Source organism: Camelus ferus, chromosome 17, assembly GCF_009834535.1.
Source record: "Camelus ferus isolate YT-003-E chromosome 17, BCGSAC_Cfer_1.0, whole genome shotgun sequence".
NCBI lineage: Eukaryota > Metazoa > Chordata > Mammalia > Artiodactyla > Camelidae > Camelus > Camelus ferus.
Window position 1 is genome coordinate 23060173 of NC_045712.1, and position 225785 is coordinate 23285957.

The 225785-nt window shown below is 43.2% G+C and overlaps 3 protein-coding genes, 1 non-coding gene and 1 pseudogene across 16 annotated transcripts; 3 read left to right on the forward strand and 2 right to left on the reverse strand.

The window, feature by feature from the left end:
• The first annotated feature begins 15100 nt into the window (after positions 1-15100).
• On the forward strand, positions 15101-49366 carry RFT1 (RFT1 homolog). 2 transcript variants are annotated; one of them, XM_006190395.3, is made up of 13 exons: positions 15101-15228; positions 18798-18883; positions 20587-20703; positions 21819-22008; positions 22583-22684; positions 26321-26458; positions 32747-32825; positions 36058-36108; positions 36806-36936; positions 38012-38156; positions 42784-42889; positions 47736-47985; positions 48319-49366. In XM_006190395.3, exons 1-13 carry the CDS (start codon positions 15166-15168, stop codon positions 48484-48486), a joined length of 1626 nt encoding a protein of 541 aa, XP_006190457.1. In that variant the 5' UTR covers positions 15101-15165; the 3' UTR covers positions 48487-49366. The 2 variants fall into 2 exon arrangements, with proteins under 2 accessions (XP_006190457.1, XP_032314166.1); XM_032458275.1 differs by lacking the exons at positions 32747-32825; positions 36058-36108; positions 36806-36936.
• A 19551-nt stretch (positions 49367-68917) lies between these two features.
• SFMBT1 (Scm like with four mbt domains 1) lies at positions 68918-172584 on the forward strand. Of its 11 annotated transcripts, XM_032458277.1 has the most exons (23): positions 105557-108788; positions 109516-109637; positions 112073-112225; positions 117967-118121; positions 124844-124938; positions 135504-135744; positions 142811-142899; positions 145717-145963; positions 146630-146724; positions 147229-147330; positions 148580-148730; positions 150658-150740; positions 153080-153206; positions 154255-154368; positions 156145-156187; positions 158262-158332; positions 160500-160639; positions 161359-161468; positions 162211-162386; positions 164560-164738; positions 164920-165165; positions 165999-166127; positions 166941-172584. In XM_032458277.1, the coding sequence occupies exons 4-23, from the start codon at positions 118094-118096 to the stop codon at positions 167079-167081; spliced, it is 2607 nt and encodes an 868-aa protein (XP_032314168.1). In that variant the 5' UTR covers positions 105557-108788; positions 109516-109637; positions 112073-112225; positions 117967-118093; the 3' UTR covers positions 167082-172584. The 11 variants fall into 11 exon arrangements, with proteins under 11 accessions (XP_032314176.1, XP_032314175.1, XP_032314170.1 ...); XM_032458279.1 differs by lacking the exons at positions 105557-108788; positions 109516-109637 and adding an exon at positions 69538-69789; XM_032458276.1 differs by lacking the exon at positions 109516-109637.
• Positions 120054-120157, reverse strand: LOC116657343. Its single transcript, XR_004312464.1, has one exon. It is a non-coding gene; the product is annotated as a U6 spliceosomal RNA (small nuclear RNA).
• Positions 172585-173995: 1411 nt separating the features above from the next.
• STIMATE (STIM activating enhancer) lies at positions 173996-225488 on the forward strand. Of its 2 annotated transcripts, XM_032458334.1 has the most exons (8): positions 174003-174296; positions 207768-207816; positions 209610-209705; positions 213077-213198; positions 217828-217940; positions 219029-219106; positions 219860-220009; positions 221809-225488. In XM_032458334.1, the coding sequence occupies exons 1-8, from the start codon at positions 174137-174139 to the stop codon at positions 221923-221925; spliced, it is 885 nt and encodes a 294-aa protein (XP_032314225.1). In that variant the 5' UTR covers positions 174003-174136; the 3' UTR covers positions 221926-225488. The 2 variants fall into 2 exon arrangements, with proteins under 2 accessions (XP_032314224.1, XP_032314225.1); XM_032458333.1 differs by lacking the exons at positions 219860-220009; positions 221809-225488 and having other exon boundaries at positions 173996-174296; positions 219029-219851.
• On the reverse strand, positions 182983-184440 carry LOC116657133 (annotated as a pseudogene).
• Positions 225489-225785: the final 297 nt, after the last annotated feature.

A 225785-nucleotide genomic window follows, 5' to 3' on the forward strand; every position in this document is an offset into this window, starting at 1 on the left:
ACGCCTGGCTCTGTGGGGCAGGTAGGGCGGAGACAGGAGTGCCCTGCCCGGGGCTGGTGATGCAGGTGCAGGGGTGGAGACACCGAGCTGAGGGAGACCTCCACCTGCCCGCATGCCCAGCTTCAGCTTCCCTCCCCCTTTTCAGTGCCCAAGGCTGATTACAGCCTGCTCCCTGAGCACAGGGTTTGTCCACATGGAAGGGCATACATGGGTGTGAATCTAGAGACATTTCTCCAATCTTTGCCCTTCTGACTTTTGCTCTGTGAGCTCAGCGGCACAGCACTGAAGGGTGAGCTGCTAGGACTCCAACCAGCAGACTCGGGGGGGAGGGTGTAGGTGTTAGTGTAGGGGGCTCCTAGGCCACCTGGAGCACCCTTCCTTTCCTTCAGCATCAGTTCTAGACCCTTTGCCTGTGGGTCTCTAGGCTCCGTGGTGCAATCATTCTGGCACGTGACCTTCTTGGGGCCGGTAGGGATGAGCTTTAGACGCTGTATGTCTTTGTTCCTTCCCTAGCTGCAGGGTCACACCTCCTTGAGGGCCATGTCCCCTCCTCCCAATACCCACCCCTGCCATGCCACCACACACATGGCCAGCACTTTGCGAGGGTCAGGTACACCGTAGGCACTTAGTGAAGATCAGCCTTCCCAGGGTGGCACCCCGTGCTCAATGGCAGTGCTCAGTGCCATCTGTTCATTGCATGTTTGTTGGTTTCCTCTGTGCCCTGAGCCTCTACGTAGCAAAGGGCCAGGGAGCGCCAGCACCCAGGAAGTCAGGCTGCAGGGTTGGCCTGAGTCTCTGGGGCCCCCTGGACCATATGGCACTGCACTGCTGGCAGGCCCTGCCCTGGAAGCCCCTAAGAGACACCTGAGCCCTGCCCTGGGGAGAAAGATGCAGTAGGCGGGGATGTACCTAGAAGAATCAAGAGCAGCAGTGCATAATAAAGCAGCTCCAGGCAGGCCTGCCTGTACTTGCACCCGAGTGCCAACAAGCGCTCAGACGCAGGATCCTTCCCCCACCTGAAGCGTGACTTGTGGAGTCCCCAACTCTTGCTGCTTCAAGATGGGGAAGTTTGGGTGAGAAGTCACCATTACTTCCTCCATCATCACCCTGGCAGTTGCTGACATGCTTGAGTGTACTGTGTATGTGCATAAATTCTTGTTTATGAGAGGCCTGGAGTGGCGGCAGCAGGGCGGGAGGACATGAGGGTACAGGTGCATGGGGGCAGTGAGAGGAAGACCTGGCTCCAGCCAGCAAGGGTGCGTGACCTCCAGAGATGGCTCCGGCTCAGGGTTTGCCCTTGTGGCACCCTCATTCCCAGCCACCCCCATGGCCGGCACCTTCCCTCAAAAGCCAAGGCCTGGGTGCCTGAGAGGAGGACTGAAGGGGGACAGTGGGGAGGAGGACAAGGATGGAGAGTCCACTGTGGGTCCTCTGGATCCTCCACACTCTGGCTTCACACTGTGTCCCAGAGGTCCTGGAGTGCCCGTCATCTACTCTCCTGGCAGCTCCAGGCTCCCCAGAGCAGCGTTTGCCCCCAGGGCCTAGGCAGAGGTGGGTCCGTGATGACTGTGGGATCCTGAACTCTTGTATACTGCACTCAGAGGTCAACTTCCTTGGATGGACTTCCTTCCCAAAAAGCTGTCTTTATCTGTGTCTGGCAATGGCCCCCCTGACATGGGGCTGCCCAAGGGGACTGACTGGGCATCAAAATAAAACTTGACAGTTGCTGCCTCCACCCAGTGCCACAGAGCTCTGCCAGAAGGTGGCCTGAGATGGCAGACTCTGCCCACAGCCCAGAGCTCTTCAGGCCCATGGGCAACAGGGCTGCAGGGAACCCCTGCCTGCCCCATCTTGCTTTGCCCCAGGCCCTCAGGTTCACAGCATCTCCAGTCCCCAGTTCCAGGGCCCTCCACCAACCTACTTGCCCACAATCTCAGAAGAAGTCCCCTGGGAGTACAGGTAGAACTAGGTCTCTGCAGAGGATGTGGTGAATGTGAACTTGGTCTCAGATTAGAATCATAATAAGAACCGCCCAAGGCCCAGTGAGAATGCCTGCATCTGCCAGGCATAGGAGCCTTGGGCTTGGCCTCCTCAGCACAAAGCCTCACTACCTGGGTCCTTGCCAAGATTTATCTCTGAAATTTGCCTTGGAAATCTCCTGGTTGCTGCTGACTGGTGAGGGCAGAGCTGTGCCTGGGTTCAGGGATCTCCGTCCACACTGCCAGGAAGTTCTCAAGGGCATCTGTCTTCTCCCTTACGGTCTGTCAGTCTGTCATTCTTTCCCACTACTGTCTCCCTGTTCCCTGTCTGGTTCTTGCAGACACGATAGTAAAAAGGCCCTGTGTTCTCATGTCCAGCTCCAAGAATGACTAACCCCAGATGACTTCTGCACTGACCTTGTCAATGATGAACCCTCGTCAGTGATGAATCAGTGATGAACCTGCAGACCTGTATTTGGTCCCTACTCTGTGCTGAGAGCTGAGGAGAGGTAAAAGGGGGGACTGACAAATTCTATGCCCCGCTTTGTGCCTGTAGCCAGTATTGCTAATTGATCACAGCGCTTCTAACAGAGCCCGGAGGGATACAGCTCAGTATCTTTCACACAGCTTCAGGGAGCCATTGCCACCAGCTGGAATTGACACATCAGTCCAAACCCATTTACCCTCCCTTCTGCAGCCCACCTCCTGCCGAGAATTGAGGCCGGGGTCAGGCCAGGGCTTCTTGTGCAATGCTGTCCTTGTCCTGTCCCACCTCACACTGCCTGTGTCCTGATTTCTTTGTCCTCATTCTCAGTGCCTGACACAGGATGGGGCGAGGGCAGACAGGATCATCTGTCTTTGCGTCTCAGGTTCCTCCAAGGCTGCAATGGCCTGGTTAGGGATTTGACCCCAAAGTGGTGTGGTGCCTTTGGATGGAAGACATCTATCTGGGTTGCTGCATCTAAGCACCTTCTAAAGCTGCCTCCACCTGGGACCTGAGACCCTCCCCAGACATGCATCTTCTTAGAGCTTCTCTGGGGCCCAAGGATCATAAGTCCCCTCGCCTGGCCTCCTGCTCCCGAGTTGCTCACTGTGCATTCCTTCCCAGGTCAAGGCGAGATCCTGGCTGCTGCTTTGCCTTTTGTAGCCACGCATTCATGTGGATTAGCATCCACCAGGTGCCAGAGCCTATGGCAGGGGTCAAGGGCCTCCCTGAGCAGAAACAGAGGGTCCCTGATTCAAGGAGCTTGAGGTCTGCAGGGGAGAGAGATATGCTCCCAGATGGGTTATTGAGAGAGCGTTAGACTCAGGATCAGACAGGCGGGAGGTCAATCCCAGTACTGCCACTGGGCCTCAGGTTTCCTGCCTATAAAATAAGGATAATAGTAATAAGAAACACAATAATGCCTGCTCCACAGACTTATTTAAAGATGAAACAAGACAATTTATTTTACCCTTCAACATTATTTTTTGAGCACCTACTATGTGCCAAGTTTTACTTTCAGCTCCAGGGATATGATTGTTCTTTCAGAGCTGACAGACGGATGGAGAGTAGACAAGTCACTAGGAAATAACCACACCAAGTGAGCACATGCAGGAAGCCTAGGCACTATGAGAGCCAGGACTCCTGACTCCACCCAGGAAATCAAAGAAGGCTTCCTAGAGGAGGTGACTCCTGAAGGAGGAGGATGAATTAGTCAGCCTTGTGGAGAAAGGTGTTGCAGGCAGAGGGAGCAGCCTGAGCAAGGACTAGGCAGTGAAGATGGTACATATAAAAGTGCCCAGCACTGGGCCTCAGCATTTGTTTAAAAAATACAAAGCAGGAGAGAGGCCCAGACAGACTTGCCTGGGTACTGGATGTGGGGCAGATGAACTGGATTGGGTGTATCTAGGGAGCTGCATTATTTACTGTCCCAGCTACAAAATATTTATGCGGTCTTCCTGATGATTTATGGTGTTGTTTTCCTACCTCGGGGCTCCTGGCAAGTAAACCATGCGCTCTGCAGCTCACCCTTGGGAGGAGATCCGTGGTGCCAGCGCCCAGCACCTAAGTGGTCCAGGAGGAGGGCTCAGGTCCAGCAGGCCAGGCCATTTAGCAGCTCTGAGCTCTTCTAATGAGGCATGAGCCCCACACGGCCTGAAGTTCCTGCCCCAGAGTCCCCAGGGCAGAGCTAGGAATCCAGGATGACAGAGGTCCAGGCTGTGGGGAGAGGATGGCACAGTGATCCCTGTCTGTGTGGTTTTTAGACAAGGTACTAGACCGCTCTCATCCTGTTTTCTCCCCTGTAAAATGAGGTTCACTGTAGTGCGGTGTTTTCAGGGACAGATTGAGATCACACAGCACAGGGTGTGAGCTCAGTGACAGGAAGCTTGAAATTCTTACATGTTTCACTAAACATCTGCAGAGGGTAATATTAGGACAACGTGTCAACTGCAGCACACCTCAGAGGTGAGCACAACTCATAAAGTGATTCAAAAGTGTTTTATGTGGGAAGTAGGTGTGTTTTAACTTACTCGGGTTGAGAGCCAACAGTCTGTGGAAACCTTAGAAGGGCCTGACCTCAGCCTCCAGCGGAGGGAGACCTGTCATCCCCTCTGCTCGGTGCCTTTCTTGGAGTGTTTCTAGAAATCTTTCTTACAATCTTTCTAGAAACTGCCCTGGTTTCCTGTTCATTTCTGGAATGGAACAAAGGAAAATCCCCGGATAGAGGGAAGGGTGGAGGGCTCAAGTGAACCTCTACCCAGTCCAGGTGGTGCCTCCTACTGCTCTGAGAGGGAGCAGCCCTCGGCCAGGCGAATGTGGAGCCCTGACAGCAGGAGTGGGAGGTCTGGCCCATGGCTGATGGACTGGCAGGCTCATAAAGACTGGACTACAGGGGAAAGTGAGCACAGGACTGGGGGCCTCCAGCATGGGATGGCAGGATGGACAGGACATCAGATGGGCAGGGAAGGTGATGCCAGCATATTCCTGAGAGGGGCTTCTGGAGACTTACAGCCTGGATTTGAATGAAAAATCAGCCCACACATCCAGGGTCTTCTTCCAGGGCCCTCCTGGACCAGCCTGACCCACCCCTCCATTGAGCAGGTGGCCACACTAAGGCCAGAGGGAGGAGGGATCAGAATATCACACAGGATCTGAACTGGGACCAGAACCCAGGGAAATCCATGCCCTTGTTCTGAGAGTCACAAATCCATGGAATTTCAGAGAGGAGGTATCCCCAGGAACCATTGGGTCTGACCCCTGCCACAGCAGACAGAGGGGGAACGTGCCCATCCTGGGCCTGTTTGCCTCAAATCATTCCTCACCCTTCCCCTGCTCTGATCTTTGTCTACAGCAGAGGGGTCATCCTCTTCAGGCTGCATTCCTCATACTTCTGGGGCTTGGTTTAGCCCTTGGGGGGCACAGGGGGAAAGGTGAAGAGAGATGGGAAGACAGATGCCCTAGGCAATGTTTCCAGGGTGACTGCCTCTCTTCTGTGGCCTCATATTCCCCTGGACAGGCCCAGTGAGGTTCTAGCTTCTTCTGGATGACCCAAGTATCAGTCAGTAATGCTTTAGTGAGAATCAACTGATGAGGTTCCTGAAGTTCACTGCAATCCCAGGCAGCCCTCCGCAAAGGAGAGGGAAGCTGACCCAGGCCTAGGGTGAGGAAGGCAGATCTCCAAAGGGAGAGGGGGCTGAGGAAGCAGAGGATGGGTGACGCAGGCAAGCCCTTTGATTCTGGACAAGTGGTTTTACCTCTCTGGACTTCAGGGTCCAACAGAAAAAGAGAAGCCCCTCTATATATGTCAAATAGAGGGAATTGATATAGGGAATCCATTACAGCTATCAGGGAAGGGAAAGGCAGCCTAGAGAGTTGCACCAGCAGGAAGCCACCACTGCCTCCAGACTAAAGGGACAAAGGAGGAGGGAGTGTGTCCCTCTGCCATCCCCGGAGGCCCTCCTCCCTGGGGCCCAGCAGCCTGTTGGATTTCCCCCACCATGTTACTCAACCGGGTGTTTGCAGCAACAACTTCCCCATTGAGCACACATTTACCTCCCTCAGCTGCAGCTCTGGGGCACAGCTCTCAGGAAAACCTGTGGCTTCTTCTGCCCAGCTTGTCTGAACTGGAGAGGCTGGGCCTGTATATCACCCCCACAGTGCCTGGTGGGAGAGCTTGGGAGCTGCTGGGCCCAAATCAGGGACTGAGGGAGAGAGCTCAGGACTGAGGCCCTCTGAGCAAGGCCCTGGAAACCCAGGAAGCTGAAATCTCGACCCCACCATCTAGACTCCAAACAGCACCCCCACTGCCCTCAGGATCTCAAGGCCAATGCCAACCAGTGGACCCACAAATCTTTACTGAACACCTACTGTTTGCCAGGCACTGTTATGTCACCTTGGTTTTATCTGAATCCAAACCTATGAGGTGGCTATTATGATATAACCCCATTTTACAGATGGGGAAATCAAGATTCTGAAGGGTTAAGTCATTTGCCCAAGGTCCCTCCACTAAGATGGGACTGTACTATTTCACACCTGTTCTTTCAGAGCCCTGAGTTATAGATATGGAGAACCCTTGGCATTCACCATTTCAGCATAGAGGTTTCAAGTGTTTGAGAGTGACCCCTAAAGTTGGGGATTTTCTATCATTTGTAGCATTCCTGAGGCATGAATTTGAACCCTGCATAGGTCAACACTGGTGGTGGGAAGAAGTCACTGATTTTGAGGCTTAAACAGAGTGAAGCAGGCTAAACATTCCACCAGTACCCTGGGTAAAGGCATGGGGCCATCAGGCTCTGGGATCAGGTTACCCACCCATCTCCATAGCTGCCTGATCTTCAGCCCCAGCTGGAAGATGAGATAGATAATCCTGACCCTGAAGAGTTCTGGTGAAGAATGCAATCATGTAAAGTTTCCAGGACTCCTGACACTTAGTAGGGGCTGTTAGGACAGTGATGTTGATTGTGGCCTTTGCAGATGGTGGCATAATTCAGGGCTGTGTGGTAGGTAGTGAGGCCTGAATTGGTAGGAGCTTCAGGAGCAGGCAGGGTAACCTCGGGGGGCAGGGTGGCCAGGAGGGTCCACATCAGTGTGATGTGGCAGGCGGGGTTGGAGTGTGTGCTCAGGGGCTCGGCCTTTGGGCAAGTGGCCAAAGGCCTGGGTGCAAGTGGCAGCTCTGCCCCTTGCTGGTGGTGTGGCCTTGTGCAAGTTACCTCACCAGGGACCCACTTTCTTCACCTGTAATCTGGGGGCAACATCAATGCCCACTTCTGAAGGTGTGTCGAGGAGGCTAAATGCAGCAATACACCTGAAGCACTTGGTATGTGCCTGGCTCATGCTAAGACCTTAACAAATGTCAGAAGTTACTGTTATTTAACATCAGCGGTGACTATTAGCTTCATGAGGGTTGGCCCAGCGCTTCAGGGTATAAATGGAGTTCATGGTTCCCCCATGGCCCTGACGGTGATTCCCAGGCCCCAGCAGCCTTGGGCCCCTTGCTTCCCAGCCCTGGCCTTCTCTGAGGGAGGATTTCTCTACTTCCCATGGAGAGGAGGTTTTTCTCCATCACTTACTGTCAGAGTTGGACTGGGGGAGTGGTCAAGGCCTCCCAGCCTGTGGCACTTCTGACAGCTCCACCTAAGGTCACTTAGAAAATAGGTCTGGAGCCCCAGCTGTGAGGAGCTGGCTCCCTGACCCTCACCTCAGCTCCAGTGTCGCTCCTCAGAGGCCCTCCCTGACCACCCTGCTGAAGTAGGCCTCGGGATCACATCACGCTGCCTGTTTGACTTCGAGGCGCTTATCGGGATCTGGAATTATCTTACCAGCTTGGTTATTGGTTTACAGTCTACCTTTCTACACTGAGAGGAAAGCTCCTTGAGGTAGGGTCCTGGGCTGTATTTTAGAGCTCAGTTTGGCACCTAGTTCTTAATAGGTACTCAGTAAACATTTGCTGGATGAATGAATGAATGGTGGTGACCAGGGAGGCAGAAGGGGTATTTTGGTGGGAGCCACAAGAAGAACTGGACAGAGAGGCAAAAGCCCAGTTCTGTCCCCCAGCAGCTGTGGGCCTCAGTCTCCTCACGGGTACCATGAAGTCTTCAGGGACAGGAGCTCCAAGTCCCTTCAGTTTCCAACCCTCTGTGCCTCCGAGAGGTCCCTGCCAAGCAGCAATTCTAAGAAGCCTTATTGCCCCTCCGGGTAGCAGGAAGTCTCCATGACAAATGCAGCTGGGTCTGTTTTGAAATTTGTGCTTGGATTGGCTGAGAGTGACTAAGCCCAGAGAATTATCCTTTCCCTCGGGATCACCTCCACTAGTCCGTGACTTGGGGCACCGCCCCCACAGGAGCATAGGCACACACACTCCCCCCCACACTTACACACTGTCACACCTCCTCATATACACTCAGGTACACTTGCTTACATGTGCACACCACACAACACAGGCAAACACACACACATGTACTCAGACACGCTCACATACACGTTCACACACACAGATGCTTACTCACACATTCACACATATGCACTGGCGTGAATACATGCACACAGTCACACACATTTGCACTCACAGAGGCTCAAGCTCATTTGCACACTGTCATGTGCACTCATTTGCACCCACTCATGCACACACGTGGACTCACACAGTGCTTACACACTCATACATGCACACTTGCAGGGGCTCACAGACTACACCTTACACACAAACGCATTCACACACTTAACCTGCATACACACACTTATACATACACTCACGCACATTCAAACATACCCACTCACACATACTCACATTTACTATCACACAGGCTCTGTTGTGCAGTCACTCTTAAATTCAGTCACACGCACGTGCACACACCCCTTCTGTTGCACAAGCCCAACCAAACCCATCTGCAGCTTGGCCTCCAATGATGGGTGCTCTCTATGCTCTTTTCCCTCATGGTTCTATTTATTTTTCGTGGCCACAATGAGCATATTTGGAGAAGGCTCTATTTTCACCCTATCTGGAAACATACTTCCCCTCAGCCCTGAGCTTGGCAGATCAGCGAGCAGGCGCCTGGCTGCCATGGGCTGGGACGGGTGGGGAGGGCTGAGGCAAAGCCACGATGGAGATCAAAGAGCCCCAGAGGCCAGAGGGCTTCCTAGGATGGTCTGGCTGCCCCAACCTGGGCCACTGCCTCTGAAATTCTTTTTGAGTAACCCTGAACTCAGGGCAACTGTTCCCCATAGAGGTAGCTGTGGCCCGGAGTGTCTGGACCCCCTCTTTGCTCCTTTTATCTGATGGTGTGCTCCTGACTCCTTGTCACTTCTCTTTTCTAGGAGAGAGTTGAGCCTTTAAAGATCATCTTGTCCCTCTCAGTTTTCAGATGACAGAAAAGTAACATGAATTATATTTAGTAAACATTTCCTCTGTTCCAACTTGTGTAAACCCCTTTGCATGCATCATTTCATTTCAGCTTCATAACCATCTCAAGAGATTGTGCTATAAGTCTCTCATTTCACCAATGAGAAAACTGAGGCTCAGAGAGGTCAAGGGATAAGCATAAGGCACACAGCAATGGGGAACCAAGCAAGGTCCATCTGTCTTCCTATTGTTTAGGCTCCAGCAGCCTTGCTGTCTCCAGCAGTCACCCTGCAGAGCTATTTGGAGATAGCTAGGGATTGTGTGGCTGGTCCCAGTTGGGTGGCTGTGGGTTTAAATTGGGACTCTCTGAGGGTGCTTACCCAGGGGTGCCTCCTCTGTTGGTGACCTGGGTGGCTGCCACGCCCAGTCACCTTCTGGCTGCCAGTTATGGTATCAGTCACACTGGTGTCAGGTGTGGCAGGGCAGCCAATGGGCAAGGCAGGCCCCTGGGAGGGTACATTGCACAGACAGAGCCTCTGAAACCCAAGGTCCTTGTCCAGTCTGTGCCTCCTCCCCTTTTGGACCAGTATCCCTTCTATCATACACATGCTCCAGTGTGACAGCCCTGGGAGGCAGAGCAGGGCCGCTTTCATACCCCAAGCAGAGTCCATGGCTCTGTGTATCCCTCCCAATTCCAGGACATCAGCACGCAGGAGGTGCCCAGTAAATGTTGGCTAAAATAAAAACAATTTTTAAATGAGCAAAAGATTTGAAGACACATGCCTCAAAAAAAGATACACAAATGCTAACAAGCACATGAAAAGATGCTCAACATCATCAGTCATTAGGGAAATGCAAATCAAAACCACAGTATCACTTCACACCATTAGGATGGCTGTGATCAAAAATATGGACAATAATACATCTTGCTGAGAATGTGGAGAAATTGGAATCCTCATACATTGCCGATGGGAATGTAAAATGTTACAGCCACCGTGGAGAACACTGTGGCAATTCCTCAAATGGCTTAACACAGAGTTACCACAAGACCCCAGCAATCCTGCTTCTGGGTACATACCCAGGAGAACTGAAAATGTATGTCTGCACACCTTTGAGTCCCCACACGTTCACATGCTTTGGGCACTGCACGTGACTTTACATTCATGCTTTCACATCCATACTCACATGTAAACTCACAAGCATGCATGTGTTCATGTACATGTGCACCTGCACCCACACCCAGACTTTATGTGTCTGAAGGCAGGCCCTGGCAGACAGGCCTGCCCACACATACAAATGCACACATGTCTCTCTCCATGCATATGAACACATGTTCCTGAATTTGTGTTCATTCACATATGCATGTCCGCACCCATGAATTTGCTGTTCTCAGGGCCATAAGTCTGGCACTGGCTACAGACCAGTGAGGAAAGAACTCCTGCACTCTTCAGCAGTCAGAGCCAATTCCTGGGTCTTCCAAAAGGCTCAGGCTAGGTAAGTTTCCTCCTCTGTGTTCTCTCTGCCTGCAAGTCCCTCTGTTTGACCACACCCTCTCGCCCTTCAAGGTGTAGCTCAAAAGCTTCCCTGATGCCCCAGCCAGAGAACTCCAACCCCCACCCTGAGCTTCCCTTGCCTTCCTGGGATCAATCTCATGTTGTCCAAGAGGGACCGTGAGCTCTGAGAGGGCAGTGATTGTGGCTTTTTCACCCTTGTGCTCCCTCCCGATGCTCAGCAAGGGTGGTGACTCTGGAATAGACATGGCGTTGAAAGGAACCAGGCTGATGAATGGGCATCGCAGGTTACTTTCTTATCTCTGCACTGACTGATTCCCTGAGGAGCCAGCTGAGGTCTAAAGTCCTGCTTACCATTGTTTCCACCCTGCCACCCCGCCCACCAGCAGACTCCCTCCCTCTCTTGATGCCCCAGGAGTCTAACTGGCTTGGCGTCAGCCCTGGCACTCCCTCCAGCTTTGTAATAAAATAGCCAGCTCAGGTCGGCTTTCCCTGGCAGGGAGGCTACCTGGCACAAAGAGCAGGAGGGAGAGGAGGAACGCCTGAGGAAATGGCTCTTTCACTGACCACCAGTCACAGTCCAGTGTTCTCCTAGGGGTCACATGCTCCCCAAACCAGTGACCCCCAGGAAAGAACTCTTCTCATCATCATTAATCATTTTGTTTCCTGCCATGGGCTAGTAAACCTCTTCAACTCTTAAAAAAAATTTTAACTGAATTTAAAATTAATTAAAAAATTCATTAATGCATGCATGCATTCATTCAATATAGAAATGTTTACTGCATCAGGCACTAGGGCTCAGTGGTGATCACCAGGATTGGCCAGCTTTTCTTTAAAAGGCCAGATAGTAAATAGTTTCAGTTTTTTAGGCCAAACTACTCCACTGTTGTAGCTGAGACTGAGCTGTAGACAATAAGTAAACAACTAGGTGGATGTGGCTGTGTTCTAATAAAACTTTATTTGTGGGGAGGAGCAAGATAGGGGTAGGACATTAAGAAGTACAAACTACTATGTATGAAATAAATAAGCTACCAGGATAGATAATACAACACAGGGGATAGAGCCAATATTTTAGAATTATTATAAGTGGAATATAACCTTTTAAAATTGTGAATCACTATGTTGTTCACCTGAAACATCTAATACTGTACATCAACTATACCTTAATTTAAAAAAACAATAATGTGAAAATACAGTAGAAAAAAACACATATGATCCCAATTTTCTAATTTAAAAGACCCTTTATTTGCAGACACAGAAATTTGAATTTCATGTAATTTTCATGTGTCATGAAATAGTCCTTTTGATTTTTTCCCAACCATTTAAAATTTTAAAAGTTATTCTTAGCTTACAGGTGGTATAAAACAGGCAACAGCCAGTGGGCCACAACTCACCAGCCCTCCACACCAAGACCACGAAGTGTGCCAGGCCCTGTTGGTGCCAATACCTCTAACAGAGACAAAGCCTTTGGAGAGGCTCAGTGCACAGGTGAGGGATGTCTCCACTGCAGCTCAATCACAGCAGCCCTCCCAGAGTCCACTCCCTCATAGGTCCTCTGGGGTCAGATATGGGAACTCTTAGGTCTCCATGGGGAACAGAAGCTCTTTGAGGGCAGGACATCGCTCTTCACCAATCTAGAGTCAGAAAGCACCTCGGTTTGAATTCCAGCTTGACCACTCCCTGCCGAATGGCTGTGGGTGAGTTACCTAACATCTCCTCGCTGTTCTCACCTGTAGTACCTACCTCATGGGTTTCTGAGAGGACAGAGGAGTTGGGACATGAATGTGCAGTGCTCACACAAATGCCTGATGTGGAGTCAGTGGTCACTGCTCTTTGACTTTCATCACAGTTCCTTCTCTTCCATCCACTCCTGCACCCAGCATGGCTCTGGGCACAAAGTGCTTGTCCTGTCTCTCCTTGCTAAATCCTCCCCTCCAGAATAAGAGGAAAAGATCCTTGACTCCCTGCCCAGGAGCCCCTTGGGGGTCTATACCCTGGACTCCTGGGAGGCTTTGCCTTTTGGACTTAGGTTGGAGCATTTCCCTTTTGGCTTCTTTGCCCCCAGTGAAATGATTCCCTTTTCCTTCCCAGGCCAACCCACCTAGATGCCTAGGGTTAGAGTGTGTTGATATGAAGATCTTTTGACTGGTTATGCTCCAAAGAGGAGCTGTGGAGGAGGCAGCTGCTTTGCCGGGGATAAAGTGGGCCAAAGCCTGCCTTGCCTGCCAGCCCAAGGTCCATGGGGGCAGGCAGGCAGCCTAGGTCACGGCCTTGGGCATCCCAGCCCATAGGCCAAATACCTGGACCCTCTAGCATTTTGCTCTTCTCTCTCAGGTGGATGCCTAGTTTGCTCTGCCTTCCAGAACAGCAATCCCTCTTCCCCTTCTAAGAGCCTCTATTATCTTATCTGGCTTAATTTTTGCATAGCACTTAACATTATGTGAGATTTTAATATTTGTTTACTAGGGTTCTTTTTTTTTTTTTCAGTCTCCCATTAGAGTTTAAGCTCCTGAAGAGCCAGACTTTTGCTTACCTTAATCCTTATGATTGCCATCACAGGACAGATAATATCCCCTATTTACTAGTTGAGCATATTGAGGCCACCTGGTTAGTAAGTAGCAGAATGAGGATTCAGGGCCAGGTCTGTCTGACAGTCAAAAGCTTACATTATGAACCTCTGCCATAAGACAGAGCTTGATTAAGCTGGCAAGTTGGGGCTGGGGTTAGTGCATAGGCCTTGAGCCCAAGTCTGTTTCCAGCAGCAGCAGCAGCAGCAGCAGAAGCAATATAACAGGTCAGGAAGCATTTATGGGGAGTCCTAGGATCTTCTCTGTCACTGCTGCAGGAGACAAAGCCAAGTGGGCTTCATTTCTGCCTTCTTGGAGTTCATGGGCTGCTTAGGCAGAGACATATTCTAATCTCTTCACTGTAAAGCAGACTGTGCTAAGAGATTTAAAGGGTTACAAAGTGCTTTACAGCTTCTGTCTTTGTCTACTTAAGCTGCTATAACAGAATACCATAGATGGGCAGCTTAAACAACAGGAATTTATTTCTTGCAATACTGAAGGCTGGGAAGTCCAAGATAAAGTGCTGGCCAATTTGGTTCCTAGTGAGAGCCCTCTTCCTTCTTGCCTTAGCCTCACATGTCCAGGAGAGAGTTCATTTCTCTCTCTTGTCTCTTCTTAGAAGGGCGTTAGCCCCATTCATGAGGGCTCCACTCTCATGACCTAATTACCTCCCAAAGGCCTCACTTCCAGTTACCATCTCATTGGAAACTAGGGCTTCAACACATGAATTCCGGGAGGACACAGATATTTAGTCCATAGCAGGTGCTTTTGTACTCACAAAAGTCAGGACACTAAGGTCTGGCAGGATAGGCAATGTTATCAGGGAAGGCACTTTGGGAAGAAATGGCAGCAGAGCAAAGGCCAATTAGGGGTTGTTTGAAGAACAGTAAGGGCTCCGAATGGCTAGAGCCTAAAATGTATTGGGAAAGGGCAGTGATAATGTGAAAGGTGGTTGAGAAGGTAGGTTGGGGGTCAAATCACTGAAGGCTTAAAAGAGATAGATGGGCTTCCTATGGCCTGTAGAGCAGATGCTAAGAACGTGGACAGAACAACTGCTGATTGTGCTGGGCGCTTTACATTTTATTAAGTGCTTCCCTACTATTTTTCTGCTCTGTCCTCACAATGGGTAGCATGAAGGCAAGAGAGGCAAGTTTAGGATCAGGAGCCTGGTGTCTGCTCCACCCAGGTACAAGTTGTGTAGGTACAAACAAGACACTTAACGTCTCCAAGTCTCACCTTACTTATCTCTGACAGCAGGGTCCAGTTTTCAGTACTTTAGAAAGGATTACACAAAACTACACATGTGAAAATGGTGTATTTAACTTCTGGTCCTGAATCCTTTCTTTATAAAATTGATACAATCCTTATTTAGGCGGCCGTGACTGCGATTTTGTAAGCGAAGACCGAATGGCAAGAATCGTATTACAGAGGCCAGTGAATAGTTTGTTCCCTTTGGCAGATGTGGCCAGGAAAGTTAGTGTTTCTTGGTTGGTAGACTGGGAGCCTCAGGGAAGGGGCTTTGGCTACTTTAACAGCGTCTTTTAGTGTGGTCACAGTATTTAGCTTACTTGGCATAGGAAGAGAGAACCACAAAGAGAGAACGAGACGCCGCGCAGTTACAATGACGTATCCGAACCCCGCCCGCTTTAAAGGCCAGAACGCCTCATGCCCCGCCTCCGCCGTACTAATATAGCCAGTCAGCGAACGAGTCGCTCTGTGACGATATCTTCTCGCGACCACGCCGGCTGGCGGCTGCATTTCTTGGGGACGGAGCCTGGGCGCCGAGGCTATGAGGAGTCAGGAGGTGCTGGGCCAAGCGGCCCGCTTGGCCTCCTCCGGTCTGCTCCTCCAGGTACTCTGCCCGGCCGATTCCAACCCGTCCCACAATCGGGTTTCACGGGGAGGCGGCCATGGGGCCTTTGAGAACCCACCTTGGGGCAGATCCAGTCACGGCGGGGACTCCGCAGATACGGAGGGTTTCGGCAGGAGGGGCTGGCGGCGGAGAGGGGACACCTGGGCCTAAAGTTGAGAGCCTACGTTCAGAGCCATGGCTGGGAGACTGCAAACAAGCCATTCTCCTTTTGAGCATTGTATTTCCCATATGGCAGTAGGAAGGGGTTAGGTCAGGTCGCAGGGGTGCCTCGCATTCTAGAATCTCATACCCTTTGAGTCAGAGGGTTTATTTTCTCTGTGTTCTACCCCTACCCTCAAACACTTAACTCAAATTCTGACTCCCACTGAGTTCAGAGACACAATATGGCATAGCTAACAACAGGGACCTGGGCTCAGGCTTGAATTGGAATCCTGGTTCTACCCCATGGTTGCTGAGTGACCCAAGACAAGCAACTTCACCTGCTAGGCCTCAGCTCCTCATCGGAAAATGGGGGTAATAATAGTACCTAGCTCATAGAAGTTGCTGTGAGGCCAAGTTAGGGTTGTTGGATAGTTGCATTTAACACGGTAGTATGCTCTGGCTCTTAGTGTACACTTAGTACACGTTGGCTGCATCTTCCTTCTGGCTATGTGACCTTAGACAAGTCACTTCCCCTTCTTGGCCCTAATTTTAATCATTTGTGAGATGTACATGCCACGTGGTCCAAAAGGTATCATAAAGATTCTTTTAATCCTAGGACCTCTCACTCTTGAGCTGTTCAGCCCTTCCTCACAAGTCCTGAATCCACCCCCACCCCTTATATTAGAGAGGCAGCATTTCACATGGGAGTTATGAGAAAGAATCAGGCTGACTAGGGCTCAAGTTTGGGCCTTGTCACTTGCTAGATGCCTGCCCTTGAGAAAATCTCTTAACTTCTCCAAGCATCAATTTTCTCATCTTAAATGGGAACAATAATGCAACCTCATAATGTCATTAGGGAGATTAGATGAAATGTCTGAGTGCCTGGCATAAAAATATGAATTTTTAAAGTGGTCATAGTAGGGATGAAATGAGGCAGTCTATATGAAGCTGTAGAAGAGTTCCTTGCACAAGATATGTACTTAATAAACATTAGCCATTCATCTAACCCTAAATTAGGTGAACCCCAAGTTACCTAGTTGTGTTGTTTTTCTATTTCACAACATAAATAACTGTTTGAATTCAGTGCTTTATCCACAATGTTGATTGTTCAACCTTTGACTACACCTTAGTACTGAGATTGGCTTCATGAAGAGAAAACAAGTCATAGCAGAAAACACACTATACTAGGAGGCAGGTGGCCTTACCTGTAAGGTCAAGCCGGGTCATTTGCTTGCTGTGGGGCAAATCATTTTTCTCTGAGTCTTACCTTGCTTCCCATGCATTTACCCAATTGTTTTTAGGGGTCAAATAATTAACAGATGTCAAAGAGCTTTTTTTTTTTTTAACTGTCAAGTCCTTTACAGAGTAAAATGAAGACTGTTAATTACCTTTTAAAAACAGTCAGTGGGATTGTTACTCGCCTCTTAAAAACAGTCAGTGGGCCTTTTGCACTGAGCCATCAAGAAACGGCAGAGTGAAGACACCGCTTTTGGCTGAAGTGGCAGCATGTTGTGTTGTTTCGCTTCATTTGGTGGTGTCTGATCTGGGGGAGGACTAACTGTTGGGGAGTGTGAGTGAAGGGGAAGGCTTTGGAAGTGTTGGGGAAATGCAGAACTGCCTCATAGGCCCTCAAAAAAATCCATTTTTGTTTACATCCTTTAAAAAAAGACTTACTAATAAGGGCCACTCTATGGAGGAAATACTGGGAGTGTGAGCAACCTCATAGCTTCATTAGTTCAAACCTTTATTCAAACCAATTAGCAGATAGGGTTATGGCCTGAGACATTAAGTCTCTTAGGCAATGATAACTTTGAAGTTAACATAAATATGTGTATGTGGGTTTTTAAAAATAGCCATAATCTTTAGATTTCTTGGAATGTTTTAATTCAGTCTTGTGTGTTTTCTTAGATTACAGTGCAGACATTTAAGGTTGCTTTGCAATTACATTGTGTCCTGCAAGGATTTGAGAGCTTATTCTCTAAACTCTGAGTCAGCCATAGTGAAAGCGTTAATGCCTTTCAAAACTGCTTTCACTTCTGTGATGTTTGACCTTGTTATCAACTCTGTTTGACCTTGTTATCAACTCTATGACGGTAGCCTCACTTGGCGGGGATGAAAATTGAGGCTTTTAAATATTAGAAGATGATGGGTTTAGATAAATGGTGAAATGAGACTCTCAGCTGAGTACTTTTTCCATTAAGAACTGTGCAAATAGTTTTCAGATCTCTAAAATTGAGTGCGTAATTTGGTGTGTATGTACATACCTGTGTGTTTCTAAGGAGAGGCTGCAGGACTTTGATCAGACTTATGGAAAGTCACCTTTGACTCCATAAAGGTTAGCGCTGTGATACGTTGGCTTTGGAGACCTTGCTGCTCTGTTATGCTTCTGGAGCAGTGTTAGACGGCAGTCTCCTTTTTGGTCATACCTTGCCCCAGAGATTTGCAGACTGCTGTGATCCGCTGATGTACCTAGATTGAGTCTTCCAGATTGCAACTGTTCACGTGTAACTCTGAGGGTGTTTGACAAAGAAGTGATCTGTCATTTGCTCTGGAGTGACCCTGAGTTACACCTGTGGTGCTTCTAGGATGCAAGGGGGAGTCACTTGGTGAGTGAAGCTTGCGCCCTAGCCAGTAGCCCCATTTGGCAACCTCACTTAATGGCAACCTGTTTTTCTCTGTCTAATGGGAAGAATTCTTTGCTCAGGTGGTGTTCTTGAATTGGCAGGCTTGAAAGTCTCAGGATATACCCTTTTCAAATGGCATTAGTTAGCTTCTGTCTTCCCTTCTCCCCTGTTTTATATTGTCTTATTATTACAGTTGTCATTTAAAAGGTATTTCAACTCTCTGGAAAGTGACAAATATTCGGCAAATAAATATAGCCTCTTCTTTTTTTTAATCGAGAAAACTGAAGTTCAAAGAGATGAAATGTCATTGTTGGATCCTTAGCTATTACTAGGAGAGAAGAAGGAGAAATTAGATTCCATGATTCCTAGTAAGTCTGCTCTGTCCTGCAGGCTCCCACTTGCTGAGTGTGTGCTATCTCTAAACAGGCTGGAGGGAGGGCCGACGTGAAGCACTCACCAGAGTTCCCTTTCTGTTTCCTGGAGTGCCTAACTTTTAACCTGAAAAAATTGGGTGAATCTCTCAAGGCCTTCCTCTTCTCATCAGTAAATTAGGGAGACTTCCAAGTGCCCTCCAGGGTTCCCTGACCATTGCACAAGGGTGCCGAGAGACCCCAAGAAATGAAATTTCAGAAACAGTGCAGACAGGTTAAGCATTTGAGAGAGAATCTCCCTGGCAAAGCTGCTGTATGTTGTTACATTAAAAACAGCAACCACCTTGTGTTCATTTCAACAAAGTAAACCCTCCCAACATAATTTATTCCTATGTATTTTCTGGTTCTGTAGGTGGTGTTTCGATTGATCACCTTTGTCTTGAATGCATTTATTCTTCGCATCCTGTCAAAGGAAATTGTTGGCATTGTGAATGTCCGGTAAGAAGCTACGTACCCTGGCATTGTCTACCACTCACTCCCCTAATCGGGTTTTCTTCAGACTCTGTACCTTTGTGTCACCCTTGGATTTTAGAAGCATGGACCTTTACCGGAAGCTGAGTGTTTTATCAGTGGGCTGAGGAGGAGCGGGCTGGGGATGGGGGATGAGCGGGCAATGGTGCTTTTAATGGACCCATGGAGTGTTTTCCATTAATAGCCTCCAAAGGCACATTTCTCTGCCGGCTGTTCCGGTGTGCCTGCTCTTAGCACCCAGGAGAGGAGTGGGAGTAATTCACTGCAAACTCCGTCTCAGGTATAATCGTGTGTTCTTGTCCTGCTGACAGCAAAGGAAGAAGGAATTCTGTGGTTCGTGAGGATGTGCTTCACAATTGCAGGGCTGGGCCAGCCACCTTCCTTCCCTCCTCAGTGAATTTTATAATTGCAAAGTGGTCGTGGGATGAGAGCTCGAGTCCTTGTCATTAGTTCCTTGGAGGCTCTTAGAAAGCCAACTTGCTTTGTCTTTTAGATTCAGTTTGTTTATTCGACTCTCCTCTCTGTTCAAGGACACCCACACATATTCTGTCTTCACAAATGACACAAAAATATACGAAGTGATGTGAGTCTTCAGTATAGCTCAGCTTCTCAAGTGTACCTTCATGTCCTGGTAAACAAGACAGTATGATCCAGATAGCATTTCACATCTAATGCTTACCAAACAGATGCTCTTGACTCTATTCTTGGAGCTTATTGAAGGCTCTCGAACTTTGGTGAACAAAGAAATCATCTGAGGAGGTTAGCACTAGGTTGGGCTGAGGAGGCGCCCAGGAATATGCATTTTGATAAGTTTTTCATGTGATTTTGAAGTAGGGACCATACTTTGAGAAATGCTGTTACAAAAGCAGGAAGGAAGAGGGCCAAGTCCCCTTAGGTACTTAGACTTGAAAGCAATTTGGGTCTCTCCAGCTGGCCTCCCCCAGATTGGCAGGTCCCTGCGCTGACAGCCCTTGTCTGGCCTGCCCACCTGCTTAAGGTACAGTTCAGTCTTCTCATTTGGACAGAGGCACTGGGTTGCAAGATGATTCTTGACAACCTCAGATACCTTAGCCCTGGACCATCCCCATTCTGGCTTCATCCATGCCACTGCCTGTTGAGGAGGGGGAACCTTAGCTACTCTTTGCTGAGGTGCAGGGGGGTCCACCTAGGAGGAACACAGGCAAGCCTTGCCCATCTGGGCTGCAGCAGCCTCTGAAGCGACTGCCAGCCTCATTGTCTGTGCCAAGATTCTCCACTCAGCAGAGTCTCAGCTTCTCTCAGAAGGGCCATTGGGATCACCAGTCTCAGGGTGACCAAGAGGCCCCCTTGCTGTGTAGAGTCATAGCTTGTCCTTTTTTCCTCTTTATACTCAGAGCCACACCTCTGCCTGTAGCCACAAAGGCTGCAGGCTTTGGGGGCAACTGTGACAGTTCTGTCCTGGACATAACACTGTAGGCACACACTTATATGTCTTTTGTTTGATTCCTAACTTTGTTGTTCACGTGGATTGGATTAGTGGCGGGGGGAGTCCTATAAGAAACCATTGCCTCCCACATCACCACAGTGCTTTATGACCAAGACTTTTTCTCTTCCTCATTGCTGGCAAAACCCCAGAAGTTCTCTCTGTGAAAAAACTAGACATCATATTGATTTCCGTTTTTCCCTTACAGGCTAACACTGCTTTACTCAACCACCATCTTCCTGGCCAGAGAGGCCTTCCGCAGAGCATGTCTGAGTAGGGGCGCCCAGCGGGACTGGAGCCAGACCCTCAACCTCCTGTGGCTAACGTGAGTTGTGCTTTGGCAGAGACAGTTTCACAGAGGCAAGTGTGATGAGTGTGACAAGCTAAACAGCAGCACTTACCTAAAGCTGAATAGTCTCTACACTTTGGTTATCGGTGGGTTTCTGGGCCCTTGGCGTGGGGCGGAAGGGGAGTGTCTGTGAAGGAGCTTCTCGGCCGTTTCCCTCTGGATGGCCAGGAGCCAGGAGGAGGTGCTGGGCAGCAGTTTCTGTGCCAGGTTTCTAGCCCCACTTCTACCCCCTCTGGAGGTTGTTCCTGCTGTTTTGATCCCCACTGGGTCTGAACCATCTTTTTTATTCCTAATCTTTTCCCTTGCAGTGTTTTCTGCACTTTTAACAGCCACTTACTATTTTTTGAAAGCTTTTCTTCACATCTTTCTTCCATTTTGTTATGCTGATTTCAGTTCTGAGCCTTTTAGAATTGTCTTGAAGACCAAGTATATCAGCTAAAAATTGTAATGGCTTTTCTGCAGTTAGATCCCCTCCTGGAGGGCTGGTGGTTGAGGTGATTCCTGGTCCTGCCCTTACATAACTCCTCATTACCTCACAGAAATGACTGTCATAAGGGCTGGTAGGTGTGCATTTTATTAGAGGAATGACTGTTAAGTACCCGGTCATATTTAAGTGCTCTCTGGTCACATGTGAAAGAATACTGTGTCCTGGACTCAGATATTTGAGGTACAAGAGCCAGCTGTATACTGTCCTTCAGTCATTCTAAGTGCAAACAACAGGTACCTTCTGGGAGTTTTACTTACAAGTCAGTGTAACACAGTAGTTGTGAGTGCAGACTTTGGAGTTAGATTAGGATTGGGTCCTGCCTCTCTCCTTGACTAGCTGTTCATGACCTTGGCCAGATTCCCCAGGGCCAATCAGCCTTAGTTTCCTCATCTTTTAAATGGGGGTAATGCCAGAGGATCACTGTGAGGAGTCAGTGAGATAAAGGAGGTGAATCATAGTGCCCGGCATGTAGCAAGTGCCTTAATAAGTGGTAGCTGTTTTTATTATGTCTGTATTTTCTGTTCTAATAGTGTTACTATTTTAATACATATTTATTTTTATTTTTATATTTAGCATATCAAGAAACATTTTTCCCCTCTTCTAGAGTCCCTTTGGGTGTGTTTTGGTCCTTGTTCCTGGGCTGGGTCTGGTTACAGTTGCTCGATGTGCCTGATCCTAATGTCATCCCCCACTATGGAACCGGAGTGCTGGTGTTTGGTCTCTCAGCAGTGGTGGAACTTCTGGGAGAGCCCTTCTGGGTGTTGGCACAAGCACATATGTTTGTCAAGCTCAAGGTCAGTGTGCCTTCTGCTGTGAACGAGAAATGTGAAGAGTAAGACAGAGTGGTTTTTTAAAAATGCTTTTATAGGAGGGAATGGTCTTTTCAGATTTGCATCTAAAAAGATACTTGGAAAAAGGTAGCATGATCAGTTCAGTTCATTCACTTGAAATTTGACAGATGAGCTTGGCTGAAGTTCACCTAATGCTATGCTATTAAGGAAGAACAGGTTTGCTAATAGGAAAATTATTAGATTAAATAAGAATTTAAGAGGACTATAAAGGTTTTTTTAGATTTTTATAGTGATTATTTAGTTGTATACTAATATTTTCATCTTTTAAGATATATTATCTGATATGTACAAAAGAATATATTATCTAACGTATATGTAAATCTTAAAGCATGATAATATGCTGAAGGTCCATGAACCTACCACCCCACCCAAGAAGCAGAACATTATTGATAGTATGTCTGAATGTATGCCCCCCTCCTCCACCAGGGTATCCACTATCCTAGGTTTTCTGGGATTCCTTTCCATCTTTAGTTTTTAATAATGTTTGTAAAATACACCCTTTACCGTGTGTTTGCAGGTGATTGCTGAGAGCCTGTCAGTTATACTCAAGAGCATCCTAACAGCTTTTCTTGTGCTGTGGTTGCCTTACTGGGGACTGTACATTTTCTCTCTGGCCCAGGTAAGAGTTACGGCTTTTAACTTTTGTATAATCTGTGTTCCTCCGTCTGTTTTTCACTTCTTGCTCCTATTACTTCACAGTTTACATATGCATGTGGAGAATCTGGAAGCTCTAGAGAGATGTTCTTGGCACTGCTTCTCCTCTGGCTGCCATGTCCATCCTGCTGCATGCACTGACACCACTGGTGTACCCTGGGGACCTTGTGAGGGTCACATCTTGGGCTCATTGTCAAACATAAAAGCTCCCTTAGACATTCAGTGGGAAAGCCTGCCTCAAACTGATCTTTGATTGTCTGACAACAATCTTGTGGACGACACAAAAAGCAGTAATAGGGTGGGGTGGGAATCAAATTGCATGTGTGTTATTTTCCCTGGATTTCAATCAGTTCTTTTCAGAATAGCAGGAAATTCTGCTAACCCTGTTTCAAACTGAGATTGAAATCTCTTGTAATTCAGAGGGCATGAATCATGTCATAGCAGATACATTTTCGGTTGTAGCAGTTTTGACTTCAATTTATCTTTTAATTTTCTACTTTTAGTTCATGTTTCTAGTTCTGTTAAAATATAACTAGAGTACAAGTGCTAATTTTAAAAACGAAACCTAAGATCAGATAGTTGTCAGACCATTTTATAGTAGAATATAATTTGTAATTTTTCTTAATGTATAGGAAGACAAGTTAAAACTCTTAGCAATGATTTATGTGAAAATATTTCCCATGTCCTAGGCAAAAACTACAGATATTTTTGTGAAACACAGAAGAGCTAAATTTAAAATTATAAAGAATGAGATTTGCTTCCTAAAAGCCATTTCCTACAATTGCATATTTTAGAGAAGTTACCTGTGACTATTTCTGCCATGTTTTATTAGATCTAGAACTACAGTTCTCAGCATTCATCATTGTTTTTGATCCTAATAAGATAGGAGGGCCATGAAGATGCCCAGTCATTGGTTGATTCTTATTGAGAAAGATACTTGCATTATGACTTTCTGTCATAGCTCCCACCCAGGATAAGTCATAGATCATAGGTCAGCTTGGCCAATTCTGAGTGTGTTTGCATCCTTATCATAAGACTTCTGGGAGCTCTTCTCTGGTACATTCTCTGTCTGTGTCTGTGGGAGAGGTCTAAGAGCCAACAGCACTCCATATCAGCAGGTGAGCCACACCTACAGCCCTGGGATTCCCCTTTGTCCAGCCTCCCTCCAGGTTCCTCCTTGAATTGGCCTCCTGCCCCATTGCATCATATCTCAAATAAAAGAGTCACTCTAGATATATAAAGAACTCTTCCATCTGAACAACAAAAGACAAACCACTTAAAAAGTGGGTAAAGGATTTGAATGGACATTTCTCCAAAGAAGGTATACAGATAAATGGCCAATAAGCACGTGAAAAGATGCTCAACATCATTAGTCATTAGACAAATGTGAATCAGAACCTTAGTGAGATATCACTTTACACCCATTAGGATGGCTGTTATCAAAAAGATAGAAAATAACAGGTGCTGGTGGAGACAGGGACTAATTGAAACATTCATACATTGCTGGTGGGAATATAATATGGTGCAGCTGCTGTGAAAAACAATGTGACAGTTCCTCAAAAAGTTAAATGTAGAACTGCCATATGATCCAGCAATTCCAGTCCAGAGTACGTACCCAAAAGAACTGAGGACAGGTGTTCAAACAAAAATTTGTACATGGATGTGCATAGTAGTACTATTCACAATGGCCAAAAAGTAGAAACAACTCAAGTGTTCATCAGTTGATGAGTGGATAAACAAAAATGTGGTATATCTATACAACAGAATATTATTGAGCCATAAAAATGAAATACTGATACATGCTACAACATGGATGAACCTTGAAAACATTCTGACTGAAAGAAGCCAGACACAGAAGGCCACCCATTATACAATTCCATCCATATGTAATGTCAAGAGTAGGCAAGTCCATAGAGGCTAAAAACAGGTTAGTGGTTGCCAGGGAATGAGGGAAGGGAGAATGAGGGCTTAATGGGTATGGAGTTTCCTTTTGGAGTGATAGAAAATGCTCTGGAATTAGATAGTGGTTGTACAATATTGTGACTGTTCTAAAAGCCACTGCATTATATGCTTCAAAATGCTTAAAATGGTCAATGTTATATTATGTAAGTTTTTCCTCAATTAAAAAAATCAAGAGGAATCATCTAGTTAGGAGACTCTGCATGAAGAGGTGGTTGTTATTCCCCAGGCTCTGGTCAGCGGGAAGGTGGAGAGAGGCAGAGAACGGAGCTAGAAAAGTGTACTTGTTACAGAGGACGTTGGCATCAGATGGTGTGGCTTGCTGCAGTGCTGCTGTGTCTTAAAGGCCTTGAGGAATGAAGGAGGAAAAAGTAGGGTGGATGGTGGGTGTGTCCTCAGGTGTGGCTGGGTGTGGAGAGCAGAGGAGCCTGCACCTGCCAACCTGAGACTCCTCTCTGTCCCTGCTCTGTGCCTTACTGCAGGGTAGCCTTGGTGTTTCCACACTGAAAGTGGGGCCTGGAGGTCCCACTCCTTCTTAAGCTAGTGTATACTGGTCTTATGGGAGAGGAGAGAAGGGAGCTCATGCAAAAGGGCTCTTTGGCTACTCCTCTTCAACCTGCAGACAAAATGCCACACTGCTTCTCCTGGCCAGAAGCCACCTTTGGTCCCACATGGGAGGAGAGAGGGGTAGGGCTTCTTATCTCTCCTTCCCTCCCCATCCTGTAGTAGCTCTCGTCCTGCCAGTGTACTGGGCAGAGGAGAGCCAGCAGCTCAGTTCTGCTTTTTAAATCATAATGTCACAGGTTTCCAGGGTTCATGGAAAATCTCTAGTTCCAGATGATGGCAAGTCCCTGCATACTAGCACAGCTGGACCCGTGGATCCTCACTGCATGCTGTCTAGGCGGGAGAGCCATTCCTTTAGCCAAATACAGATCTTTTGAGAACGTATCTGACATTGCTACGGTGGTTGCATGAGTGAATGTCTGTCATGGAAGTTATGTTCTGCCTGCCTGGAAGAATTTCTGTTCTCCCCGTGAGGTGAATTTGGAATACCTTCCCCAGAGATGCTGCAGTGGAGCTGGGTCTTAGTGAGTAGTGCTGTTTTCCAGAGGGTGAGGCATTGCTCGGTAGAAAGTACAGCTAATTAAGACAGTTATATTTCTTTATTTTTTATTGAAGTGTGGTTGATTTATAATGTTAGTTTCAGGTGTACAGCAAAGCAATTCAGTTATACATATACTTACAAATGTGTACACATATATTTTCAGATTCTTTTCCATTATAGATTATTACAAGAAATGGAATATGGTTCCCCATGCTATACAGTAGGTCCTTGTTGTTTAGCTATTTGATATATAGTAATGTGTGTCTGTTAATCCCAAAGTCCTAATTTATCTGTCCCTCCCTTTCCCCTTTGGTAACCATAGTTTGTTTTCAGTGTCCATGAGTGTATTTCTGGTTTGCAAATAAAATTTGTACCTGTTTTTAGATTCCACATATAAGTGATATCATATGATATTTGTCTTTCTCTGTCAAGACAGTTCTGTTTCTTGACTGGACTTTGAGGTCAAATTTATAGGCGTGTTTTAATTATGCCTCTGTTAAAACAGTGTAATTTAAACCCATTATTTTCTTTTTTCAGCTTTCCTATACCACAGTTCTGGTGCTCTGCTATGTTATTTATTTCACAAAGTTACTGGGCTCCCCAGAATCAACCAAGCAACAAGCTCTTCCTGTCTCCAGAATGACAGATATGTTACCCAGAATTACAAGAAGTAGAGTAAGTAATGCATTTTGTCTCTTTTCATTTTAATCACAGATGCTGGTTACCCCCAAAGGAAAGAAACGACAGCTTTACTGTTTATTGTTATAATACTAAAGATAATTTGATGGCTCATGTTTATTGAGTGCTTGCTGTGTGCTCAGCCAGGGTTTCTAAATCTTGGCACTATTGACAGTTTGGGCCAGATAGATTTTGTTACGGGGGCTGTCCTCTGCATCATAGAGTATTTAGCAACATTCTTGGTCTTGACCCACTAGATGCCAGTAGCTACCACCCCCCAGTTGTAACGACCAAAAATATCTCCAGACACTGTCAAGTGTCCCCTAGGGGACAAAATTGCCCCCAATTGAGAACCACTCTGCTAGGCCCTGTGCGGGATGATTTACATGCCTTATTTAACACTTATAACAACTCTTTGGGGCTGGCATTATTATTTCTATTTTAGGGTTGAGGAACTGAGCTTTAGAAACTAAATACCTGCCCAAGACGAGGGTCAGAGTGAGGACAGGAGCCTGGAGTGGTGTGAATCCCAGCAGAGCATAGGCTGTAACCACTGTGCTCACTCTCTCTGTTCTGCTGTGTCTCTTGGTTTTTCCCAGGACTGACCTTCAGCACAGACAGCCCAGAGGGCTGACAAAGCAGAGATGGCCCCTGTGTGGTTCCTTTCTATCAGGCCAGTCTCTCAGATGATCCCCTTCCCCACATAGACCAGTGAGGATTCCAGAGGCTGATGTGTAGGAGTGAGCCATGAGCTCTTTCTACTTAATCCTTCAACTCTCGGTACATTTGACTTTTATCTCCTGACTCTTGTGGGGTCAGGGCTGTTGCCTCCAGCCCAGGGCCTGCACACGTGATGTTTTACCACATCACCTCTGCACGGATGCTCTGTGCCCTGCTCCATCTGGGCTGACCCAGTTTCCCTTTCTTCTGTTCTCATTTGCTTGCTGGATGAGGTGCACTTAGTTGAGGTAAGGCTTTGACTGGACTTCTTACTACTTTTTTGTGATTACTGGAAAATGTAAGAGAATATTTGGGCCTTAATTCTCAGAACGTAAGGAATCCTGTTATACAACTTTTCACGAAAAACCAGACATTACATAACCAAGCCAGATATGTTCTCATTTGTTAGATGAGAGTTCTCCATTCTGATCAATTAGATCTTACTTTTAACCTAAATCAGCATGACAGTTTTTGGATACCCTGATGCCTTATCTGCAGGCTTAGATAGTTCAGAACTCCAGATCACTTCTCTTGCCTGGAGCTTCTGCCCCTGCCCACAGAGTGGGCCTGAAAATGCAGAAGAGTCCCCTTCCCTGAGTTCTCCGCAGAGCCCACCTGTGTCAGACCTGGCCACCTTTTCATACTGGGCCAGAATCTGCGCCCCAGCAGTGTTTTGGAAAGGAGCATTTGGATCATTAATTCAGTCAAAGAGGGAGGATAAGGAAGTCTGTCGAGAGTGTATTTAACCCTATGATGGGCTCAGAACTCTGACCTTCAGCTTCCTTATCTGTCAAATGGGCATAAGAGTACCTCCCTCCTAAGGTGGTGGTGAGAGTGAGATGAAATGGGGTATGTAAGGTGCTTAACAGTGTGGCCTGGCATAAGTGGGCATCCATAAGTGACAGCTCATACCATCACCACCACCTCACTGCTGCTCTGAGAGTAGGAGTAGCTCCACTGGAGCCTCCTAGCCAGGAGGACACTGATGCATTGGTAGGAGAGCTCAGTGGTTTAGTTTGGCAATCTGTCCCAAAAGTGCCTATGCGCATTCTGCTGGGACATAAGCCTTGACCATGAAAAGGCTGGGTATACCTGTCACATGCAGTGGCACCAGTCCTGCTGACAGAGCGCAGCCCCTCTGTCCCCTAGGTGCTTTGTGGGATACGGACACATAGGTGACTGCCAAGCCTCAGGGAGCTTCCTGTGCCTCTGGGAGGTGGTAGGGACTCTCTCCAGACCCCAGAGTCCTCATTTTTAAGGTGAGATTGTTAGTCCACATGACCCTTGAGGTCCCTCTGAAGACTTAGGGAATTCTGTGTAAGTATTTGAACTTTGACAAAGAACCGTTGATAATAACTGCCATTGACGGCCAGATGACTTGGTGCCTGGCACTAGGCTAAGCACTTTACTTGGACTTCTGTCCTTAATCCTCAGAATAATCCTGTGAGATAAATACTATTGTCTCCCATTTTACAGATGAGAAAACTGAGGTTCAGAGGAGTTAAGTGACTAACCCCAAATCATACAGCTGGCTTTGGACCCCCTTCCCTCTAACTTTTGTCTGTGAACTAACCTTAGTCTATGTGTCTAACTTCTATGCTGTGAAGTCTTCCAAAAGAAATGGGCTTATTGCCCAGAGTAATTCTTTATTTACTTGAAGATTGGGAGGTTGCAGGTAGAGCAGTTAATTATTCAAGTTTATTTTTTAAAAAATAAGAAAGAAATGAGATGACTCTGAATGCAGTGGATGACGACACCGCACATGCTTGACTTGAATCTCCGGGACAGCTTTCTGCCCTGGGGGCTTCTCCTATGAAACTGGTCAAACAATTACATTCAAAATTACCTTGACCAAATTGGGAGATTTCTTTCCTCCTCTTGTAGAATTCCATCTTCTTTAAAGATACTTATTTAGCCTTAAAATGATACCTGAAATATTGGTTTCCTTTTACATCTTTTCTACTCTTCAACACTTCTGAGTGATATAGTATGAGAGATCGGCTAGTATTCAAGTACAGCTGAGGAATTTAACACAGCAAACATGTATTAAGCAGTATCCTGTGTTAAGCACTGTACCAGGTGCCCTGGGTGGGATCCCTGCCCTTAGAACTTGGATTGTGATGGGGAGATAAGATGTGGACTCTGCTAACTACACTGGAGTGTATATGTCCAGTTAATATAATAGAGGCACAGAGAAAGAACTGATGAATTCCATCTGCAGGTGTCAAGGGAGGCTTCGTGGAGGAAACTGCTTGGGTGGGCAGAGGTGAATGTGCATGTGTGGTGGAAATGAGCATTCGTGGCTGTGGGGAGGAAGAACATTTGCTCGGGGCCTATTATATGCCCACCACTGTGTTGGAGTTGGGATTGCAGAAAGGACTGGGTTCTTAGGTTGGCTGGATAGTTGGGGAGGGGAGAGGAGAAGAAGCAAAAGGGGGAAGGAGGTTCTGGCCTGCTGGGTCAAGCCAGGGAATATGGCCTCAGTGCTGCAGGGCGTAATTCAAGGGCATTGGAGCCTTCTGAAGGTTTTTGACCAGTACCATGATCTAATTGCTTGTGTTGAGGAGCTTATCGTCTGTTAGAGATTTATTGTGTCTCGTTTTCTCTCATTCAGTCCTCATACCAGCTCCAGGAGATAGGACTTATGCCATTTTGCAGTTGAGAAAACTGAGGCCTAGCAAAGTTAAGTATCTTGCCCATGGCCTCCACACTCCATAAGTCAGAAGCTGCAGTTTGTGCCCTGGTCTCTGAGCTTAACTCTAAAGCCTGAACCCTACCAGGAGGAGGATGGGCTAGAGAAACGGTTGGAAGTGAAGGAGATTGAGAAGCGGTGGGGCAGTCATCCAGTTGAGAAGTGATGAGGAAAGTGGGAGGTGGGTGGAAACGGGAGCGTGGACAGAGCTGGGGCAGTCTATAGCCCTGAAACAAGAGGGAGAGGGAGGAGTGCTGTATGGGGTGTGGAGGTGATGGGAGGGCAGGCGACAGGACCGTGGCCCCTGTGACTCTTGATGTGGCAAAACAGCTGGTTGGACCATTCTGAGTCATAAGAGTTTGGGAAGTGGAAGAGTGACTCAGATTAAAGCATAGTGAGCCCCGAGTTCTGATTCCAGACCTTCTCCAGAGATACTGCCTGTCACCTTTCCCTATCCACGCCTCAGTTTCCCCATCACAGGAAGGCAGTGGAGTGAGTGGCTTGTTGGTCAGGGGATTCTGGAAAAATTCATAACCATGTAGACCAGCTCAGCAGTACCAGCCTAGCTCTTGTGAAGAGGCCTCTTTTGACCTTCCCAAGGGACAAGTCCTTTCAGAACAGAATGGTAAAAGCCCAGAGAATGTGCTGCTTTTTCCTCTCACTTAGCAGTCACCTCTGAGAAGAAGCTCAGTCTCTAATCAGACTTCCTGCCTCTGTGTCCTTAATGAGCATTTAGAGTTAGTAAGTGGTGTGGCCATTCCTTCCAAACCATGAATCCATTGAAATTGAAGCCATTAGGAGAAAGGAATGCTCAAGTATGAGCTTTCAGATCAGATACACTGTCATGATTTCACCCTCCTAAAGAACTTTTTTTTTTTTAAGAGCTCATCTTCCCAAACCCATTCACAACCTACTGGCAAGTAGACTTCACAGAAGCCTGTGGGCCAGCCATAACCGTTCATTTTCTTTGAAAAGAGCACAGTTACTGCTTTGCAGACCCCTTCCTCCTCCAGAGGACCACCTTGCACAGAGGAAAACAGTGAGAGAGAGAATGTGCTATGAGGTGGCTCCCTGAAGCTAACTATGGGTGGGCTCAGTGAACGAGGGCGACATGGTCTACAGTGCCCCCTAGTGGTGTGTGCTCCGGGAAAAGGAGATGCCCAATTTCCTTTCCCATTGGGGAAAATTTACTCCTGTACTAGAGCTACCCCTGGCATCTGCTCCAGGTCCAGTGATGACTGAAGGCAGCGTAGTTTGGGAGGATTCAGACCTGTCCTCCAAATCTGGAAGAAAGAGGTGAGGAGATTGAGGACCGGAAATTGACCTATGCTTTCAAGGAGTACTCTAGACTTGCCCTGTTCTAAGTGGTGAGCACCAGCCACATGTGTCTGTGGAGCATTTGGAATTGGGATGAGCTACAAGTACAAAATACACACTGGATTTCAAATATTTAGTATTAAAAAAATAATGTGAAATGCTTCTTTCTTTTCATGTTGAGGTGATATTTTAGATTAAATCAAAATTAATTAATTTTAAATCAAAATTAAAATATTAAAATTAATTTTAGGGCTTTTTTTGTGGGGGGGGATAGTCAGGTTTATTTATTTACTTACTTTTTTAAGAGGTGGTACTGGGGATTGAACCCAAGACCCTCTGCATGGTAAGCATGACACTCTACCACTTGAGCTATACCCTCTCCCTGTTAAAATTAATTTTACGTGTTTCTTTTTACTGTTCACTGTAGGCTGCTAGGAAGTTTAAAATTACGTATGTGGCCTGCATTATATTTCTACTGAATAGCATTGCTCTACACAGATAGGCTTTGAGCCAAGAGCTGGGGCCTATGTGCCTGGGACAGGTTTCAAGCCTGCCCTTGGGCCAGCTTTCATTCCTAAAGCTGACCTTTTGGAGAGGTGGGATGGGTTTGGCCTTGTGAGTCACCCCTTTCCTCCTAAAGAACCGCCTGCAATCCCACCTTTCAAAAGTCGTCACTTTGGTTAATAAGAACTTTTCAAAATGCAGGTACCCTGAGATTAAGAACCTAACACGTAAAGGGAATTTTCTGGAATCCAAGGATACCTTCATAAGAGAGGAAAGGCCCCTCGAGGAAACTAGGAGGAGGTAGAAAAAAAAGAAGGCACATGCAGCTAGCTGCCCTACTCCAGCATTTTGTGGTCAGCTCTCTTGCTTCGAGGCTGCCTGTGTCTTACAGGTTGACCTCTGTCCTTCCTAAGTGTTTAATTCCTTCTTACCCTCCTTGTCCTTAGGAAATGATCAATTTGGTGCTACCCCAAGAGTTCTGAAAAAGCTGTATCAGAAGTTTGGGGTTTGTTTTTTTCTTTCCTCTGCCTTACCAATTCTGAGTGGTTTAACTGACCTGGAAGGCCTAGCTTGCTTTTGAAATCTACAAGCAAAGCTCATATACTTTGTGTAAAGGGACCCTGGATAGCTAAATAGAGCGTTAAGATGTGGAGTACCTGGAGCAGAATTTGTCCTGTAAGCTTGGCATGCTTTAGACCTCTTTTAAGGAAAGAAGTGACTGTGAGCTGTGTGTGTTCGGTGTGGTCCACTTACTCTCTGCACAGCAGCAAGGAGACAGCACAGTTCTTTAGGGGTCTCAGTGAACGAATCTTGAGCAGACCCTTCCAGGGAGGCTCTTCTACCTAGAGACTTTGCCTTCATGTTTAGGAATGTAAATTCTTTGCCAGCATGTGTCGATGTCTTCTGCATGCTTAGCAGTAAATGAAAAATTAGTGGGAACTATCTAACTTGGGATTTGGAGACCAAACTGAGTTTGCCTCTCATGTAGTGTTATTGTATTCTGAGACTGGCACCACCTGGGAGGTTTTGTTTTGTTCTGTTTTTTCTTCTAGGCTTTTGTAAATTGGGAAGAGGCTAAACTGACTTGGAGTTTTTTCAAACAGTCTTTCTTGAAACAGATTCTGACAGAAGGTAAGTAAAAGGTTGCTCTGAGCAGTCAGGAAGTCATAGGATAAGTGAGGGGATTCCATCTAGGATGGAATGCCTCCATCTAGGCCACCTGGCTCTCTAGAGCCCCCGGCTCAGAGGACCCTCAGAAATGGGAGCTTCTTAAATAAGGGGAGGAAAAGTAACATTTATTTAGTTTGATACTTAAGTTGTCTAGTTTAAATTTCTCCACAGCCTTGTAAGAGAGATTTATTATGGATGAGGACACTGAAGGTCAGTGAGGTTACATAACTTCTGCAGGGTCCTATAGGGATGAGGCACAACTTAATCTGAATCCAAGTCTAACTCCAGAGTCCCATGTTATGTCATTTAAGTATTCTATCAATTACTGAAAGTTTGGAAAATACAGAAAACTATCTGTAACCTCATTATCCTAACTTTTATACACTTTCTTCCCTTTTTTGAACTTTTTAAAGAACCAGATTTTCATTTTATTTTCTTAAACAATAAGATTCACCTGTGGGACAGTTTGGTCGGCCTTCTGACTTCTCAAGGCTTTCCAGTTTCACTTTGACAGTGACAGCTCTCGATGCAGAGGAGCTGAAAGTATATCTAGTTTTTCTATACGTATATATTGGTTTATTTATACCCAGCACTGTTTCAAAAAATGAAATTGGATGCAACTATAAGCTGCTGAAGGTGGTAGTTTCTCTCTATATATAAATTTCACATGTCTATACATCTATATATATTACTGAACATATTTTAAAATATTAAAAAAATTCTTTTAATTATAAAAATAATACAATCCCATTACAAAAATTTTGGAAAATAGAAAAGTTTCCTGTGTTTCTAGCTTTCTAATACAACTGGCATTATTATCTTGTTATTTTTCTTTTTTCCATCTTCTTTATTTTTATTCATTGTACTTCCAAAGAGAAGTAACTCCCCCTAAGACTCACTTTCCTCATCTGTGAGTTAAAGGAAAGGACCAGGAGGCGTCTGAGGGCTCTCTGAGCTTTGAGAATGCATGTTTCTAGCCTGAGCCCTTATAAAAATGAAACTGTTCCCAGGACTTCTGGAGGAAGTAAGGGTCAGAAGCCTTCGGAGAGCTGAGTGAAGCTGCTTTAAGTTTCTTGAGAGCAGGGAAAATGTTCACCACTGTCTCCCCCAGCACCCTGCTGGGCCTGGCACGTGATAGATTTTCAGCAAGTATTTGTTGATAAAGAAAGGTAACTGTAATGAAACCGTATATCGTGATAGTTCATATTATTGTCAGGACAGACAAATCAGTGTAGGCAGTTTGTAGGGAGGGTAGTTGCTTAAATGCACTTTTTTCCCTCTCAGAGTTTAAAGGGCAGTTTGGATGAGTTGAGGAATGGATGCAGTCCAAGCAGTGGTCCTAAGTTAGTTGTCAGGATTGCAATGGCTCAATGTGTGTTTGCAGCAGCAGGTGTCAGCCACACCCAGCCACTCGAGCTCCCGAGCTGGGTCTGCTCCAGTGTTGGGCCATCCTAGCCTGGCCCTCACAAGGACCCTTAGGAACTTCCCAGGGCCTCCATCTCCATGGCTGTGAAATAAGGATGGGGCTTGACAGGGACCCCTAAATTCTTTTTATCTAAAAACTATAATTCTAAAAAAGTTGAAATCGGTCATTGTTATGGCAAAAATGTGTGTGTGTGTGTGTGTGTGTGTGTGTGTGTGTGTGTATACCGTTACCTTCTGCCCCCACATTTCCTGAACACTGTACCAGGTGCTGAGAATACACCGTTGAATGAGGAACAGGCTGCGGCGTCATTCTTTCCCCAGAGACGCAGGCATTTGTGTGGTTAACTCTGATACAGGGCAGTGAGACCTGTACTTGGAACATCAGCTGATTTGCCAGACATCTCTCTTTTTTAGGGGGGAGGGGGTAATTAGGTTTTTATTTATCTTTTGGTGGAGGTACCAGGGATTGAACCCAGGACCTTGTGCATACTAGGCATGTGCTCTATCACTGAGCTATACCCTCCCCCCATCGCTAGACATCTCTTGAGTGTATTCTCATTTCTCAGAGCTCTGCTGGGCAACCAAGGATAGAGAGATGACCGAGACATGGTTCCTGCCCTCAGGGAGCTCACAGAACTTGAGAGGGAGAGGCCTGGTGTGCCAGAACCTAGGGCAGCCCCTGTAGAAAAGCCTTTGTAAGTGGTGGGACTAAAAGGCTCCCTGTAGGGTGTAGCAGAGGATGATGATCGAAGGTGGGAGGTGAGGGTGAGTTTGGTGAAGGGACGCAAAAAGATAGCTTGGAATCAGTTTCTAAAAGGCCTCAAATGCAGAATCAAGGCACTTGAACTTTTTGCAAACACTGCAGAGCCATTTAAAGATATGAAAACATGTATTGACTTAAGATATATATTTGCAAAATCTAGAACTGTTATCAGTGAGGATGGAGCAGAGCAGAGACACAGATGGGAGCTAGTGAAGTCCTGTGGGTCCGTGCCTGGGACAAGCTGCAGAGGTCCCTGTCACAAATGCAGTGGCTGGGAGGTTGTAGGGAGGCAAGGATGGAAGAGAGACTTGAGAGAAGACCACCACTTGCTTCTCTTAATACTGCTTTCCTCTTTGAGCAAGGTGCTAGGAGGTGAGAGTGGCCCCTCAGGGCTGTGGGCACTCTTCAGTGCTTCACCTCCATAGTGGTCAGTGTTTTCCACTCACGGGTAAGTGCATTCATGGAAGCTAGGGGTGGACAGTAGGACTCTGGGCCAATGTCTTCACCTTGAAGACACTAGATTGTCTTAGACTTGAATCTTGAATTTGGGCTCCAGAGCCTTGCCAGGCTCCACAGACCTTTCTCCACCCGAGAGGAGAGTTTTGATGACTGTGCACTTAATCATGGACCTTTCATTTCGCAGAATTTACACTCAGATTATCTGACTTCCCTGAAAACTTAAGATAATCATTTTCATTATTAACATTTTAGAAACAATCCATACTTTTAAAAACACTTATTAGACTGGTTTTACTGATTTTTGTTTTGTTTTTAATTTAACTAGTTTGGAGATTTGCTGTCAATAAAGTCCCCAGCACTTTCCAAATTGGTATTTTGAGATTATTTGAAATCAATATTAGGACAAGAAACATGTCTTTAACTGATTATCTAATTTTTCTCCTTTAAGAGCATTTGCCAACTGGAAGTTGATAGACAATAAGAGAAAAGGAAATGAGAAAATAATGTGCATTTGAAGTGCTAATTATTTTGCTTTTCCATTCTTAGGCGAGCGATATGTGATGACATTTCTGAATGTGTTAAATTTTGGCGATCAGGGTAAGATGAAATTCTGTAGTGTTTTAATTAAAGAACTATTAGTAGACACTTTCTAATATTTTTCTCCATAGTTTGACAGATTCAATGAAAAAATGAACCTGAAGTTTGTAAGAAATGAATCCTGAAGATTGAAAATTATAGATCTTTGTAAATATATATCTGACTATCCCGCCTCATGTGTCTTGCGTGGCAGATTCTCTCTTGAGATCCCCTGCCCTTACCCTGCTTTCTCCAGAGCTCCAGTCATTTTGGGGCTCAAAGGTCGCTAAGAGGAAAGGGAGCTCATCCCAAGTCACAGAGATTTGCCCCATGTTTGTGTGGTTCAATAGGTCTTAATACTCTTTTCAGATTTTTTTTTAATATAATCCCAAAGTAGTGGAAATAAAAATAGAAAAAAATCAACTCGACATTAATGACTTTTATGAAGTGCTGGTGAAGGAAATGTTCTGTATTTGACTGTATCCAAATCAGTATCCTAGTTGTCATACTGTGCAATAGTTTTGCAAGAACTTTTTATTTGGGGAAACTGGGTAAAGTGTACATGGGTCTCTCTCTTATTTCTTACAACTACACCTGAATCTATAATTATCTCCAAAAGTTTAATTTAAAAATTAAATTAGAAAAAATTTTAATAGTGCTGTGAAAATTCAAGTTAAAAAACCATTGAAATTGTTATTTCTTCCTTTTTGTTTTGTAGGTGTATATGATATAGTGAATAATCTTGGCTCCCTTGTGGCCAGATTAATTTTCCAGCCAATAGAGGAGAGTTTTTATATATTCTTTGCTAAGGTGCTAGAGAGAGAAAAAGACGCCACACTTCAGAAGCAGGTAGTCCTGGTTCTCATCTCTCAAGTGAATTCTCTCTCTATGTGCAGGATAGACAGACAAAAATATGGAGATGTTTCCCTTCTGTTTGATCTGAAATTTTCTTCTGTTTTCATTCTTCTATCACATTCTGAATGATAGCAGGACCCTGAGTCACTTCTTCTTTAGCACCTTCTCCCTTTCCCCTGGACTGGCTCTTCCTTCTCACCCTTTGTCTTTCTATGTGACATTATTCTTGTCCCAGCCCTCTCTGAACTCTCTACGGCTGTCCCCAGTGCAGCGCAAACCCCCTCCCTTGGTCTAGTCTTAGGTATAAGAATGAGATTGCCTCTCCCATGCTTAGATTCTCAAGAACCAAAGGTGAGTCCAAGGATGCAGAGACTGGAGCAGAGCTCACCAAGGGCGTGGGAGGAAAGCTCTTATTTGGTCTCACTCTCCACACCAGTTGTGTACATCCTGACCATGAGAATCTACATACTCCAGCTGATAATACAGAAGAGATTTTAATCCAGGAGTATTTGGTTGTAGAAACTTCCTTTTTTCTAAAACCATTGAAAATGTCTGACTTATCTTAGAATTAAAAGCAAGCTGAGTCAGCCTCTTACATGTCTTAGAAAACATTTTAAATATAGTTTATGCACAGTATCTCAAATGAGCTAATCTGGTTTTCAGTCTGATTTCGGAATGTTTTCCTAAGTGTAGATTGACAGGAACATTGGCATTTGGCGTCATTTGTCAAGAAGAGCAGGCTGACAGAGCTGGCTAGCAATGTAAAAACTTGTCCACGTAAGAATAAATGTCAGAGGGGAGAGTGAGTGTTTCTTAGGCAACATTTGAAATAGTTTATCCTACACGACTTAAAAGCTAACCCTCCCCTGCACTGCCTGAGGAGGCACACATTGTCTTTTCTCCCCCATTTGCTAATTGACGTGGAAACAAATCCAGGCTACAGAAAAGCAGTGATGGCCCTCGTCAGTTGAAAGCATGACCAGTAAAACAGCAAAGGGAGAAGGCCTCATGTGAAGTTTTTCTTTAGCTCATGATTCATCCCACTTCCTTCCCTCTGCCCTGGCCCCAGGAGGATGTTGCTGTGGCCGCTGCGGTTTTGGAGTCCCTGCTGAAGTTGGCCCTGCTGGCTGGTCTGACCATCACTGTTTTCGGCTTTGCCTATTCTCAACTGGCTTTGGACATCTATGGAGGGGCCATGCTTAGCTCAGGATCAGGTATGCACAAGAGGTTTTTCCAGACTTGTTCTAAGTTCCAAACTGAAATAGAAGAGTCTTATGAAACTCAAACACATGGTTGACATCTGTGTCAGTGTAGGGAAAATTGCCAGTGGCTACGGCTGTGGGACAGTTCCCCTCACCTGAGGTCAAACCAGCTCAGGGCACAGTTGGGTCTTTGGCACCAGGTGGATCAATCCCCCAACCTCACTTGGAGAAGTTGTTGGGAACCTTTGGCTTTCCTCTCAGGCCTAAAATGTTTTGCCAAATGCTTCCCTGTGCTCCCTCTGGGGCAAGCGAGGAAGGCAGAGGGCAGGCTCTAATGAGTCTCTGCTTGGTACTAAACACATCCAAAGATAGTCAGTGCTACATAAATCTCACGGCCTGATGCATAAAAGCCTCTGAAGGGTAACCCAGAGCCATTTGCAGAGAATGAAATTGATCTCAGCAAATAAAATGGTATATTTAATCCAGTGACTCTTGGGTTTTGAAAGAGAAAAGTATTGAATGTGTCTAACTTTGAAACACCTGGTGCCCAGGACACTGAGCATCTTACGACATTACTGGGCCCTATGGACTTCACTAGTTTCAAAATGTGCTGGATTGTGGGCTGGCAGTCCATATGTAGTGTTTCATCTTGGGTAAAGCAAAGATGTTTTTAATTCGTCAGGTCACTAGACAAGAACCCTGAAGACTTTTTTCTGCTGCCCTATCTCAAATGTAAAGGGCCTTGTCAAATGCCATTTTACATGTTTTAATCTCAACTATAGTGGGCTCAAACTTTTGGTATTAGGAGAAGAAGGGCCAGGTTTCTACACTAGAGCAAACACTAGGTCATTAAGTTTGAAGAAACACCTACCATGAAACCAGTGGTGTGGTTTGTGGCTCCCTGGGGCTTGTGCCATGAGAAGTACATCTCCATCAGGCAACTGCAGGGAGACCTCATTAGAAGGCCATTACCAAGTTAGGGTGCAGAGATTGGTGGCAGTGGGGGACAGACTACTTCACAGCAGCTCTGCACCTTTGGAAAGGTAATCACCAAGGAACAGCCTTTGGAACGCAGTCACAGGACAATGCCATAGGCAGAGAGCTGTCCCATCGATAAAATGTTCATTTGCTGGAGTTATTAATCATAGAAGATATATAAGCAAACCACTGTCACCATGTGGTCTTCTTACTCAAGTGAGATGCTGGTGCCAATCTTGATAAGTTTGTTGCTTAAAAAGGTCAGTGTTAGTTGACTTCTAAGGTAATAAATTCTATCTCTAATGGTTTGTGTCCAGAATCATTAATAATTTTAGACTCAGAAAGATAGTCTCTTGGTATCATCTTCAGAGAGAGCGGAGTCTTGAGAATGATCTGGTTTCTCGGTCTCTGGAAAGGATGTGCGGTTGGTGTGCCGCTGAAGGATCTTTCGAACCGTTGTGGCCTCTCACCTGGCCGGGCCCCCTTTCACGTCTCCTGTCCCAGCAGGGTCTTCAGCATTTGTCTTCTCATTGCAGCTGCCTCTCATTTTGACCTAACTTCCAGCACTCTGGAAAGCTCGCAGTGGCTTCTGGGAGGGTCAGAGTGTCTCCCCAGGGTGCCCGCCAGCTCTCCTTCCCTCACCTCCACACCACCCCTGTTCTCCTTGCCCTGCTCCCGGCTCTTCAGACTAGTGCTATGTACTTGAAGCCTTTCCTGTACCAGAAAATATTAGCACTGCTGCTCTCCGCCCCCCACCCCCACCACAGTCTTTTTTGTTTGCTGAAATACCTCCCAAAACTTGACTTTCTCCAGAAAGTCTTACGAATCAGAAAAGAATGGGAACTTTCCATGGCTTAGCCCAACCACTTCATTTTGAAAGTGGAACTTGCAACACTGCTGTCCTCAGTTGCCCCCGTTGCATGTTGGTTTTTGTCCTCACCCGTGAAGGGGCTCACCTGTGCCCTGAAGTGGCCTCTTAGAGTCTCCACGCTCTGTGCTGCTGTCTCCAGACGTGGGACTTGGATGCAGCAGAGGCGGCCTTCTGTGGGGCACTGTGGTTTTGCTTGCATTACTTGGACTTAGCACTGTATGTAATTAGGGGCTTTGTGAGAGCTTAGACTTTTCTCAGAAGTCTTCCTCAAACCTCGCTTTTCCACGCTAAAGAGAAAGAGAAACATTGGATGAACTTCCCTGAGATTTGTTACACTTATCTCCTACATTCTTGTCTTTTGCTCTTTCTTTTGCTTTTTAAAATCTCTTTTTCTCCTCTGTCCCCTTACATTAGTTTCCTAGGGGTGCAGTAACAGTGTACCACAAGTTTGTCTCACAGTTCTAGAGGTCAAAAGTCCAGACTTCTGGTGCCCCAGGGCCGTGCTCCCTCTGAAGGCTCTAGAGGAGGAATCCTTTGCCTCTTCTAGCTTCTGGTGTTTGCCATCAACTCTTGACTTGTAGATGCGCTGCCCCAGTCACTTGGCTGTCTTCTCCCTGTGTGTCTCCACATCGTCTTCCCTCTGTGGGTGTCTGTGTCCAAATTTCCCCTTTTTATAAGGACACCAGTCATAATGGATAAGAGCCCACCCTAAGGGCCTCCTTTTACTTGATTACATCTGTAAAGAACCTGTTTCCAAATAGTTCATACTCTAAGTTATTAGGGGTTAGGACTTCAAATTACTTTTTAAAATTTATTTATTTATTTATTTGGGGGGGGGCAGGAGATAATTAGGTTTATTTATTTACTTATTTTCTTAATAGAGGTATTGGGGGTTGAACCCAGGACCTTGTTCATGCTAGGCATGCACTCTACCACGGAGTTATACCGTCTCCCTCAAATTACTTTTTGGGGGATATAATTCAACCCATACTGCCACTCAGTTCAATCCATAGTTGAAGGTTCTATCCACGAATTCCTCAGTTTCAACCTTTTTCCCCAAATTAACTCAAAGCCCTTATCCTTGAATCATTGTTTCCTGTGAGAATTTGTGTTTTCCATGTCGCAGAGCAGCTCACTATCAACCTTCAGGTAGACCCACACGTGCCATCAGCTTTCAGTTACCAGATGAGAGGTGCAGGTGATGAGGGGAGCATTCCTCCCTGCCGGGGAGAGGAGGATGGAGAGAGGCAGGAAGCACGCTGAGCCGAGCCTCCAGCCACCCCAAAGCAGAGCGTGTCCCTGCCTCCTCAGCTGCTGTCATCCCCCAGCTGCAGTGGGGGCCAGGCTACTTTCTGCAGCAGCTTGGGGAATGAGATGCACATGACATGATGGAATGTGGAACCCAGGAGAGGGTCATCTGTGGAAAATAGTTTTTTGTTGGGCATTAGGGCTGCCCTGTTAGTATTCCTTTTGGTAACTTTTGACTGCCGTAAAACTGTTCAAGGATCCCGTGGCATGGAGATATTTCAGAGGAAGCAGCTTTCATAAACCATGAATAAGTTTCACATTCTGAGACTCTGGAACTTCAGCCCTCCCCACCGTTCTCTTTTTGTGGTTTAGTTTTTTCTTTATTGAAATCTAGTTTACATAAAATGAAATGCTGTTCTCTGAAGAGTACAGTTTGATGAGTTTTGACAAGTACATATACACTCAGGTAACCAAAATCCAGATTAAGATACAGAACATTTCCATTACCCCAGAAAGTTTTCCTAGGACCCTTTCCAGTCAAGTGCCCCCCACCCTCACCTCAGAGGTAACCACTGCTCTCATTTCTTAGTATTGCTTTTAAAAAGGATTTCCTATAAATGAAATCATACAGCATGGGCACTTTCCTGTTTAGCTTCTTTCCCTCAATATAAAGTTTTTGAGATTCATCCATGTTTTTACATGGATTGGTACTTTTCTCTCTTTGATTGCTTCTCAGTATTTCTTTGTATGGTTGGCCCACAGTTGGTTTATCCTTTCCCCTGTCAGTGATCACTGTGGGCTATAATGAATAAAACTGCCGTGGGTGTTTTTGTGAAACATGTTTATTTCTCTTGGATAGATACCTCGGAGTGGAATTGCTGGATCATAGGTTGGGTATATGGTTATTTTATTAGCAACTGCTTGGCTGCCTCTTAGTAATGGTCCTTCTTAAAAGAGGATCAATTCCATTTTGAGGCTCCCGATCTTTTGTTAGCAGATCTTCCCGAAGCTTGTTAGTTAGTTGTGGAACCACATCACTTTGTTTTAGAAGAAAATAACCTTGTGGGCTCTGATCCTCCCTTCAGGGTTGTGGGTGTTCTGTCTCCGTAGTTTCCTGCTGCTCCTGAGCCCTGGGCTTCTCCCCAAGGTCTTTTCTTCAGGGCCTCTTCAGCTGAGTTTCTCTGAACATGCAGGGCCACCTGTGTCCCTAAGTGCTCAAACTAGCAGACTTCTTCAAGCTAATTTAAAAAGCAAGAAATTTCCTTTCTGGACAGATCAGCTTTTAGTTGTTAAGCCAGAGATCTGTACGTTTATTCGTAATTGTCCTTTTGTTTGTAGCTGGGTTTTTTTTCAGTCAGTGCCTGGCACATTGAGAGTCCTTCCAGATAGTTAAGACCATAGGCTCGAGCATGCATCTGCCCAGTGACAACACCAGCAGGGCTCATGACCCAGTCCCAGTGTTCTGTGACCACTCAGCCCAAGTCAGGGTGCATGGGGGCCTCCCGTTTGGGCTCTGGAGTCTCAGTGGTTGTTTCCTTGTAGGTCCCATTCTGCTGCGTGCCTATTGTCTCTACGTCCTCCTGCTTGCCATCAATGGAGTGACTGAGTGTTTCACATTTGCTGCCATGAGCAAAGAGGAGGTTGACAGGTGGGTAATCGTTAAGGCACACCTTTAATCATGGCCTTCAGTCAAAATGAAGTAACTTCTTTCTTTTCATCCTGAACATGCATTTTCAGAAGGCTCTTTTAGAGCTAGGAGTGTGGCTTTCCTCGGGCACCATTCAGTGAGTCCTCCTCACGGTAGGGCTGGGAGTTGGGGGCAGCAACTGCTCCTCACCTCCCCCTGTGAAAGACGAAATCTGGGCCCTGAAGGGTTGTGTCGGTCCGGGTGGCAGAGGCAGACACGAGGCAAACTCCACTCCTGCACTCCTTGCCCAGTGCCTCAGAGGGTTACCAGAAAGCTTCTCCAAGCTGCGCAGCTATAGACTCTGATGTGAAGGTGTTGGAGAATCTCAGGGATCTGTGACATCTCTCCTCAGAGAAAGGCCCAAGTGCACATACAAGTTTTGCCACATTTTTTTCCATCCATTGACCCAGATCAGGACCTCTGCCCTAGAACTTCAAGGAGTAGTTCTTAACACTGGTTATGAATCAAAATGCCCCATAGACTTTGTTAGAAATGCAGATTCCTGTCCACCCTGCTTCCCCCACTCTCTCTCCCGCTGCACCTGCAGAATCAGCAGGCCCCAAGCACTGAAATGTCTTCAAAGCTCCTCAATGACTCTGACGTGAACTTCTGATAAAAGCCTCTGACCCACACCCAGGATCACTCATTTCTCGTGTCTCAAATGCCAGAAGGTAGTAAGGCAGTAAGTGAAGGCATCACTGCAGTGAGCGTTTGAGGAGAAGAATTAAACTGATAGGGACAAAGAAGAGAGAGGAAGGAGGAGAGAGGAGGAGGAGTGGGTGTAGGTAATGAGGTGAGTGGCCCTCGTTTTCCCTTTGCTCCTGAGGCCTGGGCCCCCAGGGGGTTTCACGCTGCCTCGGCAGTTCTTCGAGTGCTGTTGAAACCACTCAGAGGCCTGGTGGTGGTGGATATGAAAAGGGGAGCTCAGAGAGCTGGGGACGCCTTCCTCTCATTCAGAACAGCCTCTGTCTGCTTCCTACCTGGGCTTGTCTCACGGGCTTGGTGACTCTTTGTGCGACACCACAGGTGAGACCTAGAGTCTAGAGCAGCAGTCCCAGCCCGGACTGATGAGACTCCCCGAGGGGGTCCTGGCCCCCTCCCACTCCAACTGAACTAGAATTTTAGGGGTGTGGGCCAAGGAATCTTTTATCACACAGTTCCAGGAGATTGCTGAGGATAGCTAGGGCCTCAGAAACCACTGGTCCAGACCAGTTTTCAGAGTAAAAACTACACTGAGCACTGTGACCCAGGGCATACTTAGCTGTGGCTGAAACAAAGCTTTCACAAAGCAACAATACCCCAGTTACATGCAGGACACACTGATGGTTTTTAATTCTGTTCTGTTTCATTTTTTAAACTGCCATGTCATGACCCACTAAATTGATTTCCCAGCCTACTTTCAGGTCACAACCCATAGTTTTCAAATAGTGGTCTAGACAATGGTTTTTGCTTCAGACAGTTAAATTTGTAGCTATAAACTGCTTTGAGTTCATCCTTTTTTTTTTTTTTTTAATGGATGAAAAGGTCTCTTTAAGTTTAATTTTGAAAACACTGTGTTTTTACTTGAAAGGTGCTTCTAACATGAAATAATTTAAAACTATAATTTGAAGCCTACTAAATGAGGTACTGAGGCCTAGTGGAAAGAGCTCTGGACTAGGAATCTTTCTCTTTGAAGGGAATTTTGTTATAATTTCAGCATTAGTGTTGAGGGGGAGAGTCAACACTAGGCCTGTTTAAAACATTAAAAACATGTCTTATAACCAACTCATGAGGGAAAACAGGCAGTGGCTGGTTGCTTTGGTTCCTCTTATTGCATTGAACCGAAGGAAACAACTTTCTCAGTTAGTTGTAATGGGATCTTGGCAGTATATTAAAATCTGGAAAATTATTTTCGTGGTATTAGTAGTTAACGCAGAGAAGAGACAGAGACACTTTCTCATCTGGAGTAACTCACTCCCCTTAAGAGTAAAATGTGACTTTAAGCATGGTCTTCAGATCTATATTAAACATATACCAGCCCCCTTTCTGTCTGGGCCCTTGGCCCCAACCCCTGGCCTCTCTGAGCCCGTGGGCTCATCATAGACCCCAGCGTTTTTTTCATCTTTATGAGTTTAGCCAGATAGAAACCTCTAGTAAGGCTTCTTATAGTAGATTTGAACAGTTTAGTGAAATGTTATGATTTATTTGCATTGGATGTTTTAGATTCTGAGTTGAAGAAAAAATATTTATAAACTCATGGGTTTTTCCTTAACCAATTTCAGGTTAATTGGTGCTTTTCTAAATAAAAATAGGGCATTTGGTTGGATGTGAAATATTAGAATGTCCTTTGAACTGCAAGTGGCCTTTTTGTTAATAACCTCATAATATATATAGGATAAGATTGATGGATTTTACATTATGTCCTATTGAAGAATTTTCGTACTGTTTTGTTAAGGGTATCTCATTTCTTTTGTTCATTTGACAGATACTTTTTGAGCATTTACTCTCTAATGGGCTTTGCTTTAAGCTCTAGGAAAACAGCAATGAACAAAAAAGATCTCTGCTCTTCCAGAGCTGACAGTGCAGGGAGCAGATAGCAAACAAGTAAATAAGAAAATATTACGCTTTGCAGAGAACTAAAATGGTTATGTCATGAGAGTCAGGGCCTTTTAAGTTCGGGGGGCCCCTCTGAGGAGGTGGCATTTAGGCTGAGGCCTGGATGACCAAGAAGAGTCTGCCTTGCAGAGATGCTACAGAGCCTTCCGAGCAGAGGGGACAGTGATGCTGAGGCCCACAACTTAAAGCTCCTTTGTCTGCTTTGTTGACCCTTAAGTTCCCAACATGGAGTCAGACTCTGTAACCGTTGAATGAAGGGTGAGCGTGATCTTCTCATGTTGGCAGATTAGAGACATGTGCCATCCTCTCCATGGCTGCAGAGGCTGCATGACATGGCTTTGTCTTGACATATTCAGCCAGCACTCTGGGGGACGCTTCAGTTGCTGCTGCAGTCAACATCCTTGACCGTCCATCTTTAGATAAGCCTGATCAAATGACTTACTGTTTATGTCAACCAAACCTTGGAGAATAGTCATTGTCACTGACTAATTTTACATTGATTTTAAAAAGTGGTATTTTAATTTTATCTTTAAAATTCTCATTTTTTCCTAAAGTAGATTATGCCTTTAAGGGTATAGATTTGTGAGTTCTGGGAAGTTCAACAGCTGCAGACCGCTCTTCAAGTGAAAAACAATGGACTTGGTCATCATCAGCTCCTCCCAAATGGCCACACCAAAGAAGCTACACTGTGGAACTTGTCCCTGCTTAAATGAGCATAAATTATCTGCTGGTTTCATTCATTGTTTCCATTCTACTTGGAGTTGGGAGAGGATGACTTTGAAAGTTTGTGAGCCTATGGCTCTAAACCATGGTCTTGGTAGACCTTTCTGAGATAGTTTCTGAAAAAAACACAAACAAACCAGATTACATATCTCTGCTTCTTTTTGGAAAAGAGGTCAGAGCACTGGCGTATAATGGGTCCCACCCTCAGTGATTTTTTTTTATGAAGTTGGACATTCTGATCATTGATAGTAGTTAGTGAGGAGACTTCCCCTGTGAAGATGTGGGCTCTTATATTTCCATTACTTATTAAAAGAAACAAATAAATTCTCTCTCTGGAATTCTGCATGAAAGCACACGTCCGTTGTTGGAGTACAGTTGTATGCGTGTGTTAGTCTTACCACCCACTCTGATGAATTGTATCTCTATTACACCTTGGCCTTGCTCAGCCCCAGGACCAGAACCTGGGCATTTGGGGACACAGGAGCTTTCTTACCACCTCTCCCTCATGCACAGAACCTTAGTGGTGGCCTCTGAGGTTTCCTAACCCAGCTGACACAGCTTGGGGACCTAAGGGGTTTGGTTCCCTCAACAACTATATACTTAGAATGCTTGCTGTGTGCTAGACAGATACTGAGGAATTTTGTTTGTGGCTGTACCACAAGCCTTTTGGAGGACTGTGGCAGCTATTTTATCTTTGCTGAGACTCAGTTTCCCTTGCTAAGAACTGAAGATAACTAAGAGGCATGCTGCTCTGAAAAAGGGAAATGAAGGGAGCAGAATAAGCCATCCAGTCATAGAATCCGGAGAGCTCTGGAGAGCAGAGAGCAGAAAAAGGGACATGTAAGAGTCTGGGAAGCACTGAAGTGGGGCCTGGCCTCTCTCCCAGTTTCCATTTCATCTTGGAAGCTGGCCACTTGCTTTGAGTGAAGTCCACTGGCCAGGGTTACAGGGCTTCTTCCTTTTCCAGGGGAAGCGATGTGAGGTGTTAAAGTTTAGGGGTCAGGGGTTAGGTTGGGGTGTCAGCTCACTCCTTAGGCAAATCACTCACCTCTCTGTCCTGGTCTCCTCATCCATAAAACAAATCCAAGCTCCACGGGGCAAGGGCCGCATGTGTTCATCCACCAGGGCATCCTCAGCACCCCTTACAGTGAGTGAGCGTTCACCTGTGATTGTTACCCGAGTCATATTCTTGTGCCTCACGTTGAAGTCTTGGGCTGAACGGGATTTTCATGTGTTCTGATCACAAAGCGTCACTTAAACTGGCCAGTTATTAGACTTACCTTAGACATGATAAATATCTTGAGTTGTTCATTTTCTTTCTCTTCTGTAGGGGTGAGGGAAACAGTGACATTTCCCTGTTATCCCTTTAGCATCCTTTTATTGTGAAAAATCAGCTAGGTCGTGGGAATGCAAAGGTGCTTTCTGTGAATTTGTGTTCATGGCCACTTTCTTGGCAACTGCCCTGTGTCGCTTGCCTCCCCCTCCCCAGGTACAATTTCATGATGCTGGCCCTGTCCTCTTCGTTCCTGGTGTTATCCTATCTCCTGACCCGGTGGTGTGGCAGCGTGGGCTTCATCTTGGCCAACTGCTTCAACATGGGCATTCGAATCACACAGAGCCTCTGCTTCATCCACCGCTACTACCAGAAGAGCCCCCACAGGCCCCTGGCTGGCCTGTGCCTGTCGCCAGTCCTCCTCGGGACATTTGCCCTTAGTGGTGGCGTTACCAGTCTTTCAGAGGTGAGACTCCCAGCTGTCACACCACGTGCTTTTGCAGCCTGCCCGCTGTCCCTCATTCTAGGCGTCCCCTTCCTGCTCTGCCTGAAGCAGCCAGACAAGTACTTGCTACCTCTTCCCCCTCCCATTAAGCTCTGGGACATCATCTTATGATAGACATGGCTGAGCAGTGTTACTCATGGGAGCAGAGTGAACCCTAGTACGTAGCAGCTGGCACGCCTTCGCTTTATCTGACTTGAAGCTGGGACAGTAGGCCCTCTGCTCTCCCTGGCTTGCCCCTGAGGAAGGAGGTACAGCTGGAGGGGCTGGGACAGTGATGGTGGTTTCTTTCTGCAGGTGTTCCTCTGCTGTGAGCAGGGCTGGCTGGCCAGGCTGGTGCACGTTGCTGTGGGGGCCCTCTGTTTGGGAGCCACTCTTGGGATGGCATTCCTCACAGAGACCAAGCTGATCCACTTTCTTAGGACTCAATTAGGTATGTCCAGACTCGCTGACAAAACGACGTGACCTCGGGGCAGCATTGGCACTTGGACCAGCTGTGGGGCGGTTTTGTGGGTGGAACACATTTTCTATGCAGAAGAGCCAAGCTGAGGGGTCTGCAGTGGAATGAGACCTGCCCAGGCAGGTGAGACGTCAGCAAACCACCGGACCAGACACTTACATCCATTTGAGGTTTTAGACAGAAGGAGGAGTTCCATTTTCAAGGGAAGACCAAAAAAGCTCTTTTAAAATAGATGTAATTATTTTTTTCACCATTTTGTTGTAATCAGCATTTTTCTTTTGAGTCATATGTTAAATCCTTTTGGATGTCATTGACCTTACGAGCTACGTCCTCCAACAAACTATATCTTGGATGTTCATAGTTAATAATCATCTGGACTAGAAGAAGAGATGTAGCCATTTTACCCTTCACAGGAATATTTCATGGATCCTGTGAAAGCCGGAAGGAGACTTGGTGTTACGTGATGTCATGCACCAAACAAGAACAAAGTTGGCCCTGGTTGTGTAACTTTCCCCACATCAGCACTGTGGCCTGGGTTTTTAGAGAAGGAGAAATGTTGCTCAGTGAGAAATCCAAGCAATGAAAGCATAAAGTCACATTTCCCACAGTTAGCCCGGAGGGCCACACCTCTCATCTCAGTGCTGTGACCCCCAGGCCAGCACGTGCCTTCCCAGAGCAGGTGTGAGCTGGCTCAAGACTTCTAGCCTGGCCACCTGAAAGGGGGGCTTTGAAGGACTCTGTGATCCAGTTTGAGCTGCCTTGTACCCTGAAGGGAACACTGCTTTGCAGCTGGCTGACAACTTCTCATGTGGAGATTGCACAGATGACAGCTGAAGTTGAAGAGAGATATCTTTTTTTCCTCAGAATAAAATAGAGTGAATTCTATCTGGCAAGTGTCACTCAGTCACATCCCTCCCACTGACCCATCACTTCTAGCACTGGTCAGTATACCTGAATTCCAGCCCCAGAACAAGAGTGACAGGCCTGTGGGTCTGGTCCTCTGGGCCATGATGTGAGCCCCGGCTAAGGTGTTTATGTCCCTGCCCTGCACCCAGCAGGTGAGATCACGAGGCATGGTTCTAAGGCAGCAAAGCATTTTTCTCCTCATTAATGTATTAATTAATTGGACGATTGACCTTTGGAGCTATGTGCACAAACTGTATCTTGGATGGTAATAGTAAAATCATCTGGCCCCAATGTCCCTGAACTTCCTATGTTTAAACCAGAGAGCAGAGCAACTTGTATCAGATGGTGGTTTGGCTAAAATGTATGTGTTTAAATCCACTGGCCCAGAGCCAGGAAGTCCAAAGGTAAAGACCCACCAGCAAACTGAGACTAGGACCCAGTCACCTTGACACCTTTTTTTGTTGTCAGAGAGAGAATGCTTTGTATTAACTGAGGGAAAAGTGGTTAAATACAAGATGTCACTGGGCCCTCAGAGGCCCTCCAGAAGCATGACCTTGATCATGTTTTGTAAGGCAGGGCCAGCCTAGCTCAGAAGAACTGATCTCCTTGTGGGGTAAGGTAGGTGGTACCCACAGGAGGCAGCGCTCCCTCCCATGTACTTTTTTTGTTTCTTGAATGCACAGAAATGGGCTTCCAGCCCTCACAAGTTCCCTCTCTACTGCCCTTGACCACTCCTCCCTCCCCTAGAACCTTGTCACCCACCCCCTGCCCACTTGACCCCAGACTTAAACTGTGGTCCTGGGACTACCTGTCTCAGCATCACCTGGATTGCAAGTTAGAAATGTGGGTTTCCAGGACCCACTCCTGACCTCAGGTGCCGGGCTCTGGGACAACTTTTTCAGCAAACCAAGATTGGTGCACCCCGTGGCCCTTAACCGGGTTTAGGGCCCAGGCCCTGTTGTGCTCACGTTCATGGTGTCTGTTGTGGCTCATGCTCTGCAGCCTGGAGAGGCTCTGTCTGACAGCGAGGGCTCAGGCTCATCTCAGGCGCTGCTGTGGGCACCAGGCTGCCGCAGTCAGGGCCAGCCTCTCGAGAGACAGCCAGCTGGGATGGCAGCCTGGGGCTCCCTCCTGTGGCCTGCTTCCCCATTTCTAGGAAGAAGAGTTCCCATGGCCCAGGGTTTGGGGAAGAAAAGAAGGTGTTTTCCCCTTACTAACACCTGCCTCCTGGACTCTAGCATGTGGGCAGGAAGCCCTTTGCTACCCACGGCCTCTGCCACTGCCCCTGGCTGCTCCCTGAGCCCAACCACTGCCTCTGGGGCTTTCCCCAAAGGCCCCCCAGAGCCACACCTGTGCCTCAGGGTGCTTCCATCCATGGGTGCTGAGCTGCCCTATGTTACCCATTTTAAGGGGGAATCACACTTTGAGCTTTCAGACCACTTAAAATATAGTGTGGCTACTTCATGGAAATGAGTCTCTAAAGCACATCCATTGATGATACAAAGACACTTCTGGTGCTGAGAATAACAGCATTTCTTCTTTCTGTGCTGCTCTGGCCACACGTGTGTTGGTGACTTTAGAGCTGGCCTGTCAGGGCCCCCCTTGAGGCTGCTGCGCTATCTAGTGCTTCCTCAGTGGTGCCTCCTGGCCTTGGAGGTGCTCCCTACTCTGCCCTGCTCCCTGCCGCTTACCAGCCTAATTCAGCAGGGAGCCTCCTTCCTCCTGTATTTAAAAAAAAATCATGTATTCATATTGCTAGTTTCATGTCAATTCCCTGGTTTTAAAATGAATAGATTATTTTCTTCACATCTTTGTAAAGTGCTTTCTTTCTTACCCCTTCTCCTTCCAAAAAAGAAAAATTCTTACATTTCAAAAGGAAGGTGGGCAGGTGCCTTGAGTTGTGTGACCCATTTTTGGTCCTCATCAGAATGTTTCTGCCCATGCTGACATAACTGGACCGTGATTCTGACTTTGAAAGGGGGCTGGCTTCCTAGCGCCTGTGATGGAGCCGTCTGTGTCCGGGCCTGACAGACCGGTGGGTCATCCACTGCTCTTCCTTCTGCCTGACGCAGCGTTTCCCATTGTCAATCGCACTGTTCTCTCTCCTGTCTTCTCCGCCCCACCTGGTCTTTGTCTTGGCCTGTTTATAAAATAAGCAGCCATTCTTTGGTGGGTCAGGACTAGTATCAGGGCAAGGAGAGCAGGTGTGTGACTTTAGGCATGTGGTTTTTAGGGAGTGCAGGGTGTCTTGCTTCACTTTCATATCTTCCTCAATCAGGTACTTATGTTCAATTTGGAAATGAGACTTCTGAACCAATCACAATGCAGGTGGAAAATTATTTGTTTTATTGTTATTTATTCCACCTAAGTGAATTAGCCCTTAATGTTGTAACTATTTCATTTGTTAAATAACTTTCAAGGGCAGCAAGGAAGATGTTTTATTTGAAGAGTTTGAGGGGTAGGTCACCTCATCAATCTGGCTCCAGTTACCTTGGCAGAATTCACCCTACAACTCAGTGTCTGTCAGTCTTAACCAGAACTGTCCGGTATATCAGAATGAAATTGGGAAAATGGGCTCCTAATGTAGTTCAGCCTCCTTTAAGGGCCTAATAAAGGAAGTCTTATAAATAATTCTTAATTATCCTCCAGGTTAATTAGCAGAAGTTGCTGGGTACCCCCATCCCAAAGTGCAGTCGCTCTTGGCTTGTCAGCTTCTCCATCCTTCTGGGGCAGTGTGGCTTAGAGGGAAAGTGTGCAAGGTGAGCAGTGGGGATTTGGGTCTTTCCCCTCATGAAATAGGTCCTCACGAGAGAAGGTGCACCCAGAACTCTGTCCCCCATGGAGACCCATCCCCAAGCCTTGTCAAACCTATCCCATGTCCCACACTGGACACAGCAAGTATGTGAGTATACCAGAGTCATGTTTGGCTAGTTGGTGTGGTGTTATGTTCTGTAGACATTTGGGCATCAATTTTGAAGCTTTGTGTTTTGGAGCCGGTAAATTTCATTTCCATTTCAGTCATTTCTGTAGGTTCTGGGAGAGCTGAAGGGTCCTGAATGCCGTGCCTGTGAGGCCGAATGAACAAGGGTCCCGGGGGCTTGGGAAGACAGTGGGCAGTCTGGCTGGTGGGCAGTGAGAGGAGTTCCCAGAGCCAGGTGCTGCTCTGGGGATAGAGGCCCAGGTTCTTCCACTGATGAGACAGCCTCTTTCACCACTTTTATCCCCTGCCCCAATCTCTCCTCTCAGCTTTAAGCTCCGTTCTGAATGCAAAGCCCCTGAGAGGAAATGGAACTGGCCCAGGTTACTGTCACAGGGCTGCTGCTGTGGATGGAGGGTCATACGTGAGCCAGTGGATGGGCCACCCTCTCGGGGCAGGTGAGCACCCCATTCAATCAGCTCTTGCTGGGCAGGAGCTGGGCAGGGTGGCATGGTTCATCCAGAGTTGCCCCTTCAGCCTTGGAAGAGCTGCATGAGGGCCTGTGACGTAACAGCTGACTTGTGAAGGAATCTTCTAGTCCACGATTTACTGGTCTCATTACCTCCCTCCCTCCAAAAAATATGTCCCAAATTTACAACCCTGTTGACTCTGCTGTCAAAATGTGGCCCTTACCTGACTGATGGCATTTGACAGAGGCCACCTGGGTTCAGAATGCTTAGTGGGAAAGGGACCTGAAAATCTGGCAACTCTCGGCCCTTTTATCTCACCTGCACCACAAACTGGGGCCTTGAAAGGGGGCTCTGATGCTGTCAGTGCAGTGAGCAGTGACTAATTAAGACACGACTGCATCAGTCATGTTGGAGGTGACAACTGAGCAGCATGTTTCTGGTTCGCATCTGGGAGATCCTGACACACTTTTCAATTATGTGGAACTAATAGTGTGTGGCTTCCATGCGGCCTCATCGGGCAGGAGAGAAAGGGGGAGTCTGAAATGAAAACATGACTCATGGTGGCTCCTTACTCAGTCTTTGGGGCTTCCTTTTGAAGATCATGAAAGGAGACCCCAGGGAGAATGGCATCAGGGGTACCAGAGGGCATCTTTCAGAAGACCTTATGGTTTCTGACTGTTCCTCGGAGAACAGGGGACACAAGAGCCTCAGTCGTTTTAATAGGTGCCTGTTGCAAACCCCGGCATGGACGAGCTCCAGCCTGCCCTGTCTTGGTTGTGTGGGCCAGGCAGGGAGGGCCATGAAGACCCAGGAGGACCAAAACACTGTAGCCATGAGAAAAACAGGAATGTTCTCCTCCACACAGAAGCCCAACCCAACTAGGGAACATTGCTAAAATAGCTTTTCTTTTTGTCTTCCCAGGGCATTAACACAACAATTTTATGAAAAGCCAGATTAGTGTAGTATGATTTTAATGTTCCCAGGCTAGAGCCAAAGATTCTTTTCTTCCTAACATGGCTTGTGAGACCCCCAAGTGGCATCTCTCCAATGGCAGGAGAACATTCTTGCAGGTGTGCAGATGTCAGGCTTGCAGGGCAAGAGAAGGGATGGAGCTACTTGCATTTTTTTCCCTTATATCTTTTGTAGCCATGAGTGACATCGTGCAGGGCTGATGGCATGATGCCCAAGCTTTGATGGGTACTTGTCCTTGCCTCCTCTCAGCCTTCCCTGTAGAAAACCTGCAAATGCAGGGCTGACAGCCAGGCTCTGGGTGGAAGGACCCCAGAGGAGTCCTGCCGGCCATGTTTCTTCCATCTGCACCACTGCTGCGGAAATCCGCTTGCGTCCATGTCTGCCTTCTGGAGTACACGAGCCAGGTTTTGCTTTCTAAGTGGCCCATGGTGTTGCATACGTGGTTATGCCCCAGCCTGCCTGCCCTTTTCTGACTCCTGGGTGACCTTAAACAAGTCTCCCTTGGTCTACCAATTATAGAGCACTGAGCATGTGCCAGGCACCATCTACCTCTGGGCTCCGTTCCTCCCTCATTAACAAGGAGCTGGATTTGATCTGTGGTATTAACATTGAGCCTGAGAGGATAGAGGGGCCATCCTGCTCCTACTCCAGCTGTTCTCAAAATTGGGGGTCAGTTTAAGAGTTTGCTTGAAAGAAGGGTTGTTTTTGTTAAAAACCACCAAATTTGAAATCCACAGGACTTGAATGTTTTAAACCTCCTTCCTGACCTTCCATGACTTTTTCTCCCACAGTCTCTCCCCTGCCTCAGTCTTCATCCCATCTTAAAGAATTTAAGGTAATCGTTTTGCACTGGTATTAGCACAAATAAATATTTGGGAGAAACAAATCCAGCCAAAAATTATGTTGCATTACAAAAAAAAATTATCTGTGCAGCTTGGCAGCCCAGTCTGTGGGTGGCCTTGACCCCAGGTGACCTCACCAAGGAGTGGGAAAGCAGCAGACTGGCTTCTCACACCACTCCATCGCTGTAACAAGAGGCAGGAGATCTTGCCTCCCTGTGCCTCAGTTTCCTCATCTGCTTCCAGCTCACCTCACATGGCCCAGGGAGGATGGAAGGAGAACAGAGGTAGGACAGGCAAACAGCTCAACACAACCCATAGCAAGGCTTCCTAAAGGTCCTGTGTACCCGCCTCCCTGCCAGCTTTCTCTCCTGCTTCTCCCCCTCAGCCAGTCCGCCTGACGCCGTCCACCCAGCCCTCCCTGGCCCAGGCTCTGCGCTCCCCACCCCCACCCCTACTGACCCAACTCTAGGCCTTTTTATGGCTGGACTGGGGAAGGAGAGAGAAGCGCAGACGTTAGAACTACTGGTGATTTAACCACTCTTCTTTAGCCCTGTCCCCCACAGAAGGCACTAACCCAGAACACATGGCCTTTGTAAACACAGGTCCTCATCCCTTTCCTTGGCTTCTGCCCAGTCTGGTTCTAAGGGTGCCATCAGGAGCCCGGCACCACCTGCTGTGGAGTCTCCAAACTCATCTCTCTCCTCACCACCTCTTCCCTGGGCCCTGGGCCCTGTCAGACTCAGGTGCCTAAGCTCTTGACCCCACCACATGTCCTTCCCTTTCTTCCAACAGCTCAATCTTCCTTCTCCCCTGAGAATTAGGAAGGCAGGTGGTGAGGAGGGTTCCAGAGAGGGTCTTGGAGCAGACACAGCACCACGTCAAATGGTGTGGCCTTGAACAAGGTGATTAATCCTTTTGAGGCTCAGTTTACTTGTCCAAAAATGGGCATAAGAGCACTTGCCTCATAGGGTGTGAAAGGAATATGTGAGAGGATGTAGGGGCATGAGCAGGGGTGCCTCGCACCAGCCCAGTGTTCTCTCCGTAAGTAGTGAGTAGAATTATAAATCTGCCAGAGAGGAACGGTGGCCCCTGGGAACATTTGTTTCACCCCTACCTGCTCCCTCCTCCCCACCTAACCCCAGTCCACAGACATGCTAGTGGTTAAGTCTTTTTTCCTTCAGTGGAAACACTTCTTTCCCCTTTCCTTGAAGGCAAAACTGCAGGTGAAGAGAAAACGAAAGTTCCTTTTCAGCCTCGCTTGCCTGGAGGAGCTTGGATGGTGAGGTCCTGGGTCAGGGAGACTGCCAAGGCCTTCTGACTCCTGGCAAACACGGGGAGCCGAGCCTGGGGAAGTAAAGCCGCACTTTACCGGGAGAGCCACTAGCGGCCCGCCCATGCCCTCTTTCAGGCTCAGTCTGAGTGGCTCCCCAGATCAGGAAATGATGCTTCCAAAGCTTATTAAATGATTTTCAGCAATTTCAGAAATTGCCTCAGCTGGTAGTTTAGATTTTCCTGTAGCCTTAGATTAAAGCAGAAAGGAAAAAGGCCCCTGGTGATATAAGACAGTGTGGCTTTGTCCAAAGAGGGCCAGCTATTGTCAGCAGCTTCTGAAGAAAAGGGAAAGGTTTGAGTTGGTCCTGCCTTGCGGGTGGGCAGCTGCAAGTGCTGGCTCTCCTGGCCTCAGCTTTTCAGCCTGGGCCGTGGTAGGCACAAGGTCACTCATGCTCCAATTTGCCAGTGTCTTCACCTTGAACCCACTCATCATAGCTAATCTGAAACTTGTTGAGTTCTTCCTCCTCACCCTCAAAAAAACCCAACAAAACCCCATCATTGTCTCTGCAACTGGCCTCCCAGACCAGGTAACATCTATCAACTCTTCTAATTACAGTTTTGTTCATTGTTTTTCCTTCTCTGGACTGGGATGAAGGACACGAGGTTCAGGTCAACTGGCTTTCCGCTTCCAGAAGCAGCTGGGAGGAAGAGAAAGGCCAGAACCTAGGGTGTCCAGAGGGTGCTGTCTGGAGTGCTACTGTTAAGGTAGGATTTTTCTAAGAAGGAAAGTGTGTTCTGCCCACAATTAGGACTCATGGACAGCAGGGGGACACCAGATGCATCTGGATCTGGCACCCATCCTTGGGGAAGGAGAAAGGCTGTTGACCTTTGGTGTCTGGGTCATATCTGTGTGGTGGGGGAGTCCATCAGGTTTTCCTCTTGTTTCCTTTTCTCTTCTTGCTCCTCCTCAAAAGGCTGTGACCTGGGTGTGTCTGATTCTGATCCACAGAGCCTGTTGCTCCAGGCCACCCGACTCCCATCAGCCTCTGTGGACCACTTCCCTGACTCTGCCAGGGCTCCGGTTGCCTTCCCAAATTGGGAGAAGGGATCCAGATAAAGCAAGAGAGCCAGAGAGCCTGAATATCATGTTCTAATTCCAGCCCTGCCCCTGTTTCTTCATAAGATCCTCTTCTCCATCTACACAAGGTACTGACCCTGCCCACTGTGACTCGGGGGCCATGGCAGGGACCCAAGGAAATTCACTGTGCAACACTCTTTGGGGCTGCAGTGGAGAGTGGGAGGGTGGTGGGCCTGTGCACTTCAAGGCTGGACCCTGGAGCCTGGAGCATGAAGCCTGAAGCCTGGAGACTGGGCCTGCGTTCAGGCAGGGGAGTTAGGCTAGAGCAGAAGTCATCACGGAGTCTAAAATATCTCCATGTATTGTTCTGCCTGATAACGATCTTCTCTCCTGATGTATTATGTATCTTATGTATTTCTTATATTAATTTATAAATTGTGAATCATGAAGTAAGTGTTCTAGGGCAGCCAGTACCCTGTGAATGGGCATTTCTAACTGGCCTTTTTTTTCCCTTTGTATGTGGTACACACATCCTCCTGTGCTTACACTGCCCTCTATATTGTTCTTTTTTTACTACACTTTGTCCCAGTCCAAGTTGTGTCCAGTTTTTTGCTATGTTGAATACAGTGTGGAAGAGAATATCCTGATACCGAGACCTCTGAGTGCGGTCCTGCTTCTGCATTTTGCCTGCCTGTGACGCCTGAGAGCGCTCCTGCTGTGTCAGAGCAGGGCACTGCCTCTGGACCCAACTTCACCCCAGAGGGAGCTCGGGGTGGAAGGCAGCCTGCCCGGGTTACACCATGTTAATGACCAGCTGGCCCGGAGCCCAGACTCAGGACCTGCTGGCCAGTGGGCCAAACCCCTCCTTTCACATGGGTTCCACATCTGAAAAGGGCTTTGCAAAATGCCGGGCACCCAGGCAATGGTCAACATTCACTGTGAGGTCACAGCAGCCTGTTACTGGGTCATTCAGTTGACTGTCTTCCCACTGCAGATACTGGGAAGGTCCTGGGGGAGCCATGGACCTTGGTGTCCCTGGTGGGCACAAGCTGGCAATGAGGACCTGACCCTCTAGGCTCCACTGCCTCCTCGGCTGCAGGCTGAAGGATGCGCCCATCTCAGTGCTGAGGGTGTGTCTGACACATGGACCTGCTTCCCAAGAAGTATCAGGAAAGGCATTGATGCCCCAGGCCTTGCCCTGAAGAATCTGATTCATCAGCCTGGTTGGGGCACTGGAAACAAAAGCTACCAGTAAACAGAAAGGAAGTGAAACAACCTGGGCAGGCATCTCCACCCGCTGTTCCTGTTCCTCCTTCGGGGTGACATGGCCTCCTCTGGGAAGTGGCTTTGGACTTTGTTCCCTTGCCTGAAGGTCTGGTGTGCAGCCCACTAGGTTCAAGGCCCATTTGTGCCATCTTGGTGGGCGCTTGGTGAGCTGCCAGCCTGTAGGTGGAGTCCCGTTGTCTTGACAAGTTCACTCCAAGTTCTTGTGCCTTCGGCCACAGAGCTGACTGTGGAACCCCCCAGGCTGTCTCCTGACCCCGCAACCCTGGATGAGTTACTCCACCTCTCAAGCCTCAGCCTGCTCTCTGTCTAAACTCGACTTATTTTTATTTTCAGATTTTCTTTTGATCAAAAGAATACAGGTACCTAGTTTTAAAAGCTGAATGACCCCTAAACGGCAGGTTCTGTCCACGTACCAAGCTTCCCCTCTCCCTCGCCCATCGTTTTAGTTTTTTGGTCATTTATTCTTCCATTTCTCTTCGTATTTCTAAATGATTTGCTTATATTGCTGTTTCTTGATCCCCCACCACCACCACCTTTAGAACATTGACCTCCTGGTATGGAGAAATGAGCTCAAACAGCCACCTCTCCACACACTTCCCTCCCCCATCCTTCCAGTGTTATGATCTGGAGTAAGTTGATACTCAGTGTTTACATGTTTCAAACTATAGAAACATTGTTCTCTGCTAAACCAAGTAGTACCCTATTTCCTTTCTACTACAATCTGTTGTTTTTCCTCAAGCTATTAATTATCTCATTATTTTATTTGCTTTTTTTGATACTTTATCATAAAACTCTGAGTCAACACTATAAAGCTCTTATCAAGATGACTAACCTCAGCAGGTATCATGGATTCTGGGTTTTCCCTGGAGACCTTGCTCCGGGAGCCCCTCACCCACCTCCTTCACTCCCACCATCCCATCTGCAGGCCCCTCCCTTCCTCAGAAGGAAAAGGCTCAGAGAAATTAAAGAACTTTGCCCAACATCATAGCAGTAGTAGGATGGGGGCAGAGATGCAGATCTAGCCAAGGAGATGCAGTTGTGATCAAGAGCCACCATCCCCTCGCTTGAGCTTGTTGTAGTCCAGTGGGGGTAGAGACAGCATAAACAGGACCATGCCATGGGTTTAACCTGCAGCAGGATTGCACATTCTACAGAGACCTCAGCCCTGACTGCAGAGGGCAGAAGCTGGTCTCCCTGCTCATCCTGTGTGACCCTTCCTGAAATGTTCTTTCATACCCACATCCATCCCTGTCCTGGGCAGATCTGAGAACAGGCTAGGCAGTAAGTCTGCCTGAGAGACAGCTTTGCTCTGACCACCCGTGGCTACCTCCCCTTAAACATGCTAACGGTCCCTACCCAACTGCCAGGCGGACATGTGCCTCCCAGGACCACCAGCCACCCCCTTATCGCAGACAAGACACTCTCCCACCTCCCCAGGTCTCCGTCACCAGAGGGCAGCCAGGGTGCTGAGTTCTGACCCCAGCTTCTACTCTCTGCACTGGAGACTACTCCTTTCCTTCACTGATCAGAGTCAGCTAAGGTCAGCTTCAGGGAAAGCGAGGAGGTTATGGTGGTTCTGAGGAACCCAGGGCCTGGGGGCCTGTCATCCATTTGTTCACACATAGGCAACTCCTGGCTGTGGCCGCCCAAGTCCCTAAAGGCAACACACACCCCTGAAGGGGACAGAGAACCTCCTGCACCCAGAACTCTTGCTGGAAACCCTTTTGCCTTATATAGAAGAGGTCTGAGCATCATCTGGGGCCTCCGATGACCAACATCTAGCTTGCCCCTGTGGCTGCACAATGGAGTGTCCTGCAAGCTGGAGGCCAGGCCAGCTGGGGGTTCTGCCACTGGGTTGAGACCACCCCAGGGGCACAGGCACTGGTGCAGGACACATCTCCCTGGCCTCAGCCATCAGAAAACAAGGAGTGGGTATCAGAGGCACTTGGGAAACATAAGATGCATAGCTCTCTACAAGCAGCCACATCTCTTCCAAACAGACATCTAACCAGGATTTAATCTGCAACTCAGATTCAATCTGCTAAGTAGGGAAGAAAGTGTGTGGTTGTCATGGCAACACCGAATTGCCCCGGACTGTTGGTCTCTCGGGTGGAGATGGGAGGGGAGCAGAGCCAAGCCTCTGCCCCCTGATGGGATGTTCTGGGGCGTGGGAGCCAGGCTAGACATACCTGCTTTCTTCCCACCACCCCAGCCTGGGGTTGAGGGCCTGAGCCGTGTGTTGTGGTGTAGAGGGGGCTGCTGGGCTCAGGGCCTGCACCCTGGGGTCTAGGGCCCTGGTGGCTCAGGCATGTGTGTTCCAGCCCCACCTCAGAGCAGCTTGGGCTTGGAGCCCCCTGTTCCAGCTGCCCCCGAATCCTAGAACTTCCTAGCAGTGCTGGGCCCACAGTCATGATTATGGACGTTGGCACAGCTGGCCTATCCTGAGTCCAGTCTGAATGGCTGAGGAAACAACAGCCTCACTCAGAGAGTGCCAGCCAGGGAGGGGAGGTGCCGCAGGGAGGAAGATATAGGGCTGACCCTTCTCTTCTCCTCTCCACCAGGAATGGAATGAAGCCAGCCCAATAGGTTGCCCCCTGTGGTCTATGCCAACCTGGGCCCAGGCCTAGGTAGGGGTAAAGCAGTAGAGGAGGAGACTGCTCAAGTGGAGGGGTTAAGCCCTAGGAACCCCACCTACCCTCAGATCCACCGACCCCCCTTCTCACTGGCCTGCCTCTGACCAACCAGTGCCCCCAGGACAAGGTCTGGCCTCCTCAGCAGGCCTCCAAGGCCCTGCTGACCAGCTGCATGTCCATCTCTGTGGTCCCAGGGCCTGGCCAGAGGAGGCTCCATGGACACTTAATGCATGAATGAATGAGTGAGTGGATGACAATTAGAGTGAGGACTTGGAGCAGAGGAAATGGAGAGGCCAGGTTGGGGTGAGGAGCTGGTGGGAAGACCTCAAAGGGACGTGTTTGTCAGGGGCCCCATCCCCAATTTGGCCTCAGCCCTGGGGAAGCCTTGTCTTCCAGAGGGACCACAGAGGTCCCTGGCAGATGTGGCCCTGTCACTTGATCTCCCTTCAGAGAGACAGGGACCCCAGGGCCCACCCCCAAAACCTAGCTAACCTGGTCCCTGCTGGGGGCTGCCTCCTGGGGACCCTGTAGACCTGACTGCTTTTGCTACATGGTCTCTGAGTTCTCCCGCTGTCCAATTAGTGCTAATTGGGAGCAGGAAGTGTGTGCATGTGTAGGGTTAGGCCTGGAGCTCCGATGTCCTTGTCAGAACCTAGAGACTTCCTGGGATGGGCTCTTGCCAGGGCCGTGGGGTCTTTGTGGGACCTGGGTGGGATTGACTGGGCACTGAATCCTTCTCTCTAGGGACTTGTGCTGTCACAGGCCATCTCCTCCCCCAGGCACCAACTGCCCCAGGGCCAGTCAGGCCCACCTTGTTCATGCTGAATTCCCCAGTGCCTGGCACAGAGCCACGACTCTTCACAGTTTCAGCCTCCAGAAATGAAGGGAAGAAGGCCTCAGGGCTTGGCAGGAGAGGCATGGAGGGGCTGGGGACTGACCTGGCCCCAGCCTCAGCCCATGGTTCAGTAAAGGCGAGGAAAGACTTGCTTATCTGATGGGTTCACACTTGGGCCTCCCTTGAGGGACAGAGGGTGCAGAGGCCCTGGATAGAAAGGTGGAATTTCCCCTTAGTTTCCCCTCCTCCCCCATGTACCTACCTCCTTTCACTTGGGGCACAGATGGGGGTGTCCAGAGGTAAAGCACCTTTTGTGTCAAGCCCTAAGCTAAGTTTTCAAGTCCTGTGGTTCTCCCCCCACCCACAGGCACTGGTCACAGCCTGATACAGAGGCTGTAATGGGGGGAAGCGTGGGGTGTGAGCATTTGGGGAGCCTGGGTTAAGGCTCTCCCCACCTCCTGTGGTGCTTGTGTTGACCATGGTCCCTGAGGGCCCTCATCCTGGGCACAGTTAGGCCTCCTTCTTAGTAGACTCAGACCTGGTGACCCTAGGATCCTGAGACCACTCAGAGCCTCGGGCTCGGGGGCTCACGTCTGGAAACAAGGCCCTCAGGGCTCAAAGGTGCTCAGAGGTGAAGATTGCTTGGTGCCAGTTCCTAGGAGTAGCCTCAGTTTCAGCTTGTTCTTGAGCAACAGAGGGGGGGCACCAGGATCCTCTGAGGCCGGAGATCAGAGAGAAGAGGCCTTACCGCCAGCAGCCACTAGAGGGCAGGATCCTCCCGTGTGTTTCCTCCAAAGGGCAGGTAAGCAGGGCGGCTGGGAGACAATGGGGTGGCGGGTCCTGGACTTGGTGGCCAAATTCTGAGCAGCTGCCAGTCGGGTCCAGCGGAGGCTGGAACACTGAGCAGAAGTCTACGTGGGCCCTAGACCCACAAGCCCTCGCTGAGCCTTTCACTTCCCGACAGCCCGGTTCCAAGCTTGCCCAGCACCTCCCCTTCTTAGAACAGCAGTGGCAGAAGAGCCGTTGGGATTACTCCAAGCCTGCTTGGAGGAGCGAGGCCAGGCAAGGGCTCAAAAGCGGGCCCTTAACTCCTTTGGCTGCAAGCACAGCCTCAAGAGGAGGGCAGGGCCGCCATTAATCCCCTTAATTGGCACCCACTTCCCCAGCTGTGCCAAGTGGCCCTAAAGGAGGTGTGGTCACAACATGGACAGCTTCTTACACAGGAGTGGGGTGGGCATCCTCACGGAGCATGTACCCCAGAGGCAGCCACTCCTGGGCTTCTCTGCTGGCCAGGTCTGGATGAGGCAGAAGCCTCTGGCTGGGAGAGGCAGGGTGCAGAGAGACACCCTGCAGCTACCAAGGGCCCCGTGGGCACACACACATTCATGTCAGGAGGGTTACGGGAGGTTTCTCTGCACGAGTGATGGCCACGCTGTGTGGTAGCTCAAACACAGGCTCTGCTGTCACCCTGCCCAGGCTAGAGTCCCAGTACCACCCTTGCTAGTAGGCCTCAGGCAAACAAATGTTCTCTAAGCCTCCGTTTCTTAATCTAAGAAAGCTGCAAGAGTCTGGCTGACGTGGACAGGTATGGGTTCTACCCCCTGGGAGTCAGCTGGGGAGAAGGGAACTCACATTTGGTGAGCCCCAACTACAAGTTGGGCATCACACTAAGGCCTTTACATGCATGTTCTTACTTAATCCTCTGGGTGCTGGGGTCCTGCCAGGAACAGCACACAAGGCATTTGCTGTCTGCAGAAAGCCTGCCCCCACCTGCCAAGGCTGCCTGTCCCCAGCAGTGCCTCCCCGGCTGCCATATTGAATCTATCACAGGACCCAGCACAAAGGCACTTGGGAAGGTCTGTAGAGCCATTTCCCCATCCCCAACTGCACAGAGGAAGAACCAGGCCCTGGAAGAGAAGGGACTCCACCCCTACAGTTACAAGCAAAGTTGGGCTAGACTTAGGTTTCCTGCTCCCAGCTCAGGAGAGGAAATCAGGCCTCCTTTCTTGGAGAGAGTTCCTTTCTATGACCCCCTTTCATGGAAATCACCCTACGGAGAGCTTCAGTCAGCTGGGAGCATTTCTGGGTTGGCCATATAACCGTGCTATCTGTGAGCCTCATGCCCACCTGTGTAGGCACACAGCCCGCATCAGCGAGAGGAAGCATGTGTGAGTGATTTCATCTGGCTCTGATGCTTGGAAAAATGCTAGAAAACTCCTCTAAAATATTCACAACTGTGTTCACAGCCCAATCCCACATCTCAGAGCTGAAAAAACCTCTAGCCATCTTTGGATGCATTGCTGTGCTTTCAACAGCCAAATGCTACTAGCCAAATTTTAAGGATAAAGTAATTGCTATCAGGAAGTTAAGTAACTATCTCAGGTTTTGTGCTTCAGACCTGTCTGAAGACAGTGAAGAGTGGAAATTGGAGGCCCTTAGGAGCAACACTTGACAGGAATGAAGATCACACATCTCAGGAATTATAAAGTAAGTAATGAGAAAATTAGAATTCAATTGGCCACACTTCATTTTTTACAAAGCTACTGGGTAAAGCAAAGTCCACTGGCATTTTCCCTGATTTTGTCTGTACTATTCAGAAATCTCTTTCCTGCCAAGTCCACCCAGTGCTGACAAGCAGGGACCAACCTGGGGGCCTAGAGGTGGCACCGCACATTTGGCTAGAAGCTCAGCCAGGTAACTCTGAGGCTCTTGTTTATCAAGGAGATTAAGCTTCCCTGTTGCTGTAACAGCATCAAGCAAACATATTAAATGTCCTTGCTAACATTTTATAGATTCATACCAATATCCCAATAGTTATTGAATATAAACTATACCTTAATAAAAAAAAAGGAAAAATGGCAGCCTGGGAAGAGGCAGGGAGTGCAACTGAGGGCACGGGACAGGCAGGGACTGTGGTGTCCAGTCATGGCAAGCAAGCAGGGTATGGAGGGAGGACTCTGAGCATCAGAGGGACAAAGGCTGTGCTTGCCCAAGCCCAGCAGGTGGCTTTGGAGAGAGACTGGGAGGGTCCAAGGTCATTTTCTCCCTCTACCCTTTCCTTTCCTGCAGGGCTTGCCCTGCCAATTCCCTTCCAAGAGCCCAATGGCCAGCTCTCTTCATGAACCTCCTACCCCTGACCCTCCAGGAGGAGCACAGTGGGCTTGGAGAATGTTCTATACCTGAGCTGGCCCTCCTCCCTCCTCCCTCCTGGGCTGCAAGTGGCCAAAGATAGGAGCCTGTGGCCAGAATAGTAATCCTTGGTGTCTTGGTTCTAAATGTCAGCCCTTCAGCCCCAACCTGACCCCCAGGTCTTGAAATTGGCCTCTCTTTAGGCTGCTTCACTCAGGGGTAAAGCCTGGCTGACTGCTTTTTTTCAGTGTGGTGTCTAGAACAGATGGATAGAGGACCACAGGGAATGGGGACTAAATGTCCCATCAAAGGCATACACATTAGATAAAGGTGTGTATGTGTATTTATCTATTTACATATATATGTCGATGTGTGATATATATATATGTACATATACACTTTTTAATGTGTATGACTGTTGATGGGTCATTTATTACATATGTTCAAATATTCAAAATATTTAATACATGTCATATTAATTATTTTATTATATATTGAAAATTATGTTTACTTACATGTTACACATTTCATATCACACATACATTTACTATTTCATATTATGTTTTATTATGTATATTTTCATAGATCATGTTATATTACTAATTCATTTGAAAATTTCTAAAACATTTAATATTTAATATATTATATAATACATATGCTGTTAAGAGGAATGAAAACATATGTCCTCAGAAAGATCTGTGCCTAAATGTTCATAGCAGCATTCTTCATAATAGCTCTAAATTGGAAAGAACCCAAATGCCCATCAAGAGAATGGATAAATGAATGTGGTATATCCACGAAGTGGAACACTATTCAGCAAGAAAAAGGAATAAGCTACTGTTACATGCAACAGCATGTAACTCTGACCCCTTGGTCAGTGAGGACAGGGGGTCATAACCTCCACCCTCCAGAGCCAGTAAAAAGTGAGTTGGGAATGGCTGGGATACCTCATGGGTGTGCCAACCTCTGGTCTTGGATGTTGCCAGCTGACCCACTAGCTACCCTCTGGTCAACCTGCTGCCTCTCAGGGAAAGGGCTAGCCCCATGGTGACTGAGACAGGCCCACAGGGCGACTGATGTCTATGGAGTTAGATTAGGGTGACAGAACCCCCCAAAATGACCAACAAATACTAATATAAATTATAAATACCAATCATGAAGGAAACAACTGCAGGAGAGAGAAACCTGTTCAGATGGAGTGGGCAGGGAAGAGTTCTCTGAGGAGACAACCTCCTTCAACAGATACTGGAATAATGAGGTGGTACCACCTACCTGAAGGTCAGTGCCCGCGGTGGGATGGAGAGAGTGCCGGGCGGTGGGAACAGCATGTGCAAGGGTCCTGAGGTGGGAAGGATCTTGACATAATTATGGGGTAGAAAGGAGACAGGGACAGGTAAACTGCAGCAAGTAAAGTGGGTGAGTGCCTATTGAGTTTGTAGGGTGGCCAGGGCCAGTTTTACAGGCCAAAGTAAGTCTTTTGCCTTTTTCAAAGTGCAACAGGAAGCCCTGGGAGGCTTTTAGGCAGATGTGTTCTGAGACCAGAGATCAGTTCTCTCTGTGCTCCTCAGGGGGCTGCATCTTCTGTAACTACTACCTGAATTTCTAAGCAGCAGAGGTGTCAAGGAGTTAGCACACCTTGTTTGTGGTCTAGCTCTGCCTCTCACTGAGTGACCTGGAAGCTCCCAGTTTGCTCTTTGTCCATAGAGAATGCGATGACCTACCCTGGGGGATGTTGCAAGGGGTAAAGATTTCCTGCCTGTGCATACATGCCCACACCCACACAGGGCCCTGCACAAGGGAGACTCTTAAATGGTAGTTTTCAACTGTTCCTTGTGGCTCTCTGCTCTTCTTCTTCCTCAAGGGTCACGAAGGTGAGCAGTGGAGAGAGGCTGCAGTCAATGAAGGACCTAGCTTCTGTCTGAGGTTTAAAATATTTGAGTAAATTGAAAGATAGCACATGTCCTGGTTGGGAAAATAAAATATTATAGAATATTTGATCTGTTTAAATTAATTCATAGGTTTCATGTAACTCCATGCAAAATCTTTATTTTTTTTGAAATTAAAGTATCAGTAAAAACAGCTGACATTTACTGAGTTTACACTGAACTTGTGAGGCAGGTGTTACTCTTACCCCATTTTATAGACCAAGACTTTAAGGCCTTGAGGGAATAAGCAGCTTGGCAAGTTCACACGGCTGGTGAGTGTTGAACCTGGATGGTTCCCATTTCCAAAGCCAGCACTCTTAACCCCTGTATGATGTTCCTAGAATGTGTCTGCTCTTAAACCAGTTTGGATATTAAGTGATATTCTGAACTAAAGAAGACCTCATAAGGGGATTCTATCCTCGCCAGATGTGAGAATCTATTTTAAAAAGCCAATATTTAGAGCCACGTGGTATTTTCTCAAAGTCTATGAGAGGAAATGGAGAATTCGGAAATAGACCAACCAAAATCAAAAGCATAAGAGTAGATTTTACTAAACAAAGAGGAAGAACTATTTAATAAATGATGACTGCATAAGCAATAAAAATGGTGAGGGTTGTGGTGAGTTAAATTCATATTTTACCCTACACAGCAAAATCAATGTGCCATGGATAATCATCGAAGAATTAAATTTAAATGAAACTTTAGGAAACAAGCAGAAAACAGAGTATCAGATGGGTGGAAGAAAGCTCACTTTGTCATCACTGAAGCCATTTAAAAAAATCACAAAGGACTAGAATGACAGATTGAATAAAACAAAAAAGAACAATGGACTGGGAAATATTTGGATCAGTGACGACACAGGAACAATATCTGTAATATAAAAAATGCTTATTCAAAGTTAGAAGAGGTGCAGGTCCCCAACAGATGAATGGATATGAACAGATCATTCACAGAAAGGGAAATACACATAGTAAATGCAAGGTAAAACATTTAAAGTCATCTAAGAAATACTAAAGTAACCTTGAACTACTAATAGATACTATTAATATAGGGGAGAAAAAAAAGATGGCACCAACTCTTAGAAATGTGTATTGAACTCTTTACACTTGTTCCTGGGAAGCGTGGAATGAGTGGGTCAGCTCTTTGGGAAGTCCTATGGCAGAGTGGGGCAAGACCATCCTGTTTCTTAGCCTTCTGCCTGGTTATTTAACTGCCAGTTATTTGTCCCAAGTGCAGAACTAAGAAATATGTTAGCAATTTTATGGGAACAAAATATGCCATATTAGGATACTGAGTGAATGTATGAGGATACCAGTACACATTAAAAAAATGACTCACGTGAACAAAAGAAAAATGTTAGCAAACACAAGAGTTGTGTGTTTGCAACTATGTAAAGACGTGTATATAGGCGAATGGTTTCACCTGAGGAAAGTTGCATTCGGTAGTAGTATCACGGATAGTAGTTTATTCGTTTTCTATTTTTCTTTCTCTCTGGTTGCTACATTGTCTTTTCAGCGGCAGCTTAAAAATGTATGTATCTGGATTCAAATCCAGCCAGCAGTGTGACTTAAAGCAACTTTGTAAAGTGGGATAATAGCTCCCAGCGCGGTGGTGAGGTCAGTGTGGGAAGTGACTGGGGTCGTATCTGGCACCCCAGACCTCCTTCTTGAGGTGGAAGCGCTTTCTCCTCCCTGAGAGGCAGGAGGCATCAGTGCCCTGTCGGAGACCTCCTCTTGGCCCGGAGTCCGGGCACTCCTGGTCTTCGTGGGTCGGGGACTCCCTTCTGCAGGGAACTCTCCAGAGCAGGTGGGGAGGTGGGGTGTCCCATCGGCACCTGCGTTCGCTGGGGAAGGGGCGACCTCGAGGAAACAGCACCTCGGGTTGTTGGGCCGGCTTGTAGCCACCTTCGAGTTTCTGTCTCGACCCGCCCTCTCCCCTCTAACCTCCTCCCCTGCTCTCCTGCCGGAATTCGGCAGCCGTCTTGTGCCCCCTCGCCGGGGCCCCGAGCTGCAGGAAAACTCGGATTTACAGGGCGCCTCTTGCGGAAGCCTGGAGACACCGGGTGTGCCGGGTGGGTAGGGGGAAGCGGGGGTTCTGGATCTGACTTCGTAGACAGGGGGCATTTGGGTGCCTTTCTAGGTCTCAAGGGTCGCGCCAGATCCCCGATGTGGGCGAGGCGGGCGGACGCAGCCCTTTCCCGCTGCGACACGCGCGGATCTGGGATGGAGCCGCCGCTCCGTCGGCTCCCCAGCTAACGCTACCTTGCCGGAGGCTGTCACGTGCGGACGACAGCAGTGCGCTTGGCTCCGACCGGGAAGCCAAAACCGACCCAAGGACGCCACCTGGTTCCCTTGGCTCTGTCCACAATCCGAGGTGAGGCGCGGGGGCCCTTCCCTCGTGGGTCGGAGCAGGGACAAGGTCGGCGCTGGGTCCCTGGCGGCGCTTCTTCCCGTCGGGGCCGGTCCGCTCCGGGCCGCAGCGCCGTCGGGTGCCGGAGGCGCAGCCGCGTGCCCTGCGCCACGGCCTCTGGGGGAATCCTCGGCAAGTTGTGGGCTAGGGGCACGAGGGGAGGGGGCGGTTGGAGACGCTAGACCCCCAGCACCTCAGTCTTGCGTCTCCCTTGCCTCCGGCACGGACCCAGCGGGGCGCGCAGACTAGCGGGCGAGCCCAGGGAGGCCCTGCCGAGGGGCGCCACGCGCGCCGCGCGAGGGGCGCGGGTTGCCGGGAGGAGCGCTGGTGGGGGGGGGGGGGCGCGGGCGCATGCGCTCTGCGCCCGTGCCATATTGGAATGAGTCGGAGCGCGGAGCGCCGCCACCGCCGCCTCCGCCGGAGCGCGGGTGGAGGGGGGCGGGGAGAGCTGCCGGCCGCCCCGCTCCGCCGAGCCCAGCAGGAAGGAGGGCGCGAGCGGGCGAGCGCGGGCGGCGAGAGCGGAAAAAGCGCCCGCTCGGAGGAGCGAAAAGAAGGAAAGAAAGAAAGAAAACGAGCGCGAGAAGGGAAAAGAGAGCGATCGAGGGAGCGCGCGCGCGCGAAAACTCCCGGCAGGTAAAAAAGCGGGGCCGCCAGCTGGGCCTTCCCGCGCGGCGGCCTGAAGGGGCGGCGGCGCCGCCGGGGCGGGGGACTGCACAGCGGCTCCCTCGAGGTGGCCGCGCAACTTTGCCAGCGAAAATCCGCCAGGAGCGGGCGGGCGGCGGGCACCCGGGCTGAGGCGCCAACGGGCGGCGGCGGCGGCGGCACGTTGGGGGCGGGGGCAGGGCGGGAGGGGGTAGCGCGGCGCCCGCGCGCGGCCTGGCGCGCCCCCGCGGCCCCGCGCGCCGGCCGGCCGGGCAGCAGGAGCGAGCCCGGGCGCCTCGCCGCGGCGGCGAGCGGCGGCCTGCTGCTTGGGGTGGGCAGCACGGCGCGCGGCAGCCCCAGGGCGTGAAAGGAAAGTGGCGGGGCGGCGGCACCGCGGGCGTCCAAGTTCCTCGGCGCGCTGGGCACGCTGCGCGCCCCTCCCCGCGCGTCCAGCGCTCCCGCCCGCCGAGCCCCCGCGGACCCGCCCCCCGGGCTCGCTCCGGGGCCGGGGCGCGAACCCGCATCAGGACCCGGGGGCGCGCCGCCCGCGCGGCGGTCCGAACTTCGCAGGGCCAAGGCTGCTGCTGCGCGGTGGCGGAGCGTCTAGCGGCCGCCGCAACCGGTTGCTTCGGGCCGGCGAGGTGGAGTGCTCCGGCCCTCCCTAGCGCCGCGCGAACGGGCCGTGGGCTCGCCGGGAACCCGCCGCCCGACCCCGGCCGGACCTGCCGCTCGGGAGGTCTGTGACCGTTTCGATTTCTATTCTTAAAAGTCTCGTTTTGAACCCTGAGAAGGAAGCTGCGGAGAGGCGAGCAGTGTCCTGAGAAGCCAGGCCTGCTCTGTGGGGAGCAGAAACGCCTTGTGAGAACACAGATTCCGGCGGAGAGGATGTGTATTATGTTAAGTTTTTCACAATATGTCAGCTGTTCCTTGGGGTCTAAAACTGAGCCGTAAAGCACAGGTCACCTGCACGCCTTGCTATGCGGCGGGAGTTGGGTAGGACACGCTCACCAGGGACAGGCTTTTTATTTAGGGGGGTTGTTCCCAGCCGGTAAGTCAAAGCCTTGCGGGTGGACTGCTCCGAGCGAGGTTTCGAGCGAGGTTTCGTGAGTCCTCCTTAGCAGTGATATGGTCTTGAGAACCAAAACACCGCCAGAGATTTGAAAAAAAATAAGATGGGTTTTTGTCAATCCCTGCATATGCCTTCTTCTCTTGAACCACATTTTTAAGATGTCACACTTCATTGCATCGCAGGTAAAATGCCTGAAAATGTAATTGTTCACTTGTCAACTGTCTTGAGAGGAGGAAGGTGAGTGTCATCTTGTGTACACTTTGGGGCCTTGTGTTTTGAGGGACATGTTGAATCTTTCTAGGCCACAGGTAGATCCAGAGTTGATATTTGCTTACAGTGTCAGAAAAGTAACGGCCTGGTGGAAACGGGAGTGGCCCAAGATCAGGAAACAGTTTTGTGACTACTGTTGTCATTGACTAGCTGTCTTATCTTGGGTATGTTTCTTCCCCTTTATAGATTTGGTTTTCCTTGTTTGCAAAGTTAGAGGATGAATAGATCATCATTCTTTGTGCTTTCAGTTTTAAAATTCCATGAGTTTTTAAAGTGAAAGATTAAAAAAATCTTGGTCTGGACTTTAAAAGGTTCTATGTAAAAGTGCTTACAATGTGCGTCTTTATTAAAATACATTTGGAAAAGATATTTTGGGAGCTCCATCTAGGATGATTTTAAGTAATTTATTATCTGGAGAGATAGTTACAAATGTATTGCAGTGTTTTTGAAATTTTCTATATATATTTATTTGTTTATTGAGGTCTAACTTACAGTAAGATCTTAAGTACATGGAGTTCACTGACTTTTTACATACATATATGCCCTGATGGCTACACTCAGGTCAAGATAGAAATAGAACATTTTCAGCCTCTCAAAGGGTTCTCTTTACATTCCTCCTGTTCAGGAAACACCTTCCCTCTACCAAGGTGACCACTGTTCTGACTTCCATCAGGACTGCTTGTGAGTTTTGCTTCTCAAGAAAACCCTTTTGAGGGTGAAAGGGGGCAATATTAATAATTAAGCTGAAGGACAACGGATGTTAAAAACCTGGAGTTACAGTCATTTTCGGCTTGATCTTAATGCTTTTATAACAATTCTTAGGATTTTTACTGTCTAGAAAAACTGAACATTGTGACTTGAGAGACTTCTTAGTCAGAAGGTCACTTTTTAGCTGAGGCAGTACTTTGCAGGTTTGGATCTGTCGTTCTTGGGAGTCCTTGTGAACATAGGCCTGATACTAATCTGTTACTTCCCCTTTTTGGAATATAAGTATATTTCCAGTCAGTAGGTTTGAAGAATGAATCATGCACTTTCCCAATAAGTCGAGTTTAAGGTGTCAGTTGAATCAGTTCTTTAAAGCCTAGAATTTGCTGACAAAGTTAAATAAAAGTTAATTTTTTGAATTTCAGTGAATTAAAGAATGTGGGCATAAGGCTTTAACAACCTTTTAAATGACAGCAGATGATTTATATATGCAAGATATTCTTCGTAGTTTATCATATCATTAAAACTCTAGTGATGAAAACAAACAAAAGGTAACTAAAAATTATGTTAAGTGTGGGTTTTTTTGTTTTGTTTTGTTTAGATTTCAACATGTTTAAGGTATCTTTTTGTGTTAGACTGCTAGGAAGTTGGTTTTTTTGTATTTCCCACTGAAGTAAGTACTTCAGCAATTTGTTTATCTTTCCCAAATGCCTTTTGAGATATTTTTGTACTTTTTCTTGTTTCTGTTGCTTAAGGCGAGGAGTTAGAGGTTATAAGCGAATTCTTGTTCTCACAAAGGCCTGTGTTTTTACTGCCAGGCCATCTGTGTGGGATGGGTTGGGAACTGTCTAGGGCCTGTGGTAGGAATGTATGGAGCATAGTCCACAAAGTTCAAAGGTTTTGTGAAATGATTCTGCTGAAAAATTCTGTTTTTCTGTGACTAAATCAGTCAGTTGGCCAAAAACTAAGCTGGATTTGGTCACTCTACCCCAAGTTTCATAGCATTATTAGCAAAGAAGGTAATTGATCACTTAGTTATTATTGAACCTCCACTCTTTCTTCCTTCCTTCCTTCCTTCCTTCCTTCCTTCCTTCCTTTCTTTCTTTCTTTCTTTCTTTCTTTCTTTCTTCCTTCCTTCCTTCCTTCCTTCCTTCCTTCCTTTCTTCCTTTCTTTCTTCCTTCCTTCCTTTCCTTTCTTTCTTTCTTTCTTTCTTTCTTTCTTGCTCTTTTTAGATATCTTAGCTTTTGTATTATCAAATTTTAACTTAAAATTTGTTAAATTTTTGAGAGGTACAACTGAAGAGATGCCAAATGAGAAACAAAATACATATGAAAGGAAATTCCCTCTTTTGCTGTTTTTTTTTTAAATAAACCCTGATATTTCTCTTTAAAAATGCTTTTCTTATCTGTAATCTTGCTGCTTCTGTAGAGTAATTTTGCTTTCACAGTGGTAATTAGACTGGGTGTAGTTATAGAATGATGGTGTAGAAGCTGCTGTCTTTTAACTCTGAAGTCTGTGGACAGTGTGAACTGCCAAACCTCATTGGCCTTTTTATTGTGACTTCGTGTCATGTGCACATTAAATAAATGAAAACAATCCAAAAAGCAGAAGACCATAAGGCAGGTATTTTGAATGCTAAATATTTTTATATTAAAGTTTTTCTAGATTATAATTTTTTGAAACTGTTCTTTCTGGAATTATTTGGCTGTTAATACTTCAGAACAATTTAAATGAGAATAAAAGAACATGTAATCAGTAAATATTATGGCAGGGTATTTTTCTTTCAGTAAATAACATTTGTTTTGTAACTGTAATATTTTGTAATTGAAAAAAATGTTTCTTCTTGTACATAGTTGTTAAGTTGGATGAAAGTCTCTGGGGATGTTGGTTACCTGGGAGATTTTGAACCATTAGACTTCAGGGATTGGGACTTTGCTATGACTGGATTTCAAGTGGTACTGGCCCCACTGGAATACGTTTAAAATAGAAAGGATGTGGTCAGGTTGTTACAAGTTCATTTTTAAACTTTTCAAAAGTGGGAGAGAGGATAAGAACAAAGACAAGTTATTAATAGAAAAATTATGACTTCACTGTTAAAGTTTTAACAAGTTTGATTCTAAACCTTTGCCTCTTGCTCAAAGGTACCTAAGGATTTGTAATTATTTTCTAGTCACTTTTATTCAAGAGGATGTTTATACATTTATTCAGCTGTCATTAGATCGTCACTCAAGGACATAACTAAAAAAAAAATAATGTCTATATATTGTGCTAAAAGTATTGAGTCCCTACTGAACTTTATGGTTTGATAGTCAAAACTTCAGAGCCAAGCACTGGACTGTGCGGGGAAAGGCTATTCAGTGGCATTTCTAACATGATGTAAAGTGCTGCATACAAGTTTCTTTCTGATGTTGCTTAATCTAGAGAAAGGTTAATCACTAGACTGATTTAGGGTAGATAGGGCAATTGAGAGTACTTGCTTGGTCTGGGAAAGTTGATCATGGGCTGAGATGACATTTGGAGAGTGGGGTCTTAGATGAGAGATGGAGGCTGGTTTGTTGGCAGCTTCAAGTCCAGGACAGTTGTATTTGGAATGACAACATGAGATGGAATGAGAACTTTAGCAATCATTAAAATACCTCAAGAGTTTTCCTTGCTGAAATTCTGTTAAAAGTGTTAACCAACAAGTCCTTTGATTTGAATTCCAAATTATTATAGTTTTTTTTTTACCCAGAATGGTTTTAAGTATTTGAGGTGGCTACTATGTAATACTTGCTCAGTGGTAAGGCTGCCTGTGAGTTGTCACTAGTTTTTTACATTAATTTCAGTTAATTTACTACCCAGACTAGAGTGCTTTCTTGTCTCTGAATTTTTGCTAGGGTTCTTTCTTATCAGTCAGTTCCTATAAAACATGTTTTTTTCCATGTTAAAGATAATATATGATAATTGTGAATCATAGTTTTAAACCACTTTGGCTTATTTTTACTTATGTCATTATAAAATAACCTTCTTGGAGTGATAATGATAACACAGATGTACTTAATATATCTTCTAGAACATGGTAAATAATGAGAAAGTAAATTTTCATTATTTTGAAAAATTTTAATTTTTTCTGTTGTAAAATATACGTAACATAAAATTTACCACTTTAAGGTGGACAATTCAGTGACATTAAGAACATTCACAGTGTTGTGCAGTTATCACCACTATCCATTTCCAGAACTTTTTCGTCTTCCTAGACTGAAATTCTGTACTATTGACAGTAATTCCCCATTCCCGCTTCCCCATAGCCCCCGGCAGACCACTTCGCCTCTGTGAATTTGACCATTCTGGCTACCTCGTGTAAGTGGAATTGTACAGTATTTGTCCTCTTGTGAGTGGTTTATTCACTTGACATGATGTCCTCGAGGGTCATCCATATTACAGCATGTGTGTCAGAATTTCTTTTTGAGGAAATGCATTTCCACAGCAGGTAAAATAGGTCACGGAACCCTGTACACTAGGACTCATTTACCTCCTTTGGAAGAAGTCTGTAGGTGCCAGCAGAGCTGTGACAACGAGGTACCTTTTCCTCAGAGGTAGTTCTGACACATGTGGTTATTGGAACGAAAGAGAGAGATGGAAGCAGGATGTGACAGCAGGGTAGAAGACAGGGAAAGTGTAAAAACAAAGGTTCCTACAGTCTAGGATCCCATTTGGATTGGGACAGAGAGCCGTGTGGGTCTTAGGATACCACCTTATTGTGTAGTCACTGATGTTAACAGTTATTGGTCTGAGTCAAAGCATTCTACCCAGAATAATTAACCAAAAAAGTTTCTGTTCGAAAGTTGTAAATAAGCCTTCAGTCATAGTTATACAATGACTCATTCCCAGCTGTTCTGGTTAGTTGAGGTTTTGCCATATATCACTTTTGTTTCTGTATTAATGGAAAACTAATGAGTATATACAGCAGCTTAATAGCTTACATAATAATACCGCCACATAATTAGTGCTTTGTATTTTAGCTTTATTATTATATTACTTTAACTCTGTATTTGGGAAATATCCAGTCATAGAGAGAAAGCAGGTTTGACAGAACTATGGAGTATGGGTTGAGCAGTTAGCACTTTCAGAATAGCTGAAGAAGTGGAAGGCTTAAAAAAATTATTATTGTTTTCTTTACTATTATTTTTGATGCCTGTTTTGGTTAGTAGACATGTGGTGAGTTTCCTGAATACTGTTTGTTCCCATAATGGTAGAGGACACCTTAGAACATCTCTTTATCATCCCCTCCCCCCGTGCCTTCTTGCAAGGGTACTTTTCACTATCTTCATGACAGTGAGTGTCATGAAGCCTGATTGTGTGTGTGTGTGTGTGTGTGTGTGTGTGTGTGCGTGCGCACGCACGCCTTAAATTACTGCTCAGTTCTTAAGAAAATCAGAGTAGTTAGTTTTCCTAGAGTTAGTAAGGCTTTACTGAAAGTATCAGTTTCTTTGCCAAGATATTGTCCCTTGGGCACTAGGGAGCACGTATTTTACACAATCCTGTCCCCATTGTGTATCATTGAAATTCCTGAATTGCCAGTTAAACATTCTGAAAATTTCAGTTTATATACCAGAGTCAGTTTGTTAATTTTTAATGTAAGAATTGGTGGTTTTAAGTAAACTGTTAGAAGAGATACTCTTTTTGTAAAAAAAAAAAAAAAAAAAAAGGTAGCTGTTCTTTCCAGGAGTATGGTTCCTTTTGGTTAGTTTTCATTTTTATTACTGAGCAAAATGGACAGGGGTAAGTGGTCTAGTAGCTAAAGCTAGAAATATGAAAAACTTTGGGTATTTGTTGTTATGGTCATTTATGATATCTGAACCCTTTGACCTTTTTAATATAGTTAATGTTTATTATTTTAATTTTGTTTCCCTTTGGAAGTTGATTTTCTAGTCCTCAATTTTGCATTGTATTTGCATTTAAAATATACTTAAGTTTTTTTTATTGTTAATATGAGTAACACTACACAAATTGGGAAACAGACTTAATCTGCTCTTAGGGATTATCTGCAACTGGTTTTCCTTAAGGACACAGAGGAGCTCCTGGGTGAAGTGAGAGAAACTCTAAGTGACTGTTGCTAGACCCCACTGCAGAGGGCTGAGTGGGCTCTTCTGACTTTGCCTTCTAGGGTGGACCTCCCTTCTCTGCAGTGAGTTCTTGAGGAGGGCTCTGTGGCTCCAGCAGCCAGATCCAGGGCCTTAAGGCACAATGGAATTCTGAAAATGCTGCCTCTTCTCCCTACTCACCCCTTGACCTTTACCCTGATTTTGGCTTCCTATTAACTTTGAGAGGAGCTCTTTCCAGAACATTCTACGAGTGAAATCTTAGGTTCTGGTGTGGTTTTTTTTTTCCCACAGCCTTCTTAAGAGGCTTCCCTACTCTCTGTGTCTCATCTTGTGACCTCATTGCGACCTTTCCCACTCAGAGAGTTTCACCCCCTTTAGGCCCGGACCCATTCATTGTCCAGTCTTTCATTTGCTTCTTGGCCAGTACACTTTACTCTGGTCCCTTTGCCCTTCTACAGCCTCTGCTCTGTAGAGCACTGCCTCCACCAGTCCAGCCTGTGCCCTCTCTGCTGTGGAGAGACTACCCCAAATTCAAGGTCTCCTTCTGAAGTGGCTGTGTGTGGGACTGGCTCCACATGGTCCTGTCTTGATGCAGACCCTTTTCTTTTTGCCTTCTGGGACCGTTTCCGACCCTCTGTTGTTTGTACCTTTCTTGTTGAATCCTTTCCTGGTGGATTCACCCACATTTAGACTTCATTTAGCTCTTGTGTCCCCCTAAACTTTTCTGCTGAGCTTCAGATCCGTATATCCTCTGCTGTCTGGACCTGTCCAATTTGGATGCCTCACTGGCCCCTCAAAATCCACAAGTCCCAAACAGACCCTCACAGTCTACCCAAAAGCTGCTACTTCTCTCGCCAGCCCATCTGCCTAGGGCACTTTTTTTTTACGTTCCTCCTCAGTGATGATGTCCATTTTGTCCCCGGCAACTTTCCTCTGGAACACAGTCTTATTTTTGAATTACCAGCCTCTGACCATAGAATATACAGTTCTGACTCCTTGGTTTTCAAACATTTTTAAAGCTGTGGAGCCCTTTGTTAAGTAAAATCTTTCTGGGAAGCCCAATATATAAAATAAGTAAAAGTAGCATCCTGGTGGAGGGGGAGTGAAGGGCTGGCATCCTTTCCTGCCACTTAGACCTCCCGGTGCTGCTATCTTCCTCCTCTGAGGCAGAACTGGCATCTGGTCCTTAGGCTATAAGTGGAGTTCCCTGGAGTTGCTGTCAGTACTGTCCCAAGGCACTCGAACTCTGCATTTCTGAAAACCACTTGGTCTTTTCTGCACCCCACCTCTCTCCCATTGGTTTTATTTTAATTGTGACTGATAAATATAAAATTAGTGCTGTGATGAGTCTTGCCAGGGAAAATGAGAGCCACTTTTGGAAGTCAAACTAGATATTAAAAAGAGCCAGCTCCATTAAATGCAGAAACCTTTGAAAGTGCCCAAGAGTTCCTTTTTTACAGAAGTTTTTATTGAGTCTTATCTTTCTTTAAAAGTACTCTTCTACAACATGAACAGTCAAGTAAACTTAGTTTTACTGTTTTTGTTTTGTTCACTTACCAGTATAGCAGGTTTGTTCAACCCATAATGTAACTTAAATGTTAAGTATTTGCAGTGAGAAGTATGTTCTGTTGCCTCCAAATGGTTGCCCAGCCCCTCCACCCCCTGCCCTCCCCCTCCAAACCATCCAGCGCACTGTGGCCAGATAGATCTTTCTAAACAAACGATTTTATCACAAAACATCCTGCTGCCAGCAGGGTAAAGTCTGGCTCTACAGGAGTGTGCACAGAATCCTTGAAGAGCTTGTGCCATCACTTGCCCCGCTCATCTCTCTCTCACAGGTACCCTCCCTCCAGCCATGCTGAGACCCTGCCCTTCTGTACATCCTCTCATGCGCAGTCCTGTGGGTCCTCCACTATCTCACGGCTCTTCTGATGTCAGTCTTGCATGTGCCACTTTCATACTTTTTGCCTCATTTGATTACCATAATTATTCTTTTACTATTTTTAAAAGTTACTTTTTTTAAGTTTTTTTTTTTAAATGGAGGTACTGGGACTTGAACCTAGGACCTTGTGCACGCTATGCATGTGCTCTACCACTGAGCTATACTCCCCCTAAAATTTTATTTTTAAAATTTGATTTTTTAACTTAATTTTTATAAAGTATTATTATATTTTAAAAATAAAAATGGTGAAATACAAGTAATAATAAATCTAATCAGTTTATTAAAATACATTCCTTCAGTAAGGTTCTTGACGAAACCTTTTGTGCTTAAAATTTTTAAAAACTATGTATAATAGGTGATATTAAGGAATTGATTTTTTTTTTAAGGTGTGATGGTAGCATTGTGATTATATATGAGAATGCCCTTATTTTTGGGAGAAGTAGGCTGAAGAGTTTAGAGGTGAGCTGTGATATCTTCACTTCCAAATTGCTCGTAAAGTATACATATATGCACATATATATAGAAAGAGAAAGCAAATCAGAAAAATTTTTAATAACTTTCAAATCTTAAGTGGAGAATATTTGGAATTTTTTCCAAATCTTTATATTTGGAAATTTTGATAAACGCTTCTTTTGGCACAAGTTAAAATGGCTGCAAAAAAAGGCTGCGAAAATAGTTGGTATTAAAAATATTTTTAACCCCAGTTGAAGTAAGATGATGTTGTATCTGGATAAGGACCTGGGGTCCCTGAGACCAGGGTAGGCATCCACAGAGGTGGAAGAGGGTGAACCAGGCCTAGACTTGGCCTATAACCCCTCTCACCCTCCAACCCATGTTTGCTTGGAAATGGAGAAACTTTGGAAATTTTGAAGCTATGGGGGAAAAACTCTCTGGTTTTTTACCTAACTGATTTTTGGCTGGAGGAAGTTTAGGAAATTTGGGCTCTTCAATAATTCTAAAGTTCTTTGTTAGTTTAGAAACAAAAAGATAATTATGTAAAATTTTTTACTCATAATATGATTGGTATATGATATTAACATATAAAATGTAATTGAACTTTTAGTTGCATACTTATTAATATGGTTGAATCATTCAAATTTTGGTTACAATGGAGCCAAACATGTAAGAGATTTTTCCATCTTGCTTTGAGGAGCAGATACACTTTTTTTTTTAACTGTTATGGCGGAAAATTGAAAGTTACTGTGAGTAGAATGGACCTCTTCATATCCCACCCCTCCACCCACCCCTGTTTCACTGAATTCAATTTCTGCCGCAAAGAATTTAGAGATAGGTAAGAAAGATGAGATTGCTATTAATAGGCAACACTTTTTCATGCATTGCTTTATATTTATCATAATCACAGACTCAAGTACTTCTTAATTTATTTTTTTGAGACAGGGATACATGTACCTAGTAAAATATTTTTTGAATAGTGAAAAAGAGTATACTCCTTTACTGAGACTCCTAGTCCCTCAGTCCCTTCTGCAGGCTGCTGTTATTCCTAGTTTCTTTTGTTTTCTTCCAGAAAAATTCTGTTTGAATAAAGATATGTATTTCCCCACCCACTTAAAAAAAAACAATTGGTAGTGCTCTTTTCATTTAAAATGTCTTGGATAAAAAGAATATGAAAATGAATATATATATATATATATGCATATGTATGATTGGGACATTGTGCTGTACACCAGAAATTGACACATTGTAACTGACTGTACTTCAATTAAAAAACAAATATACCTTGGATATACCCGGTACCCAGAGATCTGCCTCATTCTTTTAATGATTGCCTAGTATTCTGTTATATGGATGCACCATAATTTATTGAGTTGGTTCCCTATATGTATACATTTTGGGTTATTTTCAATTTTTTATGCTATAAACAGTATCATGGGCTAATGATAACTGAACTTGCTTGGATTAAGACAAGCTTTCTAATACTTAAATTAAAAAAATATTTTTAATGAATTAGTGTATTTGTATAAGTAGACCATCCTCTGGCACTGGCTGCAGTAGAGTAAGAGGAGTTGGAGGTAAAGGTACACAGGGGCCTTCCACACATCCCACCACTCCTTCCCCTTCCCATGTGGCAGGAGTGGGAGGGGGCAGAATTCCCACCCAGCGTGATAAGCTGTGATGTGTTAACCATGCCTTTAAAGCTCGAGGCCTGCTGCTTGTTATCAATTTCAGTAATTTGTGTTTGTGTTTCGGTTTTGAGAAAATCGCAGCAGCATAGATTGGCTAACAAATTATATCACTTTCTGGAAATTTTTTTGTATTTTGTTTACTGGCAATTAATACTGCTAAAGTTTTTAAAAGATTGGATAAAAATCTTGATAAGGAATTTTAAACAGAGTGCTCTGGTTCCAGTGCAGTAATTTCTGAAGAAACTGTATTTGGAATCCTGATGCATTCTGTAGTTGAATCCTACAGTGTTAATATATTTCAGTAATCCAGGTTCTTAGTTCTTACCCTTTTTGGAAGAACTTCAGAACACTCCTAAGAGCACACATCCATACGCACGTCATTATATCATTATATCCTCTGCATACTGCCATTGCCTGTAAAATACTTTCCTCAGAAAATGTGTAACAATTCATGGTAACATATTTCTAACCCAGGCTGTTGTGGTTGCTCAGAGGGCACGCACACTGCGCCAGCGGCCGGGGTGCTGCCGCTCGGGGAGCACTTGTGCACTCCTTGCAGGGGCTCACAGCCACTGAGTGCACTACTGGGCTTTCCTGAGTCAAGTGTGTTTACTCTGCTGTGGCCTTCTTTCTGCCATTTATGTTGTGTTCTAGTGAGTAGGTTTTTTTTTCCCCCTAGTGAGTAGTTTTGACCCATGAAGGCAGATAAAAGGATGCAACTTGTAGACTTGGACTTGTGGCAAAGGAACAGTGTCACATGGTATGTCAAAAAGCAAGTTTTATGGGTTGATAAGGTGCTTTCAGAAAGTGATCTGAGAAAAAGAAGTATAGAAATCTCAGGCAGTTATGGTGAGTCAAGTTCCTTGTATTGTGTGATGTGTTAGAAACAGCAGGGCTTCCTGGCAAGTTGGACCATTCAGTGTTTAAAGAACAGGTGGAAGAAACAGTGATTTGAAGGCATATTTTAACTTCAGAGGATTTGAAGAGGCCTACGGAGCAAGCAAGTTGCCTATGGTTAATGCCTAGTAAATTTACACAGGAGTTCTGCCTAATGACCTCTCAAGTGAAAAAAGCACTCCTGATTGGCAGTGTGCACACAAGGGCTAGTCAGAGAAACTGACCTCAAGGCAGATGGGGGGGCGTGGAATTTCCTTCTCTGCTGAAAATGACAGTACCCCTCTCTAGAGGCAGGAATGTTATTGCTGCGCTATAAAGCTGTCTGTGGGTTTTTTCCCTCTTTAGTGAATTGGAGGTACCGTGATCTGATACCAGAGAAATTTATTTAGCAAACTTTATAAAGCAGTGGTGCTAGGAGTTTAGGGAATGCAAATTTGAGTAAGTTTTCTGCTCTTAGGAAGCTTATAGTACTGGGATAGGATGAGATACAGAATAGCTAGTGTTTAGGTACCATCAAAAAGGCACAGAGTGCCTCCTATGGAAGATGTTTTGACAGGGATGGGAGAAGGGGCTAACATTTTTGTAGGGTATTATTTTTTGAAGTGGTTTTTATGGGAATAAAGGTCAGAGAGTGAATGATCTCTGAATAATTATTCATGTACCATATTGTTAGTGTAAGACTTTCTAAAACAAAAAAATTTATTTTTTAATGCAGAAAAGACCCAGTGTAAAATAAGAAAATAACCCTGAACTTTTCCTTTTCAAATCCCTTTCCAAGCCTTTATCTTTAGTACTTCATCCAAAACCTTTGGTAAGGTTCCTGCTAACTCTTCTTTGAGAGTAGTAGAAGCAAAGAACTAGCTGCAGTGATCTGTGGGCTCTTATATCTGGAACTGTAGGCAGTCCCATTGGGACCCACCTAGAACTGGAGTGAGCAGCAGTCAGGATGTGGGGGATGGAGGGGAAACTGTTATCTTGTAGCCATAAGCATGCAGCTTGGCAAGAATTATGGTATATCCTAAATGGGCCTCAAACTTTTTACTTTATATTATCTGTTCAGCTTCCCTGTTAGCTCAGTAATTGCTGAGAGAGGTTGTTATGCTGAGTGCTTATATGTGAGTCATTTGGTATTTTGATTTATTAAAATTTTTATAACCCTTGTATGTTATACATTATTTTTCATTGAGTTTTACATTGACTATTGCAGAATGTTAATTTGCAATTGTAATATTTTCTTTGGCTAATTGTATGCTCACCTGGTAGGAGTCCTATAGAAATTTCTATTGGTGTGAGTTTCAGCAAGATTCAGGGACCAGTTCCTGAGTTTTTAAGGATCATTTAGGAGTTGAAGATATATTCAGGATTTGCTCAGCGTCCTCACTGTCATTGCTTTGGTCTTAGCTATCATCCAGTCTCATCTAGATTATTGCAGTAGCCTCCTAACTGATTCCCCTCCTTCTGCCCTTGCCCCCTGCAGTCTACCCTTGATGTAGTGAGATCCTGTTAACAGGTAAGTTGGATAATATCACTCTTATGCTCAGAATCTCCTGCTGTCACTCAAGCCTTTGTTGTGTCCTGCAAGGCTACCTATGGCCTGGTCTCCCCACCTCTCAGACTTCCTCCCCCCATCTGCTCTCCAGCAAGCCAAGGGGGCTCCCTCCTGAGGATTTTTGCACATGTTGTTTGCTCTACCTGGAATGCCTTCCTGTAGTATGTGCGTGACTAGCTCCCTCACTTCCTTGGGGTCTTTTCCCCCACATTACCTTAGTGACCCATGTACTTAAAATTTCAACCCTCCTGGTATCATGCTTAGTGAAGTAAGTCAGACAAGAGAGGCGAATACTGTATGATATCACTTCTGTGTGGAATCTACAAAATAAAACAAACTAGTGAGTATAACAAAAAAGAAACAGACTCACAGATATAGAGAACAGACTAATGGTTACCAGTAGGGAGAAGGAAGTGGGGACAGGCAAGATAGGGGTAGGAGATTAAAAGGTTCAAACCACTATGTATAAATTAAATTAGTTACAAGGATGTATTGTATAGCACAGGGAATATAGTCAATATTTTATAATATGTTTATGTTTATATGTTATAATATTTTATAATATGTTGTCTACCTGAAACTTATCTAATGTTATAAATCAACCATACCTCAATTAAAAGAAAAGAAAGAAAATGTCAGCCTTCCTCCAACATTTCATGACCCTGCCCATTGCTTATTTTTTTTCTCCTTGGCATTTATTATCTAACACTTTGTATTATCTCTCTCTCCTACTTGAATGTTATCTCTTTGAGGACAGGAATTTTTGTCTGTGTTGTTTACTGGTATATCTCCAGCACCTAGAACAGGGTCTGGCATATAGTAGGTGCTCAGTAAAAATTTGTTGACTGAATGGATGAATAAATATTTTATTGCATAGTTCCCCACCATGGTTTGTGAATTATGTAAATTCTGAATTTGGTAGGCTATCAGTCAGTGTCTAGTCAGGAAACCATTCCCAAGTGCTTCAGTCAAAAGGGAATATAATTCTAGGAACTGGATACAAAAGGAAGGGCTGGAGGAGCCAAGGGGGAAGATGGTATTACCCAGAGCCCACAAGCCCTCTTTTTCCATCTATGCTGCTGGAGTTCATTATAGCCAGGCAGGAACCAGTATGCTTGTCAGGGCTGCTGCCAGAGGCGGCTTAGAACACGGCTTACTTGGGGGCTGAGAATGCACATTTCACTCCTGGTGATTCAGGGAGCGTCTGGAAGGGTGAGAGTGGGGCTGAGCACCAACACGAACTATCTAGCACAGGTGGTACTTATTTAACTCATGTGTAGAGACAAACTTAGATGTAGGACAAACCAAATTAATAGCACAGGGTAAGATCTGAGATCATGAGTGAAACATTAGAAAGCTAAGAATCAAATCCCAGCGTAGGTTATTCACATCCATGTGTTGAACCAAACGTAAACTCAGCCTCTAGAAATGGAACATGACAGGAAACATATCTTCATTGTGGCTGTGATCTCTTAGTGTGATTAAGTGCTCATTTCCCTGAGTTCAGTAAATCTGTGTTGAGGCCCAATTGTGTCCCAGATTAGATCTCTGTCACCTAAAGGATCATACTTGCCTCTCCTAATCTGATTACAGAGTCATTGCTCAGGGCCCTGCTGTCAGTTATGGGTCTAAGATGTGACAGGCTTGTATTTATGGTACCTCTGACTAAATGCTCCTCCCTTTACTACTCAGATCATCCCTATCTCTCCTGTCCCCTAGGACGCATTGCCAGCAGCACCTTGTTGCTCCTCCTCTCCGTTATGAACAAGGACACCAAAGTCTACATATACTTGATTGCAAACTATATTTTTGTTCAGTGCTCATCAGTATTTGTGACATGAATCCATTATCGATAAGCTTATTTTTGATTAGGGGTGGCAACATTTTAATCTCTCAAGATAGGGAGGGAGATCATAGTGGAAATGGTAGGAATTAGTGGGACTTCTGTTTGCCTTGCCCTTTTCTCTGTTTCCCCAAGCCCCAATTAAAATTGGACTAGGGATTTAGATTGAATGTCTCTTTCTTGGATGTGAGGTCTGTCATTGATAGACCAAAAAATACTTCCTCCACCCACCCCCTTGTCCCCCCAAAAAAGGCAAAATGAAATCCTGTGCAGTGATTACATTTATGGATTTAGAATTCTGCTGTAATTTATTTATTTATGAAATTCACATCCTTGCTTTTTTCCTTAAAAACTGAAATTGTAAGGGCTTTTAATGTTAAAAGTTATCTTCAGGGAGTAATTTAGCATGTTTTTGATGAGAAATAATTTATATTCAAGTACCAGCTTATTTCATTCATCGGGTTATTTTGAATTTCTGTAATGTTAATTACTTTTCTTAAAGGATAATCCTGTGCTACATGGAAACATAAATAAATGGATCTTTCATGTGCTGGTTTGGATCCACATGTAAGGATATAATCAATTTGTTAAATTGTACCTAGCTGCAGTCCCTTACTTTTTTGATAGGATTATTTTCTTCAGTCCAAATAAACTGAAAATAAACTTCTATTTTTTCCCCCATAGACTAAAGTATTTCTGTAGCAAAAAAAATTAACAACCACCAGAGCAGCTTAGATTCTTTTCTCTGTGCCACCTAATAAATGAAGCCTTCATATTGGCATCTCCAACACTGATGGCAGCAACATTTTATCTAATGCCATAGAGAAGGAGTCCTGGGGAGAAGGGCTGCTTTCAGTGGGGATGCTGGCTTCTGGCGTATTTGTATTTAGTTTTCTGTAAGTCTCTTTCAGAATCTGATGTGCTACTTTAGAGAGAAATATTACGTCATTAAAATTCTAGGAGAAAAATGTTTGAATTTAAGCAAAAATCGTTTATTTTCCACTTCTTTGTGCTTCTGCTACTTTTCCCTTTTAAACGATTTTATTTCTCCCCTAAAGTTGCTCTGTTTTTGAGCTGTGATTATTGGAGACTCTCACCAAAAGATTCTGGGCTGGAAGGCTGACACACCAAACAGGTGGGAGGGCCCCCAGATACTCCCAAGGAGCTGATGTCTTATGAAAACAATGGTTATCAATTCATTTAAATTAAGTCTCCAGATGGCAACAGAGTACACTTGAGCCAGGAAAATATCTGTGATCTAGAGATACTTATTTGCTTTTGACTTCTTAGAGGGATTTACTTTTATTTATTTAACTTTTTATTATGAGAAATTTTAAACATATACAGAGATAATAACATAACTCCATTTACTGATCACTCCTCTTTAACATTTTGCTTTTTTAGAGGCATTTTCTAATGAATTTAGGCATAAAGCACTTAAATTTTATGATTATCTTTTCCTCTTTTTGGCATTATGTTCTAAGAAAATTTTTTTCCTTTTTCTTTCTTTTTTTTTTTAATGAAGTTACCTGGGATTAGAACCCAGGACCTTGTGCATGCTAAGCATGTGCTCTATCACTGAGCTGTTACCCTCTCCTCTAAGCAAGTTTTTCTCCTCATTTACATTGGCAAATTAAAGTGTGCCTAGTAGGGTGGGAAGGGATAGCCTGGGATTTCAAAATTGTAGAATAGATAAACAAGATTACACTGTATAGCACAGGGAAATATACACAAAATGTTATGATAACTCACAGAGAAAAACATGTGACAATGAGTGTGTATATGTCCATGAATGACTGAAAAATTGTGCTGAACACTGGAATTTGACACATTGTAAAATGATTATAAATCAATAAAAAATGTTAAAAAAAATAAATAAAGTGTGCCTAGTAACTCCCAAGACTAGTTGTAGAGAAGCAGTAACTGAATTTGATCTTTTGATAGAAATGCACTGAGTATAAAATAAACAGATTGCTGCTAGACCTGTACTTTACGAATAGGTTAAGTTCTATACTGAATAATACTGTTAGGCTCAACTTAGCCAATGGCGAACCTCTACTTTCACTTACAATGTGGAAAAATCTGTATTACAAAACTCTGATGGAAACCTGGGTATAGATTAGAAATGTTTTCTTCCCTTCTCTTTCTCCTTCCTCCATCCTTGATTTACAACTTCTTTTCTGCCATTCATTCTACAAATATTTATTGGCCCTGCATATACAACCTAAACAGAGGGAAGCTTTTATAGTGGGAAAGTAGGGAGATAATAAACTATTAAGGAAATAAATAGAACCTAGTATTTGTGATAAGTACCTGACTGGTAGACTGAGTGATATGTTAGCGAGTGAGATGAAGATATGCTCAATAGGGTGATGAGAAAAAAATCTTTTTGTGCTAGTGACTTTAGACTTAAGAGGTGAGGGGCAGGAAGCAGCTGTGTGAAGAGCACTTTGGGCAAGGGGATAGTATTTGCAAAGGCCCTGAGGTAGGAAAGAATCTGTGATGAGTTAGGTAATACAGGGAGTATGAATGGAAGAAAGATGGAGTGATAAGTAGGGATCACATCCTCCAGGGCTTTGTAAGGAGTTAGGAGTTTATTAAACTCCTGGTAAGGAGTTTGGAGTTTTATTATTTAGGAAGCTACTGAAAGTCTTTAAGTAGGATTGTGACAGGATCTGCTTTGCCTTTTAAAAAGATGTCTATCTGCTGTGTAGAGTCTAGACTTCCAAGTGTGAAAGGGGAGGCAATTTGGAGGCTACTGCATTAATCGAGGTGGCTTGGATTAGGATGGTAGCAGTGAAGATGGAGAGAAGTGATTGATTTCAAGATATATGGTCACAGTACACTCAGTAAGATTTGCTAATGGATAGAGTAAAGGTGAGTGGGCCATCAGTGTGGTTTCCAAGTTTTTGTCTTGGTTGGTTGTGCAGTACTGAGATGGGGAAGCCTGAGGAGAGTTGGATTTGGAAGCAAATATAGAGTTCAGTTTTGGCTGCCTGTGTGGCATTAAAAAGAAGATTCCAAATAAGTAGTTGGACATGTGTGTCTGGAGCTCAGGGAGTAAGTCCTTGTAATATCGGTCGTATTTATAGCCATGGACTTTCATGCTATCATCTTTGAAGAGAATGTTGATTGTGTATGGGGAAAAGAGAGCTCAACACTCAACTCTGAGGATTTCCAAAATTTAGAGTTTGTGTGATTCTGGAGGAGCCAGCAAAAGAGACTGATATGGATTGGCCAGAGGGGAAGAAGGAAAACCAGGACAGTAGTGTAGTAGTAGTAGCTGAGGGAGAAAATACTTTGAAAAGGAGGATTTTACCGTGTAGATGGGGGACCTGGTAAGATCAGAGAAGAGACCCTTGTATTTGGTGATTGGAAGGTCGTTGGTGACGTGGCCAAAAGCAATGTCACTGTGTTAGAATAGATGGTAGCCAGGTTGGGTAGGAAGAGAGGAAATGGCATGAGATGAGACTTCTTACTGTGAAGGGAGAGTAGAGAAATGGACAAGTTCTTGGAGGGCATGCAGGGGTCAGGAGAGGTTATCTTTTATTATTGAGATGGAAGCATTGGAGCATATTGTATGCTCTGATGGGACTAACCCTGGTGGGGAGAGATGTTGTACAGAAGGAATAACTGATGGTGTTATGTTATTAAGTGGGTGGTGGAAGGGGTGGGAGGGAGTTTCTTTTGCCTGAAGGATGGGAGCAAATGGGGACAGGTGGTGGGAGAATAAAGGAAAGTCTTGGCCCCTCACAGTGTTCTTCATAATTACCTTTATTTCTCTCCTAGTTCTTGTATTCTTCAATTTTCTGAATATGCACAGACATCCAATTTGTATTAAAGAAATGAAGCAGAAGTTTATTACTACTTATTGTACATTGAAATGCATCTTCTTACAGAGAGAAGGAAAAGGGTGTAGAAATAGCACAAGATGTATATGGATGCTTACAAGAAGTCACACTTTGCTAAGGTAATTACTTTTGAAATATTACTAATATTTTTTGAAAAGTGAAGGTATAAGCTGCAGGAAGGGAAGAGGCATGGGGATGCTTTATTTCGTGGGGTTGTGTCAGTATGAAATGCTAAAATTTCCCCAAGTTGCTATTTAAGTTCACCCCTAAACTTGATAGTGCAGCATGTTGCAATCCTGTCACTCTGCTATTTGAGATGGTTTTCTTTATTAAATGTGTAAGACTGAGTCATGTAGAAGGAGCATGGGAGACTACTTATGATCAGGTTAGACTGTAAGCCCCCAAGAGGTTAGGGACTTTGTTTTGTTCATCATTTGATCCCTAGAGCATGGAACAATGCCTGGCAGGTAACAGGCACTCCATAAATATGTATTCCATGAATGAGGAAACTGTTAAAGTAAGCATCATTGTGTTAGTGGACCTGGAGAGTAAAGTGGCTATAGCATCCTCAAAATGAAAATGTTTTCTCTTTTATGCAGAGTTTAAATTCTTACCTCAAACAGTGTGGTATGGTAGAAGGAACACAGGCATTAGATTACACAGATGTGGATTCCATCTTTGTGTTTGAATGCCTTGCACATATTTCTTAACTTCAGTTTCTTCATTTGTAAATGGGAATAGTAATAATGTACTTGTGCAGAATTATTGCATATTTGTGTAAGATATATAAAATATTCCTGTCTGGCATAGTAGGTCCTCAGCAAAAAGAGGATCTTGTTAATTTCCTGTTTTGCTCAATGATTGAATCTAGGTACTAGAGTCAGATCTGGTTCCCCATAATCAGTTTTCCATGTGGGGAAAAAAATGAAGTTGAATCTTTCCCTCATATCAGATGGATTAAAGAACTGAATGTAAAAGGCGTAATTAAAAAAAAAATTAGGCGATAAGAGATCTTTGTGACCTCAGGGTGGGACCTCAGGTGTTTTTTTTTAAAAAACAAAGTGCAAAAAGCATTAACTACAATGAAAAGATTGATAAATGTGACTATATTAAAATTAAAACTGTTATCAACAGATACCATAAAGAGAGTGAAAAAATGAGTCACAGAGTAGGAGCATACATTTTAATCACATATAGTTGCCAGAATAAAGAAAGAGCTCTTTCAAATCAATTGGTAAAAAAGACAGCCCACTAGAAAAACAACTTCAACAGGCACTTCCCAGAAGAGGAAATCCAAGTGATCAGTAGACATAAAGATGTTCAGCCTTATTTTAACTGGGAAAATGCAAATTAGAACACAGTCAGATACCATCACACACTCACTAGGTTTGCAAAAATTAAAAAATCTCACTGTGGGAAGTGTGTTTTTGGAGCCCTGGGAGCTCTGTTCACTGCTGGTGGGGTTGAGATGCGACAACCACTTTGGGAAGGTTGGACATTGCTTTAAATTGGATATAAGCTCATCCTGACCTCAGCTAGACTGACAAGTCTGGCCTGCAGTTGGTACTGCGATGATCAAGATCAAGGCTGTGACTGTATGGTTACTGGAGCTCAGAGTGGGCCTTGGTGCCTGATAGTGAGCAAATTGCTCCTACTTTGGAGGTAGGAGTGTGAACTTACAGTTCTAATGGTTGTTCTTCCTTTGTCCTTTAATTATTAATGACTGTGTTCTGGATCAGAGTAAGCCCTGTATTTTCTTTTCTTTCACTGCTAAAAGTAGGGTGCTAAACAGACAGCAGTCTAAATAAAAGAAAAATGATTATATTTTCATCAAATATTTTTGATGTAGTAAGTCTTCCCTCACCACATATCTCACCATCTGAGGCAGAAAATTGAAAAACAACAATTGTAGGCCTTACTTATTCTCTTATTCTATTTTTTAAAAGATATTTTTATTTTTAAATTTTAAAAATTTGGGGGGAAGGAGATAATTAGGTTTTATTTATTTACGATGGAGGTACTGAGGATTGAACCCAGGACTTCATGCATGCTAAGCATGCACTCTGCCCCTGAGCTATACACTCCCCCCTCTCATTTTAAAAATAGCTTTATTGAGATATGATTTACATATCAAAGTTCACCCACTCAAAAGTATACAATTTAGTGATTTTTAGTATATTTGCATAGTTGTGCAACCATCATTATAATTTTAGAACAGTTTCATTATTCCAAAAAGAAATTTATGCCCATTAGCAATTATTCCTTATCCCTATTTCCCTGCCTCTTCATCCTAAGGCAACCGTGAATCTACTTTCTGTCTCTAGATTTGCCAATTCTGGATATTTTACATAAATGATATATAATACATGATCTTTTGTGATTGGCTTCTTTAACTTAGCATAAAGTTTTTGAGGTACATCCATGTTGTAGCATGCGTTAGTGTTTCATTTCTTTTTATCACTAGATAATATTCTACTGTATGGTATATCACATTTTATTTATCCATTTGTCAGTTGATGAACATTTTAGTTGTTTCCATATTTTGGCTGTTTTAAATAATACTGCTGTGAATGTTCATGTACAAGTTTTTGTGTGTAATATTTTTATTTCTCTTGGGTTTCTATACCTTAAGAGTGGAATTGCTGGGTCATATGGTAACTCTATGTTTTACTTTTTGAGAAACTGCCAAACTGCTTTCCAAAGTGGTTGCACCATTTTACATTCCCACCAGCAATCCTTGCCAACATTTGCTGTTCTTCCCCCCACCCCTTTATAGCCATTCTTTTGGCTTTAATTAGGGAAATGGAAATTAAAATACAGTGAGATGCCATTACACACTAATCAGATATGCAGATATTTAAAAATCCCAACTGCAGGAAATGAGTATTTGGATATCTGTTACTTTTTATATGACTCAAAGATGGTTTTGGCTTTCTAAATGACCTTTGTAGAGATGAGGTTGCTTTATGCTCTCATTTTGAGGGTCCTCCAGCTTCATAATTTCTCTCTGCTATATATATTGAAGTTTAGGCTAGCTGTCATTATTCACTCACTCCATCAGCACTCATTGACAGGGCCTGTCTGTTTTCAAGGATCCAGTCCTGAGAAAACCTAGGACACCTGATTTTGTGATGAGAGTAAAGAATATTGTAAAAGAACTGTACAATTGTAAGGTAGATTAGATATGCTGTTGTTCCCCAGAGCTTTTTACAAAGGAATACCTGTTACCAGCAATAGCTCTCAGAGATTTTATTTATTGTTAGCTGATTCATTGGGTGGTGATTCTAAAAACTTTCTAAGAAGTGGTCTGTTTTCTTTCCTGAACTGAGGCTTTAGAATATGCAGTAAAATGTCTAACAGGAAATGATAGAAGATGAGGAAGTCTATTTTGGTAAAAGCTTATATGTAAAGATTTTGTTTTTGAATGGAGCTCAGTATTGGGGAGACACAACATGGGTTTTGGGTTTTGCTGTCCTTATTAGTTTTGTAGCCTTGGGCAACTTAAATGCCTTCTCTGATCGTTTCCTGGCCTTTAAAATGGGACTGTTTGGAAGGATGATTATCACATCACAGAGTGCCTGGCATGACAAGCACTCACATGTCAGCCCTCTCCTCCGTGACCACAAGACTGTTTTTGAGGAAGATGATCCTTCATTAATAAACCATGGTCCTTCTTGAAGTAATTAAAGCTCTCAATTAACTGATTATTATCTAATAGTAACAAAACTATGAGACCATTTTGGCAAAAGAAAAAAATAAGAGTGAACACACACACACACACACATATATATATATATATATATATATATATATACTTAGTTATAATCATTTCCTAGAATGTAACAAAGTTGATACAATTTTAAATCACTCTTAATTCTTAGAAGTTACACTGTTTTTAAATCAATTCTAGATTCTTCTGCTATTTCAAGGTATAAGTAATTAATTCTTCAAAGGAGAAGATTTTTAGAAGTCATGATTACATTCTAAAACAAAATGTACTTTTTTTTGCAATAGTAATTTGTAAGAATGTTTGTAATATAAGGCAGAGGGAAATGATTATAAATGCAATGTTTTATCTTCCATCTTTTGTTGAAAGTCGTATGTCCTTAACTGAAAAATCTGGTTTTTTTTATATAAGGTATAAATGGTATATGGAGATGGTATCAGGTCATGCTTTGTAACAGATGAAGTTTGCATCCAGAGTTAATGGCTTAGTTAAGTGTAGTACTGTTACACTATGAATTAATTTAAGAATCCAAAAGGAATCTGTTGTCCAGAATTCTTTTATCTGGAAGCATAGTTCTTGCATTGTGTTCAGTATTATTAAATTCTAAAAGAGAGAATTTTAGCAGAACACTTGCCTCTGGTCAGCTTTGAACTCAACCATACATTCCACCAAGAATTGTATTCAAGATGGCATATTCTTCCCATTTTAGGTTTATCTGTTACTTATGGTCCCCAGTGTAGAAGAGTTTATTCTTCAGAGGAAGGATTGAAGAATGAATGCTTTTATTATTTCGAGTACAACCTAATGTGTAAGTTGTAACTTAGCAAGTTTTATAATTGGGTTGGACTATCTCCGTTTAAGGCTAAGTAAACACTGGAAGCAGATGGAAAAATATTTTCCATTGAACCAGTGAGTGTTTTTGCCGACACTGTAATCCTATAGCACTACAATTCCTATAGCAAGTTTCTGGATGATTGTGATTGGTCTTTCAGGTGTTTTATTTATAAAAACATGGCTTAGGACTTGGGAAAGGTAGTATGAAATATCTGTAATTTTTTTATAGCTTAATCTCTTTGTATTTTTTTTTATTAGTCTCTAGCACTGAAGGCTTTTCAACTGTAAAGCAGGTGGAATATACTCCAATCAGTATATGTTAATTTGCCATATTTGTAGCTGAACTCTATTTGTTGGTCATGGAATTGAGCCTCCAAAGACTAAAATGTGTCTGTCGTTTTCCTTTAATTCTAGCACTTTAAATGATAAGAAGTATGGTTCGTAACCTTTGACTTTTGAATTTCTTGGTCAGTGTTTTCCTAATTACTGCAGTGAATGAAGGATTGTGAGAACCACTCGACATTGCTGCCCTTTTTAAGTGGCCATTAAATCTTGTTCGCTTGCTGCTTGTTCATATTATATCTAAATGTATGCTTACTTTTCATTCATTGCATCTCCTCGTTCTCTTCTCAGCCACCCATATCACAGCCTCTGCTTCTATCACATGACTGGATGGCTCTCCTAGGCATTGCCAGTGGTTTTTGCATTGGCAGGTCCTGTGCCTCTTTCTGTCTTCATCCTCCATTGAACTTCCTTTCATATTTGGCTTTGTTGATGGTGCACTCTCTGTGAGAGGACATTTTCTTGACTTCCTGCCTTTAGATTTAATATATACAAAGTGACTTGAGCAGTGGATAGCAAAAAGCATTAACCTTTCCTCCTCAATGTTGCCTCCTTTTCTTCTCCTTGGTTTTGTTTTTTTTTTGGTAAGTAGCTTCCTGTACTTGCCAGTTGACTTGTATCTACAGCCCAGCCTGTCTAATACTGTCATCTGAGAGCAGCCTGATTTTCACCTACTTTGGGACTCTTCACCAGATGGCCCAGAACTCCATCTCAGTCACAATGGATATACCAGTCTTTGACATGTCCCCTACCCCCAAATCTCAGTTCTTCATCACTACTGTTTGGCCTTTCATGTGATAGAATTTGGAATCATCTTTGATTTTTCTCTGTTATTTCCTACTTTGAAATGTCTCTTAGGTTTAGTCTTTCCTCACCATTCTGACCACTACTTCTCTGTGCCAAGCCCTCAGCCTTTCATCCCTGGGCTAACCAGCTCCTTTCTGCTGGTTTGCCTCTAGTCCTAATTATCCTTTAACTGTGTATATGTCAGCTGACAGATAAACTTTAAAATGTTGTATTCCTCAAGTCTTTCCCATTTGGTGCCTTTTGTGTAGTATATAACTTCTGCGTGTTATGTACACCCTTCTGTGTGGTCCTTGTTCTCCTGTGCACCAGCAGACTGATCTCTCCTGTCACCTTGCGTGCAACCCCCCTGCCTGCCACCACCCCACCACTGGCTTATGCCAACCTCATGCCTGCCTTGCTGCCTTTTTGCATGCTGCTTACCCTGCTAGGAATATCTTCTACTCTTTCCTCTACCGCTCCAAGGTCTGTCCATCCTTCAAGAAGTTCCTTTACTTTTGCATGCAGGGTTTTTGTTTGTTCGTTTTTTGTTTGTTTGTTTATTTGTTTGGCAGCTATCTTGACCTACAGTTAACTCTCCCTTCTCTGTGCAGCTAATTTTCTAATGCCTTGCATTTCAGAAATTCCCCCAGTGGCTCTGTCCCTAACTGTAAAATACTTAAGGGCAAGGCTGACTTTTTGTATCATGATCTTCCATCCCTAGTGTATTGCTGGGAATGAAGGAAGGTGCTCAGTAGTGAATGGAGGTCAGTTTTGAGAATGATCAAGAAAACATGGTAGACATGTGGGCTTGTAATTGTAATGGTAAATATTGGAAGACAGTTCTAAAGATAAAGATATAAAACGATGTTTGTAAGGTTAGTGGTCTTTCCCTAGGACGGTTTTATCTTTCACCTGGTGTCGTTTTGTTGATATGGTATAGCAAATATTGTGGAATTAAAATTCAGTGGGGGAAACTTTGAGCAAATTATTTTATTTAGACATCTTGTTTTATAAGTTAAGTTCTATATACAAAGAGACATTTGCCACTTTCTCAAGTCAGCTACTGTAAAACAAATACTATGCTATAAGTAAAGTGTCTTTAGCCAGACATACTGTATTTTGCTTGTACAAATTAAGTGAATGTTATCTTTGAAACATGGCTCGACTTTACCCCCTTGTATATTTTCCTATCTACATTATGTAAAGAAAATAAATATTTCTTGCTTAATTTCTTCTCCCAAAGCTATCTCTGGACTAGAAAGGGCTTACCTGCTCTACAGAGGGTTAAATCTGGATCCATGAGCTACTTTCCCCTGGCTGGGCAGCGCTGTCCAGTCACTGCCGAGCTGCTCCCTCTTGATATCTGTCTCCCTTTGCTTTCCCCTGGGCTAAGGAGGGGCTTCCACACACACATCCCCACGTGCCCCCACCCCTAGGCTGTAAGAGCAACTGAGAGCTAGAATAGTTGCCTGATTCTTCTCCCTTTACCCAGATGAGCCTTGTTTCTTTAAAGCGAAAAGACAGAATCTCTTCCTTGTTTGAGTTCAAAAGTTTCTTTTGTCCTCCTTTAGTCCTTAAGACATTCTAACCTTGTTACTTGCTTTTGTCTCCTTTCGCACTAGTTTGAGGCAAAGGGATAATGTTTTATCTTTGTTGCTGCTTCACAGTACAGCACAGTACAAGAACTAAGTAAATATTTGTTGCATGAATAAGTGATTCCTGTATTTAAAAGCCATACTTCCCCCCTAACCCCCCCACCCCGTATTCTCTCAAATTCTTAGCAGATTAACAGCTTTGTTGTTCAAAACCAGGGGTTCTTGAGCTTTTTTCCCCCATGTACCCCTTTGGTAAGCCATTGAAGTCTGTAGACCATTTAAAACCATTACTGGTTTTAAAGAAATGAAATACATAAGATTAAAAAAGAAATCAGTCATATATGTGTGTATCAACTATAATGTGATAAGAAAATATGTTCTTTCTGTCATGACAAAGATACAGCACTGTTAATATTGCTGTGATTTGTTGCCTAAACTCATATTTGACGGAAATCTTAAATTTCAATTTGAGGTTTATGAAAACGGATGTAAAAACTTTCTCTCTTTCAGATGCACCCATCCCTGAATTCTCTTCATGGACCCCAGGGCTCCAGGTGAAGAATCTTGCTCTAAACAGTAGAAATAAGAGAAACTACTTAAAGTAGGAAGACATTGTAAGAAATTTGGCACATGCTGATTTTTAGTGAAGAAGTCTATGATAGAAGAGTGGATGAGATTATTGTAAATTGCTGAGGATGTTGATGGACAAAGACTTAGGGGTTAAATAATATCTGTTTTACAGTGATAACGTAACAAACGGGGAACTGTGGGAGTAAGGGAGTAACTTCTTGAGTGCATAGAGTACAGAAAAACCTTTAAACATGCATGTGGTGTCTTTCTTAATCACGTTTGGAAATAATAGGGATAGCATTTAGTGGGAAATTCATGAATTTTGGAGTCAGAAATGTGAATTCTGAGTAAGTTTCTTAATCTTGCTTGAGCCTTGGTTTTCTCATGTGTAAAATCATTATAATGTCTGCTTCCAAGTTCTATGAAGATGAGATGAGAGCCTGTCCTAGTGCTTGGAGCTCCCAACCAGTGCTGGTTTCTCTGTGACAGGGGTGGTTCACCATTGCCTTGCCTCTTAAATCCAGGGTCTCATTTCTTTATCTGTAAAGCAAGGGTACTGGAGTAAATGAACCTTAATATCCCTTTAGCTTGAAAAGTTGCTTGATATTAGGAAGCTTTCTTTTTTTTTTTAAATGCATTCATGTAATCTTTTTTAATTGAAGTATAGTCAGTTACAATGTTATGTCAATTTCTGGTATATAGCATAATGTCCCAGTCATGAATATATATACATATATTCGTTTTCATGTTCTTTTTCATTAAAGGTTATTACAAGATATTGAATATAGTTCTCTATGTTATACAGAAGAAATTTGTTTTTTATCTGTTTTTACATACAGTGGTTAACATTTGCAAATCTCAAACTCCCAGATTTATCCCTTCCCATCCCCTGTCCCTGGTAGCCATGATTGTTTACTATGTCTGTGAGTCTGTTTCTTTTGCAGATGAGTTTGTTATTGTCCTCTTTTTTTTTCTTTTTTCTTTCTTTCTTTCTTTCTTTCTTTCTTTCTTTCTTTCTTTCTTTCTTTCTTTCTTTCTTTCTTTCTTTCTTTCTTTCTTTCGATATCACGTATGAGTGATATCATGCTATTTTTCTTTTTCTTTCTGGCTAACTTCACTTAGAATGATAATCTCCAGGTCCATTCATGTTGCTGCAAATGGTATTATTTTATTCTTTTTTGTGGCTGAGTATTATTCCATTGTATAAATATACCACAACTTCTTTATCAGTCATCTGTCGATGGACATTTAGGTTAGGAAGCTTACTTCTTCGGCTTACTAAGATGTAAACATATTAATTAGATGCAGGCTGTAAGATTGCTTGGAAGTGGAAGAGAGTTAGTTTTGAGTATAATTTGGAAGCCATTCTCAAAAGCACCATCTTATTTCATCCTCAGAGCCACTCTGTAAAGGTGGTATTCCCACTTTACAGATTAGGATATTGAGACCCAAAGAGTGAAAAATCTTCCAAAGTCATGGAATTGTATGTGATGAACTCGAGTTTGAAGTCAAGGTTACAACATGGAAAGCTTGTTTTTTGCTTTTGTTTTTTGTTATGCAATACTATTACACACTACTTTCCTAGTGATCAAATGCAAGCCTCTTTTAGTACTTTTCCTGCAAAGACAATACTCTTGCTAGAAGGAATACATTTGGTAAGTATTAAGATTATATTCATTACATTAATTTTGGAGAGAAAACTAATCATTTAAAAATATTTTTTAAAATTTGAAAAAAAGTCAAAACCAGAGAACAATTATAAGTACAATAGAGAAAGCCTTTTTTCCCCCAAGAACCCTAGAACCCTTGGCAGTAAGTTGTCCATCTGATGCTCCATCACTCCAGAATACCCTAGTGTGGTTACCCTTGTTCTGTGGTAAGGACTTTTTTTTTTTTTTTACATAAGTAGAATATAATCATCAAAATCAGGAAATAAACATTGGCACATTATTACCATCATATATGCCTCAGACCCCATTCAAGTATGACCAGTTGCTTCGGTAATGTCTCCCACCTTCCCACTGCCCCTTTTTTTGGTAAGAGCAAGAGGATCCAGTTGAGAATCATGCTTTGCAAATAGTTGCCAAGTCTTCTTCAGCCTTCCTTCTCATTTTCATGGTCTTGATGTGTTTGGAGATTATAGTCCTGCTGTTTTGTATAATGTTCCTCAGTTTGGATTTACCTGATGTTTTCTCAAGATCAAATTCAGGAACATCACAGAAATGATGCTGTTTCTCATTCTACCGTGTCTGGTGGCATAGATCAGTTTGTCCTGTTTCTGATAATCTGCTGCTTATGGTGATGTCTGCTAGGCTTCCCCACTGTTAAGTTACTCTTTTTCCATTTGTGATTAATTAGTATTTTGTGGATGAGTACTTTGAAACTATGTAACTATCCCATTCTTCATCAGACTTTCAGTTTATTGATTCATTAATTTATATCAATATGGACTCATGGTTTCCAATTTTATTCAATGAGCTATAGTCTTGTTATTTTTATTAATTTTATTCATGTTTAAAATGTTCAAGATTTGGCCAGTGGGAGCCCTGTCAAGCTGGCTTTTGTCCTTTTGATATATTGTCATCATGTCTCCATCATTCTTTGGAGCATTTTCTCACTTACTGGCACCAAATGTTCTAGGCCAAGATTTCTCATTTTTGGCCCTGTAAGTGCTCATGTGCATGGCTATTAATTTTAGTATCCATTCCATTCTGGAAGAAAATAGAACATTTTTGAAATTTTTTCAAAAATTTCTACTAAATGTCAACTTTTTTGTGTCCTTAGTAATGTATCATTTAATGTGACTTTCTGATACTACTGTGAAGGTGTTAGAGAACTTGATATTCACTTTTGTGCATTTTTCCTTTCTCCTACCTAGGGGTAAAAAGAGGTCTTCTTGTTGAGGGACTGCCAAAAAGAGGTATTATGATTGTCTAAGCTTTTCTGTTGTCAGAACAATCATTAAACAAAGCAAAACAAAAAACATTTCAGTATCATTTGCACAAGAGTGGAAGAGGAAATGTGCTCTTCAGTTATTTCATTGCTCATCAATCACATATTTAATGAATATCTCCTGGGATCAGGCACTGAGCAGGCCTCTTTGCAAGGCAGCTGCGATTCCAGGGCAAACAGGAATCAGTGGTCCCTGCATGCTCTTGAGGAGCTAACAGTTTAACTCCTGAAAGGAGACATGGACTGACAGTCATACAAGGGAGTGCCCTGAGCAGCAGTTCCTTGCTTATGAAATGTGACAGATACTCTACTTTACAAATTGTTCTGAGGGTAAAATCAGATCATTTAAGCGAAACTCTTTGTAAACTGTAGACATCTTATATAAATGAAGTATTCCTTTCCTGTCACTCATCTTGTGTTTCTGGTGTTCCTTTTAGAATGACTAAAGCAAACATCCCCTGAACTTGCTTCCAGGCTCTTCCTCCCCACTCCATCCTGAGCATCATTGCCCATCTCTGTATGTACACTGCTGTTTACTTTCATGGCACTTAACCCTGTTCAGAAATTCTGAGTGTTCCTGTATTTCCTTCAGGTTGAAATGTAGACCTTTGATAAATAAGGCCTCCAGGTTAGCCTCAACCTTTTTCCAGTCTTGTCTTGTCACTTGTGTTGAAGCCCTCAACCTAAACCAAATTTGTCTAGTTGCTGTGTCTTAGACACACATTGCACTTTTCCATCTCTTTGCTTTTGCTCTTAACCTTCTGCCTGGAATTATCTCCATCTTCTCTGTTTTTTACAGTTACTTCCTCATTCTGGACCTCTCTCAAACCCAGGCGTTCCTCCACTTTACTCCCATGGTGTGTGGTCTGTCCAGAGCATTTGGTAGTTATCATTTGCTCTGTTAGGTCGCTATTAGGTTTTACCAGCTGGCATTACATGCTCTCAATGTATAGGGACCATATTTAGCATGTGTTTACATTTCCCATGTTTATGTAGTGTTCAGTAAATTTTTTCTAATAGAAAAGTGACTAATTCAACTCAACTCCCAAGAATTTAAAACCAAAAAAAGCCTGAGTTTTCAAAAACACAAACTGAATTTACATTGAAAATAAGTTACCACTCTTACCAACTTTGCATTTTGTTAAAAATTATTGCACATCTGACTTAACTTGTCCCATTCCTCCACAAAAGATGAACACCTTTGTGCTGTGAGTACACTGTAGTCAAGAAGGAAGCTTCAAATTTTTGTCCCTCTCTTTTGACCCATTTTGGTACCAGGGATGCACTGCTTCAGCTTAGCAGTAGATATGTTGGCTGGGATCTAGCTGGCTGCCCAAGGTGACATAGGTGACTGATGGTGCTGCTGAAAGGAGCTCAAGACAAGACCAGCATTTCTCTTTTGTACCTGAATGATAAAGAAGTTGTGTCTCAAAATCTCAGAAATCTGCCATCTGATTATCTACCATAATTAAATGAAATTCAGACTAAAACTACTGAAGTGATTAAAAGCAATTCTTTCTATTTAAAAAGAAAAAGGAAAAGAAATGCCCCTGAGAGTGCTATGAAGGAAAATATCTCATACTATGAGCACATGAAACAGGAGAGACCATGAATTTAGGTTTCAGTAACCAAATGTGAGCTAACAATGGTTGATATTGCTGCTTTTTGAGTTAAAATTCCATGTTATATCTGTAACTTCATAAGATGATTTTTTCAGTGTTAGACTGTTTTTTCCCCCTTACTGCTCTAGCTTCAGCAGTCACTGTTTAAAGAATGGGTTGTTGAAGAAAAGAATGGGTTATCAGAAGCTGATAATATCCAGGTAACGATCTTTTAGTCAATACATACTTGTTAAATATCATTGATTTTCCAGAAAGATCTCTAAAATGCAAAATATATTGTGGATATATATTGTGTTTTGGAGGTGATGTCATGTAATTTGGGATATTAGTTATGGGAATCACCTTACTCTGCTGAAAATACAGCAAGCTTTTTCACAGTGGTAGTATCCATGAATATCAGGATGTTACTGTGCACAACTTTTATTTGTGTTTGAAACAGTCAGTGCAGCTGCTTCTGCTTCTTCGTTATAGCCTCTTAAGAAGGCTGATTTATCACTATAATTTTATTTTATGATTTACTTTTTATTATGATAGTATTACACAGAAAGACCCATTACTTGGTTTCTACAGTTATCAACATGTAGCTAGCTTGTTTCAGGTGTACTTTTCTCTCTGATACATACACAATTTTGCCTCCTGTATTGTTTTACAGCAAAACTTACTTGGGTGTTATATCCCTTCATAAGTAATTCAGTATTTATCTTTAAAATGATAACTTTTTAAACCATAATATATTTATCACATGTAAAAATCAGTTAATTCCTAAATATTATTAAGTATCTGGTTGGTATCACTATTTTAAGTTCTCCATGTGAAGTTTAGGATTTGATTTGTGGTATTGGCTGTTATGCAGAACCTCTAGAGGTTTTTTCCTTTTGAAATTGAGATATAAAAAGAATAGCTCTGTTTCTGAAATGAAAATTTAAATGCCATAATTTTGTAAAATATTTTGGGCTAAGACCAAAAAAATGAAGAACAGTCAGCCATCAGAAATCTATGTATAAATAAAAATTTTGATTAAATTAACTTGAACCATTGTATTTTCCCGTTGCTTTGGTACTTCATGAATACCATATACCTTGTTGGAAAAAAGAGGAGGCTGTTTTGAAAATTTGTGCTCCAGGTTTAGCAAGCTGGTGCTGACTAGGTGATAAGTTTGTGAGCTCTCGAGCCTGTTGGTTCTGGGCGGCAGTCACTGGTCTTGTACTATGGGATTTAGAGGGCTCAAGACAGGCATCCAGTTATTCAGTACAGTTCACTTTAGCTTAAATGAGTCTGTGCAAATTAAACTGAGGACAGTACCTCCTAACTCCTGAATGTTGAGTTAATTTGAAATAATTCTCTTTCTGTTGTAGTTCAGAAATAACACAATACATAGTGCAGATAACATTTGAACCTTTTAAAGAGTAAGTGACTGCTCCATAGAAAACAAATTTTAAAATAGTAAATGATCTTTTCTGTGCTCGTTTCTTTCCTTACCTAGAGCAGTGTTGTTCCTATATTAGAAATGAAGAACTGCTTGCTGGTGAGAGCATAGTGTGAGCTGCCATCCACTTTGTATTGGATGTTTGAAAATGAGAGATTTTTCTGCTCAGGATGACCTTGATGATTTAAGAAAAATTAAGCTTTCTGGAACCTTTATATTTATTTATATTAACTCATTCGTGTAGTATTAAACCCCTCACTCCATGCTGATACTATTAATTTAGGAAAGAAAGGAGGTAGAGGATCACTTGTAAAGAATTCTGTCCTTGGCAGTTATTACCTCACACACATCAGAATGGCCATCATCGAAAAGTATACAAATAACAAATGTTAGTGAGAATATAGAGAAAAGGGAACCCTTGTACACTGTTGGGGAGTGTAAATTGGTCCAGCCACTGTGGAAAACATTATGGAGGTTTTTTAAAAACTGGAAATAGAACTACCACATGACCCAGAAATTCCACTCCTGAGTATATAGCTGAAAAAAACAAAAACACTAACTTGAAAAGATGCATGCACCCCAGTGTTCATAGCAGTATTATTTACAATTGCCAAGGTATGGAGGCAGCTTTAGTGTCCATCAACAGATGACTGGATAAAGAAGATGCCTATATATACAGTTGAATACTAAGCTATGTAAGAGAGATTTCACCATTTATAGCAAATTTATAGCAACATGGGTGGACTTGGAGGGCATTATGCTAAGTGAAATAAGTCAGAGAAAGTCAGACATCATATGATATCACTTATATGTGGAATCTAAAATGCGACACAAATGAACTCATTTGCAAAACAGAAACAGATTCACAGACGTAGAAAACACCCTCTCCAGTGTGTATTATTTGTAAACTTTTTAAATGATAGCCATTCTGACTGGTGTGAAGTGTATAGAGGCTTTTTTTTTTTTTTTAAGGAAACATTTAAGAATTCATTGCAGACATCATGACACTTCTAATACTTCAGCTTGGATCTCTTAAGAATAAGATTTTCCTACATAACCCGTAATACATTCATCATACGTGGGGAATTTAACATTGATATAATACTGTTATCTCATTTGTCCATGTTAACATTTTTCTAAGTGTCCTAATACTGTCCTTCATAGTTTTTTTTTTTCTTCCATCCGTTATCTAGTTAAGGATTGTGCATTACATTTGGTTGTCATGCACTCCCAATATTATTTCAAAACTAATTCCAGATATCAAGTCAGTTCATTGATAAGTATTTCTGTATGTACGTCTAAAAGTGAAGGACTTTTTGTTGTTAATATATAAGCACAATACTATTATTGACCTACTTTTTTTTCACAGTCTCATGACATCAAAGTCCATGTAGAGCTCAATTCCCATTGTATCAATATGCTGGTTTTTTTTTTAATGTGTTGCACAACAATGTGAATGTACTTAATGCTGCAGAACTATACACTTAAAAGTGATTAAAATGGTAAATTTTATGTTATGCATATTTTACCACAATAAATAATTTTTTAAATATTGTTTGCAGGATCCAAAAGGCATTGGCAGTTGGTCTCCTAATTCTCTCTTCTTTTAAAAAATTAAGTTTTATTTGGACATATTTTATACTTTTAAGTGAACACCTTGATACATTTTAGTAAGTTTATACAATTAATTGTACAACCATCACCACAATTTAGTTTTCGATCACTTCCATCACCCAAAGGAGTGACCTTATGACCATTTACTGATAATCCCTGCCTCTGTGCTGGCCCAGGCAACCACTGATCTGCCTTTTTCTCTGCAGTTTCTCCTTTTCTATACATTTCATGTAAATAGGGTCATTCAGTATGTAGTCTTTTGTGTCTGGCATATTCATTCAGTGAGATGTTTCTGAGACTCATCCTTACTATTGCTTGTATCAGTAGTTCCTTTTTATTTTGCTGAGACATATTCCACTTTATAGATATACCATATTTTGTTTATCTATTCACTAACTGATGGACTTCTGGGTTCTTTCCAGCTTATAGCAGTGCATGCTTGTGTAAAAGTCTTTGTATGAGTATGTTTTCATTTCTCTTTGGTGGATATTCAAGAGTGGAATTGCTGGATCTAATGTTTTATAGAAACCATCACGCTATTTTCAAGCTGGTTGTACCATTTTACATTCTTTTATATTCAGACCAGTACTGTGTGAGATCTGCAGGTTCTCCACATCCTTCTTCACTTGTTGTATTGTTAGTCTTTCACTTTAACCATCTTCGTTGGTATGTAATGATATTTCATTGAGGTTTTAATTTACATTTCCTTAATGACTACAGAGGTTGAGTATCTTTTCATGTGCTTACTTGCCATTCATGTATCTTTGTTGAACAATCTCTTCACATCTTTTGCCTATTTTAAAAAATTGGATTGTTTATTGAATTTTAAGTTTTTATATACAAATCCTTTATTAGATATACATTTTGCAAATATTTTTCCCAGTTTGTGGCTTTTCTTTTTCTTAATGGAATCTTTGAACAACAAAAAATTGTAAACTTTGATTCAGTCCCAATTTATTGATTTTTCTTTTATTGTTTGTGCTTTTTGGGGAGTCACATCTAAAAAATTTTTGCCAACTAGATCAAAAATATTTTCTCCTGTTTTTCCTAGGTGTTTTATAATTTTAGCTCCTACGTTTAGCTTTATGGTTTGTTTTAAGTTTTTATGCATGGTGTGAGGTAAAGGTCAGGGTCACCATGGTTCTGTTTACCATGTTCCTTTGACTTCTCTGTTGGATCTAGAAGCTCAACCCAATTCAGGTTTGATTACATTTTTGTTGTTGTTGTTTAGACTGTTTCATAGTTGGTGGTGTGTTTTTCCGTCAGGAGGCATATAACCTTTCAGGTTATTTTTTGTTTTCTGATTAATGTAAGCTGTTTATTGATGGTCAACACTTAGATCCATTAAATGATTTTATTAGAGATTCTGCCATTCCTTCATTTGTTAGCTGGATTACTTTTATTAAAAGAACTCTTTATCATCTGTTTTGCTTCAGTAGTATAGTTGTGTATGATCTCTCTGGTTACAAATGCAGTGACTTATTAACAAGTCATTTGGGGTAGGTATTTTTCCTAATGTACCATTTCCCAGTTGACTTGGCAGACAAAGAGTTTCAACTGATTAGCAAGTTGAGGGTTCTTTTTTGTTTTCTGTCTGCATTAATGGCTTATGAACAAACTCTTCTGTTGGAAGCTCTGTATAAAACTGTTCTCCTTGGCTTCTTTGTAGGTAAAGATTGTGTGTATACTAAATTATTGCTTTATAAGAGCAAATTGCAATCTTGACCTTATCTTTTTCCAGGATAGCATTTTGTAATGAGTATATAGTAATTGCTTGCTTTCTTTATAACCTTGATTTTTGATGCTGCTGCTGTCTCTTATGCTGCTTTATGGTTATGAAAAGATTTTCTGTTCTTTCCTTGATCCTGAGTATAAAGAAAAGTTACAAAGTTGACATAAATCCTGTTGAACTATTACTATTTTTTTCATTGTATCTTAGTTATTAACTCTGTTTTCAGAATTCTTCCCTAATAGGATTTTTTTGGCTATCAGTGTATCTGTTTTAAATACTAATCTTATGTCACAATAAGTTTGAAGTGTTTTGTGTTTAATGAATGACTGGACAGAAGTCAGCCTCCCAAGACAGCTATGTGAAGGGCTCTCGTGAACGAAGGCACAAACTCATTCTGAGTGGACAACACCTATGGGTACAAACCATTGGGACTTGGGGGCAGTTCCAGGACAGACTGTGTTGTGGAGCTGCTCAGAAGTAGAATGGATTGTCACGGGAATGGATATTCATGGGGATTTTCTATACTGTATCATTGATGGTATTGGAACACAGAATGGACAACTTCCTCCTCAGAGATGGGTGGGGAAGAACTTGCTAGAGAAGGACCACAGGTTAATGGTGAGTTATTTGTGGAAATGTTGGGGCATGAGAATGGTGTATAGCCACAAAATGATGAGGACTGTTGGACTAGATGTGACCTATTAAAGTTTTTTCTAATTTTTGGATTCACCCATCTCATTTAGTGAAACAAAGAAAAATTTAAAAAAGATCACCCAGGATGTTGACTTAATGTATTATAAAAGTGTAGTGCTGGGTATAGTTCTTGATGGCACTAAGGAGATGTTTGAAAATGAGGTAGTGATGTGAGCATAAGGTATTTAATTATTTGGGGAGAAAACCAAATAAAGGGAAAAAGATTTGTATGTTGAACTTCATCATTTGAGTAGAGTGGGAAAACTATTTTATTCTTTTCTTATTTTACCCCACTCCATCAATATCCCTCCAAAATTGCAAGGTTGACTGGGCAACCCCATAGTAATAATTTTTATTTATTAGTTTTATTCACTTGTTTTGCAAGGTGTGCTGATGTCTAAATTCTCAAGGCCAGAATTCCATGATGTTTAGTTCTCATCATAGACATACCAAGTTGGAATTTCATGCCCACCATCATAGTATTTGTTAAAATGGGGAAAACTTTCTATCCTTCCTTTTCTTGACAAGACTTTTTCATGAAAGTGGCTCTTTGAAGTCTAACTGCCAATCTGAATTTGTTTGACATTTTGTTAAAGATTCAGGCCAGAGTAGTACTCTGGTATTTGAATGACTTACTGATTTCTTTTCCCCCTTAAAAGATCGCTTTAAGAGGAATTTGAAGTAAGCTAATGACTTTTTGGTAGTTAGATTTAACAGTAAGCCTCTTCAAGCATTAGATTTTGGTTTCCAAGTCAGCAAGGACTGACTGAGTGTCCTGTCTGTCATCTGACTAGTGGACATGAAATTCCAACTTGATATTGCTAAACCTGGGATAATCTTCAGATTGTTGTTTTGGAGGAATCTAATGTGAGAAACAACTGAATTGAGTTCTCTTTTTTACTTTAATAGAGAATAATACTGTATTTGTAATCTCATATCCTGTAAGAAAATACTGAAGAAAACATGTTAATGATACATAGGGTAGGTGCTTTGAGTTGTTATCTTTGTGATGATGTTTTTCTGGAGTAAGTGGCTGCGTTTTGACTAACTAGCTCATTTATTTTCTGAACAGTTTAAATACAGTTAAAATAATAACCTTGTCTACCACCTACCCACCCCCATCCTGAAAAACAACTGGCCTTTGGAATGTAAGTAAGAACAGTTTTCGTAGATGGTGCTGGAAATTTTTTCCCTCAAAAAGAGATACTTATAACCAATTATTTGCCTCAAACCTACCTTTTGTTAATTTGCAAATAGCAAAGTTTTGATTTCTTGTCAGTTTGTTTTGATGACTTCAGGCACTTGTTTCTGTTTCAAACTGAAAGAAGTTTTGTATTTTATAAAAGCTATTTTTTCTTTTAAAATACAGGAAATTAGTGTAGCATAAATCAGTGTTTTTAAGGATTTAATATTATGTAGATAATTTTGTACTACACACTAGAAAGTGGAATTTGTAAGTGCTTATCTTAGAAAACTGGCAACCAATAGTTGAATGGTAGGAAAAATAACATTTTTAGGGAAAGAACAGAAAAGGAGAGGAGTCATTATTTATGTTTAAAATATTTAGATACTTAACCAAGAATTTCTGTATATTTAACACAGGCACTTCTAGTTTTTAGAGGATGTTCACTGCATAGATTAATATTTGTGGGTAATGAAGTCTACAAAAGCAAATAACAAGGTGCAACTGATTTCTAGTACTGACCAAACAAAAGGCTGCCAGGCCTCCTGCTGAACAACAGGTAAGTAGACTGTTCTGCCAGTTAGGGTGTTGGTTTTACATCTTGCAAATGAGTTTAATTGTTGGATTCCTAATTAATTAGCATAATTTAGGCTGTTTTTCTTTTGTCTAATTAATATTTTATACTGAATTATTTTATAGATTTCACGTGTTTGCAGCATATCTCCCATAGTAACCAGAGATTTGCTCCTTTCTGGAAGCACTTATTTTAAAAGCTACTGAAAAGTTATTTTGTTTTCTAAATAATTTATGCTTTTTCTAAATAACTTATACTTGTTCCTTGTATCATTCTTATTAAATGTGCAGCATGCTTCTTTGGTTTATAGACCGCGACATAACCGCCCAGTGTTTTGCAGTAGACTGTCGCCATCACGCTGTTTCCTGGGGATGCCCCAGGGGGCAGCAGCATTGCCCTGGAGTTAGGGACGCATACTTAAGAGACTGTTTTTTTTTTTTTTTCTGATCATGCTATGTAGGTGCATATAGTGATTTTGAGGAGTTGTAGCCTATCCAGAGTTCCTTGGCATTTACAACTGATAATCTTTTTTTAGGGCCTTAAATTCTTTTTAAAAATTCCAGTGAATTAATTGCACAGCACATATGATTATAGTCCAGGAGACTGCAAATCTGACATAAAGCTTTTAAAAATACCTGTGAGCTTAATATAACAAACAAAGCAACAAAACCCCCAAAGCACCCTGCCTTTTAATCACGCCCTCTGTCGAAAGCTTTGAGGACAAAAATTGAAAGTTGAAGTTTGTTGACCGATTGGACAGAAGACAGCCTCCAAAAGGTCTGCAGACATCAGTCATTACAGCTTGCCCTTGGTTTTCTTCTTGAGGCCTCTGGGGTAAGGTCAAAGCCTGTTACTCTCTTGGGACAAAGGTTTTGTTTGTGTGCTTACCTGCTGATTCTAAGGTTTTTGGTGTTGCCTGTTGATCACTAATTCTTTTTTAGCCTTTTGACTGTTCTCTAAATTAAGTGTCATTCCATTCCATCAAAGAAGAATTAATAAAGGAATATAATTTTTAAAATATATACTATGTATAACTTTGCTAGGAGGAGTTACGATATTTGATAAGAAGAATGAAGAGGGTATTTCAACTACTTATGGACTGGGAGTTATGTTAGAAACAAAACATATCTTCATTCTAGTAAGAGGCTTGTTAAAGCAATAATAACTAATATTCTTTGGGGGCTTACTGTGCTATAAACTTTACATGCATTAATTGATTGAATAACCAAAGTAGCTTTACGGGCTAGGTACTCCTGTTAACAACTCCATTTTACAGATGAGGATCCTGAGGCATAAATTGCTTCTGTAACTTGCCCAAGGCCACACAGCAAGCAGCTGTGTAACTGGGGCTCTAAGCCCTAGCAGTCTGGCTCCTGAGGCCACATGCTTCCTCACCAGGACTGCCCAATTACTTTTGATATGGTATTGATCTTTCATACATCTTGATTTTCTTTCTTTTAGAGGCCTAAATTAATCTCTTAAAATATTTTGTTAAACTTACTGTACTTTTGAAAGTTGTAGTGTAGGTTCATTAGCCTCTAAAATTTACAACCCCTAACTTCCTTAACTGGGAAGATGTGGTTGTATGGAAACATGAGGGTGTAAACATATTTCTAATATTCTAATGGGTAGGATTTATTAGAATTATTTATTTATTAAATTATCATTTAATCTTCACAACAGCCCTTCGCCGTATGTATATTCTCTATTTTAACAGGTGAGGAAACTGAGCTAGTGAGTGGGTAGCCTGTGGAATTTAAGCTGGGTCTCAATGTAAATTTGATCAAGTGTCTTGGAGTTTTAGGCCACCTTTACCAGATGCCTAGATTATAGTTATATGACCCATTCTTCTCGATCCTGGTAATTGGAGGGAGAATAGGGGAATAAGGATATCAGAATCCATAAATAATTTAAAATATTCATTATTTTGTTCCCAGCTCCATTTTCCCTTTTTATCTCTTACAGTAGTTTTTGTTTATTTTTTGCTTTTGGGGGGCCAGAAATCAGATTTTGAATTTTGACTTAAATCTTCATTGAGTACTTCTCTGTGTTTAGTGTACTCTTTAAACTTATTCCTTAGAGGTATAGCAAAATTTATACTGAAGGAACACTTTCTCTTTCAGTTTACACACATATATCTTTTTCTTGAGAAATTGGAAATTTTCCAGTTTGCTTAAAAGTATGATTTGCCTGCCAGGTCTTTTTACTTAAATATTCTTTGGGATCAAAATATATAATTTATTAGCTATATAACAAAAACTGCTTGCTGTAGAGGTACAGTATATGAAATTATCTGAATATTAGTTTAAGTTAAATTTATTCTTTTACAGTTTAAAAATAATTTATTCTATCAGAGTTTTAGTTCAGTGATTAATCATTTGATTTTGTAATTCATTAATGTTATTCATTGCAGTTCATAATTAATGTTAGTATTGATTGAGTACCAACTATGTCTTAGGAGCAGAGATTTTTGTCTGATTCATTCATACTCTGCTCTGGTGCCCAGCACAGAACCTGGTACATACTAGATGTTCAGTAAATGTTAGTTGAATGGAACAATGTATATTATTATGGAGTTTACTTTCTAGTGTATGTTTATATATAGCATTGCAGGGACCCTAAAAAGTAGAATACATAGTCTGTAATCATTGTAATGGGATATGTTTGCTGACCAGAGCTGTGGCAAGGTGAACACTGGGAGATATTAAAGACTACAGCTTTTGAAATTATCTTGCTTCTCTTAATTAGGAATGAAAATAAATTTCCCAGAAGCTTCCTAGTAAACTTTCTCTTTTTTTTTTTTAGCCAGGACTGGGTCACATAGCCATGAGGAAGGCTCAGAACAAAATAGTTGTCTGACAGAGAGGAATGAGACTGCCTAAGCATGATGTATTATGTGGAACAGGGGGCTTTTCCACCCTGAACAAATGTGGGTTTGGTGGCGAGGAAGAAGGAAAAGCATATTAGGCTGTATAAGTAGTGACCATTACAGAATTGGAGAGAGTCGAATCTGGACTGGGCATAACTTTGTGCATTGCTGTGAAAAAAGTAGTTTCTAAGTGTATAAAGGAGTAAAGTGGGAATTTAAACCTGTTTGAGAAAAAACTTTAATCTTAACACTTTAAGCAAAAGTCTCAGTTTATCATTCATTTAAATAAGTTTATCATTCATTTAAAGACTAAGAACATTATATTTCTTTTTACATGTGTTCATTAATTTAGAGTTTTTGTTTTAATTAGGCTTTTATTCTTTCATATGACTTAATCTAGGTAAGAGCCTACTAGAATAATGTTTTGGAAGAAGTTCATTAATGGCAGCACCTATCAAGATACCATCCAGACTCCTGGTTACTCAAAATTCTAATACAGCAGTGTAGAACCTTGAAGTTAAATAAATGAGTAACCAAAGAACCAAGAAAGAGTGTAAGTCATTTATGGCCATCACTTTGTGGTACAGGATACAGACACCTCACAGTCATCCTTACAGTCATCCTCAGCTCCAAGAAAAACCAGGAAAATTAAAGGAGTTCAGGCTCAGGAATCAAGACTAGGGTTTAAACACTGCCTCTGGTGTTTTTCTAGCTATATTTAATTTCTCTGAACCTCAGTTTCCTCATCTGTAGAATGGGGTTATCATCTGTGGGGTAAGTAGATGGTTAGGGTTAAATAAAATATAATTTAAAAATGGTTAACGCTTATATTATGCTTACCATGTATCGTTGGGCAGTTTTATTTACCGTAGAACACAAAAAAGTGCCAGGCACACACATAGTAGGTATTCAGACATTACTTCTTTCCTTTTTTTTTTTTTTAAATAAATGGTTAACAAACATTTGTTGAGTTAGAATGAAGTTTCTGGTCTGTCATTTGACATGAGAAGGCTGAGAAACAGCAACCATGAAATTACAGTTTCAAGGCTTTTCATAACCAAACGTAGTCTGTTCCTGTAATCCTTTTATAAAATTAATGAAATTGGTAAATTTGACTGTGTTTGTGTTGGTGAATCAGTTACCTCTTTATTTAATCAGAATAAAGACATACTTGACTGTTTCAACATGTGCTTATGTTACTGGCTCCTTTAAGTAAAGCCAGTAAATCAATGAAAAACGTGATAATATTTGAACTCTAGAAGACCTGCTATTTCTGCAGCTTACAGGATAATATAAGGATAAGTAAATGATTTTTAAATGCCTCTGCCATATTTTGATACAGTGAAAGATAATTTCAAAACCTTGGTTTAGCATTTCCTCGATTGCTGAGGAAACAGGACTGTGAAGTGGCCTTACAGCTGTGAACCAGGGATTTATAAATTGGTTTACATGAAATTTCCAACCTCATAGTATGATTGATTCAGTTTAAAAAATTATTTATGTCTGAAATTTTTGAAAGATGCATATTTAAAAAGGTTTAGAAAAATAGACATTTAAGTGCTTTTAATGGAAGATTTGTGGATGTTGAAATTGGGGTTTTAAAATAAGACAATAAGAGAGCGTAAATTACTAAACTGGTATGAGGAAATGTGTTCATGGAGGATTAGTGAACCTAGTAAGACAGGTGAAGTGTAAGAGTGGGACTGAAGCTGCTAAGAAAGTTCCCAAGGTGTGAAGTAAGGATTGAACCTCTTCTAGGTGTCATAAAGAGTTGTTATTTTGCTCAGATGAAGGATAGCATATGAAAATAGCTTATAAATTGGAAACACTGTACATAGTGATAATTATACTTTTGTTGATTGAAAAAAAAACTTCCCTGAAAACAGAAAGAGCAATCCTTTAATAATGAAGAAAGCAATCATACTGCTGTTTCGCACTGAAAACCCTAATTTTTCTTCCTCAAACCACCTCTCCTTCAGATCTCCCTTTTTCCCTAAGTAACAATTACATCCTTTCTATTGCTTAGACCAAAAACTTAAGAGTCAGCCCAGATACTGCTTTCTCTCATACCCCACATCCAGTGTCTCTTCTCCTCTTCTCAGCATTTCTCCTGTTCCTGTTCTGGTTGTAGAAAATGCAAGTTAAAATTTCTCTCTAAAAGGTCTGTATCTATTTGTGGTCTTCAACTGGTGATGACAACATTCATATCTCCATATCTTTACCCATATTGGATGTTACTGATTTTTTTTTGCCAATGACTTAATTTTGGCTGTTGATGTTAAACATTTTCATATGTTTGTAAGCTATTTGCATTTCTACTGTAAAATTTTTGTTCATATCTGACTTTCTCCTACTAGATTTGGTCTTTTTCGTTATTGATTTATAAGTGCTTTCTGTGATTATGGCTATTTGTATATTATCTATGCTGGAAATGTTTTCTTCTAGTCTATAACTTGGCTTTGAAAGTTGTTAATGGTGTCTTTTTCTAGAGTTCTAAATATTTAAGTAGTCAAATGCATCCATTTATAGCTTTTTTAAGAAAGTCTCTACTATACCAAAGTTATAACCATATTCTCTTATGTTTTCTTTTAATTTATTTGGAGTCTTGTTTTTCATGTTTTGCTCTTTTAATTCATCTGGAATTTATTTATTTTGCAGCATGAAGTAAGGATCTATTTTTTTTCTTCCCAGAATGGATAGCTAATTCTTTAACATTATTTATTTGTTCATCCTTCCACGTATGATATGGGATGCCATTTTATCACAAACTATACTCTCATATACATGGATCTATTAACTTCATTCTATTTTATTAATGTGTTTGTCTTTTCTTGCACTAATACCACACCATTTTAATATTTTGATAGAAGAAACTAGCTTCATCATCTGTCATCTTTTACAAAAATGGAGCTGGATTGTACATTTTTCTCTTTGGATGTATTTTAAAATTAGCTCATCTAAGTGAATGAAATGGTCTGTTAGGATTTTGATTGGGAAGGAGAATATTTCTCTAACAATTTCAATGGCTATGTAGTAATCCATGTGTGCCATATTTTACTTAAAAATTTCTCATTGCTAGTCCAAAGTAACCCTTTTAAAATAATGCCTCATAATTTGACTTTTATTTCTCTTTTAAAAATTTTTTTGTTTGTTTTATGAGGGGGAAGTAATGAGGTTTATTTATTTATGTATGTCTGGAAGAGGTACTGGGGCTTGAACTCAGGTCCTCATGCATGCTAAGCAGGCACTCTACCGCTGAGCTACACCCTTCCCTGTAAATAGTCCCATTTTAATCTAATTTTTTAATCTACTGTTTTTTATTTTGATGCCTACATAAGTGTAAGTGTGGCGAGCACACAAACTATATAACCTTGGAATTAACTGCATTTTCATTTGATATGGTTTTTTTTTTTTAATTTTAACTCAATTTATTTGCCTTAAAAGCAAATGGAAATGGAATTACACTTGAAACAAGCAAGAATTAGAACACTATACACGGAAATAGAAACCCAGATACGATGGTGTTTTAAACACTGTGCTTCCCTCCTTCCTGAATGGATTAAGAGCACGTTCTTAGGGGTTTGTAGCTGGCATTGTATAGTGACCATGCTAGTCATACTCTGTTGGCTGGCCAAGTTTGGGTATCATTCCTTTTCACAGAAGAGGGGACAAATCCTGGTTAGGTTCAGCCACTAACGATAATCCCTTTCTCATCGCCAGCAATTGGTTTGGAGTGGTCATTGGAGGACTCAATTCTAGAGAGATAAAGGAATAACTAATGGGTTACTACTGGAAAAGGTTTCTTCAGAGATTCAAGGAGTCCTGCAGGGTGAAGTGGAATCTTCCTGAACATTTCTTTATCTGGATATGATTCCTGGCTCTGTCTTTCAACAATGAATTATGATTTGCGTGTGGCAGAGCAGAAAGATGGGAAGAGTCTGGGACCTGGGTGATGCTGTTGAGTCACTGAGCCAGCTAGCTGTCTCTGCACTGTTTCTTTTGTGAAAGACTAAATTTATTTTTAAGCCAATTTGATTTAGGTTGCTCTTAGTGATAACTGAAGATACAAAGTTGCACTTTTATAGGAGTTAATGCAGTTGAGAAGTAGATGTTAGGCAAGTCATTTATTTTGAGGTGTTGATACAGAGATTATCTTATTTTCTGTAAATTTTTGTATAAATAGTTTGAGCATTAGGAATCAACCTGAAACAATTAAATGTGTATATTTTCTTTAATATTACTGAGCCAAGAATGTTTGAAACTGATACAAGATCAGGTGTATCTTTCTTTGATGATGCATGACATAAATTTTGTTCAGGTTAATTTATGTTATTCACGGATCACTGTTACCCATCACTTTCCTCCATGTTTGTCTTGACGATCGTGAGTGTGCTGCATATCAGGAATTCAAATTTTGGTAAAGTGTATAGTTTTGTGTAGGAACTATATATTCATAGTATATTTGTAAATATCTTTTCAACAAAGGTTTCCCACACTAGTGGGAAGTGGCCTAAATACACAGTATGCATTTTAAGTAAAATATTTGAGAAGTTAAAAAAAATAAGCATCATAGTGCGGGAACCATGTCTCTCTTGATTGCTTTACTTTTATCTTCTAGAATAGTGGATGGTAATGGTATTTATTTGGTAAACGAGGAGGGGTGAGTGAGTTAGTAGATGGAATGGTACAGTTTGAATGTCTTGGGCTTGTAGAAAAGTAAACTGAGAGAAGAGAGCATACTTAGAGGCTTTAAATCTCATTACCAAGTTTCTATTCAATTGTTACTATCTGTGAAAATGTGAGTTTCAGTGCTTATGTTACATGAAGAGATTTGGAATAACTGGCAGTTACCTCAAATGGGATACCCATAATTTAAGTTATTAAAATATTCTCTATGCTTGTTATGAAATGTAATTTTAAAATCTGAAAATGATCTTACACTCATTTTACGGATTTTAAAAATGGACATAATAGGGTTTATATAAGATTGCAGTTAGTTAGCAGTAGAGCTGGAACTAGAACCTGGATTTTCCTGTTACCCAGCTCACTCTGTTGTACTTTAGGTAGCTTATACCTTTTCAAAGGGTACATTAAAATTTAAACTAACTTTTTCTTACTGTTTAAAAGATTTTTATGAGACTCTATTGCTGGAGGTCTAATACACGCTCAGAATCTTTTTGAGAGGTTCAGTGGTGTTTGCTCCTGTAGGTATCACCCTTGCAGCTGTGGCTGTTGAGTTCCTGTCCCACCTTGACAGTTTTCTGCACTGTCCCCCTTGCAGTTAGTTCATGTCACCCTTCCTGCAGCAGTTCCTTCCCCCCTTTCATTTACTCATTCTCATCTACGAGGCATATGTATAGGCCTTAGATTGTTTCACATGTATGTAAAGCAAAAATAAATAGATTCATCCATGCTGGAACATGGATAAACTTCAAAACATGCTAAGTGAAAGAAATCAGATGCAAAAGACCACATATTGTATGATTCCATTTATGTGAAATGTCCAGAAGAGGCAAAATCTTTAGCGAAGGAAAGCAGATTAGTGGTTGCCTGAGGCTAGTGATGGAAAGGGGAAGTAGGAATGAAGTTTCTTCCCAGGGTGATGGGAATCTTCTAAAATGGGATTATAGTGGTCGTTATACAACTCTCTTAATTTACTAAAAATTACTGAATTGTACACTTAAGATGGGAAATTTTGACACATGAATTATATCCCAATAAAGCTGTTTAAAAAAAGAATAGTTGGTTTCAGAGCTTATTATGAAGGGTTTGGGCTCTCTTTATAAGTGTAATTTTAGACAAATGTAGTTGATACTTTTTGGTTCTGCATAATATTCTTGGTAAATGGAATGGAAAGCTAGATAAAGTAGTATGCTGTATCCTGAATCTTATTCACTGGGGAAGACAGATCATTGAAAACTAACTTCTCCCCCAACCGGAATTCATTAGAAATTGAGAATAGGAATTGTGGTAGTCAGTATTATAATCTAAGTTGAAAGGGTAGTGATTCATATATCTTTATTTGTTGTGATTTTTGGATAACTTATCAAGATCTCGATAGCCCTTTCTCTCTGCCTTTGTCTCTCTCTGTCTCTCTCTCTCCCTCTCTCCACACCTGCCCCCCACCACACACTGAGTCTTTAAAATTAGAAAAGGTGTCAAATTTTTTTCTCTTAATTCCATCTATTCTGCCCGTATGTTTTTGTTTCATCTACCCTCTTAACCCACTGTATAACCCAATATATAAACATTGGGCTGCAGCCTGTTTTATGTGTTTTTTTTTTTTTTTTCCAGCTCTTTCATTTGGACCCTTGGATGCCCACTGAAGAGATGCTTGAGACCTGCAAGTAATCTTCAGATTGTATCGGAACCATAAGGCCTGTCCTTTGTGTGGGGAGGAGATAGCCCATGTGCTGTGGAAATGAACGGGGAGCAGCAGACTGATGCAGGTATAGGCTTTGCTGAGCAGAATCCATTCAGATGCAGGATTACATTACTTACCTGTGTTATGCTGTCTGGCTTGTCTTTTCTGCCACTAAACAGGGAACTCTTTGAAAACAAGAGTTGTCTTTCTTTGAACCTGGTAGAGAACCTGGCACTAGGTTCTCAAAATGTTTGCTGAAAAAGTAAATAACTTTTATGAACAGGCTTTGTTTAAAAAAAAGTTACAAATGTTAATTTATTTTGAAATAATTATTGATCCATTAGAGCTTGCAAAGATACTGACAGTCCTTATGTACCCTTCACCGAGTTTCTACCATAAGTTACATCTTACCTAAGTATAGTACAATATAAAAGCCAGGAAGTTGACATAAGTATAGTGTGTGTAGTTCTCTGTCGTTTTATCACATGTGTAGATTCCTGTAACCACCACCTCAGTCAAGACACAGAACTATTCCATCACCACACAGCTCCTTTGTACTGCTCCTTCGTAGTTAAACTTACTCCTCTTCCCCAGTGTTCCCCAAACCCAGATAACCGTTAAAATGTTCTTCATCTCTATAATTTTGTCATTTCCAGAATGTTACATAAATAGAACCACACAGTATGTGACTTTTTGAGGTGGACTTTTTTTTCACTTAAAATAATGGCCCTGAGATCCATCCAAATTCTTGCCTGTATCAGTAGTCTGTTCCCTTTTAGTGCATGGCAGTATTCTGTGGATATACTGTGGTTTGGTTAACCACTCATCTACTGCAGTGCATTTTGGTTGCTTCCAGTTTTTGGCTTTTATAAATAAAGGTTCTATGAAAAATCCTATATGTAAGATTTCATTTTTCTGGGATAAATGCCCAGAAACACAATTACTGGATCATATGTTTAATAAAGAAACTGCCAAACTACTTTCCAGAGTGGCTGGCTGTTCCATTTTACAATCTTACCAGCAATGTATGAGATACAGTTTCTTCACATTCTCACAACCCTCTGGTATTGTCACCATTTTATTTAAGTCATGCTGATAGATGTGTAATGACCGCTTATCCTGGTCTTACTTTGTATCTCCCTAATGGCTAGTGATGCTGAAGAGGTGTTTGCTTGCCATCCCTATATCCTCTTCAGTACAATGTCTTCATATCTTTGGCTCCTTCATTAATTATATTGTTGGCTTTTTAATTAATAATGAGTTTTTAAACTATTGAGGTTTCTTCAAAACAGCTTTTCGAAGTACTTTTTTTGAGATATAATTCACATACTATAAAATTCACCCTTTTAGAGTACCAATTCAGTGGTCTTTAGTCTATTCACAAAGTTGTGTGACCAACGCTACTATCTAATTCCAGAATATTTTCATCACTCCTCAAAAGAAACCATTAGCAGTCATTTCTTACTAATCCAGTCTCTGGCAACCATCTCTACTTTCTTCCTATGTAGATTTACCTATTCCTACTTTCTTTTTATTTATGTTTATTTGGTACATCTTTCTTATCCTTTTGCTTTCAACCTGTCTAAATCATTGTATTTGAATTAAGTTTCTTATAACAGCGTATAGTTGTTAAAATTTTTTTCTTTCCCATCTTGTAATTGGTGCATTTAGACCCTTTACACTTAATGTAATTAATGATATGTTTGGGCTCAAGTCTGCCATTTTTGTTCATTTGTTTTCTCTGTTTTTTGCTTCTCTCTTTTCCTGCCTTCCTATGGGTTACTTGAACATTTTTTTTAGAATTCCATTTTGATTTGTCTGTAGTGTTCTTGAATGTATCTCTTGGTATAGCTTTTTAGTAGTTGCTCTAGGTATTACATTATATATACCTAACTTGTCACAGTCTGCTGGTGTCATTTTATTAGAGTGTAGTGTAGAAACTTTACCTAATTTTTTTTAAATTATTTTTTTATTGAAATATAGTCAGTGTACAATGTTGTGTTCATTTCTGGTGTACAAAAATATGGAATGCTTCACGAATTTGCACGTCATCCTTGCACAGGGGCCGTGCTAATCTGTATAGTGTTCCAATTTTAGTATATGTGCTGCCGAAGTGAGCACAAAACTTTACCTACTTTTATATCTCTTTACTTTCTCTTATTTGTAATACAATTGTCTTAAATATTCCTCTGCATGCTTTGAGAACATCAGACATTGTTAAAATTTTTGTTTCAACTGTCAAGTATAATTTAGAAAATTTAAGAGGAGAAGGAAAATGTGTCATAGTTTCCAGTATTTTACTCTTTCCTTTGTTCTTTATCCCCTCCTGATTTTCCACGATTCCCTCTTCTGTCATTTCATTTTGGTTTATAGAATTTCCTTTAGCCATTTTTTTTAGAGTAGATCTGTTGGTAATAAAATTTATTAGTTTCCCTTCATCTGAGAATATCTTGATTTCACCACTCATTATGGAGGGATGTTTTTGCTAAATATAGAATTCTGAGTTGAAAGTTCTTTTCTTTCATCTCTTGAAAAATATTGTGCCTTCTGGCCTCTGTTTCTGGTGAGAATCCTGTCTCCTGCTACTCCCCTTAAGAGAGGTATTGTTTCTCTTCCTGCTTTCAAGATTTTTTTAGCTTTCAGAAGTTTGACACTGGTGTAACTTTGCACAGATTTCCTTTTGGGTTCCCTTTTGGGTTTACCTTTGCAGTTTTCTTAGCTTCTTAAAACTATATAAGGTTATGTCTCTTGACAAGTTTGGAACATTTTCAACCATTATTACTTCTAGTACTTTTTAATACCCTGTTCTCTTTCTCTTCATTTGGGAGTTTTTTTGATGACAGTTTTGTTAGATCTTTTGTTACTGTTCCAACAGCTTTGTGAAGCTCTTTTCATTTTTTTTTTCAGTATTTTCTCTTTGTTGTTTAGATTGGGTGTTTTCTGTTGCTCTTTAATTTTAGTAGTTCTTTTCTCTGTCCTCCCCATTCTCCTGTAGAGCTTATCCATGGAGGGTTTTGTTGTTGTTGTTCCGGTTATGTATTACCAGTTCCAAAGTTTCAATTTTATGCTGGGAAGGAATGAAGGATGGGGATAGCTCCAACTTAAAGTGCCACAAACCTGACTTTTCTAACAGAGGTTTAGTAACTTGTCTTGGGTGGATGCTTTTCAGTTTGTTCTGTGCCTTCAGTTAATTTCAGAACTTTGAAATGGTCAGTTTTCATTGTTAAGCTAGTATTTTGGCTGCTTTTCTGGAAGAGTAGGTTCACTGAAGTACTCTGCCATTTAGGAAGTTGATTTGTTTTCCTTTGTTTTAAGTGGTATTATTAACTCATATATATTATTTATATAGATGTATATCTATAATGTAAGTATATGAGTTTGAATCCATTGCTGTCATTGTTTATTTGATGATAAATGCCCCAGTCTAGAGCAGTGAGAGTTCTTTTAGATTGGTTCCTGTGTTCTTTTGATGTGATGCCATGTATCTTTGATAGTTCTAGTCCTTGCCTTCCGGTGTGATAAGATTTCGAGGTTCCTCCTGCATGTTTCCTGCCCCCAAACTTGCAATCTGCCATTTCTCTGAGGAGCTCTTTTTTTCCCCCCAAAGTTCATATGATATTTAGAGACTACAACCCAGGTTGTGGGGTGCCCATTGATAGCAGATTGCCATTTCTTCTACGTCTTATCCATAACCATAGCTGGAAAGTAACACATCTTTTGAAGAGCAAAGAAGATCGGATGGTTTCATCTAACCTTTACAATTTTAATTTAAAATTACAGGGTTTTTATTTCTTTGATATTATACTTGTGTCTCTTTTCTTTTGGAAATGTGTTGTTTTGTAATTGTGTTAATATCATTACTTACTTGCTTTTATCCTATAAAATTCCTATAGTTTTTTCACAATAATGATACTAACATTACAAATACCAATAGAATAATAGTGTGCAGTTTAAGGTTTCTTTATGATTTTTGCCTTTAAATATATTCCACTGGGGTTTGCAGTCACAATTTTGTGTTTTAAATATGACAGCTTTTCTTTGTGGTTTTGCCACCAACTGTTAAGGATATTTGTTTAAGTTCATTTTCAATTTTTAGAATTTATTTGATTTAAATATTTGATTTAAATTGTGTAAGTATATCCAGAGTACAAAGTCAAAGTGACATAACAAAATTCCTACTTTCAGCCTGATAGTATTCATCCTTTTTATTCTTCTCCATATATATAACTAGTTTCATTACTTTTTATGCTTCTATTCATTTTTTAAAATGTAAAAATATGTTCATATTGATCTCTTTCTCACCTTATACAAAAAACAGAAGCTATAATGGAAGCTGCTCTGTATTTTGTTTCACTTAATATATACTGGAGATTATTCCACATCAGTATGTGGAAATCTCATTCCTTCTTACAGCTGTGTGGTAGCCGGTTCCTTATTGATGTACCCCTGGATTGTTTCCAGTCTTGGTATTACAAATAGTGCTACAGTGAATAGTTCTGTACATGTGTCTTTTTGTATTTTTGCCAGCATACCTTTGGGGTAGATTCCTAGAAGTGGGATTGCTGAATCAAAAGGTAAATACTTATGTAATTTTTCTAGATATTACCAAGTTCTTTCACTAGGGTTGTATCTTTATGCTTTACCTGCTTAATTACAGCCTCACCATGGAGTATGTTGCCAAACTTTGGGATTTTTCCCAATCTGATATCTCAGTGTAGTTTTCATTTGCATTCTTCTAAAATGAATAAATCTGTACATCTTTTCATATGTTTAAGGGCTGTTTGTATTTTTTTAAATAAATTATCATTTCATGCTCATTTTTCTCTCATAATTAGTCTTGTTCTCAGGTTTTAGGTAATTTTTGATGTATGAGAGATTTTAGTCCTTTAACTTACTGTTTTTATTGTCATTGTTTTTTTATTTTTAAATTAGTATGCTGTTTGATGGAATAGGGTTCTTGCTAAGGACCATGACTGTCCAGCCCTGTTATGTTTTAGTGATGGGATAATTTACTTCCTGCTGGCTCACACCTCAGGGATGCTCCCAGTAGTCTTTGTTGGCTTGTTGTATTTCTAATGATAATGTATTTTTCTGCTTTTTTTGATTATAGCCATCCTAATGAGTGTGAGGTGGTATCTCATTGTAGTTTTGATTTGTATTTCACTAATGAGGTTAAACATGTTTTCATGTGTTGTTTCATTTTTGAAAAGAAATAAAACATAATACAGTTTAAGCCTCTTTTGTACTTTCCTTCTAATTCTCTTCTCTCTGTCCACAAAGGTAGCACTGTTAAGGTTGATGTATATTCTTCCCATCCTTGTTTTTATACTGTTATTGATATGCATGTATTTATAAATATTATACTGTAAAGTTTTGTCTTGAAGCCTAAATTGTATCTTGTGCTTTTCATTCTGCATCTGCCATTTTCACTCGATGTGATTTTTTTTTTTGAGATTTATCTGAGTCAATATAGTTCATTCATTTCAGCTGCTATATAGCAGTACTCCATTGTAGGGTTGCCATAATTTATCTTTTCTCCTACTGATTGCTTCTGTCTGTTGCTGTTAGAAACAGTGCTGTGATGAGCATCCTTGTATTTGCCTCCTTGTGTTTGTGTGAAGCGTGGGTTCCCCAAGGGTATACTCATTCAGCAACTGTTTATTGCAGACTTGCTAGCGCCAGGCATTGTTTTGGGCAGTGGGGATACATCAGTGAACAAAACCCCACTCTTAGGGAGCTTATGTGAATTGGGATTGTTGGATTCCAGTAGATTATCTAATGGGGAAGATAAAAAGACATGTGGTATACTGTCAGGTAGGAATGAATGCTATGAAGATAATGAAAGCAGAGGCTGCGAGTTTCTACTTTAGATGCATACTTATGGAGGCCTTTCTAGTAGCCTTTCTGGAGAGGTGTTTGAGTAGGGCCCTGAAAAGTGAAGCTGTGAATAACACTGGGTAATGAGTCTTTTATTTTTTTAATTGAGTTATAGTCATTTTACAATGTTATGTCAAATTCCAGTGTAGAGATAATGAGTCTTTAAGCTGAGGAAATAACAAATGCAGAGGCTTTGAGGAAAGAACGTGGTTAGAGTGAGCAGTGTCCCTCAGTGCCCCTCAAGTGCAGTGAGCAAACGAGGCTGTTTGGGGTGCAGCAGCAGGGTGTGCAGCTGGGGTCAGATCACATAGGGCCTTTGCAGTCTCCCAGAGATTTTAGGTTTTATAACAAGATGTGTAAGGTGATACTGTGGTTAGGCCTTGGACTAGAGAGACAGCAGAGAAGTGGTAGGAAGTCATTAGATAAAGGTAATAGGTCTAGAATTTTCTGATGGATTGGATGTAAGATGTGAAAGAAAGGGAAGAGAAAAAGGGTAACTCCACATTTTTTGGATTGAGCCAAAGTATCAAAGTATCTTTTACTCAGTTGGAGAGTACTAAGGAAGAATCAGATTGAAAATTTAAGTTTGAAATGCCTATTAAGTATCTCAAATATTTGGCATTATATACTAAATTATAATCCAAAGTGATGTGATAGTTATACTCTCACTAGCTTTATGTGATCCATTAGGGTGAATCCCAGACGGATCCCAGCAGGAGACAGCATGTCACACTTCTGCAGTGTTGAGGTTGACTGATAATCAGTGCACAAAGGGAATGTATCATTTAAACAGGACAATTATTTTGTGTGTAAAATCAATAACTTGTGAAGTAAATTGTACATTGAATTTACTAAGTTTATGCTGTTACACCTTGAGTTTTCATTAATTAGATCTTACCTGTTTTTGTTTTGTATTGTTTTTAATTCCAGATGCTGGATCCGGTGTGGAAGAAGTGGAATTAAGCTGGGAAGATTATCTAGAGGAGACAGGGTCCACAGCAGTTCCCTACGGGTCTTTTAAACATGTGAGCAGTAATTTTATTTGCTTTACTGACTATATCTCTTTTTCTTTGACTCACTGTACCATCGTTAGAGAGTTTAGAGTTATTTTAAGGTTGAGTACTTGAAAGAATCTGAGTGCTTTTTCTTTTTTCTTCCTTTTACCACTCTTATTAAGAAAATGACTTATTGTAAAACCCTTTTTGGTGTTGTGTATTTTCTGCCACTCAAAGTGAACTTGTCTTTTTGGCCAGTCATGAATATTCCTTTATTTTTGGCCAGTCATAATTTGAAGAAAATGGTTTATATTCTTGTACAGGCATGCCTTGGAGACATTGTGGATTTGGTTCCAGACCACCACAATAAGGCAAATATCTCAATAAAGCGTGAGTCACATGAATTTTTTTGGCTTCCCAGTACATATAAAAATATGTTTAAACTAAACTGTAGTCTTTTAAGTGTGCAGCAGCATTAAGTCTTAAGAAAATATACATACCTTAATTTAAAAATATTTTATTGCTTAAAAATGCTAGCCATTATCTGAGCCTTCAGCAAATTGTAATGTTTTTGCTGGTGAAGGGTGTTGCCTGGATGTCGATGGCTGCCGACTGATCAGGTGGTGGTTGCTAAAGGCTGAGGTGACTGTAGCAGTTTCTTAAAATGTGACAGCAGTGAAATTTGTCACATGGATTGACTCTTCCTTTTATGAATGATTTCTCTGTAGCATGCAATGCTGTTTAACAGCATTTTATCCATAGTAGAACTGCTTTCAAAGTTTGAGTCAGTCCTCTCAACCCTGATGCTCTTTATCAACTAAGTTTATGTAATATGCTAAATCTTTTGTTGTCATTTCAGCAGTCTTCACAGCATCTTCACCAGGAATAGTTTCCATCTCAAGAAACCACTTTCTTTGCTCATCCATAGGAAGCAATTCTTCATGCACTGAAGTTTTATCTTGAGGTTGCAGCAATTCAGGCACATCTTCAGGCTCCACTTCTAACTCTAGTTCTCTTGCTGTTCCATCTCATTTGGCAGTTACTTCCTCCACTGAAGTCTTCAACTCCTCAAAGTCACCCATGAGGGTTGGAATCAACTTCTTCAAAGTTGTTGTTGTTCTTCTTCTTTGACCTCTTCCCATGAATCACAAATGTTCTTAAAGGCATCTAGAATGATGAATCCATTCCAAGAGGTTTTCTATTTTCAGATCCATCAGAGGAATCACTATCTATGGCAGCTATAGCTTTATGGAATGTATTTCTTGAGTAATTAGACTTGAAAGTTGAAGTGACTCCTTGATCAGTGGGCTGCAGGATGGATGTTATGTTAGCTGGCATGAAAACAGCATTAACCTTGTTGCCCAATTCTGTCAGAGTTCTCAGGTGACCAGGTGCATAGTCAATGAGCAGTACTATTTTGAAAGGAATCTTTTTTTCTGAGCAGTAGGTCTCAACAGCAGGCTTAAAATATTTGGTAAACCATGTTGTAAACAGACGTGCTGTTATCCAGGCTTTGTCGTTCCACTTATAGAGCACAGGCAGGGTAGATTTAGTATAATTCTTAAGGGCCCTAGGATTTTCATAATAGTAAATGAGCATTGCTTCAGCTTAAGGTCACTAGTTGCATTAACCCCTAACAAGAGAGTCAGCCTGTCCTTTGAAGCTTTGAAGCCAAACATTGACTTCTCCTCTCTCACTATGAAAGTCCTAAATGACATCTTCTTCCAAGACAAGGCTGTTTGCTCTACACTGACAATCTGTTATTTAGTGTAGCACCTCCATTAAGTGTCCTAGCCAGCTCTTCTAGACAACTTGCTGCGGCTTCTACGCCAGCACTTGCTCTTTCACCTTGCACGTTTATGTTACAGAAATGGTCTCTTACCTTCAACCTCGTGAACCAGCTTCTGCTAGCTTCAGACTTTTCTCCTACAGCTTTTTCACCTCTTTCAGCCTTCATACAATTAAGGAGAGTTAGGGCTTTGCTCTGGGTTAGGATTTGGCCTAACCATAAACCTGAATCAGCATATGGTGAAGGGCTACCAAACATAGTAAAGATAAAGCATGGGTATAGGAAGATACTGAGAAGGGATGACTGGCTAGCAGAGCATGGACAAAACTGGTAGAACTCAGATCTCCAGAACAATGGAAATGGATGTACAAGCCACTGGCAAGAGTTTTACAGGACCAAATTTGGCATAAAGGAAGGAGGGAAGACAAGGCTGAAAAAAGAATTAGATATAAACCACATTTGCAAAGAAGAGTCTAAGATAGTGAAAAAGCCTTCTTCAAGGTGCATGTCTAGTGGAGAGAACTGTACCCACTATGGGAAAGGCATAAAGCTTTACCTGGGGCTTCTAGAACAAAAGCTTCAAGCTGATAGGGGAAGGGATGTAAACCCTATTAACCTCAGGGTACAGATGAGGACTCATTGCAGCCTGGGGACAGAACAGAAGAAATCCCACCATCCCTGGCAGACAAGCAGGAATACATGCTGTAACATCAGAGGTCCTCTACAGTTGGGGGAAGGGTAGGATCACTGAGAAGTTTCCACCCTCAAGACCAAGGGACACAGAGTCTTGCTAAGACTGAGACTAAATCTCAGAATGCTTGTCTCCCACTAATGAGTTAGAAAATTGTGGGTAACAGAGGTCTATTTGTGGGGGAGAGTGGAGAGACCGTCATTAAGAAAAGTGTAGTCACAAAAGAGGTATAGTCACAAAGAGAAGATCTAAATCTGAGGGTGGAGCATCAAACACTGAGAGAAAATACTCTATGGTGTATATGAGCTTACACTTTAAATACTAGAATTACACTAGAAAATCCTAGTGGAATTTGAAGACTCTGGTATTTTGTGAATAACCATAGCAAAAACAAAATCCAAACCCAGCTCCACTCCTAACTAGATTGTTTTAACCTTTTCTCTTGAACTTAAGACCTGAGAAGAAATATGCTAATTTCCAGGCGTAAATGCTATTTGCCTCCGTCTTGATTGTTCCACACAGGTTGTCTAGCTTTCAACCAGAAATTGTGGGACACACAAAGAAGCAAGAGAGACACAGAGAAGCAAACTGTCAAGAGACAAAGCAGTCAACGGAATCACTCATATGACTCAGATGGTGAAACTATCAGAGAGAGAGTTTTAAATAACTGTGATTAATTTAATATGTTAAAGGTTTCAGCAGAATAGGTGGACAACATACATGAACAGAAAAGGAGTTTCAGCAGAGATGGAAACTATTAGAAAGAATCTAATAGAAATAAAGAAATGAGAAACATGGTAACAGATGCTGAATGCCTTTGACAGGCTTGTCAGTTGCCAGTTGACTTGACACAAATGAGGGAGGAATCAGTATACTTGAAGGCAACTCAGTAGAAATTGCCCACACTGAAATACAGAGAGGAAAAAAAAGAGTGGGGAAAAACTAGACTAGAATACCCAACAGCTGTGGACAATATAAAAAAAAGTCTAATTTGAGTGTTACTGGAATCTCAGAAGGAGAAAGGAGAGAAAGTGAGGAAGAGATAGTGGCAGACAGTTTTCCTAAGGAAATACACTATACCACAGACCAGAGAAGCTCAGGCAGTGCGAAGCAGGGTGAATAATAAACAGCAAACAGAATGCCTCCAGGTACATCATATTCAGTTTACTGAAATCTGACGGGAAACAGAAAATCTTGAAGGAAGCAAGAGGGGGAAAAAGAGAGGCACGTTCCATATAGAGGAACAAATATAAGAATTATAGTGAAATTCTTTTCAAAACTGTCCAAACTAGAAGACAGTAGAGTAAGGTCTTTAAAGTAAAGTGTTGAAAAAAATAAACCTATCAACCCAGAATTCTAGACTCAGCAGAAGTTTCTCCCAAAAGTGAAGGAGAAATATAGACCTTTTCAGGAAAACAAAAATTGAAAGATTTCATTACCTAAAAAAATATTAAAGGAAGTTCTTAAGGCAGAAGGAATTTGATTAAGACAGAAGCTTGGGTCTACAGAAAGAAATAAAGAACAATGGAAATGGCATACATACAAACTAGATATAAAGTTCATTTTTTCTGTTTTTTTATGTCTCTAAAAGTTATCAGTTTGAAACAAAAATGGTAGCAATATATTATGTTTATAGCATGTATAAGTACAGTAGCACGAAGGATGGCAGGGAGGATTTGGGAGTGTATGGTTATAATGTCTATGCAGCACATGAAGTGGTATGGTATTATTTGTAAGCAGACTGCAGTTAATTAAAGATGTGTATTAAAACTCCTCAATTTTAAAGATTTTTTAAAAATTAAGTGCTTCCTCAGTGTTGTATACTAGCATTCTGCATTTCCAGAACTTTTGCATCGTCTCAAAGAGAAACCCTGTATTCAGGGTTTCTCCCCCTACTCTCCTCCTCTCGCCCCTAGTAACCTCTGTTATGTTTTCTGTCTCTATGAATTTGCCTGTTGCACTTAAGTGGAAGCATACAATATTTGTCTTTTATGTCTGGCTTTCCTCTTCCATTTAGCACATCTTTGTACTTGTAAAGACTTTTTTTAGTGGTTGCCCTTGTTTTTGCAGTATTATTTTACAACTAATCCAAGTGCTCTTTCAAGTAATATATTCCACTTCATGATAGTGCTAGTGCCTTATAGCAGAGTATTCCCAATTACTCCCTCCTGGCCTTTATAACATTAGCATTCATTTCACTTATGCATAAGCTATAATCACCAAACAGTTTGTTGCTATCATTATTATTTTGAGCAAACAGTTATCTGTTAGGTCAATTGAGAATAAGAAAAATTAAAGATTTTATTTTGTCTTCATTTATTCTTTTATATATTTATTCTAATGCTCTTCCTTTATGTAGATCTAGTTTCTGACCTAGGTCCTCCTTTCTGAAGAATTTATTTTTAAATTTCTTGTAAGACAGGTCTACTGGTGACAGAGTTTCTCAATTTTTATTTGAGAAAGGTCTTTCTTAATTTTGCTGAATGCAGAATTCTAGGCGGTGTCTTTTTTCTTTAAGTAATTTAAGTATTTCATTCCACTATTTCCTTGCTTGTATGGTTTCCAAAGAGGAGTCTGATGTAATTTTTATCCTTGCTTCCCTATTGGTAAGGTGTTCTTTCCTGTCTTCTTTCAAGAGTTTTTCCTTAGTCTTTGTTTTTCGGCAGTTTAAATATCATATGCCTTGGTATAGATTTTTTATATTTATACTACTTGGTATTCTCTGGGCTTCTTGGGTGTGTGGTTTGGTATCTGTCATTAATTTGGGGAAATTATCAGTCATTATTGCTTCAAATATGTCTTCTATTTCTTTCTTTCTTCTTTCAGTATTTGCATTACTCGTATGTCACACTTTTTATAACTGTCCCACAGTTCTTTGGTATTCTTTTCTGTTTCATTCTTTTTTCTGTTTGCTTTTCAGTTTTGAAAGTTTCTATTGACATTTTTTCTAGCTTACTGATTCTTTGCTTGATGAGCCTAGTCTTGTTGAACCCATTGAGGCATTTTTAAAAAATTGAAGTATATTTGATTTACAATGTTGTGTTAGTTTCTGGTATACAGCATAGTGACTCAGTTTATATATATATATCTTTTTCATATTCTTTTTCATTATAGGTTATTACAAGATATAGAATATAGTTCCCTGCAGTATACCATCAAGGCATTCTTCATTTTTGTTACAGTGTTTTTAGTGTCCAGCGTTTCATTATTATTTTTCCTCAGAGTTTCCATCTCTCTTCTTGCCTTATCCATCTGTCCACTCTTTTCATTTAGAGTCTTTAATATATCTCTGCCATATCTGAGTCTGGTTCTAATGTCTGCTCTATCTCTTTAAACTGTGTTTTTGTCTTTTAGTAGCCCTGTAGGTTTTTGTTGAAAGCTGGGCATAATATACTGAGTAAAAGGAATTGAAATAAATGGGTCTTTAGTGTAAGCTTTGTGTTCATCTGGTTAGGAGTTGGGCTCATGTTACTGTTGTAGGTGTCAGAGGCTGAAGTTTACTTTGTGTCCTTTATTTTGTCTCCTCTGTTGTACAGGAACCCTCTTGATGTGGTGGTAAAGGTATAAGGGGGAGGGAAAGCATTCTCTAGTCCTAGGATTTGGTCTTAGTGTTTTAGTGAGCCTGAGTTGTACAAAGCCTTTCCCCTGTTTCAGAGGCTAGGTAGGGGCTGAAGTTAGGAGTTCCCTTTACCCTAGAACAGTTAGGCTCTGGTAAAAGTATTGTTGGTTAGGGTCTTGTAAAATAGTTTCTCTTGTGGATTAGTCTTGTTAAGAAGAAAAGAATGCTTTGGGTGTATTTCAGAATGCTGCTTCCTCTTCTTTCTGCCAGAAGTACAAGGAGATTTTTCTCTGATCTTTACTATGAAAACCTGATAGGACTCCCAGAGGAAAACTCACAAAATTGTGTGGGCCCCCTAAGAATAGGCTTCCATGGAGTTTTCACCTCTCAGTCTTGTCCATACTGAGCCTCCAGCAATTCATTCATTACAGTTTGAGTTTTCCTACCTTCGTCCTAGTCCTGCGGGGGTTTCTGCTTTCGGTCTTCTACTTGGTCTGGTATGGTGTAGTTTTCTGTATTTGTCTGTCTGTCTCTCTCCAATTTTGAGGACAGCAGTTTTGCCTGGTGACCTCAATTCTCTGCTAGATCTAAGAAGAGTTCTTGATATATAGTTCAGGTTTTTTCCTGTTAGAACAGGAGTTCCAACATCCAAAATCTTTAAGTGTCAAGTTGAAAACCAGAAAGAAGTTCTATATTGCTTCTCTGTTCTCTATTTCATTTATCACCACTTTTAATCTTTATTATTTCCTTCCTTCTGCTAGCTTTGGGTTTAATATACTCTTTTTCTAGTTCCTTAAGAAGTAGTTAGGTTGTTGACTTGAGATTTTTCTTTTTTTTTTAGTGTAGTCATATACAGCTATAAATCTCCCTCTTAGCTGCTTTTACTGCCTCTCATAAATATTGATGGATTTTTGTTATCATTTGTCTCACAGTGTTTTCTAATTTCCTTTGTGATTTCTTTTTTAATCTGTTGGCTATTTGAGTGTGTTTAATGTCTACATATTTGTGAATTTCCTAGTTTTCCTTCTGTTACTGAGTTCCAGTTTTATTCCATTGTAATCAGAAAAGATATTTTGTATGATTTTTGGTTTTTGCCATAACATTATGGTCTATCCTGGGGAGTGTTCTTTGTGTGCTTGAGAGGAATGTGTATTCTCTTGTTGAATGGCATGTTCTCTATGTCTGTTAGGTCTAATTGGTTTATAGTCTTGTGCACATCTTCTGTTTCCTTTCTGTCTGATCGTTCTATCCGATATTGATTGTTGGGTACCCATTTGTTTAGAGATCACTGCAACCTTGATACAAACCTGATAATATTTCAGAAAAGGAAGATTACAGGGAAGTGTCAATCATGGCAACTGATGCATAAATAGTTTCATACAGAATAATGCCAAACTGAAAGTAGCTATATTTTAAAAGGATAATACATCAATAAGAAGTTGATTTTTCTAGGAATGCAAGGTGGTTTAACATTTGAAAATCAACCAGCCTAATTCACCATAGTAGTAGAATAAAGGAGAAAAATCACATTATCATCTCAATATATAAAGAAAACTATTGATAAAATTCCACATCCACTTATGATAAAACTCTTAGCAAACTATGAATGGGAATTTCCTTATTTTGATGGAGTATATCAATAAAAAAATCTACAACAGACTTTATTAATGGTAATGGTACATCTTTCTTTTTAATATGAAACAAGACAAAAATGCTGCTTGACATGATCTGTTTGATATTTTTTGGAGGCTCTAGCCAATACAATAAGGTAAGAAAAACAATGAAAATGTATAAGAATTAAGAAGGAAGGAGGAAAAGTCATTATTTGATGAATAAAATAATTTACAGATATATTATTAGAATTAATAAGTAATTTAAGCAAGATTTTTAGATACAGGGTCAATATAAAAAACTCACTATACTTCTGTATACTAGCAACAAACAAAAATTGAAATTGAAAGATGTGATTTACAATAACAGAAAAAACATCAAATGACTAGGAATAAATGTAACAAATATTTGCAAAGAAACTTCAAACCTTTATTGATACAAGTTAAAATAAAGGCATATACCTTTTTCATGTAATGAAAGACTCACTATTATAAAAATGTCAGTTCTCCCCAAATGGATTTGTAGATTTACTGCAACCCAAGTCAAACGCCTAAAAAATTTTAGGTAGAAATTGACAAACTGATTCTAAATGTTTATGTGGAAAAAAGGAGCAAGGATAGCCAGACACAGCTAACAAATAAGACAGAATGAGAAGACTTAAAAAAAAAAAGGAACAGACTTGCTATACTAGATGCCAAACTTAAGACAGTGTTGTGCTTCTCTAAGGAAGGGCAAATCAGAAACATCCACTTTTGTGGGACACTTGATTTAACAAGGTAACAATTTACAGTGGTGAGGAAAGGTGCTGGGTCTTGAAACAAGTAAAACCTGACCCCTACCTAATAACACACACTGAGATTAACTCAAGATGGATATTAGTTCTCAGTATGAAAGGCTTCTAGAAAATTATATACTATTGTATCTTATGACCTCTAGGGTAGGGAAAATTTCTTTAAAAATACAGAAAAAGCATTAACTTTTTAAAGGAAAAATATTGGTGAATCAGACTATTAAAATTAAGGCCTTCTGTTTATCACTGTCAAGAAAGTGATATTTGTACTACAAGTAATTGATGAACTGAAATCCAAAATATAGACTCAATAAAAAATTGACAATAAACATAGGCATTTCCCAAAAGGAGAAATCTAAATGGCTAATAAATAAAAAGGTTCTCAACTCCATTAATAATCAGAAAGTGCAAATTAAAATCACAGTGAGATAATACATGTTTCAAAATGGTTAAAAAGAAAAAGGCTGAAAATCAGTAATGTTGGTTAGGATGTTGAAGCAACAGGATTTCTCATACACTACTGGAAGAGTAAACTGGTGCAGCACATTGGAAAACAGTTTGGCTGTATATTTCTATTACAGGAATCCATGCATCAGGTGACACAAAAATACTCATATAATCATGACAGTATTATTAGTAGTCTTCCAAAGCTGAACTACCCAAAGTACCTACAACTAGGAGCATTAGAATGGATAAATTATAGCATTTTGTATAATGGAGTGAAATATACAGGAATATATACAAGAGTGAAAAGAGATAAAATACTGTTACATGCAGTAACATGAATGAATCTCAAAAGCAGTGTTGGGCAAGAAAGCCCCATGCCGAAAAACAGTCATACTGCGTAATTCTAACATAGTGATAAAACAGAGGCAAGGTTAAACTGTAGTGGTGTAACTCAGGTTAGTGATTACCTCTCAGGAGTACAGCAGGTAAGTGATTAGAATGGGGAGGTGGTTTTACACAGAATGTGGGACTGTCCTTCTCTGTCCTCTCCTTTCCAGGTTCCCTCACTTTCCAGTGGTTGTGATGGCCACGTGCATTTAGTTGTCATTTCTCCGTAGTCTCCTCAATGCATGACAGTTTCTCATTCTTTTTCACGGCCTTGACACTTTGAAGTGCATGTCACATACCAGTTAATTTGTATAAAGTTTGTCATTTTGGGTTTGCTTTTTCTCATGATTAGCTTGAGTTTATGCATTTGGCAAGAATGTTATAGAAATGATGTTCTTTTCTTATTTAATATCAAGGGTATATGATATTGGTGTTTTAGGACTGTTGATGTTAACTTTGATCAGCTAGCTAAGGTGGTGTCTGCCAGGTTTCTTCACTGTAATGTTATTGTTTTCTGCTTTGCAACTAATAGGAATTTTGTGGGGAGAATATTTGAGATTATGCAGGTATCATAGTCATCATGGTCACTTCAGCATCCATACCTCTTATTTCAGTGCGTCACCACAAGGTTCATTCTCATCTTCTCCTTTTCTTATTTTTGCTTCTTCCTCCCATAGTGAGAAACTTGGCTCTCACTATCCATAATACATTTATTTAGTTTTAGTATACACATCAGTAGTTTCAGAATTGCAGACCCATACTTTTGTGACCATATGATTTATCATGTATATTAAGACACTTTTGAGAGAGATAAAGGTGTTAATATTATTCAAGGATAACAGGTGTAAACACAGGCTGTTTGAGGGAAACTGGGAAGTATGGCTCCCTTGTATAATAATAAATATTATACTAATTTATTACCAGTATAACTTATTTTTGTCCTTTACCTTTTCTAGCTTCATAAATTTTCATTTTAATGAACCAAAAGTCACTCTTGAAAACTTAATGTGTTGAAGGTTGTTAGAATGGTAAACATTCAGTGATTTATATACTTAATAGAAAACATTTTCTATAATCATAATCGACTGCTTTGGTGAAAATATTGAGTTCTATTAAAACTCCTTCAGGTCAAATGGAACAGAGCATTATTACTGTTTGTCCCCTGTTTTGTTTGGATCACTCCTATGAGTTAAAATTGAAATTTCTCAAGTTTCTCTTGAGAAGAGTTTTTTGCATTTAGTGTTTCAGAATTGTGAATGTTGATCAAAAAAATGCTCATTTGAGATGCTTTTATGGTGGTTAATAACATTTTCCTGTTCAGGTGGACACACGTTTGCAAAATGGATTTGCTCCTGGGATGAAACTGGAGGTAGCTGTGAAAACAGATCCTGAAACCTACTGGGTTGCCACCATCATTACCACCTGTGAGCAGTTGCTCCTCCTCCGCTATGATGGCTACGGGGAGGACCGGAGAGCAGACTTTTGGTGTGATATCAGGAAGGCTGACCTCTACCCCATTGGGTGGTGTAAGCAGAACAAGAAGACCCTTGAAGCCCCAGAAGGTAATGAGATACTTCCCATGAAGACGTGGTATGGTACTGCTGTAGGAAAATTTGGACTGTCCACAATCTTAAGGTTTTTAGTCTCCCAACCACAGAGGTCTCCCTAACTTCTTTGGGTTAGCATTTTGGATGAAAATATTTATAAGGAATTATGTACGTTTCCCTATTTTAAAAAATTATTTTCGGGGAGGAGGGTATATATAGCTCAGGGGTGGAGCACATGCCTAGCATGCACAAGGTCCTGGGTTCAGTCCCCACTACCTCCACCTAAATAAATAAATAAGCCTAATTACTTCCCCCCAAAACAAAATAAACAAACAAAAAACTCAAAAAAAAATTATTTTCTGTGCTATGTAAGCCTCAGGCTTTTATGACAATCATAGGGAGCATCAGTTGCTTATTACCCCATAGGACTGTGAGGTTCTCTGAGTTGGAGACTTGCAGGTCTGGTTGTCTTTTAAGTACACTGGGCCAGATTGAGTCTCCTTCTGGTTTTATTATCCCTCCTTCCTATCACTCACAAGTGATCTGGGACCTATGAACTATTAAAATAAACCAGTTGAAGCTCCCTTTTGGGAAAGAGCAGTACTGGGAATAGAATCCAAATTAAGCAAGACAGAACAATAGGACAAAAGAAAGAAGAGTGATATAAATGCAGAGAAAGGGAATAGAGGCTGCAGATTTAAGAAAACTCAGGACCTTACATATTTTTCTTTCAAATTCTTATTTTGATATAATTTCAGATTTACAGAAATATTTTAGATTTGCAAAAATAGTATAGAAAATTCTTGGGGACTTATTGCCAAGTTTCCCCAAACACTGACATTTTACCACATTTACCTTATCCTTCTCCGTCACTCCCTTTTCTCTCTCTTTCTCTCTCTCTCTCACACACACGCACCACACACATGCTTTTTTAATGAAGCACTGAGAGTCAGTTGTAGGTATGATTCCCTTTTACTCTTAAATACATAAATATACTTCTAAAACCAAGGACCTTCATGAATACAATAAAATAACAAAATCAGGAAATTAACTTGATATAATACTGTTATCTAATCTATAGACCTTGTTCAGTTTTATCAATAATGTTTTTATAGTAAAATGTTGCTACAGTAAAAGAAAATCCCAGGTCATGTGTTGCAGTCATTTGTTGTGTCTCATAAGATTCCTTTAATCTGTGATAGTTCTGCAGGCTTTCTTTGTCTTTAATGACTTTGACATTTTTGAAAAGGCCAGTTTTCCCAATAATATTCATTATGTCCTGGGCCCAATACTGTTCATTATTTCCCATTTCTTTTCCTGGTCCAGGATTTAGTCCAGGATCATGTATTGCATCTGGCTGTCATGTCTTTTTGGTTTTCTTAGCCTTTCTTTTCTTGGTGTTGATGTTTTTGAAGAGTACAGACCAGTTATTTTATAGAATCTCTCACAATTTGGGTTGGTCTATTTCCTTAGATTCAGATTGTGCACTTTTGGTAGGAAAAATATGGAGTGATGCTGTGTCCTTCTAGTGCAGCATACCAGGAGACAGATGCTGTTGGTTTGTCCCGTAACTAGCTGGTTATATTAACTTTCATCACTTAAGTTGGTATATGCCAAGTTTTTCTACTGTAAAATTGCTTTTATGGTTTTTAATTAAGTATCTTGTGGGAAGATACTTTAAGATTATTACTCTTCAAACTTTACCTACTCTTTTTAGCATCCATTGATAATTTATATCTGAAACAATTATTACTCTAATGATTACCAAATAGTATTTTATAATTCCTTCTACATTTCATAATTGGCTTTGTACTATAGAAAGAGCATTCCCTTTCCCCCCATTTACACACATACATTTACATATGCATGTATGTATTTAGATATATATGTCAGTGTAGACGCATGTCTTACTTTATTCAATATATAGATTATTTATAATCCTTTACTATCATTTATTTATTTATTTACTTACTTACTTATTTTTCTTTAACATTTTTTATTGATTTATAATCATTTTACAATGTTGTGTCAAATTCCAGTGTATCATTATTTATTTTGATGCTCATACTGTCCTAGACTTGGCCAGTGGACACCCCTTCAGGCTGGCAGATGTGTCCCTTGTTCTCTTCCCGTTATTCTTCAGTAGTTTCTGGTTCAGGAAACTTTTCCCTGCCTCAGCCCTGAAATCAGCCATTCCTCCAGGAAATCTTGGGGGGTTTTTTGGTGAAGAATCGTATTTAGAAATGCAGATCTGGGAGTTAGGGTCCTGGGGCATCGGTGGGTTTCTAGTTAGCTAGCTAGCAACATTTTGTGAAGAAGCAATGTAAGAGGAAGCTCTAGAGACAGGATGCTGCCTGGCCTCTCATCTCACTTTAAGAGTGTAGGAGACTTCACCTCATTTAAACATGTTGAAAATGATTTCAGTTGAGTCTTATACAATGTAGGTTAAGTTATTATAACAAAAAAAGAGGAAAAAAAGGTAGAATAAAATCCTTCCAGGGAAACATAACCACAAAAGAGATGAACAATATGTCATATGAACAACAATATGAACAAAAACATTTGAAAACAAAGTAAAATAAAGTAGTAACAATGATAGAGCAGTGAGAAAGTCATAAGTAAAATATAAAAATTTAAAAATGAGATAATTGGAGAAAAGGAAAATTTGAAAAGAAATAAAAGTAGAAGGTAGGCAAGAACTAAATATTAAAAAAAATACTAGAAATAAAGACTAAGTTAAAATGAACACAGGAAAGAATCAATCATGAATAATATCTGAAGAGAAAAAGGTGAAAAGAGGAAAAAATTTAAATACAAAAAGAAATGAAGAAAGAAATAAAAAGGACTTGGAAAAAATAACATAGGTTGGCAAAATTGGTTCAAGATTCATAAAATAGAAATCCCTGAAGATGAAAATGAAAGCAATGAAACAATAAAATATTGTAAACTAAAATTCAAGAAAACTACTGAAATAAAATAGTACTTAAAATGCATATTGAAACGGCTCATTATGTACCAGGGGAAATCAAAGGAGGACAGCTGCATCAAGGTGTGTGTTGGACTCTAAAGCAAAATAAAAATCCCTTGGTTATGTAGGCAAAAATACTAAGTTTCTTGAAAAGGAAAGAAAACAAGATTGTCATCAGACTAATTGACAACACTGCTTTATGCCAGAAGACAATAGGGTAACACATGTAAGAAATTCAGTGGAAGAAAATATGAAGCCAGGATTTTATGTCTTGCCAAACTAAACTTCAGGTGTAAAGGACACATATAAACTGTTAAGAAGATGTCAGGATTGAGGGAATGTTGTTCCCATGAGCCCTTCATAAGAAATTCACTAGAAAATGAGCTTCAGGAAACCAAAGGAGTAAAGAAGTATTAGCATAAGAACTGTTAGTGAAACACTAAATCTATATACATTGTAGAACTTAGAACTAAATGGTGGTTATTAAGGAAGACAGTATAGTATGTAATGGCTACCTGGTCTGACAACATAAACACTGTATATCTATAAAAAATATGGGACAACAGTAAGGAGAACATGTGAATAGTGGTATAAGCTTACTCATTGCTCCTTCTTTTGTTTGAACAGGTTTATTGCATAGTAATTTAACTAATTGCCTTTTAAGTGTTAACTGGGATAAAAGGCTATTACCTGAAATGAGGTGCTGAAGAAGAGGAGAGGTTATAGCTAACTTTAGTATTGTTTATTAAAGAAAAGAAATAGAAAATAGTCCAAAAGTAGAAGAGACTAAAATTGTTATATAAAGATATTACTGTAAAGGTAACCAGAAGAATAAAACCTTTGTAAATGCCAGAAGATTGATTTTTAAAAAGAAAAATTATATATTCAAATAAAATAGATCATATAGTGAAAGACTGTACACACACACGAATAATTTATATAATATTTAACAGTATTACAGAATTGAGGCCTGACATTCTGACAATGTAAAAAAGTTAATGGGCTTACTCTTCTATTAAAAGTATAGAAACAGTCCAGGTTGTCTCACAGAGTAAAACTCACTTCTCTGCTTTGTACAGTAGACATACCTAAATGGAGAGATTCTGAAAGAGTAAACATAAAAGGAAGGACTAAGATACACAGACAAATGCAAATAGAAGAGAAAGTAGGAGCCTCAGTCTTGATATCTGACAAAGGTAGAATTAACATCAGAAACCATTATAAGAGACAAAGAAGGGTACTTTATAATGATAAAAGTTGCCATTGCTGATTAAAAAAAAAGAAGACAATCCATCTACAGACAGCCAAGGAATGTTCTCCACACATCTTAACAGTATGAATAAAATGTGCATAGAATGAGGGAGGAGGAGAACGTATGAATGTGTGTGTGTGTTTGTGAACTTCATTTTTTAAAAATAAAGGAATAAACCATTTAAAAAAGTTAACCTGTGGGGAAAGAAGGGAACAGAATGAAGGGGACAAGGATAAAAGGCAGATTTTCTGCATGTACCTTATTTTGTAGATTTTAATTTTGAACCCCATATTTTATATAACTTATAAAATAAAATTTAAATTTAAAAAAGCACTTTCTAAAACACAAAAAACAGATAAGCCTAACTGTGTATGGAGCTTGTAAAGTAACTACACAGAGAAGAACTATTTCAGTGACTTTCAAATGCAGTTATTTAAAAATATATCCCTAGTAGAAATATGCCGGAAGGAACCAAAAAAATGCCAAAACAACAACTCAAGCTGTTTTTAGTAATCATATTGTTGATAGTAGAGTTGATGTTATTTTGGAATTATTTTTTGTATATTATGGGATAGAGCATATTAATAATACAGTATATAATTGAGAACTAGGATTTTCAGCATGAGAGAAAGGAAACAAAACTTAGATGAAGTTAAGTGAAAACATTCTCTTCCTGAATTTGTATTGAAAGTATCTTAAGGTATAATTTAGGGAGGGATGGTGTAGCTCAAGTGCTAGAGCCTGTGCTTAGCATACACAAAGTCCCAGGTTCAATCCCCAGTACCTCCTCTAAAAATAAGTAAGTAAACCTAACTGCCTCCCCCCACAAAAAATAATAAATAAAATAAAAATTTTAAAATTTTATTGTTTCTAGACACTGAAATGGCTTAAAAACACTAAATAGCATTAAGCACCCTCAGCACCCCAATTATGATCTCTAAATACCATTTTCACTGAAACCAGCTAGGACTCCTAGGAGGAGTCTAGGAGCGGATTCCTGGACTGGGTCAGGACATGTACAAGATGGTATATCTTTTTATACCAGAAGTGAAAAAGAGAGCAATGACTGTTTGCTATGGTTATGTAAAGGACTCTGGAGCCAATCTGAAGAATCTCCTTAAAGATAAGACACTTTTTTTTTAATAGAATGCAGTATTTTTTGAAGTTTTTAAAGAGGGAGTGGTAATTAGGTTTATTTATTTATTATTATAATAATAATTTTTTTAATGGAGGTACTGAGGATTGAATCCAGAACCTTGTACATGCTAAGCACATACTCTACCACTGAGGTATACCCTCCCTCTCAAAGATAAGACAATTTGAGCATCAATAGGACAATAGCTGCAGTGGCCTGGAACATATATGTGATTTAATCTATAACTTCATCGTGAAACTTCTAAGCAAAACCCTCATTGATCACCTTTGGAGGATGCTAGGGAACTGACTGATAATTTTGAAGGCTGGTAAATACAGAAAAAGAATAAAGAGAATCAAGCAAATATCCTGTCTTCTTTTTGTGATCAAATAGTTAAAGAAGAGAAAATTTTCTTTGTGAAACTATTTCGGTTAGTAAATGAAGAAGGGGGATAGACTATCAGTTTTTAGCCTGCAATTAATCATTGTATCTATGTAGTGACCATTAAAAGCTGCTAACATCACAGAAGAAGAGATAACAGGACTGAAGTGCCTCTTAATGAAAAGATACAACTCTACTTATGAAGTAATCTTGTGGTTTCCCCCTCCCACCAAAGAGTTGAGTCTGAACTCGATCAAGCCTCTCGATCTAAATTCTGAGTTATAAAAAATGTAGAGGACAGTAGAGCAGCTGGTTACCACAAGGAGTGAGCAGTAAAACCAGACTGAAAAGTTCTATATAGGACAGAAGGCTAAGCCTCTTAAATATTGTGATAAAAAGAGGGAGCGTGAGGAGGAGAAAGAATGTACATATTAAAAGAGATTTAGTTGCTATTTTAACCATTTGCAATAAAGAGATCTCATTTGAATCATGATTTGACCAAACAAATTGAAAAAATCATTTTTGAGAAATTGAGAAAAGTTGAACATGGACTAGATATTTGATATTAAGGAATTATTGTTAATTTTTTAAGGTTGATGTTAATTTGGTTATGTTAAAAGTTATTTTCTTTTAGAAATACATACTGAGATTATATTAGATGAAATTAACACAGTATCAGGAATTGGTTTCTAAATAATCCATGGTTGAGTGGGGGTGAAATATGTGAGAATATAGATCAAGGTTGGTAAAAATAGCTGTAAAAGACCAGGCATTAAAGTATTTTAGGCTTCCCAGGCCCTGTGGTCTCTGTCACAGCTGCTCAACTCTACCTTTGTAATGTGAAAGCAGTATGTAAACAAATGACCATGCCTGTGTTCCAATAAAACTTTGTTTACAAACATAGACAGCAGATTGTAGTTTACTAACAACTCCTGATCTAGATGGAAGGATTGATTATGAAGTGACAGTTGTTGATGCTAGTGTACGTGAGGATTTATTATACTGTTTTCTCTACTTTTCTGAATGCTGGAAATTGTAATGAAAAATAAGTAGGTACCTTTTGGATAAAATTATACTCACAGGGAGTTGGAATTAGTCTCTTTGTTTTGGATACAATTCTTATTAAACTAACCAGGAAATAGCCCTAACTGGAGGAGGATTTCTTTTTTTTTTTTTTTAAGCTTTCAAAGAAGCAATATGTTGGACTCTTATTTAAATATTAAAATGACAAATGCATGTCTAAACCATTTTCACTTGTTTAGTTTCTCTGTATTCTGTTTCATTTAGTTTCTCTGTGTTTTGTGACTGACAATATGAGTAATAGCTCATTTATTTCTTCTTGTAGGCATCAGAGATAAAGTGTCTGATTGGGATGCGTTTCTGCAGCAGACCCTGATGGGAGCATGTAGTCCTCCTGTTCCGCTGCTAGAGGGCGTGAGTATTATTGCTTCCGCAATCAGTGTGGAAAACCCTTCTAATCTTCAGTGATATATCCTGTCCGAGGAATCTTAAAATTCCTCATTGTTTACCACTCCAAGGCAAATAAACATTATCACTACAGACATAGGCATGGGTATTGGGAGGTTTAAACTTACTCTCAGAGGTTGCAAACTGGTGGCTTGTTCAGTGCCAAAATGTTTTTGAATTAGTTGCGAACACATAAAAACTTAATTTTCCAGATTCTTTCATGCAGTGAACCTTTTTGAGCTCTCACTTGGAACTGAGCAAGACGTTGACTCAGCTTCAGGATGGGCATATTTAACTCCCTCACCAGGTGACTTGAGATCCCCTTTTCTTTTGCTCAGAAGATACTGGACCACCACCTACCTGCTTTCAGAAGCTCTTTTAAATTAGTAGAGCTTTTGAGCTTGTTGGTGAATATAGATTTCTTGTTTTGTGAAATTGATTATTGATTATGACATTTCTAAGTTATTTTGTTACTTTCTGTCATACCAGCTACATTTTTTGTAGCATGTGTTAAATGCAGTTTATGAAGGTTCCAATTTCTTTACATCTTTGCCAATGCTTTTTTTCTCTTTTTGGTTATAGTATCCTGGTGGGTGTGAAGTTGTCTCTCACTTTGATTTGTATTTCCCTAATGACTAATGATGCTGAGCATCTTTCTGTGTGCTTCTTCTCCATTTGTATATCTTTTTTGCAGAAATGTTTGCCCATTTTAAGATTGGGCTTGTCTTTTTATTACTGAGTTGTAAGAGATCCTTATAAAATTCTGGTTAAAAGTCTAGAATGGGGCGTCAGCTTTATTGACAGACACGTATATGTACACGTGTGTTACAGAACAGGACACACCCATAGGGAAGACTGAATGCTCATGATTCAAGGGATAAAAAAAAGCTCTGTGAACCAGCATCGGGGGGCCAGGGCCTGGCATACACTAGCTACAACAGAGAGGCCGCGCCCTACCAGGGCTCGGTGGCAGGAGTTCATATCCAAGATCAGATATATGATTTTCACATATTTTCTCTAATTCTGTAGATGGTCTTTTTACTTTCTTGATGATATCGTTTGCAGAACAAAAGTTTTTTATTTTGATGTAATCCAATTTATCTGTTTTTTTCTTTTGTTGCTTGTACTTTTTGGGTCTTATTTAAGAAGGCTTTGCTTAACCCAAGTCATGAAGATTTGCCCCTTTATTTTCTCCTAAATGGTTTATCATTTTAGCTCTTCAGTTTAATTCTATGGTTTATTCCCCTTTAAAACTCGATTGGTGAACACTGTTTTGAGGTGATCTTTACGTTTTATACAGGCATACCTCTATTGCACTTTGCATTATTGTGCTTTGCAAATACTGCATTGTTTTACAAATTGAAGGTTTGTGGCAACCCGATAAGCAAGTCTGTAGGTGCTATTTTTCCAAGAGCATTTGCTCACTTTGTGTTTCTGTTATATTCTGTTACAACACTTTGTGGTACATTTTGGTAATTTGCGCTATATTTCAGTCTTTTTCATTATCATTATATTTGTATGGTGATCTGTAATCAGTGATCTTTGATGCCACTATTGTAATTGTTTTTTGTTTTGTATATTTAAATTAAGGTGTTTGCATTGTTTTTTTTAGACATAATGCTATATTGCACACTTAAAGGACTGCAATATAGTGTAAACTTAACTTTTAGATGCACTGGGAAACCAAGAAACTAGTATTACTCACTTTATCGAGATATTTACTCTATTGTGGTAGTCTGGAATCTAAACTACAATATCTCGGAGGTACGCCTGTACTCTGACTTCTTTATGTTTAATCAGGGCCTGGCTAAACACTCAGTAACTTGAATAAATGAATGAAATCATGATCAAAATGAATTAATAAATATTCTGCTCTACATTGACCTTGATTCTGCCATCCTAATCTTTAGCTGTGAATATGTTCCTTCATTTGTTCATGTTTTGTGTCATAGAGTAGTTCTTACTAGGAAAAAAATGTAAGTTTGAATATTAAATATTTAAGTGATGATATTAGAATCAGCTTTTATTTTTATTCTTTTTTGTAGCTTTTAATATGTATCTAGAGAGAGAATTAAACTTATCATTTCCATCAGTGTAATCAAAATGCTTACTGTGTTCATAAGAACGTTGTGAAATGAGTAAAAAATCAGAAATAACTGAAATGCCATCAGTAATAAGTAGATAAATTACTGCCCATTTATAATATAGAATATCAATAAAACAGATTAAAAGAATTTATATCTGCTATAATAGACAGATAGCTATGAAGTATTAAGTGACAGACACACGTTGAAAAACAGTATATACATTTTTCAAAAAATACAAGAGAAACAGACACTGGTGGATGTTGACTTGTATGTAGAAAATGTGTTCTCAAAGAGCATATGCCAAAGTGTTTATCATGATTCTTTCTTGGAGGTAAGATTGTTGAGGATTGTGATTTTTGTTGTGTTTGATTTTTTTAATGATGATCATATTTGGTTTTACAGAGACTAAGTAGTAATGATATTTTGAAAATTCTTTCTAGGTGAAACTGTATCACATAATCATAGAGATCTGTTAGAATAGTTTTATTGCATTATTGGTAAATTTTCTTTAAGGTAAATATTTTTGTATCACCAGAAATAATAAAGACTTGTATAATATTAGGCGATTCACTGTCACTGGCTTTGGATGAGTAAAAATATAAAGGCTAGTTTGAGTTCATTTAAAACTTGAGTTTTAGAAATATGTTTCCTCTCTTATTTAATCATTTCACTTTTTTTTTTTTTTTTAAACCTATAGCTCCGTAATGGGAGGAATCCTTTAGATCTCATTGCTCCAGGTTCCAGGCTGGAACGTCAAGCTTTCCAGGACTCTTTAAGCACTTGGATTGTTACTGTAGTAGACAACATTGGGGGAAGGCTGAAGCTGCGTTACGAAGGACTTGAAAATTCTGATAATTTTGAACATTGGTTGTATTACTTGGATCCGTTTCTTCATCATGTTGGTTGGGCTGATCAACAGGGATATGAGCTTCAGCCCCCATTAGGTGAAGAGCAGTTTATCTTTTAGTATTACATAATTGTTGTATTATGTTTTTATTAATATCTATGAGACTGAAAAATACATTATTCTATATATTACAAAAGCCTTTGTTAGTTTGCATAATAGATTGGTAAAAATGTATATGGAGTAGTTAAATGCCTATTTCTCTTTCAGTTTTGTTGCTTTAACTGTCATTTGCCACGCATATTGATATTTCCTTCAGCCCCAATTCATACTGACCCCTTACCAAAATTAAAGAAAAATTCTCTATGTAACATTCAGGTAGAGGAGTAGGACAGGCCTTCAGTTCAAAGCAAATTGTTGATTAAAAGAAATTCCACTAACATTAAATCAGGAGTTATTGTTTAAATCAACTTACATTCACTATGTGCCCCAATTTGGATGTTACATTGTTTTGTGGACTACAGCAATCCCTGTGATCTTACTCTAGGTGTTTTCACCAAACTTACTACCCTGACTCGGAACAGAGGAGACAAAGTACTGAAGTTAAAGTGCAGGTTCTTTGAGTAAAGATGATAAAAGTGGGCTTGAATTCTTTCCTTTTCCCAGTGGAAAGTGACTTTTTTGTTTATGTGAATGCTTTCAGAAAAGTTCTAAATTGCGTAAGTTCTTGCATCATTTAAAGCATCCTGTCTTGTTTTGACTAAAGCCATCAGACATCTGAAAAATGAAGCTGAGTGGCAAAAGGTCTTGGCCAAAGTGAAAGAGGAGGAGGAAGAGCCATTACCATCTTACTTATTTAAGGTAAGAACAAAAACATGATGGAGGGGTGCTCATCTTCTCATAGCAGGGTAGAACAGTGTGGGGAGGTGCAGAGTGTAAAACAACCCCTGGCGTCAGTGAGAGCCTGTCATGTCTGAATGTCTGAGGGAGGGAAGAGGTTTGAAGGCCAGAGTGAAGATCATCCTTTTCTTTTCTCTCCCTAAAAGTAATCTAGGTTTTCTCCCGAATTGCCCTTAAAGTATTTTGAGGCTTTTCTACTCTTAACTACATAGCCCTGACTTGTAATAAAATAAACTTATTTTTCCTCCAGATGGTCCTTGTGTCCAATATGGAGAGTAGGAGCACTTCCTGTGGTTTTTTTCCTGAATATTTTCTTCCAGTCCAGGAAGAAAATTTTAGGATTAGACTATTTACTAGAAGTTGGACAGTTCCATTGTTTTAATTGAGTAGTATTCAGCTGTATATGAGTATAAAAGTAATGTGCAGTTAGTATATTTTTATTCCCTCTTGGTATTTGCATTTTAGGACAAACAAGTGATTGGCACTCATTCATTCTCTATAAATATGAAATTGGAAGCTGTAGACCCTTGGTCTCCTTTTGGGATCTCTCCTGCTACAGTTGTTAAGGTAAAATGGAGGCAACTCTCTTGGTAAGAATTCTTGTCAGGATGACTGGTGTAGGAAATTTGTAGTGTTTTGATCTTGAGGCTCTACTACTAATTCAGCCCATTGTTTCTCCCAGGCTGTGAGGGTAGAATTAGTTCTGTGCACATTTTACATTTTCAGTGTCCAGTTCTCTGTGGCCCATTCCTTTTTCAGAGATTGGTCACCCCAGTCAGCCAAAGCCTGGGGCACACATTCTTTGGGGCAGCCTCGCTGTACATAACTAGAGGAGATTTAACAGACAGGTAGCCCATGGTATCTGGAAACTGTGGAGGCAGGCAGCATCATCAGTGTGCACCCAGGAGCAGGGCTCACTCAGTGAGCAGATGTGTGGGAAGCATTTGATAAGTGTCCCAGGATTGGCCAGTAGGGTTGTTGTAGCTGTGGATTCCAGATCCAGACTTTAATCTTTTGGGTCACTGTCCAAAGTAAGGCTCTTGTTAGAAATGACCACAAGAACTGGGCAAGTTGTCAAAGCCCAGTTACTCAGTTACTTAGGACTGAGGCATAAGGGAGAAAATTTTGTTTTAGGACTAGAGCAGAAGCCCATTTACTGAAAGTAGAACCAAATGTGTGGTAAGAGGGATAGTTACTTGGAGGCTGAATCTTCTGACCTGTTGAGATTTAAATTTTTCATGCCTTAGAAGATTATCCTTAGATGAAGGAGGGATTCTGAACCTGTAGCGGGGCCAGAAAGTCCTTTCTGGAGTCTGAAGGGTGGGTGGTAAGGAGCCAGAGAAGTTCATAAAACCTCTTTGGCATTTGAAACTAGGCTAGAGTCTGAAAATCTAATAAATTGGTATAGTTGACTCCTCACTCAGCATAAACTAAATTTCTTTTGGAGCTCAACTACTTGGATTTGAATCTAGGTTCTGTTTCTTCCTGGCTGTATAACATGGGGCAAGTTATTTAACTGCTTTTTAAACTCTTGTTTTCTTATCTGCAAGATAGGATTGATAATGGTACCTCATTAAATTATTAGGAAGATTAAAACTGAATTAATACATGAGAAGTATTTAATTAAAACATTGCCTGACACAGAGAGAACATTTATTGAATGCTTAGTAGAATTACTAAAACACACTCAGTGTTACTATTAACGTGGCTATGAGTTTTTATAACATGCTCAGCTATGCCGAAGAAATGACGTGTGTATGTGTGTATGTATACTCAAAACCATTTATCTATATTATGTGTTAAATTGTACATATAGGTTTTTGATGAAAAGTATTTTCTGGTGGAAATGGATGATTTGCGACCAGAGAATCGTGCCCAGCGATCCTTCGTGTGTCACGCTGACAGTCCTGGTATCTTCCCGGTGCAGTGGGGTCTGAAGAACGGTTTACACATCAGTCCCCCTCCTGGTATGTATTCGTTTGTTCTGATTTGTTTGCTTCAAAATGAGAGTTATCAGATGGCGTTACCTGGATGTTTTGTCCCCCTCTCTCCTCACGTCCCCAACCTGTCCTTAATGTATTAGGGGCCCAGGACATAAACGAAGGCCTAGATTCCATATATCTGCAGTTTAAAAGTTATAAATTTAGCTTAGAAACTAGTAAATAAAGTGTGTTCTGTCCTACTGCCTTGATAAATGTCTTCATAACAACCTGGGGTTCCATGCAGCCTCTTTTTAGTCCATTCCATCTGTGTCTGTTGAAAGGTGGCAGGGCTAGGAGGTAGATTGTTGATAATTTTTAGGTTTCTGGGACTCCTTTTGGAGGGAAGACTCTTTGGACTTCAGAGGAAGGTTTATGGTCAAGAGTAGAACTCAGCCTGTAGGTAGGAAAATAAGCAGCTCGTTTTCCTTGTGTTTGCAACTTCGAAAAATGTATTCTTTGACCCTTTAATCAAGGCTGTTAACTATGACTTCACTGAGCTGAAATTTTAAATATTTTTAAACATAGGCTATCTGTAAGTATAAGGTGTTTATCTGATTTTTATGTCAGCAAATCAGATTATTTGATTGGCAGCGTATGTACATTTTATCGGTAGGCTTTTGGTAAAGCATAGCTTCAGTTTCTAAATGGTGACTGCTGGAACACTGAACTGGAAGTATTCTTCTGTTAACAAGAGTCACAGACTCAGAACTTTTGTCTTCCATTCAGCCTTCATTCATCCAACATTTGTGGAATGTTTGCTTCGAGCCAGGCATTGGGCCTGTCACTGGGGAAATAAAAGTGAGAATGGCAGTTCCTTCAATGAGCAAATGGGGAAAACAGTAACAGAGCCCCCAGGTTCTTCTTCATCAGTGAACAAAGTGGGAGTGCCTACCTGATGCTGATGGTGGTGAGGGACACATCTGTAGGAGCAAGATCTTGCTTTGCAGGAATGCTCTGGACATCCCAAGTTCCTTTTCCTGCCTGCTGCCTTTATGTGAAAAGACAATTTTATTTAAGATATTGGAGCTTTCAGCATTGTTATAGACAACTCAACCATCTTGGTAAAACAGAAGGAAAATAGTGGGTTATAGAATTGAAAATGGCAGATAATTTACTATCAGGAATTGAGGTGGAAGCAGAGAGAACATGGTGCCAGTCTGAGGTGGGCAGACAAAGTGATTACAGAGGCTGCTTGGCTGTGGGATAGAATGGTCTTGAGAGTGCGCCTGTGGAATATTGAGCTCTGGGGAGCAGGGAAGAGCTCAGACACAGTGGGGCAGCTGGACTCGGTTCAGCTCCTGGCACACAGATGGTGCTGTCAAGATACCAGATTAGTGGGGCTTCTATCAAGAACTTTGTAGACGTAAGTGGGGAGTTAAGCTCTATTTTTTATCTGAAATGAATTCGTGATTCAGATTATAAGAGCATTGAGATTCTGTAGATCATGAAGACTGTGCTGGGAGTATTGTATCAGTAGTAGTTAACATATGCTTAAGGAAATAGTTTTATGAAAGAAGTCTTCATTGATTAAATAGTGCTGTAGGTTATTTGCTGTCTCTTTTCCTTTAGAGCCTAAGTCAAAATATAATGATAATAAGATTGGATTTATTAGTACAGTCAAATCCACTCATAACTGTCTTAAATTCTTTTTGTAAATTATCAGCAACTAATTATATACAATATTGCTCAAATAAATGCTTGATTTGAAGTTTTAAAGTTTTAAAATTTATCTAGAGTTGCTCTATTTTATAAAGTTAACAATGCTTTAGATTTATAGGGTGTTTTTTCCCTCCTATAAAATGACCAAGTCCTCAAATTAGTGAAATTAGAAGTTGTGGGTGGATACCTGGCAGGGTGGTAAAGCCAGATGAGCACGTGTGGTGTGAATCATTGCTCTTTCGTCCCTACCCAGGCTACCCGGGCCAGGACTTTGATTGGGCCGACTACCTCAAACAGTGTGGTGCTGAAGCTGCTCCCCAGAGGTGCTTCCCTCCGGTGAGAGTCCTGTCCTCTCAAGACCACTGCTTGGGGCTTCCAGGCTGCTGTGCTTTCATAATTTTTACTCTGAAATCAGTTCTCTCATGCAACCCAAATAAGCCTCTTGTTGATTGTAATAAAATGATACCAGGAAAATTTCATTTACTGTGGAAGTTAATTAGTTTAAAAATTTTTATCAGTTTATTTCGTCTTATTAGCTGAAATCATGTGAATTTTAAATTTTGGTTTATGATTATTTTTGATGGCTCATTAATCTGAAAAAAATTGAAATATTAAGGAGAGAAAAATTATTAAACTTACTTATGGTTTACCAAAGCCAAACAGCAGCAAAAAGCTTAGAAAATAAAAACAACAGTTTTCTGCTCTGTCCCTTTTCATGGCTTCCCTTCCCAGAAGTGTTCAGGTCCCATTCTCCACACTGTTATTCTGATACTTAATTATAGTTCCTCATTTTCAAAATAATATGCTATCTTTTGAGTCATTAACTTTAGACTTATCTCTTGATTCTGTATTATGGTAAGTGAGCAATCTAGCTATTTTACCTTACCTTTCTCCACCATCTTACCTATCTCCTCTTCCTTTTAGAATGATACTACAATTTTCGGTTAAATCTGAATATGAGTATTTATATTATGTGCATTTAGATATTATTGACAGGTGAGCATTGCAGTATTGTATGATTGTTTTCTTTTTTAGTTTGTCCTCAAGTTAATAATTGCCTTGTTTTTCATAGCTTGATTTTCTTTGTTTCTATTGCTAGCTCTTCCTACAGCTGCCAGTAGACTCAAAAACTACTTGCACTTTAGGAAATCTGTGATTTCTAATATATTTATTTAGAGACAGCCCTCTTAACAACCTCCATTCCTTCTTTCCAGATGGGATACTCTCTTGGCTTGCTGTGTAGTTTTAATTCTGGAAACTTCCCTTCTGTGTCACCCAAGGAATTACTTTTCCCTATCTAAGGATTTGGGGATCCCAATTTTGTATATTCCATGGCCTCTTTTTTGGTTTACTCCCTTGTTTTGATGGAGCCTGTCTCTCAGTAGCTTCCTGAAATGGGATGCAAGGAATGTAAATTTTTGTGGACTTTTTGTGTTTGAAAATATCTTCATTGTACCAACTTGATTGATAGTTTCACTCATTGTGGAGTTTTAGGCTGGAAGTTATTTCATTTTAGAATTTTGAAAACATCAGTTTTCTACCTTCCAGAAAACATTGTTTTCTACCTTCCAGTATTGCTGTCAAGCAGTTGAAAGCCATTCTTACTCTTGATCTTTCGTACATGAGCTGCCCTTTTTTCTCTCTCCCTGGAAGATCCTAGAGTCTCTCTTGTCACTACATTTCAGTGTCCAGCCGTGGCACGGCCCACGGGCGGGTGCATGGCGAGCACATTCTCTCTGGACACTTGTGCCTCGCTACGCTGGGAGGGTCTCTTGAATCTCTTCTTTCGTTTTCTTCCTTTTCTTTTCTCTTTCTAGAATTTCTCATTTTGTTGGCCCTCTAGATCAGACTTCTAATTTTCTTTCTTTTCCCTTTTGTTTTTGTTTCTCAGGGTTTTTTGGTTTGCTTACTGGAAGATTTCCTAAACTTTATCTTACAACACTTATTTTGAATTTTGAATTCTTGATACCATGTTTTTAATTTTATAAAACTATTTCTGTTCTCTGAATATTTTAAATAACATACTGTTCTTGTTTTAAGGATGCAATAGTTTTTTCACCCTTCAGAGCATGTTAATTACTCCTGCCTTTGAGGACTTTTCTCCTCACATAATCTGCTTTCCCTAAGTTCCTTGTTGTGTCTGTTTTGATCTGTAGTTTTCATATCTTTAGATGTCTGGTAGTTCCTTGGTGGAATTTGTTTGTTTATATTTAAGAAATAGGGGATTACAAGAAAAAGCTTTGAGCACTTGGGTGGGACTTGTTAACTTTGAACTTCCCTGTGGGGCAAGATCTGGCTGGCCATTTGTTGGGTAGACCTTAATCTGTACATTTATGTGTTCCTCCTTGTGCTGTCATATCACCACAAGAAGTCTCTTCCAGGCCCTTCATGGAGGGCAGAGGTAGGGGCTGGGCCTCTTAGCATTCCGTATGCTAACCCCTGTTCTCAGCAGCACGCATGCCCTCAGCAGTTCCTGTGTCCTCCTGCCCGGATATTTCCTCCTCCCTGGAGGATAAATCCCATCTCCTGTAGGACAGGGAAGAGACAGCTGTCCTGGGGTGTGGAATGGAGGGAGGAGTTACTCTAGGGTTAAATGTTACTTGGAAAAGTTCTCTCAGTTGAGCACATGAGTTAATACTGAGTATGTATTTAGATTTGATTGACTTATTTTCTAGTCGATTTCTGAACATGAATTTAAGGAGAACATGAAGCTTGAGGCAGTGAACCCCCTTGTCCCTGAAGAAGTGTGTGTTGCCACCATTACTGCAGTGAGAGGCGCCTACCTGTGGCTCCAGCTGGAGGGTAAGTGCTGACACCCCTGCAAAGCCTTCCTCTGACCACTGTTCTTTGCTTTCCTGCTTACCCCTGTAATGTGGCTTGTTAATAAAATTAATTGGTTAGCTAAATAGGGGTCCTGTTCTGAGACTTCCAGTTTGTCATATAAGACTCTAAGCTAAAGATTTTATCTTTCTGTCTTTGACTTTCAAGTTCTAGGAAATGAATGTTAATACATAGCTTTCACTATAGGATCCCCTATTTTCTTGAAAGGGAAAGTATATGTCAAATAGCATATATTTTGATGTGACCAAAATATACAAGTGTGAGCGTTAATACCTAGCTTATTTGAGAGATTATATTTTGGTACCAATAGTACCAAAAGTATGTAAAATCAAAAAGATACATTATACTAAAAGTAATATTCAATGGTGGAACAGATTTGCGGACAGAAAGCACCATGTGAGTACTCAGACTACAGCTAACTGTATTTGGCTTGGGTTTCTTTTTCATTCTGCTGCCAAATAGTCAAACATGGTACCTACTGTTGTTCGTGGTGTGTAGACTTGGCCTTTAACGTAGACATCAAGGACAGTGTTGGATGTAGATGTTTATGCAGCATCTGCTGAGCAACTTGTCTACATGGCTCTCTGAATTGAGCTTACCCATCTACCTTCTAGGTTGTTCCTGAGTACGAAAAGCTAATGTTTTTGTTGGGTAAAACTGTCACTTTTGCCTTTTATTTTCCAGTTATTTCATGGAGTTGACTGTCATATTTTGTCAACCATTTGAGTGATACTACTGGTAGTTCCAATTGCTTGTTTGCTATTCCCTCACTAAGGGTCACCCTGTATATTCACTCCCCGTTTTAGTCTTTATACAAATATGCATGGGTGACAGTTGTCTTTTTTTTCTTAGTGTTTGTCACACATTAAGAAGTATGACTTCTGTGTAAAGGAAACTAGCTTAAGAGACTTGTGTCTGTATTATTGTAACCATAGAACATTGTCTAGGAAGTAGCTTGTGAAGAAAGCTATTTAATGGTCTTAAATTTTTTTTTTTTAAAACTAAACAGGTTCTAAGAAACCCATACCTGAATTTATTGTGAGTGTGGAATCCATGGATATATTTCCTCTGGGCTGGTGTGAAACCAATGGCCATCCCCTCAGCACTCCTCGCCGAGCACGAGGTAGCTGCCTATTTCTGGGTCAAAGGATTGATTGCTAAATTAATCTGTTGTGTGGCTGTACCAAATAGGATGAATCTCGACATTTCAGAGAAAAATAAAATGATCTAGTTATTTGTTCCCACATAGGAAATTATTTATTATAACAAAACATTTATTATAGTTTCTGTGGATCAGGAATCTGAACACAACTTAGCTATGTCCATTGGGTCTGAATTTCCAGTGAGGCTGCATTCAGGTGTCTGCCAGGGCCCTCGTCATCCCAGTCATCTTAAGGCCCAGCTGGGGGAAGATCTATTCCCACGTTTATTCAGATGGTTATTGGCAAGAGTTCATTTCCTCTTGGGCTGTTTGACTAAGGGCCTCAGTTCTTTGCTGGCTGTTGGCTGGAGGCTCCCCTCAGTTTCTTGCTGTGTGGGCCATTTCATAGGAGGAACCCACAGCCTGGCAGTTGTATTCAATCAGAGCCAGCAAGCCGGAGAGTAAGAGGTTGAGCAAGACGCAAGTCAGCATGTTTTGTAACCTAATCTTAAAGTGACATCCCACCACCCCACCACACCCTTTTAAAAATAGCTTTATTTATCATTTATATACTATAAAATTTGCTCTTTTAAAGTTCAGTTGACCCTTGGACAGTATGGGTTTGAGCTGTGTGAGTCTGCTTAAACATGGATTTTTTTCAATAAATATGTACGACAGTACTACACGATCCTGGTTTGGTTGAATTCACAGATGGAGAACCGCATATGCAGAGGGTGGACTGTAAAGTTATTCGTGAATTTTCTACTGCACAGGGGTTAGCACCCCTAACCTCTGTGTTGTTCAAGGGTCAACTGTATTTAAAACCTGGTTCTGTGTATATTTAACTAGCCAGTACTATAAATAAGTATTGATGTATCTTTATACAAAAACCCAAAATAATATTTTCAGGCCTCCCTGGGTCAGTCAACTCTTACGAACATTTTCTGGTGGGGATATAAAATGGTTCAGCTGCTTTGGAAAGCAATCTGGCAGTTCCTCAAAGTGTTAAACGTAGAGTTACAGGCTCATGAGAAGTGAAAACGTATGTTCACATAAAAACCTGTACACAAACGTTCATAGTGGAAGCAGTCCAAATGTCCATTAACTCATGCATGGATAGACAAAATGTGGTGTCTATACAACAGAGTAGTCCTCAGAAATCTAAAGGAATGAAGTATTGATACACACTGCAACATGGATAAACTGAGAACAATATGCTAAGTGAAAGAAGCCGGTCACAAAAGAGCATGTGTGGTATGATTTCATTTATAGGAACAGGCACACCTAGAGAGGGGAAAAGTAGATGAGTAGTTGCCTAGGGCTCGGGGGTGGGAAGAAGGTGGGAAGATGATTGCTTCAGGTACCAGGTTTCTTTTTGAGATGATGAAAATATTCTCAAATTGATTGTGGTGATAATTGCCCAACTCTGAATATACTAAAGACCAGTAAATTGTGTGTAGTCGTCCCTCTGTATACGTGGGGGATTGGTTCCAGGACCCAGCACAGATACCAAAATCTGCAGATGCACAAGTGCCATAGCCAGCCCTCTGTCTCTGCGTTTCTGCATCTGTGGATTCAACCAACTGCAGACTGCATAGTACTACAGCATTTACTGCAGAAAAAATCCACGTATAAGCAGACCTATGCAGTTCAAACCCATGTTATTCAAGGGTCAACTATGTGCTAATGTTAGCTTAATGTGTAAGAAACTTTTCCTTTGTTTATTTTGTTATTTATATTTTTGTTTTCTTTTTACAGTGAACAAACAGAGGAAAATTGCAGTGGTTCAACCAGAAAAACAGTAAGTAATATAATAGTATGTTTGAATAATTGACATTTGAAAGTTAGATTCTAGAAAAAGAAGTAACTTTTTCAGAGAGTGTATCTCCTCATCTATTTTCTCAGATGGAAGCAAAATCCTTTAATTCAGCTTTTAATAGTTTACATACTTCTCCTTACAGTATTGCATTTTCTAAGGTAGTGTTATATACAGAAGGGTAAAGTGCATTCTCAGGATATTCCCCAAATTGAGTTTTCTTTGGCTTTTGGACCCTGAAGACATTTGAGTAAGAGAGGAAAGTCTCTATGCTGGTATTTGTTAAGAAAGAGCAAAGATTGTGAATCAGGATATGATTTGTCACAGTGAAAAAACAAGATGAAGACAACAACTCTGCAAGAAAAGCCACACCCAGAGGAGTGCCTCTGTCCCATCAAGGAGCCCTTTGCAGCATTCCTTCATCCACGCTTTGGAGAAGCAAAGATTTAGTGGTGCCATAAAAATACAATGGTTCTGTGTGTACATGTGTGTTTTTAAAAACTGGGTTTTCAATTCTATCTTAGCTCAGGTTGCCAGAACAAAATACCAGAGGCTGGTGGTTTAAACAACAGAAACATATTTCTCACAGTTCTGGAGTCTGGAAGTCTAAGATCAAGGCACCAGCCCAATTTGGTTCCTGGTCAGAGCTCTTTTCCTGCCTTGCCAATGGGTGTCTTCTTGCTGTGTCCTCACGTGGCGTGGTGAGGAGGAAGGAGATCTTCCTTGTTCTTCTTGTAAGGCCACCATCCTGTTGGATTAGAGCCCTACCCTTATTTACTGCCTAAAAGCCCCATCTCCAGACACAGCCAAGGAGGAGGGCAGGGTATTAGGGCTGCAGCATATGTATTTAAGGGGACTCAGTTCAGTCGGCAGCAAATTCTGTAGAATTTATAGCTGCTTTTGTGACTATGTGAATAATAAATATGATAACTGATGTGGAGAGAAAGGCTACGGAATTCTGTCCCAGGTAGAGAAGTGAGAAGATAGTGAAAAAATACTGGCTTTGGGTTTTTCCTTGACTTAGTTGTCGAGACTAATCCAACGTTTTAGTCAGGAAGTATTTTAAAGATGAATTAGCCATTTTCAGTGATTGCTGCATATGGAGTAATTCTGTATTTTTATAACTTAATTTGTATTTACTTTTGAAACTGTTGGAAGAAGGAAGCAGGCCTGAGAAGTTTCTGTTCTTCATCTTAAAAAAATGAATACAGATCTTCCTCAACTTATGATGAGATTATGTCCTGATAAATCCATCTTAAGTTGAAAGTATCTTAAGTTGAGAATGTGTTTAACACACCTAACCTACCAAACATCGTAGCTTAGCCTACCTTAAACATGGTTGGAACGCTTACATTAGCGTATAGTCAGACAAAATCATATAGTACTAAGACTACTCATGTAATTTACTGACCACTGTATTGAAAATGAAAAGCAGAATGGTTGTAAGTGTATTGGCTGTTTACACTTGTGGTCTTTGGCTGACTGGGTTGCTGCCCAGCGTCATGAGAGAGGATTGTACTCTACAGCGCTAGCCAGGGGAAAGATTAAAATTCAAAATTCATGAATATATGTATGTATATGCATGACTGGGACATTGTGCTGTACACCAGAAATTGACATATTCTAATAGACTATACTTCAATAAAAATTTAAAAACAAAAAATATTCAAAGTATGGTTTCTACAGAATGAATATTGCTCTTGCACCATCATAAAGTTGAAATATTAAGTCGAACTACTGTAAATCAGGGACCATCTGTATTTTACTTGTGGTTTAAGAATCCCACAAGGAATTCTATAATTTGTTGCTCACATGGATGAAAGTTCACTTGAACGTGCATTGTCACAGCACTGTCTATAGACTTGTCCCTGTAGAATATGCACACAGTTTTAAAGACAGTTGCTGGTTTGTTTTTTTAAAAAAAATGTGATCAAGGAAGCACCTTTTGTTATAGATTTTGCAATCTGCCACATTTGCTTTCTTCTTAGACTTGAAGGAAACTAATCCTCACATTTTACTGACTTTAAGGATTATCTCATTATTTTGTTGTATTTTCTTGGCCCAGAATACCATCCTCGAGGACTGTCCATGAGGGTCTGAAGAATCAGGAGCTGAACTCCACAGACTCAGGTATAACTGCTTGTAATCTTATGGAAAAGAGGATGTTTAGTTTCTTTTAATGGACTGTCTCTAAAAATAGATTAAACAATATATTTGATTTATGGGCTATAGCTTTATAGAGGGGTCTCTTAATTGTGATTTTAAAGAATTATAATGGTCCAAGATGTGTTTAGCTTAATAATTATCTTTAGGCTGTTTTTTCTGTCCATTTATAATAATTTAGCTATTATTTACTGATAACTTGTCAGTGTTAAAGGCTCTGGAGGCCAATGTTATCATCCCTGTGTTTAAGTAAAGAGGCTTTCCAGGTCATGCTCTTTTTTTAAGCCTGGTGGTTGAGAAGTAGATATTTATTCTTCTTTAAAACCTTTGTATGCTGTACACACTTTGTAAATGTATTTCACAATTAAAGAAAAAAATAAAACACTGGAAAAAAAGATTGTCCCAGAGACAATGCCTGATAAATAAGACAAGGATCCTTGCTGGAGGCCTGAGACTTTTGTCCAGGAGTCTCTCGTTGGAACTGCTTTTGACTACCATTTGCTGGTTTTATAATGCTTAGCATCTTGGCTGTTACGTATTTTAGCATGGATTAGGCATTGGGGTGGTATTTAGTAAATGCCTAGAAAAGAAAAGAAACCAAAGCTTGGAGAGGTCACACAGCTTATGAGTAGAAGAGTCAAAAAGGGAACTCAAATTTTTCTCAAGTTCAAAACCTATCATTTTATCTCTTCTATACCCACTGCCTTTTATTTATGTCATATATAGAGGATCAGGGCTGTAAGACTCCCTATTTTTGATGTATTACCATTCTAATACCTACTGAAACTACAGAATTAAGACATTAATATCTTTTGTGACCATAGCCAAATTCTTTTTGGTTTGGGTTTTGTCATAGGTCAGGTTACCTTGGAAATAGAACCTGAGACTCTGATGTTTGCATGCAGGAGTTTCATTGAGGTGGGGAGCTTTGGGGAACACTCCTGGGAAGAGCAAAGGACACAGGATTGGGCAGAGGGAGATGAGCCATGATGCAGCTGTAACAGAAGTCCCGTCCAGTCCCACAGGGAGCCTTAGCACTGGTGTAGAGCCGTTCTCCCGTGGCAGTGTGGTGGCCGCACCCCTGTACTCCCTCACGGGTTAGTTCTTGGAAGTGGGCTGCTGCTCCTTCCCCATCTCACAAAGGGACCTTGGGCACAGTGGCTGTCTCCTACAGAGGGGCGGTTCTGGACTAAGGGTAATTCTGGGATAGACTTAAAACTGAGAACTGTAAACTGCCAACATTTCCAGTAGCAGGGAGCCTCCCCAGAAGGGGATCTGGATTTAGAGTTCAAAATGGACAAGTGGGTGCTGACATGCTGACTGCTGTGCTAAGACTGAGTTCTTAATTAGAGAGTGAACAGTGTGTGCTGTGGGGTCCTAACAGCAGTGGGCAGTGAACACATCTTTCCTTTGGATTAACAGGGCAGTATCCATCAGAAGAGCTTCTCTTTGCTTATAGGAAAATGAAAACGAAGATGTTTTAGTTTCTGAAACTAAAACAGATGTTTTAGTTTTTTACGCTTAGTAGCTCAATTGCCAGCTACTTATATGAGAGGATTTAAAAAACATTCTGTTGGAGTACAGTGTTCACAGTTATACCCCACAATAGCTAAAGAATTTAAAGATGTGGTCACAGCATACTTTAAGCCCTCTGAGGAACCCCAGAGGTGGGAGGGTTCCCACATCATCAAAGGCTGCCAACACACTAGTTCGGTGGTTTTAACAGGACAAATTGTTTTTCTGGATAATATTCACCATTACTCCCTAGAGATACTCCAGAATAGATTATTGAATAGTTAGTTGGTCTTCAGGAATCATCATGAATTCTTGAAGTAAATCCTCCACTTCCTGTAGTGATAGAAGCCTGGGGCTCTGGAACAATGTTGCATTAACCAAGAGTTAATCTGCAGTAATTAAGAATGTTGTTTGATTTCAGCAAAGTGATAGCTCTGTAATAGACTTGTTGTGAGTATTAGGTATTTCATGCTCAGACAACGTGTTAAGCTTCAAAATAGGTAGTTCATAGCTTTATATAATGGTGAATATCTGTGTTTTTCCTCCCACTAATCCAACTTTGGAAACATGGAGTAAAAGATGATTCTGTTCTGAGTATTTGTTTCTCTTCATTTCTTAGTTATGATTAATGGAAAATATTGCTGTCCAAAGATATACTTCAACCACCGTTGCTTCTCAGGGCCATATCTTAACAAAGGAAGAATTGCAGAGCTGCCTCAATGTGTGGGACCCGGAAACTGTGTCCTGGTCCTCAGAGAGGTAAGGTTCCTGTCTAGAGTAGAAGAACTTGGGAATTTCACAGCAGTCTCGTGGATTCATTCATATAAGGATCTACATGCCGTGGATGTGACGGCTCTAGGTGTTATCAAATGTGACTCACTTTCCTCATGTATTGGACAATGAACTGGGCACGTAATTATTTCTGCTCTGTAGAGGGCAGTTCTTCACCTAGCAGGTTCCCCTCTGTCAGTGTAGAAAAGTGTTCCATCAGAGACCTCATGAGGACCGTGCAGCAGTGAGCGTGTGAGAGTAGTCTTAAGCCTGAGAGGCTATGTGGCATTAACCCAGGACCACGCTAGAGCTGTGTACGCTTCTGCTGGACTTCCAGGGCTGCCCAGCCGGGTGCCGCACTGGGTAACAGATGTGAGGTTATTGAACTTTTCAGAAGCCTTAGGTAGGCCGGAGCTTCTGTGTGTACCTTGAAGGGGGAAGGATTTGGAAGCATATGCTAGAGTAATTTTTAATTTGTGGTGCCTATTTCTCTTGACCATAATGTTTAGAATATTTAAGAGGGTCTCATTACTGTCTTACTTGCAGCTTTGGTCAGCTGTCGTATCTTCAGTATTTTTATTTATTAATTTTTTTAATTAATATGACTAGCATTAACCACCTAGGTGACATTCTAGGGGATGGCAAGGTTCTAATGGTCTGCTTTTCCCCTTCCCAACCCATATTTCTGCTTTGAAAATGGAGCGCAGGTCCTCACTTTACTCATCAATGCAGCCTATAAACCCAGTCGTGTCCTTCGGGAGCTGCAGCTGGACAGAGACTCTGTGTGGCATGGATGTGGGGAAGTCCTAAAGGCCAAGTGAGTGGGCCCCTCTGCCCTTTATTCTTATTTGTCCTTAACAGGTAACAGAATTGGTTCTTTTATGGATAATATTAGGATATTTATGTTCCCTTGGACAGTGCTGCTTCAACTATTTGTGGTAAGGGACCGGATTTGTTTTTGTTTTTGTTTTTGTTTTGGTTTTTTACATTGCCATCCTGTTGGTGGCCAATACTGTTATAAAATATGGTAAAAATGGGTTATAAGAAATAAAGAATTTCAAAGAAAATACAGGAACAAGTTTTTTGTTATCAGATTTAAGAGCCATAAAATCACTTATGCAAGTTACTGTGAAAGATTATAAACATTTACTTTTGTTTTCTGACCTGATCTTGTCATGGACGGGTGACAGGTTATACTGGTCCATGGACCACACTCTGCTCATCACTGCTCTAGGGGAAAGACAGATTTAATGAAAGTCACTTTTCTTTTAGTAGTTAGTGTAGAATTTATTACTTGAAAACCTTAAACTTAGGAACAGAAAGCAGGAACCTTATTTTGCTAATATAAAAAACTCAGCTTTCAGTTGTCATAACTTACTAGATTATAAATTTGACTTAAGTACAATATAAATTCTTTATTTTTTTCATAGTCTTCAAACTGTAAGGGGCATAGACTATTCCAAGAAGTAAAAATATTTTTCGGGACTGTTAATATACTTGATTTTTCTCTGTGTAATCACTAGCCCAATAAACTTGTATCTGATGTCTTCCAATGGCAGATACAAAGGAAAGAGTTATCGAGCTACTGTTGAGATAGTAAAAACAGCAGATCGGGTGACTGAATTCTGCCGGCAAACCTGTATCAAACTGGAGTGCTGTCCTAATCTCTTTGGTCCACGGATGGTTCTGGATAAATGTTCTGAGAACTGCTCTGTACTTACAAAGACCAAATATAGTGAGTCAAGTTTTACAAATTTGTTAACTATAGCAGCTGATCATACCTTCTATCCTGGAAAGTTTTTATTTTGCAGACATTCAGATATAGCAGAGGTACACAAACTTTTTCTGTAAAGGGCTAGATAATTAATGATATTTTAGGCAACAGGTCAAATAATCTCTTTTGCATATTCTTTTTTGTTTTGTTTTATTTTGATTTTTTAAAAGAACACTTTAAAAAATGTAAAAACCATTTTTAGCTTGAGAGCCATACCAAAACAGGCCATGGGCCACATTTGACATATGGGCCATAGTTTGCCAGCTTTTATATATAACATATAAAACATAAATTAGTTATTGTACCTCATAGGTTATATAATTTATTTATACAATCTGCAAGTATTTATTATGTGTCCACCATGTGCCACCATTGTTCTAGCACTGAAATACAACAGTAAAGAAAAAAAATCCTATCCTCTTTGAGTTTACATTTTGATGTGGGAAACAGATAATAAACAAGTGAACAAATAGAGATAAGTACTGTGGAGAAAAATGAAGCCAGGTGAGTAAAGTAGGAGAGTGAGGAAGGCCAGGAGGAGGGGTATTGTTCATACAGGTGGCCAAGGAGTCTTCCTGACAAGTAGCAACCTGTTAACAGCAGCACTATTTATAATAGCCAAGACATGGAAACAAGCCAAATAAGCCAAATGTCCATCAACAGATGACTGGCGCACGCGCACGCGCGCGCGCACGCGCACACACACACACACACACACACACACACACAATGGAATATTACTCAGCTGTACAAAAGAATGAAATAATGCCATTTGCAGCAACATGGATGGACCTAGAGATGATCATACTAAGTGCAATAAGTCAGATAGAGAAAGATAAATATCATATGATATCACTTATATGTAGAATCTTAAAAAAATGATGCAAATTCTATTTGCAAACCAAAAACAGACTCACAAACATAGACAACAAACTGGTTACAAGGGAGAAAGGGTGGGGAGAGGGGTAAGATAGGGATTGGGGATTAACAGATACACATTACTGTATATAAAATAGATAAATAACAAGGATCTACTGTATAGCTCAGGGAACTATATTCAATTTCTTATAATAACATATGGGAAAGAATCTGAAAATATATAAGTATAACCGAATCATTTTGCTGTGCACCTGAAACTAACATTGTAAATCAACTGCACTTCAATAAAAAATTAAAGAAACAAGAGGAAAAAACCATTTTAAAAAATGAGTAAAAGACTTGAATAGACATTTCCCCCAGAAAAGATGTGCAAATGGCCAATAAGCACATGAAAGTGTGCTCAATAGCATCAGTTGTCCGGAAAATGCAGATTTAAACTATGGTGAGAAATCTCTACACATCCACTGAATTGGCTAAAGTGAAAAAGACTGACAATCCCACACTTTGCAAAGGTGTACAGAGCAGCTAGATCTCTTGTACATTACTGACAGGAATGTAAAATTATATAACCCTTTTGGAAAACTTAGCAATTTTTTAAAAAGTTAATCATATGTCTATCATATGATCCAGCAATTCTGTTCCTAAGTATTTACTCAAGGAAAACAAAGACATGCCTACTAAAAGCCTTGTACAAGAATGTTCACTGCAACTTTAATAGTAGCTGAAACCTGGAAACAGCCCAGGCACTTGTCAACAGAACGGATAAACTGGTATATTCATACAATGGTATGCGCTTCATCTGTATAGAGAAATGAACTCCTTAGATGTTCATGCTTAGAACACAACAGCACAGATGAAACTCAGAAACATGATGCTGAGGGAAAGAAGCTTTGTTGAAAAAAGTGTTTACTGAATGTTTCCTTAGATGAGGTAAAACTAATCTATAATGATGGAAATTAGAATAATGGTCACTTCTGGTAAGGGGGCCTGACTAGGAAGTGACCCTGGGGACTTTCTAGTTTGATAGGGATGCTCTGTATCTTGATAGGGGACGATTATTCAGGTTTAGCATTTGTCATTACTAATCAGACTGTACATTTAGAATCTATACAGTTAAGATTCTTCCACTGTATGGAATCTAAACCCTAATTAGGTACAGTGTACCCATTTTCCACTATGGTAGTGGAATCTCTTGTGGTTTGAGGTGCATAAAAATAATGAAGCTGCTTCATTTTTCCTTGTCATTCACATTTAGCACACTACTATGGAAAGAAGAAAAATAAAAGAATTGGGAGGCCACCTGGTGGGCATAGTAACTTAGCATGTGCCCTGAAAAAAGCCAGTAAGAGGAGAAAGAGGCGGAAAAATGTTTTTGTTCATAAGAAGAAACGCTCCTCTGCGTCTGTTGATAATACCCCAGTGGGCTCCCCCCAGGTATGAGATCTGTGGTGTACCTATAATGTCTAGAAGCCAGGAGATCCTTGCCTTACAGTACAGACAGAAATAATACCTGCAGGTCTTTCTGATTCGGATTTCTGGCCAATAGAATATGGGTTTGTGGTCCAGGAACTGATTTGCCCTGAATTTCAATGAGACTTCTCTCCTTGTCCTGTAGGGAAGTGGGGGTGAAGATGAGGATGACCCAGATGAAGGGGATGATGATTCCCTAAGTGAGGGCAGTACATCTGAGCAGCAGGACGAGCTACAGGAGGAGTCAGAAATGTCAGAAAAAAAGTCATGCTCCTCCTCTCCTACCCAAAGTGAGATCTCCACATCGCTGCCTCCAGACAGACAAAGAAGAAAAAGAGAGCTTCGCACTTTTTCATTTTCTGATGATGAGAATAAACCTCCTTCACCAAAGGTAGACATTTTAAAACAACAGTGTCATTTTTCCTCTCTTGACATCATTGCCCTCTAGAATCTAATTGTTAATGATGTTGGCATTACATTTATTTCAGCACAGGCTTCAGTTGAATTTCCTGGGTCTCTTTTTAAAAGATTCCAAATTCAGTGATTTATTTGTGTTTCAAGGATGATTTGGAGATCAGCTACTTACCAGGAAGAAGGTCTCCCTCCGAATGGCTTCTTGGTTTAAGAAAAAAAAGTTTCATTGGTAGTTTATTGATAGCCTGTCATTTAGTTTAGGAAAAACTGCCTTTTTTTGTATTTTTCATAATATATATGGTTTTGTAGAAATAAATTATTTATCCTTTTGGTTCTGGTTAAACCAATATGTTTAGTATATTCATATATGCATATTATATATACACATTACAAGAATGGCAGTTAAGTTAGTGTTTTAAAATTGGATTGCAGTAAATGATTTCTCCTGATAATTTAGTTGTCTTCTCTCATTGGAAATACCATCCCATTCACTTCTGCACTCTACCAGATAGTGTGCTGAACTACACCAAGGAACAAATGGGAGATTTAAAAAGTATGTTTCTCTGTTAAAGTGTTTAAATTATTTGTGCTGAAACTTTGAGATAAATTCTTGTCCACTGATATTTATTATAAAAGACAAACATTTCCTGAGTACCTAATGTGTACGGGCCTTTGCCATCTTTGCTGGGAGAAGTCATGTCCTAAACCACTTTAAATCCTGCCTTAAAGGGTTATGACTTCATGTAGAGATTTTCTTAGAATGGAATAGCTCTTCCACCATTTGATTTGCTTTTGTTGTGGGGAATAAAGGAAATAAGGATTGAAGTTGCTGAAAGGCTTCACCTGGACAGTAACCCCCTGAAGTGGAGCGTGGCAGATGTTGTGCGGTTCATCAGATCCACCGACTGTGCTCCGTTAGCAAGAATATTCCTAGACCAGGTAATCACAGAGACCTTTACTTTTTAGTAATGTGTCTTTTTAGCATCCATTGTCCTATGGATGTAATAGCAATTTATTTACAAGTCATAGGAGAAATATTTCTATCAAAAAGGAAAAAATTATCTCCCTTTTTAGGAGTAGAAATATAATAAAAAGTTATTTATCTGACTTCCTTTCATAGTTGAAGCAGATTATCATTGCATGCTCATTTTCCCAAAGAGTTTGTTTCCATCCAGCATTAAATGGCTTAAAATCAAGCATGCCATGCTTAATTGTCCCCCTCTTTCCCAAAATTAATGATTTGCTTATTTTAAAAAATAATTAATATCTGTAATGTGTTAGGCTCTAATGGAAATAGTCTCTGGCTTTAATACTGAAATAAATTTTGTTTTGATAATTGAGGAGATTCAAAACTGAACATCTTTGAAGAGCTTGTCAGGCTTTTGTGAATGTTACAGAGTAGGAAAACATAAAGTTTATATGCAATATTTTCTTTCAGATTTAGAAAGACTCCTCAAAAAACATGTTTCTTTTGGCACGTTTAGTTGCTAGTTACAAGGCATTTACTAAATTTCTGCTGAGCAAAATGGATTCTTATCCTTGATAGAACTTCTGTTACTAATTCTGAAGATTAGTATGGTGGATTATGAGAGGCTTTTAAAAGGAAATGTGTGATATTTATTTAAAGGGAAAAAGTAATGAAAGGTGAAGCACAGGGACTGATTTTGACAAAGCAAGGTGAACAGGTGCTGTCATGATCAAGCTGCCAATAATGTGTACACCATAGATAATTTGTATTTTATGTTTTAACAGGAAATTGATGGGCAGGCCCTGTTGCTCCTTACCCTTCCCACTGTTCAAGAGTGCATGGACTTAAAATTGGGCCCTGCCATCAAACTTTGCCATCACATAGAGAGGATCAAGTTTGCTTTTTATGAACAATTTGCCAACTGAGAAAGACAACCAAAGTGGGCTGTATCTTTGAAGCACAAATGCAGCATATCCTTTGCTCTGCTTTACAAGTGGAGCTGAAATAGTCCTGGGGCTCTGGGCCCTGCAGGTGTCGGCTTGCTCTCTTTGCACTTTCAGGGAAGGAGGACCCACACTGAGGAAGCAAAAACTGCACAGAAGTGCTCTCCTGCCAGTGAAAATGTGGGCATCTCTTGTTCAGCAGATTGCAGTTTAAAAAAAATTAAGATTGTGAAGAAAAGACTCATATAAGAAGAATACACATTTCCACTGGTGTGGCCTGAAAACGAATAATCTAGGCTGCTGGAAAACACCCTTCTGGTTTTCTTTTTGTTCTTTCTGTTCCTTCCCATTGTAGATTGAACTTTGTTCTCTGCTTTCTCTTTCTTGGAAAGAGAGGACATAGCTTTAAGTCAGCACTGATTGGGGACTGAGCCTAAGGCACATCAGTGCTTCATTGTCATTGTGTTTTTAAACTTTTTAAAATTAAAACAGTTCATTTTGGGGATGATTATGTGGCTCTAGGGTTTTGAATGTACAGTCACACTTTGATCCATTTTAAAATCTATTCTTAGTTCCTTTGTTTTACTACCTCTGTTGATAATTGAGCTTATAGCCATATATGAGGTTTTTTGTATGATACCATTTTTAAACTACATGAACACTAAAACTATGACAGAAGTTGGAGGGAGGAAAAACACTGTTTGCTTTCTTAGAAGCATTGTGTGACACTTATACCAATTCTTTAACTGATGTGATCTAAGAACTCTGTCATTGTTTTCCATCTTGACCTCAGCTTGGGCTACCTGTTGCAAGTAGTATCGCAAAGATGGTTGCTATTTCAGTTGAAATGCTCTCTTCCCATTAGTTCTCAGAGAGACTTCGGTAGCTTTTCTTTTTGTTTGCTTTTTTCTACAGTTGTTTGTCTACTTTCATTCTGAGAGTCCTCATGTTGGTTAAAAATCAGCAGGTGTTCCCTGGACCCACAGGAAAGCCCATTTCCCCTTCTTTTGTGGTGTCTCCAGGCAGATAGTTTAGAAGCACAATAGAGAAAACGTGTTTTGGGGGTGATGTAGAGCATCAGGTTTCTGTGACGGTGTGTCCTCAGTGGCTGGGTGAAGATTAAAAGGTGGTTAGGATTCTAGAAATGTCTTTGCCTAGTCACGTGGACACTTTTCTTTGGTCAAACCTTTAGATCAAATGTAATCTACAGTCAATTCCCACTTACTAACTTGCTTTTCTTTTAGGTGTTTCTTTTAACCCAGCTCAAGTTGACATTAAACTGCAGATGAATTTTCACTTATGATTGCACTGCTAGCTACTATAGAGCAACAGCATTTGCTGTACTGTTCCAGACATGGGGAATGAGGAAAGATACATACATAGGGGGTTCCTTTAAATGGTTTGCTTTGCTGAGTGGTTGTTTTTTTTGTTTGTTTTTTGTTTTTTGTTGTTTTTAATTATCCTAGTCATTTAACCAGTCATTCCTCTTCAAGATTTGAAAATGTTTTAAAATCACAAATTGGGTAAATGCTAAACAGCTATACAAATATAAGGTAATATTACAAATTTAAACTGATGGAGATTTCTTTCCTTTTTTCCCTCCCCCACCCCACCTGTTTTTCTAGACCTTGTCAGACATTCTGTAGCCTGAATCCTCTCTTCATTCGACAATTTATGAACCATCTTAACTCAAGACCTCCAACCAAACCATGTATTAACACATCAACTCTTTGCCTAGATTACTACCAGATATACCTGGAAATAAGCTTCATTTAAGTAAAAGTTAGTATGTTTGAACTCATCAGAGAGCCAGGTTTTAAATTTTTGATTGAATCTATGCCCATGGGAGAGAAGCATATATAAGATACTTGGAAACAGTTAGCACTAAGTAGACAGAGGGGCAGATCTTGCGTAGTAATATTCCTGAGAGCTTAGCAGTGAAGGCACTAAGGCAAATAGTTCCTTAAAGATCAGTGGAACGAAAAACACCCAGAATTAGTTAACATTGTTTTCTTATTTAAGAAAATGAGATTTTTTTTTCTAAGAGGGAATTTATCAAATGCAACACTGAGTATGTTACATTGTCTCTCTCTTGACTTCTTCAGAAACCATAGAATTTAGAACACCTCCTTTCACAGGTGAGGGGGACAAAGCCCCTGAAAGGTGAAACACACAGCCCTAAGTAGTAGTCTCTGATCAGGTGGAATCAGGCCCAACTATGATTATTCAAGCTCAGCTTTCTCCTAGAGAGAATGACTAAATTGGACAGATGATTAGGGTTTCCCTTAATAATATTTCCTGCATTCTCATACCAAGCTAATAGTTTATTAGGTAACTACATTAAAGAAGTATATACCCCCAGCTCCTACTCCCAGATGTCACATAAAAGAGGATAATTGAGAATTTGGCATAGGGCATTTTTTTTTTAAGTATAAAATTTAGACTCCATTCGCCTCATCATGTTTCTGGGGCTGGACTGGACAGCAGTGACAGGCTGAATCTTGTGATTCTGAAACAGATTTTAAGCCTGATAATAGCTCACCATGTTGGGGTAAAATTGTATGTTGCACATAGGTACATGAGATTGTTTTTCAAAGATATCAGCCTCTTAAATTTATGAGAGGTACATTGTAAGGGACTGCATTTGTCTAAATTTCACCTTCAGCTGGCCCCTAAGGTCAAAGTTTTCCGTAATCCATTTTTGACTCTGGATTGACAAGCTTGGAAACAGGTGACTGGGTTATATCATCCTCCTGGACCTTAAAGTTGCCTGACCAGTATAAGCCTACTGCTTAGTGTTAATGTGTTAAGGAAACCTTTTATTGTACGTGAAGATTTGCCATGACGTTTTGACTATTTTGTGGGCTTGTGGGAATTATGCTATTTTCCTTTATAAACTACTTTCATCCCTCTTGTTTGAAGAAGAGTTGAGGAGGCTAATGCAGGGAATGTATTAATGGGGGCTTTTATCCTAAATGCCTTTGTTTAGTGATGTAGGTGGCTCCTAGCATCTACATTAAAGATATGAGGTCAGGGAAGGGTAGTTACCAACCTCTGGAAGAGATGGGCTTCTTGGGTAAATGTATTTAATTATGATAGAGGCAGACATAGAACAGTTCAAAACTTGGCCGTTACATGCTGCTTCTCCTGGAAGTAAAATTCTCACTGTGAGAGAGAGGACATTGGACCAAAGCTTCCTGAGGACTTGAATACATTTTACTTGTTCTCTTACACTGATTCGGTCACTGATACAGTACCTGAATACAGAGTAAAACCTTTAGGAGGCCCTAAGTTGAATAGGACTCAGAACCATCCCCCTCACTCAAGCCAAAAAGTATTTCTGGGTGATGCAGAGAACATCAGGGAATTGTAGGTAAGGTTTATCTAAATGGGGACATTGGGAAAACTATCGTAGTAGGCACTTACATTTACTTGGCATCTATCACCAAAGACTATTGATATTTAAGTCACCATGTGCTGGTTTGATTGATTCCCACAGATGCTCTGAGAAAGTTGTTAGGATCATAGCCTCAGCAGTGAAAATACACACTGGGTTTGAAGTCTGGTCCTGTATATTGGGGATGGTGTGTGTGTGTAAGTTCAAAAGTAGTCTGTATTATCAGTTGGCCTTACGAAAGTGAAGGAGAAGGCATCACTAACAAATGGAAGTATAAGTCTTGGAGGGGACTGGGTTCCCCCTTTAAAAATGTGAATGTCTGATCCTGCATCCACTGTAAGTAACCATGTGACATGCATGGTGCTGGCTCAGAAACCCTGTAGGACAGAGCCTCCTGCAAAAACAAAAAGAAATCAGTCACTTGCACACAAGTATAATTCTTCCTTGACTTTATTCACCTTACAGTGTTTTGCTAGTGAATTTTGATAATCCCCAGCCATTGTATGAGAATGTGCATACTTTGGAAATTTGAATTTATCTAAATAAGTCATCCGGGGACTTAGAGCTTTGGCAGAAGAGTTCTAAACTCCAAGCGCAGTCCAAACAGATCTAGTTCCAAGCCTGCTGACCTGGGGTTTCCTCTGCACTTGTTCCAGGTTACACAGGTAGTTCTGTTCCTGAGGGCAGCCTTAGGAGTGAAGTTACAGAAGGTGGTAGGCCATAAGTGCACTGGAGGTTGACTTTCTTGGATCTGGTGTTTCCAAAATCTTAGATTTTCACAAGAATCAGCAAAACCTAGAGTTAAGGTTGGGAGGATGGAGAAGTAAGCTTAAAACTCCCTCCCTTTGTGTCTTTTCTGACTTGACACACCATTTGGTTCCATCCTGGTGTCATAATCTATCACAGAGGACTGTCTTAAAAGGGTAAGAAGCCACAGCCTTGCTGGACACATCTTTTTAACACCAGTAGTTAAGTGTGGACCTGGAGCCCTGGGAGACAATGGTGTCGGACTATCTCTGGAGTCAGCTGATGATGCTGGCTAGTGAAATGAAGCTCCCATTTCTAATGGGGGTGCCTATTCTCAGGATGTGTGAAAACACAGTCCTAAGTGTTTCTCCATGTATTAGTTAATCTAACTGCATGCCTAGCTTGGCAGAATGGACATGGGCAAATGGTGCTGAAAGGATGAGGGTAGGTCTTTTGGGCAAATTAAATTACAAAGCGGATGACTGAGGGAGGTTACAAAGTTAAAACTGGGCAGTTCCTTTGCTCATTTTGCAAGAAGTCTCTAGGGAAGTGTAGTTTGAATGTTTCTCTTGAGATTTTAAAATGTGCATTTCTTTTCCTCTTCTTTTCTTCTTCTTTTTTTTTTTTTTTTTGGTTGAATATTCTAAAGACAATCAGGCCTGCCAGGGCAAGACTTCTGGCTGGTTCCAGCACTGTCCTTGGGCCTTTTTCTAATACTAGCTTCTTGGAACTGATGCACTTTGTTTAATGTGTGTTGTCCTTTTTTTTTTTTTTTTTTAGCTGCTTGTTTGGAACAAAATGAAATGCATATTGCATTGTATCCCCCCTGCTTGCTGTTTTTCTCTTAATTTTAAAAGTTATGCATTGAGGATAAAGTATACTTAAGGAGAAACATACACAAGAATACCTATTAAAATAACTTCCATCAAGTTTGATGGTATAACTTCTAAGGATTAAAAAAAATATTTTGGATGAATATTTTGTTTAGGCCTTAGGATTCCTCCATATCTGGATGTGCAGAGCACTGCTTTGTCAAAAAATTCATTTTTTAGTTCTGTGTGCAATTTTCCTTGAACTGTCTGTGTCTTCAAGCAATTAATAATCTCCTTATGCCCAGCCAATCTCATCTGCTTTAAGTACATATCCTCTTGTTTGATTCTCCCCGAACGTGGACTGTAACTGTTGAGCATACCCATGAGGGACCTTCTTAGATTTAAAGACAGTAAAGCAATTTTCCCATACCTATTTATTTTCTAAACTTGATTTTCTGTATTTTCCCATGGTCAATACTTGTGGAGAGTTTTAAATTTTTATAAATTAAACATTAATTTAATTTAAAAAGCATTTTGTTGCATGCTCTCTGTGCCCAGCACTATGTTGGATTCAAGGGTGAATAAAAATCAGTTCCTTCCCTCAGAAGGCTCACACACAGCTGGGAGAGAGAGGTATGTATGCCCGTCTAATTTAGCAGTCTGAAAAGTCCTAGTGGAACAGCACACAAGGTAATGTGGATGCACGGTGGGGAGAGGGAGGTCAGGCAGGCCTTGAGGCATGAGTAGCAGTTCACAGAGCAGGGAAAAGGGAACAGCATTCCATGCAGCTAGAATCCCACATAAAGGCACAGAAGCATGGAAGGTGTGTTATAAGAGAACTGCTGGAGAATTGGCTCCAGGGAACCAATAGCATTTTTGTTCTCCTGATAATCAAGTTAATATTTCTTGGTTAATGAAACCTTTTGGATAGCATTTAACCCTTTTATGTAGTTGGAATTTCTTTTTATAATTGGAATTTCTTCGTGGTTATCTTCAGGGAAAATTTCCTGGGATATGGTATTTATTATACAACAAATGTATCCCAGTGTCTACTGGAATAATAAATACCGTGAGGGCACCGGCATTAAGTGGATGCTGCAGTAAGGTCAGGAGCTTGAGGGCACCAACAAAAGATGTCTGGAGAGGATGCTGAGAGGGTAGATGACAGAATGGGGACTAGCGGCCACGGTAGAGGCAGAGAGCAGGTTCCAAGGAGTGAGAAAGGGTTAGGTGAGAGTAAATTGTGTGTGAAGGGAAGGAGGCTCTGGAGACTGATACCAAGAACTTGGTTTTCTTTTATAAATCATGTTCAAAATGAACGAGATGGGGATATGTTAACATATTTACAGTATAAACCCTGTATATTTTGAAGTGAAGGCGACTGAATTGAAATATCCGTTTAAATTAGGCTTAGTAGGGGAAAAGTCCATTAGGGGCCTGAATAATGATTCTAAGATAAATAAGTCTTTGGCCAGGATATTAGTACTAACAAGGGAAGTACAAGGACGCCAAACGTCTGGATTAGAAGGAATCTGTGTGCAGATTGTTTTCCTCAACGACCTGCTTCAGAGAAATCCAGCCTTATTGCCGAAAATGCAGACTATTGGCCACCCACTCAAAACAACTGATTTGGAATCTGAAGGTGGAATCCTGGATCATTTATAATAATTATGCAGGTGATAAGGACTTTATCTTCGGGGGGGAAAGAATTTAGTTACAGACCTCCCTGTTCCTGCCCTCTGGACCTGAGCTCGGAATCCCAGGGCCCTTACTCCCTTCGGCACAGCCGGGCTCACCTGGTCTGTTACCTGTAGTCTGGACCACGGCCCCGCCCCCTCACCGGGCCGGGGCCCCGCCCCTCTGGCGGGGGGAGAGCGGGAGAGGCCAAGGCCCGCCCCCACGCCGGGCCGAGCCAATCAGGCGCTGCGATCTCAGACGTCGGGTTACGCGCCGTGCCGAGTCGGCCGTGGGGCGGAGGTACCGGCTCCCGGCTCGGACTCGGGGTTCGGCGGCGCGGCTCCCGCAGCCAGCGAGGCCGGGCGGGCGGGCGGTGGCGCCCAGCGCCCCTCGCCAGGCCCGCCATGCAGGGCCCCGCCGGGAACGCGAGCCGCGCACTGCCAGGCGGGCCGTCCTCCACCGTCGCGTCCGGGGCCGGCCGCTGTGAGAGCGGCGCGCTCATGCACAGTTTCGGCATCTTCCTGCAGGGGCTGCTCGGCGTCGTGGCCTTCAGCACGTTGATGCGTGAGTCCGAGACCCCCGCCCCTCCTGAGGCCTTGCGCCACGAGCCCGCGGGCCCTTCCCGGCCTCGGGGACCCTCCTCCCTGAGGAGTTCAGGCCTTGGGGACCCGGGCCCTTTGGCGGGAGGTGTCCTCCTCCCGCGAGCCCAGGCTGAGCATTTCCAGACGATGGGGAGCTCTGGCCCCCAACCCAGGATCCTGAGCCCCTCGCCTTATCGCTGCAGTCTCTAGCCAGGGGTCACCCATGCTCCGCTCCTACTACCCGCGCACACCTGTCTTCTGAGATTCCCTTCTCCAACCGTGTCATTGCGAATGAAAGCTACCTCACTTTTCAGCTTGCGGCCATGACCCCCCCCCCCGGTGGCATATTCCCTTCTGCCAGATCTTAAAGGCTCTTCTTAGCCTCCACTTCGCACTTTGAATCCTCATCCCTAAATGCCCAGTCTGATTCTGAGCTTTCTTCTTCACCTTCACTCCTCCAAGATTTACTCCCGTTCTCATGTAAAGCCTGCCACCTTGCAGTATGTGGCTTATTAGGCCGTGCATTCGGTTCCCAGTACTATCCCCACTCTCGACATCCCTACCCCGACCCCTCCCGCCCCGTCCCTTCTCAGTTTAATTTTCTGTTTTGGTCGGAGCAGGACCCACCCAGACTGCCTTCTTCCCCACATCTCCGTTTTCCTCTCCTCTTCCTAAACAGGCCCACCTTTTCCGTCTCTGTCCCAAGCTTTCCTAATTAAGTTGTATCTCGTCTCCCCTGGCAGTTTCCTTTCCCAACCCACTCCACCTCCCCCCCAATCACTTTTATTTGTATTTCAAGTATCCTTCCTTTCCATAAGACTTGGGCAATTTAGGAGCTTAAAGGAGAAGGAGACTCAAGAGTCCGAGGAGGTCTCAGAATCCTTGTGTTAAGTCACCAGTGACCCTTCCTTGAGAGTTTCATGATGAGGAAGAAAGCCCCAGATGGCCCTTCTGGAAAACAAGAAGTTCCAGTGTGTTATGTGTGCCACATGGTGAGGGGTTATGTTGTTTTCTTAGTGCATCCTTCCCTTTATTAGAAGTAACAAGAAACTTCAGTTGGCTTTTAGGCCTAGTGCCCCTGTGATTGCATTTTAGGGGAAGGAAGGGTTATAACTATTTTTACAGAGGCATTAATTCCCAAATGACAAGTTCTCAAAACTTCCCCACTGTGCTCACATGGGCAGAGTGGGAAGTTCCTGCAGGAAGTATGCTTCTTGGCATTCGTGAAGGATCCCGCAGCTGGGTGCATGTGTCTTGTAGGGTCCAGTAGCTGGAGTTACAACTTTGCTTGTTTATGATGTGGGACTTGTTTTGGTCAATTCTCCCAGGCTTTAGGTAACCCCAAAGAAGCTATTATTGGACACCACTTTTTTTCTGGTTGCCTGGCCTTCAGAAGTCTTGTAACAGGTCCCAGGCTGTATATGTTTGCTACTTTTTCTCTCCTTTTCAGTCTTTATTTGCCTTGCTATTTTCCCTGCTGAACAAATACTCACTTGTTCCCACAGTAATAATTTGTGCCAGCTTAGCCAAAATCAGCTGCTGATTTGGGTGCATGAACTGTATGTGTGTGTTTTCGAGACATTGTGCGTGGGTCTGCACTCCCCTCCCCACTTCTCTCTCCTCCAGCTGGCCTTTCTTTCTCTCTGAATGAACTCTAGGCTTAGTTTTTATCTGTTCCCTAACTTAAGATTTCTTAGCATATCCCTGGCTGTTTTCATGGGTTTGATGCTGATGGCCCAACTTATTCCCTAGGGCTTGATAGGTGTGATTCAGAGAAGGAAATGTGATTATGACGGGGCAGAGTTGCTCACAGCTGAGAAGTGTGCCGAGTTGAATGTGTTCAGAGTGACGGTGCTAGTCCTGACAGTCTTCAGGGACAATCCCTTTAATCTTCAGTGAGAGCACAAGTGCAAATCTTGCTGTGGTCGGTATTTTCTGTATGCAAAGACAGGACTAGGAAGTGGTCTCTTGCTCAGTGTAAGGCTAGATGTGGAGGGAACTTGTGGCGATGGGTAGTAGGTCCTGGGACAGTGATGAATAGGGGTGTTAGGGAGGTGAGTTGGAAAGGCTAGAACTATGCCTGCCCTGGACACTGACATGGGGTTGAGCCCTATTCCCCCACCTAGGAGCAGACAGCAGGTCAGGGAGAATCCCACTAACTGGGATCCTTTCTCATCTCTTAAACTTGTTCTGATGAAGTAGGACAGTGGGGCTTTTCCATTTTGCACTGCTGGGAAGAAAAGAAAATCTCTAAGGAGCTGCTTTACATTTTGGAATGGACTTTGTGGGGAAAGGGAAGAGGATGGAGGTGGTCTCCAGGAAGTGTACCTGCAAGCTCTTTGGCTTTGTCTGGGCTTTTGGTCTTCCCAGTCACAGCACCTGTTCCTCAGTCTGGCAGAGCTGCTGTCAGGAGTGCCAGGCTCCCAGACAAGACTGTTCACTTGTAGCCCTTGAGGGAGGTCTGGGTTTGTTAAAGTTAGGCCACTCCATTCCGTTGTTAGTTTCATCAAGTATGTCTTAAATACCAGTCATCTCTCCTGAGCAGTTGAAACTAACAGTCCCTGTGTCCTCTTTGGAATCTCAGTCTTTTCCCTTCCAGGCATTTTCGTTCCCCTGGGCAGTGGGCTCGTACACTTCCGACACTTACTCAGTTTTGAAAACAGCAGATACTGTTCTGTTTTCCTGTTGGACCAGCTCTGTTCTATAAGATAGACCCATTTTTCTGCCAGACAGGCCGTGTAGTATTTATCATCACTTAACATCCTGATTTCGGTGAATCCTCAGACCGCTGCCTTTATGTTTCTTTTTCTACCCAAATAATCACTTTTTTCTCCATTTACAAGTTGCTGTGTTTTGTTTTTATTTTTTTATTGAAGTGTAGTTGATTTACAATGTTGTGTTCATTTCTGTTGTACAAAGTTGCTGTGTTTTTTACCTGGAGATAAAGGCTCTTACACATCATATATCTCAGGAGAGGATTTTGATTCTCAGGGTTTCTTATCCTGGCACTTGGTTCACTGTGTGTGGATTTTCAGATATCTCAGTCCAGGCAGTTGAGAGTTGGTATGCAGGTTGATATATCTAGCTGATTCTTTATGCTACATAAACATACAGACTATTACAGGCCACTGTCCGTGGGCATGTCCCAGTGTCAGCTTCACCTTGTTCAGGTGGTGAGCTTTCGAGAGGCTTCAGCTAAGGTACCCTTTGTGTGTAAGGAAAGCCCAAAAAACCCAGAGGAAAGCTTATAAAGAGACTCTCCCCTCTGGGTTTTCTAGAATGTCATTTGAAAGGCATTGGGTGTCTAAGTAGAAAGAAATGCTTTAAGCGAGGGACCTTTGTCATGATCTCCGTGCCAAGCGGTTCTCTTGCTTTGGTGGCTTTATCAATAGTCTCTTGACTCCACGAAGTCACAGCAGGACAGAGCCAAGCTATCCTGGAGCTTGTAAACTGTCCCAGCGCTGGTCAGTGGCTCAGCCGTCAGCCAGAAGTCAGTGTTGGCCAGTATGTGTGCTGCCATTTGTGGTTGTTTACTCTCAGGACCTGTGAAGGCAAACTCAAGCCCCCTTCACCATGAACCATCAGTCCTGGGCTGAAGTGTGGATAGAATTGGCTTTTAACAAAACAAGCATTTTGAGAGCTCAGGATAAATCTACCTATCTATTTTCATGTTACAGATTTGAGGATTAGCCAGCTGGGAGAAGGTGTCAGTGTTTTACAAGAACACTGCTGTTCTTGAGAAATGATAGCTTTTTTCCTGAGGCCCCAAAGTAACATCACAAACCAGTCAACCCAGCTTTGAAACCTTAATCTCAAGTAAGAGTCCCTGCTGTTTTCTCCCGTGGTGAACTGGCCTCCCTCTGTGTTCTGCACAGACATGTTCTTGTTGGGACAGCCTTTCCTGGGATCACCTCTCTCCACCTCATCCCAGTTTTTATCTTTAAAAATGTCAGCAATACAGAAAAGCTGAAAAATAATGCAGTGAATACCTATCTGTCCTCCACCTAGATTCAGAAATTGTTCACATTTTGCCACATTTATCTCTGTATACTTTTTTGGGTGGGGACAGGGGGAGGCTGATGCATTTGAAAGTAAGTTGCAGCCAACATCACACTTTATCCCTAAAAACATCAGTTATCTCCTAAGAATAAGGACAGCTTTCTGCATAACCAGTTTTGTGATCACACCTAAGAAAATTTATAACTCTACAGTATCATTCCAATCCATATTCCCACTTCCCCAGATGTCACAGGAGTTTGTTTTTTAAATATGCTCTGATCAAGGTCTACACATTGCATTTGGTAATCTCTCCTAAACACACACGCAAACACACACTTTTTTTTTTAAACACTGCCTTTTGAAGAGTCCTGGTCAGTTGTCATGTACAGTGTCCCACCTCCTGGAGCCGTCTGGGTGTTGCCTTATGGCGTTTAGGTGGTTTCTCTGACCCCTGTACTTCCTGAGTTTGGTCTGGAGAAGCTGTTAGATTCTAATGACCTTTTTTTTTTTTAGACCGAGAGCACTCCGTGAGCCGCACTGTGTGCTTCGTATCACACTGTTCCAGGTGGCACGTGACATCAGGCAGTCCCACTATTAGTGATAATTAATAAGGCTGATTACTGGGCTGAGGAGGCAGGACTCCAACTCTCTCCCTTGTAAATGTACATTTTCCACTTTGCAATTAATGATTATCTTTGTGGTGGTGATACTTTGAGATCTTGTCAACATTCTGTCCATCAGTAACTTTTCACTCCTGGTTAGCTAATGAGACCCAGTGATGGCTGAAATGGAGCTGGAGCTTGTGGGCCTGGCACTTAACACACACTTAATAAATGTCGCTTTCCTTTTCTGCCCACTGAGTGCCAGCCAAAACACAGGCAGAACATCCCTTTTCTGTCCCTGGCTGGTCTTGTGTCCACAGGGGAAAGGAATGTGGCCGACATTAGCCCAGTGGCTGGTTAGGGAGTTTTGAATTTTAGAAAGTTTTCAGGTTTTCTAAATGCTGACTTTTGTGGTAGCATTTATCCATAACGGTGACTTACTTCTTTATTTATAATAAAACTTCTTTAATTTGGAATGAAATCAGAGCAAGGGGAAGCTGTCTGAGTTATGGGACAATCTGAGTTGTAGAATAAAGCAATGAAATGCATTTTTTAGCCTTTTAAATACCTCTGTTTGTCAAATGTTGCCCTGTAAGGGCCTGCCAAGCCTCTGCTGCTTTAATGATCCTGCATTTAAAATCCTTTGCAATTAGTATAACATTTGCATGAAGATGAAGTCCTATGAAGGAGATTTACAAGTGGTTAGAAATAGCAGGATGCCTGGCTCTGGAACCGATCGACCTGGCTGTCATTTCTGCTTCTGCCAGCCCCCAAATTTCTTGAAGCTTTGGTGTTCTCCCCAGCAAGATGGGGATGATGATTTTTCTGAAACTGCAGGGATTAGAAAGATTGTCTGTAAGGAAGCTGGGTCAGTGTCAGGCACACGTTGGGCCCTCTGTAGTGTGTGTGTGTGTGTGTGTGTGTGTGTGTGTGTAGGCGGTGGTGAGTGGGTGTCATCACCTCATTGTTATTACAGCATCTGCATTCATGAGTTCAGTTGGAGAACGTTTCACTAGTGCTTGAGTAGCTTGTTTTCTGAACTAGGTTAAACATTTCCCTTTCTATCTTATTTGCTCAACATCTTTACCTTTAACCCTCTTCTCTTAGACCGTGTAATAGTAAAAGAAAGAAACAAACAAAAGTAACCCAGCCAGTGTAGCCATTGTCAATTCCAAATTAGCATGCACCCAAACCAGGTGGCTTTTGGTGTAAGTAAGAATCTCCTTCCTTCACCTGACCCTTCCTTGTGTTTTTGCCTGCAGAGTCTCACATGGGCCTTGAGAGAACAGTGAGTGGACTGGCGCAGCCCACTTATAGGTGATGAACCCGCATCTGAGTGCCTGGCTTCACTGGCCCCAGGTCCCGTGGTAGTGGCTGGTGGCACCGTCCACTCCAGCCAGCTTTCCTGCCACTAGCTCTTTACTGAGTCCCTAGTGTGCTGTCTCTTGTCCTCAGTACTTGACGTGCTTCACAGGAACCTGGGAAAGAGGGGTTATTTTCATTTTACAAACAGAGACAGTGAGCAGGTGAAGTGTCTAGCACAGGGTCCCAGTCGGTTGGTACAGAGCTGAGATGTCAGCCTGTCCCTCAGATCCCAGTCGTCCTTAGCCACTTTTTCACCCGTTTCCACAGATATACTTCTGATTACTCTGTATAGCTGGCTACTTCATCTCATTTTTTTTTTCTATTTGAACAATTCTGATTTTCTTTCTTAATAATTATTTTTTATGTCCAGAGACAGTCTGGTACCTCAGACTGATTTGTGGCTATTGATAACATTAAACATATAAATTTGAAATGACCTACCAATCATTTCATGCATGTGTGAGTGACATCGTAGGTTTGCTTTTCTGGCCTAGGTCTTTGTGCAGGTTTTCCCTGGCTGTGTGGGGATGTTGATCCCACCCTGGGACTGAGGTCCAGTGTCTGAGGTAGAGCCTCCCAGAGCAGCAGGGGTGGGTGTACCTGAGTCCATTCAGTAACTGTGAGGAGGGATTTCCAGGGCCCTCAGTGGTTTTAGGTTACCTGCTAGTTTTCACAGAATTTGTTTCCCTGGTGCTCTTTGACTGTAAGGATAGTAGTTAATATTCTTAAGAGGTAGGGATGGCCCTTAAGAGTGACCCTTCTCTTCATATTTGCATAGAAGTGGTCCATGTGCCTCTTTTATTAGATCATTCCACTACTAGGAAGTTGTCCATCTAACCCAAGATTTTTCAGCTTGACACCACTGACACCTTGAGCCAGATAATTCTTTGTACTGGGGGCTGTCCTGTGCATTGTAGGATGTTTTGCAGCATCTCTGGCCTCTACCCACTGGATGCCAGTAGCTCCCCACCCACTCCTCCCATCGTCCATTGTGACAACTCAGACTATTTCTAGACATTGCCCAGTGCTCCCTAGGGGAGGAAAATCACCCCTGTTGAGAACTATGTTTGTTCAGTTTGTGGATTAGTTCGGCAGACTCTCATATGATCTCTAGCAGAACAGATCAGAAGGTCAGTATGTTGCCCAGAAGGATGAGAACGGTGAACTGTCAGGATCTGGGTGCCAAGCATGGTGCTGGGTGCTACCTTGTTAAAGAAGAGCCGAGACCTAGTCCCCCATCCTTGAGGGGCTCACAGTTGGAGTGGGCTGCAGGCATGCTGACAGATTATTCCGGTGCAATGTGAGGAGGACTGAAGATGCTTGAAGACACTTGAAAGTCAGGAGAGGGATTCTGCCAGGAGACCTGGGGAAGCGCCCTGAGGAAGCACTGGTAAATCACAGCACTTTAGGTGAAGGAGATATGAGGGGCTCTCGACAGAGGTGAGGGCAAAGGTCCATGTAGGAGGCCATGGGTGTGGCCATCGGTTCTGGCGACTGGAGAGTGTGCGGCCAGAGGCTCCCAGGGCAAGAGGCAGTGTAGGGATTCCAGAGAGCCTTCTCTTTCAATGGTGGTACTAGGGATTGAACCCAGGACCTTGTGCGTGCTAAGCATGCGCACTACCACTAAGCTATACCTACTCAAGCCTCAAGCCTTCTTTATTCAATTTCAGGCCTATTTTCTACAGCTTGCACTTAAAAGGATGGTAAGTTAAATTAATGGATGGCAAGTCAGGTTCTGCATTTACCTCAGACTCCTTTTGGATTGTTTCTTTGAGAACCTTTGTTTTAAAGCAGTTTCATCACGTCCCTTTAGATGTCATAGGGTCCCCCTGGGAAAGGCCTGCTGTTTGTGTCTTTGGGGCTGCAGGAGTATAAGTGGGGACCCAGTGACCTCCTCCCAGCCTGCATCCTGTTGGCATTGCCTCCTGAGGTAGGCGGTGTGACAGGAACGGCTTGCCGCTGGGTGCCAGGCCTTGTGTGTAGCCTAGCTAGTCCTTGGCCACCCTGAGCAGTGGGTGCTCATGTTATCTCCATCTCATAGAAAAGTTCAGGGAGGTTGAGTGACCTGCCCAAGGTCACACAGCCAAGTGAGCGGTAGAGCCAGACCGTGTTGCTCTGGAGACACTGTTTTCAGCTAATGAGGGAAGCAGCCGCTTGTTGTCACCTGGCTCCCGTTGACGGTCGCCACACTCCACTGGAGTGCAGAGGAAGTGGAGGTGCTTCCACCGTGGGTTTTTGGTTCAGCCTCGGTTGTGAGCAGCTGTCCGTTGTGGTCACAGAGACTAACGCCCAGGTGGACGAATCCTGGGAACCTCCAGCCCCTCGCTCTGTGAGCGTGGCTCCAGGCTGTGGTGGAGCTGGGCTGTGCTGAAGAACATCGCCTCTGAGAGCTCCAGCCATCAGCACAGCACATTCTAGAACTCCTGCACCATCACAGCAGGATTGTCAGCCCCAGAAATGGCCTTGCCCGTGAGAAGAGGGCTTCTCGCTTGAGTTACCACAGTCCCATCTTCCCATCCGACATGGCCTCCCCTGTGTCCTCTCCGTGGTGAGGGGCATTTTGCGCCGGAGCCAGTTCCCCGAGCCGCTCTGTTGGGGGGAGGGGGGCGGCGGCAGGAGCTGGCGAGGCCGGGCCTTCCCAGGGCGCCGAGTCCCACGGGGGCGGCGGGGAGGAAGGGTCGCTCAGCCAGTGTTTTCCTGGGCTCTAAAATTTCTTCTAAAGGCTTGGTGTCGAGTATCTGTGGTTTTCCCTGTCACCAACAAGTGACGGGTGTCAAGAACTTTCGTGCTTTTCCTTTGTTTTAATCCTTCACGGTGCGGCTGTATGCACGGTAGGCTGGGACACGTCAGGACCAACCTGCGTTTTCATGTGTTCACCTTTCTCAGGGTGCTTTACTCCCCGCCCAGCTTTTGTTCCTGGGCTTTTCCCGCCTCTGAAGTGCATCAGTGTTCTTCGTGGGCTTTTCTGTTTTCTGAGGAAACGTTTTCACTCAATAACATGAAAAATGATGCAGAGAGACGAGGCAGTGACAACGCCTGGGTTAAAGGACACAAGCTGAGCGGCAGTCCTGTAGAAAGAGATGAACCTTGCGCACCACGCCTCCTCCAGCCCCGGCTGCATGAACGCCTTGGTCCAGGTGACATCAGAGTAGGGAAGTAGTTTTCAGTCTGGGCAGCGGGTTGGAGCTAAAATGTTTGCAGGTTGTTCCAGCAAGCACGGCCGCCTGCGCACATGGAGCCGAGACTCAGTAGGCGCTCCCTTGACCTGACGTGCAGCACACATGGGCTGCTCCTGTCTGGCCTGGGTTTGCTGTTGGGGATTCCAGGCAGCAGATCTGAGGACTGCAAGTCGACTGTTTCCACCACTTCCCCACCCTCAGTCTGAGCTCGGGAGCCGCCTGGGATCCAGAAGCACAGGAAATGCTGGTGATGAGAGGCAGGTGTTGGGGTCCTGCAGGCACAGTGCAGGGAGGCTCAAATGAACCTGTCAAGAGTCCTCCCTATTTCTTTTGTTTTTGTTTTTGTTTTTTTTTAACTGGTGAGCAGATTTTATTTTTGCGGCAAGAATGCAGGACAATGGAAGATTTATCTTTAAACTGGGCTCTCAGTGGTGAGGTGACTCCCGTCCTGAAGAGGGCTGAGGCATCCTAAATTTCAAGAGGTCCAGGTTGAGATCTAAGATGCTGTAGTCATGATGCTGGAGATTCTTGTGGGTGATGGTGTCAGATGGCTCAATGGGTAGGGCCATTTGCGGCGACCTGTAGAGTCCTTTTTGGTGGACTTTGCTTCTTGGGATCCGGTGGCAGTCCATTTTCATTCTTTCCTGATTCTGCAGAGAGAGAAACTGTAGAGCAAGTCCTCAAAATACTCGTGCTTCTAGCATGATCTTCAGCGCCCCAGCTCATCCTTGCCGCAGCAGAAAGGAGGCCACCATGGCTGCGACTTGGTGAGGGCCGGGCTCCTCTCTGGTTTTACAGTTCTGTCCCCAAATTGCTCTGTGAGAAATTTCATCAGTTACTGGCAAAAAAAAAAAAAAAAAAAAAAAATCTAATTCTCTTACATGAAATTAGAGTAAACAGGAATGTTAAATTGCCTCTCAGTCCACTTAGCAAAAACAAATACTGGTTTGTTTTTCTCAACGTATGTTTAAATGAATAATTTACCAATAACCAAAATGGGTAGAAATCTCCAGAAAAACATCAAACAAACACTGTAGTCTTGCTGAGGGCCTGCCTGAGTTTGCTGCTGCGGCTGGGACAAGTGTCCTGGGCACAGCCATTTCACAGTGACCTTGTTCTCCCAGCAGTGGAGGTTCTCTGGCTGGGTCAGTGTGGACCTGACTCAGGCTGATTTTGAGGCATGCAGGCGAGGAGAGATGGGGTCAGGGGGTGCTATCTGACCCTGCTCACAACAGATGAGCCACCAAACTGTACCAGGAGCTCCTGGGTCCTTGCTTCCACTGGCCATGGCTGCCAGTGGTGTTATGTGGTGGGTCCTTCTTTGCCTGGGACTATGGTGGGGTCCTGGTGTCCTGAAGGACAGCCAGGTTCCTGCTCCTGGTGCCTTCATCCTCCTTTTCTGAGATCTTGCTGTGCTGTGGACATTGTAGCCACCACTGATCTGCCCTGCAGCCTGGGCCAAGGGAAACAGCCATGATAACAGACCCTGTGCTGCGGGAGGATGCCACCTGCTGCTCTTCTCTCATCCCCTATACCTGCCAGACCTGTCCCCGCTTCCTCACTCTTACCACAGTCCTCTTTCCCCTAAATACTTTTCCTTCTCCTCCCCACGTGCTCTGCATCTTGCAAGAAGCACCCTCTAATGATCTTAGCCCATACTGCTCTCCTTTGAAGCTATAGGACATGCAGTCTGTCCTGTACAAGTTAGGCCTCTGCATGGCTCTGCTCCTCACTCAGCTGGGCTGGATTGGCTGCCAGGCTGGTAGCTGGCGGTCTGGCTGGGTGCTTGAGGTCACCACAACTTTAGACAATTTGTCAAGCTGGAAGAGCTGGTCATCCTTTCTTTGTCTTCTTATTGATGCTTTTATAGAATTCAAGCCAGAATGTCCTAGATTGGGTTTGTCTGATGTTGTCTCATGATTATATCCAGATAATATGTTTTGGTAAGGATGCTACATTAGTGATGATGGGACTGCCTCAGTGTGTCAGACCCAGAGGCAGCTGGTGTTGGTTTATACCAGCATTGGTGGTGTTCCCTGACAACTTGGGTAAGGTGGTTCCTCCAGGCCACTGTGAAGTTAACCCTTTTCCCTTGTAATTAATAGGTAAATTGTGGGCAGATGTTTTGAGACCATGTAAAAATGTAGGATCTGTTTTCAGTCTTCCTTGTAAAGCCTCCTCTGGTTGGGAGGTCAGAGCCACAGGTTCTGAAGGTGCTTTGGATCTGGTGACAATACCGAGTCACATTTGTAGGGTGATTATTACATGCTGAGCCCTGTTAGTGCCTTACTCATTTACTTCTCACATTAGCCACATGAGGTGGGTACTCATGTTTTTCTATTTTATACCTGGAGAAACTGAGGCACAGAGAGGTTAAGTGAATTGTCTAATGTTGCAGTGGCCACTCAGCGGAATTCTGGAATTCATACCAGATGGGTCTCACTCCAGTGCTGGGGCTTTCCAGGGCTGTGTGTGCAGTGTTCACATGCAGTTCGTGACTCAGAGATACTGCCCCTTTCACCTCTGTGGGCTTCCCATCTCCTGTGTATCTGGAGTTCTTCAACACCATTTGGTTCTCCTTGTCCCTCATCTGCTTGGTTTTTCAACAAGAGCATCATTACGATCATTTTTCTAGGCATAATAAGTGGACCAGGAAGAAGCCCAAGGTTTTTCATTTTGAGACAGGAATCCAGTAGGGCTTGTCATTGAAGCCGGAGGAATCTTTCCTATGTGGATAAATTTAACATTTGAGCCTGTGCAGAAGTAGATGAAGAGGTTTTTGCCAATGAAAGGGCCACTGGTATAGAACTCACCCTTCTCTCAGCAATCAGAAAACAGACCACAATATCATGAAACAGCTGTTTGCAGAAACTGGACAACAAGCAGCTCAAGAAAATAATGAAGTGAGCCCTCTGGTCTTCCCTCCCACTTTCTGCTGGATGCAATTTCCAGATCTCAGAATAGTGAGGAGCAACACAAGCAGAGCCTGGCAGCCTTGCTGAGTTTAGAAGACAAAGTTGAAGAAGCCAAAGCAGTTAGAATTTTCAGGGACAGTGTGGAGAAAAAAGAGCTATGTAGAAGAAAAGCTCAAGACATTTGTTCAAGGGTCTCCTCAAGTCCTTTCCTAGACAATAATCTGTGCGTGCATAGGTGAAACTCAGGCAAAGGGAAGAACAGTGCTGGGAATCTATGAGCCAAATTATTTAGCATGGGGAGAGGTTTTTATTTCCAGTTGGAGTGAGAGACTTTGTTGAACACCAGGGGCATTTGGTAGACACCTCAAAAGAGTCACGTCTTATCTAGCCCTAGAGGAAGGGGTACATAGTTTAAAAACAAGCCTGATATCATATATAGAAACTGAGTAGAAATATAAATCACAGATCTAGATGTAGAAGTAAAAACTATAATACTTCTAGAAGAAAACCTAAGAGAAAATCTTTGTGACCTTGGGACAGGCAAAGATTTCTTACAATACAAAAAGCTTGAACCATTAACAAAAAAGATAATTGGAGTTCATCTAAAATGAGCATTTCTGGCCTTCAACTATAAAGAAAACGAAAAGGTAAGCCACAGACTGGGAAAAAAAAAATTTGCAGTATGAATATCTGACAAAGCACTTCCATCCAGAATATGTAAAGAATGCTTACAATTCAGTAAAAAGACAAACAGTGCCATATAAAAATAGGCGAAGAATCTGAATAGACATTTCTCTAAAGAAGATACACAAATGACCAATAAGCACATGAAAAAATGTTCAATATCATTAGTCATCAAGGAAATGCAAATTAAACAAGATGCCACTGTACACCCACAAGAATGACTAAAATTTTAAAAATTGACAATACCAAGAGTTGAAGAGTATGTGAACTTTGGAACTCTTACAACACTGCTAGCAGAAATATAAAATGGTACAACCACTTTGGAAAACTGTTCAAAAGTTTCTTACAAAGAAAATTACCTCTATCATACAACCTAGCAATTTCTAAGAGAAAAGAAAACATATGTCCCACAAAAGGGCTTTCATAGCAACTTTATTCATAATTACCCCAAACTGGAAACAGTCCAAGTGTCCATCAACACATGAGTGGATAAACAAATTGTGGTATATTCCTACAGTGGAATACATATTAGTAGCTAAAAGGAATGAGCTACTGATACACAAAACAACATGGTTGAGTATGCTGAGCAAAAGAATCCAGATAAAAAGAATACATACCATATGACTCCATTTGTATGAAATTCCAGAAACCAAAATTCTTATCTATACTGACAGAAAGCAGATTAGTGATTGCCTTGGGGTGGTAGAATTGGGACCAACTGCAAAGGGACATGCGACTTTTTGGGGTGATGGAAATTACTATATCCTGATTGTAGTTAAGGGTGCACACTTCAAAACTCATTGAACTGTGAATTTCATATGGGTGCACTTTTGGTATGAAAATTATACCTCAAAATTTGTTTTAAAAAGAAAGGAAAGAAAAGACTTAAAATGATCAAGTTGTTCTACAAACATAACTGCCTGGCTAAACACACTTCAGGACTCATTAAAGGAAGACTATTAAATCCAAATACTTTGACAGTGTAGCAATCATAATGTATAGCATCTAATCAAAAAATTACTAGATATGTGAAGAAGCGGAAATTGTGACCTATGCTCAAGAGAAAAATCAGTCGATATAAATAGACCAAGAAATTACAGAGATGATAGAATCACCAGAAAAAGAGTATACAACAGTTATGATCAATATGCTGAAGATTTTAAAGAAAAACTGGGTCATGATGAGGAACACAATGGAAGATATAAAAATGAACCAAGTGGAATGTCTAGAACTTAAAATACAATTTCTGAAGAATTGACTGGATGGACTTAACAGGAAATTAGACTCTATGGAAGAATAGATTAGTGAAATTGAAAATATAGCAACAGATGCTTTGCAAATTGAAGACATACCAAAAAAATGAACAGAGCCTCAGAGACTCATGTGAAAATATCAAAGGTCAACATATAATTGGATTTCTAGAAGCGGTAGGAAGAGGAGACGAGATAGTAAAAATATTTGAGGAGTAATGCTGAACATTTCCCAAAGTTGATGAAAATTATAAACAACACAGATGCGAGAAGTTTAATAAACCCCAAGCAGGATAAACACACTAAGCCACATGATAATCAAATTGCTGAAAAACAATGATTAAAAAAAATTTGTAAAAGCAACAAGAGGAAAAGAGACATTATATGCAGGGAAATAAACATAAGAACTAATACAGACTTTTCATCAAATTATTCAAGCCAGAAGACAATGAAACAACATCTTAAAAGTGCTGAAAGTAAAAACCTGTCAACCTAGGATTTTATATCCAGGGGGAAATACCTATTATAAATGAAGGCAGAAAAAAATAGATGATGCTTCCTTACCCAAAGCAAGTGGCTCCAGTCCTTACATACTGCCATAGCAACTCAGCTCCCAGGCCCTTTTACAAGTTTTGTCATCTTTAGCTATAATCTCCAGACTTAAATCTGATGGTAGCAAATTACACAAATTGGGGGGAAACTGAGTTATTTTCCTAACTTTAAGAATTACTGCCACCATATTAACAACAAGCAGTGCAGCAATGTGGCTTTGGGCTCCTGGAGGCCATGATGGGAAATCGTGTGATCCCAGTGCCTCCTCTTTATTGTTGGATCCTCTGCCCTCCCCTGCTCTGCTGAGGCATGCACTGAGTGCCAGGCTCTAAGCCCTCCCTGGTGCCCATCCAGGGCATTATTTGGGTCCATGCTGCCCTTGTCAGTAGACTTCTAAACACTGAGAGGGCACCTCCTGGTCTGGGTGAGTGAGAAACTGAATTGAGCTTCAAACACCTTGGTTGTTAAAGTAGAATAGGGGAAGGGAACGCTCCTGTAGGGATGAGCAGAAACACTGATCAGTGCATCTATTACCTTGTTCTTTTTTCTTGCCTTGGAGGCTGCTAGCCAGCTAGGTCAGCAGAGAGCATGAGAGTGTCAGCTAAGACTAGATTGAAAAGTAAAGCAACAGCTTCAAGTTCCCCCTTGAAAGGTTCATCTGTTGCACGTTCACTAAAAATTTCCTGAGGACTTAGAATGGCAAATGTGGCTGCCAGCCTCCAGACAGACCCCTGTGATCCCAACTCCTGGTGGTCATGCCCTTGTGTAGTCCTCTCCCACGCTGTACCAGGATTAGTCTAAGTGACCAGTAGACTATGGCAGAAGTGATGGTGTGTCGCTTCTGAGAGTAAGCTGTTAGAGACTGCAGCTTTCGTCTTGGGTGTGCTCGCTCATTTGCTCCCTTTTGGATCGGTCATTCTGGGGAAACCCAGCTGCTGTGTCTTGAGGACCCTCAGGTAGTCCTGTGGAGAGTCCTGAGGGCTCCAGCCAGCAGCCGTGCTTGTGAGCCTTCTCAGAAGCCTATCCTCCAGCCCCAGTCAAGGCTTCAGTTGGTTTGTAAGTTTGTAAGTCTTACAAGAGACCATGAGCCAGAAGAGCTAGCTAAGCTGATAGTAAATATTCATCGTTTTAAGCCACTAAGTTGTGGAAGAATTTGTTGCACAGCAGTACGTAACTAATATAGTGAAAGTGAATACAAGAAAACTTAGGAGACTTGATTCCTATTCTCTAAGAATCTGTGATCTATTTTAGGAAGACAGATCACTTAAATCAGTAACTAACGATGCCAGGCTTGTATGCTGAGTGGCCAGAGAAGGTTGATTCGGGTATATCTACGTATTGGGTAGATAAGTGAGCACTTACTGATTGGATTTCATCTTGGTGGGCAGGGCTGCCAGAATCCCACAGAGTGTGCTTAGAGCTCCACTGTTCCTTCTGAGCTCTCAAAGGTGGTTGAAACAGGCTTAGAGACACCAGCGTGCATCTCAGCTAAGATGGAAGTTGGCTGCTGCCTCAGTCTAAAAGGCCTCAGAGAGGCAGTTTGTCATACAGGCAGACCTCAGAGATATTGCAGGTTCAGTTTCAGACCACAGCAGTAAAGTGAATATGGCGATTAAGTGAGTCACACAAACTTTTTGGTTTCCCAGTGTGTATAAAAGTTATGTATACACTATACTATAGCTGATTAAGTGTGCAATAGTATTGTCTTTAAAAATGTACATACCTTAATTAAAACATACTTTATTGCTGAAAATGCTATCACCTGAGCCTTCAGTGAGTTGTAATCTTTTTGCTGGTGGAGGGTGTTGCCTCAGTGTTGATGGCTGCTGACTGATCAGGGTGGAGGTTGCTGAAGGTGGAGGGGGAGCTGTGGCAATTTCTTCAAACAAGAAAACAATGAAGTTTGCTGCCCTGATTGACTCTTCCTTCCACTTGAACACTTAGAAGCCTCTGTAGGGTTATTAATTATTGGCCTAACTTCAATATTGGTGTGATTCAGGGAATAGGGAGGCCTGAGGAGAGAGAGAGATGGGGGAATGGCTGGTTGGTGGAGCAGTCAGAATGCACATGACATTTATCAGTTAAGTTTGCCATCTTATATGTATTCTGCTCATGGCCCCTCAAAACAATGACAGCAGTAACTTCACAGATCACAGATCACCATAGCAAATATAATAATAATTTTAAAATTGAAATATTGAGGAAATTACCAAAATGTGATACAGAAACACGAAGTGAGCAAATGCAATTGGAAAAATGTCACTGACTTTTCTCGACAGAAGGTTGCCACGCACCTTCAGTTTGTAAAGAATGAGGTATCTGTGAAGCACGGCAGAGAAAGGTCTGCCTGGATTCTTTTATTTGCCTTGCCTTTAGCAAGCCAGCTTATTTGCTCACTGCTTGTATTTCAACTGGTAGGAAATCAAAGTTTCTACATTTCACACTGGATTGTTGATACAAGATACATTTCAGGCTAATTTGCTGTATAATGAGCCTTGGAGTTATGTGTGGGAGTCAAACAGCAGCTAATAATTGAAGTGAAGCCTGCTCATTCTGTGCACGGGGACTTTTACACATTGTCAGTCTTTTCAGTACCTTTTTTGTAAGGAGGCAGTGGCTGGATCTTCCTTTTCCTTCCTCTTTCAAAGAGGAGCTCAAATCTCAGTGCAAAGGGAGAGGAAGCACTTGAGTTCTGACTCGTATACAGTATAGAGCTTTGTTAGATAGTCTGTTTGTATAGAATCTTGTTCACTGCCCTGAACGCTCAGTAAATCTTACCCCAGCCACCTGCTCTTCCTTAGGCACAGTCAGCACTACCCTGTCTCTTGTTTGAGGTCGTTTGGTCATTTCTGGAGTGAGTAAGTGGGTCCTGTGCTTGCCCACTCACATCAGGGGTTCAGCCTCTCACTCCTCTTGTACAGAGTCGGGTGTGGTAAGATGCCTAGCTGAGTTTCCTGCAGGTAGCTTGGTTGACAAGCAAGCCCAAAGGCAGCATTTTCCCAGCACTGTTGCTGGGTTGGAGAGTGTCGGGACAGGTAGGCAGGCCCGACCTGGGCCCTACGCCTCCCTTTTCCCCCAAGGTCTCATGAATTGTGCCTGGCCTTTCTGATCAGGACCTGGCATAGGCAGGCCTGTCTCAAAAGAGAAGTAGTAGGGCCACAGCCTGCTGTTTCTCTTGGGTTGGTTTATGTTCATTCTAGACTTTTAGGAAGGCTGGAACCAAGGAGGATGCAGTTGTGAGACAACCCCAGAACATCACCAGACAGTTACTTCTCCAAAACACAGGATGCTCAGGCAGTTTCCCTTCGCTGCCTGAGGTGTGGTTCGTGGCCCTTGAGGAAAGAGATGGAGGCCGACTTCCCTTTCACCTTTCTTTTCAACCAAGCTGTCAGCCTAACCTTCGTCCCTGAGGCCACTCACTCTCCATCCTCACAGTAGGAAAAGGGATGCAGAAAAACTCGATGGCACCTCTCATGACCACCATGCCACGTGATGTGAGTTTTTCCAGCACCCTCATGGAAGGGAAATTGGAGGGATGGATCCCAGTAGATAGACGAGCAGAGAGAGCACTGGGAGTTCAGGAGTCCTAATTTGATTCAGTCTCGCCTTTCCTAGGGCAGCCTGGGGCTCCCGGTCCTGATGGTCGTGGTTTATTGATGTTGTCTCTCCCCCTGTCCTGGAGGACACATCTGTCATTTGTCACTCCTTCCTATCACCCAGGCCACCTGTTCTTCCTAAGTGGAGGAGAGGCGAAAACAGCTGTGAAGGGAACCCAGGGTGCCCAGAGCACCTGTCAGACTGCTCTGGATGGGATTCCCACTGCAGCCAAGGAGGACTTACAGATATTTTAGCTCATAGGGGACTGATGACTTCTTCACTTAAGGTGCCAAGGCTCCCTGGGTTCAAGCTATTATTGTAAAGTTAAGGCTTCCTCGGCTGCTCTCTGCTGCCCTGCCACCTGATTCCCAGGCTTTGGGACTGAGGAAATGAACTCTGCTGCTTCTATTCTGCTCAGATTCTGGTTGGTTATGCAACCTGTATTGAAAAAGAGAAGACTCTGGGTGCCAACTGCCCTGAGTTGAGAAGCTAGGGAAAAGGTCTTAAATGTAGTCTTTAACTGGTTTCAAGACAACAGCCGATCTTCTACTAATTTTTCTGCTAAGGGTGCTAATTAATTAACTTCTGTCAATAAAATTCGAAGGTGACACCCCAGTGCATTCTCAGAGGAAGAGTCGTCCACTGGGTAAATGCATGGGACTCTCACAAAGCAGCACCCCTTATTTGCACAGGCAGTGGGAACCTCTTTGGAGTCTGGCTAGCCGCCACTCTGGTGGCAGCCCCAGCAGCTCCCTCTGATGGTACAGCAAGTGCCACATTGGCTCTTGTCTGTTCTTCTCAACAGGTGAGATGAGGCCTTTTGAAACACTAGGGAACTGGTCATTGGAACACCAGGTTTTCCTCCTCTTTATGTAGCTTTGTAAAAGCCAGTTTCTCTTGGGTTTAGATGTATACCCTTGGAAAAGCAGTGGAGGTTTCTATCCAATGCTGTCAGTACACAAGTGCATTTAGGGAGGCTGTCAGGACAACCAGGTAGCCGAGTGCGTGTCATCCAAAGGGAGGACTCCTGGACCAGGGAATGGAGGAGGAGGTACATCTGGGAGCCGAGGGTTCCCAGACCAGGGACAGCAGTGGTAAAGCTGGGAATGTAGGGTTCCAGGACCAGGGAACAGCAGCGGTATGGCCTGGTGGTCAGGTGCATGGGCTCTGGCATTGAGCTGCCGGAATTTGAGCCCTGGTCTCTCATGACCACCATGCCACATTGTGATAGTCTTTCCAGTGCTGTGTGACTTCCTCCCAGGTGACTTTATCCCTCTGAGATTGTTTCTTGTCCTCAAAATGAAGGAGGTGATTCCCTGTCTTAATGGGTTATTAGGACAATTAAGTGAGACAAGGTGCTTAGCCTGGTGGTGCCGGGTAAGTGTCAGTTGCTGAGGCCCACCTTGGCTCACCAGCCTCTGTAGTAGATGATCCTGGGGAGGTGGGCCAGTTCACACCATATCGTCAGTTATTTGAATTGGAAAAATACTGGTAACTTAATCTGAGACTCCATGTGCGGTAGAACTGGAGGGATTGAAGAGCTTGCCTGGGACTTCCCAGCAGGTCAGAGGCTGAGCCGGGGCTAGAACCCAGTGTCCTGCCTCTCAGGCCTCAGTTCTTTTCCCACGACCACTCAGCTCAGTCTTGCTTCTGTTTCTTTGCCTCCTCACATCTCCCTGACACATGTGCTGATGCTCATTGGTTTGTGCAGGGCATTTGTTCTAGAGTGTGGCTGAGAAAAGGAGCTCTTCTTGTGAACCGACCTTCCTAACCATGCCACTTGGCTGTGACAGCCTCAGAGCACCGAGCCCAGGCAGCAGTGGAGGCAGGGAGGGCCATCGTGTTGGTGGAGGGATGCTGCACAACTGGGGAAACCTGGGGCTTTCCTCCTCCCGACTCTGGCCACTTGGGTTGGTCTGAGACACAGGGCTGCCCAAGAGCCTGAGCTGTGCTGTGGAAGGCGGAGTGGTGGCAGGAGCAGCCAGCCATGGGCAGCACTCGTCAGAGGGGCCTTTTGTAGCCTTAGCCGGTGGGGCCTTTTGCAGTACTAGCGAACTTCAGTGGCCAAACATTCTCACCCGCTTTAAGACTCGAGCTGATTTCTTACCATAAGCCTTGAGATTTTGGATGATGCATGTGTTGTAGATATAAGCACTACTAGCTACCTTCAGTGTAGAACAAAGTTCTTGAACTATTTTTCTATCTAGCCTTAAGTTTTCTGAGCTAATTCTCTTTTGGGGGCTCTTCTTGACTTTTGATAATGTATGGATTGCACGTAGAGGTTTACATTTCACAGGCTTTGAGATTTATACCAAAAGGCCAAGCCCAGTCAGTCCTGATGCTGAAACTCGTTTAACAGGGGGTGACGGTCCGCAGTGGCCTGGGTTTTGGTCCTGACCACTACTTGCTGCCTGTGGGACTTTGGCAGGTTCCTGCGCTGAGATCCCATTTCTTCATCTGAAAATTGGGATGATACTATCCACCTTCCAGGGTGTATATGAGGAGTGATTGAGTAGGTCTGTTGCCAGTCTTCAGTATTGCAGTGATGCTAATGATATCTCATCTGATTAGATTTTCTCAGAAACCCTCCTAGGAACTCAGGTGAGTAAGTCATGCACGGTGGCTTTAGGTATGAGAGGAGCCTATTTTCCTTCAAAGGTGAGGCAGGGTGTGATTGGAGACCCTGCTGGGTGTGAAGCTATCCTCGGCCAGTTGCCCTCCTGCGGGCTGCTGGATGAGGGAGGTGCTGGGCTGGGTGGACCCTTCACCACTGCCAGGGAGTGGCACTGAGTGTGTGACCTGCAGAAGGTCAGAGGGCAAGTGTCATCTTTATGAGAGAAACACAGCACACTGGGGTTTTTATCCTAGTGAGACTCTTGGAGTTGAGTGGCCCAGCAAAGTGTGTTGAAAGCTTGTGTTCAGTCCTTTGGCTTCTGTGTCTAACTCTAGGTGGTGGATGTGTAGCCGGATCTCCACCCTTTCCTTCCAGGTTCAAGGTGTCAGCATGACGTCCACATCCCCATCTTCTGCTCTCTGCCAGGTTTGGATCACCCTAAGCAGTTGGAATCATTTCAGAGCCTTGGGCTACAAGGATGAAAACCCATCCTGCAGCCTGCAGCTCATCCCTGCGCAATGGGGCAGTGGGTTCGAAGCAGTGGAGAGACAAGTTTCCACTCTGCCTGAGCCAACCATCATCTTCTGTGGTGGAGTTGGTCCATGACTGCAGATGTACCTCTGAGAAACAGACTCTGGGGCCGCCACGCCTTTTTCTGTCTGGTTAGCCATGAGATTGCGGTGAAATGCAGTCCTTTGAATTAAGAATGTTTGCAGTCAGAGGCCTCTTATCCAGCACAATCAGGATTGATTGTTGGTTGGTCAATTTTTAAAAGGCAGGGAATCTGGGGAATCCTACAAAATACAAACACACGCAATAAACATTTTATTTTAACTTATGCATGTGGGCATCAGCTGTGGAGGGAACCCCTGGCCTGGCTGGCAGGACACGGTGGGACATCTTATCCACCAGGATGGTAACTAGCTCAGCAAGGATCCTCTGCCTGACGTGGGCTAAAAGGGCTGACATGACAGTTTCCATCTCTAGTGAGTCCTGCTTACCAGAAGTTTTTCTGTCAGAAGGAAATTTTCTGAATGAGTTAGGTTTGAGGAAGGCTGTTAATTACCTAATGAGCAAAAATTGTATTATTGTCATTTTTTAACTGTTGTTTTTCCCAAATAATCTTTTTTAGGCTTTTTTACTTCTTACCACAAAAGTAATACATGCTCTCTGTAAACAACTAAAACGTTAGGGAAATACATAGTATAAAAAGTGAAAGTTCCCTATAATTCCATCCTCTAGAGGTTAACAGTTTTGTGTGTGTGCCTCCAAATTTCTGTATGTACGTATATCATTTTTAAAAAAATTGGCTCACATGACATATTACTGTTTTGGTGACCTGCTTTTTTTTCCCCATTTAATATAGGCTTTTTTCCATGTTAATGCAGATAGATTTACTTCACTTTTTAAATAGCTTTATTGAAGTATAACTTACATAGCATAAAATTCACCCATTGCGGGTGTACCTGTCTCTCCCTCTCTTTTTAATAGGTGAATTCCATTGTGTGATAACTTACCTTTAACCCTTCCCCCATTGATAGACATTTAGGTGGTTTTTAAATCTTCCACTCTTACAGAGAGTGCTACAGTGCATTCTTTTACACAGACTTTTGGATATTTGTATGAATGTAACTATAAAAGAAAATCCTAGAAGTGGAGTTTCTGGGCCACAGTGTATAAATATTTAAAGTCATAACAGATATTCTCAATAACTATGTGTTAAGTGACAGACTAGATGAATTTCTTTGTTCGACAAATATTATATAGTAATCTGTTAAGGGCCAGGCCCCCTCAAGGTGCTAGGAACATGGGGGTAAACAGAACAGAAGTTCCTGGTCTTACAGAACTTACTTTCTAGTGGGGAGAAAAAAGACAGTAATCAAGAAAACACATCAGAATTACTGAGATGAGAAGCGTTAACGCTGTGAAGAAAAAGAAACAGGAAAATGAGACTGAGGGCTAGGGCAGGACAGGATGCACACAGCAAGGGGTGAGGTGGTCAGGAGAGGCTTCCAAGGAGGTGATCTGGAAGCTGCAGCAAGAATGAAAAGGAGGTCGGGGCAAACTGGGACGAGAGTAGAGCCAGAGGTTCTATGGCAGGATGGAGCCTGGTGTGTGTGGTGCAGAGAGAGGAGGCAGGTATGGCTGGAGGGGATGGGGTCTGAGCAGTAGACAGGGCCGTGAGTCCTGGGGCTCCTTGGCCACAAGAAGGAGACGGACGACATGGTATTCTAACTGCTGTGGGAAGGCAGGGGAGGGCTTTGCATTTGTTTTATTTTTAATATGTTTATGGAGGTATCATTTACACAAAGTAAAATGCACAGCTCTGAAATATGAAGTTTGACTTTAACAGACTTATTTGTCTTAGGAGTTTTAAGTGGCGTGGAGGGTGACCTAATTTTATTTATATTTTGAGACTTCCCCCAAGAGCTGTGTGGAGGGTGGATAGGTGGATGGCCGGATGGACAAGCAAATGAAGAAGCAACAGTCTTATTCTGTGAAACATAGTGTGACTCTGAGGGGTATGTTTTGTGGTAAGAGCCGTTGCAGGTGGCCTTCGGCGTGTCCCCCTTCCTCTGCCCCCGCGAAGGCTAAGGGGTGGGCGGGGCAGTCCCTGCGGGCTCCCCGCAGCCCTCGGACGCAAGTTCCGCAGTTCCCAGCAGCCTTTGCGGTGGTTTCTGCCCCGACGAGCTGTGTGCTGGTCGCAGTGAGCACACCCAGCCTGGGTCCTGCCCGCTGACCAGGCCCAGCTGATGCTCTGAGTCGTGAGGTCAGAAGGGTGATGGCGTTCACCCACGGGGTGTGATTTCTGAGGGTGTTTAAAGAGGTCTCTCTTCAAAGAGCTTTTCCAGCACTCTTTTTTGGTTCCTGAAATTCCGCCACTAAAATGGGATTTTGAGAGCTTGGGGCCACCCAGGAATCGTTCTCCCGTGGATGACAGGAGGTGAGAGATTTGATTCTGTTGCTTCCTAGTGTAACAGAGGTGGGAACGGGACATCGGGCAGGTGGGTTTGGAGGTCGCTGGAGGCTGGAGAGAGACGCAGGGCCTGAGGCCCTCTGCTGAGTGCCCGGGTCAGGGAGAGGCTGGCACGGAGGCCTGGCGACCTGCGGGGAGTGCCGGGGGCGGGGGGCAGCGGCCGCAGGGAGCACCGGAAAGACCTGGGGCCCATTTCCCCATCTCCCTGTCTCCCAGTAGCTGTTCCCCCGCCAGCTCCCCAGCCAGTAGCGCCGGCCTGCTGTTCCTCCTGGATCTGAGTGTGATAACCGCGGTCTCATTTCACGGTGTTTCTTGATTCGGTGACGTGTGGGTTCAAATTTTTCCCTCATTGATTATAGAAGTTCTACGTCCCCGACGATTTCACAGTGCATCTCCCATCCTCAGCTCAGAACAACCTGAGATGTCTTGATGACAGCCAGCCCTTGTCCCTGGTGATCTTCTGAGCCTTCCAAGTTGGTCTAGAGCCCTCTTTCCTGTCAGCCTTTCAGCATCTTTGAGCCCCTCCCATGTTCCCCACCTGCTGGTGGTGAGACAGGACCAGCCCTGCTGCCTGCCCAGGCTGCTCTGTCACCACCCTCAGCTCTCACCTTCCAGACCACCAGCAACTGGAGAGTTCTTCCAGCTGCCAGCCTTTGGGGCTGCTGGAGGCTGACTGACTAGAGAAAAGAGAGCACAGCCTGATGCAGCTTTGTTCTGGTCCCACATGGGACATCCGGGCCAGAAGGAGATTTGAACCAATGATTTATAATCTAAAAGAAAAAAGGAAAACTTTAGGGAGGCCCTGGATCCACAAATTATAATCAGATGAGTGCTTTCTTGCTGTCTGTAGCTGGGGTTTCCTGAGGATTTACTCTTCCTCTAGCAGTAAGTCCTCTGTTCCTTCTTGCTGTGATGTGCACAGTACTTGCTAAGTAGAAAGCACAGTTTTAAATACTCCAAATATATTGTCTTGTTAATGCTCCAGTGAGATGGGTGCTGTAATTTCTTCCATTTTATAGAGAGACAGAGTGAGGCCCAGAAAGGTCAGTGACTAAGTTGCCGACACGAGGTTATGAGCCCAGAGCTCGCACCCAGAGTGTTAAGCTGTCACCTCCTCTGGCCTTTGACGGAGTCCAGTGTGCTCTACTCCTTTATTCAAGTTAGTAGTTAGTGCCTGCTTCCTCCCAGGTGCTGGCTGGGTGCTGAGTGTGTAAACTGTGAATAAGAACAAGGTCCCTGTCTGCCTCCTTAACTAATTGTCTGCTGGGAGAGACAGGCAAATCCTTAGCATTGCATGGGAAGTGTTAAGTCTCCAAGGGTGTGCATAAGAGACTTTGGGGAGCCAGAAGGAGGGAGAGAGACTTAGCTTGGTTACAAAGGAGGCAAATCTTAAGAGTTGTCTGAACTAAATCTGGAAAGATGCCAAGAAGTTATTCAGGAGAAGAAATGTGGCGGCCCTCCCAAGCCAGAGGGACAATGTGAGTGCTAAGTTGGGAGATGCCAGGCCACGGGACCTTGTTTGCCAACTTTAAAAGTCTTAATTGTGTTTCCTGAGGAAGGAGACTTGGGGGACTCTGAGAGGTTTTAAGCAAGGCGCGGCATGCTCAACTCACTCCAACTCCAGTGCAGGAGGATGTTTAAGGGAAGAGGACCAGAGTCAGGAGGACGTGTTGAGGGAGGAGGTGAGCTCTGACCTCGGGGATCCTCTCAGCCCTGTGGTCCAGCCCTACCAGAGCCAGCGTTGTCTTGGATTAAGTTTCTTCAAGGTGGCAGGGGGGAAATGTGAGCTTTGGAATCGGGTAGATGTAGATGTACATGTTGGTTGTGCCGCTTTTGGCCTTCGCCAGCTCCTCTGACCTTATCTGTAAAGTGAGGATGATACGTTTCACGGTTGTTGTGAAGGCTGGAAGTGATGATGTAAAATACCTGGATTAAGTTCCTGATGAAGGGTGGCAGTGAGGCAGCTACACCGCTCCCCTACTGCGGCTGCTTTTCTCCCCACGTTGACCCTATTAAATAGAAAACTTAGACCCAGAGGAATTAAATGACTTGCTTAAAATAATAAAACTTTTGATAAAGCAGGGACTAGATTTCAAGCTACCCCTAGCTGGACTGCCTTTATTTCCTTGCCATAGGAATCACCTGGCTTTTCATTTCTCCTTGAAACATGGTCCAGCCTGAGTGTAAAGCTCTCCGAGTCTAGATCTTGGTCACATGGCTGCACCTTGCTATGGGGGAGGCTGAGAATGCTGTCTGTGACTTCCTTAGTCAGAAAGAGAGGTGCCAGTGGGTCTGGGGAGGCAACCAGCAGGCTACCTCAGTGTCTTCCTGGAACTTTTTCCCTGCCCTGAAGATACTGAGTGCCTCTGGGGTTTTCACATCACTAGGGGGCATGAAGGAGGCTTGGGATGGGGCTTGCCTGTTGAGATGATCGTTTTTAATTTAGGGAAAGTGCCGAAACACTTCTGGGTTTTTCCTTTACTGCTGGTTTGGTGTCGGTGAGGGTGGATTTACTCACCCCCTCAGGAGTTTCTGTCCTTTGGGATTGGGGTCCTAGGCTCATAGAACCAGTAAAATGTGGTTTGATGTCACTGTCCTAGCCAGTGCCAGCTGAGGAAAGAGGCTTGTCTCAGGTAACTCAGATTTCATCCCAGCTCCACTGTCTTCGTGATCCTGGACAAATCACCTCTTTCCCCACTGATTTCCTCACCCTTTACACTGAGAGGGTTGGCCCCTCAAGGCCCCTTCTGGTTCTGACTCAGAGTCCAAACTGCCTTGTTCATGATCTGACCCCCGGCTGGCACTGGTAGGGGTTGCTTACCATTTGCCCTGGTAAACAGTCTGTTATGCTCAACAGAAAGCCTGTGTTGCATGAGGTGGTGGCCCGTGATACAGCTTGAGAAATGAGGCCATCAGGGGTGTGGTCCAGGTCAGCAGTCTCTCACTGGGCAGAAGGCTCCAAAATTATGGGGGTTTTTTTCTGGCTGCAGGTCACTGGAAGGAAAGTATCCCCCCCCCCCGCCCCAGGGATGAACAAATGCATACAGACTTCTATAGAGAGTTCATGGTCTCTGGAGCTCCCCTACCCAGGAGGTGGAAGCCTGCTCATGTCCCTAGGCCCATGATCGCACTCAAGGACCAGTGGTTTTGTGATCCCAGTGAAGAGCCTGTGACTCTGATTTCCCGTAGCCTGTGAGGTGACACCATCCAAGGTGTCTTCTGTTGTATTACTCTTTGAAATGCCAGACACTAGAGTGGCCGTTATGTGGCCTGTGATCAGCTTCCAGCCTCAAGATTACAGTTTGGTCGTAAGAATACAAACATTCCACACATTTTATATCATAATCGAATTGCCTCGATGGATTTTCACAGCAAAGAGAAGCTCTCTGCCAAGAACCCTCCAGGTTCACGAGCCTCTTCTTGTACCATAACTGCAGCAGGGAGTGATTTTACACCCTCATCATGCTGGTTTGGGAAATGCTGTCAGATAAAGAGGGGCACGGGGGCTGCCACTCCTGACAACCACATTCACAGAAGCCCAGTGTGCCCTGTCTTCATTCAGCCTCAAGCCCTTCTTTCTCTTTATCCCACAGTTCTGAGCCTCTTACTGCCTCTTATGTTCCTCGTAACTGCTTCTCTCAGGCCACGCCCAATATTGGCCAGACAGCGCTCTTAAATTGTGTGATTTAATTCCAAAACAGTTGGGCTTTTTATGACTCAGTTTCAAAGTAGGGCTGCAGTGGCTCTGTGGAAATTATTTCCCTTCCAATTCCTATGATTTGGCTTTTAATGCCACCTCTTATGTCTTTTTTGTTGTGCCATAAAAGGAAACACCTGTGTAACATCCGAGCTCTCTTCCTCCATTCAGCAAGTCCCCAGGGAGCATCAGTTGGGCAAGGCTCTGAGGAGGGCAATGGAGTGGGGTGCTGGCTCAGAGAGGTGTCTGCAAAACCAGGTGACAGCGTTAGGCATGCAGTCAGTGACGTGGCTAACCATGTGAAACAGGTAGAATCCAATCATCCACATTGCCTTCCTGTTGTGTGGCACCAAAAGCACAGAACTTCTGGAAGAGTGAGCACAGTGTCCCGGTACCCTCAGGGAAGGGTGTGAGCTGAGGCCCAGTGCCGGAAGGGTTGAGGGCACACATCAGAGAGGAGGGCAGGTGGGAGCCTTGCCAACCCGCTTGAGCTGGTGCGGGGCGTACACATGACCTGGTGAGGACACACTGTCACCACACCAAGGCTTCCTTTTGAGTGATCAAGTTGTCAGGGCAAGAAGGTTCGCTCAGAGCAGTGCTGGCAAGGACATGGGGAAACGGGCACTTATGAGTTGCTGCAACCTCTGTGGAGGACAGTGTGACAAAGTCAGCTGCACAGAAGCTTTGACACGCAAGTCCACCATAGGAATTTACCCACACAGGCAGAGACGGCACACCACAGGGACATTCACTGCAGTGGTGCTTGTAGAGTGACTCAGAGATGACACGGCCACACCGTGGGATACCATGTAGCCTCTGATATAAGAAGGAGAGCCAAGTGTACAGTAGCTGAAGCTCCAGGGGGCTTTTCAATGAGAGCAGCAATGGCCTGTGCTGTAAAGTCTGAGGCCACCTGTCTCTCTCTTTAAAGAGACATTTGTCCATCTTTGTGCTCACTTAACACATCTTTGGAAGGACATACGAGGTCCAGGTGACAGTGGTTGGCCCTGAGAGGGGAAACTGAGGGACTGGGGTCAGTCTCAGTTCCATCTGAGGGTTTCAGATGGAAGGGAGTGTTTTGAATTCTGAATTTTTTCCTAAGAAAAAGAAAGAACTTGCCATATTAGTTTTCTAGGGATGTCAAATAACCATAAACTTCTTGGCTTAGCACAGCAGAAATGTAGTCTCTCACAGTTCTGGAAGCCCAAAGTCCAGGGTCAAGGTGCCAGCAGGGCCACAGCCCCTCCAGTGGCTCTGGGGGGGAACTTTCCTTGTCTTTTCCACTTCTGATGGCTTCACAGGTTCCTAGGCTTCTGTCTTCACAAGGCCTCCTCCTTTGCCCCATGTCTTCCACTCTCCTCTCCCTCCTAAGGATACTTGTAATTAGATTTAGGGCCTACCTGGTTCATCCAGGATGATCTCTTCTCAAGCTCTTTAACTGAATTACATCTGCAAAGACCCTTCTTCCAAGTAAGGTCACATTCACAGGTATTGAGGATCAGGATTTGCACATATCTTTTTGAGCACCACCATTCAGCTCACTATAGTTACCAACCAGATTTGGGGATGGGGGAAACTCACCTGTATTTTGCTTACAATAGACCTACCTTAAATATAAAGTTGAAAGGGGATTAAAAAGAGACAACATACAAACACTAACCAAAGAATATACTCTCTGAATTTTATACACTCTGTATATTTACCTCTTTCAAAAGATGTATTTTAATTCAAAAATGAATAAGATTGGAAAAGAAGGTAGCTATGTTTTAGGAAAGTTAAATTATGTAAAGTGTAATTAAACTGAAAGTTTCTTGAGGGCAGGGACTGTGTCTGTGTGAGAGTAAATGCTCAGTGTAGGTGGGAGGGAGGGAGGAATGGGTGGATGAGTGGAAAGATGGATAGATGAATGGGTGGACTCGGTGGGCAGGCGGATGGGTGAGGCAGTTGGGGAGATTGGCAGCAGGGAAACGTGTTAGGAGGCAGTCTCCTTAGCACAGGAACGTAATCATGAGGGCCTGCACTAGTTTAGTGGCAGAAACGGGGAAAGGGGCACATCTGGAAGACTCCTCAGTTGCAGGATTGGCGGGGGGACTTGAGGGGGAGTTGACTGAGTTGGAGGAGGAGAATAAGGAGCCCCAGAGGTGAGGAGACATCCATTCTGTGAAGAATGGGGAAGCCAGGCAGGAGTGGCAGGGTGGGCAGGACATACAAGTGTGCAGGGCCAGCCTGCAGTCGGGTCACAGGGCCGGGGCTAGGGGAAGAAGCTGATGAGCCCACAGCATAGAAGCCCTGAGAAGGGGGTTTCTCCCCAGAAGTCAAGAGGAAGAAGGGGAGCCTGTGGAGGGAGGATAGAGCCATCCAGAGGTAGAAGGGAGCCACAGAGGAACTCTCAGAACATGGAGGGGATGGCCCAGGGAGGAGAGCGAGGTTGGGGAATCCTAGGAGCCTCCTAACATTTGGGCCCCTGGGCTGCCTGGAGGCACAGGAGGGAGGCTGGTGGGGATAGGTCAAGTTGTAGCTGGCAGACCCAAGGCCCCACACTTCCCAGAGACCAGGACCAGGACCGAGGCTGGTACGGAGTAGCTCAGCCCCAGGACTGGGAAGTGTGGACACAGAGGGGAGGAGAGGGAAGACAGTCCAGGGCAGGGCTGGCAGAGTGCACTTTGCTTTCCTGAGCACATGTTCAGTGCTGACCTCTTCCACCTGTTTTCCTCATTTAATCCTGAGGTCAACCTGGTAGGTCATAGTTCTCCCTCTTTTTTTTTTTTTTTTTAGCACAGAGTTGCATAGCTAGTAGCAGAGATAGGACTCAAAGCCACGTCTCTCTGGCTCTTGGCCACCACTGCTTTTCAGGTGACAGGGCCCCCCATCTGCCTTCAGGATCATGTACATAAAGGCAGGGACCCTGCGTGGGAGCCCCTGCAGGCTACACACCCCCACAGCCCCCTTTTCTGTCTCCACTCCCCACCCCCAGTCTCCTCTTCCTTGTCCCCTGAGGGCCTCTGTCAGGTGCTGCTTCGTCAGCCTTGGATTCCAGCAATGGTGTGGCTGCGTATCCGGGGCCTGACGTGCACTTGAGATGGGCCTGCTCCCCCTCCACCAGCCCTCCCGCCTCAGAGGACATTGGTAGATATGTTAGAAAGGGTAGATTGCCCTTTGCTTTGGCTTCTTGCTCTGTCTGAGTTCTCTCTATCCTGCAGAAGCACCGTGAATTAAACGATTAGTCGTCCTGGGGCCGTGCCTGAGCCGCTGTCTGGAGCTTCCGGTGGAGCAGCTGCTTATTTCCATGGGGCTGGTTACAGATCTACCTTGTTGTTTTTAGGAACTGCCTGATGTTGCAGTGTACTGTATGTGTATGTGTATGTATATACCCAACCCCATATTGGTTGGTGTTGCTTTCTTTCTGGGTTCTTGTTAGGACAGTCTTACAGTGAAGATCTATACGTCTTAGCACACGCTGGAGTGAGACCCGTAGAACAGGAACCTGGCAGTGCACTGCAGGTTCAGGGGCATCACAGTTATGACAGATACTGCCAGATTGCCCTCTGAGCGCTTGCTTGCACTGGTCCTTTCTTCTAGAGTGTGTTTTCCTCCCAACTTTTTATTTCAAAAAATGTTAGACCTACAAAAAACCTCTAAATAATGATTTCATGAATACCCAAAGGACACTTCATCTAGGTTTACCAGTTACTGTATTGCCACATGTATTGGTGTGGTAGGGGCTGCCATCACAAAGTACCGCAGAATAGGTGGCTTAAACAACAGAAATTTGTTTTCTCACAGTTCTGGAGGCTGCAAGTCCCAGGTTAAGGTGTCAACAGGTTCAGTTTCTCCTGAGGCCTCTCTCATTGGCTTGCAGACCACGGTCTTCTCACTGTGTCCTCACTTGGTCGTCCCTCAGTATGTGTGTGGCCTCTTCTTGTAAGGACACCATTCATGTTGGATTAGGGCCCATCCATATGACGTCGTTTTACCTTCATTACCTCTTTCAAGGCCCTGTCTGCTAATCATCACATTCTGAGGTATTGGGGGTTAGGGCTTTACCATATGAAATGGCCAGGGGTGGTGTGGGGGAGCTACAGTTTGGCCCATAACACTACATTTGCTTCTCTTGTAATATGTATCATGTTAATGTAAATAATAGATGTATTATGAAATTACTTTGTTGTATTTATTATTTATAAGTATAATGTAATTATATATAGATTATGCCATTTATAATATAATTGTACATATCCCCTGAACCATTTGAAAGTAAATTGCACCCACCCTGATACTTCAGCATCTATCTCCTAAGAATGAGGATGTTCTCCTTGGGTTATGTTTTGATGTCCTATTTCATGCCGATGGGGACAGACTCCCCATCATGAGAAGTGGCTTCAGCTCCGCTGGGGTTCTTTCCCTCCAGACTGCTTTGTCCTGGCCCGAGTACCTTCATATCTCCCTCCTGAGCCCCCAGCACCTTAGTGAGCTTTGGATGCTCTGGGGAAGGAGACTTCCTGCCTTGAGAGCCATTTGGGGGAGTGGGACTCTGGGCCTCAACTCCAGATCCTTGGTCTTGTTGATGTTTTGGCTGTGCGATGGGTCAGCAGAATGACAGACGTTCTCACAATTTCACCTGCTTCTTAGTCTCTCTCTGTCTCTCTCTGTCTCTCCCCCTCGCCCCCTCTCCCCCCCTCCCCCCTTCTCTCTCTCAAAATGTCTGTAGACACCAGACGTTTCATTTATGTGTATAGACAGTTCTTGTTCTGCAATCTGGGGACTGCTTGTATTTATTTAGAGAAGCGGGGTTTATTGATTTGGGCACTGTTTTCTTCCTCCCTATCTCCCTCCTCTTCCTGCATCCTCATCACAGCTTGGGGGTCTGCCAGATGTCAGGTCTTGCCTGCTGCCATCCTGTCTGTTTCTTCTCAGTACTTTTGTGTGGGAAAAAATCACACCTGTGGCACTATCATGGTTTTAGTAGATAGAGCTGTTCTGCAAACAGTCTGCCTGGGGCTTCAGTGGAGGACAAGACACTTAGAAACTTTTGTTTCCTTCTGTTTAAATGTCAGTTGGGGAGCCCTTTGCTGTCCAGTGTTGTCAGGCCGTTGCTGAGTGGGCAACCCCCGACCCCCACTGTTGTGCAGCTGGGAGTTCCACAAGGATGCCAGCATCCTTGCTCAGTCCTCTCCACCCCAAACCCACCATGTACACGATTCAGAGCCGCTTTCCACCATTCCACCTATGTTCTTGACTGTTTAGTGCTCTCCTCTGGCTCTTCCTCCCCTGCAGGATTCATCCCAGGCTTGGCTTGGCACTGAGGACCCTCATGTGGCCCCTGCTCCATTTGTTTCCCTTGTTACCTGCTATATTAAAGCCAAATCAAATCACGCCACACACACCCTGCCACATTATGTCCCTGGACCCATGAGCTCATGGTGTGTGCTCTGTCCGAAACATGTCTTCTCTCCCCTCCCTGGTCCACTTACTAAACTCTCCCCAGCTTGCAGGACCTGGCCCAGCCACTTCCGCCATGGCAGCCTCTCCTGACTGGTGGGTGCCCTTCCTCCAGGCTTGTTAGCCTTCCCTGTGCCTTTGCTCTGCCTTAGGCTTCTCTCCTCGAGCACTTGCCACAAGCGTGCTTCTGTGTCTGCCCCCGCCCCCCAACAGTACTTCGAACGTTTGGGTGGGTGGACGGATGGATTTGTCGTTGGATCCTGAAATTAGAAGTAGGTACGTTCCCCTTTGTGGTTTCGAGTCCCTCTCTCAGAGAGCCTTGTCACAAAAAAGAAAATAGTTTTGCATGCACTGTGTAGAGTCCTTCTTCCTAAGTGTCCAGTTCTGAAGAGTCGATACTGGTCGGTAGCAACAGGGCCTCTGTGACCTTCGTGGCTTATTGTACATCGTCACGTGTTAAAAGAGCACGTACCTACCTAGACATCAGTATAAACACCAAGTGTAGTGATAACCCCTAGCTTGTTAAATGCACTTTGCTTTGCTGTTGCTGTGCAAAGTTACTGATTATCTGTCTTTTCTTTCAGTCAAACGCTTCAGAGAACCAAAGCATGAAAGACGTCCGTGGAGGATATGGTGTGTATTTGAATATTAACTCATTCCTAGAATGCTTTTGACTACCTTGGGCTTTTTAGGGGATGGAATGTGAGCAGTTATACAGAAAGTGTTGGAATCCATTAGTCAAATTAATCATCAGGGACTGTGTAATATGAAAGCACTTCTGTTCGTCCAGGTAACTGTTGAGTGGTAGTGATAACCAGGTGGCAGTGAGTCTGTCATCACCCCACTGTCCAGTTTTAGAAGACAGAAAGTAATACAGATCCATCAGTCCATGCTGCAGTCTTCCTTAGTCATGTCTCCCTGTTGTTAGACTATGTTAAATCCTTGGATTCTGTAGTCTATGTGTGTAAACAAAAAAAAACCTAAATTTGGAGATGAGTCAGCTGTACCATGTTAATGCTTCTCTCCCCAAAACTAGTCTTTTTGGTCCTAGGATGATCTTGGGCAGCAGTTTTTCCTTCATAGAAATCGTGGTTAAAGCAGCTTCAGACATAGCTTCCAAAGACAAAACTCCCCAGAATAAATCACTTAGAGGGAGACAGCCAGCTCCTTAGGACAGCATGATCCTTGCACCCATCTAGCCACTTTCTCTTCAGAGGAAACTTCCCATAAATCTCTGTGATGGAGGCCCCTTCATAAAATTTTAAGCGTATTGTTGATTGATCTTCAGTTCTTTATTTCTGAATGTTGATCATCTTCATTTTTCTTTTCCCACAGTTGGTTTCTCTCAAGCCTGAGTATTTAGCTTGGGCAGGGGACCTGGAAGGACCCAGAGTCAGGTTTTACACACGGTCCCTTTTGGTGACTCCTACTTTGCCATGATTTGAGGAAATCATTTTCAGGCTTTGATCCCAGGGTTGGTCTGGATCTCTAAGGCCCGTTCCAGCCCTGAGACCCCATGCCTGTGTGCCCCTTCTTCACTCCTGTCAGTGGCCCGGCCCAACTCTGGATGCCTAGCCTGGGAGGCTGAGAGTGGTGGCCAAAATCCACAGGTTCCTGGGCCGTGGACTGTGAGTGGTCCCCAGGTGTGACGGCAGAGGAGAAATTGAGGGCCCATGCCATCTCCACCACGCTTCTGCCCCATGGATAGGGGACAGGGTATCCCAAAGACTAACAACCTTGTTTTATCTTTTTTGAAACCCCTGTCCTCTAGCGCAGGAGATGGCAAACTGTATCCCACAGGCCCAGTCTGGCCAGTGTCTGTCTCCATGGCTAAAGTGTTAGTGAGATGCTAGTGACTGGCTGCTTACACAGTATGGCGGCAGAGGACGATGGCCCACAAAGCCTGAAATACTTACTCTCTGATGCTCAACGAAAAAGTATGTCTGCCCCGATCCAGCCTGTTGTTTAAACGGCAGCAGGTGAAGGTTGTTAGGGTCCCATGGGCGGTGCTGGGCCCGTCCTTGTCTCCTCAGTCCTACACATCTTTCAGCTCATGCACAAAGTTGGGTGGGAGCTTTTTAAAGTAGAGGCACCTTGGACATCATCCAAAGCTGTGATCAAGCATTTTGTTTTGAAGTAACAAAAAATGAGAACGTAAAAACACACTTTAAATGTGTTTAGTGTGTTTAAGTCTGTGTTATTAATCAGTGGCCTCTCAGGCATGTGGTGTTTCTGAAGGTTTTGAAAGGTAGCTGAAATGCCAAGCCTGAGTTAGTACTGATGCCCCAGGAAGAGGTGACTGGTAGTTAGAAGACTGGGGTCTCCCCAGTGGCTTTTCTTTTTCCTTTTTCAGATTTAACATTTTCCCAAGTTGGTTATGACCCTTCTGTCAGAGTGGTAACAAGTGCTGGTTCTATTCTGTACAGGTTTTTAGACACTTCCAAACAAGCCATAGGAATGCTGTTCATCCACTTTGCAAATGTGTACCTAGCAGATCTCACTGAAGAGGACCCTTGTTCATTGTAAGTGGCCCATATTTGAGTGCAATCATCACCTGCTCCTCTAGTCATGTTCCATCTAGCTTGGGGAGGGGGCAACTCCCCTTTATCCCCTGTGCTCCTCTGAGTAATCGTGTGCATGCCGAGCGTTAAGGCTTTGCTTGGTGACAGTTGCCCAGTACACTGGCTCTCTGCTGATGAACCTAAGTTCTGCCCCTTGGCTTTCTAGTACCCTTGTCTCTCCCCGTTTCGAAGCAGCCCCTGGCAAGGCAGCATAACATCCTGAAGGGTCACCTGTGCTGGAACAGGACATATGAGGGCTTCTCTGTGGTGTCAGCCACTCAGGGTCCAAGCCATTGTTGACACCATCAGCCTCTTTGACCGGAGGACTGTGGGTTGTTCCGCTTGTCGATGCCATCAGTGTGCTGTCCACACAGCCCCTGGAGCCATCTGCCTCAAACCCCATTTGGGTCATGATACCTGTCCTCCTGGCTAACAGCACCTGAAGAGCCCCTCTTAGCAAATGGAGTGGAAAAGTACCTGCCTTATCCTGGCTCCATCTGCTACCTTCCTGGCTCAAACTTGGTGCTCCAGCCGTACCAGGCTATTCCCAGTGGCCCTCAACCCCACAGGCTGTCTCCTGCCTCTGTGCCTTTGCTCCCACTGCCCTCTGCCTGGAATGCCCTCCAGCCTCTGAGGTAGAGAGGGGCAGAGGTCTGGTGAGTCCCTTGCCAAGAGGTTTAGTGTATAATTAAGATTATTTGGACTGGAAGATTCCTTTAAGCTTCTCTTGTTTGGTGGCAGTGTACCATTTTGAGGTTTGGTCCAGGCCCAGATTCAGAAAGAAGTTGTAAAGTCTCCCTCCCCAGGGTCTTTCCTTGAGACGTGGGTAATTTTGTTCTGTTTGGATATGATCCTAAAGCCGGGGACTGGAAGAGGGATCCTCCCTTAGGGGAGATGGTTAGGAAGGGGCCTTATCCTCCCAGCCCTGAGTCCAGCAGCAAGCTTGCATCATCACTGGTGAATCCTCTTGGTTGGCCGAGATAGGCTGAGGGCCAGCTGCTCCACGGAGGTGAGGAACCCTATCTCCTGGAGCCATCTTGGCCACTCCACTCCCTGTGTGGCTCCATTGCCCATCTGCAAAAAGAAGATGATCTGGCTCTAAGGGGGCTTGACAAATCCTGGGGGATGGAGAAGGGGCTGCTGACAGTCTCGCGTGCTCAGCCAGAGGAGAAGAGGCCCAAGGTGGAGCTAGTGTGGTGAAAGGAGCCCTCGACTGAAAGGCCCAGCTACAGGAAGGCGGCGTGATGTCTCTGAGCCTCCATTTCCTCATCTGTCCTGTGTGTCCTGCCAGATCCCCAGGATGACCTGAAGGTTTCACGGGATGATGAGCATCTGCACCGTTGGAAGCCATAGGGCACTTATCAACGAAGAGGTTAACAACTCAATCAGAGGGTATTGTCGTTAAAACTTAGGAAAGACGTGAGAGCTCCAGCAGTGGCTGAAGAGCTGCTGGGGGCAAACTCGGAAGGCAGGGCAGGCCTTGCTCCGCAGACAGGAGAGGTCCTGGCCCGTGGAAGACCCAGTGCTGCACTGAGATCCACTCCAGCTCCACCATCCTTTTTGTGCCCTGTGACTTTTTACAGATGGGAAGGGTTGGGCTGGACCTGGGGCATCTTGGGAGTCTGCAGACTTAGAAGGGAAGCCCCAGTCAGTTCAGGGAGAGGGGACGCTTACAACCAGAGGGGGGCAAACTGCTTCCTGTGGCTGCAGCCGTCCCTTGTACTGGGAGTTCAGCTTTTGTGATGTCTGAGGGGCTATGATTCTGACATGTATAGCTTACTGTGTGGCAGTCACTGTTCAGGTGCATTGACTCATTTGCTCCTCTTAACAGCCCTGCAGTTTTCTTTGATTATCCTCATTTTACAGTTAGAGGGCTGAGGCACAGACGTTGGATAACTTAATCATGCTCACTCAGCTCAAGAGTGATGAAACTGGGATTTGAACCCAGCCGATCTGGCCCTGGGGCCCACATGATGCCCTGTTGTCTGCCAGTCTCACCTGTGTTGAATACAGGGTCTAGAGCTTTCTGTCGTCATTCCCAAGGCCTGGCGCACAGTAGGCTTAAATCAGTTTTTGATAAAGGAATGAATGAACTAATGCAGGAGTGTATATGAGATGTTGTTGATATTTTCAGAACAGGCCTCATGTCAGAACCACTTGAAGCCAATGTGATTTAAGCATCTGAGAGCATTATTAGCCTAGGGCCAGAGCTCGACCTTGAACTTGGAGAAACTGCCTGGGAAGCGGTTGCTGTGCCTTCTTTGGTCTCCAGTCTCTGGAATGAGAGTGACCCCTTGTGATTTTAAAGAGGAAGGGCAGGCGGGAGGAAAAGGCCATCCCCTCTGTCTGCTTTCCCTGCCACCCCAGGGCTTTGGCAGGACCATGAGCACAGTGGAGGTGCTCCCTCAGGTTCCAGAGCACTGTGTGCGTCACTGAAGCCAGACCTTGGAGTGGGGGCAGTGGGTCTAGGGCCTCAGCAACTCAAAAGGTCTGGCTGTGGTATCCAGAACTTCTGAGCCCTGTGGTGTCCTGGAGGACTGACATCAGACCCCAGGCCTGTGTGTCTCCTGCCTTGTCTGGAAAGCTAGGACCTGTGGGGAGTGGTACCCAGCGAGATTCTTCGAGGCAGGGCCAGTGGGCAAAGGCCTTTCCTTGGCGAGGGAAGAGGTGTGTGTGGGACAGAGGGAAACAGACCCCACAGGAGTGGGGGGTCAGGGTGGGTGTGCTCTTCCAACCCTCTCTGCTCTCCACCATCTTGCCTTCTCTCTCGGGGTTTAAGCTCTCTCTTTAGAGATGTTTACTTGCACTGACCTCCATGAGGGGCTCTGAAACATGGGGGCTGAGCAAGGGCACGTAGCCCTGCCCTCTTGAGTCTTAGAAACCTCAGGCCGTTTCCTGAGCCGCTCTGGTGCAGCAGCACTGTCTCAGGACCTTGGGAAGCCTAGGCCGTCAGGAAGTCAGCAGTCACTGAACAGATTTTGTTTATCGGTTAAGTTCTGTTTTCCCATAAAGCCTCCTTGGCTGCACCCAGGCACTCTGTGTCAGCTTCATTTGGCAGGAACACTTGAGGTCTTTTCAAGTTTCCCTGTCGATCCCCCACACCTTCGAGCTTTGCAGGCTGACAAGTGTCAGTGCACTGTCCTTGGGAGGGGGCCTTCCTGGGCTCCCGGAAACAAGCCCCCTTCACAGGCTCACCTGAGTCTCCTGCCTCCCCAGGACCAAAGTGCTGGGTCCCTAGCCTTGACCTTGGCTCTGGAAGCACATGAGCCCAGCTCCCTGGTGGGGGCCCCGGTGGTGCTTCCTAACAGTGCCCCCATGCCCTCTCCTCACAGGTACCTCATCAACTTCCTCCTGGACGCCACTGTGGGCATGCTGCTCATCTACGTGGGCGTGCGTGCCGTCAGTGTCTTGGTGGAGTGGCAGCAATGGGAGTCCCTGCGTTTTGGCGAATACGGTAACTTACCACGGACTTCCTGGAGGGGGCTCTGCTCCTGCCGCATGCAGCCCTCTAGGCCAGTAGGTTCAAAGAAGGTTTAGGAGCTGGTGGCTGTGTCCTCTGTGTGGTGGAGGGACTGGTTCTGGGGCCCGAGCTCCATCCTCCTGCCACATGTCTGAGGTGGGTGGGTGCCCACCTCACTGCCAAGGCTCCCTTGATGCAGGGCGGGGCACAACATTTGCCTCTTCCACCACAGAGCACTGGTGGCCCCACCTGCAGGGCTGTCAGGCCACCTTCCGCTGCCACACTTCTCACCAGGGTCACCCTCTGCCCACCTCGCCAGAGAGATGGGGGCCACTCTTGGTTTGGGAGGTACTTGGTAGGGAACTGCCCCACTTTCTGCTGCGTGTCTGTGCTTGTCCTGTTGCTGGGCCATTCCATTACTGGGGCACACAGTGTCAGGACGAGGGTCCATTCCTCCACCCTGGGGCGAAGTCACTTTGTTGTCTCCTGACTGTGGGCTGGCGCCCCAACCCAGCATCTGGCATATATGGTCACCAGAGACACCAGGTGCATCCTCCCTCCCAGAAGCATGGCCTAAAACAAGCAACTCATGGAAGCTTTGAACTAGGTTTGACCCATACAATCTTGCCAGACCCCATGGGGTACACTGTGGGTAGGAGGCTGACAAATGCAGTGGCTTTTACATTGTACCCCCAGAGAAATGGTGGATGTGGCCTCAGTGGGGCTGCTGGTGAGAGGGGCTTCTTTGGGCCTTGCTGCCCTCTGGGAATTTAGCGCTCTGCCACTTCACAGCAGGCTCTGCTGCCTGGAGCCTGGAGCTCCTGTTCATGGGAACAGCATCGATGGAGCCTTTGCCATAAAGTTGGCACATGGGACAGAAGGGAGCGTTCTGGTCCCTGCTCTCCTTTCCTGGTCACACCTCCCAGAGAGCTCACGGCTCTGGGCCCAATGGCTGCTTACGCCTACATGGCTGAAGACCACCAAGGGACTGATATTTAAAAGGGGAGCTGGTTCGTGGAGCTGGCTGTGAGTGCCTTGGGTATTTCTAGAATTCTTAAGTAATTGTTTGTCTCCATTGAGGGGAGATGAGCTCAGGAGAGGGCTTTTCTTAGCCTCGTTACTTGATGCCTGATGAGTCACTGACTTAAGATAGTGTCCAACACACGGTATGTGCTCCTGTGGCTCCAGGGAAGGCTTTGGAGACGCTCCAAGTCATTGACTCCTCAGCTTGAGGGATGGAAATGGACCACGGCACACGTGGACCAAAGTGGAATCATCCTCATTTATAGAAAAAGCACCCAGAGGGGTTAAGTGATGCAGGAAGCTCACCCAGACAGTACACAGCTTGGAGGGCCTCTTGGCTGCTATGCTGGGATACCCGATCCTCCCACCATTTCCAGAAACAGGGCTCACAGCTTCTTCTTTGCTGATAAGATCCCTTCTGGAAGGCAGGGCTCTCAACTCAACTGTAGCTGACTAGTGCACAGGAGATGCATGCACAGCCAGCCATGAGCCATGTCACTCGGTGACCTGGGAGTGGAGATCATCCACTGAGTCTGGTCCTGATACACCGAGCATTTATGATACCACCTATTTCCAGCATGTTTTGTTTGTGTCCCCAAAGAGATTGAAAGGAAGAAGGCAGTGGTTGTTTGAGCCTCTTGTTTCCATGCCACCCTCTCCACCCACGTAGCCTGCCTCGGCCCCTGCCCTTGGGTCATCCCACCCCTGCCTTTGGGAACCAGAGTCTTCAGACCAGGGTGTTTCCAGATGAAGCTGCCCTCTATCCAGGACCACCCAGAGTCCTCCCTCCCTAGGCTGAGGAAGGATAGTGTATGTCCTCAGTTACCTGGTTTCTATTTCTATCAATTTCTATTGTTATAACTGCTATAAAAAAATACCACAAAATTTTAGTGGTTTGAAACAACACAAATTTATCACCTTAACAGTTCTGTAGTTCAGAAGTCAGACATGGGTGTCATAGACTAAAATCAAGATGTCAGCAGGACTGGTTCCTTTGGAAGTCTCAAATGGGAGAATCCACTTCCTTGCCTTTTCCAGCTTCAGGAGGTTGACTATGTTCCTTGACTCTTGGCCCCTCCTCCGTTTTTAGGACCAGCAACAGAGGTTGAGTCTGTCTCACGTCATTATCACTCTGACCTTCTGCCACGTCCTTCCACTTTGAAGTGATTACACTGGGCCCACCCGGATACTCCAGGATATGCTCCCTGTCTTAGAGTGAGCAGATTAGCAACCTTAGTCCATTTGCAGCCTTAATTCCCCTCTGCCACGTTACCTACCTAGTCACAGATTCTGGGGATTAGGATGCGGACATTAATCTAACTACTGCTCCTGCTAACTGGCCCATCTGCTTGAAGCAATAGTTCTAGGCAGACCCCATAGCTCTCCTCTCAGGTGAGTGAAGAAGAGGGTTTTTTTCGGTGCTTCCATGGTTCCTAGAAGAGAAAGTGAACTTGCTAACAGGTCCTGGGACTTGAGGAGTAAGTCCACACAGCCCTGAGGGGCGACGGAGGGTCCAGGTGGTATGTGGCATCTGCAGTCGGAAGACCAGGCTGCTCTTCCCTCTCCCTGTGTGGAAGCCCTGAAGGCAGGGTCTCTGTGCTGTGGGCATCAGTGGTGTGTGGGCTTTGCCACCCGTCCCTGTCCTTATGACCCCTCTGGAGACCCCTGTAGATGCAGACGTGTTCGTCCCTTTGATCCCATCCCCGTGATTTATCCTGAGGAAATAATCCAACAAAAACAAATGCCCACGTACCTGAGGGTGTCTGGTGTGGTAAAAAGCAGGGCACGCTAGAATGCCTGGCTTGTCTGTCCTTCAAAGGTGAGACCGTGGGGAATGTTAGAAAGACTCTCACGTGAAACAAACCAGCACGTGTGTGGTCACTCCAGCCCTGGCCATGCAGGAGGACATGGGGTGTGAGAGTGGTGTCGCATGACTTACTTTGGACTTTATTAGGCATTTAATGATAGAAGAGGCAGCTGCTGCTGAGCAGGGATTCTGCAGCTCAGAGCAGTGAGACGCAGCAGGGCAGCAGGAGGTCAACGGGAGGAAAACCTATTTTCCTCTTCTGTCAGCACCCTAAAACTACGAGCAAATGGAGTGATCGTACTCCAAGCAAGTAGATTTTCTTCTGATATTAAACGTGTTACCATTCGTTCTGTTCACTTTTAAACGCGCTAGTCCCAGTTCAGAGAGAACGTCCTACAAGTGCTTCTGACTGGCTGTCCCCCAACTTAACGGTTTTAACAAGGACTTCGATCTGTTGTTCCTGAGAACTTTTCTCAATAATGTCAGGTGGTTTACTGAAAGGATTACAAAACTTCATTAAAAATCTAGCTAGGAGAGATTGCTTTTCTGAAATGGCACTTTGGCTCAGATGTGTCTTATCCCAGAAGTGAAAGTAAACAGATCAGCGCAGAAAAGGCAGTGGTACCGCTCTGCATGCTTTCTGTGCAACTCTCCCAAGTTTTCCAGAAAAGGGAATGGCCTGAGCTTGTGTCCGTTACAGCTGCAGGAAGGCATCCAGTAGGCCTCCACTGCGTACAGCTGGCAGCTCAGGCAGGGCTGGGGGCCTCCAGCACCCATGCCTGGACAGGGGTTGCTGCAGAAACCATGGAATCGAACGAGAAGCTGGAGGTTCCTCTTGAGGCCAAATGGTCCTCATGGCCTGAACTTGGGTCTCTGCGCCCCTGCAGTGGTCCTCTCCAGCCCCTCTTCTGGCCCAGAGCAGCCCCTGGTGGCTCCCCCAACCCTACTGGTCACCTGCTCTGGAGGCACGTGTGGCTCCCCAGGAACCCATCCCATGGGTTCTGCCTGTCACTGAGAATGTAGGACATTCCCTCGAGGGGTTGATCCTCCACCCCTTCATCAAGTCCCTTTGGAAACACCTTGGAGGCACTTGAGGGGCTGAGTATCCCCCAGCGTGGATTGTTGGGCTCTTCTGTTTCGCAGGCGTTGTGACTGATGGGATCACAGATGGACCTTTGTCTCAGCCCCTTACTGCTTGCCTGGAGGGCTCCTCTCTTCTTCCTTGTCCCCAGCCTAGGGTGTTTGGGGTGCCCCACCCCCCAGACAGAATCTGAATTCCTCCAGAGCCAGATTACTGCTCTCAGGGTTGAGGGCAGCAGGAATGAGGGTGGGGAGTGGGGTGGGAGATGGACAAAGCGGTGGTTTGCTGCCTTCGCAATTCAAAAACCTCAGTGCTCCTGGACAGGAAAGGATGGGTAGCACCACAGCCACTGGAAAAGTCAACAACAGATAATAATAGCAGTCTTGCTTCACACGGCTTTGGCTGCCAGTGGACAAGACGAGCCAGCTTTTCTGAGCTCCAGCAATGGGCACTTACTAACTTTAGTGCTTTGTAATTATATCTTAGAATCTCTTAAAAGAAAAGCCACTCTGGTATCTCCAAATTAGGAATTCTCTGATTTTGCTTAAAGCACCCACGTTTGTCTGTCCGGGCTGAGCTGATTCTTGGTGTTCTGGAGGGCGTATTTAGTATCTCTGGGGTGGGGTGAGTGTGAGGGCTCACAGGAGCTATGGGCAGTGGTGGGGGCATTGATGTCTGGGCCCTTACATGACCAAGCCTGCTGTCCCTGCAGGAGACCCTCTGCAGTGCGGAGCCTGGGTCGGGCAGTGTGCTCTTTACATCGTGATCATGATTTTTGAAAAATCTGTCGTCTTCATCATCCTCCTAATACTTCAGTGGAAAAAGGTTTGCCTCTTATTCCCTTCTTTCTCAGCTCCTCTAGATGCTAAGCAAGACAGTCCCCCACCCCGCCAACTAACCCCAACCCTACTGGGAAACAAAATGGTCCCTACTGAGAAACAAAATGGTTCCTTTTTTTTTTAACTCCATGAAATACACTAGGACTTGATCCGATAGAACAGCTACTGGCCACCTACCAAGAGCAGTAACTTGTCAGTTTTTTACGCAGCATTCATCCACTTCAGTTACACATGTGTCTGCTCTAAGATTAAGCCTTGGTGTATGTAAAGCCCATGAAAATACAGTCCCTGCCCTGGGGTTGCTTACGGTCTGGTATTATGAGACTTCAGGCCTGTAAGTGTCAGGACTGTTCTCTGCACTTGCCAACAGCCTCCTCACACACCTCTCTTGGCCAGTGGTTTAATGGAGCCTTTTGGTGCTCCAGGCAGCAGCTGGTCACACATTCCCATGGTTCCCTGGCCCTGTCCTCTGGCCCCACGGCTGTGTAGATAAGCCTCCACCCACAGGAAACTAGCCAAAGAGCCTTTGGGAACAAGTAGCTCAGATCTTGCCCTGCTTTGGTTTTATTTGTGGCCAAGTTTTATTTTTTAAGAAAATAAGCCAATGCTTTGGGGAGCTGTAGTCCTTCAGAAGGTGGTTGGGTGTGGTATTTCTGTTAAAAAGTGGTCAGTGCCTCATTGCTAGTATCTGTAACGAGCGTCCACCAACCTCACTATCTTAGACTCTCCAAAGCCCCCACTCCATCCACCCTGTGCCTCCAGCAGGCGGAGGGCCCTGCTTTGTAAAGTGCTTCCCACCTTTCATCCCCTCACCCTTCTTCACTTCTCAAGTCACAGGGAAAGCTGCTAGAACACTGACTGCTCCAAGTAGTGTCCAAGGGGTCCCTCGTTAGCAGGCAGATCTGGGGACTGTGCGGCTCTGGGTATGAAGTGCTCTTCTCATCAGCGCTCCACGGCAGTGTGTAATCTAAGCCCCCTCTCAGGGCCTCGTGGGTGGTTTCCCCTCCTGCCCCTACCCCCATGCACTTTCTCTGTGGTCTCCCCCCACCTCACTGAGTTTCCTTCTCTTCACAGGTGGCCCTGTTGAACCCCATTGAAAACCCAGACCTGAAGCTGGCCATCGTCATGCTGATCGTCCCCTTCTTTGTCAATGTCAGTGCCTTGTTGCATTTTTACCCCCATTTGCTCCCTGCCTTCCAGTGTTCCTGTCCAGCTCTGAGTCTGACAGAGAAAACACTTCTAGCCCTCAGGTCCCTCCGTGTGAGCATTTGCCACCCCCCTCCCACCCCAGACCTGGAAACGGCAGGATCACTTCCTCAACAGGCAGATCACTGCTCCAGGGCCTCTGTGCAGCATGGAGGGTCCTCCCTGCCAGGGGACTGCCCGCTGAGGAGCCCCACCCTGTATGTAACAGCGACTTCTAAATTAAGATCATTAGGGATTCACTCCCATCATTTATTCCTGACCACAGGGCTTCAAGAGAGACTCACAAGCACACTGGCTAGAAATTAAGAAATTAGATGAGAAATGGTAGAAGAACCTGGGTTTGATAGATGTGGTGGGGTGTGCCTACCGACTGCTCGACCTAGGGAAGGAGCCCCACCAGGAGTCTGGAGACCTTGGTTCAGGCCCCACTCTGCCAGCTGCTGGGGCAGCTGGGGCAAGCTGTCGTCATCAGTCACCACCAGAGAACCCCTTAGGATGAAACAGAAGCAAAGGACTTAGAGTTTGGGAGTCTCTTCCTAGACTTCTAAGAGAGAGCGAGGGGCCCAGATGAGGTTTTCCCTTCCCTGGTTCTAGATGCTGTGATCTGGAACGAGGGTGGGAGGGTTGGATGTGGGGCCTGCTCTGCTTTGCTTTCACAAATGGCTCATCTCAGACTAACCTGCACCTTCCTTCCCACAGGCTTTGATGTTTTGGGTAGTAGACAATTTCCTCATGAGAAAGGGGAGGACGAAAGCTAAGCTAGAAGAAAGGGGAGCCAGCCAGGACTCAAGGAATGGGAGCAAGGTCCGCTACCGAAGGGCCGCGTCCCACGAGGAGTCGGAGTCTGAGGTAGGGCCAGGCCCTCGTGCCACTGACCCCAGAGGCCTTTGGTCTTGTGTTTGTGTCTGGCCTTCTCTTGAGTGCTGAGTCCCAGCGCCGGCCGGCGGGAGGGAAAGGAGGCTGACAGCTGCCATCCAGCCGGGAACCCATTCCTCCAGCAGGGATGTGGAGCATCGGGTGGGGGTGGCTTGCCTCCAACAGTCCGTCTGTCGATGGAGAAAGACAAGAAAGTGGGGAGCTGCCTTGTTCTGGGGTAGCTGGCAAAGACGCATGGGCCTGATCGTCGACCTTCAAGCATAAAGGCATTTGAATCCCTGCCCCATGGCTAAGGAGCAAGGGAAGTGTTGGCTAAGCCAGCTACAAACTTCTAAAGTGTAGGCGTGGCCAGACCTCCCAGGGAGAAGCTCATCTCCCCCTCTCCCCGTATTTTCAAGTTTCCTAAGCTCAGAGGTCTGGACTTCAGAGAGGATGGTGGTCATAAATGGGAGCCTGGAGGCAAGATGGTGTGTCCCAGGAAGTCCGCAGCACGCACTCTGCACCTGCACTGGGTCGGGGTTGCAGAACGGCTGAGGTGACGTCTTCCAAGAGAGGCCTTCAGGCTTGTGGATGAGGAAGACGAAAGCCTGAGCAGCCCCCTGTAGCCTTCTGCGATGAGTCCTGACAGAGCCCTGCAAGGGCTTGGAGCAATCTGTTTAGCTCCTGGGGAGTCCTGGAGGGAGCTTTGAAAGCCGACTAGATGGAGGACAGAGGGGAAGTTCATCCCTTCTCTAGGTGGTCCTGGAATCTGGCATGGGGCCTGTCATGTTGGAAGAGTGCAGTGAACATGAGGTGAATGACAAACAGCATTACAGGCAGAAGCAGCCGCTCCTGAGCAATCGGGGTCATGTGGTTTGGTGTTTGGGTGATAATGTGACATTCGCTGTGGCCAGAGCAGCGTATATTCTGAAAGGTGGGAGGGAAAGACAAGAAGTAGGTACAGGCAAAGGTCTGAGCTCACTGGGCAAGGTGTTTGTGATCCAGGGCATGGAATGGGGGTGCACTTGTGCAGGCGGCAGGGAGCCAGAGAGTGTTTAATCTGGGGACAGAGACTAGAGGCAGGAAGCCCTGCGGCAAGCGGTGGTGAGACCGCCCCGTCCTGGAGTGGAGTGAGCCCCCCTGCACAGGTGCGCCTTGGGCCTCTCCATCGTGACATGGGCTGTCCCAGTCCTTCCCTGGTGCTCTGGGGTCTGAGGAGCCAGGCGTGTGGGCAGTGGGTGAGTGTTTGCCCAGATGCCCTGGCTACACTGCTGAGGCGTTCCGGAGGCTCAGAGAGTGGAGGGCTCTTGTTTGTCTTCAGAAGTTACCAGGCTGGTTCTGAGCAGCTACTCTGAAATCACTCTGCCTCACGTGTGCCCCACAGAAAAGGGCTTTTCACTTTTGCTTTTGCTGTATTAGAGACAACATCAGGGACCTGAGACTCCATGTGTCAAGACTGGGCTTTTTTTCCAGAATGATCGTAGGCTGAGTTTGTTCTGATGGGGGTTCAGTCCCAGCTAGAGGCTGGGTGAGAATCAGGGAGCGCAAGCGGAGGGGAAGGTGTTCGACTCAGTGCTGGTGTCGGTAGCCTGTGAAAGCATCTGGCGTGAATGAGATCTGGGGTGGACAAGCTTGTTTCTCTCTGTACAGGGAGCCTCCCTGTATCCTCTTCTAAAGAAACCTGAGACTCAAGGCCTCCTAGACAGGCTGCCATCCCATGCAGGGGTCCAGGGCAGGCAGGTAAAGAGGGCACTGCTGGTGATGACTCAGGGCCATGCCTCTCCGCCATTTAGATCCTGATCTCGGCCGATGATGAGATGGAGGAGTCCGATGTGGAGGAGGACCTCCGGAGACTGACCCCCCTAAAACCCTCAAAGAAAAAGAAGCACCGCTTCGGGCTGCCCGTATGACGCATTCCCAAGCCGGGGTTGGGTCGGCAGAGGGTCGCTCCACTGCGTCCTTCCTCCCCTCCTCTCTCTGCCCCCTTCTACCTCCTCTCCTCTCGCTGTCTCCGCCTGCCCCCAGACTGCTGTGACTCTCGAGGGAGGTTGCCAGCCGGGCCTTGGCAGCTGGAGGTCCCCACGTTGCACTACAAACACTGACCAAATATGGAAGCAAGGCGTGTTGTTTGTTTGTTGTTGTCCGAGCGGTGTTGTGAGGGACCCAGAAGCCCTGTCCTGCGTCCTGCGTCCTGCTGGGTGGCCTCGAGGAGGAAAACTCTTGTGCACACAACCAGTGGGTGGAGCCTTGCCTTTCGGGGGAGTGTGAAGACATAACGTGTTTGGGGCTAAACGTTACTCGTTGACCAAGTTGGAACCGCGACGCTTTCTTAATCAAAATGGCTTTTGTAACTATTGATTTCTATAGCAGGTTTTATGAGCTGTCACAGTGTTAATGTTTTTTGAGTATGTGTTTATTTCCTATGGGACTAATGGGCAAAACATAGATTTTTAAGTCTTCCGTATGCTGTTGACTTTTATATTTTTAAGTTATATTTTCATACTATTGTATTTAAAAACTCTTTTTAATCCCCAAATAAATGGGTTTGTTTGCCTTTCATGGGACATGGACTGGTGGGAGGAAAAAGTCGGGAGTCTTTTATTTGGAACACTGTTAGGTAATCTATAATCAGATGAGGTAAATGATTCCGGTAGGAAGGGAAATGGGTCCTGTCTGATCTCAGCAAACCCAGTGGTTCCGCGAAGGTCAGTCCTGAGCAGGAGGCAGCTGGTCTGGATGTAGATTCAGGGGCCTTGTGTGTGTGGAACAGGAAGGGCCCTGCCCAGGACCCAGCAGCTCCTTGGCATTTCTGCTGGCAGGTTAGAAGTCTTAGTTAAACGTGACCAAGAAAGGAGTGTGAGAGGACGTTGCTGAGTCTGGAGAAATGGACATTCCAAAGCCACTCTTGTTTGTCCCCCTCCCCCCCGCCTCTTTTCAGAGCCTCCAAATCTGAGTTTAAAACGCAGCCTGGGCCTCCTCGCCTCCCACTGGTGCAGCCTTCAGAACCGGGCTCTGAACCCAGCTCCGGGGACCTCCTCTCTGGCTCCCCAGCGCCTGTCATTCTAGTGTCATTGACTTGTTTTGGGCAACAGTCTAGAGATTGCCTGCCTGACCAAGTGATCCTGTTTTTCACAGCCTCCAAAGTTGCGGGGTGGCTGGTGGTGGAGGTGAGAGAGCTCACACTCTGCGCCTACAGGCAGGACGAGGTGCATCTAAGCTTGTACCCCCATTCCTCAGCGTGGGCACAGGCCCCTGTAACTTTGGGAGTCTGCTGCCCGGCCATGGAGGGGGCTGACCCAGGGACTTGCCCTGCTGTGGTGGAGCAGCCCAGTGTTTTGTCCCAGCCCAGAGGCAGCCATGGAAGTTTAGGAATAGAAAACTGTACCACTAAGGTGCAAGCTGGAAGTGAGACCAGTGCAGGGAGGCCACACCACTCAGAACCTTCTTTTTAGACCTCCAGGAAAAGGTGTCCTACTCAAGCAGATTGGGTCTGAGTTGTGGCATGTGAGCCATGCTGTTAAACCAGGCACCCTGGGTTTGTCCTCTGCCTCCTGCAGTCCCTCCTGTCTGGGACATAGGGCACAAGCCTTGGGGAGGCCTTCCCAGCCCATCTTCTTCAAGGAGTCCAGAAGCAGGGGTGCTGAGAGGAGCTGGGACCTGAACGGCAGTGGGAGGTGACTCTCCTGGATTAGGTGTCTGCGGCCTGAGGGGAGAGGCGAGGCCAGGCCAGGCAAGGCGGCTTGTGAGATGAGAGCCTGTTTCTGCTCTCATTTTGTGCTCTTCCCCTACCCTACCCTAGGCCGTTCCCACCAATGAAGACCAGGGGCACAGGCCCCTGTCACTTGGGTCCTGGTGGATGACAGGCATCACTGACTTACCTTAACTTTGCCCTCCTGTTTCATTTTGAACAACCTGTGGCTGCAGCTGTTTTCTATACCTCGCTGAGCCCAGAATCAGAGCTTCACTTTCAGTCTTGAGCTCCTAATGTTTCCAAACCAAGGCCTGCAGTGTAGGGGAGCCATTGTCTGTGAAGGCAGGAAACTGGGTTATGCAGACCCCAGAGGATCTGCTCGTCTCAAGGCTTGTCTTGGCACCTGCTGGGCAGTGGGTTTCGGCAACAAAGAAGTAGCCAGTGAGTGATGGTTTCTCCCTGTATCCTGATTTTCTAAGGGCTTTGGTTTCTGGGCCGTAGTTGTGCAGTTAACCAATAGGGCATAGATGACGTCTGATCACACAAGGCCTTATTGGTGTGTGGGCCTGGATGGTCTGGCCTCATGGGTGTGGCCTTACCCTCCTCCTGACATGCACACACACACACACAGAGTTTGTATTCCCTAGGAGTGGCTCCTGCAGTTACTGAGGGCTTTTCTGTGGTACACTGTCCCAGTAGCAGAGGGCCATGGTCAGGACTTCCTTCTGAGCTGTCCTCCCTCCCTGGGATGAGTTTTCTCACCACCTGCTCCAAGGTGCCTTAAGAGGGGCAGCTCCTCACCCGGCCACATGGCAAGTATCACTGTGCTTGAGAAACCACAGAATACCAGCTGGGTACTGTGTGCTGTCTGACTGATTTGTCCAACTCTGGGCCTCAGCCAAGCCACCCATCATGGAAACTTGTAAGTCAAGGTCATGAACAAGTTTCTTGTAACTAATGGAAATAACTCAGTGAGGTAGAACTGCCATATCTGAATGAAGAGATCATGGTTGCTCCTTTTTCCTTCCATTGCCAGTAGATTGTTGACAGTGGCAAGGAGGATGTTGGTGAGATCCTGGGCAGCAGTGACTTCTTGGTCCACTGAGCCCGCAGACCTGCCATGTGAAGGCCTGTGGCCCATCAGTCAGCACACAGGGGGCCCTCCTGCCTCAAGCTTTAACCTGGAACAAGGCATCATGGGTTCGTGTTGCCCTGTCATGCCTTTAAAGGGAAACAATATAAAGGCTCAAATCCAATTGTAGGCAGTGTGGGCCTGGAGGCTGCAGCCCAGAGTCCCATCTGAAGGCTGCCCCAGGAGCCTGGAGGGAGCAGCAGGCTGGACTTCACTGGCCTTTTTGCAGCCAGGCCAATGTAAATGGCTCTGGGAACCTGCTGTCAGCCAGAGCAACACCTTTTGGGGTGCAGGGCTGCCTTTAGTAGCTTCACATGCTCCCAACTAGGAGTGGAGAGCTCTCTGCTTTATCCTGTGGAACACGGGCAGCTCTGAAGGGCTTTACTCTCGGGGAGGGACCTTGAACTCCTGAGTGGGTGGGTGGGTTGGTTTAATTTGATTTCTCCTGTGAAGTTTATTAGAAGTCAGACCAATGTGAGCAAACCATGGCCTGCTTCCACTGCCCTCCCCACGGGGGTGGTTCATTAGTGGTGTTACGATGCACAGAAACACATTTTTGGAATGAAAGGGAAGACGATGTACTCACATTGTAAAATGGTTTACAATAAAGTTTGACATCTTATTACAGTTTTTTAAAAAAGAAACTGTCACTTTTGTGCTTGTTGGTTGTGTGTTCTGTGGGGTTGCACCCAAGCTTAGTGAGATGAAGAAAATGTCCCCAGTGAGTTAGAAGGTTCTCCCCAGAAAACAGTGAGAATGAACTTGCATTGCCTCAAGGCAGATATGGGAGCCAAAATCTGCCAAGGGAAAAAATGCAAACATACTCTTGCCATTTCTACTTCCCAGCTAACTCAAGTGAAAGCTACTCTATCTCCCCCTGAGGAGCAGGAGGTGCTGGAGAGATGGAGTGTGGGGAGTAAACACCCCACATCCTTGTTCCTGAGGCC

Excerpts from the sequence above, each read along its gene's own strand:
- RFT1 (XM_006190395.3), top strand. The coding sequence starts at position 15,166 with ATGAGGAGTCAGGAGGTGCTGGGCCAAGCGGCCCGCTTGGCCTCCTCC. Across the intron at positions 22,009-22,582 it reads ATATGTTTGTCAAGCTCAAG|GTGATTGCTGAGAGCCTGTC; the intron begins GTCAGTGTGCCT and ends GTGTGTTTGCAG. Across the intron at positions 36,937-38,011 it reads ACGCCACACTTCAGAAGCAG|GAGGATGTTGCTGTGGCCGC; the intron begins GTAGTCCTGGTT and ends CCCTGGCCCCAG.
- SFMBT1 (XM_032458284.1), top strand. The coding sequence starts at position 118,094 with ATGAACGGGGAGCAGCAGACTGATGCAG. Across the intron at positions 118,122-124,843 it reads GGAGCAGCAGACTGATGCAG|ATGCTGGATCCGGTGTGGAA; the intron begins GTATAGGCTTTG and ends TTTTAATTCCAG. Across the intron at positions 160,640-161,358 it reads GTGTCCTGGTCCTCAGAGAG|GTCCTCACTTTACTCATCAA; the intron begins GTAAGGTTCCTG and ends AATGGAGCGCAG.
- STIMATE (XM_032458333.1), top strand. The coding sequence starts at position 174,137 with ATGCAGGGCCCCGCCGGGAACGCGAGCCGCGCACTGCCAGGCGGGCCG. Across the intron at positions 207,817-209,609 it reads AGACGTCCGTGGAGGATATG|GTTTTTAGACACTTCCAAAC; the intron begins GTGTGTATTTGA and ends TATTCTGTACAG. Across the intron at positions 217,941-219,028 it reads TAATACTTCAGTGGAAAAAG|GTGGCCCTGTTGAACCCCAT; the intron begins GTTTGCCTCTTA and ends TTCTCTTCACAG.